The 288358-nt window shown below is 41.3% G+C and overlaps 7 protein-coding genes across 27 annotated transcripts in view; 5 read left to right on the top strand and 2 right to left on the bottom strand.

The window, feature by feature from the left end:
• PKN2 (protein kinase N2) overlaps window positions 1-8530 on the top strand; it is a 54795-nt gene extending 46265 nt beyond the window's left edge. For both annotated transcript variants that reach the window (XM_072342784.1, XM_072342783.1), the window contains exons 16-22: window positions 335-511; window positions 761-823; window positions 912-988; window positions 1779-1921; window positions 3270-3377; window positions 4629-4709; window positions 4793-8530. In XM_072342784.1, the coding sequence (XP_072198885.1) occupies window positions 335-511; window positions 761-823; window positions 912-988; window positions 1779-1921; window positions 3270-3377; window positions 4629-4709; window positions 4793-4996 (853 nt within the window). In that variant the 3' untranslated portion in view covers window positions 4997-8530. The remainder of the gene's footprint in view (window positions 1-334; window positions 512-760; window positions 824-911; window positions 989-1778; window positions 1922-3269; window positions 3378-4628; window positions 4710-4792) is intronic.
• A 2210-nt stretch (window positions 8531-10740) lies between these two features.
• On the bottom strand, window positions 10741-28084 carry GTF2B (general transcription factor IIB). The gene is made up of 7 exons (XM_072342785.1): window positions 27930-28084; window positions 25992-26098; window positions 17449-17582; window positions 12538-12684; window positions 12274-12403; window positions 11392-11673; window positions 10741-11218 (listed from the first exon to the last, which is right to left on the bottom strand). The coding sequence occupies exons 1-7, from the start codon at window positions 27944-27946 to the stop codon at window positions 11085-11087; spliced, it is 951 nt and encodes a 316-aa protein (XP_072198886.1). The 5' UTR covers window positions 27947-28084; the 3' UTR covers window positions 10741-11084.
• Window positions 28085-28819: 735 nt separating this feature from the next.
• On the bottom strand, window positions 28820-49473 carry KYAT3 (kynurenine aminotransferase 3). 17 transcript variants are annotated; one of them, XR_011904579.1, is made up of 18 exons: window positions 49242-49402; window positions 47977-48071; window positions 47679-47754; window positions 46327-46427; window positions 45987-46094; window positions 43191-43249; window positions 41695-41839; window positions 40956-41105; window positions 38908-38994; window positions 37634-37756; window positions 37424-37544; window positions 34541-34617; window positions 33571-33660; window positions 33071-33257; window positions 32535-32608; window positions 32057-32143; window positions 29640-30655; window positions 28820-28992 (listed from the first exon to the last, which is right to left on the bottom strand). XR_011904579.1 is itself a non-coding variant. In XM_072343844.1 (17 exons), exons 6-17 carry the CDS (start codon window positions 43244-43246, stop codon window positions 30593-30595), a joined length of 1260 nt encoding a protein of 419 aa, XP_072199945.1. In that variant the 5' UTR covers window positions 43247-43249; window positions 45987-46094; window positions 46327-46427; window positions 47679-47754; window positions 47977-48071; window positions 49242-49402; the 3' UTR covers window positions 28820-30592. The 17 variants fall into 17 exon arrangements, 10 of the variants coding, with proteins under 10 accessions (XP_072199945.1, XP_072199944.1, XP_072199946.1 ...); XR_011904578.1 differs by lacking the exon at window positions 47977-48071 and having other exon boundaries at window positions 49242-49473; XR_011904580.1 differs by lacking the exon at window positions 47679-47754 and having other exon boundaries at window positions 49242-49437.
• A 3212-nt stretch (window positions 49474-52685) lies between these two features.
• Window positions 52686-78688, top strand: LRRC8B (leucine rich repeat containing 8 VRAC subunit B). Of its 2 annotated transcripts, none has more exons than XM_072343847.1 (5): window positions 52686-52794; window positions 70638-70692; window positions 71391-71486; window positions 72167-74323; window positions 75357-78688. In XM_072343847.1, exons 4-5 carry the CDS (start codon window positions 72191-72193, stop codon window positions 75627-75629), a joined length of 2406 nt encoding a protein of 801 aa, XP_072199948.1. In that variant the 5' UTR covers window positions 52686-52794; window positions 70638-70692; window positions 71391-71486; window positions 72167-72190; the 3' UTR covers window positions 75630-78688. The 2 variants fall into 2 exon arrangements, with proteins under 2 accessions (XP_072199948.1, XP_072199947.1); XM_072343846.1 differs by lacking the exon at window positions 52686-52794 and adding an exon at window positions 58831-58985.
• Window positions 78689-92089: 13401 nt separating this feature from the next.
• LRRC8C (leucine rich repeat containing 8 VRAC subunit C) lies at window positions 92090-110042 on the top strand. Of its 2 annotated transcripts, XM_072343077.1 has the most exons (3): window positions 92090-92226; window positions 101630-101771; window positions 103884-110042. In XM_072343077.1, the coding sequence occupies exons 2-3, from the start codon at window positions 101634-101636 to the stop codon at window positions 106152-106154; spliced, it is 2409 nt and encodes an 802-aa protein (XP_072199178.1). In that variant the 5' UTR covers window positions 92090-92226; window positions 101630-101633; the 3' UTR covers window positions 106155-110042. The 2 variants fall into 2 exon arrangements, with proteins under 2 accessions (XP_072199178.1, XP_072199177.1); XM_072343076.1 differs by lacking the exon at window positions 92090-92226 and having other exon boundaries at window positions 101224-101771; window positions 103884-108448.
• A 21652-nt stretch (window positions 110043-131694) lies between these two features.
• Window positions 131695-178846, top strand: LRRC8D (leucine rich repeat containing 8 VRAC subunit D). The gene is made up of 3 exons (XM_072343466.1): window positions 131695-131933; window positions 140939-141071; window positions 173608-178846. Exon 3 carries the CDS (start codon window positions 173610-173612, stop codon window positions 176178-176180), a length of 2571 nt encoding a protein of 856 aa, XP_072199567.1. The 5' UTR covers window positions 131695-131933; window positions 140939-141071; window positions 173608-173609; the 3' UTR covers window positions 176181-178846.
• Window positions 178847-194939: 16093 nt separating this feature from the next.
• Window positions 194940-216031, top strand: ZNF326 (zinc finger protein 326). Of its 2 annotated transcripts, XM_072343179.1 has the most exons (13): window positions 194940-195095; window positions 195568-195642; window positions 200922-201048; window positions 203114-203519; window positions 206192-206390; window positions 206915-206949; window positions 207846-207933; window positions 209848-209962; window positions 211113-211260; window positions 211488-211587; window positions 212133-212263; window positions 213106-213201; window positions 215311-216031. In XM_072343179.1, exons 1-13 carry the CDS (start codon window positions 195080-195082, stop codon window positions 215473-215475), a joined length of 1701 nt encoding a protein of 566 aa, XP_072199280.1. In that variant the 5' UTR covers window positions 194940-195079; the 3' UTR covers window positions 215476-216031. The 2 variants fall into 2 exon arrangements, with proteins under 2 accessions (XP_072199280.1, XP_072199281.1); XM_072343180.1 differs by lacking the exon at window positions 195568-195642.
• Window positions 216032-288358: the final 72327 nt, after the last annotated feature.

Here is a 288358-nt window from a genome sequence, read left to right on the forward strand (position 1 = left end):
ACATGATGCTACGTGATATTGACATATACGAATTTGGAAGGAAAATGAGCAGGATTCTGTTTTCAGGGAGCACTAAGTTGCCTTTTTTCACTTGTGAAAGACCAAATGCATCTTCTTGGATATCCTGGCATTGATTTAATACGTGTGGAAATATCAAAAGCTCTTTCCTAAAGACAAATATTCTTGTTCTTATTTGGAGGAATGGGGGGGGGGGGAGGAAACACAGATCTTATGTTCAGTTACCAACACTTTTCTGAGAGTTAAACTGTGGCTTCAGGATTCAGCTTTAGGTCTTACTGGCATTTTTTGGTGTGTGTTTTTTTTCTATTTGCAGCTTGATGTGTGAAAAGCGAATATTTGAAACTGTGAATAGCGTAAGACATCCCTTCTTGGTGAATCTTTTCGCTTGTTTCCAAACCAAAGATCACGTTTGCTTTGTAATGGAATATGCTGCTGGTGGGGATCTGATGATGCACATTCATACGGATGTCTTCTCTGAACCAAGAGCAGTGTGAGTACCCAGCCCTTTTTGTGGCGTTGATGGAAGGGCTGTTTGTTGTGTTTCAGTGCCAAGTAAACATGCGTACAGCTTGTAAGTTTGGATACTTTGAGTTTTAAATTCTGACCCTGTATAAAATTGATCTGTACCAGAAAACACAGACCATAATGGCTAACAAAACAGATACGTTATTATGAACTTCATATTCTGAAAAGCAGGACTCAAATCCACTGAAGCTTCAAATTTCAACTTTCTCAACAGATTCTATGCTGCGTGCGTTGTTCTTGGGCTTCAGTATTTACACGAACACAAAATAGTTTATAGGTAAGTGGTCACTGATGCATTTCTGACAGATGTATTTCATTGATTTCAAATATCACTAAAGAAACCTTACTTTCCAATGTTGATGTAGAGATCTGAAGTTGGATAACTTATTGCTGGACACAGAAGGCTTTGTGAAAATAGCTGACTTCGGACTGTGCAAAGAAGGTAATGGCTCTTTATTCATTTATTTTAGGGAAGTTCCATCAGCTTTCATACTTGCACTTGACTGTTCCTTACTGACAAATGTGTACTTTGAATATTGATTTGAAGGAAGAATACGTCTCAATATAATTAGGGGAGATAGAAGAAAGTTCTTTAGTGGAGAAATAGCTGGCAGCTGACTCTTTACTTCATTGTATGCTCTGAAACTCTTTTCCTTATTCTAAACCAAACTTGGCACTGTGCAGTGAAATCAAGCTACACCTCAATTTTTGTATGTTTTTTTAACTCTCAAATATTTGCACAACTCTTAGTTTGTCATGTCTATATTCTTAGTATATTAGCTAAAAAGGGAAAATTTATCCCAAAAGGGAGGCCAAGAAGCAAGAAAAGTAGCTTTCAAGCATCCAGCTTGAAGATATAAGATAAGGGGTTTGTCTGCATTGAGAGAAGCATCTTTCTCCAATCCCAAAAGGAGGAAAGATCTGAAAAGGTCCATCTCCTTTTTCAATTTGTGTAGTCTGTCCCCAGAATATTTCATTTCCAGCTTGCATAAGAGGGAAAGGAATTTTCTAAGTTAAGTTTAACCGGTGCTCAGGCACTATTGTTGTTTTTAATAACCTTGAGCAAGTTGTGTCACTTCAGCTACAATTCTGTAAATGACAGAAGGAAACAAGAACTAGGAAAGCTCTGTGTCACTTAACCGAAGTTGTGTTAGAGAGGTTTTACTTGCTAAAGAAATGATTTGCGGAATTGCTGAAAACTTGCTTGTTTTTCATTAATTGTAACCTTTCAGGAATGGGATTTGGAGACAGAACAAGCACGTTCTGTGGCACACCAGAATTCCTTGCTCCAGAGGTGCTGACAGAAACTTCCTATACAAGAGCAGTAGACTGGTGGGGTCTTGGTGTCCTTATCTATGAGATGCTTGTGGGTGAGGTACGTTCCAATAAGATGCAATGCCATTGTAATAATGTATGTTACAAAATTCAAAATACTGGCCTGTGAAACATATAATATGCCCCTTACAGTATATCAATATAACTGTTGTGTATGTATGGGCTCACCTAGTTTTAGACTGAGCATCTTCAAGGTTCATTAAGTAAAAACAGGAACTATTTAACTGATACTTGCTGCTCGTAACACTGCCAGAATTGATTAGTCATGTCATGGGCCTAAGTTACCAGCTGCTCTGGAAGCAAATGAGTCAGTCGGTTCAAGACTTAAGCTCTGAATTTGTTTGGTTTGCTTCTAATTACATCATTATGTCTTAAATCAAATTATGTTAACGACACATTAATATCGGTGTCTCCAAGCAAGAAAATGGCACGTTTGGTTTGGAGGAGTTCAGAACGTAGCATGCAGGGCAGAGCAATAACAACTATTCTTTTCAGTTACCTCATCTTTTATTGTCAAATTTGGATGCAGAATGCTACAGCAGCCTTCTTTTTTCAAATGTCTGAGCCTGGAAAATCAACTCCTTAACTCCCGTAGCTTGAATGGAAGAAAACCTTAATTCATAGAACTGGGTAGTAGTGAAAGATTATGGCAAAGTTACCGATTATCTGAATTACACATTAGAACAGAATGCCCCAGTTCTGTATAAATGAGATGGTACAAAGAAATTATTATTGAGTAGTTACTTAGCACTGCATACACAGCCTTGCCTCCAAGTCTATGTTAGTCATCTCCAGAGTAACATGATAACAGCTTACATGCTAAAAATGAGGGCAAAAACTATAGATTTGTTCACCGTTGTATTATTTTCAAAAAACAAAGATGGCTCCTTTCAGGTTTTGTAAGGAGGAAAGTAAAAGGACAAAAAGTTTGCAAGGTGAGGTCTGCATCATTCAGACCACTCTGAAACAGAAATATTCTTAAGCTATAACATGCTAAAGATACAAACCAGCCTTTCACATGTTACAGCTGTCCCAGTGAAGAGCTAATAAATGCCTTCCACATGTCTGTCTGCCTGTCTTGTGTCAAGAGTTCAAAAAAAAAGACATATCAGCTTTTCTGCTTTTAAAAACACACTTTTAAAGCGCAGCTCTTTAGTTAAAAAAATAAATAAATAAGAAGAAGAAGAAGAAAAAAGAGGGATAAGAACAGCTTCCTTTTCCCTCTTAGTTATGGAGAAGGATTGCACGTTTCCAGGGAAAGGAAAATCCCAATTTCGGAAGACCAACCCCAAGCTGTCAGCTGAAAACGTTGCAATTTTTCCTTCTTTGAACTGTGAGTGGTTTTTAAGCCTGGTTATTAATTGTGGGGTTTATCACTTTGATTATAGTCTCCTTTTCCCGGAGATGATGAAGAAGAAGTGTTTGACAGTATTGTAAATGATGAAGTAAGATATCCACGATTCCTGTCTACAGAAGCCATCTCTATAATGAGACGGGTAAGAAATGACATTAATTTAAAAAGTAGTGTTTCCCTCTTGTCCTTTTTTCCTCTTCTGTCTTTTAATAAATCTAATAACTTTCACAAAGAACAGAATACTTTTAAGAACCTGTACTCTTTTTTTTTTCCTACAACTAAATTTCAGACTTGCTTCATTTATGCTATGCTACGTCATTGCCCACTTTCATCTTAAAAGAAAACTCAGTGCTATTTCACTTTCTTACACAAGAGCAAGCTTTTCTTATTGAAATGTAAAACACTAGAGCTCTATTTTCTCCTAGAACTAAGTTTCATAATCATATCTAACTAGGGAAGTTCAGCTTTCTTTTTCTTACAGAACACTGTTGCATTGACTGACTTGGTAGCTTAAGGTAGTCACATGAATATTTTAATTCAAAGACTTCTAACTCCTTTTGGTTTCATTCCAAGTGGGGCAGGGCACACCATACACGTGGCATCTACAGAGCCCCACTCTTCCCACAGAACAGCCGATTTTGTGATTTCTATTAATGTTATTCCATGTTGTAATGCCTGCACTTAACTGCAGACTTTTAACTTCTTTAGGTGTCTGAGTTAGAGGCTCGTCTCAGTTGACAGAAGGGCAGTTCTTGGAGCTGGTTCAAAGTCTGACACTGAGCACTGTTAGTCAAGTACCCAATTTAAGAATAGGCAGTAGTGTGTAAGTTAAAGCATGTCGTAGTAAGTACTGTCAATGATTACATACAATAAAGCAGAAATATTCTGTAGCTCAAAATGAGTGCTTCCTGCCAGGAAGGGGACTGTTTTTCTAAAGGAAGGAAAAACAAACACTCTTTTAAGGCGGTACCTAAAGAAGCTGTGCCACAATGAGAAAAACAAAGGAAGGAACCTACTGACCACTGAAGTGCCCTCATCAGATTTGTTCTCTTCTGAGCCAAGCAAGCAGAAATGATAGCTTATGAAAGTTCTTATCCTCTCCTTAAGAAAGTGCACTTTTATTATCTGTGCTGAACAAATTACACACAAATTCCCACAAATTACTTCTGGTGCTAAGATTTGCAGAGTAAGAGAGACAGGTCCACTCAGTGCATGTTCAGAGTTTGGCTGCTTGTACAATCTACGTGTGAGATTCAGCTGACACTGCAAGAGAAGTGTTGTCTCTTTCTACATAGAGTTTCATCCTTACCTTTCTCTGAGGACCATAACACTCGTCCCTCATCCCTCTCTCTGCCTCTGAATTTTCACACTTGAATCTTTCTTGATTTGTCAGCTGCTACGAAGAAATCCAGAGCGACGTCTTGGAGCTGGAGAGAAAGATGCTGAGGATGTGAAGAAGCATCACTTCTTCCGGGTGAGTAGAAGCCAGCATTTTTTTTTATAGGGACGTGAAGGAATAGAGATGGGAAACTCAACGCCAGTTGGTTTATTTTACAGCTAATAGACTGGAATGCTTTACTGGCCAAGAAAGTGAAGCCTCCTTTTGTACCCACCATTAGAGGAAGAGAAGATGTTAGTAATTTTGACGATGAATTTACCTCTGAAGCACCTATCCTCACTCCACCTCGGGAACCAAGGATACTTTCAGAAGAAGAGCAGGAGATGTTCAGAGATTTTGATTACATTGCTGATTGGTGTTAACTCCTAGACACTGTGAAATCCTAGCTGACTGGCTCACAAGAATGCCTCTCTCAGAAGAATACCGCCCCTCCAATTGCTCTCTGTGCCACCTGTAGCTTCTGTTTTGTTTTGGTTGTCTTTTGTTTTGTGGTTGTTGTTTTTTTTTTTAAATCACATGAAGATCCTTTTTAAGTACTGTTTTAACACTCTTGTGAAGAGTGGCCTCTTTGTATATTGTTTTTTATCTGAGCACTGGAAAGCAGTTCTATGGAGTTCTTAAGCTGAGTGGGTGAATCCAGGCTGTACTGAGCTTGCCGCACGTGGGCACACTTGGATCTGTACTGTTTCTCACTATTCCACAGCAGATCACATTTTTAAAGTATCTGCCTTAGGTGGGAAAAGCGGGCTTTGAGTTGGTAATCACGTAATGCTACTCAGCCACACGAAGTAGAAGCTTGTGACAGTGATGACACTCACACAGAACACAGTTCTAGCTGGAGAAGGCAAATTATTTCAGTTAAATACCTTGCGCGGTCTGTAAAACTACACATTTCTATGTACACCTTCCTCTTGTGTTCTTAAAATGGTGTTGAGAACAGATAATGCCTTGTTTTATAAATTTTCTATGGTATTTATTAGGAAAAATGTTAAATGCCTTGCCTTTAAGATAACAACAGCACAAGTGCTTCCATGAAAAACAAAAATCCCAAAAAACCCAGGACGTTTACCAAAGCCACTTGCCAAACAGTTTTGCCTTCAAGCTTTTCAAGCACGGCTTAAAACTCTGGTTGAAACAAAGAATGTAACAAGGATGTCGCTCAGTCTAACCACAAAGAGCAAAGCATATGCATATTCCCCAAGCCCAACCACTTCTATACTCAAACTCATGCCTTTTCCACTCACCAAGTGGAGGATAAGTTAACCGTTCTGTATTTAACCACCTAGATCATCCTGTATCTGCTGTACAATATCGTATCACCATTAGGAACCGTAAGGATTTTCAATGTATACATGCTGTGAACATGTATATTTGGAAGTTGTAATGTATTCTTATGTCCAGGCAAGTAATTTAATTCTACCACTTCGTTAATTTTGCACAGTGGCCGTGTGAACAACATCGAACTTTGAGTGAAAAAAGTCATATGGGCCACTGAACTCCAGAACTTAGATTGGCCGTTAGCAAGAGTAAAAGCAATACGTCGTAACAGAATGTATAAATATTTTTTATAATAAGAAAAAAAAAAGAAACAACTGTATATTTTATAAACCTCCTAACACTAAAAGCTGTACCTCAAAAGTTGAACAATAACTTAGACCGGACACTGTGTGTACTCGTAAACCAAGACCTGTTGTGGTACCTGGTGTTCTGCAGGCAAACGTGAATTCTTAGAAAATAAATTTCCCATGTCACCCTTTGTTTGGCACCATTCAGAACTTGTGTGTTCGATCTCACAGGTGTATCCTGGCCAAGAGTTTGCTGTTGGTGGGCTAAGATGGGTAGAATCTGCACTGAAATGAATTAAAAACTTGTAATCACGTGAAGATGAAGCGGAAACCACTGGACACTGAGGTGGTGGTTTAAAATCACGATGCTGGACAGACCTGCAGGGTCAGGCAGAAGAAAGGCGATGGGGAATAACGGTTAATAGTTCTAAACTGGGCTTCCCCCAACCCAGGAAGAAGGAAGGGCATCTTTACCAACTCCACAAATCATGTTAAGAGGAGAGAATGAACTTTACAGAAGCTTCCAGCTTAAGAAACAAATTGCATTCCTGTATCTAGCTGAAACGAAATCCTTTTGAGGTACAGTCAGCTTACCCCCTTGGTTCCCAAATATATATATGAGCATCTAACAGGGTGCTTAACAATTATGAAAGTATCCTGAAAAAATACCTTTTGTAACTACATCTTGTACAGAAATCTCTTTTTTAATCTAAGTACATCTCTTAAGAAATAGAGGGCAGGGTATGTTCACCCAGTTAAGCTGAAAGAAAGCACTAATTTTATCTCTGTAGTTTTTAAAATATTTTTAGGCAGATTAAGATTTTAAACCCTAGATTGTAAATATATTTTGCTATACTTTATCTGTATGTGGCTGCTCAAGCACTTTGTAAGGAAATTAGGATATTTTAGAATGGTACACTATGCATTAAAATGAAATGTGCCTTTAACAATGTCATTTTAAGTGTTTTGCAGTCATTAATATCACAAATTAAAGTTTTAAATAGAGTAATTTGTAAATTGTGTCCCAAACATGATTTTGCTGTTTCTTGAAGCGATGCCATGTTTTTCCCCACGGGTTACTTCAGAAAAGAACTTGCAAACAGGAGGCGACTTACAGAAAGCCCGTCTCTTAGCAGTAGTTCAGCATACTCCCATTTTTCCCCTCAAGTCCAAATAAACAACCAACTCTGAACATACCTTCTTTCAAATTGAAGCAGTCCTGTCACATTGGGATGAGCAATCCTTCCGAAGGGAGCAGGAAAAGATCACATGCATTAGCTGGCCAGCTTGGCTCTGCCTTCTCCCCTCACAAGCTTCTTTTGAGGACAGGAGGAGACAGCATTCCCTCCCTCCTGGGTATTTCTTCATTACTGCCTTTTTCCCCCCATTATGTAGGGCAGCTCTGTAAACAAACAACAACCTGCACATAACCAACAGTAAACCTGTTCTTCTAGCAGGAATGAAAAGCTTTCTTTTCTGAGTCCACTTAGAAAATAAATCTTTACTCACCACTCTTAAGAACGAGCTGAAATTTCACAAGGCTATTGCCTAGAGCCACCTCTTTTAAATGCTTAACTAAGCAGACATTCCAGAAAGGGCTAGATCCAAACGAAAAGACAGTTTTAAACATCTAGTCCAAATTGCAGTGAAACAGGAAGACATAAAGATACCATGCCACATCACTTGCTGTCTTGTCCCAGGCTGCAGAGCCAGATTCCAGCAACACCACAGGCTTCTCAGCAAAGACTCCAGCACCCATCAGCATCCCAAACTGCAGCCACCTTCCTTGCTCCACTTGGGCTCTGCTCAGCATCCAGGGGGTGGTCAGCTACCATGCTGGAAACCCAGGGTCACAGCCCTCTCCCCCATGAATGCTCCCAAAACCAGGATGCTGAGGTGTTATGCCTCCGCCCATTAGCAGGAACACACAACTACACACAGACCTTTCTGCCATCATTCCCTTCATGCCATGGTATCATGACTCATCCTGCAATTCACCCCACTATCCCCTTTGCTTGATACTTGTATTTAGTAAACAGAGAAAGCAGTCTCTTGTCAGCTAACAAGTGAGCTGCACCTAACTCAGTGCTCAGATTGTCCAGGAATGACCTGTTTGCTGTTTTTAGAAAGCAGTTACTTGAACTTACAAGTTGCTGCTATGGCTTGCAGTTCCTAGTGGAAGATTGTCTGACCTTGCCCTGTTGTTAACAGGGAAGGGAAGATAGTTGAGCAAATGTGCCTGGTCACTGCACGCAGCCAGCAGGCTCCCATGCTGCACCTCAGCCTGAGAAAACCACAGCTACTAAGGGCACGTTCTTCTCCAAGTTACACCATAACCAGGCTCAAGACTCGGGAGAAAATTTCTTACAGAAAGCATCTCTTCAAAGTGCCAGCATCATCTTCATGCCTGTACCAACACTTCAGTTTATAGCAACCATGAAGCCCTGCTTCAGAGGCAAGAAACTTCTGACTTAAATAAAGCACAAGAATGGCAGCCATCTAGGAAGCACGGTAGCTTGCCAGGTTTGTATATGTAAGTTTAAACTCAAAGCCACAAGAAATAACTGTATATTCTCTAAGTAGACTTAGGATGCCATCAGACATTTACAGACTGCTTTTCCAAGGGGCCCGTGTCACTTACCTGGAGCACAGGGGCAATTACAAAGGCTACAAGAGCGCAGCAGAGCTCCAAGAAGCTTGAGCTTGTTTACAGGACTAAGACCTTGTCTCCTTCAAGTCACACCTATCACTGCACCGAGAACTGCTGCAGCACCATGCACACTGCTGAGACATGCTCCAGCCAGAAACACACAGAGCTCATTGCTGAAGGAAAAGCTTCTGTGAGAAAAGCAAAGTTCTTTTAGATCAGCACACGAAAGCATTAGCAACTGCACAAAAATGAATTCAAAGTTGTAGGATTTCTTTTTCCCTGGAATGCTTTCCAAAACTGGGCAACTTAAACCAAAAGTAACCAGTTTTCAGATACACCACTCCTCCAAGCACATTCCTTGTTGCATCACTTCAACCTGCACACTCTGTATGATACCATCTCTACATCAGAGATGCACAAGAACTACCTGCAGAATCGCAGGGAGAGGCAGGGTCCAGCCAGGACAGCACACCTCTGCTTCTCTACACTCCAAAGATTTAATGTCCCTTTTAAATCTCACTCCACACAGCCTTTGCTGCATGTAAAAAAATTCAATCTGCACACTCACCACTCACACGTCAAGTGCTGATTCCCAATGCCTGAAAGCATTTTAAATAGCTGTATTCCTTTCTAAACTGCATGTAGTAGTTTTCACATACTGAAAAGTACTCCTGCTGTACCTCTGCATTTCCAAACCAACACTAAGGTGCAACCCCATCCATTCAAAGCATCATGCGCGCTCCCAGGGCATGTAGCCTGAGTAGCTCAAAGTAAGATGGGGGGAGCCCAGGTAACAAAAGTCCTTGTAACCAAGTTTAAGGAAATATGCAGCGTGAGAACACAATCCCTCCAAACTACCAAGAGCGCCACCTTTCCCAGCTGTAGCAGAATCATTTTTCATTACTGCAAGCAGCTTCAGTGCAGCACAGCAACTGTACAGCCTTTTTTATTTGTTCACATTAAAAGCCTTAAGCTGCCACATATCAATAGTTTTGAGTGACAGAATAGGATTAAAACAAAATCATAAAGAAAACAGTGAGGGCTATTAAAAATCAGCGCTGTTAGCACCAAACAAAGCCTTCCTTCTGGAAGGCTTAGGACCAGATGCATAGCAGGCTGACCTCTACAGCTGTTCATTTAGTAATTAAAATGAATTTGCACCTGTGATGCAAAACTCAGGAACCAGAAGACTCCCAGTTAAGCACATTTGTTGCTTTACACACAAAGAAACACTGTCAGAACACAGCTACTTTTTAAAGCTATTATAGATTGAGAAGGGATGAACAACTTCTGCCCTTCACTTCTCAGCACCTGCTGCACCATTTCAGATGAGTTCAGTGCTCACACAGAACCTAACAGTGGCAAAAGCTCAACGACTGGCCAGGCAGACTGCAGGGTGGAAGGAACATTTCACAGCAACATCAGGATGATTATTATTGTTTTTTAACTTCCCTTTGTATGGTATCAAGCATCACACAGTTGTCAGGAATTCAGCTCAAGTCTTTACCTTCAGCTGCTTTGTCATTACATAAAATTCAGAGCAGCAAAGCACAGACATCAACAGAAATCAAGGAGAAGCTGCACCAAGCACGTGGCTGAACTTTTCCAAGCAAGCCTGAAGATCTTTAGCAACAACTGCACAAATACTCAAACTGCTTTTCACCCAAAGTTTGTATTCTGGCTCAAGTCCTCCCTGTTGCAAAGTGCAGCTAACTGCATATACTGAAGCCAGACTAAAGATTAATTTTTAAGATTAAAAATCGTCATGAAGGGGAGTCTTGTGACACGCTCTAAGCACAAAGCTAAGTCTGCCATGCCACGGATTGCATTCCTGTTCTCCATTTGTAGAGAAGTGCGCGTGTCAAATTGCAGTGATACCCACGAGGTCGTAAGTGTTTTTGGAAAAGTTTATTTGGGAATTACATAGTATTTTCAGTTCTCCAAAATACATTTTACTAGATCCCTACAAAAGAAATCTGAATAAGTACAATAATATGAAATTAAGTTTGTTGCAACAGTCATTAAATATTTACTTCCACTAATATATACATACAAAATGCCACACAATTAGCTTGATTACCCTTGGAATGTGTGCTGCATTCCAGCAGTTATGCTCAAATATTCATATCCTCCAGTTCCACAACATGAAGACTCACTATTAACACTTTGTACATCCTTTATTATAGGCAAAAATCTCTTTTTTGTTAATAGAAATCAAAGTAACCTTCAGCAACTTCACAGCTGCGGTAGCTTGTCTACTGGAGTATCGAACTTGAAATCTGCTGGGAAGAGATCAGGAGCTCGAGGATAGATGAGCCTGTATGATTGTCTGATCGTAACATCGGCCACACCAGCAATATCACCAATTTCTAAGACAAAAAGCAGACAAATGAATAATGTTTTTTTAATGTTTGCCATTTTTACTGAATAAATCAGCATATCCTCGTCTGGTCTCCGCTGCGTACCATTGGAACAGCAGCTTCCAAGTCTACAGAAAACATGAGTTCCCTTTTAAGCAGTAAGATGTTCAAGAAAGTTTTACCTTTTTGTGTCCTTTTCTCTGCAGAAGCTTGTGATGCCATATAAATAGCTGCAGCTGCTACAGAAATAGGGCTTCTCCCAGGAACCAAATCTAATTCCACAGCCTTACGGGCAATGTGTGTTGCTGCCATTTGTACTTGTTTTGGAAGACCCAGATTTGAACAGAATCTTGACATGAAGTCTCCAGTTGTAATCAGATCAACACTGGTTTCGAGAGCTTTCAGAATAAGTTTAAAACACCGACCTATTTCCTTCTTTGAAATCCTGGACACCGCACATATTTCTAAACAAAGAGGAAAAAATAAACTTCACGTTTGACAGTATTTTCTGCCCCAAAATATCCGAATTTGATTAAATGTAGGTGAATGCCACAAAGCAGGTTAGCGTGATGAAAGCTTTGTACACCACAAGTTTTGCACATTAATGAAACTTCAAAATCATTTAAGTCAGTTCAAACTTCTTACGAGAAGCTAAAAAATACAGATGACATAATAAGGGAGATCTGATACTCTCAGTCAAAGTTGTCCCCTCATCAGGGAAAAGACGCACATACTGCAGAGCTGCTGGCTCAAACGCAGTTAGGAGAGTCCCAATTTTCATCAGATCAAGCAGCATCTTAAATCTCACCAACACTCACAACGAATCTCAAATGCCAGTTTTTAAATGTATTATCACCAAGAATCCCATCCCCAGAGGCCTACTCACATTATGAATGCAGCAAACTTTTCCTAGGCTCCACCTCTCCTCTCCTGGCCCACACAAGGTGGGCTTCAGCTGCAAACAACCAATTTGGCAAAGTCCAGACATTTGAAAACGAACATCCTGTAGTAACAATAACTAAACATTTTATAGCAAAATTGAATCTGTACCACCGAAAACTTACCTTTAAATGTTCTTGGAACACCTTCTTGCCTACAGGCTATGTAGAGACAAGCAGAAGCTATAGCATCATTACTCCTTCCCTTCAGGCTCTTCTGCTCATACACTTGCTTGAATAAATTATTTGTTCGATCCTTCAAAGCAAGACGACCAAATTTAATTAACTCTAGGCCATTTAATTAGCAGCAATATCAAAAATTCATGTGCCCATTATATTATGCTAACTCCATCAATGCCAGAACAATTTAAGACAGAGACATGAACTTACAACTATATTTCTGGGGAGGTTGATTCTGTCTGCCATGTTTGTAATTTCTTTAAAGGCGTTCATCATTGCACGATCAGAGCTACTCATCGTTCTGCGATTTTGGTACTTTGAATTCCCAAATTCATCAAAACTTGCTGCACCTGTGCCCTGAAAAAAACAAGAGACTTCAGGCTTCCAAGAGCTCTACAAACACACCTTCAGCAACACTTCCCCGTTTTACTCCCAGAACAACATTCCTTGCCTGAGATACACACGTTGAAAGGCTCCTTCCTGGTCATCACTCCTATCCCTGTTGCTTGTGATGTTCCCTGCAGCATTCACATGTATCGCAGCTTCCTGCACTAGCGCTATGCACAAATCCTTTGAGGAATGGTATTTCCTCAAAATCCTGTAGCTGCCAGAGAAATGACCACAAAGGCCCAGCATTTCTGGCCGCACGTTCCCAGACCCTGTGTTCAAACCTCACACTAGGTATCCCTTCTTTTCCAGGAAACACTGCTCTGTTCTGAGGCCATCAAGAGTGTTCCCCTTAACCACAGGGATTTTACTTTCCCTGGTCCATTATACACAGCACCTGAAAGATTTATTCCACTGTTCTGTAATTTTCTCCTACAGCTCCTCGTTTTTCACTTTCTTGCCTGTTACTTTTTCCTCTGAATGTCTCCTTACATACATCAAACTACCAACACAGCCACACACAAGTCAGAGGATTTCACACAGCCAGTGCCTTCCAAAAGCAACCCCAATATACAATAGCTCACAACTATAAAAGGGTTGGAAAATACCCTTCCATTTCAACTGCTTAAGTTAAAACACAGCAGTTCTCCTGCATTTGCTATTTAAATGCATCACCTACTTTCCTTCCAGATCATTCAATTGAGGGACAATGCTTTGTTGGCTTCAGTTCCTTACAACCATGCTAGGAAATACCTTTCCCTGCATGGAAAGAAAAAAAACAAAAACAAAAACAAAACAGAAGCCCTATAGTTATAACTGAAATCTAATTGGCTTTGAGAACTTTGTATCTTTTGGCTGTCGCCTTCCTGAGTTACCTATTTGTAATCTTAAGCGCTTCAGCAAGAAACATGTTGAAATCAGAAGTTTCACCCTTTTAGCTTTCAAAAACAGGAAAAAGCATAATGTATTCCTTTATATTCCTGTCCTGAAAAACAATTCAAAGATAGCTACAGTCAAAATACACAGTGCAGTAAACAGCAGTGACATCTGGAGGGACTTAATGGAGGGTAGGTGTTGGCTTCCAACAGTTTGCACCCTGGTATATCCTCCCCCTTAAGAGCAGAAGGGAGAAGCATCACCAACACCACTGACTTGAGGCTACCCGCAGCACCAAGGAATGCGCCCTTACCATGCAGGAAGCTTGCCCAATATAACCTGCTTATTATGTGGCCTGGAGGTAACCACGGATCCTTTCTTCTTTTACATTCATCTCACCTCTACTTATCAATACAGCACTTTCAGATACAGGCCACATGGTCTGACAACACCCAGCTTCCTTTCAGAGCCATCTGATCAAAGGATAGAAATTCTATACCAAAAGAATACATTAGTTTCCTGTTCAAAAACCTACATTCTCTTGTAGCTGCCGCCACTACAAAAAGGAATAAATTATCAATAAAGCATAACAAAAGACAACTCTTCCCACAAGATCTGTAGCAGAACTGTAAGCTTTCCTTAAGATCCCAAGAAAATACTCCAGTGTGTAAGTAACTGGCTCATCTCTTTCTCTTGAATTTTGCATGAAATAACCATGACAGTTTGACAATTGAATCACAACTAATGCCATCTCTCCAACTGATCTGCACTGTCATCAAGTGAGTCGCAGCATGCTACTTGTGGAGATACAGTTCTGTGTCAACACCCTTAAAATCCTCCTGAAGAATGCAATCCACTTACACCACAGCTAACTACGCCACTCAACTTCCTCTTCACAAATTAATCTTTTGACCAACATAGGCTTTTGCTACCTTAGACAGATGGATCTCGTAAGTACTAAAACCAATTAGGAATTAATCTCTTTGCATGGGCAAAACAACTTCTTGTTGGCTATTAGCAGGTACAGAAGACATTTCTCTGCTGAACGGAGTCCCAAACCAAAGCAGTACCTCCCAGTTTCAAAGAGGAAGCTACGAGAAGCCATTTTGCAAAGCAGAACTGACCCGATCCTTGCTTTCACAATTTAAAGTTCTGTTTTAACTGGCACGTGGTTCAAACTCCATTTTCACCTACATCCATCTCTATATTCATTTCCATGAAAATAATTTATCTTCTCTTTTGGATTTTCCACAACATAAGTTTTATTTTTGTTGTCGGAGCTGGCGTTTTAGCTTGTTTGTTTAAACAATCCTACTAACAGCAGCTCTACTTCAAGCAAAAAGGAGCTTCCTATCTAACAGGAAAGGGATCTCAGGCACACAGATCTGCAGCCTCCTCCAGGCCATTCTGGCAATTGTTATTAACCAAGAAAATATAATCTTATCCTGCTTCACTGTCTGGAACTCACAAAGGCTGTTCTTTTTTCTTTCACACACTATTCATCTTCCTCGTGGCTACCCCAATCTCTCCATCCTTGAAACATCACTTACTTTGAGGTTAATTCTCATGCCCAACTACTGTTGGCACTGACTTCAGAACTCTGCTCAAGAAACCAGCTAATCTCTTGGTTCAGTTATTTTTGCTGCAAAACTCACATCCTTTGCGCATCGATAGAAAATTTCTTCAGAGCCTTCTGATAAGCTGTTCTCTTTCTTCCAAGTAACTGAGGAAAAAGGCAGCTCCCAACACTCACAACACCCAGAGCCCCTGCTCAGTGGCAACACAAACACAGGAACTCTTGTCCAGAACACATCCTGGTTTGTCACAAACAACTTCCTGTAGAAAATAACGTCTGTTCTTTGGTTCATTCCCTTGAAAGTGAAATACCGACAGTAGGACAGACTGTCCTCTGGAATCCTCCTGGTGATTCTAATAGTTGGACATTTGTGCTCACATTTCTCGTCTGTTGTGCCTCACTGACAATCCTGCAGCCTGTATTCTCTGAATAGCAAGCTGCTACAGCTACTTTAGCCCTGTCTGTTCAGGGATATTCTGGTTTACAGCAAAGCTATTACATTCAATTAATCCTTATCCCTGAAAATTTTTGTTTTTCTTTGAAAATTAAGTTTTTCATAGATGTTTCTTTAGGCGTTCAATTCTCTCCCTGGGTCTACTACCCCTCTTACACTAAATAAGGCACTGAACTTCAGATGAGAAGAGGGTGAACAGGTCACCTTGCAGTTCACATACAAATACAAATTCTCTCCCTTGCTGAAATACTTTTTGTCTTTTCCAACATGCAGGTTCTAGAAGAGTTGTAAATGCCATCCTACTTAAGAATCATACTCAGTTCCCAGAAACAAACCCTGTACTTGCACAGTTCCAAAATGAAACAACAGCCTGAATCTGGAGTAAGCTATCCACTTCTCCATTCATAAAGGTGCATTCCTGACCTTTATCATAGCTTACCAAATCTGTAACAGAAATCCAAGTCCTGAGAATTACAATCTATCTGGACCTATTACAGTATCATTAGAACTCCAACGACTTCTAAAGCACTGCTTCACAGAGCTACTTAGCAACACCCATTTGTTTAATGAAGCAGTGCAGGTATTTGTTTGAAGGGAAATCCAGTATAACATACCCTAAAATCTGGCTGGCAAACAACAGTGCTCAGAGAAGTCCAAAACACAAACATCCAGATGGACAATTTTTATTCTATTTGTTTTAAACCAACATAGCTTTAAGATTAGCTGCTCCTATCAGCGCTTACTAACAGTCTTCCTCTCTTTGAAACATTGTTAGCTGAGAGGTATGGCAGCACATTCTCCTTCTATATCCAATGTGTTTAGGTATGCCCATTTCTTTATCTTTTATGGAGAACCATTTTCTGTTAGGATTCATGGAAACAAGGGCTAGAAACATTCATCAAAAACACGAATGGCTCTCTTAAGTATCCATGTGACTGCTATCAGTTAACTGATGTGTGTTAACTGCAGAGATTTTTTTCCTAGGAATTTAGGAGATTCACTAAGTTACTGAAAGATAACCCAAACTTCAAACTGCTTTTAAAAATAAACTGTATTTCTCTGATAATGATTAAATATTACACATTTCCAGTTTGAATGGCTGAAGACCATCTCCCTGTTTATCATGAAAATGAAACTGACACTTTCTTAAAAATGAAGTGGAAATGCGGCACTGAAAACGGACCACTGATTTCATTAAGTTATTGTGAAAGATATCAGATGACAATTGTCAAAATCACACAGCATGAAACATTCAGGAAATCCACAAATATGAATTTGAATCCCGCAGTAGAAAATATAACAAAGCACAATGAAAGCTTATCTGGGTCACTATTTCATTAAAGGGAGGGCATCTGTGTTATTAATCCTGCTTTTTCTTTCTCATAAACATCTGACATAGCTGTATTACAAATTTCAAACATACACTGAATACTTTCTTCTGGAATACTTACACCATAGAAAGATTCTATACATAGTGTTTCCGCATAATATTCACTGAGAGAGCAGGCACAACACGCATGTAGCTCTCCATGTCTCCAATATTAAACTGATCTAGACATTATTACAAAAAAGCTGGTTCATGTTGCAAATCAAGGAGTGGCAACTAACCCAACAACACCGCAAACTTCTGTCTTGTCATAAAGTTCAGTCCTTTCTTGCTGTCAGCCAGAAACAGACCCATTTTACAGATTACTGAAATGCAAGAGTTCAAGTTTTGACTAAATCTCTTTGTAAATGCATTCTCTGAATAGTTTCCCCATGGACACACAAATACATAGGAGACACAAAAATACTCAAGCTTAGTAGCATTTAATACTTTATGTTTTACCTTTCCAATCATTGTACTCAGGTCACCGTCACTCAACAAAGGATTCTGGGTATCCCCAACTCGAGATGGGTCTTTTGTTGCTTTATCATTGCTGAAAGTTCTCCACTCGGACCCTACATCTATGACACGATCACCTGTGGTTACAGAAAGCAACAGTTTGTATCAACATAACATTTTGAAATAGCTTCTGAAACATTAAGTTACACAGCCCAGCTCTCAGTTATAAAATGCAGGCTGTTACCAAGTGCAAGCAGGATGTAACTGCAGGTCAACACACAAAAATTATTAGATTTTTCAATCTAAGTAGAAAGCAGTAACAGAAGCTGCAGAGAAAGTTTAAATAAACGCATCCAGAAAACAGAATTGTGGCCATCCTTAAAGAATATCACAGGTTATTAAATACACAAAGGAGCTCACAGTTGTCCATGAACATTCTCAGTGATAGACAAACAAGTAAGTTACCTTACCTTTGACACTTGATAGAAGTACTCCTGAATTAGCTATCAAGCATAACCTCACCAAGCAGTAGCACATCACTTTTGTGAATGAGCTCCAGGCCCTTGGTACTCAGAAACAAACCTTCTAAACCACCATGACAACATTTTGCAGCTCTGTTTGGTTCCTTAAGGTATTCCTGACCCTTAAGAAAAAGGCTTTTCTTGGGAGTCCTCTCAAATTCACCTAAATGTTTCCAGCAGCATCTATTCAGATTGAGAAATATCTCTAACCCACATAAATACAGGCAAAACATCTGCAGTAATCACAGTGATTCAAATAACGATTAAAAAAAGAGTTCTGTTTGTAGTGCAGTTCATTCTATTCACAGGTCTGGTAAAACCAGCACCTCAAAGGTGTTGTCTCCAGAGCAATACCACAGAATTTTTAGGAACATGTGTAGAGAACAGCATCAATAAAAAATGCATTACAATTCTGTGCAGAATATCAGAACCAGTTCAATCGTCACTTCTGCTTTGCTAAACCTGAGGGAAAATTCATTATCTTCATCAATGTTTAAGTGTTGTGAAGGCAACATTCACCAAAATAAATAGTACTGACAGCAAGAAAAATTTCTGGCACAGAAGTCCAAGTATGAAAAAAAGAGAGGCAAGTTTAACCTAGTAAAAATGTAAGCAGACAGACAAAAGCACTCCCTACCAAATAATGATAACATGCAATTTGAAGCTGGAAAAAAAAAAATAAATTAAAAAAAAAATAAAATACAGGAGCAACACAGAGTGTCACTGCAAAATTACTTGTGGAAAAGAATCTGAACAGGGAACTTCACTCTTAACACACGATGATGCAAGGAATGTGCCTGAAACTGAAAGGTATAAACGAATCCAAGAGATCAGGCCAACCTAAAAAGAATACATTTAAGACAGAAGTACTCTCATTAGCATTCATCCGACATGCTCATAGCTATGCCCCACGTTCATTTAATGCTCTAATAAAGGCTGAGGTAGCAGAGGTGGAAGTAACAAAAGTTAGAAGACTAAGAACACCACAAAGTAAAAGAGAGCACAGATCCATTCTTCCTGCTAGAGGCTCATGTCTTGCAAGCCTTCATTAGCAGACAGCATGCTCCTCTGGCTCCTGGACTCTCTGTAAATATTTGATTCAGTAATGCACCTTCTATGGTCTAGCAGTGACTTTACTTTAAGACAACCCCCCAGTACTGTTTACAGCATCTAAAAAAAGCAAAATGTACTTAAAATTCTGGCATGGTATAAATAGAACACTGAACACAGGGCAATGATGTAATATTTTTTCCACACAAGTAGGAATGACCTCAATGACTCACTCACGGATCTGCCTCTTGTGAGTTATGAACCATTCCTGCTCTAACAAAAAAGTGTTATATCACTGCCTGCTTTGGCAAACACTACAAACAGAGAATTGAGTCTACTATTTCAGAGTGAAAAAAGATTAAGTAGAACAAATCTCTGAATATAAAACATTTGTGGAATTAAGACGCAGTGTGTAAACACCTTCATGTTGCCAAGAAATCTGCTATTGCAAGAAAACAGCTTTCCTGGATATTCTTTACTTACAAACATTCAAGGAATCACACTCCACCTTGCAAAAGCCTTGCACAGAAGCCTGACACAAGCTAGAAATAACAACAAAACTGAAACAAATAGGCCAAATGTTTCCATAGATGGAAAATATTCAGCTACAAGCAGCTAATTATCCAATCCCACACACAAAAGAAAGCGTGACACTAAGTACTCTTTTAACCTTTAAAAATATAAAAACCACTTTGGAACTGTTGCCTTGGTATGTATGTAATAAAGCCCCACCTGTAAGTGACAGAAACAAAACCTTAAACGCCAAGGTCAGTTTTACAAAAAAGCAGTGCAACACAGCAGCACTCAGAGAATCAGCTTTGAAGACTGGTTGCTAAGTTATCATTTCAAGCTCTGAAACACATTTCCTGGCTCATACCCTACTGATGCGCTCTCCTAAACCACCTGGAAAATGAACCTGAGTGACAAACAGCAGAGTAACAAAAGCTCCCAAAAAATACTATCTAAAATCCCCACTTTCTCCTATTAGTACTACATAGGTTTGTCAACAGTATCCAGCTGTGATAAGCTTGGGAGTGGTTGCATATTCCCTTCACTACCTGCTTACGATGCCATCTTTTTGATCAGAAACAAACTTCACAAGATACAGTCACGTTAGGCTGTACATTAAATTACATCTTTTATTTAAATCTTACATCTTTAAATTTTTGCTCTGAAGTAGAGAGGCAAAACACACTTTACAGAAGCAAATCTCTACAGAAACCCATCTCCAGCATGAAGTGCCTTCATGAAGACAAAGATTTTCTTCACTGCTCTATTTCATTCATAAATCCTTATCCCAGTATATAACCAGTCTTTAAAATAGTCTAATTGACTAACACATGAATTGCAGTGGAAATACACACAACAAACTTCAGCAACTCAGTTTACATACCATCTACAAATGCAAAACTGCTGTTATTCAGAAGACCTCAGACCAATTACTTTTCTTCAGAACTGGTTATCTACGAAGAGCAAGATCTCCAGAAATGAAAGAGTAAACTCAGCTCAGTATCAAAAATTAAAATGCAATTTTCAACAGTTTAGTAATTAACTTAGCACGTCTATTAAAACACAAATACTGCATGTTTGTTTCACCCCAAAAATAGAAAGCAGTTTATCAAAGGAATGCACTCCTACTTGACAAGTTCTGCATTCACAATTACATATTTTCAGAGAAATAATAGCAACTACTTCAGCAGCACATCCACTTGAAATACTCACGATACATGAGCCCTTTATTCTCTATTTGCATTTTTATCATCTCTTATATTAAATATATATGTGTATACATATATATGTATATATATATATATACACATAGCTGCAAACTGAGGAAGTTTAATCAAAACAAATAGGATGGAATTCAAATCTCAAATAATGTTATCTTCCATATTCAGTCCTGAAGCATTTTCAAGATGATGTGGCTTAAATCATTGTAAGAGGAGCCATAATGGTAGATGTACACCGAATCAAGCTCTGCATATGAACAACTAATATTATAATCTCAAAATAAATAGCAAAATAATGTTTATTCGCAATTTAAAATACCAAACACCCACAGCTTCTAACAATGTTTGGCTCATTCGGACCATTAGTTAATGAATCTGCTGCCATCTAGTGAGCACATACATGGAAACACTTTTTAGAACATCACGCTTAAAAACCTACATAAAATTCTACTTAATTTCAGTCAGCTCCTTATTATAGAAAGTAGTGAGGTGCTGAGACAAATTACAGTGAAAAATCCAGGCAGAAGACTACAAGCCCAGGAGAATTGTGAAGACATAACTGCACAGAACCAAGCTGAGCTAAGCCTTCCTTCAAAACTAAACACTCTCCATTCACTCGTATTGAGAATACACCTGTCCATACATCACTTTTGTCACTTTCTGCTGCATTTGCTCCAACAAGCCTGAGCATTCCTTGTACTGAGGAGCCTGGACTTGGACACGGTACTCCAGATGTGTACACTCCTCCACAATCTTTATTTGCTTACTGTCAACAATTTAGGGTCAATGTGGCCCACTTCCATGACTAATGGTGTGAAGGGACCCACAGACACAAGCCCTGGGAAAGAAGGAAAGAAAAGGGGAAAAGGTAGGAAGATAGGGCTAAAAACTGAACAGCAGCAAAGAGCTAAGGGAGAAAACTGATTAAGAATGATATCAGAATGCGAGGTAATATAATATAATATCACTGGAATGGAAGCTAATGAATCAAATAAAATGAGAGTGTCCAAAAACTGAAGGCCTTGCTCTAATGCTGAGGTGAGACAGCTAGGAAGCATGCACCACAGAGACGAGCAGTAAAAGAAGAGGACAGCCTTGTGGCTTATGAGAAGTTTTATCTTTCCATCTAAACTGAAAATGGAAACAGGACAGTGAAAGTCTTCTGGGAGATGTAGTTCTTTCTCTTCTGAAAACCAGGTACCTGAGAATATCAACAATCCAATCCATGGATCTGGAGCTTTAACTCTTTAACTGCCAGTGCACTACATGATGTTATGATGTGGAACACTGATGACAAAAATCATAAAACCGTGACACTTGTATTGCCCAACACAGTTATACTCAACTTCGTTTTGGTTTTCAGCAAGCAAAATTACTTCCCTTGAGCTCCGCCATATAACATTTCAATAAACCTAGTATATTTGAGTTAACAAAGAATAACTGTTGAGAATAAACAAATCAAGCCCAACACTAACTTTACAGTCACAACTTCCTCTACACGGCTCCCACAGAGCTTTAGATTAGGCACACGATCCTTTGAATAGTTTCAGATATCAACACTGTATCATCAGCCAAAATACCCCAAATATTCGATGATTCAGAATGTAGATTCACATAATATTTAGACTAATTGAAGTATTCTTCATATTGGCTCTGAACCATCTTTGGTTTCCAGCCTAGAACCTACAAACTCTAAAACCTTCCACATCCTTTAGGAAATATCATGCTAAGAATAGTGATGTAAAGTCTTGCCAAAACTGCCACGGCTTCTGCTCCTCATGGCTTAGCAAAGACTAAATGATGACAGTCACATCATGGCTGCATGACTCAGTACTCACACCAACAACATTCAGGCTAGTGGATGGTCAACAACATGTTTACCACAGCTTTATGAGATTTGGGAATCGGGCATCCTCAGCAATGCACATCCAAAAGACAAATACAGGTATTTGTTGAAATTTATGCTGTTTCCAGCAGATACAGAACTGAAATGGGTCACACTTAAGACAGAGACTATTTGGAATGCTGACTGAAAAAGGCTAATGGATGACTCTTCTCTTACAACAAATTGCCTATGTAAACTCAGCACCCATGAACACTCACACCTTCAACCACTCAAAGTTTCTGCAAGCATAAGCATATCTTATAATTAGCCTTTCCATGGATGCAAAGAATCTTACTTGCAAGCACAAACTTATCCAACACTTTCTAGTACTCTGGGCACCAAACATAAAAGCAGTAAATAGCTATAAGGTGCTAATATACATCCATATCTAAAACTTTTTGTCCATTTAATTAAAATCTAAAATCTCCAATTAAAATCTTAAGCATAGAACGTTAATGGCACTTAGAGTTAATCATCAACATACATACTGATATGGAAAGGTTTTTCACCATTTGAAGGTTTAAAGCTTTTACAAGAGCCACAAAGGCCCTCTACTTGATCCGAAGTACTTAAGCACCTTCTTCACTTATACGACACTAACGGAAAATAAGAAAATATACATATATATTGGTTTATTTCAGAAAAGCAGCATGTATGTAGAGATGCAATCAGTCTTATGACAACTATTTTTATGTTCTGAGTAATGGAGTAACCAACAGATACAATTAGGAAATCCACTCCTAGTTATTTGTTGTATCATAATGAAAAATGTATCTGTGGTAAAGTTAAATCTTATCTATGCCAAATACACCATAATTGAAATTGAGACTAGACATTTACATCTCAGACTTTTCAGAAATATTAGCCAACTAAATAATGCAGTGACTTTGTAACAGCCATATCTTTGACCACAAACTATGGAATGCTTGCCCAAAAACTCTGAGCAGGTACACAGGACATGGAACAAACATCTGCATGTCGTTCATGACCTTATACTGGCCTCCTATTGTCTCAACCTTTTTCTGTTGCCTTTCCCCTCCTTTTCAGCTACATAACCTCTAAATGCAACGTCAGCCATTATACTAATAACACTGATTTCATCACAAACTCCCAGAAAAGATAACTGTCAAACTTTGGAATCAATGTATCAGCTACTTTAACCAGCAACATACACAAGAGAAAAAAGGGGGGGGGGGGGGGGGGAAACAAACACAAAAAAAAAAAAAAAAACACCAAAAAACAGCTTTTCCTCAAAATCTGTTCAGTTTTAGTACTCCGCCACAGATCACATGGATATACACTCAGCTTTGTCAAAAATTCTCGGATCTCATTTCAGCCATCTTGAACAAAATACTGGCCAAGTCACACCACTACAAACTTCACAGCAGTAGAACACACCCACACTCAGCATTTACCATTCTGCCACTCCGGGACACAAGCGGTGCTCTGCAGACAACAAAACCACTGTATTTTTAAATGGAACTGTGACAGTAATTTAGCTACAGAGCATACAGCTGTGCAGTTTCTTCTACTGTTCTAATGGATCCCCTTCAGTGGTAAAAATCTCATCAAATTTCATCCCACCCCAAAACATACGATAAGTGGGACTTGCACAGCTACACCTGTGTAAGCACAGAGAAATCAGAATGCAAATCTGTGACTTCACTGTGTAGAAAGAAGTGAAATCACTACTATCTTAACCAGAACATAACTCAATTACTGAAGCATGGCAAAACCAAATGAGAACAATCAGCACAACAGTAAGTGTTAGAATATTCTAGTGACAAATCCACACAACAACCTGCTTAAAGAATAAAAAACAAACACATTTTACCCTAGCAGTAACATTGGCAATAAAGACTAAGTTCAATGTAAACACATTTTGAAAATACGTGAAAGTCAGAATTAATGTCCAAGGGATTCTGTTCAGAAAGGCTGACCACTTCAACTAATGAAATCTGTAAAGCTATAGATTCAGAAGAGACCAGAGAGTAAACCTCTAACAGAAGAGCAGCTTGTGACTAAATAAGATTCGTGAAAGTGAGATTTCTGATAACTCCCAAGATCCTAAAAATGAAACACGCAAGCAAAGCTTTCTCCTCCTCCTCTGAGCTGTTACAAGTTTGGAACTGATCAAGGCAGACCTTTCTAAACTTCAGTTCAACTTCCAGAGCAGTTATGCAAAGAGTTGACACTGACCAAGTTATTTTAAACAACAGCCTAGGAGCTCGATACTACACAATAAGAGGAAATATTGCTGTAGGTATTCATGTTTTCAGCCAGCAGATTTGTCACAACTCGCATCTTTATCAGAATGTACCCACTTTAAATCAGACCTTCCTTAACAAAGCAAATAACAGTGGGTGCTTTTCAGCCCTTCATAAGGTTTCATCCTTTTAAACAGAACTGCTACCAGTTCTGTACCAAATTTTGTTTCCAACTGATACCAACATTTCCAAAATATTTTAGAAAATAACTTTAATAAAGAACACGGAAGTTTGCTTCCTGCATCAAAAAATGTGCAGTCACCTGGATAAGCCAGCACTGTACCTTTTGCAACTCATTACACCTTCAGCTTTATGCTAACAGCTGTACGAAACCCAAGTAAAGCCAACGTAAAATCATTACTTCCCATGAGAGAGGACAATGCTATCTGAAACATTTACTACTATTTAATTAATCATCTGAATACTCACACTCAAAACAGAGTATTTCCTTTTAGTCACAACACAGATGAACAAAATGAATAGAAATAAATGAGGTTTCAAGAATGAAAAAGCTTTCTCACAAAAAGATGCAAGAAAAAGAACATACCTCTGGAGATCAGCAAAATTCAGGAGAAATTTGGTATTTATTTTGGGTAGTATTTGGAGAAGTAATTAACAAAAGCAATATTGGCAAGGATACAGAGAATCATCCTTCAGGGCAGAAAATAACCTCCAACCAGTGGGAAACAAGAGCTGTTCTGGCTTTGTTTATAAGGAAGCTATTTGCCTAAGGGCTTTTATTGCATTTCTTTTCCTTTACTAACTGAAATAACAGTCATGGTTAAAGACAGAATACTGGATTAGGTGACATACCATTCTAATTCAATATTACAAAGTATTTCAAGATTTCCATCTCTAAAATATGCTTATTTTTTCCATAATACACGAAGATACCAGAAGAAAGTCTACTAAAAAAAGTAAGCGTTTAGCAAAGAGATCGTCATACAATAAAACACTTCGGTATCAAGACCAAAAACTAAAGACTCAAACTACATTCCCATTTTGTGGAGGAGAAAAAGTACAAAAAGCCAAACAGATCTACTTGCATAATTTAAGTTACACAGTAATTCATAGCAATATGAAATCCACTTACCTACTACTAGCCCACACTCTGAACAAATCATATCACCGGCTCTGTAATCCTCCACTAATATGGAATCTGGATGGTTTGGGCAAGTCACTCTTGGAAGAGCATCCAAACTACAAAGAAAGAAAAAGGAATTAAATTGTTACTGTCTTAATTAAGGAGGGCACATATCTCAAAGTATGAGTTCACTGCTGAAAAGAATAATTTACAGTGATTTGTAGGACTGATTCTTAACCAAAAATACCTTTATATCTTAAAATCTAAAACTTTTGCAGCTTATCTCAGAAACATAAAAAGCTTCCAATTCTTATTGGAACATCCAAAACTTAACTACAGACAGGCTAAGTGTAGCCCACCTCGCAGTCTTATCAAAGCAATATAATTTATCAGGTCCTCAGTTCAGGGAGTAGAGGGCACACGTTTATTTGAGAATATATAATTCTCTCATCTTTTCAAGGGTTAGAAAAAAAAAAACATTCCATCCTTCAGTTAGGCGAAAATCAGATCATGTAAATTAAACAATTCATTAGTTATGAGATCGTAATGGAGAAACTACCAACTCATGACAGGGATCGGGCAACAAGTGCTTCGGAGAATGAGGAACCATCTCTTGTACACCACACATCTTCAGCAGCTACGAAAAACCTCCACAAAGCCTTGTCATTATTTAACGTGTGCATATGCCCAACAGCACTGAAGCAGAGCAATGATCAATTGCTTCTAACAAAACACTTTAACAGTAAATACCGCATTTAAACCAGCAGTTTAAACCAAACTGTCCAGTAACTCCACTAAAACAATTTTGTTTCAAGGCTAAAGTTACTGACACTTACTATTCGAGGTTTTATATCCAACAGAGCCATTTAACTGAGCTGAAAAAGCAGTGCGTATGGCAGCCGAGCACAGTAAAATAAAAAGCTGCAAGTACTTTTCAACCTAAATGTGGCAGCACCACAAGCACCTGCTAATCCTTCAAACAGGAAACCAGCCTATTCAAGGGTTGAATTCTTCCCAGTCCCCTCCTTTCCCACCAGCCCAGTACTGCAGCTTAATCTATAGAGCCTCCTCAGATTTTATGTTTTAGATATACCTCAAGCGTCAACAGAAAATAAACATAATATTCTAAACCGATGGCTGTTCAGAAGAACCTCTACCATTCAAAGTGCAAATTAAGAATCAACAGCAACCTCCATAACGCCTGGACAGAACACGTTCACGCACGACCTTCGGATGCAAATCACGCTGGATATCAGACAAACACTCGCTCCCGGCCCTTCCTCCCTCGCCGCCCCAGCGGCTTCACGTGGCAGACATAAGTGTTGACAAAGCAAGGAGGGCGCCCATCTGACATTTGGAGTTACGCAAAACGCCAGCGACACACGGAAAGAAAGAAAGAAGGAAGGAAGGCGGGGGGGTAAATCAAACGAAGAAGCTCCAAAGAAAGCACTCGCAGCACGCTGATGCAGACTTCGCCTTCACAAATGACCACTCGACAACCGTTTTTTCTACCCAAGTTTTAATTAAGCGATGCAGACGGACGCACAGCGCGCGGCCCCACTCGGCGCTGAGGTACTGAGCGCCGCGGAGGCGGCGGCGCGGGCCCTGAGGTCAGGGCTCTGCCTCACAGCAGCCGACCGCCTGCCACCCGGCGCGGCCCGCAGAGAGAAGCCCGGGGAGGCCCCTGCCGCCGTCTCCCCCGCCGCGAGGCGGCTTAATAACTCGACAGACCGGGGAAGAACGGCGAGCCGAGGCAGGGGGCAGCGCCGAGCCGGGGCCGGTAGGGAGCGGCGATGGCTGCCGGTTCCTCCCCGGGCAGCAGCGAAGGCCGACGCGGCCATTTTCTCTGCCGGTCCGCAGACGCGGAGAGATGGCGGAAGCCGCGCCGTCCGCTCCTCTGTAGAACTCCTCCGCACGGGCCCCTGCGGAGCGCCGGGCCCCCCTTACCGGCTCGTGGACGCCATCTCGCTCGCTCCGGCGGCAGCGGCTGTGCGCGGTCGGGCGGCAGCTCGGCGCACCTCCTTATGTGGTGGCCGTGAGGGGCGGAGCCGCCGGCAGCTCGCGACGGGTCGCGCGAAGGGACAGGCGGCGCCGCGCCTGCGAGCGCGTGCCCTGCTTTGCTGCGCGCGCCTGCCGCGAGCCCCGCCACGCACGGGTCAGCGCCTCCGGGGACGTTGGGATGCGGGGCGGCTCGGGCAGCAGCAGCGCCTGCAACAGCTGCTACACAGCAACGCTCAGCCACGGCGGGCTTTAGCAGGCTGGGTGGCTTCCGCGGGTAATGCGTCCACGTGAAAGAGCCCCCGCTGCCAATCAGTGCCAGCAGCAGGTCCCCGCCTCCCCGCTCAGTAACTCCGGGTTCCATTTACTCTACAATCATTTTCAGAACTGTTGTGAACAAATCCAACGAACCATAACTTTGGTATTTCTTTGTTCCCCAATCTGCAGCCGTATTTCAAGCGCTTCCCCCTCCCCCCCCCGCCCAAGCAAACGCGTTCGATGTGGTAGATGAGAATAGCTCTAGCAGCAGTCTCAACAACAGATCTTTTAAATAACATACAGAAAATCCTCCTGCCGTCCCCAAGCTCCATATATTCTTCCCTTCCCCATCCCTGTAGTTACAACAATAACCCGAATTTTAAAATGTTACTTAACTGCTCATTCTGGAGTTTCTTAAAGTGTCATCCAGAGTTACCTCTTGCTGTCCACCCTCAGTGATAAAAGTCAAAACACGCCGCAGTTCTCACATTAACACAATGCCATTCCAACCATCAGTCATTCAATGGGATATTCAACTGCCTTTGTAAACACAACAGTACATTAATAAGCCATCAGAGTTTGCTTGTTTGTCAAGTGGTCCTTTGTTTATTTTGCCACTGTTCATTTTGTTAAAATATCAGATATCGGTCAAATGCCTCATAGGAACAAATGGAGGCAACCATCAACAGCCAGAGCAGCTGAATCACACTTGGTATGTCTACTCATTTCTGCACTGCATCTGACATGTCCAGACCTTTAAAGAAGTAAAAAAAAAAAAAAAAAAGATTAGCACATTACATCAAGTGTTTTGGAAGCTGTGAGGCTTTTGTTCACAAGGCAACATAAATGCAGTAAAGGGAGGCGAGTAGCAGAACCCCAACACCTTCCTGCTTTGGAGAGGATGTGCAGCCTCATTATACACATGCTCTGATGCTACCAGTAAGTTATCTCAGGGAAATCTTAGACTGTAAGAACAGTCTCAGAGAACTGTGCATTTCTGCAGTTATTTCAGACTAGCATGATCGAATGTTCTTTATATAAAAGACTCGTTTGATATTATTTTTTTCATCATTGTACATGTATTACTTGTAATGACCTCTTGAAAATAGCAACTAACCATTTTTGTCAGGAGATCTGGAGAACAACAGTGCAAGGCAGCTGAAAAGACCCAGCTACCGGGCTACTGACAATGCAGCCTAACAGATCACTTCACAGTCTGATGTCCATACAATTCTTTTTGTCCTCGTCACAAACTGATGGGATTCAGCTAGACTGCAGCTCTCTAACCACAGTATAAGTAAAACAGTTGCAGACCTAGCAATAGAATTTGTCCAGCATAAGGTCTATGGGATGAATAACAAACGAATGTGAAAAACACAACACATTTAAAAGGTTACCTACCTGGATTGCGTTTGCTAGTGGGAAACCTATCCAGAGATTAAAAGATTGCACAGAGAGGAGGCAGCAATGAAGGAATTCTCCACATTTATCTCATCTGAACCTATCCTTAATCCACTGAGCTTGGAATAGTCAAAGTTGAGCTCCACAGTATCACAGAATTAAAGCACAATATGAGGCACATCTCCATGTTCTCCCTTGATCTCAAGGGTTTAAAATAAGTTTGTTGTGAAGTTACCAATGGCTTTTGTGAACACAAAAAGAACAAAAAGAGATTACAGGATTAATTCACCTGATGGAGACTCCTCTATAGCAAGTCCTTTTATTTTGCTTTGCAGATTCATGTAGTAAACAAGAGAGTAGAAATAAAAGAAATCAATTCTAAATGCCACTTAACATAACTGTATTGAGGACTGAATACCTTCAGAAGAGCACAAGACCAAATACTGATTATCCCTTTAGATCTTGCCTGTATAAACACACAATTGATTTAACTCAATCACTTTAAACTGATGCAATCTGTGCGTGGACAGAGTAGACAGGTACATAGTAAAAGGCACTGTGGTTATCTTCTCTGAGACATATAGTAATTTTCCTCCACCTCCTAACAAAAAACTTAAAACACCTACACTTACTTATTTCCCAGTTCAAGAACTTTGTGTTTCAGTAAGACAAAGACTTGTGAATTCCACAGATTATTTTTTGAAGGAAAAAAGTGAACGATTTTGAAAAGAATGAAAATAACCCCTGAGTTGCATTACAAATATCAGCAAGCCGTTGTTTTAACTCCTCAGCAGGTGGCAGTACAAAGTTATTTGCAATATCATATTAATCCTGTGCTGTATTAAGTAATTTGTTCTTCAGTTTGCAATAAAAGCCCCAGTGTAAGAATTATACCAGACAGAAGAGTTAATTAAGAGAAAAATAAAAAAGAAAAAGAAAAAAAAAAAGAAAAATCAAGCTCTCTGCTTCTTCCAGTTCTTCAGGATCACTTCAGCTGCATCCAGAGTGCTGTCTTTCTGCAATACAAGGAGTATCACTATTACTCCAAATATGGATTCTTAAGAACAGTAGTAGTCATATTCAATATGATCCCAAATCAATATTTGGCAGTGTCACTTGCAACCTCTTAATATCCCAGCTGTTCACATTGTCATTAACAGACAGAGCTACAAATCTATGCTACACACACAAAAAATCTGATTCCTTGCAAATATTTATTAGATATGTTTGTAACAAAAATCACATTTTTTCTCAATATTATCAAATTTAATTAAACTGGGTAGTCCTTATGTAAATATTTGGCATTCACACAGTGACGCACTTGGCTGCTCTATACTGGACACTTGTTGGCATTGTTTCCTAATCTTTATGTGTATAGGAGGGGTTTATATAACTTCATGCAACCAAGCTATACTGTCTACTTAAACATAAACCCTCTGAATATGAGTAACCCACTGGTCAGTTGCATGGCTTGGCTACAACATGATGAATCATACAGGTGGGGTTTAAATTGTGATTAGTGCTGTTCACCCTTGGTGAGCTACATTAACTATCAGCAAGTTTCATTCTGGTTGTTGCTGGCTCCATTTGTATCACTGTCTTCATACCTCATCCTAAGAGCTGTGATAATATAAGCAGAAACTCCCATTCATTACTGGTCCAAGCTAAGGTACAGATTCTTATACTAAAACAGAGTTGTCACATTTCATTATGTTGATTCTGTGCCAGAGCAATAGGAGAAACATCCTACAGCACTCAGATTACCAAAGATTATGTATGTACATGTCCCCACACACAGATTCAACAACTGGGTGAAACGTGTGAAAATCAGGTGCTCGCAAAGTCACAAATGTTATCCAAGTCATTATTTCTCCTCAAAAAAACAGATGAGATTCCTTTCCATGTCTTTGCTTTCTTTTATAGCTCACAGATTGTGCAAAACTCTTTGTACTTTCAGGTGAGCTAAACTTTAAGCCAACTTAGTATTTTTGTTGCTGGAAACTGAACAGACAGGCAGCATTTTACGCATATCACACATCATGTAATATCATTACATGGAAATTATTCCTTGTTCTGGTTTTAGGATCCACTTTAAGTGACAGCATAACATCTCATACATTTTCAGTGTCACCACTGGTCAATAATGCTTTTACAAATCAACGAATTATCATTAAAAAAAACAAAGACCTAACCACCCAGTTGTCAGCTACATCATCCATATTTCTGGTTTCAAGTCCCTTGGCAAAAAAGACAGCTGAAGCAACTTCTTGCTGAATTCTATACCAAACTGATTTTCTGTTTCTAAAATCATCCAACTCAGAGTGGGGGGGTGGGAGGGAATTGTAGCAGTTGTCTACTCCACTTTTTGATGCCACATTGATTTTTGAGCTTTGAGTCTTCACGGGACACAAATTTACCTTAATGAAGCAAAAACGTATATATTTTTCAAACTGCCTTTTTGTCTCAGGCCCACAGAACGCTGAAAGAGGAATTGCTGAGAGTTTCTGAAGAATTAAATGGAAATATTATTATACATATGTATATTAAAAACAGTTCTAAGCATGACTTTCTAAAATTCTTCCAACATTCGAGGAAAATACAGTGCTGAATTTTGTTTTGGCTGACTAGGTTTAAATAAATTCACATTACTTTCCTTAGACAAAACATTTCAAAGGTATTTTTCTACAACCAGTATTTAAGCAGAGAAAGAACAAGTGCTGGAACTTAACACAAACCTATGAAATACATTACTGGTATGCTGAGCAATATTTAAGCCACATCATTTCCAGAAGACAGAACGAATACTAAACAGTGTTTTGAATAAGCATGGTTGCACTGCTTTGGATGTCAGTAGAAAAGCATTTCTAAACCTAGAGTATCATTAGGACATCTTACCTTAGATGATATCATCCATCGGACAAATTTATAATCATAAGGTTGATTCTCATCTACATCAGAGAGATCCACATCTAAGAGAAAGAAATTGTATGATTTTCCAGACTCCAGTGGGAAGGCATTCACCAACAGCACTACACTTAATACTTCCGAATAAAGACATACACTTTCATTAAAGAAATATAATTCAAATTATACTGAAACAGCTAACAAGTAGAAGAGATTAAGCCAAATGCTTGGCTCTCTAATCTTTTCATCATCACAGACTTTTAAGAAATAGACTTTTTTTTTTTTATCCACAACTGTTGCACTTCCTAAAACTTTGCTAAAGCTTTGCAAAACAAGGACAGTTATTACAATTGCAAACATTTTCCCTCAAGCTTATACAATCCACCTCCAGTCTAAAGTCAAATAGAAAATTTAATTCCCAGTTAGTATTTTTGACAGCGTTATGTGAACAAGAAATGAGAAGATGGCTCAAAATAGAAGCTGTATTCTTTGATTTCTATAACCTAATTATTATTATTTTAACTTACTTAATGTAGAAACATCAACAATCATAAAATATCCTCCTTCTGGAACGATAGGTGTCAGCCCAACTTCTTGAAGTAGCTGAGCCATCCGATCACGCTTGCTTTCCAGCTCTCGAGGCAGTGAGTAAAAATAGCAGTCTGGGTCATCCATGCGTTTATAGTCTACCCAAAGTGCTTGTGCCAAAGCCTCCTGGAAAGACAATGTTGAAAATACTTATGGATACTCACACACTTCCTAATGAAATCATGCAATTTTTCTTTGATTCTGTAGTAGGATCTGGCTCTTGTTAAGCAAATCAGCAAATAATAACTACACAAACTACATCCAATAGCGTAATTTGCTAACCCAAAGCTGCTTGATAAGCATTAATCACATACAGAAGCTTCAGACATAAGAGTGAATTGAAGAATGACATGAATTGTTGTGATTATTGTTTTATCATAGCGAGGCCTACAAGCTTGCTATGTCAGAAAATAACTTCTTTGGCTTTATCTATACCTACCTGTAACGGAGTTGGGCAAGTATATAGTGTATTTTGATGAACTACTTGCAAATGCTTAATCAGATTCTGGGGGCCAATAGACCAACCAAGCTACAGAAAAAACACACACATATATTATAATACTTACAGCAACAGCATTACTTCAGATTAACAATGAATTAAAGAAAAACTTGAGACATTTTCTAACTTTAAGAATCAGTAGTTTGCTCTGAAAAAGAACTTGGAAAAGGGCTGGTTTATACTAACTTTGCTTTATAATGCATTTATGAGACAAGAGTAACAGCTTCTCTTAACACGTCTCAAAGAATATGAAGCAAACTTTCAATTCTTCATATAATGAGTTAAAAATTAAACAGAGCCTTTATTAGGAATGATATTGCCAATTGTTTTAGGCCCATCTCATAGGCACCTATGTCAAGGGTGGTTCAAGTATAAAGCAAGAGCTCATTACTGGATCAAATTTACTCTCAACCACATGCAGTTCAATTGTTGTAGTTCAGTCTGACCATAGGTGATGAAAAAGAAAGCATTTAGGTGCCAAATAGTTCTATATTTATTTTCTAATATGCATTTTTAAGTCAAGCAAAATATTTTTATTTCATATTTTAATAGTATTGAAAGAGAAACCATTCCAAAAGGTATTATCTCAATTAGAAAACATAATCACCATCACAATACTGGAAAGTTAAAAGTATGATAGCAACTGAGTCTTCTCCAAGACTTTTGACTGATTTTGAACAAATCATACTGTATTTATTTATATATTTTTTCCTCATAAGAACTCACTACTCAAAAGATAAGAACAGACTGAAAACACAAGCGTTCAAGTAGATAGCTGTTACAACTGAATGGTAGCTTCACTTTTTAGAGACACACAAATTTGCCAGAAGCCTTCAAAGACAGATAAAAAAAATGGAGTGTGATAAATGCATCCTTTTATTTACTTAACTCTTACACTGATTTTCCTTACCTTCCAACCAGTTACACTGTACGTTTTCCCAGCACTTCCTATAGTTATTGTTCTTTCCCACATACCTGGCAATGTAGCTGTATATAAAATAAAAATAATTGGGTACAGGTACATTCACATTCCATGTAATTTGAAGAACTGTACTGCTCCTATCTAAGAACTACAGTATGTTGATATGATAAGTGTAGTGAGAGTATTTGAAAACTATAGCAACTGTGACAAGTGAGAAAGAATATATGGACCAAAGATTTTGGCACAAAAATAAGATTTGGATTAACAAAAGATAAAGACAGAAAATAAGGAGAAACTCAGTTGGTGAATATGATGTTAGCTTTCCCCAGCTGAGATGCAGAATTATAAGTAAGAAAGATAAAATCTAAGAGGCTACTTATTCACCTCAATACAGGTGAATCATATTTCTGATGCCAGGTAAGGGCACTATATGCAACATTAAACCAAGCACTCCCAGACATTTTAACAGAATTGTCCATAAAACAGTTCAGTATCATTCAGTATCTCTAATCAGAAGAAGAAAATAATTTCTAAGATTCTGGTTTAGAATTAAGATATCACATGAGTCAGAAGCCCAATACAGAGTGAGTAAGTATATTACATTTTATTATACGGTTTGAACAGGCCTGAGATTGACATGCAGTAAGAACTAGGTAAGGGCGTCTGCAAGTATTAAGGAATACAAAGAAGCCTATCTCCATCTTTGTGTCTCACAGGAGACCAAATTCTTTTCCTTCTTTTCAAAGGTGATGACAGAGCAAAGCTCTCTTCTGTCAGCTTGCAATTTTCTTCTGTACACTGCTTTACCATTTTGACTCTAACTTAACCCATTTGCAGTAGAAACAGGGAAATCTCAGGGAGATCAACAGATTTTTCCAAACAAAAACACTGACTTTCATAAGAAAGGTTTTGCAGCAGTTACATTCATTAGGTATAGTATAGGTCCTTGCAACTCTTCAAAAACATGCATTGTATTCTTCTGAGCATACTTGCCAAGAAAAGAAACCAAACTAGCAGAAAAGAGACTCAGGTTCTTATTAGCTCACCCATATTCACTCAACTGCTCTGTGACCTTGAAAACATAAAGGCAGTTTGAACAGATGCATCTTGTAGCTAGCTAGGTCAAGAGTACACATTACTTCCTAAATACATCTGAACTCACTCTCACAATCTGCAAAAATAATTGACTTTCGAAGCAAATGCCCTCTAGCTAGACTGTTTTGCCACACAGTCATAGGAAATCAACCTTGGAGATGGAATGCAACAGCATTTCAAACAATAGCAGCAGCAAAAGAGCACAAGGGAAGTATCAGCTCCATTCCTTTTACAAGCAGGTTTTAAATAAGCAAATTCTTCCGTGCCACATTGCAGCATCAATACATGACACCATAAGCAACTTGGACGACAATTTACTATCGTAGTGCAAACTAATACATGTAAGTCTGTTACCTGGGCTGGCACTCAGCTTGTTGAGATGTCTGTTCTTAATCCTCAGTTACAATATGCTACCTCTAAATCCTAATCATTACTTAGAGGGGGTTCACTGTTTTTATGAAGTCACATAATGATGAGAAACATGATGAAGTGCACCATGCTACAGAAAACAGCCTTAGTGACAGCACAAAGACTGTACTCATTTTACGATCTGTGATGAGCAACTCTTGTTAAATTATATTAAGGAACCACCACCAGACACTGTAAATTCATACAATATCCACTTTGTATCTCTCAGAAAAGAAGTGTCATTGCATTGATGGAACATGGAAAGTTTAATATGAAAACACAGTTACTAAATAGAAAAATAGCACAAGCCATTTTTTTTTCTTACATTTTCTTTTTGTAGAATTAAAGAAGTCTAAGAAATTGAATTTCAAATGAACCGAACTTGCTTCTTTTACTGAAGTAACATTATTTCTTAGTTTTATTAAAGTCTTATGATCATCCTAGTAATAAAGTTAAAGTTGATGTCATGGTATTGATCATAGAGTACATACTGAAATTAATAAAGCTGAGTAACCTTCCAGGCTTTAATTTTTCTCATAGTCACAAGGGATTTTTATTTTCCATGCTGAACAACAGAAAGTCTTTTGTTCAACTGTAAATGTTTTGGTTTGAAGCATTAACATGGCAAGGCTGATACTAATAGACAATAAAGTTACTGTGTTTTAAGAACTCAGCACCTGTCCACTAAAACAAAGCACAACTGACAACATGAGTGCACAAACCTGTTGTTATGGCAAAGGAAAACGAACTGATTACCTTACACCACCCACAGCAACTTTGGTTCTAAAGATAGCCATTTGCATGAACCACCTGCTAGGCTATGAAGAAAGCTATAAACTAAACTCATTTTACTTTGTAGCTGGAACAGGATAAAGCACCAGTTACTGTGGTAACTTGGTACGAAGCACTGATGCAGATTACAATCACATGAACCCAAAACATTCCACTTCCTCAGCGCCAGAAGGTCTTCTAGAAGTTATCAGTCAAGTGAAGTATCTAGAAGGTATCACCACAACAGCCACGAGGTTAGGCCTCTTTCGAAAACACTCATAGCCTATGCATGATGGCCAATACAATTAACATACTACAGCTGTACAATCAACAGCTGCATAGCTGAGCTAATAAGCATTCCAAGATCATTTAGATACAACTTCCTTTTCATTTTTTATAAGAATCAATTTCTACAGTAATGCTTCCACGAGAGCCTTCATAGTGGAGTTTCCTTCATTGTTATTCTTGAGATTTTACGATAGTAAAAGCTTAGAGTTTGAACTTCTTCCAGCAAACATTATTTTAGCAGTAAGTTTACAGTATCATTCCACAGCTGCTTCTATGACATCACCAAAAAAAAAAAAAAAAGATAGGTACCTATTTTTATGTGTTTATTTCCCTTGTACACCAGCCACTCATACACCTCATCACTGATGCACAGAGTATCATGTTTAATACAGAGATCAGCTATTACCTGGAGTTCTTCTCTGGTAAATACCTGGGATTCAAGAAAGTAAAGGCAATGCATTAATCACAGTATTTAAGGCATACTCTGAAATTACAGTAGTGTTAAAGCAGGACTCTTACCTTGCCTATAGGGTTGTGTGGGGTATTCAGAATAATCGCTTTTGTTTTGGAATTAAATTTACTTGCGAGTTCAGCTGGATCTAAGATCCAATCAGCACTGGATGCAGAGTTTCCACCATTTTTCTTGGAAAAATAAATAAAAACAAAACATGCATTACTGGAATGCAACACTTGCTACTGCCTAAACAGAGGTGCCCAAGTTACCATCCTCAGACACATTACCAACCACACACAACAACTTATCCAACCTGTTCTGCTTCCCTGGGAGGAGGTGCCTCCCAAACAGGCAGGAGGCTAAGATCAAGATAAATTACTGTGACAATGGCAGTCTTGTCCTGCCTGATGCCTGCCTCACAGCTTCCCCAAGAACCAGTTTCCAGGATTTGGTTACACACATGCTGACCACATAGTGTGTAATGCAGGAAGTCCAATCACATGACAGTAGAGTTTCTAGCCCTCCCATTCACTAGAACAAGCTTTGCGAACACTTGGCTGGAAAGATAAATCACCACTAGACTAGGATTTCAGCTCCTTCCCACCTTATCTATGTGAAAACGGTCAAAGAGTTAAAAACATCTACCATTGAGGCTCTGAAGTTACATCCTCAGTGTACACAGGGATGACAGAACTTTGGGTCAGTTTCTGCTAAGATCAAAGAGCATACCTATACTAATTTTCTGACATATGCCTAGAAGGAAAGAAAAAGCAGCCCCTCAGCCCTCTCTTGATAGCAGGACCAACATCTTGCATCCATAAAAATCCTTGCAACCTGCCAACACGATGCCAGAAATAACACTGTGTAAGTTAACTATATGATAATTATTACTTCTTACCAATAAATATATCATCTACCACATAACCACTTCTTATTTAACAAGTGGGTTTTAGAAAATAAATCCAACTCTTTCACTAGGTTGCTGAAGGGACCAGAAACCAAATATTCTGAAATGCAATGGCACGATCATCCTTCCCACATTTCCACTGAAAACAATTTCTGATCACATCCAAAGGAATGTTGATCAGCTTTCAGACTGCACAAATTAAAGCAAATGAGAAAATGAGAAACACCATCCTACCTTTTCCAGCACCAATAAAATATTTTATTTGCTTTGGATTATCATCATCTCAGACTTACACTACAGCAACCAATCTCGTTTTTGTATAATTGGATATTATGAAACACTGTACAAAAAAGCATCTCCTATGACACTTCCATCAAACTGTATTAGGTATAGAATTTTCATAGAACAAATAATTTTTAAAAAGCTACTCACAAATCTCAGTGGAATAAAAACAGGTTTTGCACCCGCCATCTTCACCATTGGTTCATAACAGTCAAAAAATGGCTCTATTATTATTACCTGAAATTAAAATAATCAATATCAGAAACAGAAAATCTTCAGTGCATAATACCATCATATTCCAGATTTGCTCTGGTCATCTCACTTGATAACATTTCTAGCACTCCATCCTCATTTAAAACAAAAAAAAAACAAACAAAAAACCACAAATCACAGAATGTTTTTCCCTTCCCAGAAGGCAAACAGCATCCCAGGCTGAATCAAAAGAAAGATGGACAGCAGGGCAAGGGAGGTGACTGTCCCTCTCTACTCTGCCCTCGTGTTGTGCCATATGGAGTATTGTGTCTATGTGTGGGGCACTCAGCTCAGGAAAGATGTGGAGCTTTCAGAACAGGTTCAGAAAAGGGACATGAAAATGATCAGAAGACTGGAGAACCTCTCCTACAAAGGCTGAAGAAGCTGGGCTTGCTTACCCTGGAAAAGAGAAGGCTCTGGGAAGACCTGATCAGGGCCTTCCAATACATAAAAGGTAGCTTATAAGCAGGAGGAAAATCAACTTTTTACATTGGTAGATAGACATGGGGAAACTAAAAGAGGGGAGATTTAGATTAGATGTCAGGGGGAAAATTTTCACTGAAAGAGTGATGAGATGCTGGAACAAGCTGCTCAGAGAAACTGTGCATGTCCCATCCTTAAAGGTATTCAAGGTCAGGTTGGATGGGCCCTGGGCAGCCTGATTTAGTGCCTGATTTAGCGACCTGTACAGGGGAGTTGGAACTAGATGATCTTTGACGTCTCTTAAAAAATAAAAACACAAAAAAGCATATAATCTCACATAATAATGCCCTTACACATAATAAGCACTACTCTTCTTTTTGGCAACACACACTGGATGTTTTTGTTAGTTACGTGTTACAATCATTAAAATATTAGGAATGTTTGCACAGACATAAATATGCAGGACAAAGATGGGAGGTAAACATAGCAAATTGTTGAACTACAGCACAGCTGCCCCAATTTATGACATTTCAGGTGAAAGTAAGTATCTGACTTGCCATGTCACATGGAATGTATTCCTTTCCAATATAAGGATTCTAACAAGCAGCCTCCAACACAGAACTTCCAAGTATCACAGAAATCCCAAAGAATGACCTAAGACTTTAAATTCCATCAGAAGAAAATTTTGAAATTGGAAAAAAGGACAAATTCAAGGCAAACTGCCAGGAAGAGCCTTCATAGGATGAAAAGAAAAATCAAAACAAACAGGAAAAAAAAACAAAAAAAAGAAAAACCACAACCAAAGAAAGGTTAAGAGCAGAGAAGTAAGAGAACTGTTAAAAAGCGAGAAGCGAATATTAGAGTAACAAAAAAAAGATTGAAGTGTGAACACATGATGTAAGTGAAAACAACAAAACGCTGAAAGAAAAATGTGCAACACAACAAAAGCAGCTTTTGTTCACTGCAGGCCCAAGGAAACATTCCCCCAAAATGACATTTAGTATCACTACCAAAAAGACTGACATCAGTAGCAAAGAGATGAATCGCCACAGATAGTACAGTAAATTAATCACCGTTTCTAAAAATGACTTTTCTGCCTTTCTGCTGCTTTTGCTACTATTTCTCAATAGCTCAAAAATAGAACTTAACATACAATAGCTTTTCACAGGTAATACTTTGTACCACGCTTTGTTTTCTGCTGCAGACAACAGCCCAGACATTTTCTTAAATAAACATACAACATCATGCCATCTAACAATGAGAGTAAAGAAACTGCTGCAGGCATTGCCAAGCATGAAAGAAAAGGGTCTGTAAGCTGATGAACTGATAGGGAAGGCATCCAAAGGATTCTTCTAGAACTGCAAGTCAAATATGCAGAGGTCTGAATTACTTCCTGTAACTAACCAAATTACTAGAGATCAAAAAGAGGCCCAAATGTTAATAAGCGGACAAACAACAACAACAAAAAACAGTCAAATTCTCTTTTTAGTGCATGTAAGTGAATATTTCAAATAAAAACTTACTTCATCTCCCTCTTCAATTAAAGCCTGTATTGTACTGAAGAGAGATCCGTAGCCTCCTACTGTCACCAGGATATCTGTGAGAGGGTCAATCTTTCTTCCACAAACTCTCTCATATACTTGAGACAAGGCTTTCACCAGTGATGGATGCCCCTGCTCAAAGCAAAGAAATGCAACTGAAAGAGTTTATACGTTGTCAGGAACACACCAGTTTTTTGGGGGGTTTATTGTCCTTCCTTCCATGGATCAAAATAACACGTTTTGAAGCAGAAAAAGATGAGATGGGGACTATTCTCCAAATGGGAAACTTACTCTTTTTAACACTTTCTAATCTCCACTCAGATCTACTAACATCATGGGTAAATCTTTTCCTGAAGCACTGTCTCAGCTGATAGCGCACTTCTTCCTCAGCCCAGTATTATCCCACTGAATTCACGTCTACACTGACCAAACAAACGGAAAATGTGTCATTTACAATCTTATAATCTATAAATTGATTTATATTGTCTTTAAAGGTTCATACAACCCCATACGTATGTTACTATTTTGCTCTTGCTCAAGTATTCTGCCTTGAGGAAAACTATACAGTCTGTTGTTTAGTAACAGATAAAACTCCTCAGGAAACTTAATTTGGGACAGAAGAAGAGTAAGAACTACCAACCAGCTTAAAGCAAAGTTAATTTTTCTTTTCCCCGTGGCAAGTTCTCCACTGACCTCAACTCCTCAAGTTCTACATACTTACAAAGCCTCGTGTATACTGGTTCAGTCTGTCGACTGCTGCAGCTTTTGCCAGCTCTTCTTTAACATAGCTGGGAGGGCTTATATCAGGAAGGCCTTGACCAAGATTAACAATTGAGGGATCTGCTGCCACCTTTGTAAATTCAATCCTAACAGGAAAAACAAACAAACAAACAAACAAATTTAAAAAAGCAAAAAAAAACAAAAACAAAAAAAAAAACCAAACACCCACATCTTAACTTCAACATATCAGATGGAATTATCTTTACCTTTATGAGAATTAGAAGACAAAAGCAGTATTTTGCTTTGCCAAATTCACAGCAGTGAAAACAGTTTTAAGCAAAGTGTGCTGATGCTGAGAAGTAGAGTCTGGGACAATGTTAAGCAGCCACGGGAGCCAGAGAATCCAAGGAACAGCTAACTTTCTGCTCCACAGAATAACTGTCTTACAGCAGAATGGTGCTCATACACACATACAAGAATACAGGCTTTCTGCATATAGGCAGAAGTGAAACAGTACCCTCTGCAAAATGAAGTAGACCTGAATGAGACCAAGTATATTACATGATTCAAAGGACAGATTTTGTGAAGTGAAGGTATCACTTAAAGTACTCAGCCATCTCTGAGGATTGTAACTTCTTTTTCTATGACTTTAGGCAATGGATTGCTACAAGCTCTTTGTCAGTTGTTTCCAGTACCCTGTCAGAAACTAAGGTTAAAACTCATGAACAACTTTGTTTGTATGGGTGGTTTCTTTTTGTTAGTTGTTTTTCACTCTTGTTAACATGTAGGTATCCAGGAAAGGGTAAAATGCAAAATTTACCCATGAAAAGAGGAAAAGAAAGCACAGCATCACAGTTCTACCAAAAATAAAAACAAATTGCTAACTACAACAACAACAAAAAACTAACGATCTGAGGCTAGATGACTAAAACAACGTAGTGTTTGTATATATACATACTTACACATATAGATACATACTTACTAACATAAGCCCCAAGTTGTTTTCATTATCTAACCAAATCCCACCTTTACCAGTGATGGCAATAACATTTTGAGACCAATTTAATAACTGTTAAAAAGCATAGTAAGAGTAAGAATTTAAATTACAAAGACAAGCATAATGGCTTAAAAGTAAAGTCAAATTCATTTAGTAAACAAAAAGTAAGTATTACCGAGATAACTGTTCAACTCAACTAACATTTAAAATTGAAAGTCAGCTATACTACCACAACCAAGAGCTATACCTGTCTTTTGTGGTTTACTAGATGCACAGAAGCCTTCACCTAATGTCTAATGCCCCCCCCCCCCCCCCCCCCGAAAAAAAAAAAAAGTCTAATTTGGTTCATTGTTTCTGTCTTTAAAGCAGGCAACAAATATATTTCAGCAGAGACAGTGCACAGCTCTTGCTTTCTTATTGGCAATGATTACCAGTTTGGAAAGGAAATATCAGCTAATTTCAGAAATGGTCTTTGCCTGATATATTTTCCTTTTACTTACCACACATTGCTGTCGAGGCCTTCAATTCGTCTTGTGTTTTTGTGTCTGAAGGCCATTGTCTACAAGATCAAAATATACAGACAGAAGGGTTTTGTTGAGAAAGACAAAGTACGATATTGTTGGATCCTGCATGACAAACCCTCCTTCGTGCTTTCTGAAATATACCACTGCCAACTGAATTCAGTTCTTACTCAAAATTATAGACACGGCCTTTCATTTAAGCTTCTGTAATAGCATGAACACAGATTAAGAATAGATTAGAGGTGTTAAATCCTCATTGATCCCTATCTAAAACTGAATTGACAGCAAAGATGGATGAAGAGCAAAATTTAGCTCAATAGATTCAAAAAAATGATTTAAAAATAAAAATTAGAATACATACATTCTTTGTCTTTTTCTACGATATACTAAGATCTTAACAGTTTTTCCTTCATGCCCAATCCAGTTTGGAAAGTTTTATTCTAAGCAATTTTATTTGCCAAAGTGATGGTTAGCAAGAAAATAGGAAAAGCAGTTCATACTATAATACATCAAAAACACATTAGAATATGTCTTTTTACTGTATATTCAGACCTCTACTGAAGGTCTTAGGAAACTACTTTAGAATAGACCTTAGTCCTCCTAATAGTTCTTCTATTAAAAAAAATATATATAATAATTTTTTTAAAAAATGGGAAAATAAAACCATCAGATTATCAATATGTGCAAGCAACAAAGAAAATAATCATAAAGCAGTACAAGTCCATTTATATCTGGAAATAAGCTTGATGCTTGAAAAGCAATTCACATAGAAATTAAGACCCTTGGAGTCCCAAACACTGCAGTTTCTTTGAGTCTAATTTTACTAATTTTAGTGACTTTTACCACTGTTTGGTATTATTAATTTGTGAAGGATTCCATACTCCAGCTACCACACTTTGAGAAGCACTAAATACCTGAGTTGCCATTACATTTAAAATTTCAACTTTGAAACAATGGGATTGACTCACAATTGTAATGTCACGCAGGCAAATGTTTGTACTCAATCTTTTCGCAGTACACATGTAACAACTTGAAATGTGGGAAAACAATAAACTAACGGATATTTTGCTGCTCATTTGTCTTCTGCATGGATCTAATTCTGACCTCCTCTGTAAGAGACAAGCATCCAAAGAACACCACATAGGACATCTTTTGTTTACCCTCAGGCAGCAAACAGTAACTAGACAGATATACACCATAGTTAAGAGTGAGTTACGATGGGGTGATCAGTACTGCATCTATTTAAAAAACACATATAGTTTAGAAGATGAATCCAATTTTACAGTGTTTGTCTTGGTCAATATGATTGATGTCTGCCTGTTCTATATAAATACCAATAACACAGGTTAGATTGAGCCCCTCTCTGCATACACTTTAATTTTTTTTTCTCTCCACATGCTAGACTACTACTCATACTATAAGGAATAAGAAACATTGCTTTGAAACTTTCCAGCTAAAAATGAGAATTCTGTACGATGCAATGGGAAATGTCTTCTATTGATCAGCTCCTCCTAAAACTGTTTCACTTTGCTAAAAGTCTTTTTGCTGTAGGACTTCACCCTTAACTGTAACGTAGATCTTAACTTCAGTAAGTAAATTTCTGTAGCTAAAAATACATAGGCAAGTAAAGCAAGCCTATTACAGTCCTCACACTACCTTATGTTTAAACACTTAATATTTCAGGTCTACATATTTTATTTTTTTGTGCCTCAAAAATACCTTTGAAACAGAACAACTAAACGTATCAGTTTTCAGATGTTCAGCTTAAAGTAGAGTTGCAGTCTCCCTTGTTACTTTGAGAAAATGAACAAATTACACTTATAAGTGATACCCCTAAGGAGCATTCTTTCTCCTAAAAGGTCATGAGAACTCTTAACATTCGTTTTTAGTGTAGCCCAATTATGTCACAGCTTGATAATCCTCAGACCCTTTTTAGGTGCAGAGCTAGGGCTGCCATGACTTTAAGATCCATGTTAAACGAAGAGCCATGTCCTCATCAAAGCTCTAACTCTAACCTCCTGCTTTTCCTAACACCGACTGCTTCAGATGGAAAGTCAGGTGATGCTTGTATTTATCTTTTTTCATAGTACAAAGAAACTCGTGATCAAAATGAATGGCAATATGTTTAATGACAGAAACACATACTTCTACATAATTAAATTGTGAAATTCAATGTCAAAAGCTGAGAATGAAGGCAAAATCTTAAGTAAATTCAAAAATAAAGACAGGATGAGATTTCAGCTTGGTCAGTAAGAACATCCAGGTACTTTAAACAGAATAAAAATACAGCACACAAAAAAATTGACTTAAACCAAATCTGACTTCCCAAGTGGCTTGTAAGTTTAATCAAGCCTCTCACTTGAGCAAACTATGCTGCAGATTGTCTGCATAACAGCTTTAGCAGCTCTTCTAGAGGATCTGACATGTGCCTTTGGTTGATCCAGCTTGCTAACTGGATGAACTCGTGCTCTGTGACCTGGGAGCACAAATTACATTCCAGAGTTCTATACACAACACCAAGTATTACCTCCAGCCACACACCAGATGGCAATGCTCTTGTTTTCTCTCAGCAAAAGAGAAAGACTTAAGCTGAAGTTAAACAATCTCATATGCAGCTAAGCTGGGAAATTAAGGAGATTCCACTAAAAAAAAAAAAAAAAAAAAAAAAAAAAAAGTTTGCAGTGCTTTTCTATCCCTTATTATTGCAGCATCAAAAAAATCACAACTACCCCTGCTGAATTAACAGAAAGCCAAGATAGAAAGGAATTGACATACCAAAATTATGTGATAAAGCTGGCAGGAATCAGCCTCCTATACCTCAGGTTAACGCTCTAACAATTAGGCAATCCTTTCAGCACGTGCCTGCAGCACTGACTTTAAGAACTGAAAAGGATACACAAAGTAATAACTGCCAAATTCTGTTGTGCTCTTGTGGTTAAATATTTAACTTGTTAGAAAAACTTACTTTAGTCCTAATATTAAATGCTTGGGTCAAGGTTAACTAGAAGTAAAGAAAATACAGCTAATGTGTATTTCTTGGCAATGTTACAAAATCAGTGTCACTCCAAAATATTGCATGAAATAGTTTTATCGATGAAGCAGATTGAATACTTACATCAGAGGCTGAAAGCCTGATGGACCTAGAAAGTAAATTTGATTGTAGTTGGTACGTTCCAATGCCACGGCAACAGAGGTTTCGTGACACAAAAAGCATGCCTGTATAACAAAGAAGTAAACTGAAAAAAACCCTTCTATTGCAGGAAGAAATTTCCTAAACATCACTGAGCATTTTTAAAAGATAAAACCTTCTCTTCCTGTCAGTGTTTTTCTTTCACTGAAATCAGTTCTAGTAAATTAAAAAATAAAATCAACATTTTATTTGAATCAGTATCAGAGTTGACAATTTATACACAACATAAAAAGGACCCAGCATTAAAACTGGTTTTAGTTTTCAGCTGTTCCAAATTAAGCATTCAGAAACGGAGATAATAAAAAAGACAAGTCATACTGGAGTAGCAGGTCTGTGCAATTTATATAACTAAAAAGTTTTGCCTCAGTGCCTTGGGCAAACATTAAATATTGAGCATGGCTGAAAATGGACAGCCAGAAAGGATGTTCTGCATGAAGTAACAGATTGTTCACTGACTGCAAAAAAATGAGCCCTGTTAACTAATGTCTACAAACAGACATATGAGTGAATACCTACGATAGCTTCTTCCAAGAAGTTTGTTTAAACATATGCATCAGATGACAATGCGAAAATAAACTGAATTTGTAAGAGAAAAACACAGAAGTATTTAATTAGCAAGAATGGATTTATTCCCACAAAACACTTCCTTACACTGAAAATGTAAATGAAAACCACCAATACTCCTTAAGGATGCCTTAAGGATACTCCTCAAGGATAAATAATAAGTTTTAGAAGTGTGTTACTTTGCCTTTCTTTTTCCAGTACTACAAACAGCATCAGTTCTGAAATTAAGGCCCTTCTGACACAATACTGAGTTGTACCTAACTCAATTAGAACCTCAGGAATACCCATACAAGCCCATGGCATTTAGCGATTTGCAAATATGTAATTCACTGATGTTTCCTTTAAAAGCAGAAACAGTAGCCATGTCCTCAACTCAGGTGGCCAGAGGACTAGCAAAAATAAACAGCAATATTTCACACCAGTCAGCAGACGCTCTGAGAGACACAAAAGAAATGTATATGTTTAATAAGACCTGCAACTACATTTAAAGTTACTTTTAATAATAGCACTTAGCATATTTGACATAAACTTTGGTAACTACAAATAGAGAAGATTGTGAAGCCCTCCTGGTTGTGTGTAACATATGGATACTATCTTACATGACTACAGCAACAGCACAACTCTCCCAGGGTTAGATGAGTGACAGAGACAACCTTACTTTTACAGCAAGCAATTACAGTAGTTATTGCAGTGTGACAAATACATGTCTTTACCTGGTCATTTTATACTGAGGAGTTGTAAGATGATACAAAATTTTTCCAAACCTGCCATGCAAAGTTAACTTGCAACCTTAACAGAGGAAAAAAAAAATAGACTCTGTAAATATTGATAGCATTAGTGCCATGCTGCACTAAAAGGGAGCGTGGTATGTGGTATTTGATGAAGCATTACTTGCTGTGAGGCAATCATGCAAAACCATAGCATAGCATGAAGAGCAGCAGACCTCTATCACTGCAGCGGGGTCAGTCTCTGAAGGTACACGAAACACCTGAAGTAAAATTCGATACCCACCTTTAATGCCAGAGAAGGGTAAAAACTGTGAAAATTGTAGGATGAACAGAAGGGAAAAAAAAAATTCTGGAATATATGGAAATATTGGGGAAAAACTGGGGAAGAAAAAGAAAAAAAACAGTTTCAATGCTCCTCCCTCCTTTGCAACATGGAATGCTTGCTTTTAAGCACAAATTTAAGGAAATAAAGGCAAAGGCCTGCTACAGTCCCCACCCCCAGACCTCACAAAGAAAATACAACCTACTGTTAGTGCTCCACACACATACATTCCTATTATTATTTTATATAACATGTTAAGACATAACACGGGCTCAAAATAATTATTTACTGTTACTTTTAGGATCAGCACACACTTAATAATTAGCTCTGTACATGTTTTATCAATTAGATGTTTTATAATGTCCTCTGATAACTTTTTCTCATCCCAATAAAGTTTCCTACAGTAAAGTTACAAACGCTTCTGATGAACTCATTTCCTCCCTCTCTCCCTTCCCTCCTTTGAAACTACAGGCCAAGTGCTGCTGTCCCTTCATATTTACCTTCAGCTATAACACCTCTATAAAAACACCCTTGGGCCTGACAAGCTTACAGTCAGAGCCCTTCATCCAGTGTGTTTTCTCCATGCAGAGTGTTCTCACTGTGCAGTCCCGGTGACAATCGTATTATTAGAAACAGCACATGTCTTTCAGCTCCCACAATGCAAATACAACCACTGCTATGCTTCTACTTAACATCTGTTGGATACACAAATGTAAAAGAACGCCCAATCTCAAACAAACTTTATGAATCCTCTGAAAGACTGCATCATTGTAACACAACCAGAGAAGGAAAGCATCGGAGGCAGCAAGGATGACACCCTACATACTCCACAACATTTTATCTGCCACACAGAAGCAATTTATGACAGACCAGGCCAAAAGAACCGTTGTTGAAATCGCTGACCAGTGAGAAGCTGGGTATTTTAACAAAGGCCACTGAACCTTAACAACTGCTGCACGTGGCAACATTTTGTCCCTTTCTTTCCCATACTCCGTGGAACCAAGCACAGAGAAGCAAACTTCACAATGCAAAACGAGGAGAGGGATCAGATGGAGCTTTGTTTTACTTATATGTTTATACTTATTACTGTGATCCCCCACATGCTGTGGCACTTAGGCATTTCACACTGCACGTATTGTTACACTGACACCCACCTACCAAAGCGTACTCTTAACGTGAAACACCCCGAGCTCGCAGCTGGAAAGGCACCATCCAGCCCCACTGACCTGCCCGCTCCAGCCCGGCCTGCCGTCTCGGCCCCCGGCTGCGCACAGGCCCAGAAAGCAGCTTGGGGAGGAGCCTCCAGGCACTCTCTCAGGCCTGACACGCAGGTGCCGTGAGGAAGCGGCCTGCCGCACCACTAGCGGCCCGGGATCCCTCCTCCGCTGAGGGGCAGTCAGCCAGCGCGGCCGCGCCTCTCACCCCGCCACCGCGCCACTGCCCACCGGGAGGAGCCTCCAGGGTGCAGCCCAGCAACCTGAAGGGAAGAGAGGAGTCCCGCTCCCCCGTGTGGCTCTGCGGACGCCTTTGAGGGAAATGGCGGCTGCGCGGTGCGGGGAGCTCGGCAGCAGCCTGAGGCGGGCCGTGAGCGGCCAAAGGGAACGCGGACCCGCGCGGGTCGAGCTGTGGGCGGCCCAGCGTCACACGAGAGCGGGAGGACGGCGGCAGTGCCTCCATCAGGTGCCCCACGGCCTCCGGGGAGCGGGGCGAGACCTTAGGCAGTGCCGAGCCTGCGGCCTTGTCGTCTCCCCAGAAGGGAAGGTGGGCACCAGAGCACCATATGAAGCCTTATGCCGAGTAGGGAGGCTGAGGTGGAACTGGGCACGGGTGCTACTGCTGTGTGGTGAAATCCAGGGGAAAGGTTGATGCTTACAGTGTAAGGCACGGGAACACGGATGAACATTTTAAGAAAGTTGCTGCTTTCCATGTTCTAGTAGAGTTTTGCCAGAGTTTGAATTATGATTGTCCTGATAACTACTTCTCTTGATAAGAAACCACATACAAAAGTAACCTCCTGAAAAACAAGAATTGGCACTAGGTTAGCACAAAGTGTGCTAATTACTCTTTTGGACTTTATTTTGGGAGTGAATGAAATGTCCAGATTGTTAACACAGACATCGTACGTAAGTTCACCTCTTTTTAGAATGATGTCTCAAAGTATCTCATGAATTCACAGGATTTTTGCTAAGCTTCCGTGTGTGTGCACTACCCCACTTCTAAATGAGAGATGAAGTCACTGGAAAGGGAAACTTAAAACAGCTGTGGTTGCTATTGTTTGGGTGCACCCTGACTTTGAGTCTTGCTGCCATTAGGTGTATGAGGCCACAGAAAGTTTCCTTTATCAGTAAACTTGATTATTTAGGGAAACATAAACTTAAAATGTCTCCTCCCCAACCTTGTTCTGTTTTTACAGTTCTTTACAAAACCAGTTTCTCTTCTATCATCACCATACAGAGGGGATGAGCATATTTTGTAGCATTGTGATCTTATCATCTAGTATCTCAGACTATCAGACTGCTGCAGAGCTGAAAAACCTCATATACCAGATTTTTACAGGGGCCTATAGAAGCAACGGGGCATTACGTGTCAGATTCACTCCTTGCTCTAAAATCTCCAATAATAGAAATATTTCTTTTAAAGAACCATGAATAAGATTCTTTTCATAGCCAGTCTTACTTGCTTTATTTTTAAACATTAATACTAGAAGAGTTTTTAGTGTATTGATAACAGTCATGAGGAGATGGGTTAACAGACAGAATGTTAGCAGGTATTTTTTAAAATCAGATATAGCAATACATATTACTTTGATATAATTACTGCATGTGTTACGTTACATATGCAATCATTATAGGTATTCATATATCATAGAATAGCAAGAGCAGATTGAAGAAAATTGATCTGTCATAGGTTGAATGAGAACACATCTACTTGGATGTGAAAATAACCTGGAAAAAAAAAAAATAATAATAATATTAAGAAAGGAGACCTAGCTGTGATTTTGATACTAAACATAGTACACAAAGAACTCAACACTTTATTATTTTATTCTCTTTAGTGCTTTTTTGGAAGTTTGACAGTCTCAAGTGTGGTATGGTATAAAGGGAGGATGGTTGGACTAGATGATCTTGTAGGGCCCTTCCTTGTGATTCTATTGAGCTCCTGCTGCTTGCAGTCCCGCACTTTTAGATGTAATCTCTGCAAGTATCCATCGGAGGGCAGCAGATTACAACCTTTGTCGTGTCGTAGCACGGTCAAAAAAAAAGTTCAGCCTTCTGTTGGCTGTTCACAACATCAGAGCCCGGATTTTTCACAGTCTCTTGTACAAGGCAGAGATAACTGCGAAATCCATACAATGGTATATTCTCTAGGTCTGACTTATGTGTCAAAGTCCATTGTAACTAGGACTTTGTTTACTACTATGAAAATCTTATTTGATGCTTACACTCCTCTCAAACTACTTTTGCTGGCACATTAAATTGTTGTCCTTTTGTTTTGTTTTGTTTTTAAAGACATCCCAAGTAACTCATATGGGCATTCAGTTTAGAAGCATCTCATTCATTTTGTGACTGCAGTGTAAGGCCTCCTGATTTTTATTTTTCTGTTTTATAAGAACTCATACATGGGTGTCCTAACTGCATAACACATCCTCATCCACTGGAAGTGAGATTTCATGCTCTTTAAAAATAATTTATTTTAATATAATCCTGCTACATCTTATTTGTAAAGAAGAAACAGGAGCCAGGAATCGCTATGCTTCCAAATAGGCTAGTGGGAGGCTGTTCCATTTGAAGAGGAGAAAATTGCTTTGGTAGATGCCAAATTACTTGGCATCTGTGGATGCTATTAACAGGCCATAGAAAATCAGCTGACTTCAGCTAATTTTTGTTTGTTGGATTTTTCTAGCCTAGTTACAGCATGTAAGACTAATTAAATTGGATATTGGTGAAATCAGGTGGAGATGAAAAACAAAATTTAGGTCAGGTTTCTCTTGGGATATAGCCAGTGTGGTGTTATGCAAGTCATTAAAACAGCTTTATACATGATAGAACAAAAAGGCATATAATTTCCTTTATATATAAACTTAGGGCACCAACTTTTTTTGTGAAGAGAAAAAACTGCTCAATTACTGATAGTACATACAGGTCTTGGCTGCTACCAAGAAGTTGATGAAATCCTGTTTTTCTGATCAGGAAAGCAACTAGACAACATGAGAGAATTTCTTTATTCACAATTCCTTATTGTCATCTTTTTTTTTGTTTGTTTGTTTTTCTTCCTCAGGAAGACACAGCTATCTCGTGCTAACAGTCCTCTTCTTCAGTGCAGGAAGACATGCAGATGTCTGCAGCATTTTAATGCCAGTCCTACGTCCATGCTTCTGCAGTAGGTTAGGCAGGACACCTACTCGTACATAGACCTTGGGTACCCTGCAGTCTCTCAGCTGGGAGGCATCTGCCTTATTCTCAGCCCATTGCCAAGCTGACACTTCACAGTCTACCTTGTTGTTTCTGTAAGCCCTTTTCAAGAGAAACAATGTGAATCTTTTCTTTAGAAAATGTTTATACTAAAGTGATGTTCTGGGAAACTAGTATATGATAGTGAGCAAAATGTGCAGTAATGCAGATTAAGGAATACTGACCAAATATCTTGCAGGCCCACTTTTATTCCCACTGAATACAGCCAACATCCAGACTGGGGAGGTTGTGGATACCCGATTGCTTCCATACTTTGTGACTAACACTGGATTGTATCATGGGAGTCCACTAAGCTGGAAACATTTCAGTGAGTATTTCCTATATTACTCATAGTCTGCAGCATTAAACAAATGCACAAGAATTTTCAGTCATTTGGAGTGAGCTGTTCAACTTGTGTCTAGATATTTTTATGATTAAATGTCCCAAATATGTGCCAAGGAACATGTCATATGACACTGCGCTATAGGCATTTATTATTTATTTTGATTCCCATTCAAACTAAATGTTTGGGTTTGGCTTTTGAAGGTTTATTCCTTTGTTTTTCCTAATAGGCTACATGTAATAGTTTACTCACCACTTAGCACTGTTTTAAAAAAGGCATCATAGCCAATTACTTTGATCTGAGTTCAGATTATACTGGCTTTATTGCCTCTAAAGATCTAATCTTGGCAGGTAATGAGAATACTCCAGTTTTAAGTGATCTCATATGCTGTGTATATCTAAGAGAAAACTGAATGCAACAGCACAGTAAATAAGTTGGTGGATAACTCTGGCATTTCTTGTTATCCATAAAGAGATTAATGCTCATTTATTTAGATGTTGTTCACACTTTTAAAGCTGATTTCATACTGATGGATTCCAGAGGTGCCTTTTCTGATTATAAATTTGGGAAGAGTTGATTCAATATAATAGACCTTATCTTTCCAATACTCTCTGGGGGGAAAAAAGGTCAAATTTCTGCTTATCTGAAACTTTTCAAGAAATCTTGAAATCTGCTTTCTACCAGAAAGGAAGCCTCTGCCATTTTTACTGGTAGGAGCTTCAAGTAGTACAGAACTGGTGTTTTAACCTTCTGTAGGAGTATTCAGAATAAATTTCTCAGATAAATTACTGATCAAGCTTCACTTCAGGAAAGAAGACTAAAGCGAATGAAAAATGTCCAGAATGTGTGCTGAAAGACAAAGAAATTAGTTTTGATCTTTTGGCTTAAAACCTTCACTGAGGATCTGAGGCTGCATGGGGCCAAGCAAATCCTACTGAGTTTTAAGGGCAAGTTAAATGGAAGAGAACTTATACTGGTTGATCCTAAGTTGTTTCTTTCATTAATCCAATCAATTTTAGTCAAACCAAATGGGAGAATAACATCCCACATAGACTAAATTGGAATTCTGATATGGATTTCTGGGGGAAAAAAAAAAATAGTTAGGAACTATCATCTGCAACAGAAGATTAGTTGGAGGGGGTGACCCTTGTGAGCTGAGTCAGCTGAAATCAGGGCTGTGTGTCTACAGCCTAACAAGTACAGCAACAGCAATTACATAGAACAGTATAACAATTATTTCCTTACTGGAGAACTTCCAGTTTGTTAACATCCACAATAAGCATAAAGGAGTTTCCAGACACATTCTGGACTGACTAGAAATACAAGGTTTTGCAAGAGTGCAGGCAATCAGAAACAAACATTAAGCATTCTCATCATATATTTTATCTCTATATAAAGCAAGTGAAATACAAGAATTAACACAAAATAAACAAAAGAAAGACCTAGGATGCTTGTGAGTAATTTTGATCTGCATAAGAATACACCAAAATGTATTTTCCACCTTTTCTGCAGAAATATATGCAAGACAGGTTTTTAAGAGCTACAGCTGTAATTGCATTTTCATTGAATTGTAGTTATGATGTACGATGGAGTCAAAACATTTGTAAATAAGAGTGAATAGCAGTACGCAATGTTATAATGAGGTTTATAGTATAACACAATGTTATAAAAAATAAAAGCATTTTTGTTAGTAGAATGCACTGATCAGTATTGATACTTAATTAAGTGCCATCTGTGAACTGTTCGTGCTTATAGAGTTTGTAGAAGTAAAAAACACTTACTTTGTGTTGAAAGCAATGAGGGAACAAATACTCATTGTTAGCTGCTCTGTTTATCTGAAGTCCACCTGTATGGGACATTGGTAATCACAGCCTGAACCTCTGATTAATCAGCTGAGGCAAGTGTTGGGTCAGCTGTGGGAGCACAGGTGAGAGTAATTTAGCTGTGCTCCCAGAAGGGGTGGAGCTTGACTATACCTCCTCTATACCTCATTTAAGGGCTGACCACCACGAAGGCAGCATCTTTTGGTGATTGCTCCCTGGTGGAGATTGCCTCAGTATTTCCTAGTGAAGTCATCCATATTGGTGAGTCTTTCCTTTTAAATAGCCTTTTGAATATCCGTTACCACCTTTGTATCATTCCACCTGACACCACCTCCAGATCTCTTGAAAAGTTTCAGACGAGACTTCACAATAACTCAGTAAAAATAAGATGCTAGTATCACCAAAGAATGCAATGCCATCTAAAAGAAGCAGCCTTTTTTCTTTGGCATGTTTATTCAGCCTTATTCTTGGGCATTTAAAACACAGTTGATGACTGTAGGTACACTGACACTTTGATCCAAACTTCTGACAGTTTCTTTTTTTTTCTGTGAAACTTCCTCCTGTTTCAAAGTTCAGTTCTCTGACTAGGAATGTTGTTTTATGATTATGTCTCTATTAAATGCTCCCCTGCCACCATCTTTCACCTCTTTGTCATTATCCTGTGTTTTGACGTCTATCAAAAGCCTTCATTCTGCAGAGTATGTGAACAGAATCTTTGTTCAGCAAAATGCTTAGTTATGACTTTGTTTTGTTTGTACAACTGAGTTAAGAGCACATGTACTCTTGCACTGGGACCAGTTCCTGGAGATGACAAATGAAGCACAGTTGTACTCATTTGTCTCTGCAGTTCTCTCTCCCCCCCCTCTAGCTTTTCCTCTTCCCTCAACTGGGGGCACTATTCCAATAGATTTGAACTCAAAACAGCTATATTTGAAAATGGAAGTTTCCATCAGAAACTGCTCTGAAAAATGATATGCTGGCTATTACTATAGTTTGGAACAGGTGGCCAGATAAGGAGCGTAGCAGTCAATTAAAGTTCTCTACCACTTTTCTTGGTTTCTATTAGAGTCTTCTAAGGTGTGGCATGTATCTCTGGTAAGCTGATGCTGAATCAAATTTTTACTATTATCATATTAATTTGATAAATGAAGAAGGCCGTTGCTAGTCTCTTACTACCCAAAGCTGTTTGGAGAGAGCAGCCTTGCCTAGCCTAGTGGCACAGGACCTGGGCAGGTCCCTCCAGTGCAAGTACAGATGTCGCTATCCACAGATCCAGCAGAGGGAAGTGTTGTTCTAAAATATCCACCTCCACTAATTGTGGGTATTACTTGTAAACTGCAAGTCACAGTTCTGCACCAGGAGATCAGTGATCTAGAATCAGATCACTGAAATATGAAATGTTTCAATGAAATATGTGATCTATGAAATCCCTATGAAATATGTGATCTGTACATTCTCAGAAGAAGACAAAGAAGCTTTAGCAAATTCCAGAAAGATCAAGCAAGATAAAATCAAGATTTGCCAGGGACTGAAACGAAATTATCTATAGATCTTTGGAGCTTAGATGTTTTTATTCTCTTTTGGAGAACAAACGTTTGTGTGGCATTTCAGAGATTAAAGGGTCATGATCTGATGGTTTGTGCTTCAGCTATCTGTGAAGCTGTAGCCTTTCATATCAAAAGATGGGATCTTGAAAAACAGATGGTCAGAAATACACTTGGTGATCACAAGGCGAGTTATAATAGAAAGCTTTATTCAAAAGGTCTGGCTTCGTTTCAGATAGCTGCTTCCAGAGCAATTGTTATTCATGATGCTGTTGCTCCCACAACTCCAAGCAGCACTGGAGGGCTAAAAGTCAAGTATAATGTCAGAGATAGGTGAGCACTTTTTCTTTTGTAACATGTTTCTGTTATGCTGGTCCCTTTGGCATCACATCTCTTGTCTCATTCTTTTATCATGTTGATTTTTCTGATTGTTACATTTTAATTGTTAAGGTGTTGTATTTCTGTATCTTATAAATGTCTGTGATAAACGATTAGAGCTTGAAGAATGTTTTCCAGATAATGCTGTTTGAAAAATATCAGAAGGAACTCATCTTAATGTAATAGCATTAGGATAACCACGAAGATGAACTTAACCCATTGGGTTTACAGTTAGGAGCTGCAGGTAAAAAACAGCATTGGTCTTGAGTGGGCAGATAACAGAGCAATACCCATTGCTTGGGTGTCACTGTTCAGAGATCTGTGGGTGTGATGGAAGGGTTGAGCACTTCCTCTGTGGATCCTTGGGAGCCATTCAGCAGCAGATTAAATAGTACCAGACACGGAAAGTTAGGCTGTAATGTATTACTCAAGCCATTAGAACCTCATCACCATTAGGTGAAGTATTCCAACTTAATATTTTCCCTGTTATTTTTAGCACAACAGAGTGTCCCTGCTTTTGTAATGTAATGAAATGTTGATTTGTCTTCCTAGCTTATTACTGACAAAAAAAGAAGAGTGTGGCAGATCTCAGAAACAGACATTTTAGTAAGTAGAAATGACGATTATAGAATAAGGTTATAGAGTAAGAATACAATGTATTTTGCTCACAGAAAGTGTAAATAGTTCTGATATGGTAAAACAGATTAAATCATTAATTAGGGAATGTGAGTAGAGGAGGTGATTCATAATGAGGATGCAGTCAGCTAAGGAAGATGCAAATCAGGAGACAGACAGGACTGCTGGCCTAGCTAATGTTTACCGAAGTTCAAGAATGAATTTTGGAGAAGAAACTGCGGAAAATGCCTCATGTTACCATCATTGTGATGGCAACAGCTTCTTCTATGAGGTTAAAATGGCGTTAATTGAAGTCTACCACTGTAAGTAAAAGCTATCAGCAAATACAAAGCAAACACTTCCTGCACCACACGAGCAATATGGCTGCAAACCAGGAAAATGAGCATGCAGTTTTTTATGACATATCTGTTTGCATTAGTGTAAGTTTGGATTAAAGTGCAAGCTTCAGCTTCTTTGTAACTAGTTTCGCTTTGGGCTCAATGGCAGTGTTTGTGTTCTGAAATGTTTTTGCACGAAATTGCTGTGTTTAAATAGCTCTTAAAAGCTGGAACTAACAGTAATGCCTACACGTGTACTCAAGGTAATTTAGACATTGTTTTCACTGGGGTTTGTGCCCATGCTGTTTAAATGAGGGGAGTTTTGTGCAGAAGTGAGGAAAGGGATTGTTTTGAAAATGGATCTTTTGATGTGAAGCTGGTGAAAAGATAAATTGCAAACATTTTATAGCAGAATGTAAGGAATGTAATTACATTGCAACTAGAGTTTTGAGTAGGTATTTGCAGTGGTGTTGGTAAAAATGAAAATATTGCAGGAAAATTACCTGAGTACATTGAGCTGTTTGTGTGCATGACTAAGAGGAGGCAGACACAACCCATTTGTCCCAGCTAGTTGTAGAAACCGAGGTAGAACTCCAGTTTTTCTTCTGGGTTTCGTGCATTTAGCCCAGGAGAAGCAGCCTTTGCAGACATGCTTGAGGGAGGGAATCACCTGACAGCTGGAGAAAGAGGAAGCAGGAAAGTCAAATGAACTTTCTGGTGGTTTTTAAGGCATTGTGTGTACACGTGGCTTTTTAATGTTATGTTTTTCACTGGAGTTGAATAGCCGAACTAGGGTCTTGCCGTGCAGTGTGGTGGCTTTCAGTTGTCCCTTTCATATAGGAGGATGCTCACTGGGTGTGTCTGACCACAAGAGCGGGGCTGGAGCTCAGCAACGCGAGCAGCGGTGGGAAACAGCCTCAGCTCGCTTTGTGCACGCTGTTCATTTTGTGTTAATTATCGCGGCAGGCGATGGTTGTTTTCTCGCCGCTTTCACCTCCTCCGCTGGTCTGAACGCTGGGCGGGCGGCAGCCTCCACGACCCCTCCCCGGTTCCAGCCGGGCCTCGGAACGGGCCTCTCACCGCCCCTCCGCCGCTTCCGCCCTGCGCGGCCACCCCAACCCGACCGCACTGCGTGCACGGCGCGAGGTGCTGCGAGGGGAACCTGGGCGGGGCCTCGCGGTTCCGCCGCCGTACCGGGCGGGCCGCAGGTGCGCGGCGAGGGGCGGGCCGGGCGCGGCGGCGCTTTTGTCCTCCGGAGCCGCCTCCCCGCCCCGCGGCCCGTCAGCGGTTCCGCCGCACGCGCCCCATTGGCCGGCTCGGGCGGTAACGTGACGGCGGGGCGGGGTCGGAGCCGAGAAGTGCCGGTTGGAGCCGGTGCCTCGCGCCGCGCTGCGGACTGCTGCGTGGACGGGGCGCGCTGCCGTGCAGACCGCGCCGGGAGGGAGGCAGGAGAGGGGCGGGCGAGGCGCCGCGGGCAGGTAAGCGGGGGCGGCCGTCTCCGGCAGCGCTGCGTCTTCACCGGGCGGGAAGAGCGGGACGGAGCTGAGCCGCCGAGGGCGTCGAGCGGCACCGCGAGAGAGCGCGCGGCTCGTCTACCGCCCGCCCGCGGGGATGGGGCCCGCGAGGTGCCCGGCGCCGCCCGCCCTCGGCGCTGCCGCCTTTTCTCGGCTGCGCGCTGCAGCGGCGCTCACCTGCCCGCCCCGCGGGCCTCTGGGCTGGGTGTGGACCGGCCCCGAGGGTCGGGTCGGGTCGCTTGCCCGTGCCTGCCGCAGGGCCCGGGGGCCGCCCCGCCGCGGGTGGGGCCGGGAGGAGAGCGCTGCTCCGCTTTGCGTAACGGCGGCCGCACGTGTCCTCGTGTGACCGCCCAACGCAGGTCGCCCGCTGCTTCCTTCCCCTTTTTGGCCCCGGTGCGGTATCACCTGCACCCGCGGGGTTGCCGCCTGCCGTCGGGCAGCTCGGAGCTGAGGCCTGGCCGTGCGGGGCCGTCCGCGCCCTACCCTGGGCTGCCTGGTCTCTTATTGCCCACCCGGTGCTTCCATTCTCTGTCCCCGGCGGTGCGTTCCTCCCTCGTTCTTGCACTGTGGGTTTGGCGGTGTGAGGCTGACTTCGTGCTGGTCCGCTCTGTGGTGGAACCGAGGCAGCGCTCTGGCTCCAGTTAGGATTTTGTGGTGAGTGCTGCAGTCAGCCGCTTTCATAGGAGCAAGGAAAAGTGTTGAAGCTGCTTTCCATGAAGCTTGACTTTACGCGGAGGTTGTCATTAATGATGCTGGTCAGGTAACTGTGTTTGAACTCATGCCTAATGTGGACATTTAAAGTACTTTTGAGGTAATGCTAGAACAAGGTGAGAGCTGTATGATCGTTTGTGATTTCAAGCATTGATACTCCAAGTTCTGTTGGCTCTCAGCTTTCCTCATTAATTTAGTGGAGTGGTAAGGTGAGGCACCGGCTGCTTCACAGTGTCTCAGAGAATCTCCCTTCTGAACCCTCTCAGCAGTGAGGGCATTTGGTCCCAGGGTTACTGGTGTGAGTCCTTAACCATTTAACGAGGTGCTGTAAAGGCTTAAGGGTTACAGCCCTATAGATTATTGCTCATAAAATTTGCTGTGTTGTTTATATGTGTGATATGTGCTTCTTTCACCCTCTGTCACCGAGCTGACAGGAGGATGGTGGAGTTCCCCGATGCAGTGCTTTCCCTCTGTAGGTGCAGTACTAACCAGCACAAGGGATGTGACAGGAAGGGGCTGAACCACAGAGCCAGCAGCCAGGACTGGGTACTGCTTCTCTGAAGTGTTTTCCCTCGTGTACTAAAATGCTTTGCTGCAACTCGTGAACAAAACCTGAGTTTTAGCATATATTTTACGCTGTAAAGAAGTATTTTACACAGTAACCTACTTTCAATTTCAGTTGGATTTGTGTAATTCATGGAGATTTGCATGCATGTTGCTTTGCACTCCTGAGAAACAAATTTCTTGTCTGATTTTGTCATTACTTTCTTAGGAAGGTTCTTAGGATTCTGATTGGGGAGAAAAAGAAAGAAAATTGTCTGTTGTTTCTCTTCAGTTACTACTAGAACTGCTCTCTGAAGTTGGTGAAAACACGTTGAGTAGATTTTAGGCAGGGAGTGGTAGTGCTGAAGAGGCATCCGTCAGTAATTCAGCATTATGAAATGAGCCTCACTGAGCAGTATATCACTGCCAAAGGAGTATTTTTTTTTAAGTGGATTTAATGAATGAAGGGGAGGGAGGAAGGAAGCCTTGTGTTCCCTTGGAGGTAGTGAAGGAGGCTGTGGCTCCAGTAATACTACTACAGCTTACAATACCTACTGCTAAAGCTATAAAGCTTTACTCAGCTAGGATTAGAAATGTGCATAAGGACATAGAGCATGCTTTACACTGGTCTCTGTTGTTTCACACTGCTATCTGTATCCTCTGTACTAACCTGTTGGGCTCTGTTTGTCCTTCCTGTAGGCATCCTTGTAGCAGCTGTTGTCTTGCAAATAGTGTTACTCTGCCAGTTGTTCTTACTGTTCTTTTTTAAGAAGTTAGAGATAATTTGTCTGTATAACAATGCAGTGTAGAAGGGCAGAGAGTGTGAAGTAGTATTAATATGTGTGTTTAAAATTGCTGGAATGTTAATGCTGAAGTGGGATAGATTATATGTTAGTTTAGGAACAGATGCATTTTTTTCTTAATTTGCTAGCTAAACAAATGATTTGCTTGATTCTTCTTAACTGGTGACAATTTATGGTACGCCCTGTCTAATAAAGGCTTGTGTTATGTGTGGGGTGAGTGCAGAGCCGCGCATCAGAGGCTTGTAACTGTGCTCTGTGGTACCTGATAACAGTAGCTGAGAAGCTGTGGCCTTCATTTTGTTCTCCCTTCCATTGCCATGTGGGCAGTCAGTCTCATTAATGTCAGAAAGCTTGTTATGAGGCACGTGATCTGAAGTTACTGATAATTAACTAAATGGCATGCTTGTATGCACTCTATTGTGCATGTGTTCCAGTAGCAGTCTCGGTATGCAAACTTAGTTTTATTATGGTTATGCTTGAGCTTTTTTACTCTTTTCCCCAAAAGTTGTTAGTATGCCGTAAGTTGGGTTCAGATTCTAACTAGCTGTAATCAAAGTGTGATTCAATACTGAACTAAAGTTTCAGAATACATATCAATAGTTTTCTGCTCTGTATGTTCTACTACTGTAAACTGGAATATGTTTTTTCCATATGTAAGTTGAGGGTTTAGCTCATTGTAAGAAGCAGAGGAGACTGAAAATGCTGGTAAGGAATCTAGTGGTACTAATAAAGAATATGGTAATAAAGCAGTCTGGTTTTGTTGGTCCTGTTAGGACATTGTTTTGGATTGTCGTGCTACAAACGCTATTTACTTGTTTGGGAGATACTTGTCTGAATTGTGGTTTTAGTTTCGTATGGAAGCTAAGCTTTGGTTCTGTGGCATAACATCCGCAAAGCTATGGCCCTGTAGTTCATTCAGGCTTAATGAGTGACATCGATTTTCAAAAACCCAGGAAATGTAACCCTTGATGTCCCAGACCTCCCTGCCTGAATTTTCTGGGGAAAATACTGTTATTCTCTGAGCAGTTCTGGTTTTCAGATACTTATCCAGATGTGCTATGGTAGATGAAGTTCTTCATGCAAATGTATGCAACTATTGAGCTGGAATTTGAGAAGTACAAATTTAGATTCTAGTGCTAACACATTTTTTTCTTTAACTCATTTCCTATACATGCTGTAGTGCAATTTGACATATTTAAAGAAGGGGGCCACTTGAAAACTTTAACTGAAACTGTTTTCACACCATATTTAAGTTATTAACAAGGGTGATGATCTATTGCTTTTAACTCGTGACAAATGGAAGCATGAAAGTGATTATTACTTTGTCAGTGCCTTTGCAATGCAGAAAAACTGTTTTCTGAGTAAATGTTTTTTTTATTAAACATTAACATTGTTAAATAGTAATTTTGCAATGACACTGACTCGGTCAGGAAGGCACTGAAGATTTGCTTATTTGGCATATCCTGCCTGCTTTGCTGGGAGCTGTTATTTGGTTCCTTACAGATAGGGGGCTGGAGAGTTTTTTGGTTTTTTTTGTGTTTTTTTTTTTTACTTCAGAGCTCTTCATGACTCAAGTGATGGTAAAAACATTGACTTGAAGTTATTGTATTTTGTTTCATACCAAAAAGTGGTTTTTATTCTTGTAATAAAGCCGTCTGGAAGAAAAAGAGCTTGCTGCGTTCTAGGTCTTTTAAGACAATCTGCTCATAAAGAGGCTTTGTGCATGAAGGGCTGCACAGCATGGTTGGGTTTGATGGGAAGTATAAAAAGTAAATTTAAGTAGTAAGCTAACTTTGTTCAGTTATCAAAGCAGGATTACTGCTGGCTTACTGTAGCATTCAATCCTGATCACTTGTACTTTGTTCTGAAACAGCATTGTTCTAAAAGATGCTTCTGGTAGATAAGGTTAGTGTTGCTTTTAACTGTCATGCTTGCATGTGGATGTGTGCTTTCAGAAAATGTAATATTGCATATTATGTGCAATGTGGAAGTGAGTCCTTCAATCCTTTCATTTTATTAAAAGAAGAAAATGTAGTTGGGTGCTTTGTCCAATTTATAAGTACGTAACAGAAAGCAATAGAAACAGATGATAGGAGGTAGGGATGACTGTGCACAGCATGCTTCCTGCTGGGGTGTTATAATTAAACATATTTCACTTCCATTTCAGGGAATCAAAATTATGCTAGAACTAGAATCAATACAAAATGACTTCTGAGATCAAGCAAAGATGACAACAAAGATATATTTGACCCTACTGGGAGTAGTAATAGCATGTGTGCTTCCAGCTCTGTCAGAACCTAACAGAACCTATTGTACTGTCCAGAATCCCCAGATTATCTAGTAGTATGGCACATTTAAATATTTCATAAAGAGTGTGAGAAATTGCACTATGGTTTTACAGTTGAAAAACTTGAGACAGAAATGAAATGCTGAGTAACTCTATGCGAGTCAAATCAGAGGTAAACATCCCTGCTAAAAGGGCTTTTTGTGTGGTTCCTGTATGAGAAAACAGCTTGTGATCTAGGAAAATAATGTAGAATGGAGATTTTGAATATCTGAATACATTGAATTTCAGTACTCTGCTTTTTAGCAAAGCTGGCAACATTTCCTACCATATGCAGGATGTTGCTCACCTCCATCTTGATGTCAGCTCAGTGCTGCTGAAGTCCTTACAGGCCCTTAATAGTATCAAATCAGAATATGAAACTGCTCTAATTAATGCGTCAGTACCTGTGGTATTAAATTACAGTACTGCCTTGTTATAGCAGTGTGATTTCCTTGAGGACTGCAAAACTTACCCTGTGCTTACCTGACTTCTTGAGTAGACTTTGTAGTGCATTTTGTTCTGCTGGAACAGCAGTGCTGCTCATGTTAGTTGGACAACTAATTCGGAGCTGGTTTGTGTGTGTACACATACTCCAAGGTTCCCCCTTCTGGAAGCAGTGGAACACTAGTTGCCCAGGCAGTTGTCTTCGGAGACATTCAGGGGTGGGCTGGACTATGGGCTGGTTTCAGTGCAACCTGATGGAACTGTAGGTGTCTCTCTTCATTGCAAGGGGGTTGGACTGTAAATCTTTAAAGGTCCCTTCCAACAAATGATTCTGTGATGATATTTCCTTATTCCAGACTGTTTCCAGTGGGATTACAGGAATCATCTTAGATATGTCTAGGATTTCTGGCTGTTTATGATTTTACTGAGAATCAGCTTATTGGAAAGTATACTGAAAATGAAAGAACGTCTATGTGCTCTATTCCCTGTCTTTTCCAGGAACTAAGATGGTCTGTAGGTAAATGGTCATAACTGTTTTGTGCAGCTGGCTTGTCTACTGCTCACAAAGACTGAAGATGATAACCTGTACAATAAAAATCTCTTTGTAGCATTTAAGTAATGAATATTCTCTAGTGTTTTCTTGGCATGCTTTGCTTTCTGATGTCCTGAGCGTAGCAGCACAATGAATGGACATCATGAGAATCTGAGCTCTGGAAACTAAGAGGATAAAAATTAATTTTCTGTTGTAGCGCTTATCTTGGTATGCAGAATTAAGTAGATACTCTTGAGACTTCCTTTAGAATGCTGGAGGGATAGTGCTGATACCATTGTTTTATGGTTATGTATTCATATTTCTCAGCACGAGGAAGACCCAAGAATGTGGTTATGAGAATAAAAAGATACCAAAGTGAGCTTGGAAATCTAATTTAATGTGGCTGGAAGGTGTCTGACTTGGTACTAGACATGTTGGTACTGGGATGAAAGACTTAGTGTGCTGTTGAGTAAAGTGCTTTCTGTGAAAGTTATAAAATGTACAGCATGCCACAGATATCAATCTCAGCCTAGACATGTTGGGATTGCTTTTGGTATGATCTTGCTTTGGATGATGAGTCAAGGAGACTTTTCATACTTGCTGCTTCAAACTTGCCCGAAGGTTTGGAACCTGGAATTAAGGGCTGTTTGTAGTTTTGACACAATTTCTGTTTTCAACATTACTGTACTGATTTCAAAATTTAAGTGGGACTTGAGGAACAGCAAAGGAGGGCTGTTCTTACATCTTTTTAGGCATAACTTGAGTGTAGTCTGTGCTACTTGCCTTACCTCTTCCATAGCATGTATAGGCAGATATGTGTGTCATGCTGTCAAACCTGCAGTCATCTCTGGGGAGAGTTTTCTCCTCCTGCACTGGTGTAGGTAAGCATTATCTGAGCACAGATAAACTATGTCTGTCCTGAGGAGGCAGATGTATTTCCATGCTGTTCTGTTCTCTCCCCTCCTGGTATTCTCACTCGTCTTTTTCCTACACCAGAAGTCCAGGTTTCTTTAGCTTACCAGCTTAGATTCTGTGAAGTATCACTTAAAATGTTTTTTATCACAGTTAGCGCTCAAAAGAGAACAGTATAGATAATTTTGCATCCTGCTGGAAGCTGAAAACAATGTAGCATCAAATGATGTTACCTCATTTAAGTCATTCCAGCTGTTACAGACTTTTCTTACAAGAAACCAACTATGTAGAATTTCCATGGTTGAACAGGATGGATGTTCGCAGGAGAACTTGCTGCAGCTCTTGATAAAGACAAGGATGTGCAGGTGGTGTAATTGCCAGTACCAAGAGGGAGCTGCCTGTGGACTCTGTTACCATGAGCTGGCTAAGCTTAGCCTGTGGCCGAGAGATCAGCATGGTGCAGGCTGAAGGGCACCTTGGATGTTCAACATAGCAGGTCTGGGCCTGCTAATGAGCCTGACTGGATGCAGAGCTCATTGGTGTTCAATGGTCTGCCAGTCTGCAGAGCTACAGCTTGTTATACTCCCATTAAAATAAATAAATAAAAAAAATGGCCTTATGGAAATCTTTCTAGTTATTTTTCATGCTTGAATGGGTTTTGCTATGTTTCTTGAGGAATTGCCAAGCAGACTATTGATGGTAGAGCTCTAAGTACCTGATTGTTTTTAGATTGTAATATCTATGTGATGCTTTGGCACGCTATTTAAAATTCCCTCTTAACAGAGAGCACATGGGGTGTACAAGTGTTAGGAGAAATGGAAATTAATGGAATTTTATTTAAAAAAAGGACACTTAATGGAGAAAAGTGCTAGAGTTTCCCCTGTGAAACACATATTAAATAAGTTGGTCAAGTTGTTTCTTAAATGTTAGGGAGAAAGAAAATATGAATTTACCTTTTGGGTTCTTTGTACAACTAACACAACAAAGCTCTGCTTCTTTCATATTTAAGGCAATTAATATTTTAGATGCTAGTAGGCTTAATAAAAGATGCAAATTCATATATTTGTAGTTTAGAAGAATTAAAAGGCTGCGAACACAAGCAGAAAATAAATCCATAGTTCAGCAAAGTGACTGCATACAATTGGGCTGAAAATTTACATTAATGTGTCCTTAAGGAACATGGAGGCATCAATACTATAATACTTATTTGTATAATGGAAATCCTTCCTCTGTCATTGTTGTGTCCCTGCCTGGTATAGAATTAATATCTATTTTTTAAGTATACGTATCTGAGTTTGCAAATAGTGCTGGTCCACTAAAGCTGTACAAACTGTTGCTCCTGACTAGAAAAGTACATTGGAACTGATTCAGTCCGGATTCTGCTTGGTTTGGTAGGGACCTTGGAAAGCACTGTGACTGGAGGTAAAACATCACTGTGAATTAATACCTGTCCAGAATGCAGAAAGCATGCTTTCAAAAACATTAGTTGCACTGATGCAGTGACTTGTAAAGCAGACAAAGCTGGTGTACTTCTTTCTCATTTTACTTTAATTTTCATACTGTCAGGTGGCTTGCCCATTCAGCTTTAACATATTATCCAGAAATGGAGCTCTTGCCGTTTTTTCTTAGTTTTGTTTTGCAGTCATTTTTGTATATCTCTCATCTACTATTTGGTCTTGAGCTTGGACTGAAGCTAGGAGTTGCATTTCTATTCTTAGATTGTATGCCTAGATGGTTCTCAGTAATTCAGGCCTTCCCAGGAGCATAGGTTGTGACCTGCTCTAGCTAGTGGGCAGTCTGCCTTCCAGATGCTGAGATGACATCTTGAACTTGTCTTGATGGCTGGGAAAGTGTTACTGTTAAAGCTGAAACATGCATTTCTGAATCTGAGTTTGTGTATAAAATTGCTCTCCAGCTAAGACTACTATGAAATTAAAAGTACTGTGTTTTTTTTTGTTTGTTTGTTTTTTTCTAAATGTACGTATCCTGTAGCTTTGCAATAGTTTCATTATCAAGTTTAACTCTCAAAATATTTTAACTTGTTTTCTTCCTACCATCCATCCTTGAGGATTAAGCTCAACTTAGGCAGAGCTCAGAGACCTGGCTCATTGTTGTGTGGCCTACAGGTCTATAATTTGAACTACCTCTGCAACCAGAATCACAGAAGGATGAACCAGCCTCCTGGCAAGTTTTGACCAGCAACATATTTTACTACCACAGACTAATCCTTTACTGGCCTTGTTTAAGGAGAACTGATTTAATCTTTGCTTATTGCTGGCATTTAAGGAGAAGTTAACAACATATGGCTTGAGGAAGTAATTGTCTTTTCTGCAGTGCTGCAGTATGGCTTGGAACTGCACAATATGATGTAACTAGTCCTACTTAGATTTCAGTAATAAATATTTTGTTTGTAAAGCAAATCAAATTAGAATAAAGCTTACTCCTAATTTTGATTAGACTGCGAGATAAAGTATCTTGCTTGTATTAAGTGTACCAGAGGAAGGAAGTAGTAAAAATCAAGACTGCTTCTGAGTTAAGGTGAAGGATAAATTTTTTCCAGCTGTTCAAAGGCCACCTATGTTGAACTTAAGAAAGTTCAGTCTTCTGGATAGTTGGGAGAACTATTCACAGTATTGTTGCCCTGTTGTATGCTAATCTAGTTTCCCTGCTTGCTATAAAAATGGTAGTGGTAGTGCTGGATAGTAGTTGCTGAATTCTGCAATGCTTTTATATCAGCTCATGTGCTGTGCAGTTACCTGAAGCAATAGCAGAGGAGGAGAGTAACTCGTATGATGTAAAATTGGAAGCATAGCCTGATTTAGTAAATTTTATATTGAAACCATAATTGCATTTTCTTTCAGAAACAAATGGACCTAATAGCCTTATGTAAGCTACCTTCTCTAAAGAGAAATGCTGCTTGAGGAAACAGTCCTAAGACTGTTGCACATGTTATGTTCAGCAGTACTGTCCTGTTTACAGGAGTGTTGAGGAACTAGTTAATCCATATGTGAATGGTTGAGATTGTCTACGGTTGTGGTTAAGTTCTTTGACTGAAAGATCTTTAGGTATTAAATGGTTTGAAAGGTTGTTGTGGTAGACTTGAACATCCTGTGCATCTGGAATGGTTTTTGAGGAGTCTGGGAATGTCTTCAGGCTTATTTTGAATACAAAAGGATAATCACTTGTAGGAGTTTAATCATCACTCGTGACCTCTTCAGAAGGAACTGGAAAGAGGCTTTCTCTAATCTTGTTTGCTTGTTGTTTGCGTTCAGTGGAATACACTTGTGAAACTACAATCCCCATTTAACAGATCCTAAAACTAAGTTTTCATGTGCACGCATGGTGATCAAAGAACATAGAAGGCCACATATTAAATGCAGTGCTGGAATTGAGATTCCTTGTCAGCAGAAGGCTGAAACTGAAAGAAGCTGCAGGTGTCTGAATCTTTAAAGTCTCTCTAAAATCTCTGTAGTCATCTCATTCTTCATGAAGTTAGAGCTGCCTCAGGATTCTTCCAGTATTTGGGCTTCTTGCTGATTACAGTCACAGGAAGGAGGAGTTGGTGGCATGCCAATAGAAGGGGGAGTTTTAACTAAATAATGTTTTAGGTGGTGGGTATGGATGAGTATGGGTTGTTCTGGTTTTCCTCTCAGAATATTCATGAGGATTTATCTATTCCAGGGTAACTGGGGTACTTCTTGAAGTTTGCTTTAGTTTTGTAAATCTGTTTTTATTAACTCAGTGTCCGAAACAACAATCAAATACTTAAGGCTACACTGGTTTTGTAAATTGTTTAATATGTGACAGGAGGTTTTATTTTTAGCTTTTGTAGCCCCGTTTGTTTGTTTGTTTGTTTGGGGGAGGAGAAAAGTTGTCCCTAACTGACTGTGTCTAAAATCATGTAAGCAGTAACCCAATGGCAGGCTAATACAACATATAGGAACCTTTTTGGAAGGAGGCATTTCTGATAGTAATAGACATTTTTCAGAAATGATAGCTTCGTAATCCTGTTCTAGATTTGTTTCTCTTTATTGAATTTCTAAGTATGAAGTAATTAAAAATTGCCTAGATATTAGTGAATGCGATTGCTTTGTCTTTGTGGCCTGAGGCATGGTTCTAGTCTGGGGTAACTCCTGAAGTCATCACTTAGCCTGGGGCTATTTTTCTATGTCTCATCTTCTGAGAAAGAGTGCCAATTGAATTTGGCTACTTTGAAAAGCTTTTATGGCTTTGATATGGGTTGAAAGCTGCTGGAGATGAGAATCATCAAACCCATTACACTCCAACTTTATTCCATTTGTTTAGTCCCTCTCGGTGTACAGATGGGATCTGAAAGAAAACTGTCTTGAGCAAAATAATCATTTATAATTCACATTTGTATTACGCTTGTATGTACTCTGTATTTCTCCAATAGGAAAGCTTTTGTCTACCTGTAATCGTGCAGGTGCTTCATCAGGGAGTTTCAAAAAGTAGTCATTAAGTGGAAAAGAGTTCGAGTACCTAAATGCTTAATATGGAGAGGCACGCTTTTTGCTAGGAAGTATTTCAAAACCACGGTGAGATCACAGCCTTCTTTCCAGGATATGCCACAGGGACAGGCGTGTTTGTACATGGAGAGGCAGGGAGGTGAGAAAGCATTTTATAGAAACAGACCTTAAGAAATTATAAGAGTCAGCCTCAAACTGAGTTCTTGGTCTACTGACACTACTTAAGAACATTATGGCATTCATTGAAGATGATGTTTGGATTTATCCTTACACTCAAGTGCATTTTTAATAAGTTCAATTGTCTGTTCTTTTTAAGTAACTCCAAAATAACAAACCAAAAACATTAACCAGTGTTAATGACAGTAGTGTGACTTAACTGCTTTATCATATCCTGAATTTTTAACTAATATTTAATTAATATTAATACCCTTAATATTTAACTAATATTAAACAAGAGTCTGACATACTCCCTAAAATGGGTTTGTTGCCAAGAGATGATGTGTTTTTGCAAGTTGAGCTGGAGTGAATGAAGAAATTAATGTTTTCAGCTGTGGTTAAAATGTATCTCAGCATTAGGATTAGTAACTACATAAATACAAGAAAATTTTAGCTGAAATGGCCTTTAGCACTTAGCAATGACAAACCAGTGTTACTTCATCTCTGCTTCAGGAGAAGTAGCTCTCAGATGGTGACTGAATGTTTTACAGAGATGGTATCTTAAACTGTTATATCTAGAGCTTTTGCTTATTGAATGTTAGCTGTTTAAAAAAGATGTAAAAAGTTCTGAACTGTTGTTGCAATACTCAGTTGCTGGGATCCAGATATTTCATAATCTGATGATACCTTATTTCTTTCCAGGGGCATATTATTACCATCCTGTCCTCCTTCAGCTGCTTTCCCTTGAGTGGGGCTGGTAAGTGCCTGCATTTTCTTAAGTAGTCTTGTCAAAACAAGAAGGATTAATTTGGTTTTGGCTATTCCTCGCCCTTCAAATGTGAATGCAGGATAAGAATGTGGTTTAGCCTTAGACCTGCTATTCGCATTATTGTAGCCACTAGTCAGCTCTGTTTATTGGAATTGAAAATAGCTTTTAAAATACATTAAGAAAAATACAGTGAATCACCATTCCTTGTTATCTGTACTGCTTAACAAATTTATAGTAAGTAAGAAACTGGTACTGTCTGTGGTATTGCAATTGGCACTGTATGTTTGTTTGATTATTTGGTTTCAGTAAGTAAAGGCCTCTGTTTCTAGGAAACCTACCTTTTTGCCAAACCTTGGCATGTAAAAAATGACTGAACTTTCTTTCTTGAAGCCTTGTATGGCTTTTTAAAATCTTGTAATTATTTGGTCAAAAATAATTTCCTAGTGAAATAGTGGTAGCTGTAGGCTTTCCTCATTCTTGGTGTGATTGTGTGAGACTTTGACTTTTTATTTCTAGATTATCTTGTCTGAGCATGCTCTGTTCCATTTAACACAGCTGTAGCAATGCAGAGCTTAACAGATCCTGATGTATGCAGTAAGGCAGAAGTTGTGATGAAAGCTGAAATGTTTGCCCTATGTTTTAATGGCTTCACCCAAATAAAATGTACTCAATGTTTTTCCATCCAGAATGAAGACAAATGTAAAGATGGCATGTCCAAGGAATTTTAAAAGGTGTAGACCTCCTGACTGAGAGGTGCTGTGTATTTTATTCTTTTTAATAAAGTAAGTATGAATCAAGGCTACTCTGCTAGGGGTTAAATGTGCCTGTTTTATGTGTATAGCATACACATGCTTATACATGGATATAAGACAGTAATGGGCAATTTGTGTTAGGAAGCTACACTTTTGTTAGTATACGTAACTGGAATAAGTCTGGGAGTTATATATAAGATATGAATTGTAAAACTGCTATTTTGAGGTGGGTTTCTTTTATTCCTTTACTAATCAGGTGAAATGATTTAATTCAGTATAAAATTCTAAATTACAAGTATAGTTATTTTACCATATTGCTTTGTGTTTTGTTTTTTTTTTTTAATAAGAGAAATAACTTAAACAGAAGGATTGCTAGTATAATATCTTAGGTACTACTTTAACTCCCACCTGCTTATTTCTTTTACTTGACCAGTACCCAAATGTTTAATCAAAACACCCTGATTTCTTTTGGTAGTTTCTGTAAGATTTTTGCATTTTCAGTAACTGTTGCTAGAGAATAAAATGAGATCATGTCTAGGGTTAAGTGCCAGAAGTTCTTAGATGCTTTTGCTATACTGTGGGTGCTAAACCAATATTATGTGTTACATGCACAAATAAAGAAAACATTCATAAGCTTCAAGCATTTAATACAGATAAATGGTTTTTAACAATTCTCTAAGGATATTTTTTTTTTCTTTCCCCTCTACCAGCTGCTGTTCTCACAGGTGAAAGTCATGATCACGCTAACCGAACTCAAATACTTAGCAGATGCCCAGTCATCCTACCACATACTAAAACCATGGTGGGACGTCTTCTGGTATTACCTCACCATGATAATGCTGCTAGTTGCTGTGCTTGCTGGGGCTCTCCAGCTTACTCAAACCAGAGTGTTGTGTTGTCTTCCTTGCAAGCTAGAATTTGACAATCATTGTGCCGTGCCTTGGGATTTAATTAAAACCAATCTTAACATGTCTGCTAGCTCTACTGCACAGATAATCATCCCACTTAAAATCCAGAATGATCTCCATCGGCAGCAGTATTCCTATATTGATGCAGTATGTTATGAGAGACAGCTTCATTGGTTTGCCAAATTTTTTCCATACCTAGTGCTTCTGCATACCTTTATTTTTGCAGCTTGCAGTAATTTCTGGCTTTACTATCCTAGTACAAGTTCCAGACTTGAGCACTTCGTAGCAATTCTTCAGAAGTGTTTTGACTCTCCATGGACAACACGTGCCCTCTCAGAAACAGTTGCTGAGCAGTCTGTGAGGAAGTTGCCAATCGCCAAATCAAAAGCAGCGATTTCATCACCTGGGAGTTCAGTAGATGTAGGTGCCAGCAGACAGTCCCTGCCATATACACAGCCTGGCTTGGAAACAACTGGAAGAGAAAATTCAAGTGTTCTTGACAAAAAAGAAGGAGAACAAGCTAAAGCTATATTTGAAAAAGTGAAGAAATTCAGAGTGCATGTTGAAGAGAAGGATGTCATATATAGAGTGTATATGAAACAGATCATAGTCAAAGTCATTGTGTTTGTAATAATAATAATTTATGTTCCCTATTATTTATCCTTTATTAAACTTGAAATCGATTGCATAGTTAATGTACAAGCCTTTACAGGCTACAAAAGGTACCAGTGTGTTTATTCATTAGCGGAGATTTTTAAAGTTTTGGCTTCATTTTATGTTGTTTTAGTGATCTTCTATGGCTTAACTTGTACGTATAGTTTGTGGTGGATGTTAAGAAGCTCACTTAAGCAATATTCCTTTGAGAAATTGAGAGAGAAAAGTAACTACAGCGATATACCTGATGTAAAGAATGACTTTGCATTTATTCTCCACTTGGCAGATCAGTATGATCCTCTTTATTCCCAGCGATTCTCAATATTCTTGTCTGATTTGAGTGAAAACAAATTGAAGCAGATAAATCTGAACAATGAATGGTCAGTGGAAAAACTGAAAAACAAGCTAGTAAGAAATTCCCAGGACAAGGTTGAACTTCACCTTTTCATGTTAAGTGGTCTTCCAGACAGTGTCTTTGAACTGACAGAAATAGAAGTCCTAACCTTGGAACTTATTCCCGAAGCAAAACTCTCTTCAGCTGTGAGCCAGCTAGTCAATCTCAAAGATCTCAACGTTTATCATTCATCAATAACTATGGATTACCCAGCAGTGAGCTTTTTAGAAGAAAATCTGAAAACATTGCGTCTGAAATCTAGTGAGATGGGAAGAATTCCGTTTTGGGTATTTCATTTGAAAAACCTCAAAGAATTGTGCTTAACAGGATATTTCATGCTAGATCATCACAACTCCATTTACAATGAAAGTTTTCAGGGGCTAAAAAATCTGAGATCAATTCACTTAAAAAACAACCTTTCTCGCATACCTCAGGTGATTACAGATCTTCTGCCTTCTTTGCAACACTTGTCTATCAACAATGAGGGAAATAAACTCATAGTGCTAAATAACTTGAAGAAGCTTGTGAACTTGAGAACCTTGGAATTAATCTGCTGTGATCTAGAGCGCATTCCCCATTCCATTTTTACCCTAAACAACTTGCATGAAATTGACTTAAGAGAAAATAATCTCAGAACAGTGGAAGAAATCATTAGTTTTCAACATCTTAAGAACTTGTCTTGCTTAAAGTTGTGGCACAACAGCATTTCATATGTCCCAGTGCAAATTGGTGCATTATCCAACCTGGAACAATTGTATCTAAATTACAATAATATTAAAGATGTTCCCTTGCAGCTGTTTCTGTGCAAAAAGTTGCAATATTTGGATCTTGGCTATAATAAGCTAACCTCCATCCCTGAAGAAATTGGTTATCTGACCAATCTACAGTACTTGGCTTTGACTAAAAACCATGTAAGTAGAATTTTGAATTACTACTTTAAAAAATATTTTTAGTTATTTATATATTGACTTCACATTCCTTCTTCGGCAGTTTCTGCTTGGAGGTGGTTTTTTTTTGTGTACATGGATAAAATAAATTGAGTAAAGATAAAAGTATGTGATTCTTGTCCAATCACTAGAACACTGTGGTGTCATCAAAGCTTGTTTAATACTGAATAAGTACCACTCTGGTTTTGTAGTGGCTTAAGGACTCTGATCCATAATCCAGAATGGTACATGCCAGGTAGATGCTAAAATGTGCCTACTGTTCCTTACAATTGTCTGTCCTATGTAGCATTTTAATGGAGATTGGCAGTTTTACATTTTTATATTGTCTTGTCAACGTGAAAGCTTGGCAAGTCAGTAGCTGGTTTATGAGCAGCACACAGCTGCCTGGCTGGGAGGGGGAAAAATAACTATGCCTGGTAATCTCATCAGCAGTGCTAAGCTGACTGGCTCATTATTGTAGGGCCCAGGTTTGACTTAAGACTTCTCTTCGAGTTTAGAACTGTTTTCACTGGTGAGACTGGTTTTAGATGTTAATGTCAATAACATGGGTTGGGACTAATTGCCACTATGCTGTGTGGTTAACTGCTTCTACAGGCATCATGACACTGGAGCTGCTAATGTCTCTCCACAGAATCATCTTCATCTTCATTAAATGATTAAGAGATAGTGGTCTGCTTATTCTCCCCTGCTACCTGCATGCATTTGTACACACTCGTGAGTGTGCATGCATGTATATGCTCTCCCCTGCTGTGCTTCTGCTTTGACTTCTGTCAGTGGCTAAGCATCTTCATAACAAAGCAGGTATATGAAAACACTGAAGTGTTCTTGGATGCTTTCTCACCTAATGATAAAACATTGGTTATCCCCTTCTGAATCCTTCCATAAGCAAAGAGCTTTCTTACCCTAAAATAAAACTGGGAAATGTGAGAATGTGCAGAAGTGTGTGTTAACAGATTTTAACGTGATTTGTTTTTGTTCTTTTCTTTCCTCTTTCTAGATTGAAATGTTGCCTGATAGATTGTTTCAGTGCAAGAAGCTGCAATTTCTTCTTCTGGGAAATAACAGTCTGATGAATTTGTCCCCTCTTGTGGGCCAGCTACTGAATCTTGTTCACTTAGAGCTCATTGGAAACTATCTTGAATCTCTTCCTGCTGAACTGGAAGAATGTCAGTTCCTAAAACGGAATAGTTTAATTGTAGAAGAAAGGTTGTTAAAAACACTTCCACCTCGTGTAAGAGATCGCTTGCAGACCAGCTCAGATAAGTGCTAAGCTTGAACTAAAACTCTGCACCAGTGCATCCTGTAAGCCTTCTTGCTTAATACTCTCTAAAGATCAGTATAGATAGACAGAATAGCAGTTTACACATTAGTCTTAAATGCATTGAACAGAGTTGATTGTATTGGGAAAGAAAAACATACTTAAAAAATACAGCCTTTGACAGGTAATCATATGTTTAGAAAATCTAAAATATGACTTGCTGGTTGGATTCTTCTGGTTGAAATGATTTGGTTAAATGATTATGTATTGAAAGAGTTGATTGCCTGATTATTGGGAGTTTGTATATACTTTCTTTCCTATGAGGAATTTTTTTCTGTTGGTAGTGATAATCTTAAACAGTTTAATCTCCTGCCATATGAGGCCTAAGAACTGTCTGGAATTAGTTTCTAAATGTGAACTCTTCACTAACTTAGAATGCTAAGTAAGAAATTTCAACTTTTTAAGCAATTCAATCGCATGGGATGTACTGAAAATCTTTTTCACGGTACCTTAATTTTTGAAGGTTTTTGACAAGTACTGAGTGTTAATTTCAAGGCTGTGGAAGATGCCTTTTAAATCTTGCTATTAAAGCCAGTTGGACAATAATACCTGAAAACAGTTCGAGTATTTTGTCTTAAAGGTAGTAAGTACAAAATAAAACATTGCCTAGAAATTTGGATGAATCAGCACAATCTAGAGTAAGTGGTGTGCATGTCTACTAGTCAGATTTTACAGTACTGATCATAAAGTTGGCAAACAGCACAAAATTATAAAGTTGTTTTCTGTATCTTGTGAGCAACCCAAGTATTAAGTGTAATGTATATTGCTATTTAATATTTTTCAATAGCCTCTCATTTACTGACTGCCTCAAAGCTTCTTCTCCATTCCCAGTTATGATATTTTGATGACTGGGAAGAGAATGAAAGAGGTTTAGGGCTGAAGGACGTGGTTAGAACAAACCAAATAATCACATACTTAAGTACTTAAGTACTTGAGAAGGAAACATAAGAGTTGTAAGCTTTGTCTCTTCTAGGAATTGAATAATTTCATAAATTACAGTGATGAAATGAGTTCATATGCCATCCTTAATATTTGCAACACTGGATGGAAATAAAATGGCTCCTGACTTTATTCATTCTTTTGCTGTGCACTGTTTCATTGTGTTTGGAGAATTAATTCTGCAGACATCTATCATGTTCACTTAAAAAGCTTCCCCTGTGGTGGGGGAGTTTGGGGCTGGGGGGGGCAGGGGAGGAGTATGCTTTCCAAAACCCTTGGATTTGAAAACTGCTTGTCGTATCTTGAAGTTCTTGGAAACATAATCTCAGTTATGGTGGAATTGATAAGGTAATGTGTGCTCTTAATAACTTCATTTTCATAGAGTGTGCTAACTATGCATTCTAGTTTGTAAATACAAATAGTCACAAATAAGCCAGTTTTAGTACTAGTGTTTCTAGCCATTTCTTCCCACTTCAGAGTCACTTACATGGAAAGTAAGGTCTATTTTGAAAATATCATAAGCAAATCTGATCAGTGTGAAAGCAGATGATGACCCTACAGTATCAGTGCAAGAGGTGTGTCTTTATTCACTGTACTGACTGCGTTCACAAGAATTCTGTAGATGGATCACTTTTCATCTCAGGGAGCCAATGCATTGTAACTTATGTTTTATGTAATTCGAGAAACGTTTAGTGTAAGCTGATTAGTTGTATTCATGTGCAGATCAGTACAGCTGAAGTACCCTTTCATAGCATCCATATGCAGCTTTCTCAAACTCCATTTACATCTCATTTTTGAGTTGCATGATAGTTCATAGGTATTGATGCAGTTTGCAAACAGAGCCAGTTGTGCCAGTCATGGTAAATATGATTAACATGGAGTACACTGTTATGCAGCCTTGTGGCTGGAGTTTTGTTAATAATTGCGATGGATCCCTGCAGGGCTTTGTAACTTAACACTGGAGAATGCTTCATGGCAGAATTTGACACACCAGGCTTTCAGTCTAGTAATTTAAAACATAAAAATTAATCAAGTATTTAAAGCTTTTTTGACATGAGAAAGCTGTGTTGAAAGTTAAATAGGTGTGTATAATAGCTTTGTCCAATACCTTCAACTTTTTAGTAGTGGATCTGCCCCCTTTATCAACACCACAGACAGGTGAACAATGATATCGGCGTGCATTTCTATTTCACTATGGCAGAATTAGCATAAGCTTTGAAAGATGCTTCATTTCTAAACCATGTTACCCCCAGTCTTTTGATGAACCACAGGCTTATATTTTTTTCAATCTGCACTACTTGAAGAGGACTGGATTATTTTTATTTTTTTTTACTGTATGCTCAAGTGTTTACAAGACACCCAGAGAAAGGCCAGAGAGCTTAATGGCTAGAATCTGCAGCCTTGCTTTCAATCCACAGTGTGCCTTTGTTACCTATTTTGTACCATTAAGCGCAATTCTAGTGCTTAGAAATGGAGACAAAAACAACTCTAAATTTCATACATTTATTTCATTCATGACCTTAATATTCAATATTTCTTCAAACTGAGGAGGTTGTCACGGAAGCGGTAAAAATACACTCTCATAAGCTTTGTACATTAAGCAGTGTTGGCATTTAGTCTTTGTATTTAATAATTGCTTTTAGTAAGAAGTTTCTCAAGATGTTTCAGTGTTGTGTTGACCCTTGTATTGTGACCTTCCATATCTTGAATGCTTTTTTAAATAAATTTTTTTTTTGCATTACAATTCTATGAACTGTTTTTTATTTCCCATATGAGATGTGGTATTTAATATAAAGCTCAGAAATCTGCTTTCAGCTATCTATATGCTAGCAGGTGTGTCTTCAGGAGAGCATAAAGGAGAAAAACAACAGTGGAACTCCCTACTCCACTTCAAAGAAGTTCTTATGTTCTGGGCTTGAAGGAGCAGCTCTAAGAGACAAGATTGGATCTTAGTAGTTGTTCTGAAAAATACAGATTTTCCACTTCAGTTCTTAGGATCTGAGTAAATACAGAATGTAACCTGGAATTGTACTGGGAGAAGTGGGGAAGGCAGTGATTCTCTTCCCAGCTTGTCCTTTATGGTTATCACACAGCTAAACTGCTAAAAAATAATGTTGTTTGTATTAAGTCATGCATGTGTTTCAAGTACTGTTTATGCAGTGAGCTTGAGAATCTTATTTCTCTTGCCTAATAGTTTTCTTTGTGGGAAACTCTGTTTCTCTTTTATTAAGAGAAGGGAAAAAAACCTGATGTGCAAATATATAATATAATGTTCGAGTGCTGGTTTTGGATCTTTGAAAACGTTATTTGGTGCCCAGCAAAGTTATTGGGATCTGATTGGGAAGTATTACTTGTAGGCAATTATGACGTGTATGGTGCTTAACACAGTCATTTGTCTAAAGCACTTGTTGGCATGCTATTAAAAAGCCAGGTCAATGTATTATTTAATTCAGCTTTTTAAAATGCTATTCTATATCATATAATTGATGTTTCTGCTATTTATAAAACTTACGTATAAATCTTCATTAAGGAAATAAACTTTCTTTTTCTTTCCCATTAATTCTTGCATATCTGTGTTGCAGAACAGGCGTTATTGTCAAAATGCTTTGCAAAGCAGCTAGCGTAATTAGTATTTGAAAAGCATGTAAGGATGAAAACTAACTGTAGCGGAGATCTGTGGGAATGCCGGTCACTACATTCTTGGTAATGACAACATGCTATTTAATTTGCTAGTTTTCTGCTGCTTTAACAAGCTGAATTATCTTGGTACAGTCTGACAAGGACCGAAGTTTGTAGGAAAAAGGGATAACTAACAAGAACCTCCCCTTATGATGGTTACTTAGGGTGCAACTTTGCACTTGCTTGACAATAAGATATCTTTGCTGCTGCTTTTTATAGTTCTTTCTTGCAATCAGATGGCAATAATTTCTATCGGTGATCTACCATATACATATGGTTTTGTACACACATGTAAGTATTGAATCCAGATCTAATATTAAACGTGTCTAGGGCACAGTTGTTACAGCAAATATGCTCTTCTATCTTAGTGTACCTCAAAATAGCAATGGAGTGGAAAAGGAAAGCATAAAAGAAGTTTAAAACTTGTCAAGAAGTTATTTATAACTAACATGCCTTGGAATAATCTTGTTGGGTGTCAGACATGATCAGTTACCTGGCTGGGAGGTTCCCTGAAAATTTAGGAGTAGGAGGGAAACTAATCAAACCATCAAGGTATGCAACTGGCAGTAGCTGGTTGTAAGACAAGACATTCATATTCCTGAATCAGTTCCTTATTCTGACTGGTGAGGGACACTGCCTGGTTTTATTCAAAGCTGTCTTTTTGTAGGGAAACTCATGAAGGAATGTAGGGCTATTCAGGGTTTGATTCAGTGTGGTGCTGAGTTTCTGAGTAACTTTGTGCAAACGTGCTCAACTCCCACCCGAAGCCTGTGGGAGTTAAAACTAAAGCTTTCAAGTTAAGCTCACAAATAAAGATTAATAGTCAATAAGTGGTACTTAAGATATTTTGATGAAAAGCTCTGCATGTTTTATGTTGCCCTGCGCTTAGTTCTTAATATATCAAAGATGTTTGTGTTGGAAATGCGTAACTGTCAGTGGGAAGCTGGAGCAGCGGGCAGATGGGAAAATGGAAAAAGCACAGGAGCCGAGTCTTCAGTCAGCAGTGAAACGGCAAATTGTACATGACAAGCTGTCTTTTAAGGCTTCAGGCTTAATCTGTTAAGATCTGTCATTTACTTTCCTTAGAGTATTTCTCTAGTACATTGCAAGCTCAGGAAAACAGAACTGGAGCAGAGGACAAGTCAGGGTTCAAGGATTTTCTTTCCCTGGAAGATGTGTTCTCTTTTGTAGCAAAGTAATAATGTCATGCTGCAGAAGTCTAGTATGCTTAATAAGGTTTTGAACTCCAAGCTGCTGTATCTCCTTTGAATTGTTCAACATTATTTAGGGAAAATCTGCATACAAGCTGACTTTAGCCCTGTTGTTTCTCAGTGATGACTTATTCTTAAGCGAGTTTTAAATTTAATGGTAATTGGCATTGGACAAAGGAATTCCCTACAACATCTAGGTGATGCTGAAAGTAATCTCTGTTGTGTTTACCTAAATGTTGCATCGGTTTCTGTGCTGAGGGCAGGGAGATGCTAATTGCTGTGGTTCCTGCCTCTTCCATATGCCCAGCTGGTTATTATGGCCTGATGTGTTGGAGATCTGCTTGCCCTTAAGGAGGGAAAGTGCTGGGAAGGGCACAATAGGGCTGATTCTTTTGGTGGCAGTACTAGTTCATGTGATTTATGATTGCTAGGAGATAAAATTATGGGCGTATCCAAGTGTAAGAACACTGGGTAAAAAGTGGGAAGACTGGAAGGTAAACTTAATAATTCTCTAGAAATTGTATTTGGTACATGTTGAAACTGACAAAGGTGTGTGGGGGGCAAAATAATGCTTGAATTCGGAAGCTTTGGTTGTAGAACTGAGTCCCTCCCTGAATGAGCACTCACAGTTCACATCCTTAGCATTCATTTAGCTGAGAGCTGTATTTTTGCCCTCTAAGACTTTAGCCAGTGGCTTCTTGATTAGCTACTTAAGTTCGTAGGTCAACAGGGAGGGGAGTAACATTTATCTTCTTCTTTTTCAGATGAAATAATAAGCTAAAAAATCAGAAAACTTCCTTGTGAGCTGTACATACTGATGTTGTATCAGATTGCCAGTCCAGCATGGGCCATGCATCCTTTGCAGCTGGTGACCTGATGCATTTGGAAATGCCAAGTAATGCCTTTGTCTTTCCCTCCCAAAATGCTATGTGTGCTGAGAACGTAACGAGCTGAGAGACAATATGTTGAGGAGCCCTAATAAAAGGATTACAGTCAAGTGCTTGCACAAATTTATAAGGTATGTGTATGACCATTTATTAGAAAGTTAAGATTAAACTACTAAGAGCTCAGAAGTAATCTGCTGTACCCAGAGAGTTGAAACAAATGCTTACAGATACTCACCATGTGCTCTTGTTTGTTGATATTTTTTCTACTTGATTTATTTTTAAATCTCCTACTTAAGTGGCAGATGTTACTTAAATGCTGCATAAGGCATTTTACTGTAAAATTTCTTTCCTGCTTTACGCCGCTTAAGGCATACTTTGCTCTGTCTCCCTCTACTGGCATTATCACATGACTGAATGGGATTTTGAGCATGGACAAAGGTCTCTTTTCAAGAGTGTTTACAATATTTTAATACATTCAATACAAATAATAATCTATGCCCTCTGAAGTTAGAATGTAAGCATACCTCACGTTTCCAGTTGCTGCAGTATGGAGTGAAGCCATGAAAGCTCAGAGTGGAACACTTATGAAGGCACAGCAGTACCAGTTCATCTTCATGCAGGCGGTTAGCCAGTGTGTGCAAAGCAAACATACTGTGCAAATAGCAAAAAGAGAAAAAATACCTTTATGTATTTGCATGGCAAAATATGCCTTTTCTATGACTGGCTGTCTGAGAAGTTCTGATGCTTATTAGTGCAAAAAGTAAACAGTGATACTAAGGGGGATGAAATATACTGAGCTCTGTTGGAACAGTTGTATTATATATGCAAGTTTTAAAAAAAAAAAAAAAAAAAAAAAAAAGGTGAGGGAGTCCTTTTTCCATTAGTGAACAGCTGTCTTTAGTTCAGGAAGAACCAACAACAGTAAGTTTTTTCTCACTTTCACGGCTGTGTCAGAATTTTTGCTTGTAAGCACGTTCCTGCTCACCTTTTCCTTTTTGCTGGTATTTGCATGGAGCAGAGGTCAGTGTGCAACTTGGCCATTAGTTTGGAGTGTCTCCTTCCTAGTCTTTGAGTCGCTTTCTTTCAGTTTTTCCTGAAAATCTGCTGTTTTCTTCATATGCCTTGAGTGGCTCTCCTCATAAGTACTTCATTTCATTTGGAAAAGTGGGGAAATAAAACACTTGTTATTTTGAAGCTGTAGCTAAGATCTGAGTAACTTCCAAACGAATCAATTGTCTGCTGTAGTTTTTATTACTTATTATGAATGTAGAGCATAACATACTCTACATGATTTTCAAACAATTGAATGAGTAGTTCCATTACGGAGAATAGATAACATTAAATCAAATATGTAAGCTGCTAATGTCTGGTGTCTAGCTGTTTTCCATCTGGAAAAATATTGCATCTAATGGGTTATGGTAGGTAAGAAACAGAAAGCGGGTTGGCGTGTATTCTTTTGCTGCCTTGCTTATTTACAGGGAGTCACAATTATCTACCCCTGTTTCATTTCTGTGTTTAGTAAAATTGATTTAATCCACTGATTTCATAAAAGATGTCTTCCTTGACTGACTCCTCTCTTTGTTTAGTTCTTTCCAATCCATGCACTATTGTCCTATATTTAAATATCGTGGTGTGTGTATAATGTAGGCTGTATAGCAGCCTTGCTGGGGTCATTGTTTTAGCTGGGGGTTTCTGTTCCATTATGGGTATGTGTAATTACTTGTGTATATGAGGAGGGCAACTATTCTTGTGTGCCAGCTGCAGTGAGATTTTTGGCTAGCTGTTCTCAGAAACATTTCACTGTCATTGTGCTACCAGGTATCCCCAGACTAGTCACTAGAGGTCAACATCATCATCTTCTAATAGAGCAGTAAGTCTCATGTAATTAAAGAGCGATCTCTTGCTTGTAACAGATCGTGCTTCTAAATGTGTTTGATGTTCCCGATGAGATGTTGCTGATACTGCCATTGTTCAAGGTTAAGAAAAGACAGAAGTCAGTAGTTTCAGTGCAGGCTTTTAGATATCAGGAAGAAGGGATAAAAAAACAGCTGAAGGTTTTTTGCTCGTTGAACCTGAGGTCACTTTTGGTGAGTACTTTGGAACAATGACAGAACCAATAGAGCAGAACAGTGAAAAACCCTTTATTCTGGGGCCATTAATATGTCAGAGTTGTGTGATATTGTCCCTCTAGTATGCGTAGCCAGGGATTCCCATCAGTGCAATGTGTGCTTTATTAGCAGCATAAGAACTCATGGAAATCCCAAGGATTTTTCATATACAGGAGGTGTTATCTTTACATTCTTTGGGATACTTCTTATGGTTTCTAACTTGGACAGGCATACAGACTCCTTAACTGTCTGGAAAGAAACTGTTCCATAACGAGATGATGTTAAGAAAATTGAGACAGTGAAGAGCCCAGCACTGCATCACTTAACAGGCAGTTGAAGGAAAAAAGCTGAGGCTACAGATCAGTGTCCCTGAAGATTTCCTCATTGCTGGAGTATTTAAAAGTGACCTCCCTCTTACAGATTTAACACTCTGTTCTCATCTTGAAGGCTTTCTCTTGGATAGAGCACTTGCAGAATCTTTGTCCCCGATGTAGCCAGTTGCCTATTTTCTTGCAACTCAAATGAAATTAGTTTATCCAAGGTTTGTTTTGTAAAATTTGTTTGAAATTCACCAGAGCATTAAGTTACTCATCGTGTTCTCATTCTTTGTCTGATATCCCATGGGAATATGATATAAATAGTCTTCATCCAAAGAAATCTGTGGAAAGTGTGTATGTTCCGAATGTGGTATCCTCTGGGCCTAAAACATCCTCCCCGCATTTAATGACTTCTGCAAGAGAGCATGAATCAGTGTTTCAAGCGTGCATCTATATAAAATCTATTTTCAGCTTTTAACTTTACCTGGTAGGTCTTAAGAGGAACACTGAAAGTGAAGTGGTGCTTTTTTTTTTTCCTTCGGAGAGTTACTCATAATTTCCTGTGTTCCTGTTTTTTCATGAAACCCTGGTGTTCCTTTCAAATGTACAGAACTCAGGCCACTAGTATACTTGTATTTCTTATACTGGAGGAAAAAGAAGACAGAAATAGTATTCTACATTTTTTCTGTTAGAGTTATCCTAACTGAGGCCAAGGGACTTGTCAGGAGAAGGAATGCAGGCTGCCCCCTGTTCCGACTGAGCTGCTCTCTCTAGGCTAAGACAGCTGTGCTGCTTCTAGGCCATAAGCTTGTCCTCTGAGCTGTGCCAGGCAGCTCTTCATCCCTGCTCTGGTCTAGTTCAGGATCTCTGCACAATGGTGCCTTGCATGGGGACTTGCACTGCAGTGAGGAGACTGGAGTTCACATCAGAGAGATGCTGTGGATGTAATGGCAAAATATAGGTCTGAGGGCCAAAAGCTTAGTTCCCATTTCTAATGCATCATCCTTGGTAGACTGACATCTCTGCTTTTCCTTAAATGTGAGTCTAGGCAAGAGATATTTTCTGGCATATGGTGCTGTTACATGGTTAAGCTGAAATTCTTTTAATAGTTTGGGCTGGCACAAACTGACGGTACAGTGTTCTCTGCTCCCTCCTGTGTCTGTAGATATTTCTACAGCTTTGCAGACTACATGTGTATATACACGTGTATAAGCTAAGTAAGCCAAGTGCAGAAGCCAAAGCACTGGCATCCTTTCTACCTGTACTGCAAATTGTAGTATTACCCATAGCACAACTCTGGCATGATCAGCACCCTTTCCAACAATGTGTAAGCATGTCTCTGGATGGCACCATCCAGCTGACAGTTTGGTTTTAGTCCTGTTGGTGGCAATAGGGGAGTGAGCGGTATGGAAATGGACTGTTACCAGCAGTACATTGATATGGAAAGTGACCGTCATGTCATTGTTTGCTATTTAAACCTTGATAAGCTGACTGTATCTAGTTGAATATCCTTGAACTCATTAGTGGGTTTTCATATTCCTGTCTCCCTGCGCTGGACCAAAAAGTAAACAACTAAAAGAAATAGAAACATGTTTGTATATGGTGAAAAGACCATCAGAAGTGGGAAGTATGCAAACACTGCAGTAGCCATGGTGTAAACTGGATTTGATAACTGATACCTTATTTATAAGTTGCAGTCTTTACTTAATAGTCACTTTCAGGACCTGAGCCGTACTTGATAAAGCTGAGAGGCAAATATATCCGCTCTGTAAATTACTATATTTCAGACTTTTCAGATTGACCTTGTTTAAATGTCAATTTTCCTCCTTCAGTATGTTGTAGAAGAGGATATGTGAATGAAGAGAGCAGAAGGCTCTACTGGGATGAGGGTTTTTAGAGTTAGGGTACTATGGATAGGCTGCGGTTGAACTTGATGATCTTCAAGGTCTTTTCCAACCTGGGTAATTCTATGATTATATCCAGAGACCGTTCTGTGTGGTACTTCATTTTGAAAGCACCCTGCTTGTCTTGTGTCTTAGAGCAGGCTTTAGTTGACATGATTCAAGGCAGCAGAATGGATTTCTTGATTAGCCTGAATGGAGATGTTTCCTATTGCTTTTGAATTCCCAGATGCCCTGTTCTTTCCTCTCAGAACTGCAGAGTTTACCAGTTTAGATGGAATATTTGCCTCTGTCCCTATACCTAATGGTCATCAATGCATTCCTTTATTATTATTAGATGGAAGCACGAGCAAAGAGCTCTTAACACCTTCATCAGCTCTGAGATCAATGAATTTGATTTCACAAGATAAAATCATGGACAGGTTACATCTTATGCTGAGATAATTTGTACTGTTTTGTTTCGGAGTTTGCTTTTGATATATAGGCTTCCTGTTAGCTTGGTATGCTTTCTTCATTCTTCTTTTCACAAACTAAAATAGCCTAGTAGTGCAGAGACCATTGGCATTACCTTTGTTCCCTTGTTCTGCTTGTGTTTTACACAATCTCCGGGAAACAATCCTATTCCTGGAAATTCATCACATTCCACACAGTTGTGTGGCCTCACTGATGGTGTTCTCCAACTGTTTAAAATAATTCAGTGGGGCTTCCATTTGTGTTTGGGATTCCTGGAAGGTTTGTCACATAGCGTGCTCTAAAAATGCCACGCAGCAGATGAAGTCAGGCATAGAAAAATGCATGTTTTGAACTCTAGAATTGTCACTACCCAGTCTAAAGGGGAAGTTGTCTACTGTGTTGGCTATTAAAGGTCTCCAGTGAAAACACATCTTTAGCCTTTTGCTGATCAAAAAGTCATCTTACCACATCCACTCAACCGACAGCTTGGATTTCCATCTCCTTAGTTTTGTGGTATAAGGCATGATTCTTGCTCTCATCTTGATCTCCATGGGTCCATTCCAGCCCCACTCTGTGATACCTGCAGACCTCAAGAGACTGTTACAAGTTTCCTAACACTGCTCACTTTCCAGGCAGCCAGCTTCTGCAGAGACTCTGCCCACTGAAGCTTTTGTAGGAAAGAAGTGCTGCATCAATGAAGTATGCTGTGTTTTGAGTTGTTTCCCTGCTGAATTAGTATGAAGTAGCCAGAGCTGAAATTGTGAAGTTAAACTTGTATTTTTGGTATTTTTCTTCTAAGACTTGGAATCGAATTGATTTGCAATGAAGTGCAAGGCTAATACATGTGACTGAAAGAATATTTCAACCATGGGCAAGTCCGAACGTAAATAATGACAGTGGGCTCAGATACATTCCACATAAGCAACTGCCAGATGAAGAAGTTTCATGTGAAGCACAGCACAGGATGTATGCTGACTTCCCCTGTTGGAAGTAGTGTTGGCCTGGACCTGTGTTGTATATGTAAGCATAAAATGTGTCCATTCATCCAGTGCGAGAGCTTAGTCTAATGATGATAAGAGAATGTTGGGACCTGTTTTCTGCCATTACACTACTGGTATAAAGAATGATTCAGATAGGATGATGTAAGGCTTTCCTTCTGCTGTACTTCCCTTGGCAGCAGGATGGCCTGCAAGCTGTAGTTTCACACTGGGTGTAGAAACCAGACTAGATCATAATTTTAGTGTCTGATATCCCAGTGATGCTTAGCACTACAAATTCAAAAACATGATTACTTTTATCTGATGAGACAATTCTGCATTAAGAGTCACGTGGCTCTTAGAGCTTCTGAGATCCCAGAGGAGCCACCAAACAACACTTTGCTTCTTGTTCCTTATCAGCTATGATTGTATCAGATAATTTACCTTTGCAGGTGAATTGGGTAGCTCATTCCCTGTCCACCAAGCCTCCTCTCTCCTGCCAGGCACCACGTCTCAGAGTCATTCAGCAGTGTGATGTTTCTCAGTGTTCATCTGTTCCAGCAATTAATACAAAACCTTTTATTTTTTTATTTTTTATTTTTTTTTGTAAGTTTAAGTTTAGGCGGCTTTTTGTGTTTTACTACTAACTAATTTTGAGGACCTATTCTAATCCTGGCCCTTTCCTGGCTAATAGGCATACCATGTGTCTGATTGCTTAGGCATACCATGTGTCTGATTGCTTAGGTATACCATGTGTCTGATTGCTTAGGTTCCCATGCAGAATAGGAAATTAAAAATTCCAGATAATTAACAAATTCTTGATGTTGTTTATTTTGAGATAACTTTTAAAACATAACAGAAGTTCGGGGCCTGTTTCACAAACATTTACTTGATGTGTAAAAGGATATTTTCACAGAGAGTGAGCTGTTTGCTTTTCATTTGATTTATTGACACAGTTTTGCTAGCAGTAAATGATCTGCAAGTAACTGTTGAAAGAGTGGACAAAAGAAGAGTAATTTCCCAGTGGGATTTCATGGTGGAAGAGTGGGGGAGATTCCAAGCTGAGGTCTAATGGCAAGAAAAATCTGGGATCCTCTGAAACATCCAAGCACAAAGCATGATGCAAAGCAGACCACAGCCGAGTCTCTTATCTCTTACTGTGATGTAACCCAGGGGAGAAGGCCATGTAAGCAGTGACTCAGCCTCGTACAGCTTCATAACCAGGTTACTGGTCAGGGTACCTCACTGTCCTGACAGACACTCCCCTCTGAGTAGAGCTGCTTGGTATGGATTCTGTGCATTAGTGAGGATCATGGCCCTGCCTGTGTGAGGGACAGAGGAGTGCTGAGAACACAGTGTAAGTAAAAAAAAAAAACAAACATCACTTGGATTAAGCGATCTGAGTGCTGAAGCAAGGGTAAGAGGTAGTGCCCATACAGGAAAAAAGGCCTCTGTGTGCACGACCAAGTGTGGCTGTTCAGCAGAGACCTCAAGAGGAGGCAGAGCCAGGGAAGCTTAGGAGTCAGGAGTGTGAGGACTGAAAGGGTGGAGCTGCCTCTTATCTTGAAATCCCCCTGTCCGTGCTATAGTTTGCTTATTCAGTCGCACCAGTGAAGATGCACTGGTAGTAATAAAAAAACTATTATTTGGAAAGCGATGGTTAGCAAATATAAAATGCTTGTTGTGAGCTCTGGTTGCTGAGCTCCATCACTCCTGCCTTGTATGAGCCACCCCCTTGGAGTGCGGGGCATCTAAAGATGTCATGTCCTGTGAAGTGCACGGCTGGGAGCTGCAGTCAGGTCTGGGTGTAGCGGTGCAGCTCGCTGGTCAGGTCTGCAGGCACGCTGCTGAAGGAAGCCCAGCCATCAGAAGTGATACAGAAGGAAAGCGTCACTCACATCCAGGAGCTCCAGTTCAGCCAGAGGTCAGGAAGTGGGAGTTAGCCCTTAGCCCTGTGCCTTCTGGCACAACTTGAGCTCTCTGTTTTCTCAACAATACAAGGTACGTGGGGAGTGCTGTCAATAGCTACTCCACAGAGAACTAGTCAGGCCAAATTCTTCCCTGGTGTAATGGTGTTGCTTTCATTGTAATCAGAAGTACTGAATGCGGCTCCTCTTTACTTGGGAACAACAAAAGAGCTCGGGAGATGAAAAATGATTTCATTGTTTGCCTTCTGATTAAAGTGGTTTTTAATACATGAAAAATGTTGCTGGATTAGGAGATGACAGCTTAATCTTCACCTTGCTCTGAAGCTTTGCTTCTCCTGTCTTGATTCAATCCACAGTCTCCGTGCAGTTCATTTTCAAAGTATTCCCAGCACGCTGCTATTGTTTAAACATCTGCTGTATCCGAAGTTGTGTTTCAGAAACAGCGCTGTGGCAAGGGGTTAAAATGTAAATCTGCAGAAAGGCAAAGTGGGGAAAAGATGAGCTGTGAGAGAAACTTGAAGCAGCTGAGAAGTGCTGGAGCTGTCAGAGCGCGCAGCTCGGATCTGAGTTGAATCAAGTCACAGAAGTAGTTTCTCAGTACTTTGTCTGAAAGCAATTTAGCTTTTCTGTGTTAGCAGATTATGCTGTTTTCAACAGTTGCTGGGAGGAGATGACTGATGGCAAGCATTTCCATTGTGGGTCTGTTTCCAAGAACAGTCCAAGCTCTTGCATTCAAGCTGTGGTTTTCTTGCCCCGCTCAGCTTCAGGAATGGGTCTGCCAGGCTCCGAGCCCTTTGCCCCCAGTTTCTGGGCTGTTCATGAGACCCGAGGCTCTTGAGCACAGGGTGAGTCTTTGGAGTAGGATTTGAAGATTTGGGGCTGTACTCTGGTAGATGCCGTGTTGGTGCTGAGCAGTGGCTTCAGGCCTGTGCAGCTCAACCCTGGGTCCCAGCAAGGAGTCGGCCCATGGGTGGGTGAGTGCTGACTGCCCAATGTCCCCTGCTGCTAACAAGGCAGTGCTGCAGCTGTCTTGCTGCAGTGTAAATACTGCAAGGCAGCCCGCGGTAGCAAGTGATAACACCTCTGGAATTTGTAAATGGTGACTGTAGGACAGGCCAATTGATAGTGGATGCAAATGCTCAAAGTTGGCAGCAGCAGCATGTCTTAGGTGGCCTGTCCCACATTCCTCAGGAGTCAGTGGGAAACAGAAAGGTTACCTTAAATCAAAGCATGCAAAAACGTGCAATTGTGCAACTGGTTGAATCCTGTCTCTATTTTGGTAGAAACAATGGTCTTAGTAAAGACCCCAAAAGGACTTCAGGCTTCAGCTGCCCATGTGGCCCTAAAGAAAATAAGGTCACCATTTTTCAAATAAATTATAGTGGTTTTTTGTTGTTGTTGTTTTTTGGCAGCATGTTTCTGATGCAGTTGCTGGAGCTGCAGTTGTGTGTTTAATTTCAGGTGTGAGTTTTGGGTTTCCTCCCACAGGGAGCCCACAGAGCGGCACTGCCCTGTGCCTCCATCCTCTGGGTATCATTAGCTGGGCACGCTGCCTTTCCTGTGGGGTGTGTGGGGCTGTCGGGGGTTTTGCCCATCGTTATTCCTCACAGGGCAGAGATGCTCAGCCCTCAGCACAGGGCAGCTACTCTGAACAAAAATAACCCCATAGTCCACAACAGGAAATGTTAACAATGGCAGGATTACTGCCTACCGTGTCACCATCGAGCAACTGAGAGGGAGCTGAAGGAAAGGCAGCCGTGTGATTAAGGGAACGGGAGGGACTGACTGATGAGGAAAGATTAAATGAGCTCAGTGATGACGGCAGGGTGAGCAGAGAGAAGAAACCATCCAGGCCAGGGAGGGATTCTCTAAGCTGCTGCCAGGAGTTAGGAGTAATGGAAAGAAACCAATAAAATGAATGCTGCAGTCATGGTAACGGCTTCTTTAGCTCAGAAACGAAACCCAGATGGAAACCTTGCTCGTTTCTCCTGTTTTAATCTTCTGCCACATCCCCCTACGTGTGGGGGTAACCGTCACACCGCGTACTGCTGAAACGCTGCAGGAATCTTTCAGGCTGGCGGCTCCGCAGGGAGGGAGCTGCGCCAGCGGCCGCTCATGGCGCGGCAGGCTGCGGCCTCGAGGTCCCCGCAGACACAGCGCGACGGGGGAGCTCGGCCGAGCCAGGAGGCTCCGTGCGGTGCTTGGGCTACTGTGCCACCCGTCGGATCCGCGCTCCCGAACGGGGCCCCGCGCCCGGCCCGCAGCCTCAGCAGCCGGCTGATGGAGGGAGGCACGGCGGGGCGGGAGCAGACCCCGGCCCTGAGCTCTGCATCCCGGCCCAGGGAGCGCTATGCGGGCGGCCGCGGGGCCTCACGTCCTGTTTGTTTCCATTAACTCCCCCCCGTGGGGTTTATGTATTTGTGTTTCTCCGTGTTTACATAGTTGTGCCGTCCCTCGGGGGACACGCGGGCCGTCCCTAAGGCCGGGGGCAGCCACGGAGGGCGAGTGCCTCCCCTCGGTGCACTCCGTCCCGGCTCAGTTCCGCCGGAGATGTAAATCTTTCTTGGAAACGTGGGGCAGAAGTCCCTTAGAGCACGCTGTTCCTTTCAGCAGCGCTTCTGTCTGCGCGTTCTGAATCGCCGGGCTGGAAGTTTGTGTTTCCAATTGTCGCTCTCCGAGGCGCTTTCCTGCGGTTAAGGCGATGCCAGCCGCGGCGCAGCCCTCTCCGCGGTCCCCTCACCGCACCGCGCTTCACAACGAGAACTTTCCCCACCCACGGCAGCTCCCGGCGGCGGCGGTCCCCGAGGCCTCGGCCGCATAACGGCAGCGCCCCCCGGCTCGGCACGCGGGGCGGAGCGCGGCCGTCCCTCCCGCCTCTGCGGGGCCTGCGGGGCGGCGCGCCCGGAGCTCCTCCGCCAGCGGAGACCTCTCGGCCCGCGCCCCCCGGCCCCGCCGCCTGCGTCAGGCGAGAGACGTGGCCCGGCGGCGGCGGTCAGCGGCGGGGGCGGAGCGCGGCGGCCGGCGGCCTCCCCGCCCCGCCCGGCCCCTCCCGGCCCGGCCCTGCCCGCCGCGCTCGGCCCCGCTCTGCTCCGCGGAATGATCGCGCTGCTGCCCGGCCGCCGCCCGTGAGCCCGCCGGACGCGCAGCAGGTAGGACGGGGCTCGGGGCCGCTCGGGGCCCGGCTCTGCGGAGTGGCGGCCGCGGGGAGTTCGCGGTGCCGGTGCCTCCGGGAACGGAGCCCCGGGTGGCCGCGCTCCGCTCCCGGAGGGGCGGCCCCGGTCGGGCGGGGCCCCGCCGGTCGGGCGGCCGCGGGGTAACCGGCGCCGAGCCGGGCGCGGTGCCGCGGGGCTCGCGTTGCTTTACTCCCGCAGCCCCCGCGCCGCGGCGAGTCCGGAACACGCCGTCCGCCCGCGCCGTGCTGTGCCGCGCCTCCGGGGCTCGCTGTGTGCGCCCTGCCGGGAGCGCGGGGCTGGCCCGGCCTGGATGCCAAGCGGTGCGGGCGGTGCTGCTCGTTGCTCCCGGGGAGCGGTTGGCCCAGAGAAACGGGGGTGATGGAACGTTGCCGAATGCTTGTGCTGCAATTGCGTTGGGGTGGAGGTGTTTAAAGGTGAAGGGTTTTACTGCGGGTGTCAGTGTGTGCGTCGTGCATTGCGCTTTTTAATTTTTATTTTTACTTTAAGAGTAAGTACCGGCGTTAAAGAAGGATGTGGTGTTCGCGAGCGGCCGTGTGTGAGCGCGCACGTGTCTGCATTTGCTTCCATGGAGCTCAGTAGGGCTGGTGATGCTTTAAAGTAACCCTGGGGAGGCAGAAAGGCGCTCTGCGAGGTGGCGGTGGGGAAAAGGCGCAGCGTGGGAGATGAGGCAGAAATGCCAGTCCGATCCCGCTGAGCGGCCGCGCTTCCTCTCACCCCGCCTTGTTTCAGAGCTGCTTTTGCTTTTCCTTCTGGCGAGGGCAGCGGCCGGAGGGCAGCGCTCCCCGCGGGCTGTCCTTCTCCGAAAGCCCCGTGTGGCCGTACGGTGGGTCCGGGGACTGAGCGTGGTGTGAGCTGGGCTCGTCCCAGCCAGCCTTGGGCTCCAGGCCCTCGATGTGCCCGGGCTGCGGTGCAAAGCACCTGTGGTTTCTGAATCATTTCCTTTCTCGTTGCACTCTGAGTTTGCTAAAATGCACGGCAGCCATGATGCTATTTTCCTCCAGTCTGAATGCTAACTGGCTCTGCTGTTGGTTTTAAAGTAATACAACGTTCCATCCTTTGTTTGTTTGTTTGTTTGCTTGTTTTATTATTATTATTAATTAACCTTGGAAGAAGTTTTTAAAAGGATGGGAAGCCTATAAGCCTAGTGGTTGCATGTCCAGCACTGGATGTGGCTGGTGCTGATGCCAGCAAAGCGCAGCACTGTTCTTGAACTCCTCTCTGGAGCTCTGTGCTGGGCTCTGCCTGGAACTGGGTTTTGGTGCCTGCCAGCTGCTCCCTGCAGCCCTGCTACCTGCCCCAGGAGCAGCATCACACCAGCCCTGTGCCCAAGCGGTGGTGTGATGCAGCCCCGTGACAGTGTAAGCCAAGGAGCAATTCCCTCAATTGTCTGCTGACCTCTGCTTGCGCTGGTTCAAGTGGCCGCTATTCATTTCCCAGCCCAACTCTTTCAATGCTGCAGGAAGCAGAAAATCTCTGGTGGTACTCCAAACAATTCACAATGTCAGGGGCTTGGGTTTGATTGTTCAGGCTTTTTCCTCCCTTTGGGAAAACCCAGTGGAAAGCTCTTGTCCTGGCCACCATGGTGCTGTGCATGGCAGGGGAGGGGCATGGAAGTGCCTGAAGAGGAAACATTCTACACCCAAGAAAAAGAGTCCCCAAATACTTCCCCAAAAACCTCATGTAGTAAAGCAAAGAAGCCATTTTCTCTCCAAAACGATTTGTCAGAATGTTAAGAAGTGTTGGATTTCACGTGTTCAGCATAACAGAAACTTCTCTCTCGCCTCCGAGTAACATGCCCAGGGATTCTGTGTGACCGCTGTGGTGCAAACTGGTGGTGGTGCATCTGGGGAGCACAGGAGGTGTGGTTTACCTCAGGCAGATATGGCTGTGCCACCTCGCCTGCTTGGAGCTGCTGGCTGTGGCAGGGGGCTGCATCATCACCTCCCAGCCCTGCAGGAGAAGCAAACATTGGTGCGTGGGACCCAGCAGCCCCTGCCTCAGCTTCTTGAGTCAGTGCCTGACTTGAGGGGCTCAGCTGGCACAGAGCAGGACTCGTAACCGCATCATGTGGAGAGTCCTCAGCTTTGATAGGGGTGGTTTCTTTCTGTGTTTTTGACACCATGGAGGTTGTGTCGACTGTTTCCATCTCCCAGAGTGGAGTGCTGGGGCCTGGGCTGGCACAAGGTGATACATCACAGCTTGCTTCTCAGGACAGTGCTCAGGATGTACTTCTCTCTCTTTACCTTTCCGTTGACTCCAGGCAGACAGCATCCAGCCTTGTATACCAGCTTCAGATTCTGGACTAAGTGGTGCTCTGTTGAAAGCAGTGAGATGGGATGTCACATCTTCCTTCAGTGGCAACAGCACATCATTGATTTTGTAGGGGTTGGAATCTAAAACCCCGTAATGTGGCAATAAGGCTGTGAGCTGTGAGAATGCTTCCTATTTCATTTGCTCACTCCTGGAGCTGAGGTGGCAGCTTGGATTGCGCAGTTGCCCAGCGTCACAGTGGAGCAGAGCACGGGCCTGGCATTGCCATGCAGTGGGGCAAGGTACTGAGACACACGTGCTTTATGTCACCCTGCAGTGGCTCAGGAGCAGAGGCTGCTGTAAGGAAGCACTGAGCACACTGTCCGAAGCTTATAGAGCAAGTTGAGTGTTCACACACAATGTTGTCGGAAAAAAAATCTTTGTTAAATGCAATGTGACTGAAAAGAGTATTTGCTCTTTGCCATCATTTACTTATGACAGTGTGATCTGACAGATTATACACCTGCTGTGATATGGCCAGAGCCCCACACAATGGCTTTGGGGTTGGAGGACTCAGCCTTTCTGCTCTGTGGAGTAGCCATAGCCTTTCTGATGGAGCAAGCTTTGAGCTCTTCCCTCTTCAGCAAGCTAAGGCTGGACGTGGAGCTGAAAACATCTGACCAATTCAGCAGATAGCTCTGGTTTTCCAAATCTCTGTGGTTTATAATCTTTAAAAGCCTTCCTGCATGAGCAGCAATTCCGGTTCTGTAGCTGTTAGTGCTTATCTCTGGGCGCGTGTAGATCGTATCCACTTCATGCGCTGGAATTTCTATGCATTTGGCTTTTCATTTTTTCAGGACTGCAGATAAGACTATGAGCTGTATTTTCATTGTTGGGGATTTTTGTCACAAAAGATGGTTTGGGGGCAGGAAAATGCATCAGCAGCGTGTCGGGCTGAGAATACTCACGTGTTTATTAGGGCGTTTGGGGATTCGTGTTTTATGAGACTGTTGCAGAGTTTAGAAAGCTCTCTTGTGCGGCCTGTGAGCAGGAGCAGAAAAGGTCCTTTATGTGAAGGAGCCTCACAAATCACGAAAGCTGCATTTCTTTAATGTTTTTGGCTCAATCGCTGCATAAAAAGTTTTTAACTAACTTTTCAGCTGGTTGAGCTGCTTAGACTCAGAATGGAGCCTTTGTGCTTCCTGTCCTAATTGGGAATTAATTTTTAATTATATCAGCCTAACATTTTTTATGATGAGTGCTTGTGTTAGCCTGGGGCCCTTCGCTATTCCTTTGACAGTGTCTGGTTCTAGTTCATGTAATACTGTCTGTCCTACAGTGTTCTTTCCGTCTTTGTCATCTATCTGAGTATCAAAGTGTTTTGGATAGTCTGGTGTAAGCTTGATCTGCTTTGCTTTACTCAATCATTTAGGCCCATTTCTGCAGTACTAGAAGAGCACTTCATGGATAGTTTCTTGCTTGTGCTGGAGTTTGCTGCTAATGGTTTGCAGTCGCATGAAGAATATTTTGCTACTCTGGAAAGAGGGCCCTCAGCTTGAGTAATAGCTCTGATAAACCTGGGTCATGATTCCTGAAGCTGAAAGGTGGTGAGTGGTGCATCTGCAGAAGCCTTTGACATGGGAATGTATAGAGTTCACTTTGCTTTGAATTTGGACTAAGAGTTCAGCAAAGCCAAATCTCTGTGCAGTGCTATCACAGAATGCTGTGGTACAAAAGAGCTCCTATTGATTCCATGGAGATCTTATCTGGCAGAATCTGGCCCTGGACACTTTTTTGTCTTCAGCCCAGCTGAGTGGAAGTCAAAGAGCTGCTGACAATAGGAAGTATTTTTGGTGCAGAATGCATGAAAAGGGACTGTGGCTCAATTAAAACAAACAGCAAGGTTATTGTATGGGATGCCGCCACCAAGGCGGCACTTACTGGATGCGTAGGTGGAAATTGCAGCATATACTTTGACATGCAATTCATGACAGTCACTTCCTCGTTATGTCCATCCCTCACATCTCCGAGCTCTGAGCTCAGGGCTGGGAGCGGCTCCGGGCACTGCGGCAGAGCTGGGAGATTGCTGTTGGCTGCAGGGGCACCAGGCTGCAGCTGTTGGCACAGGGTCTTGTGAGCTGGCTGGGCTTTGGCCAGTGCCTGCACTGTAGCTGAATGCAGTTCTGGTTGTGTCTGGCATCACGTTGGCTCCAATGGCTCTGAAGGGGAATTGCTGTCAATTTAAACTCAATCATTTGTAGAGAATTGGAAAGAAGTGGTGAGTTACGACTTCACAGCACTATTTGTTCCTATTCCCCACCAGAAGTGGTAAGGGAAGCGGGCACCTTTCTATTGCAGCCGGGCTGCTGAGGCAGGGCAGTGCTGGGAGCCCATGGCTAAGTCCCAGGAGCCCTGACTCATGCCTGTCGGTCCTTCTGGCCACATTTCCTCACTGCCCTGGGAAGATGACTTTCAAGTAGTTTGTTTGACAATACCATAAACACATGTCTTTTAAGGATGACTTGTTTGTATGCAAATGGATTGGTTTTAATGACTGTCCAGTTCCTCAACGTGGGCTTTATGTTTGAGCAACGGCATCGTTTGTTTGTTTGTTTGCCAAATGGTGGCATTTCTTCCTATGGAAACCTCTGCTGTAATCATCAGAACGCAAAGTAGCCCATGTTTGAAGAAGTGGCAACATGCAAGGCCTTTCTGCCGTGTTTCCAAAAAGTCAGCTTTTTAGGTAGTTTTCCCAACAACAACAACAACAAAAAGGCAGGTTTTGTTTAATTTTTCAGGAAGCACCAATAGCTGTAGTGTGTAACAGGGGAAACTACAGCAAAGTAATTGCCAGCACCAAATGCCGGGGTAGTTCAGACACCATTCCACTGCACGTACCACGTGTGTGAGAACTCAGATAAGGGTGCAGTGCCAAACTCTTGGGATTTAGGAGTTGCTAATTCCAGCCCTGAACATTTTATTTCCCTCCCAGTCTTGTCTGTTTTCCAGCCTGGATGTCTCCTCGCAATTAGATGATGAAGCAGGGCGAGTTTATCTGCAATGCAGGGAGCTCTGGGCACGTGCTGGAGCTGAGGCTTAGCCCTTGCAGTGGATATGTGCAAAGCTATGGTTTCCAAGTCTTATGAATTAAAATTAACCAGCTGTGGGCGGCTATTTACAGTGCTGTAAGAAATGCTTCACCCATACACTGGCCAAATTTGGGGGCTCAGCAAGGCACTGCCACCAAGTCCAAGACATGAACTCCTTGCTTCCTGTAATTGCCGCAGCCTCTGTTAAGTGTACACTGTGCTCTCTTCCTTTAATGAAGATGAATATGCTATAAATCATGTATGGGAACCAGCCCAGAGACCTACTTGCAGCAGTATTCCCAAAAGGCATTTCATAATTTATTCTAACACATGCAGGATGTTTAAATCAGCAAGGAGAGCTGGGTTAGCCCAGCCCAGCGCTTTCTCCTGTTGATAGATCTCTTATGTGCAGGACTGCATGGTCCCAGTTGGAAGTTCCTCAGTCTCACCCTGCCCTTTCTAGCTAGCACAGTGCTGCCAGGGCTTGGGGCTGCAGCTCCAGGGCTGGCTCAGGCTCTGTAGGGTCTAGTCCAGAATCTGAGGCATAATAGTGTGGCCGAGTGGTAAATAACTTGAATGTCTTTTCTGGTTGGCTTAAGAGATCTCACCAACTTCTTGTGCTTTCCAGTTTTAACTGGAGCCACTTTTCTGCAGCCTTACCCCTCTCCTACCACAGTGCTTCTCCTCCTTTCTCCCTCTAGTCTGTTATTTATGCCCTCCCCCTACTGAATGAATAAATTCTTGCTATTAATTGCCAGTCCAGTACCCAGAGGCCCTGTTTCTGGTGCAAGGCTGTGGATGTTAGTCTGAAACAACTGATGGACGATGGCAATTGTTTCAGTGCATGGCAGTGCACGATGGCAATTGCTTCAGTGCATGGCAGTGCAGTTGAGTAACTGCTGGAAGAGTAAGGTAGCAGAGGGCCTGACTTCTGGAGACAAACACACTTCCTGGAGGTGTCTTTCCCTTCAGAGTTGGGCCAGTCCCCAGTCTGAGGACAGGAGGTGATGGTCCTTGGTTAACTTGCTCTGTCATACTGGGCTCTTGGTACCGAGCTGGTGCTGGCAGATCTACACAAAGAGATGGAATGAAGGCAGGGACTTCAGCTCTCTCTGTCTGTTCCACTACGGGTGCCTTTTTCAGTCCCCATGCCTGACAGAAGCTGTGCCTTAGGAGCTTTGAGTGCAGGCTGCAGCCAGCACCAGCATTTGCCATGGTGTTCAGCAGCACGGTCCCTTCAGCTGGTGGTGGGAGCGCATCCATTCAGAGGTACGCTGTCTAAAATGAGTTAAGCTGCTCCAAAAGAATCTGCTTAAAAATAGCAACAATCACTTAGCAGTGCTGGAGCGTGGAGCCAGGAAGCCGTGAGGGGCCAGGAGCACATTTACTCAGTGTCGTATCAGAGATGCACACCCCTGAATGCTATGGGATCTGTGAGGGTAATGGTGCGATGTCTCCTCAGGTGCTCTGAGGCAGCCCAGGGAGGGAGAGCTCTGGCTCACTGTGGTTTGCCCTATCAGTTCCTGCATGCCTGACCCCTGCGCAGTGGCTGCAGTCCCTGTGCATAAGACTCTTCCTGCTGCTGTGCCCACTGCACTCCCCATGCTGCCATGCCGGGCATGTGATGAGTTAATTTCCTTTGTGTTGTGTGCTGTGTGTCCCTGCCTCCTCCCTGCATTTCCCCTGATGAAACCCAATTGCTCGGGAGCTGCTCTGCTGCCTGGCCATTTTGGAGTCATCCTCTGATTTAATCTCTTGTTTATTAAGGCTAATTTGTATCCAGTACTTTCCTTTCCCACTCGGATGTATTTATTCTCTTTAGCCCTTTCAGGTCACATCAAGTCATCATGCTGCGCTGCTCATTGCCCATGCATCAGCTGATGTCTCCGGGTAGAATTTTGCAGCACTAACTATCTGATATTTGGCTCGAAACTCTTCCTGTTTACATCAGAGAAGAGTTTGGATCTGACTGGGTGTTTTTTTTTTGTTGGGGCTTTTTTTGGGTGCTTTTCCACATCTCTTTCCAGCAGTTACTATATTTGTTTATTATCTTCAAGCACTTGCATGTCCCTTCAGGGTACTGTATTTGACCCTCATTTTCCTTTGCAGTGGAGATCAGGTATTCCTTGCACATGTTCCTGGATTACAGCATTCTATCTTATTATCACATATTCATTTTTCTTCATCAACTCTTCTTTATTTTCTAGGAATCATCACCAAAAACTGACTAATGGCTGTGTTTCTGTCCCCCTGTCTCTTCCCTGCAGCACTGCAATTCCTTCTTTATTTCCTTCTGGTAGCAGAACACTGGGTGGTTTATCTCATGGGCAGTTTTCTGTAGAGATGGGGGGGATGCTGGAAATACAAGGGAGAAAAAACTGTAAATTCTGATTTTAATCAACAGTCCAGTGTTTAGAACTCAACATTTCCTGTGGTGACTTAGAAGGGTATTTGACATAAGTCATATTCCACATCTCAGGTGCAATGCGTTTTGCCATTAAATAGCATTTTGAATGTGGATGAACTGAAGTAAGTTGTGCACTGTGGCAGTCCTGGCAAGCCCAGGCTCCTGTGTACCTCTCCAGCATTTTCTCTTTATTGCTGGTGCAGGAAAGAAGCATTGCTCTGGAGAATCTTGAAGAAGTGATCCCACTTCTTCATGTCGATCTCCACTTAATGTTTCTTGTGAATGTCTCTTGAGTTAAAAAAGTAGCCTGTCACCAGACATTGCCAGTTTACTTACCACGATTACATGCAGCAGTAATGCTGTTGTTGATTAACAGTTTTTTTTCCTTTCTTTAAACAATATAAGTGACAAACAGGTTCTGGTGTGGGACTGCAGAGCTCCTGGTGGACTTGGGTAGGTGAGCTGGGCAGGCAGCTTCACACTTGGACCATTATGGTGGGTGGCAGCGTGTGTCCTGTGCTAATGAGGATCTGCACTATGCAAGCAGTGACCGTTGAAGGGAACGAGGGGTCACAGCAGCATGTGTTTGTGCTGCCAGAATCTCCTTCATCTAAATTCCACACGCATCGCTTACGAGAAATGAAGCAACCCCATAACACAACAAAGGCCCCTAAAACTACAAATGAAATCTAGCAAATGCGGTGGCCACGCTGCATGGTGCGTCCTGAGGACTGCCCCTGGGGAGAGCTGTGTGCCTGAACCATGTTGAGGGGTTCCAGTGCACTGCTGAATCAGGAATGTGAGCTCTTAAAATGTGACAGTGATAGGCGGTGTTTGTGGTGAGCACTTACAGTATTAGTCAAAGGACATTTCTCATTAATTAATTGTCTTTGGGAGTATTTTTGTTACGTTCCCATGTGGATTTATCTTTCCATCATAACTTACTGGGGAGTTTCAGTGCTGGTTTGATCTCAAGGATGCATTACACAACATGCTGTAGGCTTTCGTATCAGTGGCTCTGCCCGTGCATGCTCGTCTGGTAGTTGATTTTTCAGAGGATCTGGTGACGTCAGCCCAGACATCTGAGGTGAAGATAAAGCCCTTGATCTGCCCATAGCACCCGCAGTTCTGGTTAGCTGAAGTGCTCTAGCAACTTGCACTCAAAACATAGCAGATTTAAAACTGTGGTGAGTACGCACGCAAATTTTCTGGCACATCACAGCAACCACTATGAATGGCAACGGACGTGAATGAAACGCAATAGCTAAGAGGACCTGTGAAACCTGAGCATGGGGTAAGGCTGTAGCCAGGCATCTGAGATCACGGCTAGCATGGAGCTGGAGGGATACAGAGGCCATGTTGACCCTCTGGTGTGGGGTGGGAGGCAGCGTGGGGCCGGTTTGTCTCCCTTCACACACAGGTCCTTGGTGCTGCCATGGGGCCCATTGAGGTGGGACTTGTCAGTGGGACTTGGTGGGAGGCAGCTGGGGACCTGGTGCTGCTTCGTGTCCTGGGTGGGTTTCAAGCCTTGCAGAAGGACTTTCTCGCTATCTCTTGTGGATGGGGAACGCTGGCTGCTGGAGGCTGAGTGCTGTCCTTGCTCTTTTTGCAGGAGGATGATTCCTGTGACCGAGTTTCGGCAGTTCTCCGAGCAGCAGCCGGCGTTCAGGGTGCTGAAGCCCTGGTGGGATGTGTTCACGGACTATCTCTCTGTGGCTATGCTGATGATCGGCGTGTTTGGGTGCACACTGCAGGTAAATCGGCTGGGGCAGGGCTGGGCGGTTCTTGCAGAAGTGCTGGGAGAGCGGCGGTGCCATGGGTTGTTAATCACTTGAATTTGCAGCGAACAAAGCCAAATTTACAGCTCCCAGGATTAAGGCTGTTTAGGCAGAAACATTGAATGGCACAGGCCAGACTTTCCACAGCTGCAAATCAGTAGAGCTGTGCTAGGGTCAGTGGAGTGGTGCCAGCTTAGATAAGAGCTGTTGGTTTAGCTTGAGCCTGGATGCCTGTTTTCACCACAATTTGGCATGCCAAAACAGGTGATCAAATTAAGTTCTCACACATTACCACATTTTTGCTTATGAGCTTGAAAATACGCAATTCTGTAATTTCTGTTTTTTCTTTTATTTGACAAACATCGACACTTTTATGTTTCAGAGTGATTTGAAATGGATGTGCTTATTTTATTAATGCCACCCACAACTAATATTATGCTTCCTCCATTCCAAAGCAGCTCTGAACATGCTTACATGTAAACAGTTGACACTACTGTCACTCACTGTAGCTAGATTTTGCTAAAGAGCCAAAAGCTGAAGAGAGATGGAAAATACTGTCTGGGATGGACTTCACACGAGCAGACAGTTACAGTACTAGCCCAGACAGGGATCTCTCAGTTTTTGGCAGGACTCAGAAATGGAGCTCTCATACTGACAGAGCCTTATTTCAGGAAGGTGTTGCTCTTTATGTGGCATAAGATTTTCCTCATACTGTGTCCCAAATTTCATGTGGAATCTACTGTGGTTTTACCTGGATTCGCCATTTCAGATATTTTCACTGAAGAAGATGCAGTATCCTTGTTTAAAAACGTCTCCTATACAGTGCTGTATTTTCCATCAACAGCAAAATGTTTGCTTAAGCACACGAAGTAAAGCTTCTCTTGTTTTTAAATATACCTGCTTGGTTGGATGAAGCCCACTGGAAAACACTGTGAGGAAATGCTTCAAACTTATTCTAACTTACTACCAGAGGCACAGAGTGTAAGTAATGGTGTATATCAGAATAACATTTACAGGCAAAGATTAACAGTAAGAGTTTCTGAAGTGTCGACAGTTACTCTTAGAAACATGTAGTCTCATCTCAGCATCTCCCTGCACCAGGGCAGATCATCAAGGAGGATGTGTTTTGGGAAGCTCTTGTTTCATACTCTATTCTTAGTGCTTTCAGCAACCACCATGTCAAAGGGTACATCCACACTACAGAAGAAGGCACATTCTTGTTTTGGGCTGATCCCACTTAGTCATTCATGGAAAATAGCAGAGCTCCTTGTTTTGTCACGTGGATTCATGTTTTAAATTCAGACCTCTGGGGACTGTGGCAGGTAACTCAGACTTATCCCAAAGGCGATTGGTCCCAAAAGGCAATCCCACCTGAGTCTGCCAATGTGGATGGACAGCCTAAATTAAGGAAGTTGCTCTTTTTTGTGTTATAGACAGACTCAGGAGCAGATGTACTTTATTCCCACAGGAGTGTTGTGGGAGAACTCTATATGAGATGCTGAATGTAAAAACATCCATGTGCATATGTATAAAACACAATTAACTCTCTAAGTATCCCTATCTGTCCTTATTAAGACCAAAGGTAAAGAATATTCCAGTGCAGATGTGCTCATGTTGACTCTTTGTCAGCCACTTTGGATGTGATAGGCATCACTGTTTGAGTGTAAAGTCACACAGATGCAGCTGCATTGCTTTCAAACCTAAGCTGTCTGAATACCCATGTAGCACTTTTGATAGGGTGAATACATCCAGCAAGAACAGCCTGTCTCTGCAGAGAGCAGTGCAGGAGATCCCTTTTGTGAAAACATTACCCATGCTTTTCCTTTTTCTGGTTTATCTCAGTGCCCTCTTATCCAAATAATGGAAAGCTAACCATTGTTTAAAAGGGGTGACCTAGTTCTTGGCATTTAGAACAAGTATCTTGCTGGGAATGACAGCAGTAATAGTTATCTCGCAGACTGTGGGACCAAGTGCTAGGCTATGGGGTGGAATACCTAACAGCTGGAAGAACTCCAAGGGCAGTATCCCAGTCATACAGCCATCACTGTTTGTACATCAGTTTAAAAGATACCTTTTTGTGTGTTTCAGGTCATGCAAGACAAGATAATATGCCTTCCAAAGCGAGTACAGCCTTGCCAGAACCAATCTAATACTTCACATGTAATTAGCACAATCCCGGATACAACCCCTCTTCCTCCACCCAAGCCATCAACCCCTCCAGCCACAGTTGAAATGAAAGGACTGAAGACTGATTTGGACCTTCAGCAATACAGCTTTATTAATCAGGTTTGCTACGAACGTGCCCTGCACTGGTATGCCAAGTACTTCCCTTACCTTGTCCTTATACACACGCTGGTCTTCATGCTGTGTAGTAACTTTTGGTTCAAATTCCCTGGATCGAGTTCCAAAATTGAACATTTCATTTCAATACTTGGGAAATGTTTTGATTCTCCATGGACAACCAGAGCCTTATCTGAAGTGTCAGGAGAAGACTCTGAAGAGAAGGATAACAGGAAGAACAACATAAACAAATCTAATACTACCCAACCGAGCACTGAAGGCACTTTGGTCAAGACACAGTCTTTAAAATCAATCCCTGAGAAGCTGGTTGTGGATAAGGGAACACATGGGGCATTAGACAAGAAAGAAGGTGAACAGGCCAAAGCACTGTTTGAAAAGGTGAAGAAATTTAGACTGCATGTTGAGGAGGGGGACATACTCTATGTCATGTATGTTCGCCAGACTGTACTTAAGGTAATTAAATTCCTTATTATTATTGCTTACAACACAGCACTTGTCTCAGAAGTTAATTTTACAGTCGTCTGTAATGTTGATATAGAAGACATGACAGGATACAAGAATTTTTGCTGTAATCACACGATGGCACATCTATTCTCTAAACTGTCATACTGCTACCTGTGCTTTGTAAGCATCTATGGCCTCACATGCCTTTATACTCTATACTGGTTGTTCTATCGCTCACTGAAAGAATATTCCTTTGAATATGTCCGGCAGGAGACAGGAATTGATGATATCCCAGATGTCAAGAATGACTTTGCTTTTATGCTTCATATGATAGATCAGTACGATCCTCTCTATTCGAAGAGGTTTGCTGTCTTTCTGTCTGAAGTAAGTGAAAATAAGCTGAAACAGCTGAACTTAAACAACGAGTGGACTGCAGACAAACTAAGGCAGAGGCTACAAACGAACTCCCATAGCCATTTGGAGCTACAGCTTTTCATGCTCTCTGGATTACCTGACACAGTGTTTGAAATTACTGAGCTGCAGTCTTTAAAACTTGAAATCATTAATAACGTAATGATACCAGCAACCATTGCACAGTTGGACAATCTCCAGGAGCTGTCACTGCACCAGTGTTCAGTGAAGATCCACAGCGCTGCCTTGGCCTTTCTGAAGGAGAATCTCAAGATCCTGAGCGTGAAGTTTGATGACATCAGAGAACTTCCACACTGGATGTATGGCCTCAGAAATCTGGAAGAGCTCTATTTAATTGGCTCCCTAAGTCACGATATTTCCAAAAACATTACATTGGAATCTTTTCGGGAACTTAAAAGCCTTAAAGTTCTTTACATAAAAAGTAACTTGTCCAAAATCCCACAGTCTGCAGTCGATGTTTCAAGTCACCTGCAAAAATTGTGCATCCACAACGACGGCACTAAGCTAGTGATGCTCAACAACCTGAAGAAGATGGTCAACTTGACACAGCTGGAACTGGTTCACTGTGATTTAGAGCGCATACCTCACGCGGTCTTTAGCCTTCTCAGTCTTCAGGAGTTGGATTTAAAGGAAAACAACCTCAAATCCATTGAAGAAATAGTGAGTTTTCAACATCTGCGAAAACTGACAATCCTAAAGCTGTGGTACAACAGTATAACATACATCCCTGAGCATATAAAGAAACTCACTAGTCTCGAACGGCTTTCCTTCAGCCATAACAAAATAGAGGTTCTTCCATCCCACCTATTCCTATGCAACAAAATCAGATATTTGGATTTGTCTTACAATGACATTCGCTTCATTCCACCTGAAATAGGAGTTCTGCAGAGTTTACAGTACTTTTCCATTACTTGCAACAAAGTGGAGAGCGTGCCAGATGAGCTGTACTTTTGCAAAAAACTTAAGACTCTGAAAATTGGGAAAAATAACTTGTCTGTCCTTTCACCTAAAATTGGTAATTTGGTATTCCTCTCCCACTTGGATATTAAAGGCAATCACTTTGAAATTCTCCCACCGGAACTTGGTGAATGTAGGTCTCTGAAGCGGACTGGTTTCACTGTAGAGGACGCTTTGTTTGAAACGTTGCCTTCTGACGTCAGGGAACAAATGAAAGCTGAATAACCAGCTTCCTCTTGCTCAGTTTTACAGAAATAACGCTTTTACCAAATACCCTGTAGAAAGTGCATACTCCGAATATGCATTTAGTTTGTTATCGTTTCTTCGCTTTCTCAAAAAGCCCTTTCTGTACAAACAAATTTGGAGTAAGGAGTACATATATTTTTAAAATAAAATTTTCTTGTATTTTTTCACTGTTTTAAGATATTTTTAAGTTTATTTTGCCCTGACAACGAGGGCGTTTGTAACTTAATTTTTACTAGCAAAAGTAAACGGTTTTATCTGCTGAGGTTTTTTTTTTCTTTGTTTGTTTGTTTTGTTTTGTTTTGTTTTTCCCTTTGGTAAATCCCAATAGGGAAATTGTATTTAAGCTGTATGCTTTGGATTGCATAATTTGTAACAGGTAATTATATTGTCTTCCCGGTTGCTGTTAATCTCGTAGGATGTGGTCTCCAACAGGTAGTCCTGCAGGTGCTGAATGCTTCATTCCTTCTTTTCTTTTTTTTGGTGGGAACTGAAGGTGTTCAAGATCGAACAAGATCTGGGTTGACTTCCCTTTAACTTACGACACTGTTTTCTCAGATGGTCAAAGCAAGTAGGTGTGGTTCTCTCTGTACAAGGGCTGGAGGTATTTTCATAGGTCAGAGGCAGAATGCAGAACTCCTCCAAGGCCTTTTGGAAGTGTAGTCTGTGTCTGTGTTTGAGTGCTGTCCGAGCAGGAGGCACTGACTGCAATTTCCGCACCCAAGATAGAGGAGTAAGGGCACAGGTCACAGAGGAGTCCCTACCAAAATGACGCGTGCTGAAGATTTTGTGAACAACACAGAGGGATTCAGCTGCCCGTTTCCTGCTGGCATGAACAAAAGGGGTGCAGTGAATGCACAGTGTTGGAAAAGTCAACCACGGGAGATTAAACACTATTTTCAAAAATGCTGTACCCATCCTCCACTTAATGTCCGGTCCTGCAAGGGAGAAAGTGTCCTCTGCATCTCTCAGTCACTTCCCACAGGGATGCTTGGCACCGTGCAGGACCAGGATTCAGAAAAAGTGCAATCGTCTTCAGTTAGTGAACCTTCTGGCAAGGAAATGACATTATTTTTAGCAGTGAACATGCTCCTTATTTGAGCTTTGGTATTACATTGCCAAGCCCAACATAGGAACATTTGCAGATTTGCAAAAATGGGATTCAGTGAATACATTAACTTTATCAAAGTCTCAGCCTCCAGAGGACAGTGATGAAGGCTGTTTTCCTCTCCCAGATAGTAATTAAATCAGAAATCATACACTTGGAGGTCTGTCTGCTTTTTAAAATCATTTAATAGTCAACAATATCTTTAATGGATTATGCTTCAAGTTGGGAACTTTGTCCTCTGAAACTGTCCTGTTCTTTATTTATCCAGCCGCTTGCTTTCTTCTAGGCAAGTTTGGCAGACACAGTCCATGATAACTCACGTGCTGCTCGCAAGCTAATTTAAGCTAATAAAAAATAACCATATGATAGCAAAGTTCTTGGCTGGGAGATCTTTTCATCCTATCCAGCAGTGCACATTTGAGTCAGATGCCAGCACTGGATAAATGCTTTGCGAGAATATCTAGGAGTCAGTACTTCTTTCTCTAGGAGACAATGCTGTTTATGAGTTGCAGATTGTTCCAAGTTCTATAAAATAACTGTTTGACTGTTGTTGAGTTGGTTGCTCGTAAATGTTTTCTAGCTGCAATCAAGTGTTTTGAACTACCATCATTCCGAGTTCTTGAGCTGATTGTTGTTTTGAGTCAGACGTACACAGGTGGGGAGGCAAAATGAATATTTCCTCATTCATTCAGGGTGCGATGCACTGTCCGATAAGCGGGTTTGCCCCCAGACCCAGTGAGTGATTTGTTGTGCTTGAGTGTGTTCTGGAGAAGGTCCGTGTGATTAATCAAAGCTGGGTCAGGCACGAAAGAATCAAAATGATTTGTTTTTAAAGTGGTTTGATTTACTTCTACGAAAGAGCTATAACTGATGTAGCTATTGCAAAAGCTACTCTTACTTATATATGGAATGCACTTATTGGAGCAGCTTGGCAGTATACGTATATTCTAAATGTATTTCACTTTGATGTAATGCGGGGGAGAGAAATGTTTCGTTACTCATATTAACCTAATTATGTAAACCAAAGTGCTGTTGTCCCTGATGAATGTAAACTGTTTAAAATGTCCCAAGTAATCGGTGGAGCTGTATAGTTCTTACTTAGATATGAAATATGGGATTGATTACATTTGAAGTTTTTTTTAAAAAAAAAAAAATCTTTATATTCCTAGATGTCGCGTTTTAAGCCTATAATTTATTTTGTGTCTAACGTTGTTCCACGTGCAGCGGTCTGTCTTCTGAATGGAAATTATGCACACCTCGTAACTGAAGGCTGGAGATTTGTTCTGTGCTCTGTTTTGAAATACATCGTGTAGAGGATATGGGGGTTTTGTTTGCTGCTGATTATATTTATGCCAGTGCAATCCCTCATGTGGACACAGTTACGTGAGTATAAAGTGCCTTGTGCTGGTATTTCCTTATTTACCTTCTGCATAGGAATAAACCTTACCAGCCTAAGCACTTTCAAGCTAATAACTGTATCTTCCCAAGGGTTTGGTCTGCTGGGACAGCTTAGTCAATGGAGCAGCTCTCTGCCCCTGAGGAGGGATTTCCTTGGTGTCCTTCCTCCTCTGCTCCTGTTCCATAGCATCTGACTGCTTTGATCATGCCTTTATGGCTCTGGTGCTTGTCTGTTCCCTGCACAGGACAAATCAGCCTACTGAGCCAGCAGAAAAATGAAGCCAGTAAGAAAAAAAAAGGGGGGGGGGGAAACACACGTTTACTGCAGGCTCAGCTCTCTGAAGGATTGATGGACAATCAGGTAGGAGCAATGAGGAGCCGGGGCTGCAGCCAAGGTCTGTGCCAGGAGCAGTCGGATGGGTCGCTTTGGAGATGCGAGGTCAGCTCAGCACTTGCAGAGCCATGTGTTGTGTCTGTAGCAGAGTCAGGTGGCTTTCATGGGTAGACAGCCCTCGGGCTTGTGGAGGATGAGAAATTATCAGATCACTGTTAAACTGAATGAAACAAACTCAGGTAGCTGCACTGCTGACTTTTCTATACTTACTATCTAGTCTGTGGGGTGTATTTTCCAAAACTGTATTATAGTATTTTAGAAGTGCGTCAGCTCAGAGAAGATTGTTTCCTAGTTCTGTATGACCTCCTGGAAAACATATAAAAGTGCCATATTTACTCAGTGATTCGTGTACTGCTCATATGTATACTCACCTGCAATTGCGTGCTAGAAGACTTTTCTGTGAACTATAATATTTGGCTTGGAATAGGTGAAAATTTTGTGGATAATGCTTCAGGCATGGTTTGTATGAGTTCATGTAACTAATTACACTAATCAGGTGCCTAATAACTAATACAATTGCCAGAATATAAGAAAGTCATTTAACATTGTTGCTTAAAAATAATACAAGTCTTCCTTGGAAACGGAAGCACAGGGGACAGAGTGCCTCAAAAATAAGAAGACAATCTTAACTGTGCATTAAGCCTGAAAAACAGAACTACTTTGAGATCAAAATCGGGTGGTGGGCACTTCCCCCTTTGTCACAGTCGGGATGGGTATCATGCTGACCTTGTGCATCTAGCCAGTTCAGCAGCTTCTGCAAACTGTGATTGTGAAGCACCCGCTCCAAGTCTCATATCACATTTCTGGCACTTCCACTAGTTCTTGTGTTGAGTGGTGACAAGTCCTGTAAGAACGCCAAGGAAAAGCTTCGAGATTTGACCAAATAGACAAACACCTTAATTCTGTAGCAAGAATCTTAATTTGTCAATAGACCTGCCTAGTGTTACACTGCAATAGAGTGCACCCAGGGGAAAAAAAAAAAAAAGAGAAATAAAATGTTCTTTTATAATAATGAGCATGGTGAGACTGCAATGTGCTTATTTCTTGGGAAACACTTTGTTTGTGGGCTACCCATAGAATGAGTAGCCATCCTTCAGGTTTGATCTCTTGGAAGGGAAGTCAGGAAAACATGCTTGAGAAAATATTGTTATGTGTGGCAGGATTTGCAGTGACACGATCAGGATTCCTGCACTCCTTCCTTTTCGTGGCTCCCAGCTTGAGGGAACACAACAAAGCTGTCCCTGGGGAGCAGCTCCATGGAGGCCCAGCACCTGCCTGTGCTATGTAGGAAATGATGCTGTGAGCCCTGGTGCTGATGCACCCCCCTATGAATCTCGCTGCTCAATGCTATGAGCTCGTACTGCTCATGCTTGGTGTGGTACATGTTCCTCATTTCTTTAGGTTGGGAGCAATGACATGATGCAGCAAGGATGTGGAGGGCCAGGAGAGCTGGTCTACTCCTTGCAGCCCCACAGGAGATAGCATCTCGGGGCCACCCCATTGGGATGGGCATGTAAGTGCTGGCCAAACGGCCATGGGGTCCCTGGGGCAGTGAGGCCACACTGTCAGTGCTGATGTCACCTGCTTTAAGTACTGTGGTTGCAGGACAAACTCAGGGCTGGAGTGAGATAAGCTCTGACAAACCTCATCTTTCAGTTTCCTTAGGATGTGTCCAGGGAAGGGGGACCTGAGGCAGCACCTGACCTGCAGCAGCTTCACATGCTTGACAGCAGATTGCAATGCAAGAGCCAAGTTGTCCTTCACACAACTGCTGGGAGCTGTCAATAACCACCCTGTAAGGTTTGTTTGTAATATGCTGCATGTGAAAGTGCAGACAACCAGATCGACTGTCATCTCATTTGGAGAGTGCATGAAACCCTGAGGTAAAGAACAGTGTTGCTTATTTTTCCCTTGTGATAGTCTGAGAAACGCCCCTCTTGCCAAGGGTACCGATCTTCCCCTTGACATCTCCTTTCCAGTCAGCAATGGGAGAGATGGTCCTTGTGAGAAGGCCAGGGTCACTGCAGGAGCACAGAAGCAGGACCAGGAGTGCTGGCAAGGATGAGCCTTCAGCTTCCTCCTGCAGCTGGGGCAGCATCAGGGCAGGGCCAGGCAGGCTGTCCTGCCAGGGGGGTGGCTCGACGAGGCAGGTCCTTGCAGGCTGACCTCCACCCACCAGCACCCGCACAATCCCAGGCTCTGATCCCCATTTCCCATCCCATGTGCTGCCCTTTCTGCAGCCGAGGACCTGGCAGTCAAACCCAGGCTGCACCTGTCCTGTCCCCGCTGGGATAAGAGAAGGCCTGTGTGCTGCAGGCAGATGTGAGGTTTGGCAGAGGTGCAATGGGCAGCAACTGGCCCAGAGTTTCCATACAAGAAGTCCCAGCCCATCATGAGAACCTTGCTCCAGCCCTCTGGCTCCAGGTGTGTATTTGAAGGAGCTTGTCTGTTACAGAGGTTTTTATCACTGTCTCAATACTAAATAGGCTGTCCTGTGACTGGGCTGTGGACAACTGCATTTGCTCCGTCAAGTAAACTGATGCAAGTTGTGGTTTGTAGGGCCATGGTGGGTCCTTGCTCTTGGGCTGCCTGCAGGTGGTTAGGCCTGAAACAGTCTTCTTCCACTGGGCCAGTGTGGGTCTGGATGTACCCAGGGGAACCTCAAGGAGCACTACAGTCATGACCAGAGGGATCTGGTGGCTCCTGGCCAGGGCAGAATTCCCAGGCACTACCACGGGCAGTGCTGGCAAGGTGTGCAATCCCAGGGTGTGGAGGAAAAACACCTGCATTGCAGACAAGCTCAAACCTTTCTGCTGTCAGGCATGATTTTATCAGTCCATCCTCTCCTCTTCTGCCAGGGCTCATGAAGCTACACACCTAAACTGGGGGAGGGTCTGAGCAGCACATCCAGCAGCACTGTACATGTGGCATAGTAGCAGCAGCATGGGCACTGGGAAAGGCAATGGCCAGATGGTGCTTCCTTCAAAACCATTTGAATATCTACAGGACAGCTGGGATTTGTGTGTCTGTGTTTCTTTACAATGCTACCATGGCTGGCACATGACAAAGGTGGACTGTTAGTTACTTCCGATGACTGGCAGGTCCCCCAGCACAGCATGGAGGTAGCAAGGGAATTCCCTAGGAGAGCCAGATGCAATGAGAGCCACAGAGCACATGGAGACTGCAGCCAGGAATCTCGCTAACACACGTGTTGCTGCCAGCCTTGCTTGATCCTGCAGAACGTGCACCGACTTGATGTGTTGTGCTTTTGCATTTCTGGAGTAAGAGGGCTACTCATCTGCCAGAGGTATTTTTTTCACATGAATTTTATGGAGTGTGGTAAATGAGCGTTGATGTTGTGTTGAATTAAAATTGAACTAAAATGTAACCCTTGCCTCTTGCCAGTTGGGGTCATGTGGCACTGTTGGGCTGGCTCATAGAGACTGAATACAGTTGTATTTATTCAGTATAATATTTTGGCAAAGCTATAGCATCCTGCTTCCTTACTGTGAGCGGAGAGTTGTTCAGTGAGCAAAGAACTCCAGGGTTACCCTTCAGAACAGTTGCTGGCTGAAGCTAAAGGCTTAGTGAGATTTTTACAGCTACAGAACAAGTTGCAAACCAAAACAAAGTGCAAAGTAATCCCCTTGGCAGACAGTTACTTTGGGAAGCTGAAGTGACAGGAGAGCTCTGCAGCCCCTGTGCCAGCCTCTGCTTGAAGATGATGCTGCAGTGAAGCAACTTCCCTGTCCCTTTGGCTGCAGCAGCTCTGCACTGTGGGTGCTGAGCAGGAAGGAACTGCCAAGCTCAGTGGGGTAGGATTTATTGTTGTCTTTAAATACTGTTTAAAGCAAAGTAAGCCTCTGGGGAATTTTACCCCCGTTGTTTTAGCAAGCTGATGAGTTTCTACCAAACCAAAGACCTGAGCATCTGTTTCACACCTTCAGATAGAAGTGTGATCTTCTGAGCCATACTCTGCAAAGCATGCATACACCCAGTGGAAGAGCAACCCAGCAGTTCAGATTTGGGGCTGGGTTGGGCAGCGCCAGCTTCCCCTGTGCTCACGGCATCTCCATGCCAAGGGTGTCCATGTGAGTGGCCTGATGTGCTGCTGTGGGAGCCAAGCCCTTGCCAGTGACTGTTTCTGAGGTACAGGACACCAGTGTGCAGAGGCTTTGTTGGGACTTGAACTGCTCCTGGGCTCGTGTTGATGCCGCAGGGAGTGGGGAAGTGGCAGAAGTAGCAGCGTTGCCATGGCAGTGCGGCAGCAGGGATGTAGGCACAAACCACTTTTTCTTCCACTTTTTAGTTCACTGGGAGCCAACACAAAGAGCTGTGATGCCTTGGGGAGGCAGCAGGATTAGGCTCGGGCAGCACCAGTTCTGAGATGCAGCATGGCCCTGCCTCCCCAGCACCCAGTCTGCCTTTAGGAGATCTGAGGTTTTCATGTAGGGAAAAATGGTCTGTGTTTACCTAAGCTTTTTTTTTTTTTTTTTTTTTCTTTTTTTCTTTTTCTTTTTTCTTTCCCCCCCCCCCCCCCCCCCCCCCCCCAGTTCTGCAGCCGTAACTCCCATTAGGAAGGCTGATTCCTGCTGATAAGGGCAGGAGGCGAGGTCATTGCTCCTGAGGGAAGTTACACCTAAATATGAAAGATGTTGCTGCTCAAAACTTGGAGATTTCAGACCTGATTGTTTTTGTGTCCCAGATTTTGCAAAACATTTACTGACTTCTTTTAGTTTTTCCCAAGAAATAAACCTGACTCCCCCAACAGGCTAGAAGATGACCAAAGTAGTGCATCTCCTGCAGCCAGTCAGGCTGCCTGTGTGTCCTAACCCCAGCAAGGGCTACATGCCTTAACAGACCAGTAACAATGTGGAGAGGTCAAGTACAGGTGTTCCCACTGGCAGTCACCACAGCTCTCCTTCACACTGCCTCAGATGTGCTCATTCTTCCAGGAGCAAGCCCTGACCTTGTTTCTGGCTGGGGATATCATGAGCAGGGATTGGAGGATGAGGAATAGTTGCTGGCTGAGCCATTCAGTAGTTTCCAGTGGTAGGAGGCTCAGTGGCATTGGCAGGGATTGGGTCCCCTGATCAGACCCGTTGGTGGGAGCGCTGCTCCCTCCTCCTCTTCCTCTCTGATCCTTGGCTGCCACTGGCTACAGTGGGATGCTCAATCCTAAGTGCTTACAGCCCAAAGTGCCCACAGTCAGACACTGCCCTCCCTGGGTGCTGAAGGATGTTTGATTCCAGCAGTTGAGTGTAACCTTCCATAATGCACAAACCAACTGAAAAGTTGCAGCCAGGATTTTGGTATGGGTTCAGATGCTGCCCAAACAAAAGTGGACAATGGCCCCCAGATCAATCATTAGTAACCACCGTGTGGATGTTTTCCCCTGACAGGAGCAGAGACAAGTCCTAACTTCATTTAATCCTATTTAATCAGCTTTCCAAGGCAGCCTTTAAGAGAGACTGGAAACCCAATCAGAATCCATCCATTTTGTGCAGTTCTTGTTTAGAAGTTATACTTCAAAATCTGCCCCAATGTGTGAGTGTGCCTTCCTCACACAGCGACTGCCTTAACATCATCATTCTGTTAAAGATTGCTCAGCTGTTGCGGATCTGTGCTAATGATGACTTAGAACCAGGCCAGCAAGGAATTCAGACAAATGGCCCCAAGCTGCCTCTATCTTCCATTTTTCACACTCTTTTTGTCTGCAGCATAGCAGGCTCTTTTGACTCCTGCAGTTGCGCGTTTACAGTTGCTTTGGGCCTCCAAATACACCCGGCATCAAACTCTCTCTGATTGTGTAAGAAATGCTTTCAGTTTTAGGAGCTGAAACCAAGTGCCATTCCTGCTGTGCTCTGCCTGCCCTGCAGCTTTGCACTGGTTTTGGTTCCATCTCAATATGTGCTCAAGTGCTTTGGTTGCCTTCCAAGACAGCCAGGCTGACTCGCAGCTCCTTAATAACACGGTGTCCCTGAGCACTTTGTTTTCAGGTCTTTAATGTATTATTTGCCATGGATGCACAGAGAAATGCAATAGGTGCCAGATTTATTATGCCTTATGGAGCATTCTGTGAATTTTTTCCTCATTGCAGTTCACATGAAGAAGTTTGTTTATATTGCAGAACTTCAAAGCATTTGAATTCAATTTTGCTTTTCCTTTTAAGGCTGTGTAAGGGAGAGGTGAGACCTCAGGGTGTGGACTTCAATTGTGTCACCGAGGGGCAGACTGGGGGCTATGGGCACTGTGGAGCCCTGGAGGAGGTATGGGTGGGATACTTTCATTGTGTAATGAACTCCCATCTGACCCAGATGGTAACTGCATTTACACCAGACACCAGTTAATCTGACAGTAGGAAAGGTACCGGTTGGATATTAAGAAAAGTTTCTTTTCAGAAAGAGCAGTGAGGCAGTAGCATAGGCTGCCTAGGGAGGTGGTGGAATGAATGTCCCTGAAGGTGTTCAAGAACTGTGGAGATGCAGCACTGAGGGACCTGGTCAGTGTTCATGGTGGGGAGGGGTTGGACTTGATTATCACAGAGGTCTTTCACAACCTTAATGACTGGATGGTTCTGTGAAATGCAGCTCCAGCTCTGACCCAAAGGTGATTTCTGCTCCTTCTTTACTGCTTCCAATACCACGCTGACATGTGTCCCTTGTGGGGGGCACGCACATACTGTTTGGCTGACCCCAACAGCTCTGCATGGCCATGCAGATGCTGTAGCCTACCCTTTGCAATGCAGAGCTACATGGGCATCTGCAAAGGGCAGAGCTGAAGCCTGCAGGGAAGAGGAAGGAGGTTTTCCTGCTGCTTTTGGTTTCAGTTCTTTCTTTTCAACTAAAATCTGAAAGCCGTCCAGGGGAAGCTCCTATCCTTGCTACCATTCCTCCTTAAACCATTCTTTTTCTCCTCTATTTGCTTTGAAAGATTTTTTATTCCCTCACCTTGTTTCTCAGAGCCCCTCCTTTTCCTGGTTGCTCCGTCACTGAGGGTAAAAGAAGTCCCAAAACCCAAAACAACAACAACAAAGGAAATAAATAACCTAGACTTACAGGAAAAGGCCAGCTATTTCTGAACTTCCTCTGCCGGACTTTATTTCTGGATCCTTCTATACCCAGTGCCTTCTGCCTCCTACCTGCAGGGCCCCAACACTCTGACATCCCAAGTTCTGTGCCTGAGGAAAGAAAGGGGCACTTATGCTGCTCTTAAAAGCAAAGGAAGAGCCTTGACTAGCCGAGAAAATGTAACCTCTCCTGGAGAGGTGCTAACCCAGCAGACAGGTTCTCCTCTAAAAGATACTGGAGACATCTTTTGCAAGCTCCCCCTGTTAGCACAGGGTGGAAAATATCTCCATCAGCTGCCAGATGGGATTCATGCAGAAGGAAGAAGGTGGGTCTAAAAGCAAGCAACAGGGGCGGGATGAAGGGCTGCACCTTCCTCCTCCTGCACACTGCAGGAAGGACACGAGGATTGAAAAACAGCTTATTTTTCTTGAAACAAATTGCAAATAACTGGAGGGCTTGAAGTGCCTGATCTATTTATAATAAAGCCAGTGGGAGGTTTCATTTGCTTATTTTCCTAACACTTAATAAAATAGCTGGCAAACAGAAGTGAGAAAACCACTTACACTAAAAATTTTGCCTTCCCAGTTTTTCAGCAAGCCCTCAGCTGCAGCTCTGCTCATCAGTGGGGATCTGCAATTCAGATCTTGAAAAGTAAGTGCTCCAAAATAATGCTGCTAACCAAGCTGCAAGGCCCATTTCCTGTCATCAGAAAGCAACCCCCGACCCTTCCAAGGTAACTTCGTGTAACTTCAACAGGTGTTATTTATTTGTTTATTTATTCAAAGGAGGAGTTCTTACAGAAGTGCCAATCCCTTTCCAGCTGAGTGCAGAAGCTGACACAGCACCAGGGGAGCTGCAATGGTGAGCCCCAAAACGTGCTGAAATTCTATGCAGGGAAGGAGACATTACGAGCAACTATTCACGTTCACAGAAGCTTATGAAGCATTTCAGAGTGTTTAAACCAGGCAGAGGAGCTTTGTTTCTACCACGTGCGATTTTTCCCTTCCTGCGTACCAGGCATGGCGCACAGAGAAAGAGGGACTGTTGCATCAGAGCTGCGAGGGCAGTGCTGCTGCTTGCTCCGTGCTGGGCTGTGGGGCTGGCCGTGCTGGCGCAGGTAGGCTGGGTTTTACAATCATTTGTCATTGTCTCTGTGCCGTGCTCCCTTGGGCCGCTGTTTCTCGTGGTCTCCCTTCAGCCAGCGGTTCCCACACTCTCGGCATTTTTGTAATGCAGATGAGCGTTACTCTCCGTCTTCCTTGATCTGCGCAGTACTTGGAAAGCTCAGAGAAACGTTCATCTCCTGAGGGCAGGAAATTCCCAAAGCCCCCCTGCTAGCGGCCTATGATCAAATCCTGGCAGGCTCTTTGGCCCTCTGTCCTGCTTTCTCTCACTCACCTGACATTTACCCATACTTCCTATTGGTGCTGCAGCAGCTGAAGGGCATCTGGTCAGTGTCAGCAGTTATCCGCCTTTTTTCTTCCTACTGTGCCTCGTTAACGTATGCTCACTAACTCAATTCTGTTTTGAAAGGAAATATATGAGAAATTAACTCGCAAGGCATCAGCAGCTGCCAGAGCTCCAGGGGGAAAGAAATCCATGAGCTAATGGAGTTAGCAGCGACGCAAACCTGGACACAACTACAAATTGCTTCAGCACATGTGACCCTGAAAACAGAAAGAGGGTCAAAGGAACTGGGAAAGCTGGGAGGAAAGCAGGAGCACTGCCTCTGGTGTATTGCATGGCTGAGTATTTCCACTGCCTTTTATTTTTTCTTTTTTTTCCCTTCTTTATTCTTTTTCTTTGGGGTGCAGGGGGGAGCAGTGTGGTGGGAGGAGGACATATGACATAGATATTCCCTAGCACTGAGGAGACATTTGTTGTTTTAAGGCCATCCATCTCTGACCTCAGTGCTGGGGCAGGTTCCTCGGTGTGCTGCAGCTACACAGCTCTGGCCTGGTGCTGGCAGGCATCCCTCGGAATGGGGACATCCCACAGGGAGCCGGGGGAAGGCTGGGTGCAGCCCAAGTGATCACAGTCAGCACTCGGAGCCCTGGGCTTCATCAGCTGCTGCTCATGGTTCCAGCTCCTGTGTCCCACCCAGCAGCCTGAGAGTGTTTCGGTGCAGAGAGATGCTGCTCTTTCCCACATAGTTTTGTGTCTGGCCAAAACGGAGAACCTGCAGGTTGATGGCATATGGATGTGCTGCCCAGGACAAGCATACAAATAGTGCAGCACAAGGGACAACCACTCTTTAAACAATTTGGCTGTAAAGCAGCCCTGGCTCAGCAGCTCCTGCAGCAGCTCTGCACCTTGATGCTATTGTGGATTGTTCTTTTTATCTTGCTGATTGTAAAAGCAAGAGAAAAGCTTTTCTTAAGGCTTTTTTCTTTTTTGTCCTTTTTTGTATTTTTCGTGGAAGAAAACAGACGGTCCAGTGCTCTGCGGGCACTGAAGATAAGTGAGTGTCCTTGGCCACAAAATGAAATCTCTTGTGTTTTGTTTTTTTTTTCAGGTCCCACTTCATACAGCACTTGCCTGGCTCGGTGCTGAGTCTGTGTGCTGAGATCTGGTGCTGCGTGCTGGGCACAGGGAGAGCTTTCTTGGTTGACTCCTCTGGACTGAATTCCCAAGGCAGGAGCTGGAAACCCCCATGGCATCAAGGTCTTGGTACAAGAGATGCTGTAAATCCCAGTGAATGAGGCCCAATGTGGAGTGATTATTTTCAGGTGAACTGCTACCAATCTATCCAGAGGGACTCTGGGCACCACTGAGAAGACTCAGATAATACAGTAGGAGCAGGAGAGAGATGTACAGGAGTCACTTAAAAACAGAAAAGATATAAGTTAGAAATAATCTCTTCTGGATGCAACTTGAAGAATAAGCAAGTAAAAAATATGAAAGAAATGCAAATATCTCCAGGTTTCTAGTTCTTCAAAAGTGATGATGGCTCAGGTGGGTGATGAGCAGCTATGGAAGTAAACTGTTAAATCAAAGGAAAAAGAGAATGTATGTACATATGTATGCACTTTGAAAGACTTATGCTGAATTATAAATATTTCTGAATCATAAAATATAGAGCTTGTCAGTGGTTTCTGTCGAAGATTGAACATCTGATTTCATTTGTTCACAGCACAGCCTGTATGAGCTATCACATTAAAACCAGAGAGATGGGAGAAAGACACCACGGTATCCTGCAGGCTTTAAAAAAGAAAAATGAATGGCAGCTGAGTAATTATTAATGGGAATCTCAGCATGGATAGGTGTATGCAGCCGGTTCCTCGAGGAATCAGCTCTTTCCATGCAGTCATCAATAGATGTGCTGCAAGAGGCATGGTTCTTTCTTCTCTTATAAATGCTGGAATATTTATCACTGTGAAGTCTTATCCATATGGTGGGACAGTGGGGAGGTGCCGCATTTGTAGGCACAGCCTGAGGAGCACGGGGATCTGCCCAGGAAGGAAGAAGAGCCACGAGCAGCACAGGGAAGGTGGAGGAGGAAGCAGCTCTGACAGAATCAGTGACCTGCATTCTCAGACCACTGAATTACAGGAAGACTTGGAGTCAGAGCGAGCAGACAGCAAATAAAGCAGAAAATCAGATTAGAGTATAATGAGCAACTGGAAGTCCTTCACCCGGCAGCCATAGCCTTCTTCTAGGAGGAGAGGGATGGCACTGCCTGAGAAGGCAGTCAGCTCTGGGATCAGGCTGGACAACAACAGAGGCTTTGCAATGCACTTAGAAAGAAATCTGGTTGAGCCAGCAAAACATTTGTCAGCTGGACAACATGCAGGAGACAAACCTCAGCATGTGGCCAGGCAGAGATAGCTATTCTGCTCTGAAAATATGGAGGAGGCACAATTATTCCTTGACTCTGCAGACTCCTGTGCTTCTAAGGCTGTGCAGCCTCACTGGGTAGGAACTGGGTTATACAGTAACTGTGCTGTTATTAAGTGTGATGGTATCATATGGGCTTCTCTTACTGACTTCCATTGACTACTGCTGAAAAGAAAGTGGTGTGAGATGAAATCATTAATGCAGGGGACATAAGTGGATTTCTAGCAGCAAGTGGAAAACTGAATGGAGCTCTACCAAGCAAACACTTTCCTGCTCCTGCTCAGTATGTATGTTTGTGATGCCCAGGAAGTCTTTGGGATGATCCAAATAACAGTGATATCCAAATAACCAAAAGGCCTACAGGAGAGGCTCATGGTGCAGAATCCTTCAGCTCTCTACATTATAACTGCTGCAAACTCTCATGTGGATATGTGTATTGACTAGAGAGATTTCTATGTATTTGGCTTTTATTCTTGGATGCAAAGAGCAAGTCAAACCAAGGTAATGTCATCTGGATTCAACATGCATCAGATACAGAGGCCATGCTTGTTTAAAGCAGTACCTCGAGGGCAGGTTTCATTCATCTTCAGTGAGCAGGGTGCACTGCTCGGGGCTAAGGGCTTCCATGTGCTGTGCTGCCCGTGGCCTTTCTGTGTGTTAGCCTGCAGCTGCCCTTTGTCCTGCCCAAGGGCCACTCAGCTCTGAGAACTGGGGGGAGCTGCAGTTAGTTTCCCCAGGGCAGGAGAATGCAGTGCTGGGTAGCAGTGGAGGGTTGGTTATGCGTGTCCTGGTTAAATGTGTCCACTGGAGGCTGCTCGTGCTGCTCCCTTTACAGAAAGTGCCTGAAAGTACTGAAGCTGAAGCCATGCGTGACCCCAGGGAGGTTGTTCAAAAGGACTGAGAGATCCACTTCTGCCATCCCGAGACTGACAGACATAACTGAAGTGGGGTACAGACACAGAGTGATGAGCATGGGGAGACCTGGCAGCAGAGCAGAGTGCTGTTAGTAAAACCTGCTAGCAAAAGGCTGCAGGTAGCCATCACCTCATCGTCTAACGCTCGCATTAAACGGGGGTGTTCTGTCTCTCAGGTCACTCATGTAGCACCTGAGGTGGTAATGTTGCTCTGTTCAGCCACAGAATCCTGCCTCTGATAGCACCAAGTTGCACCCCCTTTTCGTCTGTCACTCTGCAAAGCATCAGTATGTGGAGATCCAAAAGAGGGGAAACAGAATATACAGAAGTTCACTAGGAGAGAAATAGTCTGTTTGCTCAGATGTTTTTCTTCTCTTCCTTCCGCCTCTCTGAATTAACCCTCTCCAGTTCTCCCTATCTGTAGAGGAAGATACTGGTGTCCAGTGCTATTTTAGACCTCCTTAGGTGCCACATCTACCTTCCAGCAGCTGCTCCTGCATTGATGAGTCTCCTTAGGCACTTTGCTGGGTCTGGCAGCTCCATGCTGCCTAAGAAATCTTGGGTTGCCTCAGGTAGTACCAGGCACCACTGGCTGCTTAAGCAAATTCTGATGGCAGCTCCTTCTCTTTTTTCCTATGGCCCTTTCCTGTTGTTTCCCTTTTTGGTTCAGTTTGGGCCTTGGTGGCCCAGGAAGTGGGAAGATGGCTGGTGTTTCTGTAGAACTGCAGCTGCCAGCAGTGTTCAGGTTGTAGCCACAGCTACTGCAGCAGTGCAGCACGCGGAGATGAGTGGTGCCAGCTGGTTGTGGCACAGAGTTCTCCTTCCTCTCCCTGAAAGGAAAAAGCAGGAAGGACAATGATAAAGCAAAGAAGAGTTCACTCCAGCTGTGGATTCAGCTGCCCAGCACAAGCAGTAATCATCAGCACTGGAGGGCAAAGGCATTGCACAACATCTTTCCTTTGCTTCAGTGGATGTCCAGAACCCACTGGTGAGTAAGGACAGGGTTCTGAATGGGACAGACCCAGTGAGGATCCCCGGTGAGGGAAGGACTTGCATAACAAGTCCTTGTCACCTCCTTTATGCTCAATATTAGGAAATTTTTTATGATAACTCCATTAATGATATGCAGTTCTTTCCCTGCTCCTCTCCTCTTCCCTTATGTCCCTGCTAGTCTTTTTGAATGTTTAGATGTGCAATGCTTTCCCAACCTGAAAAGTAAAAACAGAAAGAAAACAGAGGTTAAAAACTCAGTGTCACTCTGCAGCTCAGCCCTGATGTAGCACCAACTTAACAGTGCAGAACATTTTCTCCTCTGGCTGCCTGTTATCAGCAATGGAAACGGGAAAATGTTGCTTTTTCCAGACCATCATCATGAATCCTCTGAGCAGCAGTGACGGATGCAGGAGAGCGATGGCACAGTGGTAATGTCCCCATAAGGCCTTGCCTGCCTGTGCTGCGTGGGGGGTTGTGCAAAGACTGATCGGATAATTTGTGAGCAGCTGTGACCCAGACAAAGAGCAGTTGTTTTCCCACTCCTTCCTTGCATCCTGTGAGGGAGGTGGGATCCTGGGCAGGGATGTAGGGGGCAAAGAGCATGTCAGCATGCATCTTCCTAAGGCATTCTTCATTTGTTTTGAAGAATTGTTCTCCCTTTTCTGTTAAAGCATATGGTTAACAGAGAAATCGGCTGCATTGTGCCCTAAATCCATGTGGATGCTATTTTTTTTTCTGATGCAATGAAGCATTCAAACAGTGTATAGCTCCCTATAATGTGGTCTGATAGAGCATCTTCTGTTCGCCACTGTGTATGTGTTTCTTTGATCGCTTTGTGACTAATGCAATTGGAAACATATTCCAAACACAATGATGGGAAGAAAGAGAGGCCGAATTTCCCTTCAGTGCTTGCCATGTGATTATCTTTACTCATGCAGTTTTCTGTGATTCTTTTGCATACAGCTACTCACTGAGTGTCTTCCTGCCTTTTTGACATTAAAGGAACCATCCTTTCACAGAGTGGGGTTTTGCAGTGTTATTTCTGTTGCTAGACTGGGTTTCTTAAAGCAGACCTTCTGCAAGTGAGGTTTATGAACACTGCTGCCATGGGTCAAGGTCTGCTTCACCTCCACGGAGGGAGCAAACCATGGCCATTGACCCCACAGTAACCTGCTTCACCTCCAGCTGCTCTTCTAGCAGCAGAGAGGTCTCCCAGGCCCTGTGTCCCACCTGCTCCATTCTGGCTGCTGACCTGTGTCCTTTGCGACACTGTGAGGCAACAGTTTATCAGAGGCATGGTGATATGCTGCAACTTACCCTAAAAATTCTAAAGACAGAAGGTGAGTTCTTAAGCTTTGATCTGCAAGTATCAAGACACCAATCTGCCCATCCAGGCGGAGAGCCCAGTGCTCTCCATCAGTGGGTATTTGAGGCTTTTAGGGCCCCACAGCACCATTATTATTATTTTTTAAGTCTGTGCAAGCATGAATTCAAGCAGGAAGAAAATATCTGTAAGATTTCAGTGAGAGGACTTGGGAAAGAACCATGAGATAGCAAAGAGCCATCAGTGGTGCCTCCTCATCTTTCTGAGGTGTTGCTCTGCTCACTCTATATCCAGGAACTCCATATAGGAAGAACAGATTCAAAAAGTGAGACATGGGTGAATGAAAGGGATCTTCAGCTTTAGTCCAAACCAGTTTATCAAGCTGAGACTTCATCCCAGACCATTACAATCTCAACCAGGCACAGCAGAAATCACCTCTTCCTTCCTGTTCGCACAGGCCTGGGCAAAGATGCTGCACGTTGTTCAGAAGAATAAACATCAACCAGCATCACGGACAGCTCATTTCTACCGTCATCACTGATCTCAATCTGTCAACTGCTTTTGCTACTTCTTATTTCTTGGCAAAGACACCCAAGCCAAAGTTCCTTTGGGAGATGCAAAGACAATAGGAGGAAGCATTTGCCTGATGGCTGATGTTGCCGCAGAGCTGGCCAGCGCACATGGAAGTATTGAATTTGTGATGGAAAATGTCATGGGAAAACTGCAGCGATAAGACCTACGTTTCTAAGGACCCCTCTGCTTCCCGGTGCACGCTCCAGTCCTGGCTGGAATCAGCCTTTCTTGGCAAAGCTCCCACCTGCAGCACTGAATGGTTTGGGGGCTCAGGTAGGGTAGGGCATTGGTTGCAGTAGATCTCCTGATTGCTTTGTTTTCTACTCCTGACTCCAACGTGTCACACAGATTTCTGAGAGGGATGTTCGGATGTGGAGCTTAATTTAAACCCAAAATACTGTTTGTCACATCTTCCCTTTTTCAGACCATGGAAGGAGCTCTTCCCTCCATGTATTCTGGCTTTTCTCTCACCAGAAACATCCTCATTCAGACACAAGTGGTGACTGCTCAGTGCTTCTGCTGCTTGTTAGGCTGTCAGATTCCTTTGTACCAAAGAGATCCTATCTACGCATGAAATGAAACCCATTTACAAAAGAATTGAAAAATGTGAGTTCTCTGGGGCTAGGGACAAGGCTGTGGGACTGTCTTACACTCTGGTGGATGCATTTCTTTTTCTGTAAACAAGCTCTAAGTGGGAGACACTTCATGGTGGAGCCAGCTCTTCCCATTACAAATGTTGCTCTGAGACCCACCATATGTGAAGGCCTTAACTGGGAAATATTGTTATGGACCACTGTCAACACAGGAAACCTACTGAATGTTACCTACTCAGTTGGTATCCATTGGAAAACCAAACTGTTTATAGTGGACTAGTGTAGATTTGGGAAGATGCTGTTAGCTTATGTACGTTCAGGTTTATTGATCTGTTTTCCAAGCAAAGGTATCAGGAGCAGAAGCAAATGCAGATCAGGACAATGTATCTGGGTACAAGCACAGCTCCCTTAACAGCAATATTACGAGTAGGGTTGTGCTATTTTGAATTGCCATACCTATCTCTCCACTGCTGCTGCACCAGCTTTCATTTCTTTTGCAGATGAGCACATACAGGAAAGGTCTGTATGGTTTTAAAGAGGGAAGACAGACATGCTTGTTGACAGCACAAGGATGAAGCTGCAGGCATTAGTAAGGACATGCAAGGGGAAATTAAGGATCAGCTCAGAAGAAGAAACTGCTGAAAGCACAGGTAAGAAAAGCTATGGAAAAAATGAGAGCTGAGAACAACAAAGATCAGAAAGAGATGGGATTTATTTCCAGAGATTTGGAAGAAGGGAAGACTATGGAGCTGTCAGCTTCCCCCAGACCAAGTATCATCACCAAATGGTGTTTGGAAACCAGACAAATATTCTCAGCTACTGGAATTAGGGAAAAAGAAGGTGATAAAGCTAATTTCAAATGCGTTCAGGATGTTGTCCTAAGAGATGGTGAGGATACAGAGCTGGAAATTTGGAGCCCAAGTCTATGGGTAACAGGGCAACACACTGTGCATTAAGCATCTAAAAGAGCACTGCAAGCAGGCTTAAGAAGACCCAGTAATTGATCATCTTGGGGGCCAGGGATGCTGCTACAGAGAAGTGTTGTCTTATTGCTGCTGCCTGCAGAACACACAAAAGCTTCTCCAGGCTGTGTCAATGGTACGCGTGCAGCTGGGACTGCTGCCGTGCATGGCAAAACCGAGCTCCCAACATGGGCTCGAGAGCGGTGGGCGCAGGGAGTCCAGGGCACGGTAACTTCTGAGAGCTTATTGCGAGAGGACGAGCAAAATAGGGCAGGGCAGGAAAACCGCCAGCGTTTCGCTGAGTTCTCCGATGCGAGCCTGCTACGTTAAGGTTCAAAGTTAGGCAGCGGGGCCACCCGCCCTCTCTCCTCGCTGCCTTCCGCAGTCGCGCAGCGCCGTACTCGGGCCGCAGGCCGCCTCGCAGCCGGGCGCTGGGGCTGCAGGGGGCGCTCGGACCGAGGAGAGGCGGCCCGGCTTCGCCGCGGGGCTCCGGCAGGGGGCGCTGCCGCGCCGGGCGGGGGCGGTCGGGTGGATCCGGGCGCGGTGCGGCTGGGATGTGAGCGCTGGGTTGGGACTGCGGAGCTGTGAGCAGGGGAGGGGATCCCGGCGGCTTGGGAGTGGCTGCTGTGCATAGAAATGTTACAAGCCTGGGGTTTTTGTTTCCTCCCCCAAGGAAAACGGCCTGCGTTGAGCACTGTTCGAATTCATTTCTGAAAATTTCAGTGACATTTTGGAAAGCCAAAGCCGTGAATTCACACCAAAATCAAAGCCATACAGCAAACATGCCTTGTAGCTGTGTAATGCACCCGTGCTGGAAGACAATGGCGGCTGTGGCCGCGTGTGGGGCGGTGGCAGTGCCAAGCGGCCCCCACGGCCACACAAGGCCACGCTGTGACTGTGACTCGCTGGCCACAGAGAGCTGAGCCGGAAAACGAACGCTGTGGTCTTCCCATGGCTCCTCACATGGCCCTGGGCTGCACACAAGCACTCATGATTCACTCCGCAGTCTCTGGGCAATCCAAAGGAGAACCACTCGCTCGCTGTAGGGCCTGGTGTCAGCAGGCACAATTGCTGTGGCAAAGCAAAGCCTTGTTCTGAGCTGAGGCACAGCCAGATCCTCCTTCTGCCCATTGATAACACAAAACAGAAGGCAGTTGGGGCTGGGCAGGTATGCATGTTACTGTCCTGGCTGCACAGCGCTTGTGGGCAGTGAACCCACAGCCATGTAACACGTATCATTATGGTGAGAGCTTTTTCCAATCGTGTTGTGAAGGAAAACACAGAGATGATTTCAGATGCTGCCTTCCCATTGTGGCACATGTGCAGTGCTCTCAGATACACATCTTGGAAGCAGGAGATGGAGCAGGTTGTAGAGGAGCGTGCTGGCTGGCACGTGGCTGCGGGTGGGAGCAGCAGGGGTGTGAGAGTTGTGTGTGAGCAGCGTGATGCTGAACGGGCTGTGCAGATCTACTTGGAGGATCTTTAGGGACTTCAGATACTTTGGTTCCGTTGTACTTGAAGAAGTGTTGGGAAGACTTTGGGGCTGTAATATCTGTTGTTACTATATTTTACTATGGATAGAGTCTCTAGAATTGATCGGTCGATTTTGTTTGACCTGTAACATGTACACATAACTAGCAGAGGATGCTGCAGTGAAAGTGAAAAGATTAACCTCGCTGTTTTGGGCATAATCAGCATCTCTCAGAGCTGGGTCAGCAAGCCTGGCTTTCGCATGACCCCAGGCACACACACAGAGCCCTGACTCAGTTAGTGAGGTGGGAAAGGAGCCCACATCCCTACAGGTCCCTGTTTAAGCACCCCTGTTTTTAAATACAGTTTCTGTCTACAGAATGGCTGGAGATTTCTTTGCTCCATGGAAAAATAGAAAGGCAGAAAAGATGTAGCATGTAAGAAATAAGTTATACACTATTCCCTTCTTCCCCCCCCCCCCCCACACACACACATTTTTTTCCCTGTTGTTTCTGCTTGGTCTTTCTCAAATCTTTTCTTTATTTTAATTTCCTAATGGTCCAGCAGGGTGAATCTTTAATCTCCAGCCATCCGATTAACCACGATCAGTGATTTGCAGGCTCTCAGCACTTTGGGCCCTCACATATGTTCTCTCCTCCCGCTGTTCAGAAAGCCCTGCCCAGCTGCACACCTCGTTATGCCCCGTGGCTAGGCTATTTTAGGAAAACTTCTAAAGAAATAACAAAATCAACGGGCTCTGACTATTGTAACTGTGGGGCTGGGAAAGTAAAGTGCTAGAAAGGTATAGCAAAGCACTCAGGAGACAACTGGCTTGTCCTTTCTCTAAATACCAGCATTTTCCTAGATCCAGGCAGGGCACTTTAGGTTTTGCATCATGTCATTTATACGCAGTGCCTCAGCCATTTTACAGAGAAAGCCGATTGCAGTCTGAAGAGGGAAGAAAGGTTTTCCGTCATGATTTGAAGAAAGAAATAACAGACTGAAGTGTGTGGGTGAGGCAGGGGAATAGCAGTGAATAGGGCTGGGCAAATTGTGCCAGCTAAAACTTCCTTTGGGCTCACTGCTAATTCATGCTATCATATGTTTTAATGTTAATTTCGTATTCAGCCTTCATGGTTAGTGTTAGTATTTGTGGAAATGAGCGTGAGCAGGAATAGTAAAGGTCATAGAAGGAGATAAGTGCTAACTTAAAGAAAATGGGAAGAGGTAAGTAGATTAAACAGCCTAATCCAGTCCTGCTGGACATGGGCTGACCTCTTCCAGCCCTCGCTCTGTAGAGCTGAAATCACTCATCACCACAGGGATGGGACCTGGCAGCTGCCAACTGGTTTGCTGAGGAGAGCACTTAGATGCCATGCTGTCTGGGCTATGCTTGGCTGAGGACATGGACCCTGCTGTGGGATGGCCAAGTGATGTGCAGCCCAGTTCTTGCTTCTGCCAAGTTGAGGCCCTGCTCATGTGAGTAATGAAGGTGAAGGGCAGCTAATGGTGTTTGCCTGCAGCAGAGCTTCCTGCTCTACTGCCATGCCTCCTTTCAACTGAGATGGCTCTCCATGCTTTGTGAATTTATGGTCCTTTATTGGTACACACCATAATGAAGGAAACTGACCACCAGGTAATATATCCTCTGGATGAAAAGTGAAAACTCACACAAACTAGATTTTCAGCTAAATTTGGAGCAGCGAGTGTAAATTGTTGCACTGTTCCTGCCTTCACAAGAAAATCTTGTGGCTGCAGTATGACAACATGCAGTGCTTATCATGCACATGCTCAAACCTGCTGCTCTTTTTCCATGGTGTAGGTTCCAAAGGTGGTGGTACTCATTAAGAGTGAGGCCTGTCTTCATTCCATTTCAGAAGGCTGTGCTGCACACTGAGCAAGTGACTTCCTACTATCTCAAACAACATGGAAGAGTAGCTGAGCACGCTGTGGTATTCTGGATGTAATAAGAAGGGGAAGGAACTGTGTTTTATCTACAGTAACCATTCTCACATTGCAGAGTGGAAACACCTCCTCATCTCAGCACAAAGAGCACGCAAGGAGAGCATCCTTTTCCAACCAGGAAGTTCTGAAGCCAGGAGTGAATCACACACCAAGCACAATTCATGCCTTGCAAGGCATCCACAGGCAGCCATATCCTCACCCTCTGACTGCGCTGGGTGTTTGAAGATGAACAGAATAGAAAAGTGTCTTTGGACAGTGATAATGCAGGCCTGAGTAAGTCTATGAGGTGGAGTTATATACCAGCAAAGGAAACTGGACTGCAGGAAGTAGGGTAAATAAACTATGAATTAACCTAGTGTGGTAGGGACAAAGCTTTTACTGTGAAAAATGATGCTTCTTTGTTTCTCTTGGGCACCCCTGGGATTGTCGGTAAAACTGCAGCTGAAAGAGAAGTCAGAGCTTTCTGAAGCCCTGTGCAGGGCACACGGTGCTGCAGGCACCCACTGCTTTGGGGCTGCCTCTCCTGGCAGCAGCCAGCTGCAGGCACAGACAGCGCCGTCTCCTGCCAAGCTCATTGGGCTGCAGGGGTGGTAAAAGAGCTGCCAGCATATTGCCTAATTCTGTCTGGAAAGTCAGACTCACCGCAGCCGCCGTGGGAAGCCTGGGGCATAGGGGTGGCAAGAACGGCAGGTGGGTGGTGGCATGGGGAGCACAGCGGTACCTGATCCCTGCAGCACTGCCATCTTCCTACCACTGTCCTGTTCTGCAGCACTTGCAGACCCTTTTTATTGGGAAATGGTGGCCAGTTCCCAGTCAAAGTGACCCGTTCACCTCCTTTCCCTTGTTTAAGCAGCAGCTTTCCTCTCCAAGCTTCGTGCATTCCATGAAGACAAATTATTGTGCCTCTGAACAGGGGAAAGGCAGTTCCCTGGGTTCTCTCCTTTGTTGCCATCTGCATTGCTTCTCACATAAGCGCCTCATCTGCCTCTTTGAAGTGGTAACATTTCCCTTCATCTTAAATTTATCTTGGGACAAAAATCCGTCATCCCACTCAAAGCCAAGGCTGAAGAATTTCCCATGGTCAATTTCCTCATTGCTTTCCAAGGAGCCACTGGCTCCCTACTTCTGGCAACATCCCTTCCCCGTGAGCACCTTCTGCTGCCATCCCCAGTGCATGCCCACCCCAGGCTGAGCATGGGCAGCTGCTGGGCAGCTTGCATGCAGCAAGCCATCCAAAACAGTGCTCCTGCATCCAGATTCAGACATATGCTCAGATCAAAACAAGAAGGATTTTTCATTTGTGGAGGGCCAACTCCAAACCTGTGCAAGAGGAATTCTGCCATTTTTCCTCCATTGGCTGTGCTTTTCTAGCATCTTTAATGACATGGAGCTGGCTAAGTGGTGCTGAAGCAGCCCTGTAGGAACACAGAGCAGCAATAGCATCGATGGCTCCAGCTGGGGCTCTCCCCTTCCCCTTTCCCAGATCCCACTTCATTGTGACTCAGAAGGGCCACCAGCAGTGACTTGGAGCAGTGCCCCAGAGCACCGGGACTCAAACCTGAGACAAGGGAGAAGACACAGCAGGATAGGAGGAATGTGGAGAGGTTTGAATTGAAGAAAATGGGAGTTACTTTTGCATACCTATCATGATGGGGGGATAAGACCCTGTCAGAAATGTGTCTGTGCTCAGCAAGGTGTCTGTGATGACCAAGGGACAGCAGATTCAGCTGGTTTGGACCAACTTTGGCATTTTTTCTTCTGCTTTAATTTGCCTACCAGCTGCCTGCAAGTCAGGGTTTCCTGGCCAGCAGCTCTCAGTTATCTGTTTTCACTGGCCTTGATGTTTACCACATCAGAATGCTTTTCTCCCTCTTAATCCCACATCAGTGGGATCCCACTACTGCAGACATGGGGTGGGCTGTGCATTGGGTCAGGGCAACAGTGGATGTATAAGCAGGGAGATGCATTCGCTTTGCTGAGGAAACGGAGAGGTCTGAAAAGCTGCCCAAAAATAACACAAGAGCTGCTGATCTCAGAGAAGAAAATAACTGAAAGCTCAAATGAAGGTATTGAAAATCAAAGCTTAAAATAAATGACAACCCATTAGACTAAATCTGAACTGTGCTAAAATTCTACCGGATGAAAAAGCTGCTATGGAAATAGTGCTGAGCAGCTGGGAATGGGACGAGCTGCCCTGGTTTCCTTCCATCTCTGGAGCTGAGTGCTGCTGAGGAGTGCTGCCATTGCGACCCCAGATACATCCTACAGACACTGAGATGGGGAGGGCTGAGGCTGATTAAAAAATGCTGCTAGAAACATAAAGGCAGAGGTTCTCAGTCCCCAAGGAACCACAGAGCTGTTCTGAACCAGCACGCACTGGTTGTTTCCCATCTCCTCCCATTCCTACAAGTCATAGGGAAGGAAATACAATTTGGAATGTCTGTATTTTTTATTTATTTTTTAAATTCTATTATTCATCACGTTCAATAATAATTCAGAAAGGGATGGGTCAAATCCAGTTTTAGTTGAAACAAACAAGCAAGCCAACAGACCGGTGCGGTTCTGGTCCCTTGTCAGCGCCCAGCACAGGGCACAGAGCCTTCCCAGCCGCAGAAGGTAAGAAGGGCTCTAATAGTTTCTGGGGTGAGACTGGGGCTCGGGGCACTGTTATTGGCTTCGGAGAAGCTGTAGATGTAAGTACAGTATTTTCATTTATTTATCTATTCATTTTTGATGACGTTTTAATAACCAAAACGCAGAGTTTGAAAGCGTCGCTCCCGGCGCATCGCAATGAGGTAAGGCGGCGCGGGACAGCTCCCAACCCCGCTTCCCCGGGGCCGCCCTCCCAGCCGTGCATTCGCGGCACCTGAGCGCGGCGGGGCCGGGCCGGGGCGGGCCCTCTCTCACATGCGCGGCGCGGCGGGAGCCATTGGCCGATGCTGAACCGCGGGCGGCGCTGGGGGCGCTGGGCCGGGCTGCCGGCAGCCGGTGCTGTCCGTGCGCCGGGCCATGCGGGTGCGCGTCGCACGCGGGGAGCGCGCTGCAGGGCGCCGCTAGGAGCCGAGCCCGCCCGGCCCGGCCTCCCCTCGCCGCCCGCAGCCGTCCGCATGGCAGTGCGGCGGGAGTGAGCGCCGCGGGAGCCAGCCGGAGCCCCGGGAAGGTGCGTGTCCGCGCTCGGCTCGGTTCGGCCCGAGGGGTCCCCGTCGCCCCTGGGCGCGGCGAGGCGGGCGGCGGAGTCCCGAGCGGGGGCGGCGGAGGGACCGCGTGGGCAGCCCCGCGCCTGCTCCCCGGTTTCCCGGCGACCCGTTCTTTCTTTATTACCGTTTCATTTCATTTTCCGTTTTATTTCTGTTATCTGTAATTCCGCCGCCGGGCTCTTGTCTGCCCACGTTCCCTCCGACGCCGCGCGCTCCGTGGCCGCACACGCCGCCGTCCCTCTGCCGGGCCCCGGGGCGCGTCCGCTGCGGCTCTGCGCGGGGCAACGCAGCCCTCGCCGGGCGCCGTCTGCGTTTTCTCGAGGCGTTCTCCCCGCCCTTCCCCCGCTCCCCTCTCCCCGGTACGTGGTGATACCCATCTCTCCTTCCTCCGCGACCCGCGAGCCGGGCGCAGCCTCGCGACCTCCATTTCCCCCCGGCCCCGTTGGAAGCGCCGCCGTTGCCGCGCGGCGTTCCGGCGAGCAGCCCGAGCGGCGGTCCGGCGGTGCTCCGCGACCCTTCTCCCCCGCGGCAGGTTGCCGGGGCTGGAAAATGGAGGGCGGTGGCGGCGAGCGGCCCGCCGTGCGCTGGGGACGGCTCCGTGTACTTCCTGTAATGGTGGTGCTGAAAGTGATGTGCTGCTCGTGATGTGCTGCTCGGCTCCGCCGCCGCCGCGGGGAGCGGAACGTCCGCGCTGCTCGCGTTGGATGCGTGCCGCTCACCGGCATTGTCAGCTGCGGCTTTCAAAGCGGCACGGGGAAAGAAGGGCTTTCTTGGCAGCGGTGGGAAGCGGCCATCCTTCACCTCTAGGACTGGAGGTGGGGATGGCTGCGCTCCCTCGTTGGGGTACTGGTTGGAGCTATCAGAAGGCGTTTGCAGCCCAGGCAGGGCCGAGAGGTCCCCTTCTGATTCTTTCCCTCTTCAGAGAAAGAGGAGAAAAACGTTTCTTCAACTTGGGAGTAAGGGTTGGTGGTACGGGCAGCATAATTTGCAACTGATTGCCATCTTAAATGAATGCAGCAAGGCTTTCGCCAAGGCCAGGGTCGTGTTTGTTCTCTGTGATTTATAGATTCCCATTAATCTTTTGTTGTTGCGTGAAACCAATTTATGGGGCTCTGACCCAGGGATGTGCTTCCCTGGCTGTATTTTCTGTGCTGTGCACCATTTTCTTTGATGTTTCTGTGCGAGCATTGCCTTCACAGTAAACTCATTTGGAGCTCTACTTGCATCATGCCTGGCGTGAAGAATGCTTCCCTGCTATGTCTGCGGGGTCTGTGCTTTTGCACATAATGAAAAGGGAATATTGAGATCGATGCTGTTATTTGCAAGCAGGGTCACTGTGATAGAGCTGCCAAGCTCACGGAGCCTACCTGAGGACAGGCAGAGCAGGGAGCAGTGCTGAGCAGCACTCCGGGCTGTGGGATGCGGATGTGCAGCAGGTATCTGCCCCAGGCCCAGCGCCTCGGGAGGTAGCAGACAGCTCTGTGCTGTGCTCAGCACTGGGTGGGAATTGAAGCAGCAGAACAGCAGCTGAGAATGCCAATGGGGGAAACAGTGCGTGCGTTCCTGTGGTCAGGAGCACTTGCGGCCACGTGTGCTGTGCTGGGTGCGGTTCTGCCAGAAGTGTCTGTGCTGAGGCTTCTGGCGTCCAAGCCACTCTTCTTGCTCTCTACGTCTTCCTATTGCTCCTGTGAAATGTGTTCAGGTCCCATTCAAAGCTTGATGAGGGTAGCGCGCATAAATAGATTCCAAACCAAGCGCTGTGTTGCTGGCTGAGGTTCTCCTCATGTTGCCGGCTGTGTCAGCTCCTTGCTGGGCTGCCAGGGAAGCAGTGCTGGCTCGGCGCCTTGGCCGGGTCTGCTGTGCCTCCCCTGCTCCTCTGGCTGGGGACGCTGGCTGATCGCAGGGCACTGATGGGTGTCCTGTGGCTGAGGCCGTTTGATCCGTGCGGCTGGTGATGGCCGTTTTACTGAGAAGTGGTTTAGTCACTAGCAGTGCCATGGGGGATGCCAGGAAACTGCTTTCTCAACTGGTTGCAAACAGAGGAGAGTTCTATTTAGTTAGTGGTGTGGTGGATGGTTTTGTTTTTGTTTTGTTGCTGAATAATGAACTTGAAATGTTTTTTTTTTTTCCTCTTCAAAAAAGCACAATCTGTATCTTCAACTAATCCATGAAAATACCCTTAATATTCATAGAACACAGCAAGCAGTATCTACCTTAGAATTAAATAACAAATGGAAAGAATAAAACATTAAGTTTCTGCAGTTTAAATTTCTCTTTTATTTTGTTGGATTGAAACTAAACCGCGCTGTTCTCCTTTGGCTTGTTTCGTTTCCTTTCTGTATTATTTGATTTTATTGTTTTTTTTATCTCTTTGCCATGTGGAGACGATACCATTATGCTTTTGATATATTTAAAGTGGAAATAAATCCAAAGTTTCTGGGGAAAATTATGTAAGGACTTACTTGTGCTTTTGCATAACTGGCACATTAAACTTTTTTTTTCCCCTAACAAGCAGTGCAAAGCCTGTGGACTTCACCATGCAAAGACTTGTGGATATGACTAATTTTCTGCTCTTGTGCAGTCTCACGAGCACTTCTGCTTGTGGGAGGCTCTCTGGGGTCACAGCAGCGCTGCTTCATCTTGGAGTGTTTTATCTTGGCTGTGATTGGGTCTGGACCTGGAAGTATTTGTCAGAAAGAGGCTGAAATGCAGAGAAGGATGCCTGTGAAGCACTATTTTCTAGGAACTACCAGCATTGCATTCATAAAAGCTGATTACAGTTTTAAAGCAGGTCCGCACCTCATACCTTGAGGAGGCTTTGAAACACGCTTTTTCAAAGTTTGGCTTTCCTGCGTTGGGGATGGGTTTGGCTGGAGATCTTTTGGTGTAAGCAAATTGAGTGCAATTTTCTTTTAGCTGTGTAACAAAGAATAGGTACTGATTGCTTGCCAAACAATGTTTCCCCTCAGGGATTCCATACAAATTTAGGAAAGAACAAAGCCAGCGTTTCAAGTGTTTAACTTGATGAGAATCATCCTGGGGTTTGGCACGTTAAAAAGCAAAGTGCGTCACAAGTCAGGTTGGCACTTTCTAATGCCATCCGTAACACTCATTTCCACATCACTGAACTTATACTGCTTCCATCTTTCCCTCACAAGTCTCTAAAACTAAAAGATTTGAGGCTCTTTTTGGTTGTTTCTGTATTCTTTTCAATGATATTCTTCCAGCCTGGCTCCCTCCAGGGGTTGATAGCGGAGGCTGCTCAAAGGCTGCTTGGAAGGAGGAGGCTTGTTTTCTTGGAATCACCCAGCAAAATGCCTTTTTCCCAACTCCTAGAGGGAAGCAGTGCTACGGAAGAGAGCTTGTCTGCACCAAGAACCTGTTTGTTGGCACTGTTCTAAAAGAAACACCTCCCCTTTTCTTCCTCCTTCTCATGTGTAAACCAGGCTGTGAAAGCATGTTGTTCACGTAGTCCCAAAGCTGTTCTTAACTGCAATTTTACTTTTTTCTACTCGAGCTCGTTCCTCAGAAGTGTTTCGTTCTGAGGCTGAAGTACTTGTGATACTGAAGGTTTCTGAAATGAGCCCTGTATGAAATACAGCCACCCTTAGGGAAGGGAAGGAGGGAGAAGTTGTTTGTTCCTCAGATTTTATTTTATTTTTTTCCTTGTTTGAGGCAACTCGGTGAAGTAGAAAAAATAGTCAGACTGTAGGTGTGTGGCATCCAGCAGAGGGTGAGGGTAGCAATCGCCTTTGTTCCCTGTGGTCCTACATTTTGTGTTGTCTGATCCACAGGAGAAATGGCCCAGTTCTTGTGACCTGTCCTGCTCTTTCTTCGCATTAAGATTGAGCTCTCTCTGTGTGTGGTCTCTCTGTTAAACAGAGTTGGGCATCTCAGGTGTTCTGTCTCACGGGGGGCTGCCTTGAAGCCAGGAAGCTGCAGTGGAAGATTTCTTTGACCAGACATAACAGATAAATGTTATTGCTACCTGTTGTTGTCAAGTGGCTCTTAAAACTGAAAGAAAGGCACAGTCCCCATACCAGAGTTTTAAACAGCCTTAGTATAAATCTTTCTCCTTACTTGCTCAGAGTCCAGGTTGTGTCTCTATTTCCCCAATGCTAGGACCACATCTGGGGCTGCCCCATACAGATGTCCCTTGCTGTGTTGGCTGTATTATTTCTGTTGCCCCCTGGATCTGGCAGACATGAGGAGATTGATGGTAGACAGTGTTCCCCCCATCCCTGCTGAATAGATCCACCGTGTAAAGATTGGCCCAAATATGATGACTCTTCGTAGCCTTTTCCAGTGAAGCAGCAGGGCAGGCTCTTTCCCACCCCCACACAATTAAATGACTATAAAGCCTCAGCCAAGATGCAAAGAATGAAGTCCAAGGGGAAAAAAAACACGGTAGTCAGCACTGAGATAAGTTTTCTCTATAAAGTTGTTCACATTGCCCTTGGGTTCTGCAGGAGACAGGGCTGCCTCACCTTATGTGTTTTCAAGCCTGGCTGATGCCATAGATGCCAACATGCCCCTAAAAGCAGTGTTGGTTTCTTGGTTTGCTTTTGGGTAGGCTTTGTTTGAAGAACTTCATTTTTGTTGCAGCACTTTTCGAACTTCCGATTATAGCTGTAAGGAGAAAACATTGCATGTGGTGTCTGAGTGATGTTTCTGTTCTTCAGCCATCACAGCATGGGAAGGAAGGGGCACCTACACACTTCCAGTTGGTGTGAGATCTTAAAGTAGAGTGCCTGTGCCCACAATAGCCCTGGTGTGAGCTTGCCAGAGCTGTGTGCTGGGGACAGAGAGGGTTTGGTAACCTTGTAGTACTTTAAGGTCAAAAGAGAAGCCGGTCATGGCTGAGATTTTGTGTGTACCTTTATGTGTGTACGTACAAAGTTGATTTTGGCATCTTTTGTCAACAAAAGGTATAGGTTGTGTTAAATACAATGATTAAAAAACCAAGCTTATACAACAGTACTTTGCTAGTCACTGAAAATAGCCTTTTGGTTCAAAAGCTTCTTCTGTGAATATTAATATTTTATACAGAAGTATTATGTAATAGACATTTTGTTGTCTTTGCAGTCTTGCACAGAGGAGCACATCCTCCAGCTTGTGTCATTCTGGTTGTTTGGTGTAAATTTGCCCACTAAACCAATGCAAATATCAATGAAGGGTTTCTTAAAAAGCCCGTCTTGTGTATCTGTACGTGGGGCTCTGTGTACAGACCACGGGAAGGGAGGGCAGGAATCAGGATCAGATGGTCACTGCCTGAAAATGTGAGTGAGAAGTGGGAAGGGTAATGAGTGTGCTGTCCATTCAAGCTCTGTTGTGGTCACAGGCACTTTCTGCGTGCGTTAGCAATTGCTTTCATTAAGGCTGCACAGAGGAACCAGACTTCACGCTTAGTCTGACTGCTGTTTAAAAATACAACCTCACAAATCTACGTAGAGTTCCTCTCGGTGGCTGCCATCCAACTTACTGTCTGTCTAATTAAGTTAAGAAATAATGCTTGAGCTACCTTAGCCTGAAAGAAGAACTGACAAAGGGAACATGAAACTTTTCGCTGTCTTAACTCATTGGCATTGTTAATAAAGGGAAAGCAAAGACAGACTTAGTAGTTCTGATCCCCACCTCTCCTGTCCCTCTGACAACTGCTCTGGCCCTTGGAATGAGGAGGTGGAGGAAGGCAGACACACGGGGCTACAGGGCTGGGTGCTCAGTGTGAACCCCCCAGTAGGCAGCAGGTAGCAGAGGGTCTGATAAGGGCTGTGGGGAGGAATGGCTCTTGGGAGCAAGAGTAAGCTGAGAGTGAGACTGAGGTGTACAGATAAAATGGGAGTGTGGAAAGTGTGGTGGTTTGGACAAGACTCCAGTGGTTGAAAATCATGGTTATGTTTTGTATTTGTTTGGTTTTAGTGTGATTTGACTTGAAGATGTACCTAGATTGAAAGGAGAATTAATGAGGGTCCATATTGGCATCAGTTGATCAAAATGGACATTTTAAAGGACCTGCTGAGCCAGTGTTGTGTTAGAGCAGGAATGGTAAAGCATGCGTGAGAATCAGAAAATACAAACACCAAATAGGTGTTTGAAAATGGAAAAGATAATAGCAACAGTGTGGCAAAGGCAAGGAGATGGCAGAATCATTGAGGTAAACGTTGAGTAAATGTACAAGGAAATCTTGAAGCATTAGACTGTGCATAATCCTCTGTATGTGTAAAGCATGCTCATGCTGCTCGTGCTGGGGGTGTAAGCCCTTCTCCAGCAGCAGGGCTGCATGCTCCTGTCCGGGTGGCCAAATCCTGCTAAGTGAAACTAGTCCGGAAGTGTATTGCAAAGCAATATAGACCTGCGTGTGGACTTACACATCCATTACAGCACGTTTAGCTGACACATGTGGGCTTCCTGGTTGGACTGTTTAGAGCCTGGCTTTACCCCCACCTTATCTGTACTGTAAAGCTGCAGTGTCCATGTGCAGGTCAGCCCAGAGCTGCAGGCAGTGTGTGGGCAGTGGGGCAAGGACAGACACAGTGCTGCTCCTCCACTTCCTCTCCTCCCATCGCTTCCTCCATCTTGGGACTTCCTCAACGGCTGCTCGCTGACTGAGCTGGTAAGGTCTTGTACTTAGCCTGCTGTGCGGTAAAGGACATAACACTAGAGCTGCCACTGGCAGCCCCCGCTCCTGCTGTCTGAGTCAGTGCAGCAGCAGAGCATCCTGCCCACTTCCCCAGCGGGTCTTGGTTTGCTCTGTTTTAGTTGCCTTCCTTGCTCTGGAAGCAGCAGGAGAGGCATGAAAAAGAAGGGGCAGATGGTGGGGAGCCCCTGAAGTGGAGAGGTGATGTAGGAAATGCTGCGGCGGAGCTCAGGTGTGGGCTGAGATCTGTGGGCTGGGAGCAGAAGCAGGGCAGTTCCTGGCCTGGCTGCAGCAGGCTGCTCACCCCACTGCCTGCCTGCTGCCCCAGGCCCTCTGCTTCACCCAGGCACAGCTGGGGAGTGGGTGGGGGCCTCTGGAGCAGCGGGGTGGCCTCTGTCAGCTGGAGTGGGTTGTGAAACCTCGCTGGGAGATAGCAGCAGAATCTGGTATTTATCTGGTTGGGTTCCATGCTGCTTTTGACAATGCTTCTGGAGTAGGTTTCTGCACTGGCTTGGGGGTTTTCTTCGCTCGTGGTAGTGTGACATTTTTCCTGTGTGGCGGCTTGTTGTTTGTCTTTCTCATGCAGCAACGAGGGAGGAAGATGGCATTTTAACCAAAGCAACTGTCAAATGTCGGCTGCTGGTTGGGCGCTGGGAGAAGTGTGGAACTGAGAATTACTCAGTTGTTGTGAAACTCAACCTCATAATGAGTGAAACTGCTTCATTTGTAGTTATTCTGTTAACAGAGTTCTTTTCCCCAAGATCTGTGCTTCTTCCCCAAAATACTGTGGCTTCTCTCACTTTTCATTTTTTTAAAACAGAATTCACGATAATTTGCTCTGCAAATGTGTCATCTGATTTCGTTCGATCACTGTGCTAGCAGCGATTGTTTCTCTGCTGAGCACAAGAGAAGTAGTGCATTTATTAGTGGGGGAAAAAAGCATGTTTAATTGAGTGACTGCACAAATGGAGCTGCACATTAACTGCAACATGTAGGATGTGTGTGGTGGTGGCACGAGCTGCGCCAGCGATGCGCAGTGGGGTGATGCCATAACCTGGTATTTTAATAATATGGCATTTCCTATTTTAGTAATGGTATTTCTATTTCTTTAACCAAAATCTTATTCCTGAGTGGTTTTTCTTGTGATTTGTTTCCTTTCACCTTTCCTCTAGGTATATTCCAATTGGTCTGCTGCTTCTGCCTTGGAAAGGGGATGAGGCAGGTGGTAGATGTCAGCAGGCTTTCAGATTGAAATAGAACTTGTCTGTGAGGGCTTTCTTTCTCTTCATGCTGCACTGTTGTGGTCTTGGTGCTTAGCCTCTGCTGACACCTCTCCTTAAAGGCTGATGTGTTTTCCAAAAACACAGTGCTCTTGCTTTGTCAGTGGGAACTGCCTTTGCCTTCTGTTTTCAAGAGCGGATTGTTGCCTTTGGCATGGCTGCAGAGGAGAGGCTGAGGTATGGCAAACCCTTCTGCTGTGGATCTGTGACCTCGCCGGAGAGGTTACAGAAACAGCCAAGGGGAACGGCCCCGCGGCCATCAGAGCATTCTCTGTCAGAGCTCAAGTATGCTCCAAAGGTCTGTCCTGAAACTGCTCACTGCTGATGTTTGTGTTCAGTCAGGGCTTTTTTTCCCATGCAATTAAAAGCAACAAAAAAAACCCAAACTCTGAAGCCTCTGTTTCTGGTGCTGCAAAGCAAGCAAGTTCTCCCAAGAGACCACTTGGCCACTTTGCAATTCCCAGCCCCTTTGATGGAGGGAAAGGAAAGCCCTTGAAATTTCTGCCCTGTAATTTCCTGGTGTTCTTGACAGGACCTTCCTGTCTCCTTATGCAGGTCCCCGTGTGCAGCAGGGCCTGGCGCAGCAGCTCCCTGTGGGCTGCAAGGTGGGCCGTGCTGGGAGTGCAGAGGCTCTGGGCGCTGGCTGTGGAGCAACATCAGCACACCTAGCAGCTTGCTCCGTGTTTGCTAATTGGAGGCAGTTACCGTAAAATACTTGGTTTATAATGGGGCATACTTATTAAGCAGCAAATGAAAATAAATACTCATGAATAACATGCCGACATGTGGCTGCCGGCTTTGCTGAGCTGCTGCTTTCTGTCCATGGACTCCGCTCGGTCTGAGCAGCTGGAGGGGACCAGAAGGCAACTCATTTAGGATATTTGTGAAATTATTAATATGAAGGTGTGCTCAGCCTTCCCCAGAGGCCAGGGGTTGTGGGAAGAGAATGACTAATGTGCTACTTCTGTGTTGTAGAGCGGTGTTTCTGTAACCCCCCTGTAGCAGTATGTCACCTGGCTGCTTTGATTCACATCTGTTTGTTTTTGCACAGGAAGCATCCGTGGCACTCCTCAACATGAGCCAGTGATCAGCAGTGCCTGGCGTGGTGTCACCAGAGCCTTCTGGAGCCACAGCTCAGCCCAGCTGCAGCCAGAGGAGGGAGGAGGAAAGCACAGCCTGGTCAGGTACGGGGCTGGGAGCAGGGCAGGCTGCCAGATGCTGACCTTAAGTGAGGTTGTGAACAATCCTTAATTTAGAAAAATAAAATGCAGAGCTCTGTTCCTTAAGAAGTGTTGCAAATGCCACACTGTGGCCCAGGAATGACATCTCCATCATCCTTGTGCCTGGTGTGGGTGTGTACTGTAAGCTTCTTTCTGTACTGGATTGGAGGTGAATGTAACCAGATGCAGCTTCATGCTTTCTGGGGTATTTGATTTAGATATTCAGTGTGTGATGCAGCCCAGTGCTTGCCAATACCTGTACCAAGGCTCCATGTGTGTTGGAAAGAATTGGCTGGGAATGTTTGCAGTGAGTGTTTGAATGCTGAAGAGTGATTTCATGTCTTGAAGAACAGATATTTTTCTTTGTTAAGTGCCAGCTTTCAAGAAGCACAAAGTTGTATGGTACAGGAAGACTGATGAGTTCTAGGACAAAACCAACTGTCAGCTCGCTAACTGTTTTCTTTTTTTCTCTTTCTGAGATTCCCATAGCTGTTCTGGGGAACTGGTATTTATTCTTGTGTGCACATCTTTCAAACTGTCATGCACCCAAAGGGCTTTGTTAGGCTCATCTTTGATAAAGACAGTCAGAGAAGTTCAAGGTTTTGGTGTACTGTTTTTTTTTTTTTTCCTTACATAACTGCACTTTTCAGTTGATGTGGAGCTCCTGTTCTGAGGATCATGTTCTGAAATGACTCGTGCATATTCTCTGTGCACATCAGCGATTCAGGAACAGGGCTACCACTCGTGCTGCTCACACACTAGTTAGCCCACAATCTTCTTTTGGAGGGAAGTATTATCCGAAGAGGCACAGTGATTTTCACCTTGGGTGATACTTTCTTTCCAGAAATATCAGCATCTGTCCCTTAGATTGTCCGAAGTCATTCCAGTCACAGATTGACATTACTTTTTATTTATTTATTCCACATCAAAAAAGTTGGATTTTTTTTTTTTTTTTTTTAGATGATCCATTTTGAACAGTATTCTTAGTATTTTTGGGGTGATTTCCAGCTCAGTCTGATTACATCTTTCCTGGTATGGTTAAAAAAGGGGAGGGAGTCTTTCTAGCATGCTGTGGGGAAGCCTTCACTGTTTTGTCTTGGGAAATAGGAATTAGCATTTATTTGATTCAACAATCAGCTTCCTGCTTCACAGGGAAGAGATAGAGGTTCATTTGCCTGCAAACATCCCTCCTGTGGAGCGTCCTTGTCAGGGAGATAGAGGAAAGCTGGTAGTGACTGGGGAAATAGCTGCATAGCAGGATGAAGAGGGATTACTGAAGCATTACTAGAAAACATATAGCAGGACCTCATGTACTCCGCAGACAAGCTGACCTAAATTCTGCAGCCAAGCCTTCCTGGTTTCTGTATTGATGGGATGTGGCAGGCTGGATGGATAACCCGCAGCAGATCTGTGTTTGAAGGAGAGAAAAAAGAAAAGGGCAGGAGAGAAATTTATATTTGAGTGTAAACACAGACAGGGCTGTCGTTATGACTGAGCTTAATCTGCCTAACACTTAGGGCTTTTTTTTGTTTGTTTGTTTCTTCACCATCAGTTCTCAATTTTTAAGTACTTGTCATCAGGATGAAACTGTAGTATAAGTATTCTCATTAGGAAGAGTGCAGAGGTTCTTTAATCCTGGATTTAAAGTAGGTGGATGGTTTTACCCATTAGAGGTTTTTACAGATGGTTTAGCAAATAAATGCTTGTATGCATCTTCTATCAGTATATCTTTTCAGTAGAGATGCAATTAACTGACCCAACACTTAATCATCCCTTGGAGGGTGTATGGAATAGGGTTAGTATTTGCTTGTCAAAAAATGGAATAGCTTCCACATATGTTTTGAGGCTATATGTTTATTTGTGAAGGTTATTATACACAAAAGACCACATGGAAAATGAAATGCCACCTGTGTAAAAATAAAGTTGTAGGTTCTGACCTGCATGCAGAGCTTTGCTGCTGTTACTGCTTTTGTGACTTTGCAGTTTGGTTTCTACTGGCACAGACCCGGTGTGATGGCAGTCACTGTTTCCTCCCTTTTTCTGTGGACAGAAGCTGTACTGATGCAATACTCTCCTTCCCCTCAGCCCTCCCACATGCATGCTTTCTTTAACGTGCCTCAACACTTCCTCCTGAGGTGCCCCTATAGCAACAAGGGACTTTTTAGCTGGTGCTGCTTGAGCTGGGTTTGAGGAAAAGAATGGTTTATGAATGCAGAAAAAAAAAAAAAAATTGCAGCCACTGGAAAGGTTTCTGCAGTAAGGTATTTGCTGGCAGAGCTGGGAAGCCTTCCCCTCACCGAAAGAGGAGAGATTCTTGACTGGTGTGGCTAAATCAGCAAAGCATTGGTGTGTCGGGGCAAGTGTTCTGGTCTGGTGACTTGGATCAAGTGTGAATGTAGTATATACTATATATAAATTGACATCTGGAAACCCATTTCACAAGAGTGTAAGCTTTAAGCTCTTTTGAATTTAAGAGGAATTTCTGCAGCTGCAGACTGACGAAGTGCCAGGGGAAATAGTGATATCTTCAAACACAGCTTGTTTCTTTTAAATCACATTTCACTGATGTGCTTTTAAAAACAGCTTGTTTGTATGAGCTATTTGTTTTCCTTTATGCACACAGCAAGTGGCAGTGTCACTGGAAGTAGAATGAAGGGGACCTGAGGAAGGCAGAGAGTTTCTTGGTTGTTTTCTTCCTTTATTTCTTGCTGCAGCACCGGTGAGCAGGGCACGCGTTGTCCCTCAGTGTGTTGTAAAACAGAACATGAGCTCTCTGGAGGCAGGTAAATCGAATGGATTTACTTGGTACACATCAGCTCAGTCTGTGAGCAAACTGTAAGTGCACTGATACCACGCTTCCCGTTCAGAAGTAGTGTGAGTCAGCGTGCACTGAGCTGCACACCGAGTGCCAGGGTCAGCAGTGCTGGGAGTCCTTGGTGCACCATATGCTGGAGCTGTGAGCCTGCAGCAGGAGGGGATGGTGGCAGTGGCTGCTTGCTTCTGAAAATAAAGGGAATGTGCTCTTGCGGTAGCTTTGACTGTGACTCCCCTGGGGTAGAAATGTGTACTGAGGGAGATGTGCGTTTCTAAGTAACTCCCGGCTCTGGGATGGGGCTTTGCTGGCATCCTCACTGGTCTGCCTACTCCTGTGTTATGTGGCAATTGGTGTCAGCCATGATGTTGGTGTTGCCTGTAGCTGGTGAGGTGCTGGCAGTGCAGTTGCAGCCGGTTCCAGCCAGCTACTGCTGGGTCAGAGCCAGTCACACTGGTTGTTGGAGCCCACGGTGCTGGGCGGTAGACAGGGTAGCAGGCAGTGAGGCCTGGGCTGCTCTGTGAAGCTGTGGGGCACTTGGTAGCCTCATGGAGACAGAGAGCTTGGTTCCAGCACATTGCTCTGCCACTCCACTCCTCAAAGGAACAGGAAACACGGTGAGGAAAGGCTTGTGGGTTGGGATAAGGACTGGAAGATGGCTCACCAATTGCCATCACAGGCAACAGACTCATCATAAGGGAGATTAATGTTATTTATTACATGTTCATAACAGATGAGAACATTGAGAACTAAAAGCACCTTCCTCTCATCCACCCTCTCCTACCTCCTTCCCCCAAATGACAGAGGGGAATGGGGAATAGGGTTGCAATCAGCCCCTAGTGCTTTGTCTTTGGCCACTTTCTGCCCCTGCTTCATGTGGTATCCTTCCCATGGGATGCTGTCCTTCCCAAGCTGATCCTGCGTGAGCTTCCTGCAGGCTGCAGCTCTCAAAGCAGTGCTCCAACATGGCCCTGTACCACAGGGCCCATCCTTCAGAAGTGCTCTGCTCCAGCCTAAGTCCCCACAGGAGCCTACTCTCTGTGGGCTCTACCTCCTCCAGGCCACATCTGCTGCTGCACCATGGGCACTTACATGGCTGCATGTGGACATCTGCTCTGCACAGTGCCCAGGGGATGCAGAGGACAGCCTGCTTCTCTGTGGGCCACTCCTGGGCTGCAGAGAGCTTCTGCTCCAAGCCTGGAGCACCTCCTGCCCTCCTGCTGCACTGACCTTGACGGCTGAGGATTCGTTTATCTCTCATTTTCTCTCTCTTTTTCTATTTTTTTTTTTTTTCTCTTCTGGCTGCTTCATTTCAGTGCTGCTGTGGTTTAGCTGTAATATTGTGTCACTCTGTTCACAGCTTTTCCTGGGCTCCTTATAGAAAACTTTTGCATTTAAATAAATAATACATTCCTTAGTTTTACTTATTATTTCATGTGATAGAGTTTGTTTGCAGTTAGAGCATTCTACTGCCTCTAGTGATTAAACATAATAAGCCTGGCTTTTGCTGTCAAGTTTACAAACTTTCCATGCATTGAACTTTGCATCTCATGAAGTAATTCTTGCTTAGTGTTTTAATGGGAGCTGTAGAAATTTTTCTGTGCATAGTTAGAGGCATCAACCTCTTTCCCATGCCCTTAACACTTCCCCTGGAGCTGGGCAAGAGGAGTGTAAGTGGTAGAGCAGAGAGATGTAGGATGGGAGAGCACCATGGAGCCAGGAACGTGGGTAGTGTATTGGTTCAGTGCTGTGGATTCTGCTGACCTGGGATGTACACCCAAAGTGAGACAACCTGGCATGTCTGGCTATTAGCCTGATAAAATAATCAGACTGCCAAGAAGTCCATCATTTTGTTAAGCATCAGTGGAGGTTTATGGTGTGTTCATTCCTCTTTAATACAGCCGATTTAAGATATGCAAATGTGTTTCTAGCATTCTGGCTGTAGTTTTTCTCCTTACAACTCTTGTAATTTCACTTTTTTGTTTGTTTATTTTGCACTCCTGTTCTGTCTGAACCAGAGTTCAAGCAGAAGGCAGCATTGGAGGAGAAGCTTTGTTTGTTCCACTCAAACAGTATGTATAGACTGTGGGGGGTGGGAAAATGAGAACTGGTATACTCATCCACAAGCATTCAGCAAAGCTAATTTCAGCTGTGTTCTTATTGTAATTACTGGAGTTATACCAAACAAAAAGCCCCAAGCCTGTTTTTCTTAGACATCTAGCTAAATCCTTACAGTAATGTCCTAATGAGGGGAAGAACTGCTTCAGTTTTCTTTGTATAGTGGATAGATTTACATACATAGCTAGTAGAATTAAGGTGGTTTTTCTACAGTCACAAGTTGCTCTTGTTTGTATGGGTTGCTCACATATCTGTTGTAGTAGGAAGAGACAAACACTTGAAATAGAAGAACATGATGAGGCAGGGGCTGTCATGTGTTGGGTATATATTTTGTTCCTTGTGTGCTGGGGCTCTGACCTGAGTGAAGCAGTGATAAACTGCAGTAGTTGGTAGAGGGATTTGGTGTGCAAGAGCAACACCTGAAGCAACCTTTAATCCTTTATCTGAAACGAGACAGTTTAAAGGTTTCTGTTCCTCTAGGAGGGGTTGGACAAGGAAGGTGTCAGCTGCACACTGCATGGCAGCATAATATTCAGCGGCCAGTTCCTTAACCTAATAATTGTCAGCAGTCATATGATTTAGTTACCTTATTTGACCCGTGGTTTTCTGCAGGTGTTGCAATAATTTTGAGTGTGTATTAATTTTTCAGAAATAGTCAGTACAACAAGAGAAGCCAAGTTGCTAATAACATTTGAAAACACCAACAACAAAAAAAGCAAGAGACTAGAAAGCTCCCAGCAACAAGTTATAATCTGGTCAACAAGAGAGCTAATCTGGTCAACAAGAGAGCTGCTTGCAATAGAAGGTACTCACGAGAGTGGAGGTAGGCTAGGAAAACCTGACAGCCAGCTCGGATTTTTGAATGAGGACCAAGTTGTTCTTTGTGACTAAATGTTCCGCGTAGCCCTGTGGCTTGGTGTTACTTCTAACATTAAATGCCTGAGTTTCACAGCTTGTCACAAAAGGCCTTGGGACATACTTGGTTTTCTGGATGGTTTGATCAAAGATATGATGGAACCAGGCAGGCCAAGGGGTCAAGGCGCTTCAGAAAGAGTTCCTCTTGAAAAATAACTCTGTGACCTTTTTGAGTTGGAGGTATCCCCAAGGTAAGTTGTTTCTGATTGATCTGAGGCCAGGGATGTGAGTGGTTCTTGCTTATTGAGTGCACTGAACATGGATTGATGTGTGTAGGGTCAAAAGGCTGGGTGGGTTAGCACTTCTTGAAAGAGTTTTCTGAAGTTTGGGTTAAACAGTGCTACTGGTATCTCTTTATTTAATTGTTTATACTTTGGAATATCACCTAGTGAAGTAAATGTGTATGTAGGAGATGGGCATGTTTTCGTTCTGTATGACTGGAGGTTACACCAGCAATGTGTATCTTGTTTTCAGAGCAGTCACAGACCAGACCTCAGGAGCTGACTCACTGCTGTTTTGCAAGCAGGGTTTGCCTTTCTTTCATGTGATTCTGCATTTTTCCATTCCCCAGTCCATGGCAATTTAGATCTTCCCTAAGCGTGCTGGTGTCAGAAAGCCTGCTTCCTAGCACAGAGCCTCATCCTGTCTGCGTGGTTTGTACTCTGCCTGATTGATACCAGCAAACCTAGTATTTGCTAGTTTTGTTCCTTTATAGATATGCCTTTGTCAGGTTGTGCTGCAAGGGCATTTTCCCTGTAGCCATGTAACATGATGATTAAGAAATGACTATTAATCATTTGGAGGGGGGGGGAAGGGTATTGTATTTAGTTTGTTACTGTTATAGTCTTACTTCTGTTGGCTTGCTTTCAGTTTTCCCTACACAGTGATTGAGACTTTTTGTCTTTCAGACTAAATGACTTGTTAGACAGGTATTTTATGTGGGCTCCTGTGTTGGGATGCTGTGGGAGGGTAGGACTGGGAAAAATGGAAGGGATGGGGGGAGGGTATGGCTCTGTACAGCTCAAGTGTTCAAGTTACAATTTCTGGTGTGCAGCACACCTTGAATTATGGCACTGGATTCTACTGACTTTTAAAACCGCTGAAGCTTATTCTTATGCTGTGGTAGCACTTTATTTATGGTAGTACAGCTATTTTCCTATGATTTATAGTAACTTTTTATTGCTTCCTTTTACTTGGTTCAATTCACTTGTGTTTGTTTTGTTTTTTACTGACAGCTTAGGAGAAGTTAAGGTGCCAGAAATCTTCAGCTCTGTCATCTTTTTGTTTAACTAAGAGCTTTTCTTTAAATAGCTGTGCGCAAGTGTGTAAATCAAGCTCCCAGCAGGTCTGCTACCTGTAATTCATGTAGCTTTGCTAGAGCAAAGTAAGAAGTCCTAATTGTTTTAAGTGATGTTACCACAGAGCTTGCGTGGCTGTGAAACTGATGAGTGTCATGTGAATTTCACATTACTTCTGTATGATGGAAATTGAGAACATCAATGTGGGTTGCCAGGAGAGATATTCCCAGAGGAGATGTACATGAGAGACAAGAGAAGAGAACCCAACAGAGATTTACTTATTTACTTGTATATTCCTTTTTCTTCCACTTCACTATAGCAGAAGGGGAAAATGGAAGCCATTCTGATGGAAAAAAGGTGGTGTGATACCACTTTTCCTGATAGTAGCCTTGAGGTTGTGGAGAGAGGAGAAACTATAGGAAGCTTTTCATTTCCTGGGAGGAGTTTCACATCTGGTACTGATAAGCGGGGCACGGATAGGAAGGCATCAGGCCGTAGAAAGGCAGCACCTTCCCGCAGTGACTGGACTTCAGTCTGGGTGTTCCTGCAGGAAACTCCACCCTCTCATTCCCTATCTGTCTGGTATGTTTTCTAAGCCTTGATGCTGTTCTCTTGTTACTGCTGGCAAAGAAACTTGGTGTGTGGGGGAGATATGCAAATGTATTGCGACGTTCTGATATAATTTTAGCGTAGGAAAAGCAAGCTCAGTACATAGGTGTCTCCAGCTGAGCTCCAGTCATGCAGCTGAGTTTACAAAATAGAGCTGCTAACTCTGAAAAAAAGGTTTATATGGATGTGGGGTGTAGGATCAAGCTCTTAATTCTGTAAACATAAAAAGCGACTCCTGTCAAGTCATGTTTCCATAAAGCTTAAATTCCTTTACAGACAATTGGAACTGTCTGCGTAAGTAAAAGAATGGATTATTTAATGGCATGTTATTGAGGATTTCTGGTGATGTGAATTTTCTCATTGCTTCCAGTGTGTGCCATCACCAGGAGCGTACTGCTTTTCTGTCAATAAATGAGGCAAGCCTTGTCTTCTCTTTTTTCTCTCAATATGAAAATTCTAAGTATGGATTTTCCTTTTTTTTTTTTTTTAAATATTTTTAGGATCAGTGAGAACACGATCTTTTCATTGCAGAGAGAAATGAAGCTCCTGAAATTCTTTTTCATACGCAGGTTTAAGTATTGCTCTCAGGAAGGCGGTGCACCACTGGAATTGCTATCTTCTCATAACAGTTTAGACTTTGGTAAAGAAAGTAGATGAATCACTGTAGAGATTTGACGGCTGAAAGGATTGATTAATAATTAATTTAAAAGCAAGAAGACCTTTCCTTTGTGTCCCAGATTTCAGCCACTCAGAAGATTCTCACATGTGGTTTAGCATTTGAGTGCTATGGACGTGTTTGTTTTGATGGCCTTCACTAAACTGCAGATGTTGTTTTTTTCCTTTGCTTTTTTTTATGCATTATTTATAAAGATATAAATGTCAAATTTGTTCTAAGTGTTTCTACGAGGTTACAACACCTTGAAAGAGCCAATGTGACACCCATTATTTTAAGTGTGAGGATGAAGGCTTATTCTACTTGTTTCATAACCTTTTTGGGTGGCACTGGCACACTGGTTTCTTCCTGATTTCCTTTGCTTTTCCTCATCAAACACATATGTTTTGTCAGGTCTGTGTTGAGCTGGACTCCAACAGGAAAGCTGGGTTAGTGGTAAAACTGGAGAACTCTGCAGACTGCAGCATCACCCTGACAGGATGGCTGGAAACTGGCCCTTTGGATTCAGTTAAATTAGCTTAAGTAATAGGCTACTTTGGCTTCACTTTTTCAGCTGCAGTGGGCCTAAGACAAGGGGTCAATCCAAACTAATTCATCAAAGGACAGAAGCTTCAGCATCCTTTTGAAATCCTTTCAGATGTACTCAGAGTGCTTCTGCCCCAGGCAGCCTTTGATTTGAGGTGCTCATGTGACCGATCCTAGAAGTGGCAGTAAGCTGAATTTTGTCTTTTAATAATTAATTGTCCTGTGCTGGGCACTTTTGATACAAAATATTGAATATCTTGTGTGCATAGTGAACACAGGTGAAGACATTTGTTTGCTGATGGCGTACAACAGAAACACTCTCCAATTTTCTTTTTCTTTTACTTATCTATAACTGTAAATAATGAATTAAAGTTTGTAATAATTTTAATTTGGTTTGTTACTATCATTCATAATTTACACCTAAAATGCTTTGTAAAATTCAGTTCAGCAGTTCCTCTTGTCATTAAATCCTCAGTTAAGTCCTGGCTATAGTCTTCTGACCTCACTCCTTTAAAAAGCTGTCAGATATTTGGCACTGAGATGTAGCTATAGCCTTCTGGTGTTGGTATTTATGACAGTGCATCTTGTCAGTTACACAGCGTGCAGCAGCTTCTCAAGGCCTGAGTCTGTGAAGAGCTTTCTAGGTCTTGTGGCTGACAGAATGAGAGACACTAAAGCCTGTTTTAACCATGAACTTCAATTTAACCAAGTTAGAAGTTAAGATTTAGTTGCAGTGCCAGATGAATTCTTCATAATATGCATTATGTTTTGTACATCATTACCATGAGTAGGGTGAAAGCGTGTAAGACTGCTTTGCAAGCACAGCATTGGAATTAATCTCCAGTTTGGTAAGAGCAATTGTTTTGTCTTTGTAATAAACAACAGCTTGCCTTGATACAAAGTGAAAAAGGAGTTGTCATGTTGAATGGAGTGGAGGTGGGGAAGATGAAGGCATCTTAGCTGCAGGGAATGATCTTTAATTTTATCTATGAGACTAGAACACCTTTATGTGTAAATGCCTTGTGCAGGGCTGAGCAGATGTTCACCTGCTGGGTCTCAGAGGGAGGGCAGAGTAGCAGTGTGCTCTTTGGGGTTCTGGGAAGCACTGGATGACCGCTTGGCTTCATGAAGATAAAACTTGCTCTGGTCAGGGAAATTTGGCAAGAGGTGGGAGGGGAGAAGGATGTGTGTGACAGGGCTGTTTTTACACTGTGGAAGGTAGAAGCGAGATCTGGAATTCACAGCCTGACATTTCTGAATGTGTAAAGTAAGCCAAAGGAAGCTGGTGGGTGCTGACACAGGGCTGATTTGCTCCTGTTTGTCAAATGATGTGGACAGGAGAACAGTGAGGAAGCATTGGGCTCTGCTTGAACTTAAGGGGCAGCTAATGGTGTGAGGGCACTGCTCAGTAGGAAACATCACAAAGTGCTCTAGGCTGCTCTGGATGCTGGCATCTGAAGGCAGCAGTGCTGTTGTGCTCAGTTCCCAGCTCCAGAGCTGTTTCTCTGCTGTTGGAAATCTCCTAATGCAGAGAAGGCCCTGCACAGTCGTAGTTGCAATTACATTTGTTTTTCCTGTGGGATCAGCTTGGAACCCCTGGAAAAATGAGATAGGGATGCAAGGTGACCTGTGTCCCCTCCAGACCTTGATTTCTCCTGCCTGCAGACTTGCCTGTTAGGAGAGATGTGTGGCTTGAGCAGTAAGATGGCAAAGGGGTGGATCTGGCTGCCAAAATCTCCCCTGGACAGCGGGCCCCACCAGAGGAGCTTACCTGGAATGCTTGGTCCAGAGAGTGCAAAGCAAGAGTTCACATTACGAAAATAATTGCAGAGGCAATACTTTTGCATTACATTTTGGTAACTTTTGTACCAGTTTATGTCCTTCTAATTATTTCCCTTGTGAATAGGTAACAAGAGAGAGTTCGTTTGTTTTTAATGAACTGCAAATACTGGTTCCTGTAAGTTTTCAAGCCTGGCTCCAAGAATGTGACTTGTCATGTGGAGTCACATGCATCAAGAAATCCCAGACAGTAAGCCTGCCTACATTATCTATTGCTTGTCTTTCTCTTATTCTTGTCACAATTGTTGCAGTTGCAGTGATGAGAAGCCTCTTTTGATGATCATTCAGCCTGACTGCTCTTGTATGTTTTCGTGGTGAGGGTAACAAAGCCTGAGACCTTATCCAGGCAAAAATAATACTCTAAAATATTCCTTTGACTTTTCTAGTGGAATCATTTTTCTCTGTATATTTGTATTAATAGCAGTTGGCTTTCAGTTAACAAATATGGTGCCCTATGAAAATAATTGGTTATTAGGATTGGACCGGTTCCTGTGGTGCCCTTAGTGCTGCAGATATTGCTGGCTAGCTGTGACTTCGCTCATGTGCACAGCAGAGTTGTTTACATGCTTGGAATATGCTAGAGGCAAGGAGAAAGGAACGGCCTTAATGTGATGCAGCTAGATGCTCTGTGGGGGAGGCCTCAGCTATTTGTAACAGGATCAAATGTTGGTCAGTGTTTTGGGAAGAATGAGGTTACTGTTTATGAGAAAACTTAAGAATAATATATTACATGTTTTCCAGCCATCCTTAAAACCATGTATTTCTGATCCAGTTGAGGGACATGTCACTCTCCTGTATTTTTGAACTCTGAGTGTCAGTGGTGCGCAGTAGAAGCATCTATCCAAACCACTCCTGGTTGGCTCTGGCTGCCTTTTGAAGCCACATTTGGTGCAGAAACAAGGAGGTGCCAGGTTTTCTTTTGTAAAAAGCCCAGTGATTGTAGTGTTGAGGGTGCTGCTGGAACACTGCGACTACTGTTGGGTTTGTTTTAAAGGTAGCTGTGAGGATATATTGGCTCTGTAGAATAAGAAAATGGCTGTTCTAACATCAAGCCATCAATGTGAGAAAATGGCTTATCCCTTATTGCAAAGTATAAAAGCTAGAAGGAGAAGATGGAAGAAACAACTCTAGAAGACTGGAGAAAACAGCTGAAAACCTCCTCCTCTCCCTCCAGAGCTATTTTTTGTCAGTGATAAAACTGTGGGATGAGCAAAGCTGATTTTTATCTGCAGCAGGTCGTGGCTGTGATCTGAAAACGTATCCCCAGGAAAAACAGCAAGTGCCTGTCTGCGTGGGAGGGAGCACATCAAGTCGAGCTGGCAGGCTCTGAACCTGGAGTTCCTGTTTGCTCTGCTTTCTGCCGTCTTCCAGGTGATGCTTAAAATCTCCCAATAAGGTCCTTAAATCACACTGCATTCTGCGCTAGGCTGTTCACAGCCCATCGGTTGTTGGGTGGCAGGCTGGGTTTTCAGCAGTGCAGGTAGTGAGAGGAAGGAGTTGAGGGGTGCAGCTTGCAGGAAAGGGTGGGGGTGGGGAGGGAAGGAATGGAGAAATCTTGGAAAACTGTGTGAGAATTAGAGGCTTCTAGAACTAAGGTTAGGTGCCTGTTGCAAATCCCTTCTCTAAAACAAACCTGACAAATACAGAGTCTTGTACTCATTTACTACAGTTCAAGCTCGTTTTTATGGTTGTGTGGTTTCTTGCATTCTTAGGCTGGTTTGGTGTTGAACCAGCAACATGGCACATTGTGTTGTCTGGGCCCATCTCCCAAGGGAGATATTTTGAACAGTTACTGCCCAGTAAATCCAGTTTTTGGTTCTGGAGTTAAGGGCTTGCCTTCACATGCCATTGAGAGATTATTTAAGTCAGCCCAAGGTGTGAATTTCACATGGATTGCTTTACATCCAAGGCAGTGTAATTGAGAGTTACTCTGATTCTGATCAAGAACCCATGAAGAGGGTCTGAAGCAGTTTAACTGATCCATTTTTTAATTTATGTGCTTTTTGTCTCTTAAGAAGTAATCCAAAGTACTTTGCCGCAGACAAAGCCTCAAAGTGGATTATGTTACACTGGAAGGCTGCTCATAAGGATTTGGGAAGGTTTATGTGGACGTAGAAGCATTACGACTCAAAAATAGTGCTTACATTTTAAAGGCACTCTGTTCTTTCATCTGAATTTAATATTCAGGCAACTCCTTCTGGCTTAGCTAACCTTAAGCAGAAATTATGAGAGGAATGTGGACTGACTTCAGTCTTTGCAACAGACCTTTGAAACATTGTTATGACTTCTTAAAACCATCATTAACTGTGTGATTACTGAGAGTTTCAGTTGAAACTTCTGGTGTTGAATCTTTCTCAGTGAGTAGAATGCTGGGTTCCTGTGAGAGTTTCTGAGGTGATGGACAAGAAGATAGGGGAATCTGGAGAGGTAAAAACCCTCCTGGACTCACAGCCCGAGCTGAGATTCTTGTAATCCCCTATCTGTAATCCCTCTGAAAGATTTTTAGATATCTGAACAGTAAAAAAAGGCTGAAAGTTTTGGTATTGTGCTTTTGCCAGCATGCATAGTTTTGTTTGCCTTCAAGCCTGAGAAAAGGGGAAGGTAGAATCCAGCGCAGGGAGTGTGTGCTTCACAGCCTGAGCTGTCTGAGCAGACTGATGGCTTTGAATGCTTGCTGCCTAACGCCAGGGTAATTTGTTGCAGGAGGTATGGACAGGGCTTTCCATTTTGCTTATCAGCGTACTGCTGCAGTCTCCTCCTTCACCTTCCCTTCCCTTCTGCCGCTTTAATAGGAAGGGTAAAAGGCTGAATTACTCTAGGAATTTTTCCTTTGTCATTTTTGATTGTTTAAAATAAGCTGTGGTGTCTGTGCAGCAGCACCTAGGTTACTTCCTTTTTGGCCACTGAGCATTGGCATTTGCTAAAGATCATAATGAATTTCTGCTCTAACTGAATGCTTATAAAAAGGTGCTTATAGGTGCCATGTAGGGCTCTGGATTATATAGAGAAATCCATGCGTGCTGCAGTGCAAAATTATCTCTATAGATTGTCGCTGTGCTTTAGGATTTATTGGATATGAATAGTTAGCATGTTTATTTAAATCAAGTCATGCTGGAGACTGGAAGGTTCTGAGTGTTTTCCCTACTATAGTGGCAATTACAAATCCAAATGTTGTGGTTTCCTTGCTGAATATATTAAATTTTATTGCCCTATTAAAGACTTGGTCCTAGAGGCTAAGGATTGGTTCTGTACTAAGGTTTAATCCCACTGTGTGTGCAAAGCAGGGTAGAAGGTGTCTCCCTTGGGTGGATGAGGAATATTTCATCTACACGCAGTGTGTGCTTTGTGTTGCCTTTCTTCTCCACTGAGGCTGCCGCACAGTATTTTCTGTGGTAGCACTGCTCTGGGAATAGGACTGAGGCCAGTTCCTCTTGCACTGTTCATCAGAAAAGCAGCAGATGACTGGTAGCGTGCATAAGCTTTTAACCTGTTCAGGCTGGTGAGGAAGGGCCTGTATGTGTGTGGTGTCCACTTTGGTTGACTCATCAGATTAGTGACTTGCTGAATGCCTTATTTTTACAGTTATGGAACAGGACAAACAAGTACAGATTTTCCCCTCCTTCCCACCCCCCCCCAGTTTTCTTTTTGTGGGTATCTGAATTGGCTAACCGTCAAACATACAGAGTTACCTCCATTTGTGCACTCTTGTTGGTTTTACGTTGTTACTCCCAACCTACTTATGTACAGCATTGATAAACAGAAGCAACCCCAAGGAAATGTGTATTTGAGCATAGCTGTCATAAATTTGAACTTATTGTAGGAAGAAAAGTGTGAATGGAAAGGAGAGATCTTTGAGAGTACTTGAAATGGCCAAAAAGCTGAAATTCTGGTTTAAGAAGAGAGAAGGAAAAACAAAAAAACAACTAACTAGGCTAACAGCCCTCTTGCTTCTGGGCACATCTAGACATTTCGAAACAAAATGTGACAGTGAAGGGGACAACAGATATGTGAGAATCGATGACCTTTGGAAATTAGTAAGTAAGGGACTTAACTCTGCTTCTATTTTACATTTTAAGCATTAGGAAACATAATTCAAGCTACTAGATGAAGATAATGAAACAGATCATGCAAGAAAAGTATAAATATCCTTTAGTACTCCTTTGTATTTATGAAGGTGCATAATGTGATATCTTGTCACTCTAACAGAAGATGAGTTTAACAGAAGATGAGTTTAACATCATAAGGATTTGGTATTCTAGGGATAGGCATCCAAATCAGCAGTGCTGTAACTCAGCTGTTAAAAATAGCATACTGGAAAGTTTGTCGGCCTGCAGACAACAATCTTTTAATAACTGTTGACACAGAGGGTCTCAAAATTAACGGTGTCAGAGTAGAGAAGGGGAGGGTGGGGTGTCTGTGTTAGCTGTATTCCAGACAGGCTGACATTAATCCTTATTAAGGTACTGAAAAAGTTAAAGCAGTGTTGAGTTGATTAAAACAAACAAACAAAAAAATAACATACAGTCTAATGCCAGTCTATAGCAGTTCATGGGAAACACATCTTAGTGACATGCTGGAAACCATATTTGACTTGGGAAAGGGATTTGCGTGAGATGTAATTCAGCTACACCTTCCAAAGGCATGTGATGCAGCTGCAGGGAGACTGTCCTTCCCTTGAAGGCCACTGCTGCTCCCTGCCTCCTTCCTTCTGCTACCTGTAGTTCCCTTCATCAACAACAGCTGGGGTAGCTGGCTCAGACTTCAGTGTCCCCATCTGAAGCTCCTGTCCAGGCACGTTAGTGCTATGTGCTGTTGCAGAAGTAAATGAATTAAGAACTGACTAACTGGCATTTAACAGTTAGTCATTGGTGGTGAATCATTATCAAATGTGAATGCTTCCAGAAATCTGTTTTAAGGGGTTGAAATGAGGTGAAACTCTACTGAAGCATTTCATCATGTGTCTGGAGACAGGATGGGGTCTGTGCTGATACAGCCAGCAGGTCTTGCCGCGATAGGCAGTGGTGTGAGAAGAAGGCTGTTTATTCAGAGGATTTTGCACTGTGCAAGTGTGAGTGAGTAGGAGCAGTGGACAATAGAAGATGGGAGCAGTGCTGGAGCTGTGTATGATTCTGGAGTTGGAGCAGTTTCTTTTTACAGAGTGACAGAACAGGCTGATCAGGGAAGTTGTGGAGTCTCCTCCAGAGATATTCAGAATACACCTGGATGTTTTTCTGTTGGGAAAGCAGGGGGTTGGAGTTAGATGATCTCCAGAGTCTCTTCCAACCTCTACAATTCTTGATTCTGTGGAAGTGTCATGTTAAGCACATGGAGATTTGGTGTACAGTTTAAATGAGCCTTCTGGGCTAAATGCAGCAGTAGTAAGAGTGCAGTGGTCTCTGTTGTCCTCTTGGCTTCAGTAATTCACAAATGGAACTATAACAAACCTGATAAGTAAGATGTTCCTCATATGCTGAAACAACCAAGCACCAGCTGGCATTGCTTGGTAGTATATATTGCATAGATCTGTCAATACATGTGAAGCATATGTGTGGATGGTGCCTCTTCTGTTAGGTGTTCTGAGAACCATGGAAGAAGCTATGGTCCAAAAGTAGCCATGTTGCTTAAACATGTGGTATAGCATCTTATGGACTCTTACGCTACGAATTAGTTCCTGTCTGCAAGGTGGATGAGCCTGTGTGCAACAGTGTGTGAACCATGCTCTCCTGCACCTGGAGCTGGTCCTTCTTGCATATAACCAGGTTTGGTATCTTTGTGCTGCTCTTCTCTTGTGAGGTTGTCTGATCTTTCTGCTCCTCCTGTTGAAGAGGAGTGACAGACACAAGTAGAATGAATGGAGTATGTGTAGTGGGAGGCCTTTGAGTAATGAGATTATAGACAACAGATTTTTTTTGTTTTGTTCTAAGTTTTCTCTATAGTGGATGGTTAACCTCTGGACCTCTCTGCCACATTATATCATTATGGGTAGGAGTTAATTTGATCTTAGAAAGGATTAGAGATCTGGGTGAATGGAATTGTTTGTGAATTTCTATGAATAATGTGATTTTATAAATTCTTGTTTTAAGGTTTAAAAACAATTGGCAACTGTGAGGTCTAACATAGTGGACAGATTATTTTATAACTGTTTACTAGGAAACTTATTTTGCTGTAACATCTGTTTCTAGCTACTTCCAACAACAGGAACTGGTGATTCAGAGATCTGTTTCTAAATTTAATATGAGAAGGAGCATAATGGTGGCTTCAGGAGCACTGAGGCTGTGTGTACGAAGAGGAGCTGGTGATAAAGGCAGAACTCACCCTGCATGAAATGTGTCATTGTGCTTCTGATTGCAGTGCACAGATGCTGATACACAAACAGGATACTTGCGTCAGAGTAACAAACTGGTTCTGAGCATTCAGCTTTTTGGTGATAGTACTGTGCAGTGTCACTCCATTGTATTTAAAGTAATTGATCTACAGAAAAAATGCACAGTCTTTATTTTGGAGATTGATGTATTTACAAGTGAACGAAGGAAAGGGAGTAAAGCAACGAGATTTAAGATGTGGAAGGAAGAAGGTCTGGCTGTGGTTTTTGATAAGCAAAAGTCTCCAGTTTCCATTATTAGCTGCCTCCTACATTTGCTTAGGAGAAAGCTTCTGTCTTTTCTTAAAAGGGGTTACAAATGTTTCCAGCTTCATTGCTCTACTTTTTTCCTTTGTTTTTCCTCCAAAGGGTACATGCAGGCACGCACATGCACAACCATAGCTTTGTTTATGACAATTGCATCTGGGAGCTACTAATGGGCAGAAAACCTTGGCGGGCATGTATAGGCACAGGCATAATGCCTTCTAAGGGTTTAAAATTTCAGCAAATGCAGAATATCAAACTCTCCAGCCTCTCTATCCTCCCAGGTAGGAATGGTTATTTTATGGTCATGCCATTCCTGGCCCAGATATAGGATCTGTGAGAGGACTTTGCTTTGACGGTCTGTGCAAGGATGAAATAAACAGCTTAGTAGTGATATCTCCTTACACTGCTTGTCTTAGCACTGAATAGTACTCCTCTGGCAATGCAATCAAGTAGGGAAGCCGGAACTTTGAAGTGTTAAAGTCATAGATGCTCTGGAAAGCAGCATCAAGAATCATAGGCTGAGTGTGATGTTTTGTAGCACTTGTATGAAGGCTGCATTTCTCCCTGTGTACAGTCACTCTGACACAAGTTAAATTCTTTGTTGTAGAAAACTCTAAATATTTTGAAATGCCAACTCTGAAGCACAAATGATATGCTGGAGCAAAAGACTCCTGTGGGATTTTTTTTTTTACGAGATGGATTTTATTTGTTAAATGGGTTTTCAGTAGTTGTTCAGTACATGCTATTGTATGCTTGCGTGATGTCTTACAGTGTCACTGGTCTGATCTGGACTGTGATGACTGCATAAACTGCATCATTTGTTAACTGTAGAAAGATGGCTGGATCCAAGAGACTTTTGTGAGTGTGTGTATTTTATAGTGTAATTGTAAATCGTAAATTAAAGATCTTCAGTTAATGCCAAAGATTAGTGGTATTCATAGTTCTTGATGTTCTTGTCTGCCCACAGGAGTTCCAAGAGTTGAAGGAGATCACAGAGGAAGCTGAAGTTGCTTTTGTATTTTGTTTGTGAGCAGGAAGTAATGAAATAAGTTATGTAGTCTTAAGACATCTTGAAAACTGAGACTTTTAAGTGATCTTTGGGCTTCTACCAAGGAACATGCTTCTGGCATTCTGCTTTTGTGTATTAGAAGAAAGAAAACTAGAAATCCTTTGCCTTTAATTTATAGAGAAATAAATGTGCTTTGCTACTATATATGTTGGCCACGTTGGTTTCTAGTATGCAGTTGTGGTAATTCATAGTTTTATACCATGTGGTTTTCAGTGACTTAAATTACTAGGAAGAAATAGTTTGGCCTGTGTTGATCGGTGAGATGGTGTTACATTTGGCTGGGAGACCTTGTCTAGTAGCTGGAGGATCAGGCCTGTGGGCTGTTGTGGTTTTGACAGTGACAGCTGTCTCAGGGCAGGCTGGTGGCTATAGCCTTGGTGTAACAGGAGAATCTGAGTTCACACTGATGGTCCCTTGCTGACCTTTGCCTTCCTCAATAGAGTTACAGTGCTGCTAATCGTAAAGCTTAAGTGCAAACTTGAATTTTTCATTTTAAGCCTATGCTTTTGCTCATTGCAGTGAAACTTTCATTTTGATTCTGTGTTATACAGTGAGGGGGTAGAGGGATAGAGGGATTTTTATTCAGACCTCTGTTCAAATTGCAGCTATTCACAAGCAGCAACTCAGAAGAAAGAGGTCACTGTATGTAACTGGCTAATTTCAAATGTGTCATCATCACATTTCTTTTTGTGTGTGCTGACTGAAGACAGTAAAGATTACTTAATAAATGACTCACAATAGCATTATTACTCTTATTTATATAACTAAGATCCTGTAGTCTAAGCATTTACTTCCATGAGAGTTCTGACTTTTGTAGAAGCCACTTCACTATTACTCATTTTGTTCATTCATTCTTTTTTTGGTATGTGTACAGCCAATTGTATATATATCATTATAGGGATGGCAGTAAAGCTTTATTGCAGTCTATCTATCTTAATTTGACAAAACAAGTATCAGTGAATGTGGCCTGCTTCAGCACGTAAGCCTATGCTGAGGGCTGAGAGCTCTTATTCCCAGATTAAGCAAAAGTGGAAACCTGCTTGGAAAGCACAACTGCAGCCCATGAGGCCATTCTGCTGCTGAACAATATATGCAGCATCTCAAATAGCTAGATATAAATGGTTCTGATGTGGATGGGGTGAGTGAGCACTGTTGCAGGCTTACTTTTGAACCGTGGGGAACATAGTGATCTGAATTCCTAGCTGTAAAACGTGTGTATGTGTATGTAAGTAGCAAAATTTTCTACTAGTTTATGTCCTGCAGTGAAATCTTTGCTTAAATCGCTTCATGAAACAGAGTCACATGATAAGGAGTAATTCCAGCACACTACTAACACTTTTAAACTCTTTTTGAATGTCTTAATTTGTGACTTTTTGGGTGGACAAAATGTTGCTAATAGAGAAGATAAAAGGATTTTGTTTCTAGCCCATGGCATAGACTTAATGGTTGTTCCTGTTACGGTTGGTCAAGCTTGAAACTATTGCTTCCCTCAATAGTCCTGACACGTTATACAGTGTGAAATCTGGTGCAATTCAACTGAACTTTTGGTCTGTAATCTTTTGGAGGCAGGATATTTGGATTGCACAATGTAAGACCTCGATACGGAATAGGAAATTGTATCTTATACAGTCTAAGTATTAAGTACTAGCAGAGTGTACGTGTTTGTCTAAAAGTTACAGTTTTTGGTTTGATTACCAAGGAACTCTCACCAAGACCCAGGGCTGAGCCCTACAAAAAAGGATAGGATAAGGAGCACAAAGCATACAATACCATTATTGTGAAAGGTAGTGACATCTGATGCTTGGTATGATGAGACAGAGAGAAGACGCCCCTAGTGAGTCAGGAAGAGGGTTGCCATAAAGGTCTGTTGTATAAAGAATATTTTAACCCAGCAGTAACTCTGGCTCTCATGTTGGAGTAAGTAAAGCAGCAAGCCAGTAGGCCTATTTTGGGACAAGGCTTCAACTTTGCACTAAACATCAAGAAAGATGCGTGTCTGACTGATAGCCAGCTGTTGTACCAGCTTTTCCCTTTCTCTACTTCAAACCAAGATTAGCAGCCATGCTGTACTGCAGTAGAGGTTGGACCTTCTTGCCAGTATCGCATTGCATGTTGTTACCACGTGACAGATGACAACAGGGGGGTACTCTGACAAAATGGGTCTAACATGGAAATGTGTATGAAAAAAGGTATGTAATTGAGTTCCTCTGTGTAGGAAAAATGGTACCCACTGACATTCCCTGATGCTTACTGAATGTTTATGGAGACCAGTGAATGTGAGTGCGGTGAGTGTTGCCTTTCAGCAGTGGTGACAACAATGTGAAAGACAAGCCGTGGTCACTGTTCTGGGTGCTTGTGCATAGCTGTCACACTACAAAATTAAGAGCAGCTTGCTGAGTTCATGTGTGTGAATCAGCAGGTTACAACCAGGGAACTGTGTATAGAGCTGAATATTGGCTTCCATGCATTGAAAACAGTAGTGGCAACATTGGAATACTTGCAGAGTTTGCAGTAGGTGGGTCCCACGAATGCTCACACAGAAACACAAAGAATACTGTGCGCAAGTTTGACAGGCCCTATTGAACCAATGTGAAGTTGAATGTGACAGTTTCTTGGATTGTACCATTAGTGGTACTGAGATGTGATATCATCATTACAAGCTGGAGTCAAAATGGCAGTCTGTGGAGTGGTGATGTGTGAATTCCCCATTGAAGAAAAATTTTGAGGCATAGGTCTCAGTGGGTAAAGTGATGTGTACTGTCTTTTGGGACAGGAAAGGGGTGATCATTCTGGATTTCCTGGAACTTGGATAAACCTTCTTCTCTGACTGCTACATCACAATACTGACCAAGCTGAAGGCTCAAACGTCCAGTGTCAGGCTGGATAAGAAGACAACCTTTTCTTCACATCACAATAATGCCAGGCTTCGTATCAGTTTGAAGACCATAGAACACATTGCCTGTCTTGTCTGGACTCTCCTACCACACCCACCATATAGTCTGGATTTGGTGCCCTCTGGCTTCTGTCTGATCAGGCTGATGAAGGATAGACTGTGTGGGCAACATTTTCTCAGCAGCAGTGCTGTCATGGCAGCTGTGAAATAATGGGTCACTTCCACTGGTGCAGGTTTTTACGAGCATGACATGCAACCTCTTGTTCATTACTGGCAAAGATGCATAGTTAATGGTGGTGACTATGTTGAATAATGTCTTGTAGCTGAGAATTAGTTCTATCAAATAATGTTGTTGTGCTCTTTGTTGTAGTTTCCATGGAAATAAATAGGAGGCATAACTTTTAGAGCAGCCTGTGTGTGTATGTGTATATATACATACGTATGTATAGGGAAAAAAAAGATGCAGTATACCTGTACTCACAGGCAGCCATCTGGGTGTGCAGAGGAGATAGCAGGAACATATAAATAAAGCAACTGGCTGGTTGTCCTGATGTTCTTCACTAAATTCATGTTAAAACAGTGCCAAACATAAGAAATAGATCTGTTGATATCTAAGACTACTTGAATGATGTGATTGTGTTCACTGTCTGGGCACTTTGTGGCCATTTGGAATTATTACTTTTTGCTGAGTTATTCATTCAGATGCAAACAGGGTGCTGAAGTAACCCCTGTGTGTCTCCTGGTAGTTGCAGGTTGCCTCCAGGCTATCTTGTGCTATGTGGGGTACCAGGCTGTGCCATCCCACTGCTTAGGGAGCATCAGGTATGATTGTGTGTGCCTGTGGCACAGAGCCGGGTCAGGCTTGGATGTTAGTAAGAACCTCTCTCCCAGCTCAGTGTAATGCTAATGCTGTATGATGAGCTTGCCTTGCTGTGTACTCAAGCTTGCTCAGAGCCTTCTGGGCTCACTCAGGAAGTTACCTTCTTTAGCTGTGTATGGAAACAGTGGCAACAACAAAAAACTGGCTAATGTGTTTTCCTCCAGCAAGAGGACTACTTTGCTTTCATTTCAAGAACAGCTGGGGAGCGGTAGTTGTGCTGCTATAAAGGATGAATAACTTGCCCAAAACTAATTCAGGAGTTGAGCACCTGAGGTGAGGGGAAAACATTGCCTGCAGAAAATGAAGAGCTGCATCAGTGACCTGATTTGCCCATTTGGTCAGCCAACCAGTTTACACATCGGTTGTAGGAATCAGTCGATGGGATCCTGTGCGACTAGATAGATGGTTGTGAAGGCGGCTGCCAAGGTTATTGTGCACGTGTGGTTGTGGGTGCAATAATGGTGGCAAGGTGCTATGGACAGGAAAAGAAGCAGGAGTTGTGATGGGTGCATCTTTTCCAGGAGGCACGTACTTTGTGCTTTCACTTGTGCTGGGCTGAGCAGGTAGCTGGATGTGGGGCTGGAGCAGGGGGAAGATATACTCACAGATTGGCTAGAATCATGTTTCTCCTTTCTGCTATTTAACTGAAGTATGCACTCAAAGTTTCATTGTCCTTGATACGGCAGAAGCGACTGAAAAAGGTAAGTTTCAAGAATTTTTACATTTAATACCTTTTTCTTGAGATAGCATCATCCTCAAACCAGTAGAAAGGAGGGTGGCTAAGTATGGAGGAAAGTTGTAACTATAAACAGGTTTGTCTGGATAATAACGTTAAGCCTTTTCAAAGATAGTGCATTAAATATTAAGTTTGACTTTCTTTTTAAAGACACTGTTATTCCACTTTTTTTTTTTTTTTTTCTGGAAGCCTGGCAGTTTTTGTTTTCTTGCTTTGAATTTTACAGCCTTGAACATGCTTGTCATCGCCTAACAAATAATCGCTTTTAGATTGTAAGACTTCTGGGGCAAGGGTTGTCTGCCCACTCGCTGCTGGAGAGCCCTCGGTGCAGAGGTTACAATTCCAGCTGGAGCATTTGGGTCAAACCATAATATAAACTTAGCAATAGTAAATATTTAAATTGGAGGCTGAATTTGGGTATGTTGGTGCTGGTGATTGGCAGCATGCAACACAATTGAGCTTTACTAAGCCCTTTTGCAGAGCTGGAAGCTTGCTTGTAGGTATGCTGCAGTCTCAAGAAAGACAGTGTACGTGTCCTTTGAAACATTTATTTCTGTGTTTAATGCAACTTTTGAAAGGGATTTGAAGAAAATCCACCATAAGAAGAAAGGAGGTGATCTGAATCCATTAGCAAAATTTCAAAGAGACAGCCTCCAGGTGATGTGTGGTGTAGTGTAATTCTTGTTTTTATGCTTAAGTACTGAGAATGAAGTACACACCCTGAACCAAACAATTATGGGACTAAATGGACTTAAGTAAATAGCTTACCTCTTACAGAAAGGAGCTTAAGTTTAGTCGAGGGAAAAGAAATATAGTAATCTTAAATCTCTTGGAGGATAAATGGAGCTGAAGGCATTTTGTCCTGGCATGAAAGCACTGAAGTTTCAGCTATTGGAAGCTTGGCAGGAATGTGGAGTCATTAATAAGTCACAATTCATCTCTTGTTAAAGTTCTTACACGAGAAATCACTGTTGTTACCCATCTGACCAGTACGTCTGAAGCACAGAAGATTTATTTGCTTGATAGAGAGCAGGTAGGGATGGAGCAGCCTATCTGCTGCTGTTGGGTGTCTGGCTGAGGGATGGGATGGGGGCCACAGGGTGGGGGGAACAGGGTCAGAGGCTGCTCAGAGTACTTAGTGTGACATGGCTTTACAGCTACTCCTCGGCTTGAGTGAGGAAGTCACTTCTCCCAGGGGAGAGAAGAAGCTGCATGATGTTTAAGTAGGAACATAGTTTGTATTTTGTCCTGTTAAATGTGCTTTTGTATCCTGGTTCTCAGCTGAGCTGGCACACCTTCGCACAGATCTTGGCAGGAACAGAGGAACTCTGATATGCGAGTAGGAGACTGGTGTTACATGCAGCTTTTTGTGTTGCTGAGTGTTTTTGTCTCTGTGTGTTTTAACTTGCCTTTGTTTCAGTTTTTTTTTAGTTTAATTTAAGTGTGACCCTTTCCTACATAAATTCTTGCTAATAGAAAGTGCCAGTGTGGGCACTTTAACTACAGTGTTTCGTGTGTGTGCAAATCATATATGAAAGTTTTGTTTAATATGTAAACTGGTGAGTCACAGTGTTTGCTTTTCTGTCTACAGAGATGAACTAGCTCAGGTAGGCAACAATGGACCCTGTGCTTTCGTTAAAGGAACTTTTTGTCTGCTCCTGGCTCTGGATCTCTGTGAAGGTGCTGTAAATGTTTGAGTGCAAGGTCACTGGCACATCCATTAGAAGTAAAAAGAAGGAAAGTATTCATTCAAAATAACTGGTGTTAGTTACTCAGTAAACCTGTGTACATTCTGATGGAAATGTGGTTTGGAAATTAAGTAAATCTAGATGCCGAAGTGCTGTGAGTTAGAGTGGAGGGGTTGCTCCCTTCTGAAGAGGGGCTTTTAAAGCCTGCAGCAACATGAACATCAGTGATGCGTTTTGTTTTCTTTGGTAGGCGTTCCTTCCCTTTCTCTCTGTAAGTTTTGGGTGTGTAGTTAAAGGTACTAATATCTTCTGTAGTAAGATTTGTATCTTCACAGGCTGTGGCTTAAAAACACCAAAGGAGCAACTCAATGCCAAGTTTAATTTCTTACAGCTTTTGAAGTTGCCCCAGTTCCTGGTGAAATCCAGAACAAGATGAGACAGACTGGCAGTGTGTGTGGCTGTAGACCAGAAAAGAATATTTTTTCAGAGGAATTGCGTGAGTCAGAGAGTGCTGTTTCTACCTGACATTGAGCAATTTTATATAACAGTCTTTGTAGCCACAAGGACATACATAGGTAAAAGCAAATTTAATGTATTGATTTGTTTTGTCTTTCAGATTTATAAGCTAAAAATAAGATTTCATTATAACTTCTGTCTTTTTCCCTCCCAATTCTTGTAATGAGATTTTTTTGTGACTGAAAGCAGTCTGTAAGGGCTGGAATCACCAGATGTGCTTTTATTTTGGTGTAGTTTGCTTCTGCATCTTGATAAATTCCCAAAGTGCTCTGGCCAGTAGAAGCACCAGATGTTTGCTGTGCTCCTGCACTTCTGATGGGTGTTGGGAAAACACTGCAGAAACGTCACTGACAAGATATGAGGACAGCAGATTTTGAAAGGACAAAGGAATTAAACATTTAACACTGAAGTGCAAGCTGCCGTTATGGTCTGTGTTGTGTAACTGTTATGTTTTATGTCCATATCAGCACGGGTTAAATCAAAACTTTGAATTGCATTTGAATAGAAGTGCTTTGTGTTAAACTGTGAGTTTTGTGTGCACAAGTTAAGCTGTCTTGTTGGGATTACTAGCTTGGCTATGTGTTAAGAATTGTGCGAACTGAGATAGGAAGCATCTGCTCACTGTTCTTGTTTTTAGGTAAAAGAGAAAATGCTTTTTCAAGTTTGATCCCTGCCTATCTGTCACTGTCTCCATCACTGGTGATGTATCAGCCTTAGGTAAAAGGAGGGTAGAATTACCAGATGTCCTTTTTGCTTTTGCATCTTGCTGAATTCCTGATGTCATGTGAGCAGTGGTGCTGCTAGCAGTAAGCTAGGTTTGGTGTGGGTGTATGCAGCTATGCTAAGGCATAGTTTTGCCTTCATCCTCAAGGCCCATTTGTTACTCTGCTCTAGGGTTTCTGTAGAGAACTGTATACTGCAGAGGATTCATGTTCTCCATTAGAGAAGAAATTGCCCATCAAAGTTCTGTGTGCTCAAGGACTGTTGCTTGCAGACATGAAAAGCATAAGCTGCTGGGTCCAACCTTCACTGAACAGTTCTGGATTCCTGCCTGTTGCCCTGCTAGGTGATTTGTTATAGAATGGTAACAGTGCGTGTGATTGTCAGACCTGAGCTGTATCCCAGCTTGTTGAGGCAAGCTCTTCACTGGCTATGCAGAGGGATGCTTGAGGACCACTCTCTTTATCTGCTCATCTCCTTTTCCCAGCTCCTCTCAGAGCCTTTGTGGTTTCTGATGCTACTAACACATGAGCAAGGAGCTCAGTGTTGCTGGACATTCACCTTGAGATCTCCCTGAGCTTTTCAAGGTCAGCAACTGATTAGTCATATTCTGGAAGAGGCTGTGCCCCTCACCTGCATCCAGAAGCCTTGGGATAAATGTGACTAAAAACATAAGCTTGCACTTTTGGTCAGAGCAGCTCCTCTTGTAGGAACTTGTTCAGGAATAGCACAGCAGGCTGAGTGGGAAGTGGTTCATTTTATGTGCTCTGTGGAAACGGAACTCATGTGGCAACTGCCAACTTATTTGTGTTAATGGCCTTTGGGTGCTTTTAGGAACTACTCAGCAGTGCAGTGTTAGACTTCTGTCTTGAAAGTCATCCTTAAACAGACCTGGTGATTGGTATTGAGGAAAGACTGAGGTATGATTTGAGAGTTTATTGTTAGGGAAATTACGGCTGGTAATACTGCTTTTCAAATACCACGTTGATTACAAAACCATCTGTGTAGGAGTGATGTATAGCACTAGACTTCCAAAGAGCTAATAAACAAGGAAGATTGAGTATAAACACTTAAATAGCAGCATCCAAAAGTAGGTTAGAGTGTTATACAACCAGCTTTGAGGGGCAGAATTTTTGAAGATTTAGGAAAAAAAAAACAACAAACCAAAATGAATCATATTTTTGTAAATGGGTACTAATTTGAAACTAGTTCTCTAAAGTCAGAATCTTATTTCTGTCTCCAGCATACTGAGGCCTAACGTGTATGTGCAGCCTGAGAGGAATTGTGTTTTATTACTTGTTCATTTACTGAATTACTGTTGATCTGGTCAATATATTACATAAATATGATGATTTCCAGTTGGGGAAATGATTTACAGTCTACATCAGAGAGATGAGATATTCTGTTTCAAAGTCCAAAATTGTAATTGTGCAATTTGGGCAGTGGGGTGAAGGAGTGGAGGGGGTGTGTTGGTGGTGGGTTTTCTTGTTCTTTTATTTCTCCATGTGTTGAATGGTGCTAATCTATCTTCCTCCTTAATCATGTGACTATCAAATAACAGCAACATATTTTTCCATATGTGTGAGTGTATACATTTTACACATTTAAAAGACATTGTGAAATTCTTGTTCTGTTGCTGGGAACCTCTTTTGCCTTTTATTGCATTCTCTTTATTCAGTTATCACTAATGATGCACACAGAGCGTCATGTGGTGGTACACCATCTCTGAAGTTCTATCTTTGGGTTGAAGTACTATTAGTTTTAAGTCTTGTAATTCTTTCCATAGCAATTTGCTTAGCCTAAAGTATAAAATAGATAACCAGGGCAGATGCTTTATGTGTCTGTATGTGCAGGATACACTCATTTAGTTCCTTGTGTGAGGCATTACTTTATGAAGACTCTGGGGCTCCTTCCACTTGTCTCTGTGAGATGAACAGACAGAATGGTGCCATGGTGGCAGTGGCTGCAGCTTGTCTGTGGATCTGCTGGTGCTCGCTGCCCCTGGCTGGAGGTGGTTCATACTGTGTTCGTGGCACATCCAGGCCCAGCTGTCTTTGTAGGATACTGCAGAAGTAGAAAAGCAAAGGAAGTAGGAATGGTTGGTAGGAAGAGAGTAAAATATACAGAGGAAATAAGTAGAGCTCTATGGTGACTTGATCAAAAGCATGAAAGCAAAGCCTTTCAGTTATGGGAAAACTTTTCTTCTCTAAAATTTCCTGTGGGAAGGAAGCAAATGATTTTGGACAGGGCACTATTTTTTTCTTTATAACTAGAAGCGTGTTGGTTTTGTTTTGTTATTTTTTTTATTATTATTATTCTTGAATTCTTGACCAGTCGCAGTGACAAAGCTTATTCAAGAATCTTGTTTCTTGAGACAAAGTGCTCTTGTTCAGAGTCTTGGGAACCTGAGAGAGAAACGAGAGGTTTATGTGCTGTGATTCTGTTTTTATTTGTTTGTTTTAACTTTGAATTTGCTTTAACTTTAAAGATGCTCTTAAAGCGGGAGGGCCAGTGAATTACAGGGTCAGACAGATGAAGTTTTATCAGTAAGTACAGGAAGAAGTAGGATGTGGATAAACATTAGAGTGACATACCAATCTGCTGCTTCCTTTTCCTCTAGCTTCTGTGTTTAGGTTGAAATATTTTTTAGGAAATAACCCCAATTCATTCACTTTGTATTTCAGATTTTATACTCTGAAATAAGTTAGGAAAATTCAACAGGTTAATCACATTCTGAGCTCTATTATAACTTTTCCTTACGATTAGTGAAAGTGTGACTTACAAACTTCATTGTCACCCTTGCTGATTTTGCTTAGCATGTAACTTAGAACTGCTGTATTGTGTTGGTTAGTTCTCACTGCAGTTGCTTCTTTCTGTAATACATTGATATAATTCCAAACTAAACAAGGTGGTTTTAGTTTTAGAGCTCAATCTCATTTTAGCAGGGGAAAGGGGAATAGCATTTCTCTGCTTTGAGAATTTATGTTTTTCCTCCTTAGTGGGTGGTAAGAAGAAGCAGTTGCACTTAGAGCAATTATATTAGCTTATATATATATAAAAAAAAAAAAGAGAGATGCCCCAGTGGCTGGCAGGAGGTATTGGATCTGGATGTTCTCCTAGAGAGTCATCCAGGTTACAGAACTGGAGACAAAGGGTTTGGAGGCAAGATTATTTTCCTTAAAGTAGAGGTCTTCCATATTTTGTATAGCTGTGCAACACTGCATGTTGTACTGTAACAGGCTTGAGATAAATTTGTTCTAATACTGAACTAATGTGCTATTCTAAAAGGAGACTATGTCCCTACATTCCATATTGGAAATTGAAAGATGCTTCTCTCCAGGAACCACAGTTTGGATCTAGATCTCTGTGCCTTCTGCTGATGTTCAAGCTCTGTTCGGTGCCTTGTCAGTCACAAGGATGTGTTTTTACTGTGAAAAATCAGACATTTCATCTGCTTAGCACTTACTGAGTTGCCTGCTTACAGTTTTTGCGCTGATGTTGTAAATGGAGCCCGCAGTGGCCTTGAGGGGAGAAGACAGGACAGCGAGTCACAGCTCATGCAGTCAACCACAGGCTCAGATTTCCAGCAGTTTGCCTCTTACTTAGCTATGCCATTCCTATGGCTGGTCATGAAACCCAGCCCCAATCTAATGCCCATGAAAGGAGGTGAAAATGAGCAATGAAAATACTTCATATCAATCCAATGAATACTCCAGTTAGCAAGCTTGAAGAATAGGTAATAAAAACTTACAATAGTCTAAATTCAGAATTGGCATAGGGAAAGCCTCAAAACGTGGTAGTGGATTGGATCCATTGTTCTGAGTACCTCTTAATATTTTGACTTTTCCTGGGCATGTGCAAGTGCAAAACAAAAATTAACTTTTATGGTTAGAATTGTAGTAAAATCGAAGATAGATAAATGTAATGATGGATTCCAGGGAGAAAATAACAAAGTTGCTTACAGCTTGTCAGTCAGAACATGCCTTTGGACTGTGTGTAGGCTTGAAGTTTGCATTCTGTTTTTAAAGGCACAGAGCGTGTGACTATTTTAGATGTGTGGAAGGAAACCAGTTTTCAGATCCCAGTTGATTCTGATAACTACAGAATACTCTGCCTTTTCTGTGATGTACACAATTTTAGGCAGTAATACAATGTAGGATATTTCTAATGTCTTTTGTAACTGAAAATTTTTGCCCACAGAAGAACTATTTTGACATCAGTAACTTGCTCAGAGAGAATATATGCTCAGAGCAATGGATATGGTGTTTCTGAGTGTAAAGCTCCTGTTACATTATGCTGACTACAGCCTCACGAAGAGGATTGCACAAGCTCTAACCTTTTTTTGAAATAGTTGTGTGTACAACAGAGGTCTGACAGGCAGTTTTTAGCTTTAGCTTTTTAAAATTGCTCTTCCAGTTCTTCCCAATTCTAGATGAATTAGGACCTGTTTCTTCTGAATTGTACTTGTTTCTTCGTTGCTTTGACTGCTTGGAGCAGACAAGGGTGCAGTGGTTGGGCTGCAGTGCTTTAAGCCAGATGTTCTCATGGCAAAAGCAAAAAAAAATCTTTCATTTGGTGAGAGGAGTTCCTGTAGACAGCATGCATGTCTGGTCCTCTCTGTGTTGGCACTCGTGTTGATGCTTAAGCAGCTGAGTGGAGGGGAAATTCATATGGATGGTGAGATGGATGAGCCCATGATAAAAGCATCCATGCAAGAAGTGGCTGTTTGTGTTCACCTGTCCTGGACAGGCAGCTGTTGTGCCTTCAGTGCAAGGAGGGCCAGGGCCCTTCAAAATGTCTGTTCACATTAGCACAAATGGCTCATGCTGTTATTCCACACACTGTTGTTACCTGAATACCGAATGTTCTGTGTAGCAGTTCTGGGCTCATCTACTGTGACTCCATCTAGGTAAGCGCTGGGAGATGTGACGGCAAGCAGGAGTTTGTAGCTAACATTATGCAGAGAGGGTGAGACTCTGACAGCTGCAGACTTGCTGCTCTGTGTCCCTCAGCACTTCCTACAGCAGCTGCAGGCCTACAGCAAAGGGAGTGAGGAAAGCTGTGCTGCAGGGAGCATTACAAGACTCCATCAACTTATGTTGGTGAGGAAGGGGTGATGGATATTCATTTTCCTAATGAAAAACAAGCAGAGAGATCTAGAAGTTCCTTCTGCCCATTTTCTGAGCAACTGGGATGTGACTTGCCACCATGCAGTGAGCATGTACTGCAGTGAGGTGTAGCTGTCCCTTCTCTGGCTATCTTCACCGGGCTGCACATTGTGCAGGTGCACAACTGGTAAAAGTTTGCAGGAGGAGAGCGGGGGATGGATCCTACCCTATGGTTGAGGTGATGCTTGCATTGTGAGCTCCTTGCTGGGGTCTGTAACAGTGAGAAATGTGTGCTGAAAATAATGAGACCATGGTCTTGCATATTTATGGTTATGGTAGGAGTTGTGTTGTGCAAGTCTGTACAAACTAGTGTGCTGTAAGTTATAAGTAATGAATCTGATGCATCTTTATGCAGTCTGCTGTGATCTCATGTTCTGCTCAGTTGTTCTCTCAACCAAAGGGTGATAATGTACATCCTATCTTCTTCCTCACTCCATGTGTTACGTACAAGCTGCCTATTTTAGAAGCGGCAAATTTGGATTATGAGTTCAGCAGTTAAAATGATGATTTTACCACATTCTGCTTGCACATGATGCTTTTTTTTTTTTTTTTTTTTTTTTCCCCTTTAAAACAAAACAAAACAAAAAAAACCTGAGGGTGGCAGCCCTGCTTATGGCAGGGGTTTGGAATTAGACGATCTTTAAGTTTCCTTCCAATCCAAGCCATTCTATGATTCCTTAATTGGGGAAAAAATATTTGTATACGTTACCATTTGATTTCAGTATAAAACATGAAAAAACAGGCTAAAAAAAAATTGTATTAGGTTTTCACATAGTAAAGGCAAGATATTCTCTTGTGGGGTGATACTTAAGGTGAGAGATTAATCCATGTAGTAGTCAATGTGGATGCTGAATAGCAAGAAGTGGGAGATTACTGTGTTAGACAGTAAGAAACGAGAGGCCTTGCTCATAATGGTACAAGAAACCTAAAATGTGCTGTGCAAGTCACAAGCAATATACAAAGCATCTAGCAAATGCTGTCTACTTTGTTTAAATACAAGGTCCTACAAAAACAGCTAATAGTGAGTTTCATGTTTTCAAAGACTCAAGCAGTCATTTTTACTGAGTCAGATTTTATGCAATGTAGTCACTTTTTTTCCTTTTGTTGCTAATATATATCAGCTACAGATCTTTTCAGTTGCACAGACTTAGTGCTTGTACTGTGAAAGGGGAAGTCTACATAAATGTCATTTGGCCTGAAGTGAGAATCTTTCTGTTTTGATGCTAAAATAATGAGTCATTTCCGTACGTATCCCTTGAGAGATCCCTGTTGAGTGAAACAATAGACAACGTGTGATATCCAACAAAATATAATGAAAACATACGTTTTTTGAGGACTTGTATATCCATGGTATGATTGTTTTTCAAATGGGAAAATAACCTGCTCACTGGTTTCATTTTTGTTTTCTTGTAGGAATGTTTACCCTTGCAGAAGTTGCATCGCTCAATGACATCCAGCCAACCTATCGTATCTTGAAACCATGGTGGGATGTGTTTATGGATTATCTAGCGGTCGTGATGTTAATGGTTGCCATTTTTGCTGGAACCATGCAACTGACCAAAGACCAGGTGGTCTGCTTGCCAGTTTTGCAGTCTACTGTAAACTCAAAAGCACAACCCAGCACATCAGGGAAGGCTGACTTTACCACTGTTGAAACAACCACTGGTCAAGGAGAAGAAGCATCAGCGAGAACGGTTTCTTTTGGAAGTGCCCCTACTGTAACACCTGATGTACCTCTGAGCAGAGCTACCTCTCCTCAGTATCAACCCACTGAATCAAGCCAGGAGCCGAAGAAGGAGCAGAAGGATTCTTCAGGCCGTAAAACAAATTTGGATTTTCAGCAATATGTATTTATTAACCAGATGTGCTATCATTTGGCTCTTCCTTGGTATTCAAAGTATTTTCCCTATCTCGTTCTCATCCATACCATTATTTTAATAGTCAGTAGCAATTTTTGGTTCAAGTATCCCAAGACCTGCTCAAAAATTGAGCATTTTGTGTCCATATTAGGGAAGTGCTTTGAGTCCCCCTGGACTACAAAAGCACTGTCTGAAACCGCATGTGAGGACTCTGAGGAGAACAAACAGAGATTAACTGGTGCCCAGTCCCTGCCCAAGTACGTTTCCACTAGCAGTGATGAAGGAAGCCCAAGTGCCAGCACACCCATGATAACAAAGTCTGGCTTCAAATTTTCAGCTGACAAGCCAATGATTGAAGTTCCCAGTGTCACTATTCTAGATAAAAAAGATGGAGAACAAGCCAAAGCTCTGTTTGAGAAAGTCCGTAAGTTCCGGGCTCATGTGGAGGACAGTGATCTGATTTACAAACTGTATGTTGGCCAGACTATCATCAAGACTTTCAAGTTTATATTTATACTCTGCTATACTGCAAACTTTGTCAACACCATTAGTTTTGAACACATCTGCAACCCAAAAGTGGAACACCTGATTGGCTACACACAGTTTGAATGTACGCACAACATGGCTTACATGTTGAAGAAGTTGCTTATCAGCTATATTTCTCTCATTTGTGTCTATGGTTTTATCTGTCTATACACACTCTTCTGGCTGTTCCGAATACCCTTAAAAGAATATTCCTTTGAAAAGGTCAGAGAAGAAAGTAGTTTCAGTGATATTCCCGATGTCAAAAATGACTTTGCGTTTCTTTTGCATATGGTGGATCAGTACGACCAGCTTTATTCTAAAAGGTTTGGTGTCTTCTTGTCAGAGGTAAGTGAGAACAAACTACGTGAAATTAGTTTAAACCACGAATGGACTTTTGAGAAGCTGCGGCAACACGTGTCCCGCAATGCCCAGGATAAGCAAGAGTTGCACCTTTTTATGCTATCGGGGGTCCCTGATGCAGTCTTTGATCTGACGGATCTGGATGTGTTAAAACTGGAGCTGATTCCTGAAGCAAAAATCCCAGCAAAAATCTCTCAGATGACAAATCTTCAGGAGCTTCATCTGTGCCACTGCCCTGCAAAGGTTGAGCAGACTGCCTTCAGCTTCCTCCGGGACCATTTGAGATGCCTTTATGTGAAATTCACAGATGTCGCAGAAATTCCTGCGTGGGTGTATTTGCTCAAAAACCTCCGTGAATTGTACTTGATAGGCAACTTGAACTCTGAAAACAATAAAATGATAGGGCTTGAGTCTCTTAGAGAGCTGAGACACCTTAAAATTCTCCACGTGAAGAGCAATTTGACCAAAATCCCCCCCAATATCACAGATGTGGCACCGCATCTGACAAAACTGGTCATTCATAATGACGGCACTAAGCTCGTGGTACTGAATAGCCTTAAGAAGATGATGAATGTTGCGGAGTTGGAACTGCAGAACTGTGAACTGGAGAGAATTCCCCATGCCATCTTTAGCCTCTCTAACTTACAGGAACTGGATTTAAAATCAAATAGCATACGCACAATTGAAGAAATCATCAGTTTCCAGCACTTAAAAAGATTGACTTGTTTAAAGCTGTGGCACAATAAAATAGTCAACATTCCTTCCTCCATTACCCACGTAAAGAACTTAGAGTCTCTTTACCTCTCCAATAACAAACTCGAATCCTTACCAGCCGCAGTGTTCAGTTTACAGAAACTTAGATGTTTAGATGTAAGCTACAACTCAATTGCAATGATTCCAGTGGAAATAAGTTTGCTTCAAAATCTGCAGCATTTTCACATCACGGGAAACAAAGTCGACGTTTTGCCAAAACAGTTGTTTAAATGTGTTAAATTGAGGACTTTGAGTCTGGGACAAAACTGTATTACCTCAATCCCAGATAAAGTTGGTCAACTGTTGCAGCTGACTCATCTGGAACTGAAGGGAAACTGCTTAGACCGTCTGCCAGCCACGCTGGGGCAGTGTCAGCTTCTCAGGAAAAGTGGGCTTGTCGTGGAAGATCACCTCTTTGACACTTTGCCCTTGGAAGTTAAAGAGGTATTGAACCAAGACACAAGCATTCCCTTTGCTAATGGGATTTAAGCTGAGGTGAAATGCTTGAGTAGCTATCTTCCAAACAGCAAATGCGAAAAAGTGTGGCTATTGTGAGACCATGCGTCTTTAGAAAGCAGAATTCCTTGGAAGGCAAGGCTACTAGTGGGATTATAAGAGATGTAACCGAGTGTTCAATGTTTGCAGTGTTTTAAAAAGATTATTTCCAAAATTTCTGGGAGGATAAAAAGAACCTTAATAATCTCAATTCTTTTTTTTCCTTAAATTGTTTGTAACCTGGATGCTGCCGCTTTTGAATGTTTACAAATTTGCTTGCCTGCTTAAAGTAAATGATTAAATTGATGACCTTTTCTTACTATGCAAGTTATTCTTTAAGGTCTGGATTTACTTTAGTGCATTGTGGGAGGAAAAACAAAGATAAGTGTTGTATATGGGATGGTTCTAACAGCACTTGAAACACACGTTGGTGTGTTGTTAGTGTTTAGCCATTCTCAGCAAATGAAGCCACCAGTTTCCTGCACAAAGGTATGTGGCTTGCATGGGGACAAATGTGTTTGCCCTCATTCTTAAGGTCTCATGGTTTTGGATGAGATTTGTCTATGACCTAGTGTGACTCCCTCAGAGCTGCGAGGACCTGTCCTGTTCTACGGCTCCTCTACCCCAGCTTCCTTAAGGCTTCTTTGTCCCGAGTGTCAGGGGCTGGTAGGAGGGGGTGTAGTTCCACTGGCCTTCCAAGCTGGGGATAGTTCTGACGTTTGAACTGTTCTGCATGGTAACTTTTGAGAGGCATTAAACAGCAGGTGATTTAATTGCTGGTGTTTTGCTTCTCTTCGGAGTTTCCTTCTGGGAAACTTGAGACGTTTTACAAGAGTCCGTGATTGTTTTGTTTCACAGCCCTTGCCTAGGAACAGGGTTGTCTGCTCTATTATTTTCCAGACTAATACAGAGACTTAGAATTACCCAAACATGATTTAGCTTTATCACCTATTGTAGCATATCTTCCGCACATAGACTTTAACTGTAGGTACCCTTACCCCAGCCCCAGTAATTTGATATGTTTTGAACATTTATGCACTGTTAGAAAACCCTAAATGTGTGCCAGATAAGTCATCAAATAAAGAAAAAAGCAGACAGCAGTGAGCGTGGGATTTTTTTGTTTGGTTGATTTTGTTGATGTTGGGGTTGTTGGTTTTTTTTCTTGCTGTTTTTTTGTTGTGTTGTTTTTTTTTTTTTCTTTTTTTCTTTTTTCTTTTAACTGAGCTTACATTGCCAGAACCATTAAAGAAATACAATCCATTAAATCTGCAAAATCATCAGTTGTAAATCCTGGCCATTTACATTCCATGTGTGCAGAAAAGAAGTACTATGCTGGGAGATGATTACATGATTACTCATGGTTTAAACACAATTCTCTATTGTAGTGCGGTCAGGACTGAACTAGTCTGACGTTCAAGGGACGGTTCTTCTCACACACAAATCCTCATGTACAGCAATTTCTGTTGCAGCTTCACCAGAGCTGCCCTGACTTACACCACTATTAACGAGGGGATAGTTTAGGCCTGGGGGCATTGAGCAGTCAGAAGTAATTTAAATACTGCTCTTACGATTCTTGCACATTTTATTGTTAATCATTTACTATTAGTCATGCTGGGGTGACTGTTCTCAGCTGTAGGTAGCAGTCTCCAAATACATACCTACACCATATGTGTATCAGAAGACTGGTTAATGAACATTGGTTTTCCCACTTTTGGTATACGGTCTGTTTTCTCCTTGCCAGCTGCTGGTAAACTTGGGATGTTGACAGTTGTGCAGCACCAAGGCACAGGTTTGGCAGAACACTTGCAGTTACTGATCTCTTCTCCTCTTTTCTCCACTGGGAAATGTTTGTGCTAATTCTCAGATGATTATTATTATTTTTTTTTCAACTAGGAGTTGTTAAGGCTGCGGTGGATTTTTTTTGTTGTGCTTTTAAGAAACTCTTTCACATGTTCAATTTTTTTGCACATAGATCACTTTAAAATTGCTGGACTAATAACCCTTAGAAAAACTGTGGAAAATAATATTGGTGTATGCATTGTGTTTGCTGTTGACTGTCATTTCAGTTTCCAAGAAATTGTGTGTAGGAGGGAGGAAGAGTTGGAAGATGGCAAAGTAATTAAAACCTTTAGAACTATTTTTGTACTTTTTAAATTTTTTTTTTTCCCCTTAATTTAATAGCAGCGTCACACAGAACACAGCCGCAGGCTGATCCTGCTTTTTTAAAAGGCTTTTTTGGATGTTCTGATGCTCCTAGTGTCCCTACCGTTGTTCAAAAATAAGCCCGTGTTCACTTAATATGAGTACAGTATGAATAAATTAGATCCCTGTATGATTAGTCGTTAGCCGATTGTACTCATTTAGGCAACTTCCTCCAAATAAGCGTGTTTTAACTTCAGGCTTGTGATGCTTACTTAGCAGAACCTCCATTCCTGTTTTTAGGAGAACCTTCTCAGCATGGGGAGGAATTGCCCATCTTCCCCAGGTCGCCTCCTTCCCCATTCCTTCCTCCTCTCTGTGACTGTTTATAATGTTCCCGTTTCCTGCCTGTCAACTGACACACTCTTGCTTTAAGGTCTTGGAAGTTCATCTCCTTTCCATGTAAGGCATGTGAAACATATTTTGCATTTCTATTTGATTTAATAAATAAGATGTTCATATCTTCTTCTAATCTATTCTTTGTGGGGGGAAAACATGTTTGCAGAGTGAAGTCTCCGATTTCAAGTATCTTATGTTGAACTTGCTCTCTGGTGCCTGTAAGTTAAAGGAGAAGTTGTAAGGAGTTCCTAGTAAATTCTGCAGGAATAGTTTAACTAGAACACATTTTATCAAAATGGGTGGGATTGTTTCTTCATATACATAATTTAAATGAGGTACCACCATTTTTACTTGACCAGCAGGTTTTTGCATGGTATACCTGTGGCTCTGGATGAAAAATGTTTGTGTTCCTTTAAAAAAGAGGAAATAGGAGATGCCTATTCTGTTTGCTTCCACCACTGCAACACAGTTCTGAGAAGATCCTTCAGCTTTCCAGTAAGTTGTCCTTTTGGAACACTTGCACCCTGTGGCACAATCTGAGCTATTGCATTCTGAGCAGGCTGGAAGATATTGTGCTAAGCAAAGGTTCTCTGATGCTAAGTAGATGGCTTTGCAGTCCTGAGCTGCTCCCTCTCATCTGGGCTTCCCCTTTGCTACACTGTTCCATTCTCCCCTCTCCAATGTCAGTTAGCAGACTATGTTTTAATACAAATCTTAGGGAAATAGCTATTCTCTCTAACATCTTTCCATGTACATAGAATGTAAAGGTGTTACAGTTATGTGAAAGCAATGGTTGAACTGTTATTCTTAAAGCCAGGTCTGACAAATTGGGTCCTGCTATACAGCGGTGATGTTGACTGCCATCCTGACCCCCTGCAGGAACAGATTTACATTTCAAACCTTCCCCATTCTCAAGAGAATTAACTGTGTGCAGAAACCTGGCAGTACTGAGTAAATCTGTAGCTTGTGATCATGCAAAAAATGAGGCTTCTGTCAGGTGTGTGGGATGTGAACCTGTGAGGGTGCTGAAGATGAGGATAAAAGACTTGAATTTGCTGAAGTGTTCTAATGTGAGTAGCAGAGTCCATAGGGCACAGCAGCAGTGAGTTGAGGGTGGCTCTTGTGGCCACATGTGATGGGATGAAAACTGGGGAAACAGGTATCAGAAAGATTAAAGTTTCCTGTTTAAAAATCAGGGATTCTTTAACAATCCTTGATTTATTATTATTTTTATTTATTAAAAACAGCAGTTATGTAGTAGTGAGGTCATACAGCACAATCGGGTAGGGACAGGCTGTCTCATCATTAGATGAGAGCAGAGTCTTATCAATGCATTTCTAACATGTGATCCCAGAACAATTTGATTCAGACAAAATCTCAGAGGTAAGAAGTCTCAGGATGTCTTGAACATGTAGAAATACTGTTCCCTAACTCACTGCTGCCAAACGTTTGCCAAGACTTAGTGACAGGTTAGTGATGGTGATTCCAGTAATCATCCTCCCAGTTAACGCAGCACAGCTGGAACATGAGCCAGACAGCAACTGCTAATGCTCTGTTTGGGCCAAACCAAAAGATAAGAAATGTGTTTGTTTGCAGAAGTGCAGACTGAGACAGACTTCTGCCTGAATGTATTGATTGCCAAGCAGCTCAAGAGGACCGAAGTTTGAGATTCCTTGGAAAAGAGCTCTGCAGATGTGTTAGCCCCAGTTTTGTCACAGGTATAGAGTGAAACGCTGCATCTCCCAATGCATCTATGTAAGACCATCTGCAGCTATGGTGCAGTAGTGGCCAGTGAGCCTCACTGCGAGGCAAAGGTTGGCAGCAGCGCCCTTCACAGCCTGGGTGCTCTCTTCGTATGGATGCAAATTTTGTGAGGGCCTTTAAATTAAACATGTTTTTGTTCTTTCTGTTTTGTTTTGATTAGGAACATGCTAAGAGGTGGTCCTTGATGTTACCAGTCACAAGAGAACTGAGAAAAAACCTTGTGTTTTTAACCTTGACTTTAACCTCTTGTCCAATGCTGTGAGTTGTTAAAATTGCCACCTGAACCACTGATTAGCTTACGGTCGGGTTCCCTGAACCAGGGGTGATTTTTAGCAGAAATGTTCCCGGTTCAGGCTGGCCACTTGTGCTCGTACAGTGTGTTCAGCACTTAAACCAGTGGCATCGAGCACTGATGTTGCAAAACCCTGAGGGCTTATGTTGTGACCAATTTCCCAGGACAGCAAATCATTCCTCATGCTGTTAAAGGGCGGGAAAGCTGTGTCACTGAGTAGAGTTGTTTCTGTAGCAAAGATGAAGCTCTGGAATCAAGCTCAGAAACAGATTTTCCAGACTGATTACAAACAAGCACCCATTCCATGATAAAAGTCACTGAAGATGTTGCATCTGGCAGAGAGATGCTGAAAATAGCTCCTGCAATTCAGCCAGGCATGGGTGCAGAAGTGGCAGCTCCGCAGCAGTGCGCTTCCACACAATGCAGCTGAAGTGGGGGTCAGTAAAACCACAGGCGCTGCCCTGAAGAGAACAACCCCTAAAGCCCTCTTACAATTGCTGGAGCCAGAACCTTTGTTCTGTCTTGCCTCCAACATCATGTTGCCCCTTGATGCTGGAGGTAACGTCGGGTTGCTGGTTTAATAATGACTGTTTGGGAAGAATGCCATCTTCTAAATTAACACCATAGTCTCTTGCCGGATGCCTTCCAGCACAGAGCAGGTCTGTTCCCATAAAATGAACACGTTGTGCCCATAAACAACAAAATCATGGATTAGGATTGGGTTGCATAGACCATTAAGAATAAATGCACGAACATGCTGCTGTTCTGGAAACCAGTTCTGGGTAGTTCTGCAGCTTCAGGTGGTTTTAGAAGTGGAGTTTCAAGACCTTTCCAGTAACAGCATTCTGTAACACCTCTAGAGCAAACACTTCAGCCTGGGGCGGGCTGATCCCCACTCTTGGAGCTGCCCTGGCACTGCTGGGCTGGGGGTGGCTGAAGGGGCAACAGCATGTCACTGGACTCCTTGCTTCTGGGTTTGTCTCGCTCCTCTGAATGTGTTTCTGGGAAATGCTGTGCAAAATCGTGCCCCTAGATGCGTCATAAAGAGACTGCTGCTGAGGCTGCCAGGCCTTGCGCTTGGAAGATGGGGATCCTGATAATGGGATGAAATGCAGAAAAAAAAGAAGGGAATCAACAGTCCTGAGAGGAGATGGAGCGTCCATCCACTCCCAAGCATGACATTTCAGAGGTTTTAGACTATATGAAGTCCAGCCTGCTGCTTCTGCTGCAAGGTGAGCTCACTCGCTGGGCACCCTGAGATTCTGTTTCTTGGTTTTTATTGTTTGGGGTTTTTTTGTTTGTTTGTTTGTTTTGCACATCTGTCTCTCAGGACCTTCTTGTTACAGTGTTTCTGCTGCCTGTGTGCATCCCTTTCCCTCCCACTGCAGCCCTAGTACCTACAATAAGCTCAGTCCTCCAGAGCCTTTAATGCTCAGTGCCAGCATGGCCAGAACACTACCATCAGCACAGCCCGACTGAGTGCCCAGCAGCACCCTGCAGGGAAACTCCTGTGCTCTAAGGGACAGGTCCTAACTCGGCCTGCAGCTTCCCCTTGGGGTGGGACAGGGATTCTCCCACTCCCGCTAGCAGGTGATGACCACACAAGCAGAGGTGAGGTCCCCCAGGGAGGCTGTAGTCCCCTTCCCAGCTCTGGGGCTGCCCCATGGAAGTGCTTCAGGGCTGGGGGACACACAGGGCCTGTTTGCCCCAGTTCTTAACAGCCATAGGGAACTGCAGCCCACTGAGGGAAGCGGTCCCCATAACATCACTACCATAGTTGGGTAGTGTTCTAATGGCTTCCCCTGATGCCTGTTGGAGATGGAGTTGGGTGTTTCTTACACTGTTTGCAATGTGTGTGGAGAGCACCTGGTGCCTGTCTTTGTCACAGCCCCCTTTGCAGTAAGTGCATCTTTTTCACCCCTTGGATTTATTTGTCTGCAATAGATTAAAACCCGTTTCTTCAGCCTTTCTTCACATGTTGCTTGGGCATGTTTGTTTTATAATGCCCATCACTCCCATTGCTCTCCTGAGTTCTCTCAGGATATTTAGTCTGACAGACTTGGCTAGAGTACAAACTGCATTGAGGTGGGCAGAGACCCTCTGCAGGGCTTTCATTACACAGAATGCCTGGCACTCCCCATGGGAAGGGTTCGGATTTTATTTCTTTCAGTGCTTCTTTTGGTCTGTTGGTTTGCAGGAAAGAGTGCCAGGGTGTTGCATGCCTCAGTGCCCCCACCCAGAGGCAGGTGCTTGCTGCTTGAGTTTGCTCTTCACCTCCTCCACAGCACAAGGAACACACTTCTGAAGGTGGTGGTTGCCAATCCCATCTATTGGGAGCATTTTGCTGTGGGCTTCTCCCCACTCTGTAGTGCCTTTCCCTCAGGGAGACTGTCAGGCCTCTCACAGCCTTGACCTGCAGACCTAGAAGCTCTAGCCATCCTGCTCAGAGCAGGGCTGGATGGGTGACCTGTCCCCAAGCAGGCTGCCATTGCTGAGAGAAAGAGGGGCAATGCACTGGGAGGGCAGCGTGCCTTCAGAGCACAGCATTCCAGGTTGCCTTCCCACCCAGGCGAGGTCCTGGTGCCTGCAGGGCTTTGTTTAGTGTTATGCTTGTGTTGATCAGCCTTAGCAACATGTTTAACTCTGAATATATTTGTTTAATTAAATGTTTTTAGCATTCATTATGCTTTCAACGTTCCTAATTGCTGACTTGCTCAGAGGAGCAGAGCAGCAGGCATAGGGCCTCGTGGGGGCTCCCAAGATGAGTGGGTTAACCCCACAGCCTGTTGCTCCACCCTCACCAGGCTGAGAGGGGCTGGTTTCCAAGACCTTGGGGACCTAGCACCACTGCACAGAGAAGTGCTTCTGGAAGCCTGAAGGGCTGCTGCTAACATTAGAAAATGTTTGCAGTTTGATAAGCTCCGTGCAGGACATGAGTTCAGGGAAGCTTAAAGGATGAACAGGCACTGGATGTAGGCACTCTAGCAGCCCTGTGAAATGCAGAAAAACCTGTGTAGGCACCAGTTTCCTGCTTGCTGGGCTCTTGGAGCTCAGCAGCAAACCAGGCCCAGTGCCCATCAGTGCTCCTGGCACAGTGCACAGTGAGGTGAGGAGGAGGGGAGGCAACCTGTGCTGGGACCCTGGTCTGACCTGACGGGGGAATGCCCCAAGGTCTTTGCCCTCAGCAGCCCCCCTGCCAGCAGAACTGGCTCCCTTCCTGCCAGTAGCTGTGAATTACATGTCTTGGTAAACAAACATAAACAAACAACAACAACAAAAAGCTGCCCCAACATGCTTGTCTTAGCACAAGAGGAATGTGGGGTTTTTTGGTGCAGTGCTCTTGGGCTGAACTGTGAAATTCCTTGGTATAGGATAGCAGGATGCCATGAGTTTTTGTAGGCTGAAGAGAAAGCAAGGGAAGTTGCTGGAGGAGAAACCCAGTTAAGGATGACTACTACATGGAAATCTCCTTTCAGGGTCCTGCATGGCATGGGTGGAAGCACAGCTCATGGTGACAGGCCTGAGTGATGCCACATGGCTGGTAGCCATTGACAGAACATACATTCCTGTGCCATGACAGTGTTATTATGGGCTACTTGCGATAACTCTGGAAGAAGAGCTAGTTTCTCTGCCTTGCTTTCTTCTACCCTCCCTCCCCAGCATACATCCCTCTGGCTTTTCCCAGACCATCCCATGGTGTTGGCACAGCGGTACTACCTGTTGGAGCTGCTGCGTGGTGCCAGCTGCAGCATGGGACAGAGCCCTCCTCAGCTATGCCACCCCACGTGCCCCAGGCAGGCCCATGGCCCACTCTGTTCCACTCTGCTGTTCTGTAGCCAAGGAAGGACCTGTGGGTATCCATCCCACTGTGCTTGTTACGTAGTCCCCTTAATCCCCTTCCCAGCAGCTCTCCCTTCCCTGGGCCCTCTGACAGAGTGGCTGCTGGCAGCAATGTGTTCATCCTCCTGCAGAATTCTCATGCAAAGGACAGTGGCTCAGTGGTCATTGAAGTCAAGGCTGGAAATGTTCAGTTTCTAGTGTCGTAGAGTTGAAGTCAGGCACAGCTTGTGAGATGACAGAGAGTTTGGAATCAGTCCTAACACCACAAAAAGCAAAGGAATCCTGCAGGTCAGCATGCCAGCTGCTCAGAGGGCTGCTCTGCCTCTTTGCCATCTTCTGAAGCCCTGTCATGTGAAGCGTGTGGGGTTAAATGAGATCTGCTGGAGCCATCCTCCAAAATACTGGGCTGCTTCTCAGTGTGTGATCAATAGCTGGGGTGGAAAGGTGAGCTGCTTCTTGTCCTGCCCCCCTCTTAATGGATTTCTCTCTGTTCCCAAGATGTTTATTTTCCTTTCCTTTGGCTTTACAACCAAAGTGATTCTAACCTTGCTTTTTCCAGTTGCCTCTATTAAAAACTGCAGTTTTGAGATGCTGTAAATGGGAACTCCTATTTCAACCTGCTAGAACAATCTCTACAGTCTTTATTTTCTCTTCCTCATGATTTTTTATTTTATTTATTTACTTTTGCTCATTTATTTCCCTCTTTATTTTCTGCCAGGAATTTCTTCTCTGCATTCAGATTGACAGTGGCCCACAACTCCTTTATTGGATTAAAGGGCCTATGGCATCTGGACTGGCCTCTTCTAGATTTCTGAATATCAGTTATATCCATGTAAGAAACTCAAGGCTGTCCTGGAGGTGCTGAGATAAATCACTCAGATAAACACTTTTTCTTCTTTTTTTACTGCCAGTCTGGAACAGCAGAGTGTGACTATGTCATTCCTCCCTATTAAAATCTGATGCAAAACTGCCACTAATTTGGAGGAACCATTTTACTGCAGCACCCTGTCAGTTCATGGGATTACCTTTTTTTTTCCTCCTGACATGACTTTGCTGTACGTTTACGATAAGTTTCCCAGAAAAAAAAGGGTGTGCTTTAAAACTTGGGGATGAGACCTCAGCTACTTTGGAGATGCTGTATCTTTCATTAACTAATTTGCTGGTTTATTGAAACCACAGACTCGTGGGGAACGTTTTTATGCCAGGCTTTCTCAATGGGCTGTTTGTGCAAGTAGGCGCTCGGTGTTGTAAGAGTTGCACAATCCAGCCCTTCAGATCCAGTAACAATATCCTTTTACAAGCTCTAGAATCAGGAGGAGTACCTGAAATATTTACACTCCGGTGCAGTTCTCTGCAGAAACGAAGGGCTGTGTGTATGTGTTGTTTACTGGGCAAACACCATGGCTTGAACCTTCTACAAGTAAAGCTGCAGTGACTGATTTTCACCATCCAAGGCATGCAAAGGGCAAATACAAATACCATGCAGAATCAGGGTTCTTAAAATGTCACTTGGGTATAAATGTTTACAAGGACATGAGTAACAGGCAAAGAAGCGTGCTTGTGGCCAAAGATGTCAGAGCTGCATGTTGCCCCTGCCTTTGCTGGTCTGATTCAGATGGGAGCAGGGGCTGCCACAAAGTCCTGCCCTGGTGCCCTGAGACAGGAGTAGGAGGAAGCTGGGCATGAGGCTGAGAGGGCAGAGTTCTTTCTTTGTGTCTGCTCCATGTGTTGCCATCAGCCTTCCAGAGGAGAGCCAGGCAGTGCAGTTTGCTGTAGTGGCTCAGTGATGTGGGCACCAGCCTAATGGGAAAAGGTCCAGCACCATCAATTCATTTTCATTTCCGATGAAGCAGTGATGAGGTGAGAGCACCAATTTAATCTGAGAGCTGAAATTGACAAAGCCATACCCACAGTTGTTGTTCTGTAGCTCTGCATGTTTTAAGATATACAGCATACAGTCAGGATTATAGGCAGCCTGTTTTGGCTGCTCGGAGGAGAGTAATGACAAAGCTCAGTGCATAGACAGTTGCTGTGTTGCAGCTCTCTCTTGTCTGGATGGATCCTGGATAGGGGGGACATTGCCTTGCTGGTTGCAATCAGTGCGGAAGCAGCTGAAATTTTCTCAAGAAATTGGGTCTGAGAAAGCTCTAAGACTTCATAAGCAATTTTAAGATCATTTTTCCCTATCCTTGCTCAAATTCTCAGGTGAAAATAAGGCAAGGGGATACAAAGGTTTGATTCAAAGCCCTGCGTCCTTCACCTGATGTCCTCAGCAAGCCTGTCCCACACTGAGCACTGGACTGTTTTCTGTGAAAAAAACATGCAGAGATCTCTGACATTTTCAGTTGAGGTGTGTGTATATGCCAAGGGAGAAGATGAGATCACAGTGCAGGATGGTGCCCAGTGCTGGTCAGGCCAGAAGTGGTGCAGGTCCTCAAGGGGTATTGTGACTCTCAGTACTTCAGTGTCAGCAAAATCACCTTCACTCATGTCAGTGTGACCATGACAGCACAGACAGGAATCCCACCTTCGCCTGCTCAAAGGTGGCTCTGATTCCTGATGCCAAGGAATTTTGCAAATTTTTTGTGTAACTTGGATGGAAATTGGTATTTTGATGGTTTTTTGCTTTATTTTTTTTCTTTGACTGGAGCTTTCACTCCCTTTCCCTGGTATAGATTTTGGGGAGTTTATACATTTCAATGAAATTGTGCAAAGAGGATGCATTGCCCAGAGGAAAGTGGGAAAAAACAAACATGTGAGCTTCCAGAAACAACATTGAAAGCATTTGTTGTTATTTTTAATGTAACACCGAAAGCCAGTTCTAGACAGGTAAATTAAAATTGCTCGTAGTCACTTGCTGAAGAAACAATGTAAGCATATGAGTGCTTCTTGGCGCAGAGAAGTCAAAGCACAGCAAACAGAAAGCACTGAGGCACCTCACGTTCAATACTGAATTCTCAGATTATAGAGTAAACACACTATGTGGAAAGAGGTGATCCAGAAACAGGAGCTGTAAGTTCAGGTTTTCTGGGCCTTGAAAAGAAAGGTGCTGAAGTTTTTGTCATCCTTGAAGTGAATGGGAAGCAGGGTGCATGAAGTGTGAGAAGCAGACTGCAGCTATTTACTTATCTTCCACGTTCTAAAGGATTCTGCATATGTTCCTTGTTTTTGCAAAACCGTGCGTTGATTCCCTTATCAGAGCTTATTTCCAGTAACCTGGAAGTAAACTGCTACATGAAAGCTTGACTGTGTGCCAGTGGGCGCACATTATACCATAAATCTGGCAAAAGCAGACAGCAATTTTCCCTTCCTGCGCTATGGGAAAATACCTTCTGCAGACCAGCTCCCTCACTCATGCTTACTGGCATAACACAGTTTAATGAACAAAACGCTGAGCACTCTGATGGCAGGATGTGTTGAGCCACGTGGAAATTGTTCCTGGAACAGACTACTTTGGGAGTACAGTAAAAAATATCTGCAACGTTATGTCAACCAGTCTGTTGACATTCTGGTGATTTTATCGCAGATCTTGTAACTCCGTGTGTTTTCTGTATGACTCTGGAGTCTGACTCAAGAGAGCATGGAAACCTGAGCTTTAAATAACAATATTGGTGATAAATTAAAGATGAGAGAAAACGTTGCTCGGAGTCACAGAGTTCAAGAATGAGGCCCAAGAGCAAAGGCTCAGAAAGTGGCATGCAAGGGCAAAAAAATATACCTTTTTTTGTTGTTTTGTTTGTTTAATTTAATTTTACTCATTTTTAAATTCTGTGTGAGATCCAGGGAGTTCTGAGGGTGGGGGCACAGGAGCGTAGGCAGCTCCTGTCTTTTTGAATGATAATTGTAAAGAAGTCTACCTCTCAAAATGTTCTAAGCCTGTTGCAGCACAGCAGAATAGTAACCTTGTTCTCTTCTATCCATTTCCCTACAAAACAGGAGTAACAAATACGTTACTGTGTGCCAGCAGCTGTACAGAGATAAGGCCAGGCATTGAACTGAACACCACAGCTTTCTGTGTGTTTACTTCTGTTCCTATGACAGGAATGAGTTTTCTTTTTCTGATGGGAGAAGTTATACACCTTCATGTCTCCCGTGCTCGGCATTCTTGTCTTCAGTCACAACAGCAATATCTTTGTTAATGGTGACTTTTATTTTAAAGGGAAATGTATATAACATGTCTTTTTACTCTGAGATAGTTTGTCTGACTGCTGCTGTGTGCTGCATTGTTTATCTCTGTGGTTTTTATTGTCTTGGTACCTCACAGCTCTTTATACATGCTTCTACCTAAAAAGTGCTTCAAGTGTATATGTCTGCTCAAACTTTCTAGGAGAGCAGAGTGAATAAACTCTTGCTGTGAATGGCACATTGATATCTTGGTTACCCTCTGTAAGAGGGGAGTAGGCATTGTGCTTCAAAGCAAAGTTTCTTGTGAGGAAAAAGTAACTGGGTTTGTGACATTTCTGATACATAAATATATACACAAAAAGTTTGAAAAGTATTTTCAGTGCGTATATGTGTTTGTGTTAGTTGTATGTTTGTCTTAGTCTTAAGGGCAAGGGAGGATGGGGGGTAGGTGTGGGACAGATATTTAATGAGAGAGCAAACAGTCAACTGATTGTAATGCCCCAGGACAATGATAGGCTGGCTGGCAGTGAGCAGGCAATGACCGAAGACTAGTCCAGGTCAGTCTTCTCTTAGGGCACCTACGTAGCTATGAGTCACTCAGCATGGAGGCTTTAGGGAGAAAAAAACCCAGTCAGAGTCCTACACATACCCATCAGCACTCTCCTGTAAGATTAAGTAATGCTAGAGCTGGCTTTCAGGGAGTGTAAAGGAAAAGTAAGTTGTAAACCAAAAAAGGAATAAGCATAATTGCTTCTAAGTATTTGTATGCACAAAAAGTAGAGCACTTCACTAATAATTTGCCAATTACTAATAGGTTGCTCTGTAAAGATCCTTTTTCCTCTAGGGATCTGTCATAATGGAGCCAGTATTCTCTATTCCCAACAAACCAGCTGCTGGAAATCATGCCAAAATCAAACCAAAGCCTGAAATGTGTTCTGTTACACTCAGTTCTGTGCCATTGTGATTCAAAAGTAAAGCAATTGCTTTTTCTGGTGACTGCCAGCTGCTTCTTGAGGGTTGCTGATGCAGCTCCAGTGGAGCCATAGCAGCACATGTGCTCCAGCAGGCTGGTGCTATAGTACATCTGAAAGTTTCTAGTCTTTTTTGTAAAGGGGTCTGTAAGTTAAATTTGTTTGACTTTTCATCTACCTTCTGAATGTTTGGGGTTTTCTTTTTGTTGTTGTTGTTGGGTATTTGTTAGTTTTGGCTTTCATTGTTTGCTTGTTTGTTTTCTTTAGTTTGTTTTTTGGAGGTAATAGATAACATCACTAAGATGCTTCTGCTTTAGAATGTTTCCACTCCCTCAGGCTGAATTTTGGGATGCTTCTTATGCTTCTGTTGTACAGTATATGCATAAAGAGGACATAATATGCCAGCTTTGGAAATACCATGTTATGGCTTTGATTTATGCTGTGATGACAGACATCTGAGCCCACTGAAAGCAGCATGGCTCTGGATGGTTACCATGGTTCTTCAGCTAGGCTCAGATGGAAAGATCTGATTCTGTGTTAACACCTAAGGGAGTTAGATTTCTAGAAAGAATCAATGTGGTGTTCCTGTCCCTGTCCCATTCTCCTCTGTCCTAAAATGCAAAGAAGGTTATCCCTTGAAAATGACACATGTGAGTGGAGATTTATGTTAAAAAATAATACATCTATATTCCACTGTTGGGAATGCTGTTTTAACATAGGGGTAGGCTGTAGAGATGTACTTCTGTAGATTTAAACATTATGCCAGTCACAATTGTTCTAAACAGGGTTAAGAGACAGATAGCTTTCATCAAAGGCCAGAAGAATGATCCTCACATCAAGTATTGCCAAAGAGATTTAGATCAACTTCACTGCACTGAAATACAGAGGATTTGTTAGGATTAGTTGCCAGTACCTGGTTGCTAACCACAGTTAGCTGCAATTGATACACATTTCAAGCCACAGTTAGCTGCGATTGATACACATTTCAAGCAGTTTCCTCAGGTTTTAGACAATGCTTTAAATGAAAGGTTAGTAGAAAACACAGCACTTGGAAAGTAAAGGAAAGGGTGTGGGTAGTTACAGCACCAAACTACAGAAGAGTTGTATTTCACAATAATTGTGCTGCTGTGTGTGCTCGGATAAATCACTGATTGTTCTCTTATCCCTGTACTACTCTGAAGAATTTACAAAAAAAACAAAAAAAAAAACCCAACCAAAACACAACAAAACAAACCCAAGGAAGTAGCAAAACATGAATTCAAGAGTAGAACAGGACTGCACAGGGAGATTCTGCACTGAAGTGAAACATTCATGTTTTGGATCATCAGGAACTACTGAAGTACAATACCGTTCTGTTCCCTTTCTCTTATTATGTCTCCATTTTGTTTTGCTTTGCTTAGATTAGATTTTTCCTTTTTGGAGTCATGCAGGGAGAAAAGAAGGAGCCTTTGTTTTAAAAAGACTCAAAGCAACAGTGGGCCATTGATCATAATTAAGTCTAAAATAATACGCTTTTGCTGACCTGCTTGTATCGAATCCAAAGACTTGAATATTATACCTGCTAGAGCCTCGCTCTACCCTCAGATCCAGTTTCTTCTCCAAAAGCTTCAGCTCCTGGGGCAAGAACATTAAAAGCCCAAATATATCTGTGTATTTTCAGGGCTGCATGTGAAAACCCCCATTCCCCTGTCTGGTGTCCGGGGTGTTCATTTGGTGCAAGAATTAGTTTTTCATCATTGGGTGTTCTCTTTGTCATGTGCTGTCTTTTCTTTGTCAGATCGCTATCCCCATAACAACCACCTCAGTTATCTCTGTCTTTCTCAGATGGGTAAATGACCCATAGAGTAGCAATAGTTCTTGTCACAACATTTGGATACTGCATGCAATTTCTGAGTAACTTTGCCGTGTTATATGTGCATGGGCCCAGTTCTGGACTTCCTGAAGCCTATAGGAATGTCTGTGCTGATTTCAGTGATCATTGGCTTACTGGGGTACTGTATGTAGGCTTTTGTAGTCTGATTTTTAGTGTAACATAAGTAGCATAATATAGAGGTTTAGCCCCGTGACTCTGGGCAGTAAGAAAAAGAGAAGCATGTTCTCTTGTAACTTGATTGGCAGTTACTACTATTAGTGTTCTGCTGGATTTTTCTTGACTACTATTTTCCTTGCATGTCCTATTGCATTTATTTTCCAGGATGCTCCAATGAGTAAATATTCTGATGGATTAGTCACAGAACAAATGTTCTCTAGCAGAATAATGGAGAGATTCACAGATGCTTCTTTTGTCAGCATGTCCTACAAATGGTGATGGCTACTTGCCTTGGCCCTGTTTCTGCCTATTCTCTGTCTGTCCAGACACCGTTTAGCCAGCCTTATACATCTAAAAGTGACTCCTGAAATTAAACCCAAAGCCTAAAACTGGTTGTGTTGGATTTCTAGGAATGTTTGGTCCTCTTTCAAGTCCAGAGGTATTTATGAAGATCTGCACAGGCACTGCAAATGCTTAGTACTTTTACTAATTTGCAGCAGATCCTGCAAGCACTCTCTGGTCCTATCAACCTGGAATTCTGTGATAGTTAAGGGTAGCTGAAGGTATGGGGCTGTAGGACCTGGGGTTGGAACTACATGATCCTTGAAGTCCCTTCCAACCCGGGTCATTCTGTGATTCTGTGACCTTGAAGATCCTTTCTCTCCTAGGTGCATGGAGATCACTGTTGCTCCTTAAACCCCCGAGTCCTACCTTGATTTCTTACTTCCTTGTCTTTGGTCTTTCTCCTGAACATCTCATAATTTCTCTATCATCTTAACAACCTCCTGTTCAGCCCCAGTGTTTTCCCCTCGGGCACTCCCTTTGAAATCCTATTGTCATTTGTACAGTAGTCTCTTGTGTAGCTTACTGGAGAGTTTCTTCTGTTGAATCCCTCAGTATGTTTTACACCAGGGCAACAGCTAACTGATCCTGCTGAATAAAGTTTTTTGGATCTTTGTGTTTATTTTGAATAAGCATTAGACAGACATCCTTCCAGTGAATGTGAATCTATTCTGCATGGTATCTTCCCTTCAGAGCTGCTTACTCAGGAGAATTTGCATTAGCATTCTCACTTGATCCAGCCAGATTCAGTGGAAATGGGTGAGAATGCACTTAGTGCATTCCTTAGTAACTCACCCTGCAGCATGAACAGAATTACTCAAGCAGGGATGACGCTTAAGTTTTGACTGCTGCATGTTTCAGGCCACCTGGGAAAATCAGTTTATCCTCACTATGTTTCTACTGAATTGTTACCTGGATGTCTTTGGGTTTTGTGCACATACATGAATTTATTTAATTCCTCACTTTTATGTTATTTAGCACTGAGAAAAATGCATACAGTGGTGCCCACACATTATCTTGCATGGGGAGAAATCTTCAAATATACTATTCCTTGAGAAGAGACAATGTTTGTGCCAGGTTGTGCTGAATGTGTGTGCAGGCCTTTGGCAAGCTTGCTGAGACAAGAAGAACCTGGCTCTCTCTGCAAGTGCCTTGTAGCAAAACCCCTTGTACTGTACATCAGTACACTCATCTGTTCATTCCTGTTCACAAACACAAGATCGTACATCAGACAGTGCCTAGTAGACACAGTCTGTGTTGCAAAGATGGGACAGAATCACAGAATACAGGGGTTGGAAGGGACCTGAAGAGATCATCACATCCAACCCCCTTGCTAAAGCAGGTTCTCTATAGTAGGTCACATAAGTACTTCTATGCTTTCTCTTGGTAAACCTCTTTGGGTTCCTCCCTGTGTAACTCTTCAGTCTGTCCAGGTCTTGTTGAATGGTAGCACAGCATTCTGGTGTGTCAGCCGCTCCTCCCAGCTGTAAGCAAGGGAGGATGCAAGAAACTCGTGTATTTTGCACAATAGTAGATATGTAAATGGATGAGTGCACAAACAAATCAGTATATGGACTATTTGGCCCTAGAAATCACTGCTTTGCCCAAACGTATCCTTGGTTGAGAAGTCAGCAATGAAACTAGAGGAAAGACATATTTTGGATGGGATTAACAGTTTTATCTGCATGTATTTGTCCAGTGGTCATGGGGAATACATAGGAGCTCGGTTTAGCAGAATGCTCACCGAGGAAATCCGCAGGCTAACGAGCTCTTCGCTCAGCTGTTTCCTAAGCCTGTGACTTCGCATCTGCTGCCATCTAGAGCTTGGGGAGGGAAAACGTCTAACTGCTGTACCAGACCCAGGTTTTGGTTTAATAAAAAGCTTGGACTCTGGACCTCGGTGAGTCAAGTCTTCCTCTCCTGCAATGAGACTTTTATTAATTGAGAGAACTGCAGGTTTGATCCAAGCCTGTCATCTATTGAAAAATGAAGTAAGATCCTTTTCCTTGACAAGTTAAGAAATAAGGAGATAATGAATTTGCTTGTCATTACAGCCGGAAATTATGACTATAAGTTGTCCTTAGAAGCAGAGCCCGAGATTTTCTGTGCCAGATGCACCCACAGCTGCTTTCACACGCTACCCCTCCATGGTTTTGTTTTTGTTTTTGTTTGTTTTTGTTTGTTTGTTTTTTTCCCCGAGGTTCTCGGCTGTGGCAGGAGGGCAGTGGTGCCTTGCAACTAAGTTGAAACATAGTCTGCGTTTACCTTTGTCCTGTTTCAGTGTTTCCACGTGGCCTGTTACATAAGATAAATGCCTCCCTCTGGGACCTACAGAGGAACTGGATACACGTTGGGTTCATCGAAAGGGAGGGGATGGCTTCAATAAGAATTGTAGTGCCCTAGAAGGCCAGTGCTTCAGTGTGCGATCACTTGTGTTCCCTATTTTGGGAGAGAAAAAAGAGTGAAACGAAGTTCTTCACTAGTTTGCCCCAGGAAGGCCCGAGGCACCCCAAGGGCCAGCGACACAGGAGGGCAGCGCAGCCATTGCAGGAGGAGAGTTTTCTGCCATAGCCTGTGTGTGTTCAACGAGGGCCGAGGGCACGTCATGGAGAAGAAAGGCGCGGCAAAGTCGCGGCTGTTTCGCCACTGATAACCCCGGCGAGCCTGCAAGCGCGATAAGGCTCGCTGCCATAACGTAAAATGGCGGCTGCCAGCACCTAACATGGCGGCCGCGCAGCCTCGCGCATGACCCCTCAGATCCGGGCACTCCGCGCAGCGCTCATTAAGCGCCACCGCCGGCACCGACCTGCTCCTTTCGGGCCGGGCTGTTCACGTGACGAGGCGCACGGGCCAATCGCCGCGCGTCGTGGCCCCGCTGCCGCGCGCAGGGTCCGCCCCGCCTCGTTGTGGTGGAAGGCGCCATTGACAGAAGCCGGAGTCGCCGCCGCGGCCGCCAGCTGCGTGGGAGCGGGGAGCGGGGCCCGCCGCCGCCATGGACTACGGGGAAGGTGAGAACGCACCCCCAGAGCAAGGGCAGGGCCCGGCCGCCGTCCCCGCTGCCGCCGCGGGGTCCGGCCGCGTCTCAAAATGGCAGCGGCCGCTTTGTTCCGCGCAGGACGGATCCCCATCACCACCACCCACCTCCTCGCCCTCCTGCTCGCCGCCCCTCCCGGGCCGGGGGAGCTGCGGCGGCGGCCGCCGGCGGGAGGGCTGCGCGGGACGAGGGCCTTCCCGGGGCGCGGGCGGGCGGGGGGGGCGCGGGCGGGGGCGGCGCTCGGGGGGTGAACGGGCGGCGGGCGGGCGGCGGGCGGGGGCGCGGGCAGAGCCGGGCCGGGGGGAGCTCGGGGCGAGCTCCGTGAGGGGCCGTGTCAGGAGACCGGAGGTCCGACAGGAGAGAGAGCCGCTCCGCCGCGCCTCCCTGTCTCTCCCCTCCAGTTCTCGCTAAGCACTAAGTCATTCTCACTGACCCATCCTCTCCAGCTGAAGACAGAGATTGGAGATTCCCAGATACCCCCATGCATTGTGGTGTGAACATGCCCAGTGGGTCAGTCTCAGGTATGAGCTATAAATAAATCTAACCTGTAAAAAGCGTTGGGGCTGAACAGTCAGTATTTACGGAAATAATTTAAAAAAGGGTTATTACGAATACGTTGCGCGGTATGACTGCAGATGTTGTGTTCTGGAAGAGGATAGCTGGCTTCATGTTCGTCTTGGGCATGTCAACATGGGCTCCTGCACGTTCCCAGTCAGAGCTGAGGTGTTGAAGGAGTGGGGATGGGAAGAATGCAGACTTTCTATTGACTATGCTTTTTTGCATAAGTCAGTAATTTGCTTTCTTATGGACTACTGTATTTTATTCTTGCAACTTATATTGAAAAGGGTATTGCTGAGGTTTGAGGGTTGTAGAATCATTAATGTTGGAAAAGATCACTAAGATCATCTTGTCCAACCATCAGCCCATCCTGCTGATGTTGGTTGGGGATGGTTCTCCCTTTTATACAGCTGTGGGAAAAATACAGAAGCTAGTTTCTTTTTTATTTGTTTTTAAAGATATTGTACAAGTTTGGGAAGGAAAAACAGAAAGCATATAAATAAATGTGATAGAGCAGAAGTGAGCTTTTGTTTATGTGTTATCAAAATATTACATACATACAGCTGAAAGGAATGCGCAGTTGTAAGATGAGTACGGTTGTGAGTTTAGCAAGACTCAAGTTTAATTTTGACATTTCATGCCAGCATGCAAGCAAGTACTAAAAAGTTGTTAATGGGTTCATATAAAACCTTCGCCATAAACTGTACTTGAGCTTCATTTACAGATAAATAAGTATTTTCTATTGGATCTCTTGATGCACTTGCTGGCTGTTATGTGGAGTAGACACGGATTACAGAAGCATCTTTGGTTGCAGTATGATTGTTTGTATGATGTACTCCTTGAGTCTTAGCTCTTTTACCAATAATACTGTTTTTCATTTAGCTGTCTTCAGAATGAAAGAAGTAAATAATGAAAAGCTCTGGCACTATTTTATTTTATTTTTAATTTCTGTATTGATCCACAATTAAATTTCCCTTAGATATTTTGTAGAAAAGGTTCTTAATTGGCAGTTTTTAATGTCTTATTGGAATGCTAACCATAGTATAACCAGCACCTACTTTTCTGAGATCTGATGATAGTGGCATTAATGAATCTAGGCTCTTCCTATGAGAAGTAACTGATGGAACGTATATTGTACAATTAAATATTACTTCAGTGTATCTCTGTAATACTCTTTCATTTAAGTTATAATTAAGCTGTATGTTACTTATAATAATTAAACAAGTTAATTATGATGTATGCAGCTTTTAAACATCTGACGTTAATGTTTGTGCACTGTATATACCATAGTAAGGATTGAATGAACCTTTGTTTTACCCTGATTCTGTACAGTGGGCTCAAGGCTATTTTGCAGGGGGTCCAGTAGATGGCAACAGAGGCTGAATGTTGAGTGATTTCATCTTTGCCTGGGTCTTGGCTAAGTTCTTCGCGTTGGAAAATTGTAGCCAGTTGGAAGCATGCCTTTCATTGGATGGCTGCTGATGGCTGTGATTCTGCCATTGTCCCTTGCTTATGATTTGGTTGGAGATACGGATGATGTGGCCTGTCAAATACATTTTATGACAATGTTATTTTGGTTTTTATAACTATTGTCCTTGTAATTTGGAGGGGAAAATGACTTTTGCTGCAAATCTGAACATTCATATACGTGGTGCTTTGGTTTACATGGGCCTTAATAATGCTTTAAATCTTCTATATCTAATGACAAGGTTGTGATCTTAAAGTACTAAAAACCAAAAAAAGATGTCAGTGGAAAAAATGCTGCTTACTGTTGCACAGCGGATCCTCGTTGTAGTTATTGTGGTTTACAAATGAAAAATGTTATGGAAAAGTAGATCTTATTTCAGATCTGTAATTGTTTTTATTGTTTTAAAATTATTGAGGTTGTTTGACTGAAATTTTTCATTTTTCATTACTGCAAGAGCTTTCTCCTTCCTTGCATGCTTCATGTGAATAACTCTGTTGGAAACTACACCACTTCTTGGTGCTGTGAACGTGTTCATTGCCTTCTAATCCTAGTTATTTCTTTACAAACATCTGTCTCCTGGAGCCATTTGTACCAATGGATCCTTATTCTTATCTGCTATTTTTTATCATCCTGCTTGTCTTCTTGAGGAAAACTGATCCTTCTTTGTTGTACAATGAGACATCATCTTGCAGCAATTTTAAATGATCTTCCACTAGATCAGGCATTTTTTCGTTTCTTTCCTTAAACTGAAGGAATACACATACACTGGCATTTTAATTTGTAAACTGAACTTGTCTTGTAGTGACCCATATGTTTCTAATCTTAGAGGTAATGTATTTTCACCCCTCTTTGTCTTAACTTTTCTCCCTTTCCCCAAGAACCTTTATGTGTAATTTGGAAATGGGAAGTGGAATTGTTTTTTGCTGTTCTATTTCTGTACTTTAGCTCATTGTCTCATTCACCAGCTGTATTTGTGCATGAGGCTGCTGATGCCAAAACCTGACACATCCCTCCATCAAACAGTTTCAGATACTTAGTCAGTGACTTCATCACTTCAGAGATTTACCCTTTCTTTATAAACCTTAGGAGTGACTGTGAATCACTTTCTTTTTCCTTCTTTTTCTCTTGGAAGTATTGATGGATACAAAGATACAATACTTGAAAGCTTTCCTTTTTAAACAGCTACTCTTTAAACGTAGATAAAACCCAAGTAAAAATCTTCTGAATTGTTCTCAATGTGAGACACTGTACCACTATTCCCAGCTGTGTTTTTCTTTCCCCCCCTGCATTTAAGTACATGCTCTCTCAGCACATGAAATATCCTCCCATTTTGCTTGAATAGTTTTCACTGATAGTCACCTTCTGTGCGTTTCTGCTGGTGATGATAGCTGATAATCACATGATGGTGATTGGGGAGCAGGCTGTAGGCTGAAGAATTGTTCTGTGCAGACGTTTTTATGCTCACTGGCTGGCTTTAGTGAGTAGAAGGAGAATCAAAAGTGGTGAGTGCAATGGGATATTGATGTTGGTGGTCAGGTTTGTGAACTCAGAGACTTTTTATCTTGAGACTAATAATCAAAACTGTACAAGCGATTTGTATTTGGCTGCGTGCAGATAATATTTACTGGCTTCTGTACTCCCCCTTTCCCCTCGTAGGATGAAGCCTATCTGGAGAACACATTTCAAAGTAAAGAAGAACTCAGTGCTTGAAGAAGCATTACACTTGTTATTTGAATGCAGCATCTTTGCCAAGCTCTGGGCACGAAGCATAAATGTTGTAAATCTTCTTTTGTTAAGTTTGCAGCTGGCAAAATGACCAAGTGAGAGGCCAGTGGTTGGAACAATAGGTTCTGCTCAACAGTCTGGAACAGCTAATGGTAAAATTGGAAGAAAATGGTAAAAGCGCCTGTTTGTAGGTCAGGTTGAAGAGTTGTCTGCTTTCTGCCTTGCCCATGTCCTGCGTGTCCCACTGTTCACTTGGGGATTTGAAAGGAATAGCACCAGTACTTCTTGAATATATTTATATGCCTTGCCTGATTGGTAGCTTAGAAACTTTCTGTACCACAGAAATCCACGTAACTTTTCAGTAACAACTTATCAAAGAGCAGCTCTGGGACTTAAATATCTGTTATGAGAAAGCATCCAATTTGTGGGTTTTATTTTTTTCCATTTGTTACCCCCCAGTTTCTTGTAGTAGGAAACAGTGCAGCTGATCGTCTTGTGTCACATCTTTGTACTTCTTTCAACTCCCTGTTAAATCATACAGTGTAGGTAAAAGTACTGCAGTAGGACTGGGTGGGAGCTAGTTGGGTGCTTATGTTAGAAGTTCTATCAGAATTCTTAGTTTAACTTCTTATACTTGAAATTGAAGCTGCGTGATTAGTGTTTTCAGCAGCCTTTTTCCTACTTTTCTTTGTGTCTTTGTAAGTTCCAAATACAGGAATATGGAGTGTGACTTCAGGGTTCTAAAAGTATCATCCTTTGCTTTCTTGAAAGTGCCTGTGCTCACTGAAAGAAAACAACAGCAACAACAAATCTGCATTTCTTGGAGCCCGTTCAGGTTGTTTAAGAACGTCTGTGTAACAGTGTCAGATAAGCGCTACTTGTGGAGTTTTCATTCTTAAGGGATGTAAGAGAGTAACTTGCAACATTGCTCTGGTCTAAAAGAAGTTACAAGCAGGAAATATTGTATATACTTAATTCATTGCTACAGTTATTTCCGTGAAGTTGGTGTGCACACGGAATTACTATGTTTCTTTAAATGGGGAACATTTCTTACTGCTTCAACTGAGTTTATTGTCATTCTGGAAAATCTTGTCTAAACTTGGAGATTTTGAAGTCTAGAAACTACTCTCTCTTGTCACTGTGGGCAAGTCTTTTTGTGGCTATATTTCCGTTCTTCCTACACTTGCTGACTGTCCTTCTTTTCCACTACCTCTTCTAAGAGGCTTGACTTGATAGGCTATTGCCAAATGTTAGTACTGGTCAACACTGGGAAACAGTTTGGATTGCTGGGATGCTGCTGAAGAGCAAATGGTGTATCCTAAAGACTGGATCATGCTTATTAATGCAGATCTATGACACTGTCGTAGGGCTTTTACAGAGGACTTACAATTCTGGGGAGAAACTTGGTTCTTTTGCCAGACTTCCTTACCAGATACGAAGATATCATAAAGTGGCATCAGTTCAGCTATAAAATACAACCATCTTCGTGGAGCTGGTCAGCTGCAGTTCAGTGCTGGTTGTGGTGTTTTTTTTTGTTGGTGCTAGAATGGAGAAAATTCTTTTGAGTGGAGCCTGCATACAGTGTGTGCATAACAGCGTGGTATGCGTTGTGACCTTGAACTAGCACCTCTGTCAACATGTGTTTCTTGTGGCGTTGTATGGCCAGGTGTCTGTGAACTGTTTGTCATACTAGACAGTGGGAAGTGGTCATCATTCTGTGCTAACTAATAATGTTTTCATCAAGCTAATTCATTTTAGTTCTCTTAATTTAACTTGCCTGAACTTCAGCTGATGGAACGATAATCCTGATCTATTCTACAGGAGAAAAAAAAGTTGATTTTGATTTCAATTAAGCGGTCTTTGTATGATGACAAAGATGCACGGCTTCCCTCAGCACAGTACTGAAATTAACTCACAACTGAAAGTTTGGTATTTTGTTTGTAAGCACTGTGGTGAAGATTACATGGTTTATTTAAGAATATAAGCTAGACTACTATATAAGACTTCTTTCTTGCTTTCTTGATAAACATTTTTCTGCTCTTTTTTTAGACATGGACCGTGATTATGGGCATGGAGGCTATGGTGGCCCACGATCCATGGACTCTTACCTTAACCAGTCCTATGGAATGGAGAGTCATGGAGGTGGAGGCGGAGGAGGTGGTGGTGGTGGTAACAGGTAAAATGATCCTTCAGTTCTCCCAAGAATTGATTAAATCCAATTTTAAGTTTAAATCATTCTGCTCTCTAACTTAAGTGTTCCTGAGGCATGTTGTTACGATTTTTTTAATGAACACTTTTGTTCTGAATCTTCTTATTTATCAACTACTGGCAAATATTAAACTGTAAAAGCTAGATTGTAACAATCAACATTTTTGTGGAAATGTTGGACAATGTCTCTTTGGATGAAAATGGATTTTTTTGTTTGTTTGTTTTGTTTGGTAATGGTTAGTAATTTGTAGCTGATTGGCCTGACTTACTGTTTCTGACATAGCAGACCAAACCTAATTGGTTTAGTGCCTTAGACTGAATCTATCAACATTCCGTTTTCAAGGAACATTTAGGATATGTGCTTTTTGGTTTGAATGTGCAGTGCTCAAATGATCTTGGTATTGAATCTGAAAGTCATGTCCAGATTATTTCATTGGCAGGTACTGATTACACTCAAAATTGTGTGCATGTTCTAGGCTGCTTTGTAAGATGGATTGGTCTATAAATATTAAATTTTCTGATGCAGTGGTCTTAAAGTTGTGTATTCAACAGTAGGATATTATTCCCGTTGCTCTTTCAGATAAAAAACATCCAAAAAAAACCAAACAGTGAGAAGCAGCTGATTTGATTTAGGTTTCAGTATCATATTCAAAAAAGCATGCTTTTTGGAGTAGTGTTTCTATCTCAGAGGAAATAACACGTGAAGAAAACTTTGGTAATCTGATGGTTTTCTTGTGTGCGCCTTTGAATTCTTGTCTGACTCTAGTCAGCCTACACAATGATTCTTGTTTGTAGTCACTGCAGTGCCACTGGGCAAGGACAGAACTAAGTAGGTAGGCTGGAGACATGTTGTGTTTTGCTGCATGGTTCTGTTAAACATTTTAGTTCATTTTAATTTGTTTATTGATGTTTATTGATTGACTTAAAAGTCTGAGCAGAGATTCAGGAATGAGCTGTACCTACCATACAGTAATCTGCATATGATTGATGTTGAATGACTTTGAACATGGGAGTATCTCTTGCCATGTAACGTTAATATTGTGCATGGACTCTTTCTGTAGATAGTGTCATTTTCTGTGTAGTTCTGGGTCTTCTGAGACCAAGATGTTTTAAAATGAAGGCGTTCAGTTTCCTGTAGATTCAGACGCTGAGTCTGTTCTAGTTTGTATTTTATCAGTCCAGGGGTTGTCTATCCCAGCTCCTGCTGAATAGCCAACTATGACTCTGTAGGGATACTATGTGTTTCCCTTCCAACTGGTTACACATACTGATGATTTTCAGCCTGACTCTCTCCTAAATAAAACAAACTCTTAGTAAATAGCTAAAGATTTCAGCTCCTTGTTTCTTTACTGTGAAATTTCAAAGGCTGTCTTTTTGTTCACTATGCATGGATTGAGATAGACTTTAAAAATCCTGAGTTGCTAGACTTAATGGTCTGCAAACAAAAGATACTTGTATATTGAAGATGGTGAACCTTTAATGAGATAGTCAATATTACAGGAAAGGAGATTTCCAAAAAGTCTTAATATGAATGGAAGAGCAATTAATTTTTCTTTCAAATCAGAGTTCTGGGATGTTTAAGACTCACAACTGTACCACTAAAAAAAATGTTTTTCTCTCAGTTGAGAGCTGAGCCGCCTTTTAACTGCTATTTAACTGTTAAACTATAAGGGCATGATTTTGGAGAAAGGAGAGTTTGACTGGCCTGTGAATGTCTGCAGGTGATTATTGTCATGAGACTAGGGCTGGGCTCCAATAATATTTAAGCAAATGTTGCTGAAAATTTTAACTAAGCGAAGTTCACGCATACTGAACTTTAGAATTCCTTGTAGCAAAAATGGCTCAGATAGCTTTCTATCTGGTCATAGTGTCATTTGCCCAGCCCTAATCAAGATTAAGCAATAACACAACTGTACAGACCAGTATAGTAGTGAATTGATTTTAGTTGATAAATGTCAACTGATAACTTGTCTTTGAAATGTATAACATTAGTAAGCTTACTTTTTTTTCTCCTCACTGTGCAACTTTTCCAGGTTTGGACCTTATGAGTCTTACGACTCCGGGTCTTCTCTGGGTGGGCGAGATCTGTACAGATCTGGCTATGGTTATAATGAACCCGAACAAAGCCGCTTCGGAGGTAGTTATGGTGGTCGATTTGACAACTCCTACCGGAATAGCCTTGACTCTTTCGGAGGTAGAAACCAGGGCGGGTCTAGCTGGGAAGCACCTTACTCCCGTTCAAAATTGAGGCCTGGGTTTATGGAGGACAGAGGAAGAGAGAGTTACTCTTCCTACAGCAGTTTTTCTTCACCCCATATGAAGCCTGCACCTGTAGGCTCTCGGGGGAGAGGAACGCCTGCTTATCCTGAAAGTGGATTTGGAAGCAGAAACTATGATGCTTTTGGAGGACCATCAACAGGCAGAGGCCGAGGCCGAGGAGTAAGTACAGAATCTTTTCAGATTCTTTTCACTAGACACTCTTTTAAACCCTTTCAAGACCACTGCTATAAAATTGATACACTGTTTGATACAGTGTGTTGTGTTTTTGTTGTCTTTTCTTTTTTTTTTTTGTCCAAGCAAAATATCATGGTTGACGATGTTGTTTACACCTTGAAGCTGTCTTCAAGTAGAACGTAGTCTCTTTCTCTTTTGAAAGTAATGAGTAGTAGAAGACTAGTTGATAAGGTTTATTCAATCTCTCCTTTTGTGTGAAAAGTGAAGATAAAAGTAATAGGTTTGGTCTAAAAGGGATTAAAAGGACTTGCATTTTTCCTTGTAAACACTAGCGTCCTTCTTGCTGGTGGGGAAATTCTTGAATATTGTAAAAGTTTTAATTCAAAGCCATTTGAAGTTTTGAGTAGGTTAAAGGTGCAATGTATGTGCAAAAAAATGAGACCCAGGTTGTGAAATGCTAGAATAGTTTTTGTTTTCCCGTAAAGGTAAAAATCTTAGCTAAACCTTTAATATGTTCAACATGTGCTTGTATATTGAAAAATGCACATGACTTGTGTACTGAAGGAATGATGATGAGGAAATTGTGAAGGTAGGTGGTTAGCTGTTACAGTGATTCTCATTCCAAATTGAAGCATCATTTAAAGGGGCATCATCAACTTGAAATCAGATTCTTTCACAGACTTGAGACTGATTTCCTGATAATGTTCCTCGTCCTCTTAATTGTATGTGTTTTATTTTGCAGCTATATGTTGTGATTCTTTTGCAGTGGCTTCTTTTCTAGTGTAGGTTATAAAAACTATGTTGGTATTAAACATACACACATGGTGGATCATAGTTTGGAGGAGTAATGCTTAATGTTAAATGAGTTAGAGGAAAAATTGGAGAGAATTAAGAAATCATCTTGACAGAAGTATGAACTTTAAGTTGATGGTGTCCCTTTACATTGGTTTTATAATCCCAGTTCTGATATATATACATATATATATTTAATTTCAAAGCACAAAGAGTTCAGTGAGCATTTTTCTGCTTATGTCTCTAGATAAAATTTACCTTTTAAAATTAAGTGTGCCGTATTTCTTTGGGATGAGATTCTTTAATGTTAAACTTTACAACTTGTGTGTAGCTTGAAGTGTAGAGGAAGATGATTTGTTTATTTGTACTGTTTTTTAAAAAGTTCCTAATTGCGTGTTGGTTTTGTTTCAGAAGGTTGAAGCACTTTGCAGCATTCTTGTATACTGTAGTTGCCATATTCAAATTTTAGCTCAGGTTTGCACATGGCTGCTAGCTAGCATGTAGCACGGTATTAGAAATAGCCTAATTGTCTTATTTCTTCACTTGTCAAGCTGAAAGCATTTGATTCCTTAGCTTTGACGCCATCCTTTCAGAACTTGTTTGGATCTGAAAGTTTGGTGCAAAATTTTAACCAAGCAACCTTATTTCTCTTTTGTTTTTGCTTTTTTAAATCTATCTTTGTAGACCTCTGCATTGTCCTTTATTACATAAGAACTAAACCACTTACTATATTTAAAATGCATTGCACCTTTAATAGATACTGTTAAAAAGAAAATAAAAAAGTTCTTGAAATTATTTAAGTGCCTACTTCATATCAAATTTACGTACATATAGTGTAAATATATGTGCTAGGTAGTTCTGTAACTATCTCAACTAAATAAATTAATGTGGAGATCTTGTGCATGGACTTCTGAGTAAGAAAAGTAACCTGTTCTGGTACATTCACTTTATGATTTAAAATCTGCTAATAAAATGGGTATACGTTTTGTGGAGAGTATGTTTGAAGTTGTTTTTATGTTCATTTAACTTTGTTAGTGTAGCAGTAATTTTCTTCTCACAGTGATGGGAATATTTCTGCTTATCCAATGTACCCACCCAGACAATGGGCTCTCTTCTGCCCTTTATAATCAATAAGTTGAGCTAGTATTAAGAAAAGTGTTAGCACTTTGGAGGAAAAAAAAACCAAAAAGGCTACTTAATTTCTTCCTCTTCAGATTACTCAGAGTTTGTTTTTGTGAACAGATATCCATAAATGTCTGTAGAGCATTTCAGGTATGATAGAAAGGCTTAGTCTTTCAAATGAATTTTCATTCCTCTGGCTTGCATGGTTTTTGGACAAAGCACAACTTTTGAATTCACTGTCATGCATCATCCTGGAATGATTAATTAAATTCCTTCAAGTTTATTGCTGGACAACCTTCCTTATTAAGTTTTCAGTCGCTGATCATTGGGCATAAAGAAGTTTGTCTTTTTCTTTTTTTAATGGCTGTTAACTAGAGTATAGGAAAAAAAGTTTTGGTTAGCTCTGTTTTTTTCACAGAAGGGCAAGTCTTTCATGTAGAAAATCTGAAGAGGGAAGCAAAGATGCTAGGCTGAGACTGACAGGCATGTTCATCATCTTGGACAATGGTTCTGAATAAGCAGAAACATAGTTTATATATATGTATATATATATATGCATTTTACTGGACAAACACTCACACAGCCTTTGCACAAAACATTGAAATTGGAAGCTTAAATTTCCCCAGCATTTTGCTCCAGGATGCACGTTTTAGTTTATGGTTTAACTGTAAATACTTGTGCCAAGTAATTGTTATTTTTCTATTGATTTCATATACTAATACCTTCTTTTCACAAATTTCCAGCATATGGGAGACTTTGGAGGAATGCACAGACCTGGAATTGTTGTTGACTATCATAACAAACCCAGCCCTGCAGCAGTTGCTGCAAGAGGAATAAAAAGGAAAATGATGCCACAGCCATACAACAAACCTGGTGGGACATTTATCAAGAAACCCAAAATGACAAAACCTATTTTGAAGTTGACACAGAAAAAATCATCCAGTAAGTGATGAAGTGCCAGCATTAAGTTAAAATAATTGCTAACGAGTAAATAGCAGTAATTTAGTTTTAATATTCAGGAAGTAGTCTGCATGTGCTGTTTTGTAACTGTTGTAACAATTGTGAGAGGCTTAGTGCAGTTTATTAAGACATACTCTGAAAGATGCTCTGAGGAATATTCCGCAGCTGAAAACTAAAAAGTAGATGCCAAGTAGCAGAAAACTGATGCACACAACATGGGGTGTATTTCCTTGTTTTTTGGAGATAGGTAGCAGTGGTTGTCTCTAAAAGTATGGTTATTTGTTTCTATGGATATCTGGTTACAATATGATAAATTGTAGATACAGATTGTCTTAAATGCAGGGTAATTTTTATTTATTTATTTTTTCCTTCTGAATATCTTAACTGTTTTAAAATCAATTGTGATAAAATCAATTTAAATTCAATATTGCTTTCAATTTAAAATCAATAGTGATATTAAACAGAAGTTTTGTATTGTTTATTTCTTCCTTGTTTCATGCTTATAGATACGAAGTCATCTTTCCAGGATTCTACTATAGAGGTAAGACACTCAGAACTGGAAGATGTTTGATTAGTTTAGAAGTTTGTACAGTATACCTTAACACAGGTAATTATTAAGCTAGAGTTATTTAAAAGCTAAGCATTTAATTATGAAAGTTTTTGTAAACTTTTTTTCCCCTTCATTTTATCTTAAACTATCTCATTTTGGTGGTGGCATAAAATCTTACTGACTTTGATTGAATAGTGTAACTTGTGCTATACCTTGTGAAAAGTGAATTTGAAATGTATTTGTAGACTTACAGGATATTCTTGTAATACAGCTGTGATATGAACACTTCCCATATTGTTATGGGCAGTCAGCTTGATTTCATATACCTGTGACCTGCTTGGGGTTAGGAAGTTCAAGTACAAAATGATGGGAAATACTCAAGTGAGGGAGAATGGATCAAAAATGAGGCATGAGAGAAAGTAAATGGAAAGGAGGTCACTGTTAACAAATGGTCTTTGGTAAGGTGCAAAGATTAGTTCCCATGTACAGAAAGATCAGTTGCAACAGTATACAAGAAATGTGAATATTTAGCTCAGGGTATATATCTTTTCTCTGTGTTGAGACTGAAACATCATTTCCTTCTTGTTGAGTGGAGGTATTAACATATTCTCAACAAAGTACTTATAAGTTTGAGTTGGAAGTCAGAAGGCTTATGTAGAAGGTGGTATTTTGCTTCTGGAATTAATTCATAAAGATATTAATGTATTAATGATTAATGTATAATTTGAGGTGGTTGTACATTAAGACTGTATATAGTTACTTTGTGCACTTTATCATATTTGATTAAAGTGAGAAAGTAACAAATTATTTGAATTTAAGTGGCAAATTGTTTTTTGGGTTTAGAATGATGTTGCATCTTTTTCATGAAATTTGTGGTTTTAAATTAGGAAATCGAAGTGGACACAAGTGGTGCAGTTGTTATATATGAAGACTTTACAAGAGATGCTTATGACGTTGGGTATCAGACTTTTGGAGGTAAGTCAGTTGGCTTTGTCAGGTACGGTTTTGTAGGTGTTTTTTTGTGTGCAACTCTGAATAGATTTAGTGTATATGTATGACTTCTAATAATTACTGTACAGCATGACTTGTTTTTAATGGATTTTATGTATTTAGGGCATGGAGATGAACATGGTCTGTAACATCTATCCATTGCTTATTCTCTTTACATGCCTATTGCGTCTCTGCATTCTAATTCTTGTTTTGGATCATTTATCCAAATTTAGTTATTTTAAAAATTCTACGCATCTTTCCACTGCTTAAAAATTGGTGCAAGTACAATGGATGGAAGTGGGAGCCTCACTGTGTGGTACCAGCTTGTGTGTAGGCACAGGCTTCTATTTCCCCAGCTTGTAACAGAATGGGTGTTTTAAGTTTCTAAGCTTGAGGAGTATGATGCAGGCTACTTGACTCCACAGAATGTTGTACTGTTTCTGCAGCAGTACAACGAGTGATTCTTTGGATGCTTCAGGGATTGGTGGTAAGACACTAAGTACAATTGAAATACTGAGGCCTGTGGAAACTCTGTTGTTTGTTTTTAATTTGCATTTTTTTAAAGTGAACTTTTATAATAATAAAAAGAACCCAGCAGTTTTGGATAGAAGTTTTTCTTGTGTTTGGATCAGATCAAATTTTTTCAACTGCTACAAAATGGAGGTACTGGAGCAGGTCCAGAGAATGGCAACGAGTCTCGTGAAGGACTTGGAGAATCAGCCCTACGAGGAGAGGCTAAGGAAGCTGGGGCTGTTTAGTCTGGGAAAAAGGAGGCTGAAGGGAGACCTTATCGCTCTCTTCCAGTACCTGAAAGGTGATTACAGTGAGAGTGGGGCAGGTCTCTTCTCACTAGTGACAAGTGACAGGACGAGGTGAAATGGCCTCAAGTTGCGCCAGGGCAAGTTTAGGAAGAACTTTATAGAAAGGGTAGTTAGGTACTGGAATAGGCTCCCCAGGGAGGTGGTTGAATTGCCATCCCTGAATGTGTTTAAGAGCCGTTTGGATGTGGTACTCAGGGATATGATTTAGCAGAGGGTTTTTAGAGATAGGGTGCTGGTTAGGCTGCGGTTGGACTTGATGATCTTCAAGGTCTTTTCCAACCTGGGTAATTCTATGATTCTATGAAAATGCAAAGATTCAGCATAAATCAGGAATGAAGGGTAAACTGTTAATCATTAGAAATGTTTTCAATCTCAGTGAGATTTCTAAACCTGCAGAGCTTTTCACAAATCTCCAGTTTTCTTATATTATGCTGCTGTAGGTTCCTTTCTGATGTTATTTGGATGCAGGCAGATTATATTATATATATTATATGTTTTATATATACATATAGTGTGTATGGGAAGAATAAGCAATTCCTTTTTTACTGCTCTGAAACAACTCACTGAAGTATATTCTAATATTCTCACTGTTCTAGGCTTTAGAAGTAAACATAGTACATTTCTGCAAAAGATCTGTGTCTTTGTAAGTCTCCAGTGTTGCTAAAACATTTTGTAGTCGTTTGTCTATGCTCTTACATATGTGCTAGATTATAGTTTAACAAAGTTTTTTTGCTGGTGCTTTTTTGTGTGCCTTTTTCTGGTTACTTACTTGGAAAGGCCTTTAATAACAAGGCACAGCAAAAGAGGATTTGATTTACTCTAAATTTTCTTTTGTAAGAGTAATCTAGAACTGTTTGAAGTAGATGTTTTAATTTGTCTTCTGTAATAGAGGGAAAGAGAACTTCTATGGCATTTAAATAGCCTCTCAAACAATTTTGGTATAGGTCCTAAATCTGCATTTTTGACTATTTTGTGGGTGTCTGTGGTGGAAACTTGGAAGGCAAATACTTTCCCTGGAAAGATGGATTTTTTTGAGGGGTGGTTCATAATGTTTTAAAATCTTTCTGTGTATGTTAAGATTCCAAAGGAGAAGGTAAAAGTGAAGAGGAGGAAAAGCGACGAATTGAGGCTAGAAGAGAGAAGCAAAGGCGTAGAAGGGAAAAAAACAGCGAGAAATACGGTGATGGATACAGGTTTGTATTGTAACTTCTGCCTTGTGTGCTTTGGTTTTCTTCTGCCTTATTCTGCAAGAATGTCTTTGTTCCTGAAAGGACCTTTTGGACTGATTTTATATGAAAAATGAATCCAACAAACACACAGAAATAAACAGCATCCAAATTTCTTGATTTAGAAGACTTGGATATTCAGCTCTGGGACCCAAAGCATGAGAAAGAGACGTGGACCTGTTAGAGAGGGCCCTCTCCACAAGGGTGATTAGGTTAAGAGAGCTGGGATCATTTAGCCTATAGAAAAGAAGTCTCTTTGGGGAGACCTTATAGTGACTTTATTGTACTTAAAGGGGCCGATAAGAAAGATGAGGGACTTTTTGTTCAAGGTTGTTGGGAGAGGACAAGGGGTAACAGTTTTTCTGTAATAGAGAAGATTTTGATTAGAGATTGGTGAAGAAATTCTTCATGATGAGGATGGTAAGGCACTGGCATAGGCAGCCCAGAGAAGCTGGGGATACCTCATCCCTGAGCAGTGTTCATGGCCAGATTGGGTGGGACTTTGAGTAACTTGATCTAGTGGGAGGTATGCCTGCCCATGACAGGATGGCTGGAATATTTTAAAGGGTGATATTTTAAAGTCCCTTCCAACCCAAGATGTTTTATGGTTCACTTTACTACTGCTGTATCAGGAAGTTTGTGAATTACTAACCTCTTCCTGACAAATGCATCACTGAACACTTAAGAACCAGCTTAGAATGGTACTGCTTTTGAAGTATGTGTTTCAGTTAGACAAATTTATATTAGTGCTGACTTAAGCTGATATGAAACTGACCTCATTCAGTTTTGATATGTATAGTGAGCTGTTTTGTAGCAAAAAATACTTAGGTAGTTCTAGAACTTATAAGCATGCTTCACTGTACCAAAACTGACTTTAAAATGTCTAGCAGTTTTTCTCCTACATAAATAGTTTATTAGTCTTAGAGTAGCTCTTCTTTATAATTGGGTCTTGTAGTAGATATGCTTTTTAATGGGCTGGACTGTTTTTTTTTCATTTAGACTTCTGTATGGGATACTTTTCCTATTCCATTTCTGATTAGTTTTGTGAAGTCTTCATTCTTGTGAGGGAAGAATGTTTCTTTAATAGTAATATTATTTCTTGCATTTCTCTTGCTAGAATGGCATTTACTTGCTCATTTTGCAAATTTCGAACGTTTGAAGAAAAAGAAATTGAATCCCATCTGGAGAGTGCAGCTCACCAGGAAACACTGGATCATATTCAGAAACAAACCAAATTTGACAAAGTAGTGATGGAGTTTCTTCATGTAAGACAAGGGATTTTTATTTTTTTTACTTGCAAAATACTTTTTCATTAGAGTTTAGTTAGAATATATTATTTAGTCTTCAAAATGTGCTTCATTTATCGTTATTGTTACTATTAAATTTAATATTATTCTGAGTAATATTTTAACCATATTTCACCCGTATGTTCCTACTGGAACTTAAATAATCATGTGTTACATGTGTAACTGTTTTCTCTGATTCTTTGTAGGAGTGCATGGTGAATAAATTTAAGAAGACAGCTATGCGTAAACAACAGACTAGTAACCAAACGGAAAATGCTCAAGCTGTTGAAAAAGATATCATGGAAGGTAAGTGAATGCTCCTTATTTGGTAGCACATGCTGTGGAGATCAGGCTTGGAGAAACAAGGAAAATCAACTATTAATATCAGGGCTGAAACTAATTCAGCTTCTTTGTGAAAAGTTGAGGGCTTCAAGGTTTATTTGTTGTATTAAAATATGTGTTAAGGATATTGGTTATTTTAGATTTTAAAAACCAGGTGGTATTTGAGGGAGTTCAAATTTCTGATTGTTGTAACATTGTTTTCCTCTATTTAGGCAGGTAGGTATTTTAGGTTTTATAACTTCAGGCATCAAACATAATTGTCTGAGTCTTATGTATAGTCTGTCAAGAGAAGGAATTGCAGTATCCAGATAATGTTGAAAGAGGATGTACTTTATCTTCAGTGAGCCAAGTTTTGATGCCTGAATTTGCATGAATGTTCCCTTGTTGGTTCAGTTTGACAGTTTAACAACTGAAAGTTCTAACTATCCTGGTATAGAATGGCTAATCCCTCTTCTAGTCTCTGGAATGACACATGTCACGTTAATGACTTGTTACATGTTCTTTGGCAGGGGTTACTGCTGATGACCATATGATGAAAGTTGAGACTGTTCACTGCAGTGCTTGCAGTGTATATGTTCCTGCATTGCACAGTTCTGTTCAGCAGCACTTAAAGTCTCCTGATCACACAAAAGGAAAACAAGTAAGATACAGCATGTTACTTAAAAAGAATAATATTAATAGTAAAGATATGATCTTATGGTAGATGAGCAGAGTAAGTCATTTCTAAACTATATTAGCATTATTTCTCTAAAAATCTTGAATGCCCTTTGTAAACTTGATGCCTCATTAAGTAGCTGGCATTTGAACACCTACAGTTAATGAAAAGTTGGTGTACTTGATAGCTGTCAATAGTGAATTCTGAGAAGGTTACTAGGAATGACTGTAAGGTTTCATTTTAGGTTTTTGTTTTTTGCTGCCATGAAGTGTCAGACTCTTATTCAAATTGAAACTGTAAAACTTATTTGCAGTAAGAGAACAAAACTGATGTCTTTATTTGATTGTCTGTTATCCTTTTAATGTGAAAAAGGTGAAAGCAGTGTAGAATTAGCAGCGGTATGGATTTGGGTTCTGTTATAGTTTATGACGTGCTTCTAATGTTGGTAGAAGAGTTAAAGAGTAGCGTGAAGAGAAAAATCATTTCAGCTGTCACAATAAGTTGGATTTCCAAACGGACATATTGCTTGAGCTTTTTTAATGATGAACTGTATTAGGCTGTGATGGAGAAATATATATGTTGTCTATAGGTGAGGATAGGTAGGTAACTAGGAATAGACAGGTGCGTCATTGTAGTTTGTTGTATAAGACTTAAATGCTATCAAACTTAATTCAGTTTATTATGTAGTTTGGACTTAAATGCCAGAAGTAAGCATTTCATCTTCTGTTACTTTCATGATTTACCTTACAGAAACAGACCACAAATTGAAATATGTGACAATTGAAACAGGTTTATAGTAGTTATTCACTATAAAATCTATTTCCCAGGCCTACAGAGAACAAATAAAAAGGGAGAGTGTTCTTACTGCTACCAGTATCTTGAATAATCCAATAGTCAAGGCACGATATGAGCTGTATGTGAAGGTAAGATGTGAATAAGAAAAATAAACTGCTGTCATCTGTAACATCTGTGACATCAACATTTCATCCACGTGGTTGGAATTTAACCTCAGTACCCTGTCTCCTGTTTCTGCCATCTTGGTTGTTCACAAACTGACTGTACTGTAATGTATTTTCCCAGTCTCACATCACTATCTTAAATCGCAGAATCACAGGGTCATTGAAAGGGACCTGCAAAGGTTAACTTGTCCAACTTCCCTGCAATAGGCCAGGTTGCTGAGGCTTTAATGCCATGCTGTCTGTGTATCCTATCAAGCACATCAACCAAGGCTGTATGCAAATCTGCAGAGGTGTTCAGCTTCTGAGTACCACCTGTCCCACGCTGGTGGGGAGGAGCACCAAGCCGCACTGTGGGGCCACAGGCTTTAGCTTAGTTTATTTGCAGAAAATGTGTCCACTTTCAGATTCACGAGTTACATTTCTGATATTGCATTTATACATGTATCTGGTCAATATTTGATCAGTCATTGATATGAAATCAAGATTTAGGAAAATATTAGCAGTGGCATTACACAATACTAACTGTAGAACACAAAGCACTTTACAGATGAGTTGATTCTTGTTCAGAAGCCAAGACTCCTATGTAGACTTTGCAGTAAAGTACCATATATGCTTCTTGTCTAATATTCCACAGCATTTCTAGAGTTTGTGGAAGTTTACAGAAGTAGTTGTGATAAAAAACTTTAAAAGGCTTGGCAGCCTGCATTGTAAATCCACAGCTTGACAAATATAGGTGAACTCATTTTGGCAAAAATGTTTTGTTTTTTCTTTTCTGTCCAGATATGTAGCTTGTAGCTTTCCTTGTGCCTAACCAATGGATTCTTTTAGAAAAAGCAGTTTTGCCTTGCAGGAATATGAGCAATGCAGAGTTTAACTGTAATCTAGAAGATCAAATTTAGTTGGCTCTGAGCAGTTGTGGATGATGGGATGCATGAATTGGTTTCAGACAACTTCTCTAGGAAGAAGAAAAGGTGGCAACCAGCTATCACAGCTTCAAATACTTGCTTGTATTTCCAACTGTCTCTGCTGGTATTTTTTATGGCTTGATGTGTGTATGTGTTGTCCCTTACAGCCCCCTAGTGGGGGATTGATGGGATGAAGGATGGAAACTTGCTGTTCGTCAGCTGATAAAGGCAAGATTGTCTTCTCAAAGAGGGTGCTGCCATTTTCAGAATGCTCACCATTGGTGTTTCTTGAATATAATACAACACTTGCTCAGTGAGACGTGTACAGCTTCTGGTTATGCAATTCCCTTTATACACTTATCTCAATGTATAAAGAACTGCAGATGGAAAGAGTCAGTTGAGTAAACTTGGTACAAGTCTGAAAGGCAGGTAATGAATTTCATCAATTTCTTGACAAACAGAACAAAACTGCAAGTCAGCAACTTCTGATTATTTTTTTTTGTTAATGACTATTAATACAGTTTAATGAGCACTGGGTTTCTCTGTGCAAAGTAGTGAATCCCAATGTAGTGAGTTGTTGGTGTCATTTTTACATCAGTGTTGCTCTGTCAGCTGTTTGAAGATGAAGGGGCAAAGAAGCTCCTAATATCTCATGTTAACTCTTTATTATTGATTATTCATAGTGTTTAAACAGCTGAAAAAAGTGAAAATTGAGGTACATCTTGCACATAATTATCCTATGAAATAGAGGGGGGGAAAAAAAGCAACTAGAATGGCGATGTATTCAAAATGTTCTCTGAAGGTGTCTGCTTGATAACTTTTCCGGATCAGCAATGAAATGAATTTTAGTCTAGTCAATGTAATTTAATTTATTTATGGAATTGTTTGCCTTTGGTGAGGTTATTTGGAATTAACAGCGAATAAAGAAAAGAAGGAATTCTTTAATATCCAGATTTTATTTGAATGTTGGGGAAAGGAAGCATCTGTAGGTCTTAGGTAAAAAGATTCAGAAATTTAAAAATGTGATTTTAATTTACTGAGTGATGAATGTTGTGTTTTTATATACTTGGGTTTTTTTTTGAAGTGCCGCTTCAATCACCGAAATGACAAACGTTGCTTTAGTTTGTTTGGATCAAATATTTGAAGTGTTTTATATTTTCTCCTCCAGGGTGAAAATCCTTTTGAAATCAATGATCAGGCTCAGGAGCAGCAGACAGAAGAAGAAGAGAAGACTGAGGAGCCAGCTGAGGGTGAGGAAGAAGAAGAGGAAGAAGAAGAGGAAGAAACTGAAGAGCAAACTGATTTTACTTTAGACCACACTGAAGATAATTAAATGCAGAAAATGAGGAAAAAAAATATTGGGGGGGGGCAAAAAAGCTTTTCCTTTCTGCTCTAAAGTGGCTAAGACTTTTTAATAGTCTCAAATGAACGTTGTTGAAGAATCCCCACCCTATGCATGCATTCCATTCTGTGGAGAACTTGTTTATATAATTCCTCTGTGTTTCTGATTTTGTTGAAAATGAAATTAAGATTATTTTAGTTGAGCTTTTTATAGCAAACTGACTGTTAAAGCTGATTAAACATTGTGTTGTATATTTTTTTAAGCTTCCTATTTTTTTGATGTGTGCATTGAAAGTTGGATATAATAGTTTTTGATCTAATCAATTGGAAGGGTCGTCTGGGGGTAAATATATTTTAAATGCTGTATGTCATAAGCTTATATTTACCTCAATACAGAAAGAGTAAACTTCAGAAATTGTGCTGTTGAGTGTGGCTGTTTTGGGAACTGCATTGCACTCTGTATAATAGAATATGTGTTATAATATGCCTTGTAGCTTTTTGTGATAAAATGTACTGGTTTGTAGTAATAAAACATGTAAGAAATGTTACTGTTTGAAGTGTTAAGTATCTCAAGGATTTCCCTTTGCAGACTACCAAACAAGCTTTGAATCAAATCTTAATTGATACTATGATTATTTAGAAGTTTATCTTACTGTTTGTTGTTTGTTTTTGTTTCTTTTTATGTGTTCAGACTATACCTAGCTTTTTCATCTTAATATGATAATATTAATAGAAATAACTGCATAATTTCTTGCAGCCATCATGGGGATTTTTTCCAAGATGTCATCATATGTGCAGTTTGTGCTCCTTTCTTTTGGAGAACATTTGTGTTAAATTGTAGCCATTGCTGAGTGCATGTGAGGAAGGCAGAGTGGGATTTGCTTCCTACTAGTTAGTGTGGCTTGTTTGGCAGCTGATCGCTCATCTTTGTGATCTGTTTGTAGATCTCTTGTTGTATGGGCTGATTCCTTCCTAGACAGTGTAATAAGAACTGTGGCAGTGCTCTAGAAACTGGCATGAGCTTTCACATGACAACTATTTTTTGGTGACAGTTCAGAGAGCTGAGATGCTGCCCAAATTTCTGCAAGTGTTTTTTTGTTATTGTAGGCATATTTGCTGTTGCCCCAGGATCTGTTAACTCTATGCATTCTTGACCTAACGTATAATCTAAAATGTTTGTGTGGGTTTTTTTTCTATATGTTGTCAATTCTATTCATGAAGCCTATTAAGTGAGAGCCCAAATGACTTTTTTTTTGGATGGCGGATGCTGATTTTAGTGTACATAATTGCTTTTTTTCTGTAGGTTTAGAAGGAACTTCTGATGGTGCTCTGTGTCTCTTCTGTATCTAATCTTTCACAACATTCAGTTAACTTCCTGCATGGTATTAAAGCATGGAAATAATTTCAGATGGAGAGATCGAAGGTCCCTTTTCCAATTACAAATAGTTCTGGTAAGGTGTGCACACACTGGGTTATTCCAGACTGAGTTGAGATTGCATTTGTTTGGTTTAGAATCTCAAGAATAAAGTGCACAGTTCTAGGCAGTTCTGGATGAAGGTGCCCATGAGAATACACGGATGTGTTTATTTATACTTTCTTGTTAATGGACACTTCCAGTTTCCTTTGCATTCGTGAAGTACCAGCTCTATGCCAACTCCTGGCCGTTCACCAGTCTTGGTTTCAATGATGTTTGCTTTTTTCCTATAGAAGGACTATTCCAAAGGCAATGCCTCCTATTTAATGATGTCGACCCGTGACAACAGAGGTAAATGGTGGTATTGCAGTAGAGGTTGAACCTTCCCACCAATATTCTATTACATTTTGTTGCCACGTGACAGATGGCAGCAGAGGGGCAGCCTGACAGAATGTGTTGCTTAAAAGAAATAAGGGGGTGGGGGTTGTAGCTAAGAATTTGCTCTCTCAATCGGTGTTATTGTGCTCTTTGTATCGTTTGCCATTTCCATGTGGAGGTTGATGGTTCCGAAGGATCCAGAGGGTGGCTGATTGTTAATGGCGTTTCTCTGGAGAAACAGTTGGTTTGGGGAACGCAGGTGGATAGAGCTCAGGCAGCTGACAGGCATAGCTCCTATCCTGGAGCTGATAGCAAAAGCTTTGATAAGGAGTTTTGTGGTTAGTGAGAAGTGTTATCAGGTGATGCTACGTGTTTGTAGACTTCTCAAACATCTTGGGAACAAAACAAGGTGATCCTGGATTACAGGTGGCATCTTTCTCTTTATTTTAGTGTTTTAAATCAAGTCAACAGAGATAATATGGTGCCTCTGATCTGGATAGCCAAAATTACATTAAATGGGCTATTTCAGGTAAAGATTTATTTTACACAAGAATTGCAAGGATTCTACCTGTGGAGTGATAGTAACAGTATTTTATTTCACCTCGTGTCTTTACTCCCTTATGGGACATGGGTGTGCGTTGTGGTGGTTGATACTTGTTATGACAGAGGAACACAAATACACCAGACATTTTGCATAGACTCATCTTTATACTCTGTGTAGCTGCAGAACAGTTTCTGTCACAATCATGCAGCATTTGACTTTGTGCTATAAAAACCTTTCATGCAATTAAAATCTTGAAGTATGCCCACAATTTCCTTTACTTTGGCTTTTCCAGTACTGCAAACAGTTAAGTTTAAAGGGAATTGGTTTTCAGCTCGCTGAAATATGAAGTTTGCATTTTCTTGCTGTTTTCTGCCCACAGTTTTCCATTAAAACAAACAAAAAGTTGAGCTTTTCTTTAAATGCCAAACCAATCCTCCTATATTTTTCAGATGCTGGATTACCTTCTGCTCTTTTTATGTGGAACCAGAGCTGTCCTTCAACTGCTTTTTCTTTCAGATAAATGAAGGCCTCACCTACTCAGCTCAGGATTGTAGGGGGGACCCTTATTGTAAAGAATTTCTGTACCCATTGGAGATCTCTCCTAGGTTTCTCCCAACTTAAAGAAGGGCTCGGTAAGTCCCTCATGTTCTTGGGTCTGCAGCCTGAAATGAAGTCCTTCAGTTCTTAGGAGAAGATTAAAAAACCAAACCAAACAGGTTCACTGGTAATGAATATTTGCAGTGAGTTCAATACAGAAATGAATAACACCATTGGTATAATTTGTTCTGAGGTTCAGTTCCAAAACTGATGTATGTTCTCAACCTTTTATAGTTTGGTTGCATTTACAAGTAACTGTAACTATACTTTGCCCTGCAGCTTGACTTGGCTGTCATGCTGACAGATTTGATTGGTCATAAATATACTTAGTCAATGTGGAAGTGTTTCTATATAAAATAAGCGTATAAATACTGAAGTCCAGCATCAGAAACAAAAGAGCTTCTGATCTTTTTCTACAAATCTAAGCTTTTCTCATCACATAATTTGATTCTTCTAAGCTCACAGGAAAAAGAATAAACGTGCAGAGGGTGAACTGGAGCATCAAAATCTGCTGAAGCGAAAACGTAAAAGAAAAGGTTACTCAACTAGACCCCAAAACCACTTGCCCTCCTATGGGTCTTTATGATCTACAGAGTCCTTCCTGCGTGTACAAGTGTGGCTTTCCTTTTTATTTTCAGAGTTGAAGGATGCTGAGTGCTGTGGGAAAACAAGGAATAAATAACTTGCTTGTGTTTGTGGTCCCTGCTGGTCAAACACTTGAGCCTTCGCATCAAATATGCCTTTTCTATTATGGAAACTTGCTGTCTTCGTCTCTTCTACCCTGTGCATCTTCCACGTGGGCTCTGAAATGTGTATTTCAAACAACTTTACAGTGTTTGTATGTTTTTCTACTAACCCAGAGCTATAAAGGTAAGTCACGATTGTGGGGAACTTCTGTGTGGTACCAAAAATGGACAACGCAGTGGAAAGAGGAGTGAATAAACTCAACGTACTGGGTATGTGAGTATTTGTCAGAGGTTATTCAGAGGAGAATGGCTGTGCTGACAGAAAGAAAAAAAGACTCAAGTGTCCTCCCTTCAAATGGAAGCATTTTCTGTATTACTCCTTAGATCTTCTTGTGCAGTCCCACTCTGAGGGTATCACAGGTGGGGAATCACTGCAGCCTATCCTTCCCCTGCAAAACTCTGCTGAGTGTCTAGAACACATGAACAGACATTTTTTTTCTGTTCCTCTATGGGTTGTCTTAGAACTCTGTAGGAGGTCAGGTCATGCTGCAAGCCTATGTAGTTAGCAGTTACTAACTGCTAGCTGTTAGCAGTAAGATGAATGTGCATGATCTTTGGAGCATCCCAGATCTGAATCGAAATACGCTCTTAGTAAGATGTGATTGCCTTGTGAAATAGGTGTGCATAAAGAATGCAGCCTCCCTGCTTCTGAGTCTGGCCCTTAAATACTCTAATTCAGTAAGGAGCTATCTCTGCCATTAAAATTCCTTTGCATCTCTTGAAAACTATCCATTATATTTCAATAATGTTAAGTAGTTTTGTGTGGTTGTTTTTTTCTTTAAAGTACAGCAATTTTTATTTTAAAGTATGCTCTATTCTGCCTACTGCATGTCTGCAAACCAAATCTCCCCCAGCATGTTCCCTTACAGTGTGCAGCAGCCCTAGCATTGGAGTTCTCATCCACCGTGTACCAAGGGGTTAATTTGTTTCCATCGCTGGGGATTTGAGTTGCTTGTCAGTACTGAGGTCACTGTCACTGTTAAATGACAGATGTCTTTCTGAAAATCCCTTGCATCTTTCCTTGTGATGTAAAGTTCAGTGACTGCAATAACAGGGTGTTGTTCTTTAATAACTGTTAAATTTATTCTTTAGAGAATTTACAAAGATGTCCTATTGCTCTGGGAGAGCTCCCTTGATGCCGAATTCTGCATTTTCTTTTTGCATAATGCCTACAGATTTAGAGCCACTGTACTCCCAGTTGTATAGCTTCTGTATCCCTGGTTCAGTGCTGCTGAAATACTCGTAAATCTCCTTTCTTCTAGTGGCTTTGTGCAGCAGCTGGGGTATGACAATAAGGTCCCTGATCTATAATTCCAGACAGCCCCTGAGGGCGAACAGATTGACCAATCCTCATCCCCAACGTAAGCCCGAGGAGCTCGCTGTCCCTGGGAGGTAGTCGTCTAATGCTTTCTATTTGTATTCTGTATGAAACTCTTCTTGATGCCGGACTGTTGTTCACTTAGAGAATTATCCAGTGCACAGTATATAAATTCCCGCTGGAGATTGAATGCATGTAAATAAAGCATGCCTTAAGTCTGTCATAATGTAACTTTAAGTGAGAAGAAATGGACTAAATCTGAGTGCCTGGAAAGGCCGCATTCACTGCTCAGATTTGTGCAGTGCTGTCACCATCTGCATTTCTGTGTCAAACGGATGGAGAAAAAGAGGACAGCTGTATAGGTTTCCTAATTTGGGGGATTTCTTGCCTTTTTATTCAATTTGATTAAAATGCAACACTGACTTTTTGAAATAACAGCTGTTTTACAAATGTTCTTGTGAAACAGCAGCATTGACGTTATAATAGAAAGAGACATCGTTTGAGAAATGTGATTGATTGACCTTTATGCTGCACACGCCAGATGAAAATGTTACCCTATACTCTGTGCTTTCACACCACCCACAAGCCTGGCAGGCATTTCAGAGCGCGGACAGGAGATGATCCCTGCCCTACAGACTGCAATCTTGTAATCTCCAGCTAGATTCATTTTTGGCTGTATTATTTTTTGCAGCTTCAATATCTCTGTAGGAGCACTGACATATATTTTGAATATAAATTATTTAGGAAGGGTCTGCTTGAAAGCTAGTACTTGTCTTCTTATCAGCCTCCATTATCTGTTTTAAACTTTGAGATTACTGAAATGTAAAGGGTTATTTTTATATGCAAGGTGTTACGCATATGCTAACAGCCTTTGATTACACTTGGCTTATCCAAGCAGATTTAATGCTGACACAACTTTCAGACTAATTTTATTTTCTGCAGCAGCTTTAAGGCAGATTAAACTGCTGCTGTTTTGCTGGCTTGTTTGCTGGGAAAAAACATAGTAGTATTTTTACTGGAAAGCAACAACCGTGTATCTGATGAGAGCAGGACACCCTATGTGAAGTCCTCACTGTGCTGAGGCCAGTGGCAGAGCCCCCACTGCAGCACAGCATGCTTAGCTTGAGTGCTGGGTGCTCATCAGCACAATGTATGTTGTAAGAGTACAATACAGGTTGTACTTCTGTAATATCAGGAGAACAATTCCATGCGTGCTCTATGAAAGATAATCCATAATGAAAATGTACTTTTCACATTTAATTTCACACTGGATTCTCACACATCCTTCAGAACAGATTATATTTTGCCCAGCTGCTCCATAATGGCAGTGGGATGCTGATCTGTCAGAACATGTAACTTACTCCAGAGGACAAACCAGTGGAAATGCAGTCAGGTCTGCCCTGTGTTTGAGACATCTCTGTAAACACAGCTCTGTATTTGTGGTTTCTGTTTCTGCTCAGGTGGGAATTCAGGGAGACAAAGAGATAAAATCTTGTTTAAATTTCAATGTCTATATTCATGTTGGCTCCTATTTTAAAGAATTTCGTTGCCCACATTGAACACAGAGGCATATAAATTCAACACTACTGAACTTGGATCTGTGATTAAGGAGTTAAGGGCTATTTAAGTACAGTAGGCTGTTTGAGGAAGGCATTTGTGTGGGTTTTTGTTACCACATAATATTCATTTTTCTAAAGTCATTTCCATTCAGAGTTTGAAGCATACCTACCTTCATAGTCTTGCTTAAATGCAGTGAAACTCAATAGGCATGAAGTAGGAAAGTATACCTAAAACTATGTGCAGAGCACAGTTTTGTACTAAGGTGCTGTGGTTTGCTGTTGGCATTTATGTAAGAACCAAGCACAGTGCTTGGTGGGAAGACAGATACTTGTATGGTCAGCCTGTAAGGAGTTTACAGTGCTTGAGTAAAGGTATGATGGAATTAATGTAGTCTCAGCTAAAATGAATTGTGCATCAATGTTCATTTGTCTTTTATCCTTACTGCTCTCAAGAGATATCTTTTATCTGGAGGTTCACAGCCATATGATTTTAGGATGCTAGAAATGGTCAACATAAAGAGTTCCGCAAACAGAACTAGGCTGATTCTATTTAACAGATTGGTCAGAAAATCTATTTTTCTTTCCAGAAATGCTCTTTATCCCAACTATGGGAGGCTTTTCTCAATACAGAATGGTTAAAGAATTTTGAAATGTAAAAGGTAAGGTAGCACAGGTAGTTCAAAATGCAGCAAGCTGTCTTTCTTAAAGCTTTATTCTTGCAAAAATATCTGATTTCAAGCAGAAATCAACAGCTTCCTGCCTTGCAGAAGTTGTAGTATTCAGAATTTGGATCTTGCCTGATAGCTGTCTGGATGCAATGGCTGTCAGATTGCTTTCTGCCCCATACCATAAATATTTACTTGATTTCTCTGGAAATACATGGAGGCATTGTGTTGAAATCAGAGGCAGCTAAATCCTACGTCTTGGATATTTTCCTCTCTTCCTTTCTGCTCTATTCAGAATCTCTTGTTGTTGCAGTTGTTTTGTTTTTTGTTTAACGTTAAGCAAATGTTAATTAGTACGTTGATGTCAGTATTGTAAATAAAGACCAGCTTAGTTTCCCTTCTACTTCTGACTTCTCTCCCATCATATTTGTTTGAACATTTCTGTTCTTGGATTTCTCATAATTTTTATTCATAAAAATTTCTCATAAATTGTATTCATTTTGTTTAGTGTAGGAACTATTTAAATATAGAAAATATATTTAAATATAGATTACAACAAAGAACGTTGATTGGCCTCTGTTAATGTTACTGCAAACATATGTGAATGTGGACTGTTTGCTACATGTCACCTTAGAAATACTACAGTTCTAATTTTAGTATCCTTGATGTAAAGGGAAATGTTGTTTTAAAAGTCTCTCCACAAATGTTCCAGGCTCTTTGCTCATATTCAGCTCTTCCAATGGCATTTTTGTGTTTGCGGGAGTTTAGTAATGGCTAAAGTTCTCTTGTGGAGATGGGGGAATCAGAACAGTTCATAAAGCAGCTGGAAGTATTCTGAGATTCCAGCAGAGTAAGCCCCATGATGGAACTGGGTACTTCCTTATTTCAGTAACTTAACAACTCCAGAACAGTTAGAATAGAAAAGCCTACTTGATGAAATAGACAACGTTAGTTTAAATACTTCGACTCCTCTTGTTTGAGCAAAAGCAGTGGTAGTTCAGGTTTAGCCAGTATATTTCCCAAATGGCTCTCTGTGGTTTTGATTCAGATATTATTTAGTGCCATGTGAAATTAATCCAGTTTTCAGTTCCTCTTGAAAGCCACACTTCTTATTTTCCTGTTTGCATAAATAGGAAGCTGTTGTTCTGTGAGAACAAGCTCAAGATGGAAAAAAACCACACTCCAACAACAAACCATGCCACAAAATCCAGTTGACCGGGTCTGTGTGGCTGCCTGCCTTAAGGTTTTGTCTCGGCACCTGCTGGTGTGCTTTCTGTGCAGCGGTGTGAATAGCAAAAAGAGATCCCAGGAGATCTTCCCAGAGGCTTTGTCCTTTGTGGTGATAGGCAGCAGAGCCTGTTGTAATCCTGGATGATCAGTGCTGATGTGTCAGCTTCATGGAGAGCAGAGCCTGAGCATGACCCAGAAAAGGCCTTGCCTCTCTCTGGATAGTGTGTGTTCTTGCATATGTCAGCTGTCCAGAGCAGATGCTTTCTGCCGAACTCCTCAGAAATTTTACTATTAAACCCTAAGGAAAGCAACTTTTCATTTGTGCAGATTCTTAAGCTTTTGGTAATTATCTGATCTAGTGTAAAATATCATGAGTGTAAAACCCATTAAGGCAGCCATCAGTGGGCTGCATGACCAGTGGTCTCTGAGCAGAGGATACAACTGATGGTCTACCTGAAGAGGTGTACACTCCTTGACGTCATTCACACTAGCTCTCTAAATCAGAGAGGAATGAAAATGGTTCTTGTTTGCATTTGTTTTCCTGAGATGCAGAATGTTTTAAAAAACAGACCTGTGACTTGGAGTGCTGCCGTATACAGATCGTACAGCCTTTAGTGATCTACTGTGCTTTAGGGCTTCATTAAAATGGACCTTCACTATGTTCCATGTACACCTACCTTTGCCTGATAGATTGCTATCAAAAGGAGAGATGAAAGAGGATGGAAGTTGTTTCCTTAGTATTTGATTTTATGTTTTGTTGTCCCACTAGCTTTAATCACCATGGTATTTGAGGACAATGCTTCACATTCCCCAATTTTACTACTAATGGGACGAGAGACATATTAGTTGGAATCTTTCTCTGCTCTTCAGTAAGAGCGTGGGATGAGTAGGCTGCTGAGGACTTGGTTTTCCTATCATATTATAATTAAGTGAGCATTAAGACAAACCAATGTACTATCAAGTTCAAAAAGGGTGTGTAAATTGTTGTCCTGTAAGTAACAGTGTTTAGCTTCTGATTATTGGTGCTGTAATGGTTGTGTTGATCCTGTGGTCATTACCAGTGGTTAGCACAGTGTGATTTGAATTCCTGATAGAAGAAGGAAGTAAGGAAGACCACATTTCCTCAGCTTTGAGTGTTTGGAAATGGAGATGTTCAGCACTTCAAAAAGAAAATGAGCTGAAGTAGGGGCTCAGGCTGATTCTGTCTGATGTCTTTTTGTGTGTCTTGCCTGACAGAGCAAAATGAACACAGAATGTGTGAAGATTACTGCCTGTTAAAGTAAAAGGGCTGTGCACTCCTGTGAGAGAAATCAGAGGTAGAAGCCTGGTTGTTTTTCTGGACAAGACACAATGTTTAGCAGGAAAGGGAAGGCTTTGGCCTGAGGAAGTCGCATTCAGCCCCAGCAACAGATATCCAACAGGTGAGTGGCTCGGGGTGCTCTCAGCAGCATTTAACTGAGCCCTTAGAAAAAGAGTTGATTTCCTTATTTGTTTATCTATTCTCCCCTTTAGAGCTTCGTAACATTCCATCAGTTACAATAAACAAATGGAGACGATAAACATGAACTTGATTTTTCCACTTAAGATCAAGTCAAGTTACATAGTTGAGCATAGTCAAGTTACATAGTTTCTCAGTACTCAGAGAAACACCTGGGGCTGGGTGTACTTTTGACTTTTGTCCTCTCCCACAGTCTGGAAATTGACGAGTAGGGGGCAGCAAAGTCCTATTTTTAAAATTAATTTCCCAGCATTTTTTTGTTTGTGTTTTACAAAGCTAAATAATGTTTGCCAGCTTGGTACATCCCGTAGTGCTCTTTCTTAACAGTGACGGGGAAAAAATATAAACTTTCAGTTAACAAAAAAACCTCGTAACACTTTAAAATATGAATAAATTAGAAAGGAACTTTCCTACAATGTGTTTAATCTGGCAATGAATTGGGTACAGTACAAAAATAATCAGTTGCAAAACCAATTAAAAGACATACAAGAATATCAAGAGTGATTTATTTTTATTCTTGGTGCCAAAACCTGTCACTGCAAACTGCTTCCTGGATTGCATAAAGGAAACAAAATCATGCTTGGTTATCTCCTGCTTCCTTTAAAGAAGGAAAAAAAGGGAGAATCCCATACAGCTCCCCTGCGGCTCCGGATTGATTTTGGATAAGTGCTCCATCTTTGCCTCATTTATATCACATTGTGAAATTATTCATACTATCCTGTGGTCACACACTGCTCTGCTGTGCTTCCTTATGTGTGGTTATGAAATAATGGAGTGGTAACTGATTCCAAACTGCATGAGAGGAACAAGAAAAGTGTTAAAGCAAGAAGTGGAAGTGCTGATCGTTAATGCAGGCAGTAGTATTTGCTTCATCAAATATACCAGAATGTTTATTTTTCCTTTTAGTGGTTATAACTCACTGATTAACTCCTGCTGCTTCCTGATGCTAGCATTGCACTTTGCTGTGCAGTGGCTATGCAGTGAGCTGGGGGCACTTTGGGCTCAGAGCACTGGGTTTGTAGTGAGGAGCCGAGCCTGAAATTGGCAGCTGACATGTCACAGCTCTGAAGCAGTGCTATACAGGCTCTTGTTCATCACTGATGGAAAACGTATAACTAATGGTGCTGACTGTGTTGAAAAATAGCATTTTGTAGCTGAGAGCTTTCTCTGTCTAATAAGAATTATTGCACTCTTTGTACATGGTGTAATTTCCATGGAAATAAATAGAAGGAATTCCTTTTGGAGTGACCTAAGAGCAGATATGTGCTTGGGCTATGGAAAGGGTAAATATGGCCTCCACATAATCAGTCTTGTTGTGATCTGCAGTTTGGATTGTGTTTTATCTTCCCTCCATCACTTGTTTGTTCACCAGTGATTTCTGCAGGACTTCATACAATACTCAGTTTTAAAACGCCTTTTTGGAGGAGATGAATTTAGATTTTCCTTGTTCTTTGTGTGTCGTCTATCCCTGTTTGGGCTGCAGCTGTGTCTGAAAATGATTACAGGCATTTTGATCTTGCTTTATCTAAACAAAGATTTTCAGGCATGTTACTTCAATCTCTGCTTTATATTAATAAATGGAGCTTCAGTTGTCACTAGGAGGTAATGAGTTTAAGTTTTAAAGTCTTTCTGTTTATGAAACACTGTTGTATATATTTTTAGCTTTGTCAGAATTTTACATTTTGTGATGCTGCATTTTCCCCTGATTATTTAAGTGTTAGAATAGTAAGTATTTACATATCAGAATAAGAACAGTGTGGTTAAGTACTAGAATATTTATGGTATAAGTATTTAGATCTGCCAAAGAAGTTAAGAAATGTAGTAATTTTTATACTTAATGTTATCATTAAAAATAATAATAATTACATAAATCAGAAAAGTAGCAGTAGCTGGTGGGTGTTGCACTGTAGTGTGAACTTATGGATATCCAGAACATGAATCTTTCTGCTGTAACAGCATAAGGGAGTTCTAAGGCAAGTTGGCTGTTTTAATTTCTACATGGTTAATATTTAGGAAATAAGATTAATGAATTTTTTTAATGCTTTTTAATGGTCTTTTGTTTGTTTGTTTTGTTTTAATTTAAAAGGAGAATGAGGAGGTTAAAGCAAGGCTTTTAATATCACTGCTTTGAACCCAAGGTAGTTCTGAGATGTTTTGTGTGATCAAATTTTATCATCTAAAAATAAACTAAACTGAGAGACGGAATGGCACTTTACTGCATAGCTTATCTAAAGCATAGCTGCTATAATGTGCAAAATATGGTATTTTCCATTGGCAAGCAAGTCTGTAGTGCTGCTGGTTAAAAAAAAAAAAAAACAACAGATTGACATTTGGTCATTATTTCTTATCAGGGGTGTTTTACTTATAATGCTACTTGACAGCTATATTCTAGGTCTGACAGCATTGAACCAGCTTAATTCCCACTGAACTGCTCTAAATACGTGGTATTGCAATCAGTTTAACAACCCCTGGAGGCAATAAAATCTCTCCTTTGAACACACACAAGGGGAAGAAATCTAAGATTTATAAAGGGCAGCAAGTATTCAAGATAGGGGCAAAGTTTATGTGTGAGCCTATAATTGATGTTTCCTTTGTTGGAAAAGAAAGCTTGAGGATGCTTTAGGAATTAATCTTTAACAAGTTATAATCTGCACTAACAAGATCTGCTCAAGATGAGTGAGAGAGATGTATGATACCAAGAGTTTTGTCAGATTGAGCCAATGATAAAAATTCAAAGGTACTGTGTAGTTCAGGAACACTCCTGAGCAGATAAGAAAAGTCTGCAATTAAATGTGAAATCTGCTGGAGCTCCATGCCGCAGGTGGGTGAGAGCACAACTGGTAGCCTGGGCTGCTTGTTCTCTGCCATCCATCCTATAGCTGAGAGCACTTCCTGTTATCTGCTGAGCATTAATGTAGGTGGAATGGTACTGAAGGTTTGTCTGCTGCTCTCATTCTCACAGTGTGTGATTTAGGAAATTGGGCAGTGACGAAACAAGAATGGATGCTGATGAGATTCCTTATTAAACCTCATCATACCTTACAAGGGATTCCCAGGGTTTTAGAAATGTTATGGTAGATATCTCCCATTGAAAAAGTATAGCTGGCTCTAGGATGAAATCTGCTGTCACTTTAAGGGTGACACTTAGGGTTTAGGATTGAGAATGTAAAATAGTTTAATTGCAACTGGCAAATACCCTTTATATCTTCTTTTGCTCTATCTGAAAGACATCATGGGAAATATCTTGAAGATGAATGTCTTCTCTGCACTAACAAACACTACTTTCTTTGTCCCCTAGTGCATGGAGATCCTGTGTGGGACTCTGCCACTTGGTCTGCTTCATTTGTGAGCTCTGAAGCCTGTCGTTACACTGAAGGCCTATCAGCTCCTCTTACCTAAGGGGAAGGAGAGATCGGGTCAGCAGAGGAGGCTGACAGAATGTGGGTTACCGTGCTGTAGCAACTCGCACAATTCATCCATGGAAATGTATTATGCAAAACTATAAACCCTGTCATGGCCATGTGATCTAATAAGGTATTATAAATGTCACAGGAGCTCTTTATTAAAATTTAAGCAACAATACTTTCCTTGTATGTATTGAAAGGCAAAAGGTTTTTTAGAGTCTTCCTAGGTTCCTTATGCAGAACTACACAGTGCTGAGTTAAAATACAGCTGGGTGGGAGAAGTCTTTGGGTTGCGGTCACCACCCAGAAGCTGTAAGTCATCACTCTGTGCTTGGCTGTAGTCTCCCAGGTGAGGTGGTAAAATAGCCATGTTGCTGAAAGAAGGAAGGAAATCTCAAGCTGTCATAACTTGTCAGAAGATCTCAAAGTTTGGAGGTATGCCTGTTTTCTGTAGTACCAAAGAAGGAGGATGCTTTCATAGCAGTGGGTGTGGAGCTGTGTGCTGCAAGGCACTGGGATAGTTGTCGGACTTTCCAGCCAAGGAACCAGCACCACAAGGTTATATGGTGACAGTGCTCCAGTAGAAACAGCTGGCTCCTGAATCTGACACTTCATTCATTTGATGCAGCAGGAGACTGATGCAGGACAAGTCAAAGTTCCGGTAATTCTTTATGTGACCTTTTTTTTTTTTCGAGAAGTTACAAAGAGCTTACCTGAAGTAATTTGTATGTCAAAAATATTCCCCTCTAGATTTGGTGCAGAGACCATCTTATTGAAGTAATCATGTCCTGGAGCTTCTTTGTTACAATACTTAAGATATGAAACTGCCAGTCTGCCTCAGTACTGGTTCATTATCCTCCAGAAAGGAAGGTAGCTTTCTTTCTAAGGATTATATTAGCTGGCATTTCCTTTTCTGTGCAAATTCATATAAATATTTGTAGGTTTGCTGTTAGAATGGTTTCCATTTAGTTTTCTTAATCAACCAACAATCTGATAATCCAGAGAAAGGGGCCACTTTAGTATCTGGGTAATGAGCTTCTGCTTTAATGTGGGAGGGAAAAAATCAAAATCCCTCTTCCCTATGGTGAATAGGCAATAACAAGGCAACAACTCTCTACAGTTAATCCTCTAACATAACAACAAACCAGTGAGATGCTACAGTTGGGCACTGTCTTCCAGGAGTATGAAGATTAGGTTGCTCCAGCCAATATCATTACAACAGAGAGAACTGAGAGTTTTCATTGCATGAGAAATCATTCAGTTTTTTGATACCTTTTTGTGCTTATCTACATTCATCAGGTATTATAAAAAAAAAAAAAAAAAGTATTCCCAGGTTTGACTGTGTTCTGGTATGCCCTTGGCCACAATATTCTCTGCATGCAAAAAGCTTCTATTCCTATATTACAGCTTTTGGTTCTACACACCTTTCAGTTGGCTGGTGTGTGGGTGGAGCTGATCTGCCTATTACTGTGTGTGGGGCTCCCAAGTAGGCCCAAGAGTAGGGCCGTCTTGATCAAACCATTAGCATAATTATCAAATACACACTGGAAAACACAGTTGCTTTGAGCAGATAGACCATCTCTTTGTTTCTCTGACTCCTTTGATTTTACTGTATTTTTTGTGATTAACTTAAGTGTGATTCTGTTTGTAAACCAGTTCATAATTATAAAATCAGTTTGTTTTATTGTTTTCCTCTTAATAGAATATTGCAGAGAGCAAATAATTAAGACTTCACTGAGTCTGACTTCAGTCAGTCTAATGTTATTAATCTGGCCAAAACCCACGATCATCTAAAATCAGTAGATTTGTTGATTATTGACAGTAGAGGAGGTCTTAAGCTCCTGCCAACACAAACTAATTCTAAAGAAAGAGACTTCTCTGCTACTTCCATTAATGTCACAGTAAAACTTCAGTTACCTCTTTTGTGCCTGGTAGTTTTCGATTGTGCATGTGTATCTGTCAGGGTCAGACTGTCCCTTTTGTTAATGTCAAGTAGCAAGGATCTGTCCTCAGTAATTAAAAAACAAATTAAGTAGAGGCATTAAAATCTGTCTTAAAAGAAGGTTTAGGTAAGAAAAAAGAAAAATCTCAGTGGTGATAAAATGAAATATATATGAGGCAATGAATCTGGTGGATCATTTCAAATGACTAATCCTACTCAACCAGGTAAGCTAAGATGGCTATAAATTGGGTTAATTACTGTAGCTTGAATTTTAGCTCAACAGCTCTTAATTTCAACTTTCAAAGGCAACACAAACCAATTTTGTACTCTTAGATTATAATGAGCAGTCTTTATTCTTTAATCAGTTCATCCAGTATCTGGCTGTCTACTGTAACATTCCTTTGAAGTCTAGAAAGATCCAACATAATTGAAGAAATGTCGAACTACTTGACTCTCTCTTTTTTAATATAAAGGAATTAAACATTAATCAGACTTGTGCATCTCAATTAAGCCAATTAAAACTATCACAGAATGTGCTGCGCAGAGCAATAGGTAGCTTTAATGTTTGAACACATCATCAACTTTTACCTAATGTTCCTTATTTAAGATATTTGTTACTCAAAAAGAAAATGCATTAAAGAGTGCTACCATTGTTTAAAAGTTTGACTGACTTCCTTCAAGTAGTGCCCACATTTATGCGTAAGATATGTTAAAATGTGTCGCACTTAGAAGTAATGTCACGGATTACTTCAGGTCTTCCTACAGCAATCTAATCTGAATATTTTATGTGCTGATTGTTTTGTTTGTTTGTAAGAAAAAAATTATATGCTCCATCTGAATTAATTTCTGTTGTGGGAAAGTATGGCTCAGGTTTTACTGGCTGAAGTATACACGCAAAGTCCATATAATTACTAATAATTTGTAACAAGTGTTAATTGATAAACAACTCCCTCTGGTAGCTTAATTAAAGCTTTAGGATAGCAAGGCGATTTACAACTGGGATTGATCTCAATTAGTCAACAAAATCTGTGTAGTCTGTTCAAAGAAGAAGGAGGAAATTTAGCCTAGCGAGGCTTTGGGGATTTTGTCTTTAAAAAAAAAAAAAAGAAAAGAAAGAAAAAGAAATACAAGAGAAAGAAAATCACAAAGTATACAAATGTTTTCTGCAGTGATCTACCTACTGTATACTATGCTTATTCTTTGCGCTCCCCAGCATTCGTTCTTTCATTTGTTTGTTCGTTGTCAGGTTACAGAACAATATTCAAACATTTCATTACACACAATGTGATAAAAAAGTCATTTCATACAGAGATGTACATTTTAGAATAACACCCCCAAGAGACCACAAACTAGAGAATGAAAAGCATTTAAAATATGTCAGTTTTTGATCTTACTTAGAGATTTGTTTATAAACTGGCATTATGCAGCCTTAATTAAAAGATAACACAGGAAAGATGGCATTAGGGAGTAACTGGAGATGTGGAAGCACGCTGATCTTATAAAGTCAGCTGTGCTGTTTCAGGATTCATTCCTCTTTTATCATTTGGACTGATAGTAAGAATATAATCTATGAGTACTTGAAATCGCCCATGTGGAATAAAAAATTAAAAAAAAAGAAGTGTCATCTCTGTTTAAACTAGATCACAGACTGGCTGCAAACAGCTGCTGAAACATTAATTAATTTGTTTGCAAATAAATCATGGATATGTACTAGCTGCAGATACTGGTATAAACAAGCACAAATGTTGTGCTTCTTAGATTACCTACGGATCCCTGGTCTGCCTTCAGTTTTTAAGATGACTTCAGATGCACCAGCAAAACCAACACAGAGACCAAATAAACTAGAAGAGCTGAGCCTTTCATTAAAGTTGTCCTATGCATATGTTGATGTGCTGAAATGCAAATAAGTTTCAGTGCTTTAAAAAAGAAAACACACACATCCATTTTGCATTTGTGTAGGACTGAACCTCATTTAAGAAAGATTTGTTAATCAAAGAGAATGAAATATTTTGGTGGAGGCAAATGAGTGTGGGTTTAACAAGTTTGCAGCTAAAAATATGGCTTGATGATTTCAGCTATGCAATTTATGTCCTTCTGCATCTTGAATGCTCTTTTGGTAGCTGTGTAGCTGTATAAATTCTGTATTATTTGTTGTAAGAAAATACCTGATTTTTGTATAGCTTGTAGGAAAAACAAGGAACTGCACAAAAACCCTAAAGAAAAAAAAACCCTTCCTTATTTGGAGGAGCTATTGCTGTGGTTTGGTGATGATGTGAAGTTGATTTTTCCTGCCATTCTTAAGTATACATTTTGTGTAGCCTTGCTGAATTGTCATGAAAATTCTACTGGAAGGTATATCTCACTGATGAGATTTTCTTGTCAATGAGGGACAGGTTTTGTTAAGTTTGGCTGCTAATGGTTTGAGCAGTGCTGATATTTGACACTGCATCAGGCCTTAGTGTCTCTGAGTATGCTTGCTGTAGGGCTGGTGCATTTGACCTCAGGAAGAACATTCCTGCAAAGCACTTGGGGTATGCTGTTAGCACTCCAGCATTCACAACTGTAACAGAGCAAGCTTTAGTTTGTTTGATCTTTGTATTTCAGTTAACTACTTTCTGCCCTTTGCTTGGACCCTCAGGAAGCATTGGCTAAAGCAGGAGTTCTTTTAGAATTTGGGGTCTTTTGGCACTTTATCACTTGTTAGTGCAATTGCTCCAGAAGGCATCACAGCCATGCTTGCTTACCAGCTGCCACATGGTTCACCCACCAGCTCCTCCACATGAGGTTGTTCAGCTGCTTTGGCATAGTTTATCTACCAGCCTGAACCATCAGTGATGGTATCTTTCTAGGTGTTGACTTTCATCTGTTTAAGGATGAAGACATTTTCGCTTTATTTCCACTCCTAATGTCAACTTAACTCAGTCTTGTTCTCTCTGAACTTTTAGGTTTTCCTTTGTGAACTGAGCGAGAAAGCTCTTGTCTGAATACACAGACAGCAGCGGTGTTGCTTGAGGGCAGCTGCATGGTTTTGGAAGTTACGTCTTCGCACAGAAGATGGTGATGGCTTCAGGAAGGCAGTTTATGATCACTGGCCAACCTGATCTTTTGGAACAGGCAGAGTCTGGAGAGAGAATTAAGTGACGTCACAGGTAGGAGAAAATATGTTAGTGTACTGCATTTCCAGCTGGAAACACCAGATAAAGCTAATTACTATCACAGTTTTTTATGGGATTAGGGAGACGTAAGTTTTGAGAAACATTCTTACGGAAGAAAGATTCAGATTTTCCAGTATTTCATGGTCTGCTTAGGACTTCTGCTGTACACGCAATCGATTAAGATAAAATACAAGATACTTGTGCTCACATCAGTTGTAATGTCAACTGGGCAGCCCGGGATGAGCATGGTCTTCAGCACCACAGCACAGATAATTGCAACTTACACATCCGCCACTCTGGTTTGCCTTATACAGTTCATGACTGTTAGTGACCAGATCCAGCTGTGATGTCTCCTAACCTGAATGTAACACACTGTTCATGTGAAATTTCACTGTTTGCTTGCAGTCTGAACCCTCCAAGCTGTCACCCCACTTAGGAGATGTGGTCAAACTACAGTTTTCCATGTTATCTTGCCACAGCCCTGAATAATGCTCCAATTTATAGCTTGAAGGAAGGAGGCTGTTTTTTACTGTCCTACAATTTAGCATTTAATATAATAAAAAAGCAGAAGCAACCTATGATATTTGGGGAAGAAGTGATATAAGAATATAACCAAGAAAAATTTCAGCTCATTGGAATCACACTTATCTCCACCTGTTTCCTCTGGAGCTGAAGTTCCCTGTGCCAGTGGCACTATTTAACCTTCTTTCCACATTTTAGTTCCTGCTGAATATACTTCCTGGGCTACCGTGTCACCTCATTCTCTGCAAGATCTGATTCTATGATTCTATCATCTTCATTTAAGGTTGAGCTTGGCATATCTTCAGCCTTGTAGCTTTTCAGGTTACTCTTTGCCGTTAGTTTCTTTAAGAGCTCAGTCACCTCTGTGATCAGCTTTAAAATGCTTTATTTATTTATATACTTGTTTCCAGTTTCTCCCGGCTCTGTGCTCTTTCAGGAGCCCAGGAGTCCCTCTGCCAGCACTACCCACCAGCTGTCTGGAGGGCGTTACTTAGGGGGAGGCATCGAGGCAGGGGGTCCTGAATGTGCTGTCATGGTGTAGCTGCCAGACCACGCGGAGCTGTACTTATGGCCTGAATGCAGCCCTCCCTCTGGGTTTGGCTGCTCATTGCAGCTAATTATAATTGTAAATTTGCCCTTAAAATCAAATTCTGTTTAAAGAGCAACTTTTGCCTTGGGGCAGCCTTGTAAGCGGAAAATACTTATCCAAAAAGCAGTTTACTTGGCTTATGATTTCCTGTAATCCCTATATTGTTCTCTAAGATATTTGTATGAGATGAAGAGCTGCTTTCCACAACCCAGCCTCTCCCATCCCTTTGTGCTTGATCTTGTACAGACATCATCACATTTTTCTTTATGATCTTGCATCCAATTCCCATAGAACTGGCTGGGCACTGCCGACCATTACGTCCCCCAGTGGGATCTGGCTTTCAAGCTGTCACTTCGGCAAGGATTGGCTGAGGCTTGTCTCATCAGGAATGTGGGCTCTCAGCATAGGACAGTTTTCATAGAACTGCTTTTCCAATGACAACAGCTTATTCTAAAACATAATGCTTATCTAGCCTTGTGGCAATGCTACCTGGGAACTTGGGATCAAGAAGCAAAGAACAGCATTGTGTGTAACAAGTTCTCCCTAATCACTTAACTGTCTGAAGTTCAGTTCTCTACCTGAAATTGGGACAGGTTTTGTTTTTCCCAGAGATTTAAAGTCCTGTGCTTCTTTGGGAAATTTAGAGAAATCTGGACGCATGAAGCTATTTGTGGAAAATAGGCCATGGAATAATTGTGTGCAGCTGGTGCAGCCACCAGTCCTCCAGAAGGTCTGGAAGATGGGGCTTCAAGTCACACAGCTTCTTAGTGGGGAATGAGCCACACAGGTACTGATGCTCATTAGGAGGAAATAGAAAGAGCAGCTAAGCTTAGCTAAACTTCCTCCTTAGCCCTTCTCAGTTTGGGCTTATTTTATATCCTTGCTTGTAGATCAGTAAGATAAACAAATGCTTTCAGAGTCAGTCAAGAAAACAAAACTGCTCAGATCCATCTACAGGCAATTTGGTACCGATTTATGTATAGTGGATTAAAACTTTATAAGCTAAAACAAACATAATTTTTAAATCAGTGTGAATGTGCGTGTAGGCAGCAGTTTAGTGCAAGATTTGGGTGGAAGCAGGCTGAGAATAAGCAAAATAAAACATAATTAAAAAATAAAAAGGCTCCCAGAATGCCTTTATATTCTAAAATGCCATATGGTCAATTGCTTGGCATCATGCTCCCAAGCATGCTAGCTGTACTCTACAGGTTGCTTAACACCAGTGCACAGACAGGAGGCAATAGCTGAAATAGCATGCTGTGGGAAAGAGATCAGCTTGGATGCTTCCATCCATGTGTTAGCAACCCGGCCCCATTGGAGTTCTACTGCTTTAGAATCTGATGGTTGTGCTCAGTTTTACTTCAGAAGGAACTGCTTGGATATAAGAGACGGGGATGGCATTTTAATACTGTCCACTTGAGTTTAGGTGACAAAAAACTGCAAAACAAACACAAAAGCAAACAAACAACCCCCCCTCCCCCCCCAAACAACAACAAAACAAAATACCTGTTATTTTCTTTTTAGTTTTCTTATTATCTATTTGCGTAACAAATAATTATCATCCTTCTCATAGGGAGCAAAGCATATATCAGGCTATTTAAGGGTAAGGAGTAAACAAGGCTCATGAGTTATAATATAGTCAGAACAATGCGGGGGAAAAAATGAGGGATGTTATTGAAGCAAAACTAATTTCTGTTCTTTTATAACATTCTGACCAGAACAGTGAAGGACATCACAAATCCATTCATTTATTTCAAAATTTGCAAAACAAATCCCTTCTTATACATAGTATTTGTACAACACGAAATAATTATTCAATAAGTTGACATTTTAAACCTATTACTGCCTAAACCCATCTATTACTGAGCTATTCAGAGCACTAAGTTAACATTTACCAGAACATTCATCCTCACATCATGGGGAGATCAAGCTCAAATCCTTTATTTCATATTCAGATCTTGTTGGGTCAGGATTGAAAACTGCTACCTTTCTGATACTTTACCGAAAAGCCACTCGGAAATCCACAAAAGAATTATTATCAAGTTACTGCAGTTATTCAGCTAGATGTTGACTTTGATATGTCAGCTCTCTGATCTTTAATAGAAAATTGATGGTCTTGCCCTGAGGGTCAGTCATATGCATGACCAGGACAGGCCAAGGCTTGCATTAAATTACACCCAGCCTTGCATTCTCACTCTCTGGCAGTCAAAGTCAAACAAAGCCAAATGGATCCCTTGTTAGTTTTGTTTTCTTCATTGTTTTGTGTTGGCATATGGATTTAATTCTGTAATGGGTGACTGCTGGGCACAATCTGCTTTATTGATTTTCTGGGGAGAGTTTTTGTGAGAGGACCCGGAAGTATAATAACATAAAAGCAACTGGTGCAATTTTGTTCTTGCCGCAGTATGTGTTTATTAGAGCACTTTTCACACAATTGACTGTCACAAGAAATCAGGTTGAATTTCTGTTTCCAGCCATTTATTCTACAGGATTTGCTTTCTTCAGCCATGGGCTGAAGTTGTGCCTGATGTGGCTTTAATTAGCCCCTATAAATTTCATCCCAGTGGTGGCTGCAATGACTCACTCAAACTTTGGCCCTTTTCCAGTGCTGCTGGTTGTCGCTTCTCACAAAACTGCCTTTTAAACTTTATCAGAGGAAGGAGTGCTATGTGGGAAAAACTAGGACATCCATGGTCTGGGACTGTGTTTCGGATCTCAGCTTCTAAAGTGTCAGCTGAAGCCACAGAGGGTTGGGTGAGCTACTGCTCCATGCATAATTTCTTTGATGGCTGCAGATGAATATGTCGTGTGGCAGCAACTAAAGGACATGAAAGAGAGGGAATACATTTTCCATTAAAAATAACCAAAATGTTCTTCGACTTCTGTTTCCTGCAACTACTGCATTACGTAAACACCACATCAAAATGCCTGCAGAGACTCGGATGGCACAGCAGCTTCTTTTGGTCTTATCTACAGCTCCCTCCAAGGTACTTTGGTTTACTGTTCAGTTTGCACTGTTCAGAATAGTGACAGACCATGAACATGTCTGACATGTGTCTGTCTGGTAGTGGTCGTGGAGGAGGTGCCTTTCCTTTCCAGCTGGAAGTTGGCCAGCATAGTGGGCAATTAAATAGAGCTAATCTGTGCTGTCCAAAGGTTAGTTGAGTATCCTTTGTGCTAACTAGAACATTTCTTTCCTCTGATGAAATCTAGAGTGAGTCTTGGATAGAGAGGAATGGTTGTCTAGAGATTTGTTAGTTTTCTGAGTGATCTGATTACAGAATGACTTCATTTACACAGCTTCTCTCTGTTATTTGTGTTGTTCCAACTACAGTGTTATTTTGTCAGCTAGATTTTTCAAGGATTTAGCTGGGAGGCTGCCAGCTCTCACTGAAATGCATCAGGGTCTAAACATTTAGACAACCCAGCAGATTTAGGAAGATGAGTCTTGTTGACTTTATCAGTAGAGTCTACTTTCTTATGTCTCTTAAATATTTTTGAAATGCCAACGTTGGATTCCAAACGTAGATCCTCAGTTCTTTCACAGAAGCAGACCACTCAAGCACTGCAAGACCTCATTGTTTCATAACATACTTGTATAAGGTGTTCAGCTGTTAGAAAAAGGATGTCAGACCAGATCTGAAATGTAATGCACACCACAATGTGAGTATTAATATAGCTCTTAATGCCAGCTTAAGAACATCAGGGAATGTATAGGGATGAGTTTTCAGGAATTGCTTTTGTACCTGCTTTTATGTGAATCTCCTTCATCAAACTCAGAATTAATTTTGATGAAGTCAATAGTCTTTGCACCCTTGTAAGTGAATGCAGTCAGGCAGCCCTCTAACTATATGCACTATTATAGAGCAAAACATACAGATTATAAATAACATCACAGGGAGACTGGGTCCATTTCATCTTTGCAGTAATTCTTCTGGTACTCTTTGAGTTACATCAGGATAAATTTGGCCCACTGAGATTAATATAAAAAAGCAGGCAGTGTTTCTTAGGTAGAAAGGTGCACGTAAATCCCTGTAACTCCAACTTTGATCAGCTTAACACTCAGCTTTCTGTGTGAATCCTTTACTTTCTTTCTTATTTCAGAACAGCTAATGCTGGCAAATGCCTGTTGGACCTACAAAATTACAGCGCTGTACAGCGGAGGTGCTGTGAAACTCCCAGAGCATAGAAGTGATGCTCAGATCAAACTGGCTTTCTCCTCCTCTATGCGTGTGTGTGAGAAATGGTGCAGACAACTCCTTCAAATCTCTCTTTCATTTGAGAGCCTGATCCTGTCACCCACTGATTCTTCTCATCTCCTGTTAGAGCTAATTAGAGTCAAAAGTGCTCATTGCCATTCACGGTGCAGGATTAGGCCCTTAATTATCCTTGGAGATAAGCATTCTGTTCTGGGTGATGAAAATGTGGCATATCAGCCTTACCTGGGGATGGTAATAATGCTTTGTGTTTGTCGAGGACACCTAGCTATGGATCTGAAAGCACTTAGTGAAGACAAGGGAAATTTCTGCCTCCTCAATATCATATGGTTCGTACAAGGATGCATAGCACCAGCCTACATTTTTGGTTTGTCCCTTAGGAAAGAAATGATTGTATCCACTCTTTTAAGTAGCTCATCATTTAATACTTTTCTGTATAATTAGGAAATGATGTTCATCTGACAAAGTACATTCATTAAATAATTTCAAAATAAGCCAGGGGCATTGTTTAAACCTAGTGTCAACACAAACTACAAAAAATGTGCAGAATAGTTAAATTCTAGCCAAAAGTGTATGTTAATGGAGCCAGAACACTAAATGTTTTTTCTGCTTTTTAAGGCATCGAACCGTCTTTTAGTGCAAGTTCTGCCTCACAGCCAGATCTGGCCCCGTCTTCACCCTAGCCCTTTCATCTCCCTTTGTTCCGTGTCTATGCTGAGACTGAGATTTTCCCACCTCTCTCAGTCTTACTGTGGCTCTGAAAGATGATTGCCTTCCGGTGAAGCCCTTTCCCCTTCTTCTGTACCCAAGCTCCATGTTCAATGAACATCAAAAAGCCTTATCATACCCTGATGGTTTAAATCTTTAAACAGAGAGTAACAGCCTGAGTACATCCAGACCCCTCACATCCTATAGTCTTGTCACTATGTGTTCCTGCAACAATTACCAGGAGAGGGAGGCTGCGGAGTGAATCAAGTAGCGTGTGTTGTCTCCCTGGACTCCATGCTGATGCTCTGATCAGGACTTCAGCAAAATTCTGTTTGAAATGAGAATAGACTAATTTTCATCAGACTCTTCTCAGAGGAATCCCATGTGGGCTAGCATGCCAAGGGTCATCATTAGAAAACTGCCTTCAAAAGAGCTGAGGTTTCTTGTGGCAAAGCTCTCTCCCTTTGCTAAATTTATAAACATTTATGTAAAAATGTATACATTAATTGTTCGGCTTCCTTGTTTTTGGGCATTACTTTGCAGGCGTGCATACTTGAAGAAATATACTTGTAAAAATAGCCCAAGTAAGGACAAAAATATCCTCGTTCTGACTGAAAATTCAGAATACTGTGATCAAAGGATGCTCTCACTCCCAGCTGTTCAAAGGGACTTATATTAAAAAAAAAAAAAAAAAATCAGATGTGACCAAGAATAGAAAATAACTCATTAAGAGCTTAACTAGATGATGACAGGTGAAGCGATCAGTTGCTTAAACAGTGTAATGTTTTTCTAAGCAGTTTATATTATTTCTTTTCCCCCCCTAGAATCAATTTACTTTCTAGAAATCATTATGAGATAAAGTTTGTCTGCCATGGAAGATAAACATGTACACAAGGCGCTGGGCTGTGGAGTAATGAAGACATCGTTGAACTGCAGTTGCAATTTTGTAAGTGTAGAGGAGAAATTATTGAATTTGTTTTACACTCCCCATTTATCAATTTCCTTCCCAAGTAGCTGCAGTTCTTAAAAGGCAAAAGAAGGGTGAAGGGAAGTCTATAAGGAAGGGAATGGTCTCTGGAAGTTTAAGCCTTCAGACATAAAGAAAAGGTCTTTTCTCTGTCTTTTGAGACTTAAAAGCAATGAATAGTAGGTGGATATGATTCTCTCCTCATTTTTATAGCCATTGTTTTGCTACTACAGTGTTTGTAAAATACATTAGAAAATTCTTTATAATTCTCTTAAGCAGCTTAAATCCCTTTTCACTTTCCCCAGGCAAAACCTGATTCACTTGCATGTTTCTGGGCTCTGACCTTCACAATGCTGATCTCCCAACAGTAGTAGCCAGTTTCTTATTCTTTAAGTGCTGGAGGAATCATGAAAAATTCAGACACTGGGTTTCCCTGAGACCAATCTGGTGGCTTTGTCTTTGTGCTAACTGCTGCTTTCTATGCATCATTCAAAAGGTACATACTGTTGTCAGCCCCTGAACTGCTACTTGGTGTTAAACATGAATATTTGTAGCTTAGCAAGGGACTAAATTTAAAAAAATTAATATTTGACAACCTTTGAGAAGGCATTACCGACATGAAACTATATCTATGAAAGACCCTGTTTGTGAAAAATGAAAACTTTCTTCACTGGGGCGATTCTAGACATTACAAGGTTTGCTTTGAAATAGCTCTGATTGCAGGATGTTCTTCTGGATACACAAATTATGGCTGTACCAAAGAAAATATTGTAGCAGAGTTGTTTTTTTTTCCTGTATTCTGCAGGGGAAAATGCATTCTGTGCTTGTGCCACTAATCCTATCTGACCAGAAAGCAGATGAAAGATGGTACATGGCATATTCTGGCTACAGATCAGAGATACATCCAATGGTAAAATTGTCTCTTTCCACGTTTCTTAATTAGAAATAGAACCGGCCTCAACTAATAGAATATCTTATTAGTAACAAAAGGAATTGCTAGCTCTCCAGTTCAAGTGGCATATCTGCATAACTTATAGCCTTAAGAGCTTATAGAGTCACTCACACTCCTGGCAGAATGCCTTTTACTCTCCCATATTAATGAATTGTTCTAAATTTAGTCTACTGTGACAAACTAATATTAATACAGTATTTTATGGCCCAGAGCATTGTTAATGCATAAGAATGAAACACTGAATCAAAGAAAGGGGAAAGGAGGCAAGATTACTTAGTATGATTGTCAAGATAGAAGATAATCCAACTATGTAGATATTAAGACTTAAATATAATACTCTGCTTATAGATTTATATTATGTGAAACATTTTCTATTATTTTAAATCCTTGCAGTATTACTTTCCTATTTTCAAGGGTTTATAACTTGGCCATAAAAATTCGCTCTGGGCTGAAACTTGGCATGTGAGGTCTTAACCCTGGAGCAATTTTTAAGTAAATTTTCAAACAAAACTGTATTTGTCTTGGGTAAATATGGGACAACAGTCAACATATGGCTGCTGGCCTAAAAATCCTTTCTTCGTGATGGGTTTCAAAAAACAACGGGAAGTGATAAGCAAAGCCAAGAAGAGCCTGAAATAAGATTTAATTGCTCTTTTTGTGTTATTTTGCTGGAATTTTTTAATTGCAAAATATTTGCAGGGCAGTGTACTTGACAGATGACAGTTCTTTACATATCAAAGTTTCTTCTGCTGAAGTAATGGAGAGTGGTTTTGTTCTTTCAAAGGAACGTACAATTGGGTACTTGGTTTGGTAGCTATTTTACACTGACAATTTTACCATTTTCACACTGATAATTCTACTACTTCAGCGTTGATCTAAAGAGGTATTTGCATGCTGATGTGTTTAACTATCCCTTTACAGTTTATGCAGAATTTTACATGACTTAAATAGCTATGTTATAAACATGTTCACACATGCATGTGTACAGGTACATTCCATTTGTGAATCCTGAAGCCAAATCTGAATAGAGCCAATCCGTATGCATGTGAGAGTTAAGATGAAGAAAAGGAAATGACTAATTGATGGGAGGACCTCTACTTGAAACTATGAAAAGTATGTCTGCTAGAATGGTGAGAGTAGTGAGGTATATCATGGGCCTTCATTGTAAACAGCAGTGAGCAAGCTGTAGCTGAGCAGGAGTGGGACTGGGAGATCATCACAGTGCCTGCCTACGTGTGCCATTGATTGATTGATTAAGGAGGAATGGTCAAGTGTTTTGGATGGCTAATGGCATCGTGGATATTTTTCAAACAAAACAAGCTCAGATATAGTATACAAAAAGCAATTTTTTAAAATATACTTTAGACCTCAGGTACAAAATCCTCTAATTTGACTACATTTTTCTTTTCTTTATCCAGGTTCTCTTAGACCACGTAGCCTTGTGCCCAGATAAGCAGACTTGTTAGGGATTCTACGTAGATGTGCAACTTGAAAGGTCTGAGATGTACAGTTCATGTGCGCAGTCAGTTTGTTATGAAGACAGTTCTCATTTCTGGTCCTCACTTATGTTGTGCTGCAAAGCAATCAGGGTGGAAGTTTTGTGCAGATGGGGGAATGTTCCACTTGGTGTTCTTCCCAGGGACTGTTTAGAAAATGGAATCTGCCTGCTTTATGGCTGCTGGTGAGCTTTTAACCTGGGTCAGTTAAATTGCACTCATTCCTGTTGTTATGAGTTCCTACAAAACAAGCAAAGGAATTGAATGCTTGAGGGATAGGAAGATTAAATGAGCTTTCTATCTTGACTATATTCAGTGTTTCTGTGAGCAATGGTGTAATTTCAATAGGTGTCATCCAGGAAGGAAAAAGAAACTGCGTGTGATTGGAGTCATTAGGTGCTGTTTGGATTTTGGCTCTATATAGCACAGATGTCCAGCACAAAATGATTTTGTTTTGTTAATTTTTTTGCACTAGTCAGATAGGAAACAAAGAAATGAAGAATCTTTGCTCTTTCTGCATCTCTCCATGCTGCAGAGAGGGATGGGTTTCAGAGTTGGGTGCATGGCTCTGCCCAGGGGCTGACTGTCAAACTAATGACAATAAGTTTCACGGGTGGTGGCAGATCCATGCCTGACTGGGCAGGGGGAGTGGCAGAAGTTAAGTGTAAGTCACACAGCTTGGGTAACAGAGAACAGTGGTAGGGGGCTGTAGCTCGCTGGAGGCAGATTTTAACGAGCTATTTCACAAACTGGGCAGAATCATTTCCAGCACAGCCCTTGTTTTGGCACTGACTCGGTCTCCTGCATTTTGAGAGATAAACTCTACATGTTGACAGAGGACCACAGGCTAGAATATAACTAAAACTATTGTGTTTTGGAATAAACCCACAAGAAGTGACATCAGTGATTAGTTGCCTTGCACGTTGTGTTGCTTAAGCAGCTAAGGTGGGTAAGATGCAGCAACGGGTTGATTGCATCTCATTCCATAACACTGAGAGTATTTCTACAAGAGCAAAGCCCCTACTTGTTCAGATTTGCTTTGGCTTCATTGTGCTGATGCTAATAGTTCGCATACTGTACAAACTATGGAGTTCACCAATCTTCATATGGTACAGTCAAATCTGTTTGAGTATACACTGTGGCCTCCTACGGTCTCTGGATTCCTTTTAGTGAGCAGCAATGGGCTGCTACTTTCCTTACTCTCTATGATGGTGCTTGGTCTTTATCAAGCAGAGCTATTGATCCAACCAGCCAAGTCTGTTTCTTGAATACTGCTCATATATGTGTTCAATGGAGTCTGAGCACTGTATGGCCCATGCAGGTTATGTCCGCGCAGTTACTGTCCAATGCAGCATCTGTACACCACCTTCAATAGCTATTTGTGTAACCTGAATTCTTGATCTTGACACACCAGAAGGTAATTACAGGTAAGAGTTTACATTCTACGCAAGATATTTGCAGCTGAAACTTGCATTATCTGATTTTATTATCCACTTTTTTTTTTTTTTTTTTTTTTTTTTTTTTAGTAGGATGTACCTGGATACCATCCATCTCAGTTGTGCAGCCCTACATTTGAGAATGCCTGAAAGGAGACTGTACTGACTGTTTTTCAGAGGTAAGTGCTAAGCATTTTCCAAATGCCAGGACTCTCGAAGAGGTATGAGAGGAGCAATGCAGAACTGGATGCCCTTAGATTTGCTACTTCACCTGAAGTCTTGCCATTCTTTGACATTGTTTTGCTTTGCATTAAAAAAATATTATGTGTTGGTAGTATGGGAGGAAAAAAATTATTCCACTGGCTGCGAAGATGTGGCAATTTCCCATGCATGGAATGCTGACACCTCTCATGTTGTGAATCGATACTTTACTAAGCATAGATTGAAGGAGTAGGCTTCAAACTAATTCATGTGACTACCTACCTCCTGTAATGGGCAGAATACCTATTTGGTTGCAGTGACTGTAAAAGTCCTTTTAATATTCTGTGTTTTATATTGTATACCTTTAATTAAATGCAAGTTTTGTGTCTTTCAAGAAAATAATTGGGGGCACAGCCTTAAAGAAATGTGTCCTTATGTCCCTGTTGTGAGTGCTCTTTTGGACTGTGGTAATAAGTGGTGGGTTATTTTTTTATTGCTGAAAGAGCTTGTTTAGCATATGCAATATATTCAAAATTACAAAAAGAGGAAAGCTGTGTGTTGGAGCACTGTGCACTTACAGGAAAATTATCCCATGAAAAACAAGCCCCTCTACTTAAATGCTACTCATAAACTATAAAGCAACTAATTCTACCTTAATGGGTGAAATTGCAACTTGATGGAGAAATAAAACCAATACTATTAAAATATTGAGTCTGTGTAAATGTTAACAAGTTGGAATCTATTAAGTGTGTGTTTTCTGGGAGCTGGAGAGGCTTAGTTTGTGTTGGTTTGTTTAATTATGCCTATAGTTCATGAAAACTTCCGTGCTTTTTTTTCGAAGGCTGTATTTGTCAGAGCGTTTAATTTCCTCAGTATGTAAAAACAAAAATCTTAATTTTGGGGTAAACAAATGAGGTGTGGAAGATAACTCTTTCTTGGGAAAGGGAGAAAGAATTGTATGCATCAAACATGGTAGCAGACACTTTTCATAGCTCTATTCTTCCTTTACATGTTTCCAGGTAACTGTACTATGCCATTGAACTGTGTGATCTTTAGGCTAATTTGGGATTCAGCTTTTAACTCTGGACAGGATATTTGTGTGGTGATGGAGAGTCCCGAGAGCTTTAACATATGAAATATAATGCCCAGTGAAGGTTAACTGTATGGAAAGATGGCAGCGATGCGAGGGATACACAGTATGTTACGACGATCAAATTAACTTAATTCATCCTTTTTGAAAAACACCAAGGATAAACGATCACCACCGCATAAAAACTTCAGAATTGCTGGTAGTGATCCAGATGTGTGACTCGTCTCTCAATTTGATATGTACTTTGGTTATTTTAGCCAAGTTTTTTGTTTCAGCCACGTTAACTTGCATTCAGCACGTTCAACGGACTGCCATCTGTTCACTAGAGGGCAGCATTTGATAAACGTATAAGAGGAGTCTTTTTCCAGGGCAGTGAAGGAAGTGCATGCAGATCACTTCAGTGGGTCTTTTAAAAGCATTTTCTGTCATAGGTTTCCATTTCCGTTTGTTAGCCTAGAACTGTTTGGGTTGATGAGACTTTTTGAAGGAATTTTAAGGATTTATTCCACTAATAAATACGAATTAATTTTAGATGGATATATGAGTTCAGGGTTGTAGAAATCATACTTACCCTGAAGCCCGTATCTTTCATCCATAGTCTTTTAAATGTGCATAAATTAATATTTTATTTTTTTATATCTTTATATAGGAATAAAACATCGGTCAGTTCACCTGACCATTAGCTCTCCTTTTTTACTTCCTTCCCAGTGCTGACAGTACCACTGCTTTTCAAGCAGTCCTGTCAGCGTTATTACTTTATTTACCAAAAACCTTGATTGCTGCAGTCTCCAGAGATCTGTATATCCTGACACCTGTTGAGTGCCATGTTGATACTGGAAAACCAGTAGTCTGCAAGGTCACTGGTCTGCAAGTCTTCTCCTGGGCTTCCGGTCATCTTGGGCAGAGTGCTAGCAGCTCCACACAGCCTCTCATCACCAGGAATGCAAGTGCCCAGGAGATGGGCTATTTTTACTGACCAACTGGAGGGAGAAAGAAAAGTGTGATTTAGTGCTGGGTTTAGATAAGCAGGTATTTTCTGATTGATCTCTAGCCAAGAAAAGCCATTTTGCTTCTTTGAACTAGGTGCGTCAAATGAAAAGTGACTCCTGCCACCAAGCATAAGGATCTATCTGAGGAGACTAAGTCACCCTCGGCTTTCTTTCTCTTTAGTTGTGGGGGAGGGAGAGATTGTTAAAAAGGGCAGTTTGTCTGACCTACGACTTTGAAATGCCTTCTGGAGGTGCACATCCTTTCCTCTATCTACAGGAAGCATTTGAGTGATGAGACATTTAATTCATTTGTGTCTAAAACTGCAGCACAATCTGGACTCCACAGCCACATATGTCACTTTGAACAGTGATTCCAGTGCATTTCCCTGGTGAACAAGAAGCAAATATGACCAGTGCTTATTTTGGAACCATTATGTGTGCTGGCATGTGCTTTGGTGGTCTAGCAGACTTCACGTTCTTTCCAGGCTAAGCAGTGTTGATTTAAGTGAACTCTTTGTAAATGACATCTGTGCTGTGATCACTATCTGTGTGGGTAAGGTGAGAGCTGGATCCCAAGGATGGGTGTGCTCAGAGTGCAGCAAACCTGCCGAGGACACACCCAGCTCAGAAGCAGGGCTTTGGTTAGTTTGTTGAGCCTCTCTCAGACTGGCTGTCAAGAGGGTGAAATCCTTATTGCTTTCTATAGTAAACTTCTAGTCTCCAGTGCTGGCCCTTGCTTTATGGTTAAGGATATTCCTGCACAGTTAGCAAAACATGAGGATTAATTTTGATGACAGGAGGTGTATCGATAGAACAACATTATTGTTATCTTTAGAACTACATCTTTCAGATGGCAGGTAAATCCAGGAGGCAGTTAAACATTTTTCTCCTATGACATTATCACAAATGTCAGATGGTGCTTCAAGACTATTTAAGCAAAATAAATCCAACAGTCAGATTTGAGAGTGATGTCTGTATCATTAATATATGTGTTATTTTCCCCTGGAACAGATTGTCACAAGCTAGGCTTTATTTAGGCCTGTGAAACAAACGAATCAATGTGTCATTATTAATTGTTGTTAAATGCCTCTTTGAATGTGCCCCAGTTTTGTTTTTGGAGGTTTGCAAGTGTGTGGGCTGATTTGGAGATCTTTTCTGATTTACTCCCGGTGTAAGATGCTCACCTTTTCTGTCCTACTTGCATATTTCTACCTAGTGAAGGGGTGTCTCTCCTCAAGATGCGCTGCTATAAACAAAGAGGAAGGAACCATCTGCAATAGTTACGGTAACCACAACTTCCTGGGATCAGCCAACAAAATGTTTGGTTCCTTTCTGTGTACTGCCTGGATGCTGTTGCTGGTCGGTAAGTGAAACACTAAGATGCCATGAAAGAGCATGATGACAGAATCCTTTACAAAACGTGTCTTTCTGAGGTAGATGTGACTTTCATTTGATCTTTAAAACAAAACAAAAAAAGAAAAACCATACAAAAAAGCCCCAACAGATAAACTCAAGGGTTGTATCATCCATCAGTAGAAAGTGAGTTGTACATTTTAATCTTGGTAAAAGCATACAGGAATCTTCATTTTTATGGTGGTAGGAGAGATTAGTTTCTACATGGACAGCAAAGGCACCAACATACAGTTCTGTGCCTTCATTTCATTTTAAGTGGCTCACCTAGCTCAATTTGCAGCTTGAAGTCCTGCAGAGATGGAGGTATGTTGCAGAGCTGTTCAAGTAGCAAGGAAGACTGAATTTGTACGGAACCTTTTCTTCAGTGCTTCCTGAGGAACACTAACCTCTCCATGAATGATAACAAAGTGCACTGTGCTGAAATTGCACTGTGCTGAAATGCAACCAGCTCAAACTACTGATGTTAGCTTGGCTCACTGGTGTAACAAAGAGCAGGGTGGCTAGCAGAAATTCGCCAGTGAAAAGTGCTAGAGCCAAACTTTTCAGTTCAAGAGTGATGTGAACTTAATAGTAGTGGTAATTCTCAGGCAGTATTAAACAGTAGCTGCATTTGACTAAGAAGTAATTTCATTCCCAAGATAATTGTCCGATTCTCTGACTCTAGGAGGGTGTAAATGTGATTTGTCCTTCCTCGAGCCAACAGAAAAGAGCATTCTAAGGCTTGATTTTCTTAGTACCTGCTCAAGGAAATTCAGCTAGTCCTTTAGCTACCTTCAGCTGTCCGAGAGCTTTCAAACCTATCCTTTATCATGCACAGTGTTGTGTCATGCTGCAGTGTGATCAGTCAGGAAACTACATCTCATCAACAAAGCAGAGAGGAGTTCTCATCTCTTCACCAGGCTGAGATACCTGAAAGGGGTTTAATACAAATGTTCTTTACGCAGTGCGCTCATGCCAGCTTCAGATGATGGTGATCCCTGTCATTGCTTCAGTACCCTAGAAGATGACAGGCCTTATCAACCCTAAGCCTCACCCTCCTGTTATATCTTTTGTTTATCCCCTTGATTTCTCCTGGACCACAGGAAAATGAGATATTTACTAGGAATGCAGATCCAATTGCCTTCCAATCAGCAAACAAGAGGTGCAACAGCAGTTCCCAAAAGTGCTCTGGGTCCCACCTGCTGGGATGGGGAGCCAGCCCACCTTCCTCCTCTCCAGCCATACACTGTACTGCTGAGACTGCTGGCAAGGGCTAGCAGCTCCTGGGGGTACTATCCATTGCATGACTCATGGCAGACTGCTCAAGGCTGTGAGCCCAGGTTCTGGCAGTGTTAATTACAACTGGTGAACACATTCCAGTTTGTTTTTTATCATAGTGAAAGCTAGAAATGACTTTGAAATCAAAATTGTTTGGATACTGTTGTAATCATGTGCCTTCAGAAGTGGAAGCTTTTCTCTCTGTAATGGCCCACACTGTCCATGCCTGAACTGATCCATGTTAGTCAGTTTAAAATCAAACATACAAACAAAACCAAATGCCTACCAAACATGCTAGAGCAAAAGAGTCCCAAAAATGGCATATTTGGGGTACTCTGTTTTTGGCTTTTCCATTGGGCAGAGATATTTAATTCAGTCTTTTACTTTGATTATAAACTCAGAAGTGCTGGGAATATACAACAGTTCTCTCTGTCTTTTGTTACTTGTCACTCTTGTTTTCTGCAATCATGTTCATCTTGTTGCTGACAGGATGGCAATAGGCATAATAAATCCTCAAACACATAAAAAAAAAAGCTAATTTGAACAGATATTATGATTCTGTAAACATTTCACAGCTTTTTACAGGGCATCACGGACCACTGGAAAGGGATATACACAAAGGTAACATTAACAGACGTTGTCTTGGTGGTGGGAAATTCTTGGTGAGTAAATCTGTGACGATGCTAGTAGACTGAAGCCTGAATACCTCTCCTCCTCCGGCAGCCTTTTCAGTACTGAAGCAGATTAACAAAAGAGGCAGATGCCAGTGACAAAGTGCCAATATTTGTTAACAGATGTGATCCTTGTAATGTAGCATGTGTTCTTAATTTGGCACTGCTTGACACCAGGAGGATCTCTGTAAATAAGGTGTCATTAGCTACATCCAATGGGTTTTCCTCCTAAACTGCTCTTTGATTAGTATCCATGCTCTGGTTGAAACTGGCATCCTACCTTGTGAATGGGCACTCTGCCACTCTGACAGATGGATATGACAGTAGACCAGCCAGGGAAACATTAAACTTGTCCAATTTGAGCATTAAGGGCCAAGCGGTCTATCCACAAATACAACATGAGCAGATTTGTGTTGCTCTAATCAGTAAAGTGGATATGCTATCACTACCTGAACTACTGGATGATTGAACTTGCACATTCTCAGATTCTACTTTGTTTAATTCTGGATTTTGGCTCAAGAAGAATGAATTTTAAAAAAAAAAGTAAATATGAAAAGTCTAGGAAACACTTGCCTTTCTTTCTGATATGCCAAAGCAAAAACATGGCCTTCGGCACCACAGAAAAGTCAGGTGAGTTAATTGAAGAATTGCTAGCTCAAATGTTTTTAAGAGGACAAAACACACTTGAAGAAGGTCTATTAAAGATTTTGAATTCTGAAAAGGGTCCTTACTGTAAGAAAGCTGGAGTTTTCTCTGTAAAAACACTCTATCAAGTGCTGCTCACTTAACTCCACTTAACTACTTGCCTTTAGTTACAAATAATATTGGTTTATTGTTTTAGTTAGGATGAAAACAAACAACTTTGACCTAAAAATGAGAAGAGTTCTGCAGTGTTTTTACAGAAATGTTACTCTTCCGTGGTTTTCAGTAGAAGCTGTAGCAGGGATTACTTGAATGTTGAAGGTTGTACTGCAGCCAAACTGAATTTCTGACCATTTACAGCATTGTGTTATGTAAAGAAGCCTCCTTTAAACAAGAGAAACCCCTACTCCCTGCCATGATCAGTGCAGTTCTGGTATTTATGTTATACTGCAGGGTGAGTTTAGTGCAGTTTTGCAATATCTGCATACCAGCAGAAATTAATCCCTTAGATCTATTTGAGTTTAAAAAAATTATAAATAAAAAATCACTGAAAAATATCTCTACTGTGGTGGAAAGGACAGGCACTTCTGCTTCCCCTCCTTTGAGATGGGGGCCATGGCAGCAGCAGTCAGGGAACCCCTGGGGGGCTACCCTTGCTATGTAGCAGAGGTTGTAGGGATAACACACATTCAGACTGCTTTTGTCACCCAAACTCTGCAGTATGGGCATGTCTTCCTACCACAGGAGAATTCATGAGCTTCTGTAGCCTTTGATACAGATGTATACGGTAACTTGTTGCCAATTTTGTGCAATTAGGGCATACAAAATGGTTTCCCTGTTAGGAATGTTGCATGTGCTATGACACTAATTAGGGGTTTCTCTCTCTTACATGCATGCCTGTCTGCCATTAATATTAATGGTGATTTTGTCCAAGCATAAGGGAAGACAAGACCCTTGTAACTGTGACTTAAACTTTTGTGTTGGAAATTGCCTGTATAGTTCTTGGAACCTGCTGGCATGCAATTTGCTAAACCTGCCTGACAAAAATTATGTAGATGGGGTAGTTACCTTTTATGGAGGGGGTATTTTTCTTAATCCATCTGCTGAATTCTTTCCCCCTCCACATCTCTGTGGTTCACTCCTGTGGTTAGATGACATTAAAAAATGCCACATTTTATGCATGTTTTATCAGTGTGGACTTTTTTTTCCCCCTTATAATGAAGATTCTGGTATAAATAAAAATCCTGCTGCATTTATATGCATGTATAGGTATTGGGATGACTATAAGAAAGTGCAGTGTGCAGTTTCCTAATGGGTAGAATGAAACAAAACAGTATTTTTGGAGGAGAGATGCATGCTATGAATTTTTAAAGGTACCTGGACAGTGGTATCTTCTGCCCAGAGTCACTTGAAATGATGATTAAGATGCTGATTAATAACATAAGTGTTGTAGGGAGGGAAAAATCAGTCTTTGTTTCTTAGAAAAGTTAACTTTCAGAGTCACTGGGTGTATGTCAAGAACAACATATGAAAGTGATATACAGCTGGTGGTATCATCTCTTTAACCTAAAATAAAGGAGTTTTTTTGTTGACAATACATGCTTCTGGATGCACATATTTTAATAGCTAGAAGTGGTTGTACAGACTCACATTTTAGTATACACATGCAGAATTCTTTGCTTTAGCTTAGCTTAGAGGGCACTTATTTGTGCAAATTTTTCATTGCTCTAAATGGGTGAGGCTGTGAGCTGTTCCAAATAACTAGTCCTTCTCCTGCACAGCTGACCTAGAAAAACTAAGAAAACAGCCATATAAGCTTAAAGGTAAGACTGAAAATGAGCCTCAGATAAATGAAAATATTTCTTGAAGACACAGAAAGAGACGGGAGTTCAGTGATTGGAGTTTAACTTAATTTGTGAAGTAGAAAGATGTGGAAACTGGCATGTAACAGTAATGTGTGTGTATAATCTGCATGTCTAGTCTGAACAGGTGGAGTCAGAAGTAAATGAGATGTTGTTTTTATTATGGCCTGGTCCCTGCAAAGTGAAGTTTCCTGAAGAAGTATCCTGTTTGCCCCAGCTCTCAGCATGGCAACTGAGCTTTTATTACCTCCTGCTTTTATGTTTTAATATATATATATATATAAACTATATAACTAGCAATTGATTCTTTCACTGAGCATCACCATACATCAGTTTTTGATCGTAGTCATAGCCCACATGTACTCTTTGTCTTGAAAGCGTCATGCTATCTGCAGTCTGAATTCTGTGGATCTCAGGAAACTGAAGACATGAATGTTATGGTATCATTGTTCAGGGGAAAGAATCTGTGAGTTACATTCATGACTGAGCAAATCACAGACTGAAGTGTCTAGAGAAGTATGCTTTATTCTGTAGGAAAAACATTTCAAATTCTGACAGACAAATCTCCCAAAATTTCTGGTGTAAAGAAGAAGCATAACTGTGCTAGCACTTGGCTCCACCTGGAAGATAAGATCTATGGGAATAGCACTAGAAATAATTGCCCTTGCTCCTCCGAGGAAGGGTTTAAAATTATTAACATCAAGATATTCTCTGAAATTTCTCAGCGCTTCATTAATTCTTGTGGTTGTGAAGGTTGAAAAAGGAAAGAGTATTTGCATTAAATGAGAGTTTGTATAAATTACCCTCTAAAATGCACCTAAAAATGCAGTTGGAGGCATAGATTCCAAGGCTGCTTTGCTTTCCTCTTAATTTCTCCTCAATTATCATGCCTCAGACTTGTACAAAATTTAATTGGATGAGTAAATGTCTTATCAATATATTTGCAGGAAAAAAAAGAAAAGAAAAGAAATACACATATATGAGACAGGGTGAAGGAGAAAGAGAGGAAGCAATGGGGGAAGAGAAAGTGAGGGAGGGAGAGGGATGTATGTGTTACAGAATCCAGAAAAGCAGAAGACAAGTTAATGTTGGTGTCCCATAAGTATCATCAGAGATGTGAGGCTTTGGGCTCGAGGTCCTTCATGTTATTTAATAGCTTGAGCTGTTCCTCACTGCAAATCTTGCTACCACCAGTCTTAACTGTGGATTGTCATGTTGTTATTTCGTTGCTCTTCTGAATGAGGCATGGTGTTTAGTCATTTGTGGTCTTGCATCTTTGGTACAAAGACTGCAGTCAACTTGTGTCCAAATATCAAGGAAAAGATTAAAGCATTTACATTTTCTCATTTGCATGTACCCCGCCCTAAAATATGAATTTCAAAGTATGTGAGCCTTTCCTACAGTGCTGTTTCTCATAATAAAGACCTTACCAGGCTTCATATGGCAACCTATTGCAGAGTGAAGTTTTGTGAGCTGACTGAAGCTGAAGGAAATTGGGCATCTTTGCTCAGCAATCCCAAGGGAGAGTTTCACAGCCAGGAATGTTTCCTCTTCCCAATGGTAGTAGTGCCAAGCTGATGAAATAAAGCAGGATTGCACCTTGTCCTGTTCCAGACAGCAGTGAATGTCCAGTGTCTGCTTCACAGGAGAAACCACAAATTAATGTTGTGTACATTTGCTCCTTGGTGCTGATGGGAAGAGGGCTACAACACTGCATGAAAAGATTTCTCCTCATGTTTTACCATACTAACTCGAAGAATGACAGCAAGATCAGGCCAGGGGTATTGTGCATTATCCTTCCACTCAAGTTGCCCTTGTCCACTTTTTTTCCCCCACTGCACTGAGTTTGTCTAAATGGCTGATGCAGGGTTGGTGGTGGTGCTCCAGGTGGCTGGCATGGCTTGATCGTGTGCCACTTTATTTCAGCATGAATCAGAAAAGTCCATGGGGACACTGGATTGCTCTTGATTTGCTCAAGTACACACTGGGGCCTTTTCCAGTTGTGGATGGTCTGTTTTTGTTTTAGGAGTGTTTTTCTGACAATTGCTTTATTTTATTTTATTTTATTTTATTTTATTTTATTTTATTTTATTTTATTTTATTTTATTTATTTTTCAGATGAAGAGCAGAGCAGTCAGCAAGATCTCCTGTTCCTCACAGCTGGGGAATGAAGGAAGCAAGTCACCAAGTCTGGGTGTAAATTTCTGAATAAGTGCTTCAGAAAAGGTAAATTGAGCTCAACAAAACATTAGATTAAGCTCCTTAGTAATTAGAAACAACAACTACTCTGGTGTAATGAGAAATACTGGAGATCTGTAAAACTTTGCCATTAAAATGTATAGATGCTGACCTTCTTTATATTCATAGAGAATGCTCTTTACTTAGCTATAAAGGTTTAATGTAACTTAGCAGATCTGAGTTACTTCAGGAGAGCTTTAATGCTTGGCAGGTCTCTACATTTTATTTATGATATCAAAGCTGCAACTCAGATTTTTACTCAGTGGAAGACATAAAAGAGATTCAGAAGTCATCCAAATCATCTTGTAATTAATGTTACCACGCACGCCCAAGACATTAAAATGTTAACAGTGTTAGAATCGTGTGCTTTGGAATACAGAGTGAGGGCTTTATTAGAGAGAAATACACTGCAGATGTCATCCACCCTAATTGAGGACATTGGGTTGCCTGCTGGTTGTTCTTATCAGTGGTTCAGATTTTTTTTTAATTTATTCATTTTCCTTACTGCTAGAATCTGCTCTCATTATTAGTCTATCTTGTCACTCATTTGCATTTCAAGTGCTGGGACTGTGGGGTACCAGCTAGCTGCCTTACAAGAACACTTCAAGGGGTTACTCTATCAAATAGCAGCACAGTATCACAGCGAATTTGACATCTGGGTTATCTTATTCCCAGATGCTCCATGGTGTCATTAGCAGGATTAATCTTAGCTTTAATTTCATAATGATTCTTATTCTAATATATGTGAATGAACACAAAGTCTCTTGACTCATTATCACCAATTTACCCAAGATATGTAATCAGGCTCTTACATTCACCAACATTTATTTTTGCTAATACATCTAAAATTGTAGATTAAGCAAATACAGTTAGTTCCAGCTGAGTGAATGCCTAGTGAGGTAGCAATGTTGTATTTATGTTTTAATTAGTGTATTAATGGTAGCGTCTTTTAAATATGTACCAGCCAAAGTCTTTTCTGCTGAGAACAATACATTTATCATTCAGGTGATATCGAGTTGTAGATTTAATCACAGCACCTTTCTCTGGCTATTTATTATTTGGAGCCTGTTAGAAATTACTCAAAATCTCATTTTATAGTATAATTCTAACCTTTAAAGATCAGAACGGATTATTTTATTCTTAAGAAAACTCCTTTGACTTCCCAAGCAAACATAATTTAATTTTAAAATTAAACTAAAAATTATACCCAAAAATATTTTATACTGAAACTTCTGAGTTTTTAGTGTCTGTTCTGGGATCAACTGTAATATAAAATGTGGTTTATTTTTACATCTAAATAGATTAACAAGAACCACCTCCACATCACACGTTTCTAAATATTGCATTTTGAAATTGCAAGGAAAAAGCAAAACGTGAAATTCCTGTGCACATTTTTTTTTTTTTTTAACAGTGTTGGACGAAGTTTTTTATTTACCAGCTGTTGTAGCACAGCAGTAAGTAGTGGTTCATTATTGATGGATAAAATGTTCAAACATTTAAAGAAATGAAAGTCAGCTTTGAATTTTTAATTAATTAATTAAAAGTTCTGGAAATGCCAGCTTGTTAATTGCTTTGCACCTGCAAACCAACACAGGTTTTATGCACTCTTTCTTTGAATATTAATTTTTTGCATGTCTTCATAATGCCTGGAAAGTCTCCCCTGCAAACATATTAGTAAAGAGTAAATATTGAATCTAAGACAAAACTCACGACTTCATCTTTCACTGTACACAGAATAGGATTTAAAGGAGGATTTAGATTTCCAAGGCTTCTAATTAAGTAGTGATAATCAGGCTTTCTGCTGAGGGTCACTTCCTGGGAGTAATCTGAGTTATTAAAATGCATGTTTTTATTTGTTCTGCTTTGCGAGCTAAAACTGATCCCTTTTAATATAGCAGCAAATATGCAAATTGGTGTTTCATTATATTATGCAATTTATGGCAATCTTCTCTAATTTACTGAAAGGGCAAGAGCCTGACCTTGTCATTCAACTTTTTTCCTGGTAAGGTAAACTAATTATGTGGATCTTTTTATGAAACTCTGAAAGCGTGCAGCACGATAAAAAATGTGACAAATTTACCTTGATTATTCATCAAGATGGCCTTCGATTTTACTTGAGTCCTCCTGCAGGGTGATGGATAATTTAAACTTACATATGGGAGCCAATTTGTTTCAAGGTTTGAGAATGGCTTCTTTTTTTTTTTTTTTTTTTTTCCTCAGAAATCCTGGAAAGAGCATCTGAAATCACTGAAATAATAAATGTCAGGATTGGAGATATGGTCTAAAAAAATTTCATTAAAAATACTTGCATGATGTATTATGAATTGATATCACGATTTTTTCTTTGTGCTATCCTTCAATACAACTTTTCAGTCACGTTTTTATTAGTGATATGCTCTACATTTTCACTTTTCTTCTAATAACTTTTTTCCCTTTTACATTTAACAAACTCGTCATTCTTATAAGCCCCTTTTTCCTGCCTCCACCAATAAATGTAAAGAAGTTCTCCTCTTTCAAAGTCAGGAAAGCCTGTCTTAGTCTTCAGAGACTCTTGTGGAGATTCTGCAATTGGCTTTTGTTTCTTTACAAACACCTTCCTTGCCACCCCTGCAGGCTGGTCAACCATCTCACACCTAACAGTAGTTCTTCTGAGTAATTCTCCTGCTCGGTAACAACTCAAAGTCACAGGACCATTTGGGCCATTATGACTGATCTGAGTGATGTGACTGGACCAAGAGCACACTGAATAGTATTGTAAGTACTGAAACTCTGAAAGTAAGCAAGTTGGAGAGGTCTCAAGAGAACAGCTGATCACCAACCCTGAACTGAGGCAGGAACGTGAATGTCTGTCTTGTTCCCAGCAGGTGTTTTTCCTGTTTGTTCATAAAGGTCCTCAGTGAAGAAGATTTCACATCTCCAAAGCAAACTTATGTCCTAAAATGATTTTGGTTTATTTTCTTTGTTTTGTTTTCTTTTTTTCTTTTCCGTGTAACTTTTCTGCTTTGCAAATCTGTCTGATTCCTTCCTTCAGTTTCTGCAAAGAAAACTAACAAAATTCCTTACAGTAGGAAGAATACTTGAAGCACAGGTGTAAAGCGATGCTCTTCAAAAGAGTTTGATCCATGGAGTTGAACATGATTTCCCTTGACCACCATGACAACAGTATTGCAGACATTGCTTCCACTAATGTATCCTCTCATGCTTATGTTTAAAGACAATGTGTACTTGTAATGCAAATGAGTCCCTTAATACTGTGTATCAGCTAGGTTATAAACCTGTTTGAAGGCTCATCGCTTAACTGCAGATTGGGCTGTGAACTAGAGTGATAATGCTCATTGCCACCGGTTTTTAAAACTGCTTCTTTATAGAAATCATCCAGCATCTGTAGGCAAAATGTTCTAGGCTATGCTGTGTTGGCACCATAGGGGTCACAGGTAAAAGATAGATTAATTCTTTATTTTTCAGAGTAAAAACCATCTGCATCCTGCTTTAATCACAGCTTTGTTTTTTCCAGGTTTTGTGAATTCACCCGTTAGTTAATGGTACTCTGGAAGGTAAGATGTGTGTTGCACTAGAGGGTGATGTTCCAGTTGTGGCGGTTTTTAAAACTATGAAGCAACATTCCATGGATTTCTTTGTCTTTTGGAAACAAGGACCAATAGTTGGCATTCTCTGATGAAGAGGTGAATTTTGGCGACTGTCAGATCTGACTAGAGAGATGGAAATCCTTTAAACTGAGTAATAAATTATTCTGTTAATTACTTAATTCATGGGCATGTGAAAGAGTCCTGGAAGAGTTGGCAGAGCAACTGAATAACTCCCAGGTTCAGGCTTTTTATTACCATTATCTTATAATTGCTGATTGGCACAAGGTTCTGCACACTGCTCCCGAGGGGAGTCAGCAATACGTGTGTCTGAGTGGTGAGATTCCTAGCCAGCGATTTATACAGTGGTTTTGATAGATAGAAGAAGGCAGTAAGAGTTTATTAGCAGAGTATCGTTGTTGGGGGGTTTGGGGCATATGAATTCCCTTGCTGATGAATGAAAAGTATAAAACCGAAATAAGAAGAGTAGCAATTGTGAGGCAATCGTTTACTCTAGAAAGAAGGTGGAAATATTTGATCGTGTTTGCAGCTTTCTCATTTTGCTTTCTTTTCTTGTGACTGTTTCAGTAGAAAGGCTGAATATCACTAACTAGAGGAGAAAATCAGCGGTGCGTTTAAATGTTTAATTGTAATGCTTCTTCCTAAGTAAACCTCCATTTAATGTTTAAAGGACTAAAAATGCAAAGTACACATCAATAAAACAACATAGTTTTAACTTCTAATTAAGTTTTAACTTTGCATTTTCACAGATGTCAAAGCTACTACGCTAATTAGTATATTTTTTGTTGTTGTTATTTAGCAATTAGCTAACTTATTTGTAATGAACAATGACGAGACTGGAAAAGAAATGCAACCCATTCCAGTGCAAGTTTTGTTTTCCCTCTATCATGAATAAAAAAATATAAAAATAAAAAATTAAAATTTCTTCCAGCTTAATCTTGCTTTGCCAGTTCATTAGGGCACTCCTGAGGGTTACTGAGGGTTGTATTCGGAATGCTCAGTGCTCCCAGGCAGATGTGTTAGATCAGGTTAGTACATAATTTGTCATCTCTCCTGCTCTGGGTAACCTGTAATAAGAATACTTAGATTTATATTAAAACTGAACTTTTCATTGCCATGGGAATTTATATTTCTGAAACTGTCTCTTTTCATGTTTGTGTGACTCTTTCTACTCCTAGGACTTATTTATTTTAATAATAGCTTGGAAGCTACGGAACTATTGGCAGAATTCATGCTAATAGGTTATTAATAAAAGCCAGACCGCTAATTGCAGGCAGTTAACACAAAATCTGTTAGCATTGTCTTGAACAGAATGATAGCATTTAATCATTTTTATCATTATAGCATTCTTGTTATGGCATCCAAAGTTACTGCTAGGGAGTTGTCACACATTTTTTATGATAAACTCTTAAGAGTTTATAACTTCACTGTAAAAATATGCTCAAGGTTGGAATGTGGCATAGAAAATTTTGAATATGAGACTGAACATTATTTCTGGTTTTAAAAAAAGAAAACTACAATAATAATAATAACAGAACGAACAAACAAACAAAAAAACCCCAACAAGTTCAAACACCTCCAAGTAAGCATTTAATAAGCATGAACCGAAATTTCATCCATAAATGCCCTTTTCAGCAGAGAATCTTTTGTTATTTTTCTTGCTTTCCTGCCCCAAAGTGCACACTTCACAACAAAGGAAAAAAGTTTAATGTTAAGGTTTCTGAGAACTTTGCCTCTAAAGAAGGATATTTTCGAAGTATGGGAAGAGAACTTTATGAATTTGAAGGATGGGGGCTGTTGCAAAGGAAAGCTCTTCTACTCTGAGCATGTCTTTGCAAATCAAGGATTCTCCATAGTATTAAAAATTTTAGTGTAGACCCCTAAAAGGTGGAGCTATTTTACAGAACTGTTGGTGAGGTGGGAAAGCAAGACAGTATTTCTTGCCTATAAATAGAGCAGACTCTCAGGAAAAAATGAAAATCCCATGAATCCTATTAAATCCATTGTACTGATCTGGTACAACAGAGAAAAGAAGTTGGACTTAGAAAGAAAGAAATCGTGACCTCACAGCCAAGAGCCATGTATTCATCTGAGACCCTGGCACTCTGATTTCACAGGGCAAGGTGGCTTAATGAAATGACACTTCTGTGTGCAGCCTTTTAACACACTGGTAAGGAGCAAGGTACTAACCTGTGCTCTACCCACTGAACTTTATCAGCTAGCTTTGGTGAACGCAGCTTTACGTGCACAACACCAGACAAGCATAACTAGCATTGTACTGATGTGTGCCGTGGGTGCCCGCTGTGTAGTCAGGCAATGCATAACGCTGTATTTCTGTTTGATTTTGACAGTTTGTTCATTTCTTCTCCATTTGTGAGCCAGCAGACAGGGGAACAGAATCTGGTTTTGTGTGTGACTTTAAAAGGTATTGCTGAATTGCAAAGAAAGGCATCTTATGATTTGTCTTACTGAGATGCATTGGAAACCAGATTGAAAGTATATTTTTGTTTTTCAGGGGCTGTAGCATTGAGGCAGTACGGACTAGAGCCTGTTAGCCTGTCCTAGTTCCTGTGCGCAGATGAGCTTGAATAGTTCTTCCATGTTGCATCCATTTAGTAAGAAGGGTACACAAGCATGCTGAAACTGGAAGGAAAACAACCCTCAAATTCTCCACAGACCAGTCAGTGCTCTGTTCTTCACCAGTCCTCGCCGAGGACTATGGGAATGAGCAGGGTGCCCACAATGTTCCCTGTGCTTTGTTGGCTGTCAGCTGGAGCTGCTGGCTTGGTGTCTGCATTGTTCTTCTATAGCTTAAGAAGCAGGCATCAGTTGTCTCTCTCACAAGGATGCCTGCTGCTCTGTTGGATGTCCCTAGGGGCTCCTCAGCAGTGATTTCAAGCTTGATTTCCAGCTGCGTGGATGTGTGCGAGGTAAGAGCATGGCCCTACTCCTGCCTGGGATTTCCCAGGTACAAATGTTTGCCAAGGCTTTTAGAAGGTGTGGGGTTTGCTGCATGTGCTCTGGTCAGGTGTGAAGGACAAATCCAGTCCTATTGAGATTTATTTTACCTGAAAGCTCTGGAAACCATGAACAAGTATTTTTGAATTTCACTGGGGAAAACCTTCTGGGTTGAAGATTCAGTAAGGGTTGTGAAACACTGGAACAGGCTGCTCAGAGAGATGATTGATGCCCCATACTTTGTGATGTTCAAATTAAACCTGGACAGGGCTCTGAGCACCTGATCTAGCTGTAGGTATTCCTGTTCATTGCAGGAGAATTGGACTGAGTGACCCTTAAAGGCCCCTTCCAACTCAGATGGTTCTGTGAAGGGAAGCCCAGAAGTTGGAATACTTTCTTCACTTTCCTCCTGCCAATGTGCTATTGGGCAGGCTTTTAACCTTGTGTTCTAGAGCTGCACTCTTCTCATTCCCACAATTTTTCCTATTCCACCTTTTGTCCAAATTGCTAAAAGCAGTAGAAGGTAGCATAGTCCTCTGCTGAGCTGAACAGTCACTGTAATTGCAGGGTTTAACATTTTAATTCTTAACTATCTGTTTTTGTTTTGGTAATGAAGAGGAACTTGCTGTGAAATGATGAAGGATTTGAGACCCAGAGTACCTTAAACAAATCTCAGAAAAATCCCTTAAGAAAAGAAAAAGAGAGACCAAGAATCAAGAAGGAAAAATGTAAGAAAGAACGTATCCTATTCAAACCTATTGTTCATATTCCTGTTTTTCCAACATTATGCCTTTCTCTTTTTAGGTGGGAGGTTTGTTACAGCTAGCATGCATAGCATGCAGAGTGACAGTCCTGTTGCAAAGCAGCTCAACGCTGGAAAGTTTGCAGGCAGAATTCAATAGCACAAAGGTTTTCAGAAACTATTTTTCTTTCCTTTTTATTTTTTATTTTTTTTTACAGCAACGATCCTAGCCATTCATCATAAAGCACTAAAAATCAAAGAGCAATATTCACGAGCCTCCTAGTACAGTATGTTAAACCCTGATAACTGTCAGGAAGAGGCTGTCTGAAAGGGAAGAGCCAGGTAGCAGCATTGAAAACAAAAAACATGTTGGGAGAAAAAGTACTGAAGAATAAAAGAGAAAATGTGCTAAGCAAAGGGGGCCAGGCGGTACTCCTGCGTTATATTTGTCATGCTGCCATTTTGTTTACAAGAGAAATGTTTTACACTGATGTAAAATTTCTTGAGTTCTGGAGTTTAGTGTTTTCACAGAACCCTGGAGTGACCATGTGCATTGTCACATAGATACTGCTCTTAAAATTTGCTTTACTGGATCCAGAAACGTACATTATTTAAAATTTATTCAACTAATGTTTTATGCGAACATCTTTCAGCCTAGGGCTTGCCTACGTACGGTTTGCTGTGAAGATTTGATATTCAAAATATGTTTTTGAGTAGATGCACAGGAAGTTCTGAATATGTCTCTGTTCTCCATCTAGAATATTCTAAGTTTTGGCATCAGATTTTGATGCACAGCCTCTTAGCTGCAAAATCAAAACTCCTCTTCGAAGAATGCTCTTTTATTCTTTCAGTGCTAACATCTGGTGAGAAGCTGTCATAGTATGGATCTAGAATATTCCTCAGTAGTAAACAGGAAGCATGTGAAATTCTGTGGTGTGTTAAACATTAAAAAACAATGTTTCTTTTTTCCTTGGTGAATGAAGACTCGTAATTTGTATTCTGTAGAGCACTCCTGACTCCAGCCTTGGCATCACTGAAGCTATAGAGCTGGTAACACTCTGGGAACAGGGATTCCTCATAGACCTCCCAGAAGAGCACATCTCTGATCTGCATCGTGGACTCTACGTGCTGTCTGTGTTCAGAGGTGAGTTTTCCTGTGCTTTTTCTTTCCTCTCCCCAGCCCACTCCAGAAGTATTTACAGTCTTTTTCTCTATTGCAAGGGGATATTACAAATAAAATGTACGCATATGTGAAAAAACACAGCTATCTTGACAAGTGCAGAATCAAAAACAACCATTCCACAGTGCTTTGATAGTGAACAGGGATTTATGTGACAAAAATGGATCTCGTCATTATAGATATCAAAAAATCCCAGTGGAATTTGCTAACCTAGTCACCAAAAACTAGAAAGTACTGAAACAGTTGGTTTACAGATACACTTCCAGCTTTATTTCTGTCTTTGTAATTGTGTTAGAATATCCTCAGCATATCAGTCTCAATTATATGAATTGTTATAAAGCTGAAGAGTTATTGGGCATTTCAGAAGTTTTGTTGTAGATGATATTCAGAAAAAATGCAATAATATACCATCTTTGATACCTCCTTTTCAATCTAGAATGCTACTGCTTAGTGGTAATATTTTTGCTTGGCTACCTGCTTAGATGCTCAGCTCCTCCATCTCTGGTCATTGCACCTCAGTGCCTAGCTAGTTATAAGAACAGTGGAAAACTTTCTCTCTAACCCAGGATCATTTTATTTCTTAAACCAGCTAGTAGGAATTATCCTTTCTTTTTCTAGGGGATAACATGGCTTTTAAAACAAGCTCATCATCCACTAATCCATTTTCAAACCCTGTTAGGCAATGTGGGTTAAGTAGAGTATAACAGAGTTATCCTGCTGGATTGATTGTGTAGAGTTAGATCTTTTACATGTGGGGAGTCCAAGACCCCAGGGTCTAATAGTAATATTTCCTTCGCCATGAATAATTTATTGAATCTGTAAAGACCACGTTCTTGTGCAAAATGTAGATTGGAGGGAGGGTATTGTATTTTTTCTAAGGTTCTGTGAAACTTTCACAGCCAAACCTGAAACATCACCAAAAAGGACTTGGGAATAAAGCTCACAAGTTTTGTCTAAATCTGGAATAAACTGCTTTTAGCTTTTCTAGCTCTAACTTTTTACCTTTCTACTGTTCTTCAACTGCTTAATATATAGGCACTCTTCCTGTAATGATCATTCATTCAGATGCAAGCAAGTTCCTGTTCTTTTGCAAATGTTTTGCTGGTACAAAGCATGTATTTGAACCCCAGTTTTGAGCTGGTGTTGTACTATGAAGTTAACATTGCCAAACTGTTATCTCTATGGACTCCTGCATGTGCAGTTACTTGTAACTGTGTATGTTTACTGTAGCTTTTAATGCTATTTCAGAGACAGAGAAAATCATTCTGTGTTAGGTACTGCAGGTGTTTGCAAAGCCATAAAAATCACTGGAAAAAAGGGGAAAAAATAATTTGAAAACTTCACAAGATTTTTCTCTTGTGCTAAAAATATAAAAAAATTTAAAAAAAAAAGAAAAGAAAAGAAAAAAAGAAAAAATGAAAAGAGAAAGCAAACAACTCACAGAAAGGTTTGGGTTGGAAGGGGCATTAAAGACCATCTATTTTCAACCCTCCTGCTGTGGGCAAGGTTACCACCCACTAGATCACTCTATCCAACCTGATAGTGAGCATTTCACCAGCCACTGAGTAAAAAAATTCTTGCTTTTATCTAATCTAAATGCACCCTCTTTTTAAAGCCATTATTCCTTCTCCTATCACTACGCTACCTGATAAAGTGTCCTTTCTCATCTTACATGTAGTACTGGAAGGATTGTTACAGAATGGTTGGCTTAGGTTGGAAGGGACCTCTGGGTGTTACCTGGTTCAACCCCCCTGATTAAGCAGGGCAACACAGAACTTAGGGCCACAACAATGATCGCAGGGCTGAAACACCTCTCCTATAAAGACAGGTTGAGTGTTTGTTCAGCCTGAAGAAGAAAAGGCTCTGGGGGGACTCACTGCAGCCTTCCAGTGCCTAAAGGATGGGTTCATGTAAGCCTCTCTAGCAACTGGGTAAGAAGGCTGGTGTTTCTGACTGAATTTGTCCAGAAACTCCCTTATTGACTTTGAGCCTAAGTTTACTTCTGCAAGATACCTCTGTGACCAGTATACAAGTTTTAACCAGTGTCAGATATATGACCTCTGTAATTTCCTAACTGGGTGTCAAAAAGAAACATTGAATTCCTCTCACATCAAATTTAGATCTCCATTTCTGTAGTATGAATAAGAGTACTGAATACTTACTGTTCAGAGTGAGTTTTGATATGTGAAGAGAAACAAAATGTGCTCTTCAAAAATACTTTTCTTTATACAAATACTCTTGTAACAATGTGGGCAATACAGGCCACTCTATAAGCAGCTCTGCCTCTAACCAAGACAGAGATTTGCAATATCTCCAGAAGAAAAAGAGAATTCCAAGATAACAATAGAATTATTGCATTCTCAAATATACACATTTTTCTCCCTCTTTAATGGCAAACTCCCCTGTTTTAACAATTTCTTTTAAAATTTAATTGCAGATATTATACATCATAATATGTACGAATACACCATCCATGAGTAATGTTACAGCTGTATCTTTTGCTGTAACTTGCCTCCACTTACATTAGCTTTCTGTGTTTTTCTGGTAGATTCCTTATTTCTCTTGTTGCTTCTCATTTTTATTCTCAGAAGATGCAAATGTTTTTACTCGGGTACTGCAATATGCATGACATGATAGACACTCAACATTATTTCTAGCGTGGTTTGACGTTCCGTTGTTTTTCTTTGAACAAGTAGAGAGATTATTTCTCCTCTCCTTAATTCACTAGTAACTTAAAGGCATTTCCTTAAGCTTTCCTAAACAGTAGTGCTTGGGCAGGGATCTAAAAGCACAGCACTCTTGCTAGAAAAGTTGCTAACAAAATCTCAGTAATGTTAACAGAGGTGCACTCAGAGAATGCTTCAGAAACATGCATAGTGTATCCTGAAATGTAGATAATATTCTGTTATGAAAGGCAGTGACTTTCTTCTGCTCATAAATGCATCCTAGAAATGAAGCCTGAAAGTAGACTTTCGTAGGTTTGCTTTAATAGACCCAGATCCACAGCTCCTTCTTCCCAAGATAGGACTTCAATTGATTTTTGGCTGCTTTTGGATGCATATGCTGTCTTTTCAGCCTCTTGAAGTTGACTGTAAATATGGCTTTCTTGGGCCAGAGAACAGGAGTGAACCTATGCTACTTATGGGCTTGCCTGTTCATCTTATGCAATGGATTATGAGTAAGACAGTGTGAGGAATAAGTGAGAGAAAGAAAGTTTAAAAAGCAGGATAATGAACAATAAATAAATAAATAAAGCTCTTAAATGCACTTACAGGGAACAATAGTTGTTGGCTCAAGGGAATGAATGTGTAATAGAAGCAGTAAAGTTCTTGTGGTGCTCTGGGGAGACATTAGAGCACTGCCCAGATGAGCAACCCGAAGAGGTAGCCATCAGCTCCAGCATTATATGGGTTGTGGTTTAGGAATCTGCTCTGCCTTGTAGGAGCATCTCTTCTTCCTCCTTGGTATTCCTTCTTTTGTATCACACTCTTTCTGTTTCCTCTTTCTCTTTCCTCACAATATTTTTCTACCGTTCCTTAAACTCATTTTCCCAGAGATGCTTGCCCATGGCTGAGGGGCCTGGCCATGCCCCATGGTGGGGCCATTGGAGCTGGCTGTTTCGGGCAGAGACAGGTCTGGCTTCCCTCACAACATCCCTCTCAGAGCCCACTGCCCACACATTGCCCCCTGTGTGTAGGCCCAGGCTGGTTATGGGGGTGGGGAGGGGGTTCACAGTTCTTTTGTGAACAGCAAGCTTCAGTTTCTTCCAAAGAGCCCTCAGGAAGCCAAATGTAGAGTTCTTAAAATACCCTTTTTTTTTTTTTTTTTTTTTTTTTTCCAAAGGAGGGCTGAGTTTTCTGCTTTAAAAACTGCTTCAGCAGAGACAGGTAGCTCATGTTAAATTTAACTGTATTCTGCTAAATTTATGCTAATGTTTTACTTTGAGTATTCATGCCTTTTACCCATTGGTGCTAATTATCTAACATTACCATAAAGCTGGAGTTGTGGGAGGTACGTTAGTGGTACGTTCGTGCTTCCTAAACTGTATTTCAGACAACTTTCTGGCTTATTCATCAGCAGGTAATTGAATAGCTTCCGGACACGGCTCTCACAGCGTAATGCAGCTCCTTCGGTTCTCTCTGCACAAACAACACAGGCCAGCCGGTCTCCCACTGCTCGCTCTGGTGAAATGATATTCCCATCACAACTCCCGCTGTAATCACTTTCACTAATCTTGCTCTCTCTCCTTCCCACATAGATTCTCCAGATCATTACACAGGTTAGCTCTCCCCCTGCTCACCCACCAGTCACAGGATTCAAACAACGTGCTTCAAATTATGCTGAGAATAAATGGAGGTAAACAGCAAACCCAAGGAGACAAATAAGACGAACACCTTGAAGAGGAACCAGTAAGTGAAATAGGATGTGACAGGCTCAGGAAGATGAGAGGGAATGATTTCCTGGAATGCAGCAGCAATTTCGTGCCAGCAGCGATGTGCTGGCTGTACTTGACCTTCAGTAACCTTTATCACCGTCTCTTACTGCTGCTCCTACATCTTCTCAGCCCAGTTCTTCCACTGCTGTTCTTGCAGTACATTATCTAACTGATAGAGATGCTGTGTTTTCTGAAATCGTGCTCCTCTTGTGCATTTTCCCACACCTTTCAGGAAGACTTCACTGCAGCCTTCTAGTACTTGAAGGGAGCTTACATGCAGGAGGGGGATTGACTATTTATACAGGCTGATGGTGATGAGACAAGGGGGCATGGCTTTAAACTAAAAGAGGAGAGATTTAGGTTAGATGTTAGGAATATTTTTTTTTTAACTCAGAGGGTGGTGTGGCACTGACACATGTTGTCCAGAGAGGCTGTTGGTTCCCCATCTCTTGAGGTGCTCAAGACCAGGCTTCATGGGGCTCTGGGCAGCCTGATCTGGTGGGTGGCTACCCTGCCTGTGGTACAGAGGGTTGATACTAGATGGGCTTTAAGATTCCCTCCAACCTAAGCCATTCTGATTTTGTGCTCCCTGGAGCAGGGTACAGCCTGGGGTTTCTCCAGTGCCACAAGCAGAGGAGTCATAAGTAAGTCTCATTCTGGTTGAGCCCTCTACCTCCCTGAGAGCTTTGATTTGAAATTGCCACACATAAAAATTGGTGTTCAACATAGAAAAACACTGGGAATGTTTTCCTGTGACCTTCCCAAGGATCTCTATTAGTTAGGTTTGGCTGGGACTTATCTGACAAACTACATTTTTCCTGAAGTTGTCAGTTCCTCAAACAGTTAATAGGAAGGAATAAGTGCCAATAACTTCTTGGAAGATGCTCCCTTGTATTTAAGTCTTCTGCTTGAAGTTCTAAGTGAGACCGAAATCACTTGTCCAGTTTGAAAGATCTGGTAAATGGAACCATAAAACACATCTTTTAAAAACTGAAATAAAATATTTTGAAATGGTTGAAGTGGAAACTTTGTACTGGTGTGATTTGTTTTGCTGTGCACAACTCTTGTGTCATCTTTTTCCCTTCAGTTTTTCCTCCTTGTTTTGGGTCTGAATGAATAAATAGATCTTGAAAATATTGGCAGAACATGGCTTATGGTAATTGCTAGTTCCTCCTCACGTGAAAGGAAATAATTTAAATGAAGAATTGACATGTTATATGAAGTTAATATTAAATAAAACCCGTTAGCAGAGACCACCAGAAGCTTTGGAAGGAAGTGAATATCCTCTGCCCAGTGGTGCATAAAACATTTTTAGAAGGTTGAGTTTGTTCTTGACTCTGTGTCATCATACCAGTTCCTTATGGCAGTGCACAGGGGCCAAGGGCAAGAACATCAAATACTTGTGTATGTGTAATACGTATTTGATTCTCCTAATTCTGAACCTGAAATACTCCCGTAATAGTGTTGTTTAGTCTCAGTATGCTCTTGTGTACTCTCATGCAGTGCAACATCCAAACGTTTTCTGCTACTAAAAGCTGTGTGTGTGTGAATGCAGCTTTGTATATGAAGCACTTTGCTCTCTCTTCTCAGTTGGGGAATAAGTTTGATTATTTTATAGAATTCTGCTTTGTTCGAAGAAATTGAGGGATGTTCAGCTGGAAAGATGAGGCATACAGGGAAGTTTACAAATGTGTTTATTTTTCTCTCCTCAGGGAGGAAGTTCAGTAGCCAACATCCAGCTTCTCCGAAAGATGTCTCCTTCTCTCAGGAGCATCTTGCCTGTTTGCAGGTAGATTCACCATTTGGAGGAACAGTGCTGTCATGGAAGGTCATGGCTGGAGAAGGGGAAGAGGGTCTCACAGGTAGGTGGGGCCAATCCTGCAGCACACTTCGAATTTCAGGGTAGTGACCTTGCGCTCATCACTGCTCTACAGGGAGCTGGCACAGTAGGCCAGAGCACTGGGGTGAAGTGTTTGCTGTGACCTGCCTTGCTGATCAGGTGAACTGTTATGTACAGCAACACTTCATTTTTTTTAATTTTTTTTTTTTTTTTAAGTATATATAACTTCACTCCCAGATCTGAGTTGAAGTGACGTGAGCATCACACGGCTCGCAATTTCTTTAGACCTATTCATTCAGTGAAGGCATTTTTTGGCTTTTGTTTTTCCTAATCTCCTTTACCTTCACTTAAGAACAACACAATTCTGCATAGCCTGCAATGGATGAATTTCTTATAGCTGGTGGATGATAATACATTTTCTATGGAATAAATTGCAAATTCTCTATTTAAGTGTCTTAGAGTAATGTAGACCAGTTAAGAAAGTGTAATATTATCTCTCTCTTAAGATGAAATTATTCTTGAAAAATGAATGATGCATGACTGTTGTCTGGATTATTTGCAGAGATCAGCTCTTGCTCTCTCCATAAAATATTCTTTTAGTTGAGGCTGTGGTTCAGTGATATAGTTAGACTCATGGCTCCCACAAAAGGCCCCCGAAAACCTACAGTCTTGTGAAGCAGTACTGCTCTGGTACAAGCTCATTCTGCCAGTTCCACACTCCTACTGATTGCCAAGTAAATTGTATAAAACATTTGCTTAGGGAGTGAGCAATGGCAACTGGTTATCTTGCATTAATGTATGTTGCAGTAAATAGAAGATTTAAAAAAACAAAACAAAACAAAAAAAACTTCTAAAATTAAATATTAAAATAATAATGATTGCAGAGAGCTCATCAACAGTAGAGAAGTTATTTGCAGTATTCTTTGAGTAGAATATATGTATATTATCTTCACCTACTGTGGCATATCTTCTGCCATGCTTGTTATGTGGCTCTAGACTCCCATTAACCGAATCCCTGGTGGAAAGCCGTTTCCCTACATTATATTGTAATGCTCTTGTTAATGATAAATTGATGAAGAGCTGCTTTTTTAGATTAGGTGAGTGGTCCTTTGATAATGGGGTTGGAATCAGGCCAGAGGTTTTATACTACTTTGCCTGGAGGGTGAGAACCAACTAAAATATTCCTTTCTTGTGTTCTGCTAGGAAATGAGACAGTCAAAGAATTTCAGCTTTTAATTTTAACAGAGCAGTTGAAGAGTAGTTTACATCATGAGTATTCTTAGACTTTGTCTTTATCTTGCCCCATCTTTCTAATAAATTATTAAAGAAAGGTACTTCTCATGTAATTAGAGTGCCAAGCACCTTTTAAACAAGATGAACTCCTGTACATGTGAATTGACTGATTTCTTTTTATATGGCAAAAGATCATAAGCGAAATACTTTTGCACGTTTCAAAGTTAAGTTCAATTGTTATCCTTTTCCAGTTTCAAACACGTTCAATTAATACTTTTACTGTAACAAAAGACTGTTAGAATATTTATGATCTTTATTTTTTACATAAAAATATAAATTCCCTATGATTATTTTTAAGCAGGGAATGTGTAGCAATTCATTCTTGTATCTATGGAGATTTATTTATTTTTTACCATTGTTAATAGTTAATTGAAATGGAGTCAAATGAAGTGAAAAACCACACACACCACCATCACATGCACACACAAAAGCCTAGAACCTAAAAAATAAGATTTATGTTAGAATTAAGAGTTTGACACAGATATTTGTTTGTTTGTTTTTGTTTGTTTTTGTCTGTTTTTCAGATGGGAGTTGACTTGATGTCACTATAGGAGAGCAGACTTAGTCTCACTATTGAAGATATTTGCTGGTACCTTATTTGTCTTTTGCTTTCCAAGAAGCATTTGTTATGGTTACCAGAAGGAAAAATGTGTTCTAGATTGAAATTTCTGTCCTTCAGCTAGGTCTTTGTCCTGCCTTAAGTTCATACCCTTGCCAATTCCTTGATGTTTCATGTCAAACATTCTGTACAGACTTCCATTTCCAGATCAGAGGGAATAGCATGGGATCCCATCACCACCTTGTGAATTGTTCAGAATATTGGAGTCATTGTGCTGAGGTGTCCCCATGAAAAGGCAGAGAGTATATCAAATGTTAGCCCTAACAAGGAGACAGTGCACAACAGTAGAACTATGTGATGGCAGACGTGTGGAAGACAGGAATTAAAGGTGAATGTTTTGGGGCTGCAGTACTTCTATACCAAGCACTCAGAAATTTCTACTAGTATGGAAGTCTGCTTCCTGAGGCCATGATATGCTATGACAAATGGGAGATCTTTTGGTAAAAGAGGGATTGTGTTGTAATTGCATCACCTTTGTTCAGTTTGCCTCTTTCAGGTATACCTTGGGTACCGCTTTTGCAAAACGATTTTGTAAAGAACATGATCTCTGCATTACAGTTGGTAAGGTAAAAGGCAAATGATGTCTTTGGTTAAAAAAATGTATTTGGAATTCATGAGTTTGCTGTATCTGAGTATATAAAGGCTTTCTTTACCTGAGAGTTTGCCTTACAGGACAAACATTATCCTCAGTCTCAGTGCCCCTGCTCCTGCAGGGGAAAGGGTGCAGAAATCTAAATATTATGTTTAGACTGATCCTGGTTGTAAAGAGCTAGAGCCAAAATACCTAAAAGACAGCTTTCATAAGTTGATATTTGTTTCAACCTGTGAACAGAACAGTGACTGAGTGCTTGTTAAAGGTATATTTTCTTTTAAGTTATATGGAGAGAGATGTCAACTATTTACCATAAATATATTTATACATTTGAATATATAAATGATACTGTTACTTACCTTTAGTAGGTTTCCCACTGACAGGTATGCTCAGAAAACATCTTTCACTGAACCTGAAATGTTGATATAAATATCTGAAGAAAAATACTAATCACAGAATACATTGAACAGACTTACTGATCTTGTATACCTGGAAAAAGATTTTCAAACAGACTTTGTCAGCTCAGCCTTGGCATTCCTTGTCAAACAAAAGCATGCCTAAAGACACATTTCAAAAGCAGACAATGCAGCACTTGCTAACCTGCAGAAAATCGAAAGGGATCAGGGAGGCAGAGAACAAACAGAATAGGTAAGCAATAAGAAATGGAACACAGTTCTAAAGAGCTGTTTCAGAGAGCCAAATATGTTTAAAGAAGCCTACATCAATAATTAAACATCAGTAAGTAAAATTCTAGTATACTTTTTTTGCCAGTATTGTTTCAAGGTTTGTAATATAGAAATGAAATTATTGATTCAATATCAAGAAGAAAACATAGCTAGTGTTAGGGGAGGAAGAAAAAGGTAGGTGGAAATGAATGAGATGGGAGTATTTTTAGCGCAGATATGCTAGTCTGGAATGTTAACTTTTCGTAATAGAAAGTCCACACTTCAGTATTCGTCCACTTCAGTCAGCTGAAAATTTGGGTCAGGCAGCTGTTATCTGAATTGACAGCAGCTATCTGATTAAAAGTAAAATGCTCTTTAAAAAAAAAAAAAAGTAAAGAGAGAGAGAGAGGAAAAAAGGCTGTGCTGTGTCACATTCACGCCACTCATGTTGCTTACGTTGTGTCACACTGTACAGTGATTTGATGCTACATAACACAACATGACATGAGTCACAGTTCACTGCTATCCACATTACACTCAGGTAGTTTGGCATAGCTCTAACTTTTGCTTTACTCTCATATCCTATTCAGTGCACTCCACTTAGACTGGTTGGTTAATGCAGACAATTGCTATACACTCAAAACTAGAGTTCCCTACCAAATACATTTTTCATTGGATATTAAAGTGGAAACTTCAGTGGATATCTTTTGCACGACCATATGCAGCTCCTTTGCTCAACACAGGAAGGACATTAATGACATCTTACACCTGAAAGGGAGGAGTTAAGGGGAATTTCCCACAGGAAATACAGCTGGTGTCTGTGGCTATGACTTTCTGAGTTGGAGAAATGCTCTCTAAATGGAAAATAATTTGACTTTTTTTTCTGCCACCAGAGATGTTCCCAAACCAAAACCTCATATTAACCTCCTAGCCTCCCCTTCAATTTCAATTTGAATTGGATACCTTTCTGTTTCAAAGGGATGTGAAATTTAATTCCAGATCTGAATTTATAAGTAGTGTGTAGCAAGCTTAACCAAAGCTCCCCATCTCCAAATGCTTAGGACATGGGGAATTCAGGGTTTTTTGTTTTGTTTTGTTTTTTTTTTAGAGCTTTGCACTTCAGGTCTAGCTGTCTTAATTGGATGTTTCCCAATAATAATAGTCTATTTTCTTTGTGTTCACCTGCCTCAGACAGCAAGCATCAGCCCTGAAGCACAGTTAAATTGCACTACTGCTTCCTGTAACAAACTCTTGCTCGCCTGTCATTGTATTTTACCTTTGTTCTAAGCAATAGTAGAGAGGAGCACAAATTACTAGGCAGTTTTGATAAATTTTTATTGACAGCATCCTGAAGTTCTAGATCCACTTAGCACCTCCAAAGAAGTGATAAGTGATTTAGCTTTTTGGGGGACAAATTGGTTCTATTAACTCCAAGTGCCAAATTTACCAAAAATAACTCATTAGCTGTGCATTGTGATTCACTCGGGTGTTACGCTCTTGGCTAGATCCCAAAAAACACATTTGTGTACAAATGTTCCTATTATGGGGTGTGAGACTTATTAATGGTATACCATATGCACCAGTGCATTTTTTTTCCTAACAAAGCAGTTATCCTACCAGAGATGACATGTGACCAGTTTTTGAAGGGTTAAACCTATTCAAATGTGATAAAACCTGAGAGACCACACCAATCAAGCTATCATTCAGCCTCAGCTATTCACTATCCCTTTTCCTGTGGCTACTACTTGAACCTAATATTTCTTCCCTTGCAATTAAGAAGAAAGCCAGGGAGCTAGTAGGGGAAAAAAAAAAAAAAAAAAGTTGCTGACTTCTTGTGGGTTTTTTTTCCCTACTAAATTTAAATTAGCTGTAAATAAAATGGCTCACTCTCTGTATTTCAGAAGCTGCTCCTGCCCCACTACATGATAGATTAGATTTTTCTGAACTGTGGAAAAGAAGTGATATCCGATATTCTGATAATGTGACTTATTTTCTTGAGTATTTAAAAGAGTGACTTGTATAATTACAGATCCAGAAGAAAAGCAATGGATGATATGAAAAAGCAGGAGTTTTTCCTGTCTTTTCCCATTTCCTGGTGATAAAGACAGCTGTGATTTTCCTTTATGCTGCTGCTCTGAATATTGTTGATTCTTTCTACCTAGAGAGCAGAGTGAGCAACCCCTAAGAAGCAAGTCCAGTTACAAAGGATCCTTATGCCAACAGCACAGATCAATCAGGGAAAGTGCATCTACAAGCCAAGGTAAAATGCTCTTTCCATAATCCAAGGAGCAGGCAGGCAAAACTTCCTTTTTGATCTATCTAGGGTGGCAGTGAGGGGTGACCACAGAGCCGGTGGGTAGCTGGGCACTGCTGGTTTCAATCCTGCTCCACTACAGACTTCCCGTTAAGCCTTTGCTTCCTCTCTGGGGCCACCTGCAGGGGCACAGTGTGGGACAAATCATTCCTGAGTCAACTGCATCTGTTATTGCTTGTCACTTGCTGACCACCCGGTACAAATTTTCCTTCTGCCAGGGAAACTCTTCCTGTTTCCTTTTCAGTATTTTCTATGCTCTGTGTCAAAAGGCTTGTGCTTCTGCTTCTTGCCTCACTTACTGGAGTTTCTCCTCCATGTTCCCCTCCCCTGTTCTCTAAGCACTTTGGCTATTAATTGAGTTTTCTAGTGTAGCAAGCAGAAGTTTTTCATCACATAAATGATTCATCCAAATAAAGTGAAGTTATTGAGCAAAAGTTAAATTGGGCTTTAATTTGCCTCAGGTCTCTTTTGGGCCATTTCCTTGGTTGCTACTTGCTGTGGAACATTCCCATTATTGGATGCAGCTACCTTTAAAGCACAATTTGAAAGAAAATGAAAGGAACCAAATGTTGTTGTTTGGGCATCCAGAGGGCTGGTGGTAAGTCCAGGACATTCCTGTCTTCTACACAAGGGAGTCAGTTGCTCCAGGAACTTCCCTTCTGTCTTTACTCTGGTCTGATCACTGAAGGGAATTAGGGGAAGGGGTCAAGTGCACGACTGTGGAAAATCCTGGTTCTTTCATTTCCGCCAGTACCACTGTTTCAAATGCATGGCCAAAGGGATGTCTCAACAGGTTCACAGATAATTGTACTTTTAATGCTTTTGCCACTGGTCTCACAGAAGGGCAGGTGCCCCTTGGCCCATCTTCTAGGTAGATAAACCTGCAAGAGAGGACCTTGGGATTCAAGTATGAAATGTGCTATAAAACAAGAGGTAATGTCAAGAGGAAAGTAGTTACAGGTAGAAGGGTCAGTCAGATCCTAATTTAGGCTTGTGTGAGCGAAGGCTGTTCCAGAGCTGTGAGGCAGCTGCTTCTCACAGCATTGCTTGTCATTACAGAGATTCACACACAGACTAATGCTTCAATATCCTGTCACCTTTGCTTGGAAAATAAGGTCATGTTATATACAAGAAAATATTGCATTCATTACTTAATATTTTATACAATTAAAATATTTAGCTAAGTAACAGTGTGTTGAGTGGGTGTGTTTGTGTATGCGTGGGTATAAATAAGTATAAGTAAACAAGTATTAATGGTGCAATAGCACTGAATAATTTATCCAGGCCAGATGAATTATTTTCAGCCTTTTGCTGTTAAACATTTCAAACTGAATCCCACAAGTTCATTTACAATATTCTTTTTTAATAGGCATATTGCAGTAATAGTATTTATGGCATTTCAGGGTATCATAGCTAAATTAATGATTTGATGGCTGGTGAGCCCATTTTTCTCACTGAGATCAGCTGCTAAGTTGAAAGATCCTACTTTTGTCTGCAAAAAACATTTTTTTTGGTCTAATTTATTAATTTAGTTTGTATAGGTCTTCATTTCTGATGAATGTGGCACGAATGTTTAAAAGCAAATTAATACAGAGCCTGGAGGATCAGAGAATACCAATCAACCCCTGAAGTCTCAAAGTGAGACCAAGCGAAAAAGAGGATGGACTGATCAGAGATAAACTGACGTGAGTAGCAATAATAATAGCAATATAAAATGACTTAGAATGTCATCGCACAACAAGATACTGCAGTAGCACCAGAGCACTGATAAGAGCTTGCAGTGTATGTAGTTTCCCTATACAGTGTCACTGTAATCAGTGATTCCCCATCAGGGTACAGTAACCCTTTGATTTTGATTCACCCCTTTGCTTCAGTGCTTGCCTTGGGCCGCACCAGATCCATCTGGCTACCTGTCTTGCTTTTGCCACCCCTGTCATAAGGACTCCTGCCAACTGCTTGTCTCTCAACATGCTGCATTTACTACCCCTGAAAGCAGTGCCTTCTGCTAGCCAGGGAAGGAGAGCACTGAGGAGCAGTGAACTGGCAGATTGACAAATAAGCTGAGACTGACCCAGGGCTGGCACCCTCCAGAACTCGCTTATATTTTTTGTGTTAGGCAAGATCGTCTCTAAGTGTGGCCCTGATTCCAGCTGTCATTTTAGGTCAGATGCATAATATCAGTCTACAGAACAAGAATAGTTAAAGGACCCTCATCCATCATAGCCAGATGGAAGAAAAAAAAACTACAAACAAACAAAATGGGTATCAGCAATGCTTGGAAGATAACCTGATTCTCCTTCAGAACTGGTAGGTAGGTGCAATATAACAGTCACCTGTGAAACTGCTTTTTGCTGGGGGAAATGAATTAGTGCATTGTCAGGACTAAGAGAAGTTATTTTCACTGGTAGAATTTGTGATACTAATATTTGCAAGATAAATACAACCCAAAAAAACCATACCAAGAGGCAAAACATCACACTGAGCAAATCTTCTGCTCAAGATGTTTAAGAACCTTCATTTTATTGGAGATAACTACTTATCTTGTGAATAAGACATCTTTTCTCTGGAAAGATCTTTGCTAGACAAGGCAAGCACTAAATCATTTATTCATTGTTGACCTCTCCCTAGAAGAGGCTGAAATCAGACTCTTTACGAATATAGAATTTTTTTTTCTTCATCTATTTATCTTTAATCCAGTTTTTGTTTTCTTAACATGTCCCCAGAGTAGAGGACTTAGCTCAAAATGGATGGCACAGCTTTTGTGCTTTGACCAGTTCCTCTTTTTTCCCATCATTTTTGGCTTTCACTCACCAAATGCTGGTAAAGTACTTCTCAAATGTATCCTGCCTCATCCAGCAGATGCTGCGGTTACACTCTAGGATAGCTTCTGCCTGACATTTCTTGTAGAATATTTGTACATGAGAAGGTACAGAGTAAAAGTAACTCACTAAACCTCTCCAGTGCAACATGGGTTCTCATTGGGAAACAAGACAGAAGCATTGGTCTGCCACTGCACAGTTCCTGTCTTTTTTCTGTCTTCTGCAGTTTTCTGTCTTCTGCATTCAATTACATCTAGGTCTCTCAAGCTAGAACTGGGTGGTAGTTACGAATCTCTCTACTTAGGATTGTTATTGTCATATTTTGTCAATAGCAGATAGTTTAATCCTGAGAAGATAAGACAATTTTGAAAGATTGTAATTACGTACTTGTTCTAAGGCTCAAAAGGATTGGTTTCTGCCCTTTGGTTTCACACTGGAGGATTTAGACATTCTCCTGCTGTCTTTTCTCTTTTCCCCAGAAAGATATTTCAGTGCCTGCAACTTTGCTACAGTCAGGCAGTGATTAGAATATATTGTCAAGTCTTTTCGCTTTATTATTATTATTATTATTGTGTTGCAGCTCACCTGCCAACCTGTTTCCTGTTAATTCAACTCTTCTCATCTGCTTCTGTTTCTGCACTTACTTGTGGGGAGATGAGGTGACTGGGATTGAATAGGAGATAGCAGCGGTAGTTGAAGCAAGATGAAAATGAATGATATTTTCAAATCCTAAGCAGGACTGCAGAGGCTAATAATTACATTAAAAAGGCCCTCTGCAGGTAGGTGCAAATAGGCTAGTCTAAACAAGTGCCACTATTTTAATGTGGGCTGTTCAAGACGATGTCATTACCTGACTAGACTGCCACCTTTCACCTCCAGCATTGTGCTCTGTTAGATCTCACTAACAGGGAGAGTGAGGAACTTGTTTGCAGGGGATTTGTTGTCTCACGCTCAGAGGCAGCTGAGAGACTTGCCAAATGACAGGAAGACGCTTACATTCACAAGGTGTGATTGCCTAAGTGTTTGACTGTGTCTAATTAGTTTGCCTTTGCTGGTTGGTAGCTCCACAGTCAGGAGCAGATTGACTCTGCAGGCTTTAAGCAAAGAGGTCTGATTGGTGTTATTATCATTTGTTTATTTAACCCTCCCACTAGCCATGAAATATTCCCTATGGTATGGCGCTTTCTTCTGTCTTAAAGAAAAAAATAAAAAATAAAAGATATTGTTCCGGCACATATTATGATGAATATTATATTCTCCCACCATCTCCCCACAACATCTAGGTATATTGCATTTAGTTTTCCTTTAAATTCTACAAAATATTAGGTATTAGTATTAACTTTTTGAGCTTTGAAATGCGAGCAACATCCATTTGCTTTCAGAAGCAAAGAAGCAAGTGATGTTAGCTTAGTTTTATCAGAAGTATATGTGTGTGGCCGTGCGTCTCTGGGGATAAAAATCAAAATGCTAATCTTTTCCTTGGTTCTGCTTAGCAAGTGACTCTTATAGGAAGAGGATAAATAAATAAATAAAAATTAGAAAATATTAAAAATAGGCTTGGAAAATCCTTCTGAAAATAACAGGTTGCCCACATTTAAAGTCAAGAAGGATTCTCAGTTGTGAGTTGAATGCAAAAGCATCTTTCTTTCTCAATGCTGTTTTGCTTGGCTGTTCCTCTGGGACACAATTCCACTGTGCAGTTTCTAGGGAATTCCCCAGCAATTTTCAGATTTCTGGAGCATGAAACCCCAGGCTCAGGAAAACAAACAAACAAACAAAAAAGCCCCCAAAGGTAATTCTAAGAGGAGGAATTCCATTCTGCTCTTCCTGGAGTGTACTTACAGGCAACTATTTACCAGTGCCCAAAATAGTCTGAATTTGGAAAGATTTGATGTTCTGGTCAGATATTCTTCCCAGAGACATGATATCTTCATCTGAAAAGGAAAGGAAAGATCTGTGGTGTTGCCTTTGCTGACTTTAACTAACATCTAGTCTACATCATACTTTGGATGTTACCACTTTAAGATATGCAAAACTTGATACCAGCAGATGATTTTGAAGGGCAGCTCATGTAGCTCACTGTCCCACTTGTTCCTTTCTGAATGCATTTCAGGCTTCACAGTGAGGATTCCCACACTGCCTAGGACTTTCTCTATTTTTGAGTATCATGTTTTATCTTGTAACTGCCCAAAGACTGGCTTCTTTGGCATTTCTTAGAGACAACATAAATTCTCTTTGGGACATTGTCAAATTATACATGCAATGCAAAGTGTATAACTGAAAGTATAGGTAATTATGCTATCAGTGATCAGATTATCAGATTAAATATATGTTTCTAGATATTTTTCTCTTCTCCAATATACCTAAAAATTATGAGTAATAAACTCTATCTTGGCATTTCAGTATATGATGCAAATTTTATAAGCAACTGATGTTGCTATACCCTCAGTCATTATTTTGAATCAGATATACCACAAAGGAACACAATACAAATTGTATACTTTATCTGTGGACTGCATTTCAGGGCAGCTGCCCTTTGGCTTATACAGCCTTTTTCCCTCAGGGGGTGAGAGATGCAAAAGGAATCAGCATCTCGAGGGGATGTTGTGTGGGGCTTGTGATTCAGCTGAGGGAGGTTTGTTATCACATCTCCAGCCACATGTTGTCTATTGGTTGATAATCTGAGCAAGTCCAAATGAATAGTATTTTGCATCAGAGCTCAGTTAACGTGAGTAAGCATGAATATTACTAAAGATTAAGAACGGTCTGAGTCTTCATTGTTAATCAAGAAGTTTTGACTTCTGTGTAATCTGGATGTGCCCTCTGTTAACCAGGCCTTCCTCACACCTCTTATAGGCTCCTGGCTGCTCCAGACACTGTTGAAATCTTTGCTCTGTAGCAGGAGGAGTCTGGTTTTAATTTCAGGCTCAGGAGCCCTCTTGAGTTTGCATGGTCTGAAGCAGGAGGGTGCAGAACAGAATCCAACTGCTGTCCTCAGCCCAGTGTTTTTGCTATTGCTGTGGAATAGCTTTCAGCTCACACATTTGTTGAGACAGAAATCAGGAAGCTGCCCTTTGAATTCCCAAGTGACAACACAGCATGATGTTGTGTACCACTGGGCCAGACTTGACTAAACTTGTATAATTCTGGTACCACATAGCTTAAACGGAGTCTTGAAAGATTTCTGAACAGCATAAAGACAGAGATTTAAAAATCATTATTATAACACAGCAGCAGAAAATGTAACCTATTAAATTACCAGATTAAATTTAAAAAAAAAAAAATAGTATTTTCTAGAGCTTTTGCTAATTGCCACTTCTATGCAATGTTAGACATCTCCCATTTACAAATGGACTTACTGGCAAGTTTCTGTGTACATACCAGCACCCTGGCTGTACTAAGCCCCCTTATTTTAGCTTCACTAATTTGCCATGTCAAATTAGTGTGATGAAACAAATTCTAATTACACTGAAAGATCACTTAGAGCATTAGCACTGCTGCTGTGGTCTGTTCTTGTGTCTTATTTGCATACTAATCCAGTGTGCCTAGGTAGATGACAAAATGGAATGTCTTCTAACATGTTTATGAGCTTTTTCTGGGAAGGTGCTGACTCAGCCTTGACAGATGCTCCCATAGGCAAAAAGCTGGAAAAAGGAAATGTGAACCACATTGCTCAACCCTAGGGAGGGTGTTATTTTTCTCTTTCGACTTCTGTGCTGTTTTGTTTGATCCAATGGGAAAATATACTTCGTTTGTGTTTTTTTTTTCTTTTTTCTTTAAATAACGACATCTGTAATATATAATTACAGATAATATAATATAATTATATTATTTATATATATAATTATTTATGATCCCTACTTGGTATTTACTTTTGTAGGATCAAAGCACCAAAAACATAGAAAGAATCACAGTTTAAAGGGCTGGACTTTAGAAGTTCTTAAAATATATTGCGCAAAGGAACAGTTGAACAGAATTCCTAGTTATAGGAGTTAAGGAATATAAGTGTGGATTAATGAGTATGCAACTTCTTCCTGCCCACACAATGTGTTGGATGAACTTATAAATTTATAAGTTGTCATTGTTTGTTTTGCTCCTGTCCAAAAATCCCAATCTGCAATAATGCCTGGCTGCAGAACTGAGCTGTTCCTTGCTGCTCTCAGTGTGCATTTACTCACTGAGGAAGAAAAGATTATTGAAAAATTTAGGCTCAGAATACTGAGCGGCCCAAAATTGTGACTCTCTGAATTTGATTTCCTGCTGGTATTATAGCTTCTATTCTATTGGAAACATAGAGCCTATGTTAATAGGTTTTGCTTCACAATTTAAAGCCATGGGATTGAGATACAGAATCCTGAAAAGAAGGGGAAGGCGATGCCTTACTATTTGTGGGTGGGCCCACTAAACTCATTTTCCCACTTGTCTTCATGTGAATGATTTCCTGCCCTTTTTTTTTCGGTAACGCCACTATGCACAGGCCTTGCCTGAAGATTTTCACAGGAGTTAGAAGGGCTATTCCTTGCTCTGTTCCTAATTATAATGGTCAAATTCATAGCAAAGTCTTGGCTTATGTGAGATCTTCAGCATCTTGTTACAAAAGCAACAAGCTGCACAAGTTCTGTGGTTCTGTGGCAGAACTCCAGATGCAGAACTTCATACACATCTGGGTTTAGTGTGGAGTACACCCAAAAAACACACGGAGATCTGTGCATACTGGCCATCCTGGATAACACTAGGAATAAAACAAGCAGATTAGGAGGTAAAGTTGCTTGATGCCCTGAATAGGTATATATTTATTTAGTACACAGTACACAGTCTGCAATAAACATGCTTAATAATGTGGGCTTATAGCTTTCTCCATATAAATGTTTATTGGAATAGAACAAGCAAGAGTTACTAATATTCGTACCTGGTGAGAAAATTTCTGTGTATAAGCATGTCACATAGCATGCATAGAACTAAAACACAAAACATTTCACAGTAGAGAAGGTATTGTATTTATTACAGTTATTGTTTACTAAAAAATCAGTCCCAGAATTTTAAGAAACCAGAAAATTAACCTATTAGTGCTGTACAAAAAGATACTTTTCTTATCATGATGTTGCAGACGACATAAGTGTTGGGTGAGTAGTTGTTTCTGTAGATAAATGAGCGATTTTTTTGATGTGACTTCCTAATAGACGCACAATAAAAATGATCTGTGTGCTGGATCCTACAATGTGCTACCAAAATTGGACATACAAAATAGAAAGTGCATTATAATTCTATTTCTTCTATTTTTTTCATGAAATGCTAATCTTGCTACTGATCCATTATGCATGAAATTCTGAAAGGTTCTCTCTCCCCTTCAGTGCCAGAGGAGTTTTACGCATGTAAGTCCAAGTTAGTATTATGGCAGGTATCAGTATATAAGCAAAATTCACCACAAGGAAAATAAGACTAGTGCATTTAATTAACCAATACTTGCATAGATAATATTTCCTGTACACTGGGGTTTAGCATTCTGGTTAAAAACACAGTCTAGCAAACAGAATTCAAGTTTGCATTGCCAGATAAAATATTCCACAGGAGAATTAATTTCATTTTGTAATTTAAACATAGTTCATTGATTTCCTTTCTTCAAGAAGAGCATAAGTTGCATGGTTCAAAACCTTTAGATGTATTTGTTACGTGTTCATAGCAAAGTAGCAGCTCACATGTGACACTATTGCTCTACTGGCCAAGTCCAGGGCTTTCTGCAGGTGAAAGGGAGCAGCTCCTTAATGTACCAGTGTCATAATCTCTCAGCCGCCCTCATTTTTACCCATGACGTGGAGAGGAAGGAAGGAAGAAGTACACGGTGTTTGTTACTAAAACCACAACATTCTTATATCCAAAGAGCCAGTTATCCCAGTACACTAAATATGGGCTGGTATAAGAGGAGGAAATTGAAATCTTCTTGAACTTTACTTGAAGTTTGGGATACTTTGAAAAACCTTGGCCTCAGTCCTATCTCTCAACAGATTCATAATAGTAGAGTTATGCTGTAATTGGTACCATGCTGACACATAATGTAAAGTGTTACCTACATTTAAAACTTGAAAATAGTATTTGAATTCCATATTCACAGGTAATAAGAGTTCATCTTCATGGTGGGGAAAATGAGTTTCAGAATGACAGCTCCTAACCTGGACTTTCAGTTCATATAATATTCTCAATATGGATGTTATTCTGCAGTCCTTATTGAGGCAAAATCATCCCTGAAGCAGTGAATATCAACACAATGATAGCCACTGAAAATGGCTTATCATTATAAATATGTGTGTTTCTCTTTAGTCTCCATGCTTCTGATGTGTGCTTTATGAAAAGAGATACTCCAAAATAATATCAGCATCATTATATGTCAGCGGTTCCATGTAAAGTATTTTGTTTAACAAAATAACAACATTTGGCATTGAAACCTCATTCCCAAGGATTTTGGAGCACTGACCAAAAGCTAACAAATTACTTCTTATGATAGCAAATATCTTTAAAAGCAGATATATCTGGGTGAGACTCAAAGCCCTTTTGGAGAACTCTCTTGTACCACCACTGTGCTTTTGTTTGAGAAAAAATTTACGTATCCAAATTATTTCGTAAATTTGCAAACGTCCCACAACCCTCTGAAAAGTAGAGTTGGTTTTGTGGGCTTTTTTTTCAGACAGCTCTTCTCTTTATCCTTGGGTCATGTTATCTCTGAGCAACACAGGAACTTGCTATTGCAGAGCCTTGATTTGACATTTAAATTATTCTTCTGATTCAGATCTTCTGACAATCTGGCCATAAGGTTGGCAGTTGAGTCCAGATTTGCTTATTCTGTGGCATTTGTGACAGTCATTGTGCGAGTTCTGCTCTTTAAAAAAAAGAAAAAACAACACAAAAAGCCCCACAACTTTCCTCTTGATCCTAGCCTGGCAGTGTCTGTGGTGAGGATCCATTTAAAGCTGGAGAAAACTCCCATAAGAGGAGTGGGCAAATGTACCACATTGCCTGCAGTGAAACTTGGGAAGATAACCACATGTATTCCCTCATGCTTTCTTCTTTCTGTAGAAACAAGTATCTAAAGGTGACGGACCACAATCTGATGTCTGTGGGTAGAAAGGGAGGCAGGGAGGCATAGCTCTAATCATTCTCATGCTAGAGTGGTAGGAAATCATCAGCTTAGTCTTCTTCTTTACATGGTTTTGGAAGATGTGAAAAGACCACTGCTGAGTGAGGGCAGAGATGACAAATTTCCTTCCCTTCTTTTGCCTTGAGTTACAATTCTGGGCAGCTGGCAAGCAGCTGAGTAGTGTCCCTTCACAATTATCCCATCGGGCATGGTAAGTATCTAACAATCTCACCTTCATCGCATGAATGAATAGTTAATAAATGAATGGGATTCTTTCTTTGTTTGCAGACTAATTCAAAGCTGTGGTGTAATCCATTCAATACAAATAAAATCCTGTTTGAAATTTTAATAAGAATAAAACAAGGTTTATTAATTAATTTATTTATATATTTTTTTTGGTAGGACGTAATCAGGAAATATCGGGATGCAGATAAATAGGTAAGTCTATCTGTAACTTTAGAAAACATTTCTTACATTTACATAGCACAGGCTTTATGTTTGGGAGCTTTCTATGGCAGTTATATTGTAGGGTTCTCTATCCCTTTCTCGTGGTGGAAAGAAAGTAAGAGAAGGTCAAAAAGCATGTATAGGATTTACAGAACAGCCCTCAGAAGAACCCACACTAAAGCCTCTGGCTGTGGATGTTATTGCTGCGAGGAGTTTGTTCTTGATGAGAGAAATATATTGAGTGAAATTGCATCTTCCTGCTCAGTCTTTTCATAACACGCTTTTATTTCCTCCTAACAAGAGCACAGAACACCATTTGTACAGAAATACAGATTGAGCATTTTGTTGCAAAGGCAACAAACTCTGACAGCTGACCCCCAAACTGAAAGTTCTGATGATTGATAAAAGAACTAATTGTATGTTTTTTTTTTTTCCTGTGTGTTCAAAATGTCTGTTTTCAACTCATTTCCCAAACAAGTGTTTCTATTTTATTGATGAATTTTGTCTTTTTCTGAATATTATGATATAGCACCAGATGGATGAGCCTAGGTACCAATTTATCAGGAAGGAACTATAACAATGAAGTTCATGACAAACATCTGTGATATCTGCTTTCTTTTTGGAATATTTTATGTTTTCTTTGAGAAAATATTTGGTACTTCTGCAAATTCCCAAAATTTAAAAAACTTGCAGAAAAGTCATGCAATGTAAGGCATACCACTTTGGTTTCAAAGCAGTGTTGCATGTTTATCAATGCTATATCAAACATTGTTTACAAAAGCCATGGGAAAAGCATTTGCATGGACAGTCTCAGCACCCCAAATGACACTTGTGTTTGTGGAAACAGAGGTGAGTAATCATTTGATCAGAATAGGGACCCATCTGTATTTCTAATAGGATTCAGGCTTTCCAGTGGCCAGCTTTTATCAACTTGCCTTACAGGAACTGCAAGCGTACAAATCAGTCATGTGCACATAAACATAGCAGCTGCCATTGCTGATGGCTTTGAAGCGTTTTTCAGTCAACTGCTGGAGCTGGTGGGTCTGTGCCAATTCATGATGTGATTTTGATCCTGTGAGATTTTCATGCAAGACTGGGGACAGAGGTCATGGATCAAATGGAGTGGGCTGACATGCATTAAGAAAGATCGAGTACAAATTAATTGTGTTCTTATCAGTTAATCAGCAGTTCTTACACTTATGTTAGTCTTACACTTAGTGTTATGAAAGAATAATATATGATGGTGTCTTTTCTGATCAGTTGTAAGGAAACAGGAGTTTTTATCATTATTTAAATGAGACAAAGTATCAGTATTATCTGGTATACAGTCTTGTCATGCAGTTATTTCCAGGTCTAGGCTATTCCCACTCAGATCTAAGCTACTTTAGCATGTTCCATGCTGACAGAGAATGGCGCAGCAACAGTTGTGTGGATTTCTTGTAGCACCAGGAGGAAAACCAGTTTAGAGCAGAAAGAAGCAAAAGAATGTAGTGCACAGCCACATTGAGAGAAGAGGGAAGCGATGTGAGGGTTGTGGTGGGATACAAAAGACAGTGCCAAGAAAATCGTGTTGTGATTCGGAAACTATCAAACATTTCATATTGTTGTCCAGTTAAACATTCCTAAAATGTGAATGCAAAGAGGGTTTCTGTTCTGCGGAATACTTTCCTTTTTATAAACAATCAGAACTTCTTGGCGTCTCCCCTCTTTCCCAAAAGCCAGGAATCGTGAGTCCTAAGGCAGTGCAAAGGTAAGTTGGATGCTGCAGTACAGCTTGCCCAAAAATATCTGCTTTTTGGTGGTAGATGCTTCCCTTCAGTGAGTTTTTTCCCCTTTTGTGTGATAGTAGTGAAAAAATCAACTCTGAACATTTCTTGAAAATGTTTTTGCTAGCCAGAGGAATCTGATTTTGTGGAGAGACTTGAGAAATGTATGTGCGTTCAACATGTCTGTTTTTCATCATAGATTTTGTCATCTGTTGTTTTTTGTTTTGTTTTTCTCTTGATTTTGTTTGTTTGTTTGTATTTCTGATGAGTTATACACTAGAGTATTCTGGCTGATGAATTACCTAATTATAAAGCAGGAGATGAAGGAGAAGAAGCAGGCTATTTTATTTAAAATTTGCATCAAAGAACTTGCAAGTAGAAAACTAATTTTATGCGTAGTATTTTAGTGAGGGTACTTTCTCTTTTTGCAATGCTTTTTGTATGGAAACAGTACATAGCCTGGAGGGAGTGACTCAAATTCTTGTTTGATTGCATAAATCTGGAAGAATTTCAAACTTGAATTTTAGGCTACTTTTAAGTTTATTGAATCCAATCAGAACATTTTGGCAGTAATAAGTATTTTTGTAGGTTTTGTACAGCCACTTGTGGGAGATGTTTCATCAAATATTACAAACTCAAGCTATTTACAAACCAAAGCTCTCATAAATCAAAGCTGCGTGTTCTAAATATCAGAATGATACTGGCAACAAGCAAAGATATCTGAAGACAGACATGCATAATAGCAGACTTCTAGTGACCTCAGTTACTACT

Source organism: Excalfactoria chinensis, chromosome 8 (genome assembly GCF_039878825.1).
Source record: "Excalfactoria chinensis isolate bCotChi1 chromosome 8, bCotChi1.hap2, whole genome shotgun sequence".
Classification (NCBI taxonomy): domain Eukaryota; kingdom Metazoa; phylum Chordata; class Aves; order Galliformes; family Phasianidae; genus Excalfactoria; species Excalfactoria chinensis.

Bases quoted from the DNA above. Each gene is read 5' to 3' on its own strand.
- GTF2B (XM_072342785.1), bottom strand. The intron at 12,404-12,537 runs GTAAGTTCATGT...CTTGCTTTGAAG, and splicing joins ACCTCCCCAGAAATATAGTT to GATCGAACAAATAATTTATT. The intron at 11,674-12,273 runs GTAAGTTTTCGG...CTCTTTGTTTAG, and splicing joins TGTTCCAAGAACATTTAAAG to AAATATGTGCGGTGTCCAGG.
- KYAT3 (XM_072343841.1), bottom strand. From the start codon at position 46,425: ATGCTTTTTGTGTCACGAAACCTCTGTTGCCGTGGCATTGGAACGTAC. The intron at 37,757-38,907 runs GTGAGTAGCTTT...TATTTTTCCAAG, and splicing joins TTTTTATTCCACTGAGATTT to AAAAATGGTGGAAACTCTGC. The intron at 33,258-33,570 runs GTAGGTATAGAT...TTGTCTTTCCAG, and splicing joins CTTGCCCAACTCCGTTACAG to GAGGCTTTGGCACAAGCACT.
- LRRC8B (XM_072343847.1), top strand. From the start codon at position 72,191: ATGATCACGCTAACCGAACTCAAATACTTAGCAGATGCCCAGTCATCC. The intron at 74,324-75,356 runs GTAAGTAGAATT...TCCTCTTTCTAG, and splicing joins TGGCTTTGACTAAAAACCAT to ATTGAAATGTTGCCTGATAG.
- LRRC8C (XM_072343076.1), top strand. From the start codon at position 101,349: ATGGAGCTGGAGGGATACAGAGGCCATGTTGACCCTCTGGTGTGGGGT. The intron at 101,772-103,883 runs GTAAATCGGCTG...TGTGTGTTTCAG, and splicing joins TGTTTGGGTGCACACTGCAG to GTCATGCAAGACAAGATAAT.
- LRRC8D (XM_072343466.1), top strand. From the start codon at position 173,610: ATGTTTACCCTTGCAGAAGTTGCATCGCTCAATGACATCCAGCCAACC.
- ZNF326 (XM_072343179.1), top strand. The intron at 206,391-206,914 runs GTAAGTGATGAA...TCATGCTTATAG, and splicing joins GACACAGAAAAAATCATCCA to ATACGAAGTCATCTTTCCAG. The intron at 211,588-212,132 runs GTAAGTGAATGC...GTTCTTTGGCAG, and splicing joins TGAAAAAGATATCATGGAAG to GGGTTACTGCTGATGACCAT.